We start from the raw sequence: 288,358 nt of genomic DNA on the forward strand, positions 1-288,358 counted from the left end.
GTGCCGCAGATCATCCATGAAGACCAGACGGGGTTTGTGAAGGGGAGGCAGTTGAACGCGAATGTGCGGAGGCTTTTGAACGTTATGATGATGCCGGCGAGGGAGTGGGAGACGGAGATAGTGGTAGCGATGGACGCTGAGAAAGCCTTCGATAGGGTAGAGTGGGGGTATCTGTGGGAGGTGCTGAAGAGGTTTGGGTTTGGGGAGGGGTTTGTCAGGTGGGTTAGGCTGTTGTATGAGGTCCCGATGGCGAGTGTGGCCACAAACAGGAAGAGGTCCGAGTACTTTCGGTTTCACCGAGGGACGAGACAGGGGTGTCCCCTATCCCCCCTGCTCTTCGCACTGGCGATTGAACCCCTGGCTTTGGCACTGAGGGAGTCAAGGAACTGGAGGGAGTTGGTGCGGGGTGGGGAGGAGCATAGGGTGTCACTTTATGCGGACGACCTGCTGCTGTATGTGGTGGACCCGGTGGGAGGAATGCCGGAGGTAATGAGGATTCTCAGGGAATTCAGGGACTTTTCGGGGTACAACCTCAACATGGGGAAGAGCGAGCTGTTCGTAGTTCATCCAGGGGACCAGGAGAGGGGGATTGGCGAGCTCCCACTAAAAAAAGCAGAGAGGAGCTTCAGGTATCTGGGAGTCCAGGTGGCCAGGAGCTGGGGGGCCCTGCATAGGCTTAATTTTACAAGGCTGGTGGAGCAAATGGAGGAGGAGTTCAAGAGGTGGGACGCGTTGCCGCTGTCCTTGGCGGGTAGGGTGCAGTCAATCAAAATGACGGTGCTCCCAAGGTTTTTGTTCCTGTTCCAGTGCCTCCCCGTGTTTATCCCGAAGGCTTTCTTCAGGCGGGTTAACAGGAGTATAATGGGGTTTGTGTGGGCGCGACGAACTCCGAGGGTGAGAAGGGTGTTCCTGGAGCGGAGTACAGATAGGGGGGCACTGGCGCTGCCCAACCTCTGTGGATACTTTTGGGCCGCCAATGCGACGATGGTGTGCAAGTGGGTGATGGAGGGGGAGGGGACCGCATGGAAGAGGCTGGAGACGGCATCTTGTGTGGGTACGAGTCTGGGGGCGATGGCAACAGCGCCGCTGCCGCTCCCTCCAAGGAGGTATACCACGAGCCTGGTGGTGCTGGCTGCCCTCAAAATTTGGGGGCAGTGGAAGTGGCACAGGGGGGAAGTGGCAGCCTCGGCGGGGACCCCATTACGGGGGAACCACCGGTTCGCCCCAGGAAGAACAGGTGGGAGGGTTTGCGGGGTGGCACAGGGAAGGGATACGAAAGTTGAGGGACCTGTTTGTGGACGGGAAGTTTGCGAGCCTGGGTGAGCTGGAGGAGAAGTACGGGCTCCCCCCGGGGAACACCTTCAGGTACTTACAGGTAAGGGTGTTTACAAGATGGCAGGTGACGGAATTCCCACGGCTACGGCCACACACAGTACAGGACAGGGTGCTCTCGGGGGGGCTGGGTGGGAGTGGGGAAGATCTCGGAAACTTACCAGGTGATGCAGGAGGAGGAGAAGACCTCGGTGGTGGAGGTAAAGGGTAAGTGGGAAGAGGATTTGGGAGAGGAAATTGAGGAAGGGACGTGGGCAGACGCCCTGGGGAGGGTGAACCGTTCCTCATCGTTCGCGAGGCTCAGCCTCATACAGTTTAAGGTGCTGCACAGGGCACACACACCGGGACAAGGATGAGTCGGTTTTTTTGGGGTGAGGACAGGTGTGTTAGGTGCTCAGGGAGCCCAGCAAACCACACCCATATGTTCTGGGCATGCCCAGTGCTGGAGGAATTTTGGAAGGGCGTTGCGAGGACGGTGTCGAGGGTGGTAGGATCCAGGGTCAAGCCGGGCTGGGGGCTCGCAATATTTGGGGCGGCAGAGGATCCGGGAATGCAGGAGGAGAAAGAGGCCGGAATTCTGGCCTTTCCGTCCCTGGTAGCCCGGCGAAGGATTCTTCTTCAGTGGAAGGATGTGAGGCCGCCAAGCGTGGAATCCTGGATCAACGATACGGCGGGGTTTATTAAGTTGGAGAGGGTGAAATTCGCCTTGAGAGGGTCGGTACAAGGGTTCTTTAGGCGGTGGTAACCGTTCTTAGACTTCCTGGCAGAGCGGGAGACATTGGTCAATGGCAGCAGCAACTCGGGGGGGAGGGGGGTCACTTTATTTTTTTGTTTTTGTTATTTACACTGGAGGGTCTCAGGGGTTGTATATACTTGTTGTATTAAGTCAGGGCGTTAATCTTAATTTATTATTCATGTACAGGGTGGGGGGGGGGAGGGGATATGGAGGGTTGTTTTTCTGGCCTGTGTTTTGTACTTAACCCTGGTGGGTTTCTTTTTCATTTTGTTATTGATAGTTTATGAAAACCTTTAATAAAAATGTTTTAAAATAAAAAAAATAATTGTGGGAGGGTTCATGATGATGTGATTAGGCAAGAATTAGGAAGCATAAGATGGGAACAGAAACTGTCAGGGAAAAGCACAAATGAAAAGTGGAGCTTGGTCAAGGAACAAATACTGCGTGTCCTTGATAGTTATGTCCCTGTCTGGCAGGGAGCAAATGCCCGTGAGAGGGGACCATGGTTCACAAAAGAGGTTGAATGTCTTGTCAAGAGGAAAAAGGAAGCGTATGTAAGGATGAGAAAACAAGGTTCAGTAGGGTCGCTTGAGGGTTAGAAGGTGGCAAGGAATGAGCTTAAAAAAGGGCTTAGGAGAGCTAGGAGGGGGCAGGAGAAGTCCTTGGCGGGTCGGATCAAGGAAAACCCCCAAGGCATTTTACTCTTATGTGAGAAATAAAAGAATGACCAGGGTGAGGTTAGGGCCGGTCCAGGACAGTAGTGGAAACTTCTGTGTGGCATCGGGATAGGAGAGGCGTTGAATGAATACTTTTCTTCAGTATTCACCGAAGAGAGGGGCTATGCTATTTGTGATTTTAATAAATGACTTGGAGGAGGGGACTGAAGGGTGGGTCAGTAAATTTGCTGCTGACACCAAGATTGGTGGAGTAGTGGATGAGGTGGAGTGCTGTTGTAGGCTGCAAAGAGACATTGATATGATGCAGAGCTGGGCCGAAAAATGGCAGATGGAGTTTAACCCCTGATAAGTGCGAGGTGATTCATTTTGGTCGGACAAATTTGAATGCGGATTACAGGGTCAACGGCAGGGTTCTGAGGAATGTGAAGGAACAGAGAGGTCTTGGGGTTCATGTCCACAGATCTCTGAAGGTTGCCACTCAAGTGGACAGAGCCGTGAAGAAGACCGATAGTGTGTTAGTGTTTATTAACAGGGCCTTGAGTTTAAGAGCCGTGCGGTTATGCTGCAACTGTACAGGACCCTGATGAGACCACATTTGGAGTATTGTATGCAGTTCTGGTCACCTCATTATAGGAAGGATGTGGAAGTATTGGAAAGGGTGAAGAGGAGATTTACCAGGATACTGCCTGGATTGGAGGGTAGGTCTTATGAGGAAACGTTGATGGATCGAGAGCTTTTCTCATAGGAGCGAAGGAGGATGAGAGGCGACTTAATCGAGGTTGAAAGGTGATGAGGGGGATAGATAGAGCGGACGTTCAGAGACTATTTCCTCGGGAGGATGTAGCTGTTACAAGGGGGCATAACTATAAGGCTCAGGGTGGGAGATATAGGAGGGATGTCCGAGGTAGTTTCTTTCCTCAGAGAGTGGTTAGAATGTGGAATGGACTGCCTGCTGTGATAGTGGAGTCGGACATTTAGGAACTTTCAAGCGGTTATTGGATAGGCACGTGGAGCACACCAGAATGACAGGGAGTGGGATAGTTTGATCTTGGTTTCGGACAAAGCCCGGCACAACATCGAGGGCCGAAGGGCCTGTTCTGTGCTGTACTGTTCTATGTTCTAACAACACCAGGTTCAAGTCCCACAGGTGGTGCTTCGAAACAAACCTTTTGGACTTTAACCTGGTGTTGTAAGACTTCTTACTGTGCTCACCCTAGTCCAACGGTGGCATCTCCACATCATTTCTGTGATATATAACACATTTTACTGCTCAGTAACAGGTGTTGGAGAGTGTGCGAGTGTTTGTTTTACCCTCACTGTCTGTCTATCATACACAACATATTTTGCTGCTCCCTGCTCAGTTGCTGGAGTGTGTGAGTATGTGAGAGTGGCGAGAGTGTGTTTTACCCTCACTGTCCCCCTGAGACATACAATGCATATTTAACTGCTTACTGCTCAGTGACTGGTGTGTGTGAGAGTGCTTGAGTGTGTGTGAGAGATAGTGTCTGTATGAGAGTGTGAAGTTGTGATTTGCCCTCATTGTTTCTCCGTGATATATGATGCTTACTGGTGTGTGTGAGAGTGTGTGTGAGTGAGAGAGTGTGTGAGATCTCTCAGTGATGTCTAACACATTGTAATATTCTGTTACCGGTGTGTGTGTGAGCGAGAGAGTGTGAGCAGCTGTGTGTGTGTGGGTATCAGTTTTCTCCTCACAGTCTCTGTGATATATAATGCATATATTAGTGTCTGCTGCTCAGTCACTGATATGTTTCAGACTGGGTGTGCGTGAGAGAGAGCTGGTGTGCATGAGAGAGAGAGCGGGTGTGCATGAGGAGAGCGGGTGTGCGTGAGAGAGAGCGGGTGTGCGTGAGAGAGAGCGGGTGTGCGTGAGAGAGAGCGGGTGTGCGTGAGAGAGAGCGGGTGTGCGTGAGAGAGAGCGGGTGTGCGTGAGAGAGAGCGGGTGTGCGTGAGAGAGAGCGGGTGTGCGTGAGAGAGAGCGGGTGTGCGTGAGAGAGAGCGGGTGTGCGTGAGAGAGAGCGGGTGTGCGTGAGAGAGTGCGGGTGTGCGTGAGAGAGTGCGGGTGTGCGTGAGAGTGGGTGTGCGAGCGAGTGAGTCTATGTGTATTTAACCCTCATTGTCTCTCTTTGATATATAACACATTTTGCTGTTGCTGCTCAGTTACTGGGGTGTGTGGTGAGTGTGAGAGAGAGAGAGTGAGAATGTGTTTGACCATCACTGACTCTGTGATATATGATGCATATTTTACTGCTCACTGCTCAGTTACTGTTGTGAGAGTGTGTGAATATGAGAGTATGTGAATATGAGAGTGTGTGTGAGAGAATGTGTCACTGTGTGTTTGGGAGTGTCTGAGTGGGAGAAATAGTCTGTGTGAGTGTGTGTGTGTTTTACCTTCATTGTCTCGGTGATATTAAACACATATTTTACTGCTCAGTTACTGGTGTGCGAGTGTGTGTTTTACCCCCACTGACCCTCTGCGATATAAAATGCATATTTAACTGCTTACTGCTCAGTGACTGGTGTGTATGTGTGTGTGTGAGAGAGAGTCTGCGAAAGAAGCAGCAAGAGTGAGAGAGAGAGACAGCGTGAGTGTGTGGGAGAGTTAGTGTTTGCAAGAGAAATAGAGTGCGAGTGTGTGTTTTACCCGCACTGTCTCTCCGCGATATATAATGCATATTTTTCCGCTCAGTTACTGGTGTGAGTGTGTGAATGAGATAGCGTATGAGTGTGTGAGAGACAGAATGTGTGAGAGAGAAGTAAATATGAGTTATATAGCATAAAGAGTCAGTGAGGGTAAAGACACACTCTCACTCTCAACACTCACTATCTCTCACACACACAGACCTGTAACTAAGCAGGAAGGCCAAGAATATTCATTATATGTCACAGAGAGACAGTGAGGTAAAAACACACACTCATGGATAGATAGTCCCAAAAGATGTGCTGTTAGGTAATTTGGACATTCTGAATTCTCCCTCCGTGTACCCAAACAGGTGCCAGAATGTGGCGCCTAGGGAATTTTCACAGGAACTTCATTGCAGTGTTAATGGAAGCCTACTTGTGACAATAAAGATTAGAAGATAGAGTCATATTAACCTCAATGTCTCTCTGCGATATATAATGAATATTTTACTGCTTACTGCTCAGTTAATGGTGTGTGTGGGAGAGCATGAGTGAGATAGTGTGTGTGAGATGGAGGGAGTGTGGGTGAGATTTTTATCCTCACTGTCTCTCTATGATATAGACACATATTTTACAGCGTACTGCTCAGATAATGGTGTGTGTGAGTGCCAGTGTGTGTGTGGGAGACATTGAGTGGAAGTTTTATCCTCACTGTCTCTGTGATGTATTACACATATTTTACTGCTTATGGCTCAATTCCTGGTGTGAGAGAGTGTGTGTGAGAGGGTGAGTCTGTGAGTATGTGTGAGGGATGGTGAATGTGTGTGAGAGCAACAGGGTGAAAAGTGGATGTGCTGCTGATGGGCAGCAGGGTGGCACAGTGGTTAGCACTGCTGCCTCACAGCACCAGAGGCTGGGTTTGATTCTGACCTCAGGCGCCTGTCTGTGCGGAGTTTGGGTTTCCTCCGGGTGCTCCAGTTTCCTCCCACAGTCCAAAGAAGTGTAGGTTAGGTAGATTCAATATGCTAAACTGTCCCTTGGTAGGGTTACAAGGAGATGGTGGGAGATTGGTCTTCGGGTAGCATGCTCATTCAAAAGGTCAATCCAGACACGATGGGTTGAATGGCCTCCTTCTGCACTGTAGGGTTTCTATGAGAGAGAGTGTTTTACCCCCTCCCCCCCCCCCCCCCCCCCCCCCACCCACCCCATCTCCTTTGATACACTTCGTCCTGAGTGCTAAATCTATCTGTTTCTTAAAAAGGGCAGCACGGTAGCATTGTGGATAGCACAATTGCTTCACGGGTCCCAGGTTCGATTCCGGCTTGGGTCACTGTCTGTGCGGAGCCTGCACATCCTCCCCGTATGTGCGTGGGTTTTCTCCGGGTGCTCCGGTTTCCTCCCAAAATCCAAAGATGTGCAGGTTAGGTGGATTGGCCATGATAAATTGCCCTTAGTGTCCAAAATTTCCCTTAGTGTTGGGGGGGGGGGTTACTGGGTTATGGGGATAGGGTGGAGGTGTGGGATTAAGTAGGATGCTCTTTCCAAGAACCGGTACAGACTCGATGGGCTGAATGGCCTCCTTCTGCACTGTAAATTCAATGATAAAAAAAAGACCCTCACTGATTCTCTCTGATTTATAACAAATATTTTACTGCTTACAGCACACACACACTCTCTCCCTCTCACACACACACTCCAGTCACTGAGCAGTAATCAATTAAATATGCAATATATACCACAGAGATACAGCGAGGGTAAAACATGCACTCACTCTCTCACTCACACTCACTCAGTCACACAGCAGGAGCTGAGCAGTAAGCTGTAAAATATGTGTTATACATCATAGAGAGACAGTGAGGGTAAAGAACACACACACATATTTTACAGCTTACTGCTCAGTTACTGCTGTGTGACTGAGTGAGTGTGAGTGAGAGAGTGAGTGCATGTTTTACCCTCACTGTATCTCTGTGATATATGTCACATATTTAATTGATTACTGCTCAGTGACTGGTGTGTGTGTGTGAGAGAGGGAGAATGTGTGTGTGAGAGAGAGAATGTGAGTGAGTGTGTATTGACCTCACAGTCTCTGTGATATACAATTAATATATTCTTGATTACTGCTCAGTTATTGATTTGTGAGTGTGTGGGAGAGACAGTGCGTGGGTGTGTGAGAGTGTATGAGAGACAGAGTGTGAGTGAGTGTGTATAAACCTCTCTGTTTCTGTGTGCGATATATGACATATTTTAGTGCTTAATGCTCAGTTATTGGTGTGTGTGTGTGTGTTTCACCCTCAGACTTTCTGTGATAACTGCATATATAGTGCTTCCTGCTGAGTTACTTGTGAGTGAGCATGTGCATGAGAAAACGTGAGTGTGTGTTTTACCCCCACTGTCTATTTATGATATATGGCATATTTTACTGCTTACTGCTCAGTTGTTGGTGTGCGAGTGTGAGTGTGTGTTTTCCACGGTAGCTGTCTGTCTCAGTTATGGGTCAAGTGTTAGGGGGAAACTTAATTTGACTCACTAACACTCTGTCTCTGTGCTTGCATTTGTAGCTGTCTGTCTCTGTTATGGGATTCTGGGTTTAATCTCCGTCTGTAATATTATTTACATTTACACGAGAAAACAGGTAATCTCAGTCTGTCCACCTCTCTGATGTGCAAGATTTTATTGTGTTTTCTGTACTTGTCAATACCGGTTTTGTGAGTTAAGGGTGAACATTCTGTTCAGTATTCATCCTCCATTATTACTTTTAGTGATAACATTGATATGTTAAATGATCTATTTCCATGTCTGTTTCATGAGAATGACACTGTACCATTATATCTGAGATTGTGTGAGATATTTGGATGGGAATTTTATATTTTGTTTTGGGAGGTGTCTCGGTAGAAGTTTATGATTAATTTGGCACTTTTCAATAAGCTGTACTATCCGACCTTTTACTTGTACCAAAGGTTCACAACTTGTGAGATGAAAGGGTGGCCTGACAATTTGATAAGTGTCCCTTTGGAGAACAATTTAAATGTATAATTTTTCTGTTAATGCCTTATTCAAGTGCTTTGCTTCTGAAATATTTTAAACTAAGAAAGTTACAAAAAAGTGCCAATGGATACTTGCACATCGATTGCTGAATCTATAGCCTAATTAATACTATACTGATTACTTTACAGATGAAACGCTGTTGTCAAAAGTTGATCCAACATTCCATGAGAGAGTAGGGGTGAATTGTGGAAAATTATCCCACCTGTCCTCTCGTGTATCTGTAAATAATATTTACATTTTCTCCAGAAGTCCAGATTTACTTGAATTTCTTCAATTGGATAAAGAGGACTGTTGGATTGGACATGTTCATCTGGGACTTGAGGTCTCTGCGAGTCTGTCTGCTTCTGCTCTGTGACGGTGGAGCTGATGTTGTGTTTGTGTCTCTGCAATGTTGCATTAATATTGTACTTACAGTCAGTTAGAAGGAGACGGCTGCACATTCACGTTGCTGAGGAATCATCATCATCATCTTGGAACTCATCTTTTCGTCTGTTGAACGAGGAAGAAGAAAACAAATTTCTTGTAAGTTAGGGTCAGATGAGGTCAATGATAGATCAATCCATTCTTTCAACTGATAATCAGTAAAATAAAGAAAATACTCTCCAAATCCTAACCCAGAATCAGACAAATAAGCCAGGCCCAGAAAGAGCTCTCCCTTCCCCCCGCTCACTCCAAGTCCCGGAACAAGATCGTGCTCCGCTGCGCCTCTTGCAAACAGCCCCCGATTCTCCCTGAACTCTCCCCGAGTCAGTAATGATCTCTGAGCCTCTTTGCTCACACTCCCAGATGGAGGTGCTGCTGCAATGAGAACGCTGTTTCCTCGCTGTCCTGGGCTCTGACATTGACATTTCACTCAGTTTCAACAAAGCGATTCCACTCACTGACCAAATGGAGTGTGCGGGAGAGGGGCTGCGCATGCGCTCTAAATCTCGGAATGACGACAGGCAAGCGGTTACGCCGGGCATGCGCAGATCCCCGCAGCAATTCCGCGTTGAGAATCAATGGGAGTATTCCCCATTTCACTGTCATCGCATAGAGAGCAAAACCTCCTACAGAGCCCGTGTTGGGGGGACTGTGTGTGTGGCTGCAAATGGCCCTGCGCCCTCGGGCTCAACCAATCACCTTTGTAGCTGTGTGTTTGTCCCAATGAGAGATTCAATTTGCAGTCATTGCCTGCAGCTTGTTTGTTATTACACTGTCACTCAGCCCCTCAAACTCACACTTTCTGCAAACTACCATTTCACTGACTGACTTCATTTTTCATAGAAGCACACAAGTTATTTTCAAAAATATACTTCATTTATAAAATCCCTTGAAATAAACATGGTCAAACATTTCAAATTGTCATCACAATAACATCGTTTCGTACAATAATATTTACATTTTCTCCAGAGGTCCAGATTTACTTGAATTTCTTCAGTGAGATAATGAGGACATTACACACATTTCAATATTTACATTACAATTCTTCTCAAAATATTTACATCAGTCATGTTCCACCCTGTAAAGCTTCAATAATTTTAAACATTTCGTGTTAATCACACATACGAGGTGGATTTTACACAGTTACCAGCCCCTCTTTAGTGTTACTCACCCAGACCGAGGGGTTTTACCCGGTTACCAGCCTCTTGGTGTACATTTGCTGCAAGAACTTACACAGTGGCCTTTCCCCATTGAGCCTTGGTGCCGGGTACCCCAAGCTTGAGTGCGTCCCTCAGCACATAGTCCTGGACTTTGGAATGTGCCAGTCTGCAACACTCAGTCGAGGACAATTCTTTACCCTGGAAGATCAACAGGTTACAGGCAGACCAAAGAGAGTCTTTCACCGAGTTTATGATCCTCCAGCAGCAGTTGATGTTTGTCTCAGTGTCCCCCCCTGGGAATAGCCCGTAGAGCACAGATTCCTGTGTCACAGAGCTGCTCGGGCTGAACCTGGACAAATCCCACTGCATCTCTTAAACAAAGAACAATACAGCACAGGAGCAGGACCTTCGGCCGTCCAAACCTGTACCGGTCATGATACCAAACTTTGCCAAAACCCTCAGCACTTCCTTGTGCCGTATCCCTCTCTACCCATCCGATCCATGTGTTTGTCAAGATGGTTTTTGACCGCCGTAATGTAGCTGCTTCCACAACCTCCCCTGGCAACGCGGTCCATGCTCTCCCCACTGTCTGTGTAAAAAAACCTGCCTCGCACATCCTCTGTAAACTTTACCCTGTACACCTTAAATCTATGCCCCCTGGTGACTGGCCCCTCCACCCTGGGAAAGATTGCCTGCCCATTCACTCTATCCATGCCGCTCATAATTTGGTCGGCCTTTATCAGATCACATCTCCGTCTTTCTAATGAAAACAGTCCGAGTCTATTCAGCCTCTCCATAAAGCTCACTTTCCAGACCAGGCAACAGCCTGATAAACCTCACTACATCCTCTCCAAAGCCTGCACAGCCTTCTGGTAAGGTGGCGACCAGAATTGTGCACAATATTCCATTTGCGTCCTTACCAAGGTTCTGTACAGCTGTAGCATAACTTGCCAGTTTTTATATTTAATGCCCCGTCCAATGAAAGCTGGCATTCCGTCTGCTTTGTTGACAACCTTGTCCACTTCCATTGCCACCTTCAAAGATCTGTGGACCTGCGTGTCCAGATCTCTCCGACTTTCTATATTCCTAAGAGTTTTGCCATTTACGGTATATTTCCCCTCTATGTTAAACCTACCAAAATGCATTACCTCCCATTTGTCCAGATTAAACTCCATTTGCCATTTCTCTGCCCAAGTCTCCATCATTTGTATGTCCTGCTGTATCCTCTGACAATCCTCAACACTCTCTGCCACTCCACCAACCTTGGTATCATCCATGAACTTTCACTCTCCAGACCTTATTTGGAAAGGCACATTCCACATGGAGGTGAGTGACCATTTCGCGCCTCCCCCCCCCCCCCAGCCACTTCGAGGGCAGCGTGAGACGGCGTTAAGACTTCGGGAGTGCATGAAGGATCTGCCGGGAGAGCCCTGCTCACCACCAGCCAAACTGGGGCTTGGTGCGTGTTTGAAAGTTCTGGTGATGAGATGATCTGCCAGATGCCTCTGAGAGTCTGCTCAGGGGAACCATCTGACATGATCCACCATCTCTTTTTCCATAAGGGCCTCGAGGACATTACGTGCAGACCACTGCTTGACCGCCTTGTGGTCAAAGGTGTTTTCCTGAACAAATGTTTCCATGAGGGACAGGTGTTACGACATGGTCCAACTACCAGAGCATCCTGCGGCAATGAGGCCAGACACATCGTTCGTAACACCGGGGACAGGTAGAACCTCAGTACGTAGTGACACTTGGTGTTTGTGTACTGGGGGTACACGCACAGCTTGATGTAGTCACACACAAAGGTGAACATCGGGGTGGCCGGCCTTGTGTATGTTTCTCCCTCCATTATCCAGAGATTTGTACATGCTGTCCCTTCTGTTTGTATACGGGTCCCTGTGATCTCCAGATGAACCTGATGATGACTCGGGTGACTGCTGTGCGCAGGACTGGGGAATGGGCCAGACCTGCGCCACGTCCAGCAACACCGAGATCCTTCCCATATAATTACTACAGTGCAGGAGGCCATTCAGTCCATCGAGTCCACAGCGACTCTCTGAAAGAGCAAACCTACCCAGGCCCACTCCCTCGCAACTCCACCTAACACACACCCCGAGACACAAAGGGTTAATTTAGCATGGCCAATCCACCGAACCTGCGTATCTTTGTGGGAGGAAACCCACACAGACACAGAATGTCAGGGTCAGAGTGAACCCGGGTCCCTGGCGCTGTGAGGCAGCAGTGCTGACCACTGTGCAGCCCATCATGTTGCAGTTTGTACGTGTTGTTCAGCGCGCTCTTTTCACTTCTGTTTGGAATATAAAATGTGGGTTGGAGCAGGCAGGAGGAGGAGCTGGCTGATCAAAGACATTTCACTGCTCTGTCTGTCAGTCAGTCTGCTTCCCGCCTCTCTTTCTCAGTCAGGTCGGGGCGGGCTGTATAATAAAGGAAAGAGCAGTAGCTCGTCTCTCATTCAGCAGCGATTTGACTGAACAAGCATCATGTCTGGCAAAGGGAAAGGAGGCAAAGGACTGGGCAAAGGTGGAGCAAAGCGGCACCGCAAAGTGCTTCGTGATAACATCCAGGGCATCACCAAACCAGCAATCCGCCGCCTGGCTCGCCGTGGCGGCGTCAAGCGCATCTCGGGTTTGATCTATGAGGAGACTCGCGGGGTGCTGAAGGTTTTCCTGGAGAATGTGATCAGGGACGCCGTCACCTACACTGAACACGCCAAGCGCAAGACCGTCACCGCCATGGATGTGGTTTACGCTCTCAAACGCCAGGGCCGCACTCTCTATGGATTCGGCGGCTGAGAAAATCCATTTGACAATTTAACAAAACACAAAGGCTCTTTTAAGAGCCGCCCAAATCCTCACATTGAGAGCACTGACCTGAGAATGGCAGCAGCATAATGTACCGAGCTGGTTTACGAGTAAGGAGGCAGTGTAGCGTTAAAATAGACCAATATTTCCCATCATTGATCTCTCTTTTCACATTCCAAGGCGACATGAATCTGCTGTAGAGTCTGAATCACAACAGCTTTCTCCCAAGTCAGACCTGAACCGCACATAGTGAACATTGTAATGAGAGCGGGAATGAAATCTGAAACCCCGCTCACCCATTGCACATAAATGGTCAGTTTAGGAAAGCCTGCCCGCTAAAAATTGCCGTCCCCCGGTAAATACCAACAATACAGGGGAAGCTCATTCCAGCCGGAAGCCTCTGGGAAATTCTCACAAACACGGCACGAAGCGGATCGAGAACAGGTCACCCTTTTTCAGATAAAGTGAGTGGCTCTGAAAAGAGCCTTTGTGTTATTAGATTAAAGAATGGTCGCTTCACTTCTTGCCGGCGCCAGCGCTGCTTTTCTTGGGCAGCAGCACGGCCTGGATATTAGGCAGCACCCCGCCCTGAGCGATGGTCACCCCTCCCAGCAGCTTGTTGAGCTCCTCGTCGTTGCGGACGGCCAGCTGCAGGTGCCTGGGGATGATGCGGGTCTTCTTGTTGTCCCGGGCCGCGTTGCCGGCCAGCTCGAGGATTTCAGCGGTCAGATACTCGAGCACAGCAGCCAGATAGACCGGGGCTCCGGCCCCCACACGCTGGGCATAGTTGCCCTTTCTCAGGTGCCTGTGAACACGGCCCACCGGGAACTGCAGTCCAGCCCGGGAGGAGCGAGACTTGGCCTTGGCCCGAGCTTTACCGCTGGTCTTTCCTCTTCCAGACATTGTCACAATCTCACAAACGCTTTCACACAGAATGAGGAAACCCGCCCACATTCACTTCTCTTATAGCTTCAGGAGGAGTGGCGGTGCACACATTGCTGATTGGTTATCTGAACAACATTGCGGAGCCTGGCACAAACTGACCAATCAGATGTATGTTTGAAGCACCAATCAGGAGACTCCACGGTGCTGAGGGCGGAAAGTTTGGGCGCCAAATGTTCAGATTCCAACCGAATATTTATTTTAAAGCTTAAAAGAGCGCGAAAAGATAAGAGATAAAATTGAACAGGGACCGTAAAACATGTGAATAAATCATTTAAGTTTTGAATATAAGATTGTTGGATTTTCTCTCTTTCCCGAGTCTAGTTTCCCTTTATCTGTCAGTTTCTGATTTCGGGTTTTCTCTCTAACAGAACAAACCCAAAATAAATTAAAGCAAAATAATGCGGATGCCGCAAATGTGAATTAATGAGAAAATGCTGGATAAACTCAGCATATCTGGGAGAATCTGTGGAGAGAAACGTTTAAGATCTGTAGAAGGGACGTTTAGATCCGAAACGTTTAGATCCGAAACGTTAACTGTCTCCACAGGTTTAATCCGGCTGCTGTTTAAAACGCTTTCAGCCGTCGGCAGTGTCTAATTTAGAGCCATCTGCAAACAATAACATTTGTTCCCATTGTAGACTGCTCCCGCTTCCTCAGTGTTAAAAGTGGAGTAAATGTGGATGCTGCAAATGTGAATTGAAGAGAAATGCTGGATAAACTCAGCATGTCTGGGAGAATCTGTGGAAAAGTTTCGGATTTATAAAAGGGGCATTTAATCCGAAACTGTCTCCACAGATTTTTACAATCTGGATTCCAATCGAGTTTAATCTGGCTGCTGTTTAAAACGGTCTAAGATGCAGACAGAATGTCTAATTCACAGCCAACTACAAACCTTATTTTTAAAATTCCATATTGTAGACTACTTCAGTGTTAAAAGTGGAGTGAGCAATTTGGAGCTCGTGTCAGTATTGAAATGGAGTTTTCCCACAACACTGGTGTGCTCTCAATAAACTGATCGATTATTGAGGAAGCCTGAAAGAGAAAGGGAGGTTTTTGGAAACCTGAACACAAATTGAAAGGGAGGTTTTGGAGTTCTATTGTCTCTCCAAATATAGCGACAGGGACCGAATATGACCAAGTCAGACACCAAAGACACACAGGGACACCGAGCAGTCACTAAATGATGAGACTTATTTTCATGGCACGAAGATCGACCGGGCGATAACTGGACATCACCCAGGATGTTATGTTCCAGGGAAACCCTATTTGAACCGATTTGGCTATTCATAGTCTAATAATAATTTAAAAACGATGGTTTGGCTGCTTTCCAGAAATTGTGGGTGGCTCTTAAAAGAGCCGTTGGGTTTTGATGAGTTTGAGAACAGTTTTACTTGGAGCTGGTGTACTTGGTCACCGCCTTTGTCCCTTCCGACACAGCGTGCTTGGCCAGTTCCCCGGGCAGCAGCAGGCGCACGGCGGTCTGGATCTCCCGGGAGCTGATGGTGCTGCGCTTGTTGTAATGGGCCAGGCGGGAAGCCTCACCCGCGATGCGCTCGAAAATATCGTTGACGAAGGAGTTCATGATGCTCATGGCCTTGGAGGAGATGCCAGTGTCGGGGTGAACCTGCTTCATCACTTTGTAGATGTAGATGGAGTAACTCTCCTTCCTCGATCTTCGCCGCTTCTTGCCGCCCTTTACTGCCGGTTTCTTAATGACTTTCTTGGCTCCCTTCTTGGAAGCTGGTTTCGATGTTGGTTTCTTCTCGTCAGCCATCGTCAATATCACCCAGAAATAAAACAAACCCCTTCCGAGCGCTGATTAAATAGACAGAGCCTCACATCTATGCTAATGAGGAATGGGGAAAGGAATGATTGTGATTGGACATTGTGAGAATGTGGACAGCCAGTTATGTTCTGTTTATTTGACTGGATAAAAAAACAGACCAATCAGAATTAGGATTTTGCACCAATCATAAACCTCAGATTACAATCATATTACAAACAGGAAATACATTTCAGAAAGAATGTCTCCAGTCCCAGTTTGTCAGTGTGGAAAAATCCACCGGGAAAAGTACCTGGCTGTCGGTGAGAGGGACCCTTCAGCACAGAGAGACTGTGGGATTCCTTCAGGAACTGTGAGTGCCTTGTAATATGTGAGTGTGTGGGATTTACTCACTGATAGTGTGAGAATGTGGGATTTACTCACTCTCTGATACAGTGTGTGTGTGGGATTTCTTCACTCTCTGATGTAGTGTGCGAGTGTGGAATACACTTATGCTCTGATACAGTGTGTGAGTGTGGGATTTACTCACTCTCTGATACAGTGTGTGAGAGTGCGATTTACTCACTCTCTAACACAGTGTCTGAGTGTGGGATTTACTCGCTCTGTGATACAGTGTGAGAGTGTGGGATTTACTCACTCTCTGATACAGTGTTTGAGTGTGGGATTTACTCATTCTCTTATACAGTGTGAGAGAGTGGAATTTACTCACTCTCTGACACAGTGTGAGAGTGTGGGATTTATTCACTCTGATACAGTGTGTGAGTGTGGAATTTACTCACTCTCGGATACAGTGTGTGAGTGTGGGATTTACTCACTCTCTGATACAGTGTGTGAGTGTGGGATTTACTCACTCTGATACAGTGTGAGAGTGTGGGATTTACTCACTCTCTGATACAGTGTGTGAGTGTGGGATTTACTCACTCTCTGACACAGTGTGAGAGTGTGTGATTTACTCACTCTCAGATACTGTGTGTGAGTGTGGGATTTACTCACTCTCTGATACAGTGTGTGAGTGTGGGATTTACTCACTCTCTGATACAGTGTGTGAGTGTGGGATTTACTCACTCTCTGATACAGTGTGTGTGTAAGTATTACTCTAGCTAAGGCCTAACCAATGTTTTATACAGTTCCAGCATAACCTGCCTTTTCTTAAACTCTGTGCCTCGGCGAATAGAGACAAGGATATCATAGTCCCGGGGTTTTCAAGCTCAGGGTCATGACCTGTGGGTGGATCTCAGGAAGGTTTCAGGAGGGTGGTAGTTATCCAGATCGCGGAAGGAATGGCCAATGGTCACGACTAGTGTTTACAAATGCCAACCATGATGGACGTTTGAGTTTGTCGGCCATTCCGCGCATGCGTCTCTTATCAAGCAGTGCGCAGGCCTGGAGCCCAGCAAGTTGGACTGGCTCCTCCTGATGTCAGTGCGTTGTCCCGGGCCTGTTTTGTTCAGCAAATTCTGGAGTCCTCCCACCGGAGGCGGCGCCAGCGAGCAGGTCACACGCCCCGTACGCTGACCTCACGTGTTCTGGGCCCGAGAGAGATTCCTCCATTTTGCAGCTGCCAGCAGTGCTGGAGTGAACTCCAGGGCCTCTGGTGAACAACCCATGAAGAAGCTGAAAACAGGAACAAAGCAGCACAATGATGAGTATTTGAGGGGTGGGTTTATAAATTGTGCCACTGCAATCAGGAGTCAAATTTCATGGGTGTTACATGTCGGGAATTACTGGCAAATGAAAGTTTAAAACCCTCAAAATGTCAAAGACATTTGAAGATTAAGCAGGGCGAGTTCCAGGACAAACCTCTGTATTTTTTTCAATGGATGCAGTGAGATCTTCAATCATCAGCTGGAGTCATTATCAGAAATGTAACATTGAATAACAAAGCAAGTGAGATCGTGGGGACCAAGCAGGCTCACCTGTCACATTAAAGGCAAGTGAAAATGGTGGGTGTGTGTGAGAGAGAGTGGGTGTGTGTGAGAGAGAGTGGGTGTGTGTGAGAGAGAGTGGGTGTGTGTGAGAGAGAGTGGGTGTGTGTGAGAGAGAGTGGGTGTGTGTGAGAGAGAGTGGGTGTGAGAGAGTGTGTGTGTGTGTGAGAGTGTGTGTGTGTGTGAGAGAGAGTGGGTGTGTGCGAGAGAGAGTGGGTGTGTGCGAGAGAGAGTGGGTGTGTGCGAGAGAGAGTGGGTGTGTGCGAGAGAGAGTGTGTGTGTGTGAGAGAGAGTGTGTGTGTGTGAGAGAGAGTGTGTGTGTGTGAGAGAGAGTGGGTGTGTGTGAGAGAGAGTGGGTGTGTGTGAGAGAGAGTGGGTGCGTGTGAGAGAGAGTGGGTCTGTGAGAGAGAGAGTGGGTGTGTGTGTGTGAGAGAGAGTGGGTGCGTGTGAAAGAGAGTGGGTGTGTGAGAGAGAGAGAGTGGGTGTGTGAGAGAGAGAGAGTGGGTGTGTGAGAGAGAGTTGGCATGTGAGAGAGAGTGGGTGCGTGTGAGAGAGAGTGGGTGTGTGTGAGAGAGAGTGGGTGCGTGTGTGAGAGAGTGGGTCTGTGTGAGAGAGAGTGGGTGTGTGTGTGAGAGAGAGTGGGTGCGTGTGAAAGAGAGTGGGTGTGTGAGAGAGAGAGAGTGGGTGTGTGAGAGAGAGAGAGTGGGTGTGTGAGAGAGAGTTGGCATGTGAGAGAGAGTGGGTGCGTGTGAGAGAGAGTGGGTGTGTGTGAGAGAGAGTGGATGTGTGTGTGAGTGTGTTTGTGAGAGAGTGTGTGTGTGTGAGAGTGCATGTGTGCAAGAGAGAGTGGGTGTGTGTGAGAGAGAGTGGGTGTGTGTGAGAGAGAGTGGGTGTGTGTGAGAGAGAGTGGGTGTGTGTGAGAGAGAGTGGGTGTGTGTGAGAGAGAGTGGGTGTGTGTGAGAGAGAGTGGGTGTGTGTGAGAGAGAGTGGGTGTGTGTGAGAGAGAGTGGGTGTGTGTGAGAGAGAGTGTGTGTGTGTGTGAGAGAGAGTGGGTGTGTGTGAGAGAGAGTGGGTGTGTGAGAGAGAGAGTGGGTGTGTGAGAGAGAGTGGGTGCGTGTGAGAGAGAGTGTGTGTGTGTGTGAGAGAGTGGGTGTGTGAGAGAGAGAGTGGGTGTGTGAGAGAGAGTGGGTGCGTGTGAGAGAGAGTGTGTGTGTGTGAGAGAGAGTGTGTGTGTGTGTGTGAGAGAGAGTCGGTGTGTATGAGAGAGTGGGTGTGTGAGAGAGAGTCGGTGTGTATGAGAGAGTGGATGTGTGTGTGAGAGAGTGGATGTGTGTGAGAGAGAGTGGATGTGTGTGAGAGAGAGTGGGTGTGTGTGAGAGAGTGTGTGTGTGTGAGAGAGAGTGGGTGGATGTGTGTGTGAGTGAGAGATTTGGTGTGTGAGAGAGAGAGAGTGGATGTGTGTGTGAGTGTGTTTGTGAGAGAGTGGGTATGTGTGAGAGAGTGCGTTTGTGAGAGAGAGAGTGGGTGTGTGAGAGAGTGCGTGTGTGAGCGAGTGAGCCTCTGTATTTTACATTGTCACTCTTTGATATGTAACACATATTTTACTCTTGCTGCTCTGTTACTGGGGTGTGTGTGTGTGAGAGAGTGTGTGTGTGTGTGAGAGAGAGTCGGTGTGTATGAGAGAGTGGGTGTGTGAGAGAGAGTGGGTGTGTGTGAGAGAGTGGGTGTGTGTGAGAGTGGGTGTGTGTGAGAGAGAGTGGGTGTGTGTGAGAGAGTGGGTGTGTGTGAGAGAGAGTGGGTGGATGTGTGTGTGAGTGAGAGAGTTGGTGTGTGAGAGAGAGAGAGTGGATGTGTGTGTGAGTGTGTTTGTGAGAGAGTGGGTGTGTGTGAGAGAGTGCGTTTGTGAGAGAGAGAGTGGGTGTGTGAGAGAGTGCGTGTGTGAGCGAGTGAGCCTCTGTATTTTACATTGTCACTCTTTGATATGTAACACATATTTTACTCTTGCTGCTCTGTTACTGGGGTGTGTGTGTGTGAGAGAGAGTGTGTTTTACCATCATGGTCTCTGTGATATATGATGCATATTTTACTGTGTACTGCTCAGTTACTGTTGTGTCAAAGAGTGTGTGAATATCAAAGTTTGTGAATATGTGAGTGTGTGTGAGGAAGTGTGTGCGAGGGAATGGGTCAATATGTCTGCAAGAGTGTATGAGTGTGAGAAATAGTCTGCATGCGTGTGTGTGTGTTTTACCTTCATTGTCTCTGTGATATTTCACACATATTTTGCTGCTCAGTTACTGGTGTGCGAGTGTGTTTATCCTCACTGTCTGGCTATCATATATAATATATTTTACTGCTTACTGCTCAGTTACTTAAGTGTGAGAGTGGCGAGAGTGTGTTTTACCCTCACTGTCCCTCTGCGATATATAACACATATTTAACTGCTTACTGCTCAGTGACTGGTGTGTCCATGTGTGAGGCAGTCTGAGGGAGAGGGACTAGGAGTGTGAGAGAATGAGTGTGTGTGAGAGTTAGTGTTTGCCAGAGAAATAGTGAGTGTGTGTCACACTGTCTCTCATTGTCCCTCTGTGATATATAAAGCATATTTTACCGCTCAGTTATTGGTGTGTGTGTGTGAATGAGAGAGTGTATGAGTGTGTGTGAGAGAGAATGTGTGAGAGAGAGTGAAATACGAGTTATATAGCACAGAGACAGTGAGGGTAAACACACTCACACTCTCTCTCACACACCAGTAACTGAGCAATAAGCAGTAGAATATTCAATATATATCACAGAGAGACAGTGGTTACTATCACAGAGGTTACTACACACACTCATTGGTCGATTGTCCCGAAAGACGAGCTGTTAGGTAATTAAGACTTTCTGAATTCTCCCTCCCTGTAACTAAACAGGCGCCAGAATGTGGTGACTGGGGGCTTTTCACAGAAACATTGCAGTGTTAATGTAAGCCTACTTGTGACAATAAAGATTATTATAAAGAGTCATATCTGTGTGGATGTGTTAACCTCACTGTCTCTCTGTGATATATAATGAATATTTTACTGCTTACTGCTGTGTGGGTGTGTGAGTGAGACAGTGTGTGTGTGAGTGAGACAGTGTGTTTGGGAGTGTGTGTGTGAGTGAGACAGTGTGTTTGGGAGTGTGTGTGTGAGTGAGACAGTGTGTTTGGGAATGTGTGTGGGAGTGAGCCAGTGTGTTTGGGAGTGTGTGTGTGAGTGAGACAGTGTGTTTGGGAGTGTGTGTGTGAGTGAGACAGTGTGTTTGGGAGTGTGTTTGTGAGTGAGACAGTGTGTTTGGGAGTGTGTTTGGGAGTGAGACAGTGTGTTTGGGGGTGAGACAGTGTGTTTGGGAGTGTGTGTGTGAGTGAGACAGTGTGTGTGTGAGTGAGACAGTGTGTTTGGGAATGTGTGTGGGAGTGAGCCAGTGTGTTTGGGAGTGTGTGTGTGAGTGAGACAGTGTGTTTGGGAGTGTGTGTGTGAGTGAGACAGTGTGTTTGGGAGTGTGTTTGGGAGTGAGACAGTGTGTTTGGGGGTGAGACAGTGTGTTTGGGAGTGTGTGTGTGAGTGAGACAGTGTGTGTGTGAGTGAGACAGTGTGTTTGGGAATGTGTGTGGGAGTGAGCCAGTGTGTTTGGGAGTGTGTGTGTGAGTGAGACAGTGTGTTTGGGAGTGTGTGTGTGAGTGAGACAGTGTGTTTGGGAGTGTGTTTGTGAGTGAGACAGTGTGTTTGGGAGTGTGTGTGTGAGTGAGACAGTGTGTTTGGGAGTGTGTTTGTGAGTGAGGCAGTGTGTTTGGGAGTGTGTGTGTGAGTGAGACAGTGTGTTTGGGAGTGTGTGTGTGAGTGAGACAGTGTGTTTGGGAGTGTGTGTGTGAGTGAGACAGTGTGTTTGGGAGTGTGTGTGTGAGTGAGACAGTGTGTTTGGGAGTGTGTGTGTGTGTTACAGTGTGTTTGGGAGTGTGTGTGTGAGTATATGAGTGAGTGTGTGTATATTTATTCTCGCTGTCTCTCTGTGATGTATAACATCTTTTACTGCTTACTGCTCAGGTACTGGTGAGAGAGTGTGTAAGTGAGAGAGTGTGAGTTTTATCCTCATTGTTTCTATGATGTATAACATATTTTACTGCTTACTGCTCAGTTATTGTTAGGAGAGTGAGTGGTGTGTGTGTGAGAGAGAGTGAGTTTGGCTGTATATAACTGTATATCTTTGATAGATAACACATATATTAGTGATTGCTGCTCTGTTACTGGTGTGTGAGTTTGTCTGAGAGATGGTGTGTATGTGAGAGTGTGTGTGTGTGTGTGTCAGTACGCCTGTGTGTATTTTCCCTCACTGTCTCTCTTTGATATATAACACATATTTTACTCTTACAGGTGTGTGTGAGTTTTACCCTCACTATGTATCCGTGATATATAACACATATTTTACTCTTACAGGTGTGTGTGTGTTTTACCCTAACTATGTATCTGTGATACATAACACATATTTTACTCTTACAGGTGTGTGTGTGAGTTTTACCCTCACTATGTATCTGTGATATATAACACATAATTTACTCTTACAGATGCGTGTGTGTGTTTTACCCTCACTATGTATCTGTTATATATAACACATATTTTACTATTACAGGTGTGTGTGAGTTTTACCCTCACTATGTATCTGTGATATATAAAACTTATTTAACTGCTTACTGCTCAGTGACTGGTATGTGTGTGAGTGAGAGTGACTGAGTGTGTGTGAGAGAGTCTGTGAGTGTGTGTGAGAGGGAACATCTGTGTGTGAGAGAGAGTGTAAGTGTGTGTGACAGTCGTGCGAGTGTGTTTATCTGGGACTTGAGGTCAATGTGAGTCTGACTGCTTCTTTTCTCTGTGACGGTGGAGATGATGTTGTGTCTGTGTCTCAGCAATGTTGGATTAATATTGTACTTACTGTCAGTTAGAAGGAGACAGCGGCACATACATTTTGCTGAGGAATCATCATCTTGTTCTTGGAACTCATCTCTTCATCTGTTGAACTAGGGGGAAGAAAGCATATCTCTTGTAAATCAGGGTCAAATGAGGCCAATGATAAATCAATCTATTCTTTCAACTGATAATCACAGAATTTACAGTGCAGAAGGAGGCCATTCGAGCCCATCTTTGTAAAGAGCATCTCACGCCTCCACCCTAACCCAGAAATCCATGCCTCCACCCTAACCCAGTAACCCATGCCTCCACCCTAACCCAGTAACCCATGCCTCCACCCTAACCCAGTAACCCCACCTAACCTTTTTGGACACTAAGTGCAATTTATTAGGGCCAATCCACCTAACCTGCACATTTTAGGACTGTGGGAGGAAACCGGAGCACCCGGAGGAAACCCACGCAGATACGGGGAGAACGTGCAGACTCCGCAGATAGCAACACAAGCCTGGAAATCGAACCTGGTACCATAGAGCAGTGATGCAGCCGTGCTAACCACTATGCTACCTTGCTGCCCCCAATCAGTAAAAGAAAGAAAATACTCTCCAAATCCTAACCCAGAATCAGACAAATAAGCCAGGCCCAGAAAAAGCTCTCCCTTCCCCCTGCTCACTCCAAGTCCCGGAACAAGATCGTGCTCCGCTGCGCCTCTTGCAAACAGCCCCCGATTCTCCCTGAACTCCCCCCGAGTCAGTAATGATCTCTGAGCCTCTTTGCTCACACTCCCAAATGGATGTGCTGCTGCAATGAGAATGGTGTTTCCTCGCTGTCCTGGGCGCTGACATTGACATTTCCTTCAGCTTCAACAAAGCAATTCCACTCACTGACCAAATGGAGAGTATGTGGGGGAGGGGCTGCGCATGCGCTCCCAATCTCAGAATGATGTGGAGATGCCGGCGTTGGACTGGGGTGAGCACAGTAAGAAGTCTGACAACACCAGGTTAAAGTCCAACAGGTTTGTTTCGATGTCACTAGCTTTCGGAGCTCTGCTCCTTCTTCAGGTGAATGAAGAGGTATGTTCCAGAAATATATGTAGAGACAGATTCAAAGATGCCAGACAATGCTTGGAATGTGACCATTAGCAGGTGATTAAATCTTTACAGATCCAGAGATGGGGTAACCCCAGGTTAAGGAGGTGTGAATTGTCTCAAACCAGGACAGTTGGTAGGACTTCGCAGGCCAGATGTTGGGAGATGAATGTAATGCGACATGAATCCCAGGTATTACATTTATCCCCGGCTCAACCAATCACCTTTGTAGCTGTGTGTTTGTGCCAATGAGAGATTCAATTTGCAGTCATTGCCTGCAGCTTGTTTGTTATTACACTGTCACTCAGCCCCTCAAACTCACACTTTCTTCAAACTACCTTTCCACTGATTTACTTCATTTTCCATAGAACCATAGAATTACCACATTGCAGAAGGAGGCAATCTGGCCCATCGAGTCTGCACTGACACTCAGAAAGAGCAGCCCACCTAGGACCACTCCCCACCCGACCACCATAAATCTGTATCCCTACGTAATCTACACACCCTTGGATACAAAGCGGTAATTCAGCATCGCCAATCCATCTAACCTGCACATCTTTGGCTTGTGGGAGAAAAACAGAGCACCCGGAGGAAATCTACACAGACACAGGCAGAATATGCAAACTCCAGACAGACAGTCACCCAACGCTGGAATTGAACCAGGATCCCTGGCACAGTGAGGCAGCAGTGAAACCAATGTTCCCCCTCCAAATGTATTCACTCCCCTGGTTCACTCGCTCTCCAGGTTTACTCACTCTCCAGGTTCACTCACTCCCCTGGTTCACTCGCACCCCTGGTTCACTCGCACCCCTGGTTCACTCGCTCCCCTGGTTCACTCGCTCCCCTGGTTCACTCGCTCCCCTGGTTCACTCGCTCCCCTGGTTCACTCGCTCTCCTGGTTCACTCGCTCCCCTGGTTCACTCGCTCCCCTGGTTCACTCGCTCCCCTGGTTCACTCGCTCTCCCGGTTCACTCGCTCTCACGGTTCACTCGCTCTCCCGGTTCACTCACTCCCCTGGTTCACTCACTCCCCTGGTTTACTCACTCTCCTGGTTCACTCACTCCCCTGTTTTACTCACTCCCCTGTTTTACTCACTCCCCTGTTTTACTCACTCTCCTGGTTCACTCACTCTCCTGGTTTACTCACTCCCCTGTTTTACTCACTCTCCTGGTTTGCTCACTCTCCTGGTTCACTCACTCTCCTGGTTTACTCACTCTCCTGGTTTACGCACTCCCCTGTTTTACTCACTCTCCTGTTTTACTCACTCCCCTGTTTTACTCACTCCCCTGTTTTACTCACTCCCCTGTTTTACTCACTCTCCTGGTTTGCTCACTCTCCTGGTTCACTCACTCTCCTGGTTTACTCACTCCTCTGTTTTACTCACTCTCCTGGTTTGCTCACTCTCCTGGTTCACTCACTCTCCTGGTTTACTCACTCTCCTGGTTTACGCACTCCCCTGTTTTACTCACTCTCCTGGTTTGCTCACTCTCCTGGTTCACTCACTCTCCTGGTTTGCTCACTCTCCTGGTTCACTCACTCCCCTGGTTTGCTCACCCTCCTGGTTCACGGCAGTTTTCCCAAGCACCATCTTTTACACACTCGCCCGATTTATACGCAGCCTCGAATTGCACATTATTTGGTTACAACCCCCCTCCCCCGGTTTGCACACTGCCCTGTTTACACACTCCCCTGTATTACACACTCCCCTGATTTACACACTGCCCTAATTACACATTCCCCTGGTTTCCACACTCTTGTTGTTTAACTCTCCTCTGGTTTCACACACTCATCTGATTTAAATAATCCACTGGCTTTACACCCCCCCTGATTTACACACACCCTGGTTTACACACTCTCCTGATTTACACACTCTATGAGTTTGGATATAGCAAAGATTTTACACCCCCCCTGATTTACACACTCTATCAGTTTGGATACAGCAAAGATCTTACACCCCCCCTGGTTTACACACTCCCCTGGTTTACACACTCTATGGCTTTGGATACAGCAAAGATTTTACACACACCCTGGTTTACACTCCCCTGGTTTACACACTCTATGGGTTTGGATACAGCAAAGCTTTTACACACACCCTGGTTTACACACTCCCCTGGTTTACACACTCTATGAGTTTGGAGACAGCAAAGATTTTACACACACCCTGGTTTACACACTCCCCTGATTTACACACTCTACGGGTTTGGATACAGCGAAGATTTTACACACACCCTGGTTTACACACTCCCCTGATTTACACACACCCTGGTTTACACACTCCTCTGATTTACACACTCTATGGGTTTGGATACAGCGAAGATTTTACACACCACCCTGGTTTACACACTCCCCTGGTTTGCCACTCCCCAGATTTCACACACTCAACTGGTTTAAACCATCCACTGGTTTTGCACACTTCTTGCTTTGCACACTCTCTTGTGTATACTCCATTGGATCCATACACTCCCCTGTGTGCGTACACTTCCCTGGCTGACACACTACCTGCTTTATCTACTCATTTGTTATGTGTGGCTTTCCACACTCACCTTGTTTTGCACATTCACCTACTTTTGTGCACACAGGTTTACACACTATTTGCTATGCCCACACTCCTGGTTTACACTCACACTAATTTTACACACTACTGGATTTAAACGCCACTGATTTATACATGCCCACATTGTGTTTTCCTTCTTTGTCACAATCCACTCAAACACACCCCTGATTTTACAGCCTCCAGGTTTACAGACATCGATATTGCACAATCACCTCATTTTACACACTCCCCTCATTAACACACTTACACCCCTGGCTTTACACTCTCCTCTGGTTGTACCAAATTCCCAGCTTTACACATTCCCAGTTTACATAATTCCATTATATTATGATAGTTTTGATTGAATTCCACTCTTTCCGTTAGAAAATGAAGCACATCTGACTCAATATTTCAATACCAAATGTATCAATCCAGGGGAGTGTAAACCAGGGTGTGTGTAAAATCTTTGCTGTATCCAAAGCCATAGAGTGTGTAAACCAGGGGAGTGTGTAAACCAGGGGGGGTGTAAGATCTTTGCTGTATCCAAACTGATAGAGTGTGTAAATCAGGGGGGGTGTAAAATCTTTGCTATATCCAAACTCATAGAGTGTGTAAATCAGGAGTGTGTGTAAACCAGGGTGTGTGTAAATCAGGGGGGGTGTAAAGCCAGTGGATTATTTAAATCAGATGAGTGTGTGAAACCAGAGGAGAGTTAAACCACAAGAGTGTGGAAACCAGGGGAATGTGTAATTAGGGCAGTGTGTAAATCAGGGGAGTGTGTAATACAGGGGAGTGTGTAAACAGGGCAGTGTGCAAACCGGGGGAGGGGGGTTGTAACATCCTTGTGTTGGTGTGGGACATATTGTACTGGGGGGAAATAGTAAAAGCTTCCTTATTGAGCTCCCATGCTCAACACAATCTCTGAACAAATCTAATACTCTTGTCAAAGAATTCAGCTCCAGTTGAAAACTTCTCCAGTCTCCACTTCAATAACTGACATCCTGTTCTGAGCAGCTTACTGCACTTTCTCTGCAACAGGCACCATGACATATTGTCAAAGCTGGATTTTAAAATTCTTATTCAGTTTGTCTAATATAGAAGTCTGCATGTTTACCAATCATACTTCTTATAATGTGTGTCATTGCTTAGGTCTCTTCTTGAAGCATGAGACCTGGTCCTGATGTCTGAAGCTGCCTTTTTCATTCTGCTTAAGTTATGAATGTTCTTATCTGTAACATCTGGGCTACATCAATGACATTAGTATGAACTTCATCAAGCACCGAGAGTGTCTATGGCACAGTGATGGAGCTGGATTGTGCTGGGGGGTTTTTGAATAATAGAAAACTGATTTGCTTTTGTGTCAGGTTGAGAATATATTTAATGTTTATGACTCCAGTTCACAAATTTTAAGAAGTTTTCATGATAAATAATTGAGCATGAATGTTAAGTTCCAAACGAGATGAAAACGGTTGTCCATTATCTTTCATCAGCCTCTATGTCCATGTTCCATGTGTTCCGGATCTTTGCTTTACTTTATTTCCCTTCAGATTAAACATACACGCATCGATTAGGAGCGGCAGACTTATGCTCTCTCTATCTCTGTGTCTCTCTCTCTTTGTCTCCCTGTGTGTCTCTCTCTCTGTCCCTCTCTTTGTCTCTCTCTCTGTCTCTCCCTCTGTCTCTCTCTCCTTCCCTTTCTGTCTCTGTCTAAGTGTCTCAATGTCTCTCTCCTTCAATATGATTATCTCACTCCCTCTCTTCCGCTCTACATCTCTGTGTTATGTGCCACTCGTTCTATTGTTCTCTCTCTCTCTGTTTCTCTCTCGTTTCCTTTATGTGTCTCTGTCCTCAATATCTGTCTACTTCAATATGAGTATCTCACTCCCTCTCTCCCGCTCCACATCTCTGTATTACTATGTCGCTCTCTCTATTTTTCTCTGTCTCTCATTTTCAATCTGTCATTCGGTGTGTTGTGGACACAGTGATAACACGTGTAACACTGGCTCTCACTGTGAACACAGTGATAACACGTGTAACACTGGCCCTCACTGTGAACACTGGACACAGTGATAACACGTGTAACACTGACCCTCACTGTGAACACTGGACATGGTGATAACACGTGTAACAGTGGCTCTCACTGTGAACACTGGACACAGTGATAACATGTGTAACACTGGCCCTCACTATGATCACTGGACACAATGATAACATGTGTAACACTGGCCCTCACAGTGAACACTGGACACAGTGATAACACATGTAACACTGGCTCTCACTGTGCACACTGGACACAGTGATAACACGTGTAACACTGGCCCTGCAGCCAGTTAAAATGGCTAACTCCCGATTTAGAATGGCGAACGGCAATGGCTGATGGGAAAGTCAGCCAACAGGACACAAACGAGCAGCTGCAGGTTGAATGTGAATTTACCTCTGGAAAGGCCAGACAAGATCGATACCGGCAGCCATCAGCAGAACAAAACACCAGCCATCTGCATATTAATGAGCAATCCCCGGGAACAATGAGCAACATTTAGACACATGAAGCCAAACCAGACTCTTTGGCGCCAGCAGAAGCCGACACAATGGGAGGTGAACGACTACCTCAGGACTGCCCATCGATCAGGGAACCGCTCCAGCATTGGAGAAAATCGAACCAAGTGATTGGGACAAAGTCCAATCACTTGGAACCAGGTACAGGGTCCGCCCCGAAAGGCAGGAAGCCCCTGGGGACTATAAGAATCAAGCCCAAGTTCAAATCGCCCCGCTGCTTCTCTGCTTGACCGGGTCACTCAGCAACGAGAACCAACCCTTGACAGTGACCGGTCTAGCCACCGCTGATATCTAGTAAGTCTTACTTCAACGCTCGCTATGAGATAGGTGCTCCTAGCTACCAATCTGTACCAACTTCGAATCCCACAGGTTCAGAACCCAAACAAAAGGCCATTCGTTTCCCTGACCTGGTGGGCCTGTTCCAAGTTAAGTATTGGCCTGTTAGTCGTAGAAGTAGCTCACACGTAGAATTTATACACGAGTAGTGATTACTGTGTATAATAAATGAGCTTTGATTTAAATCTTACTAAGCGGTGTATTGGATTATGGACCATTACTCGGACTTGAACCACGTGGCGGTATCAGAAAGATACCTGGCGACTCAAGAGCAAAGGTGATGAAACAGAGCAATTAAACTAAGGCAAATGTTAGCAACAGCCCTCACTGTGAACACTGGACAAAGTGATAACACGTGTAACACTGGCTCTCGCTGTGAACACTGGACACAGTGATAACACGTGTAACACTGGCTCTCGCTGTGAACACTGGACACAGTGATAACACGTGTAACACTGGCCCTCACTGTGAACACTGGACACAGTGATTATACGTGGAACACTGGCACTCGCTGTGAACACTGGACACAGTGATAACACCTGTAACACTGGCCCTCACTGTGAACACAGCTGCCGTGTTGTGGGTGAAACGGTCACTGTCCCTCCTCCACACAGAAAGTCCAGGTCTATCAGATCATCTTTATTTTTAAAATTTGCTGTTTGGGTCAGAATGGTCAGAATCTGTGTCACTGTGAAATGCTCCACTCTCAGAGGGGGTGGGATTATTCTTTAACTGGGGGTCCCTGCTTGTTGAGTTTGCGGTTCAGTGTTACCGGGCAGTGCAGGAGGATCACATCAAGCTGGAAAATCTCCACTGAGAGAGAGGAGATCAATTGTATTTTCACCTTCAAGGGAGGTGTGTCATCAATGAATTTAGATTTTAAAATATGACTGGCTGCTGCCGGGTATTTAGGTAAACAGAAAATAGGGAGCAGAAAACTCAGAGAGTTGAACAGTAATTAAGACACGGGTTGGGAAACAAGTGTTGAGAAGAGGGAGAATTCTGCCCTGGGAAATGTCATTTCCAGACCTTGTGTGTGGATGTGAATATTGTGGAAGAGAGAGTGTGTGAAAGGGGCGGGCCAAACAGGAGAAACCAACTGTGTTTGTGTGTCCGCTCTGACCAGGAGATCTCCCAATCCCTCTGGAACTGAATGGAAATATTTTTCATTCAAACAATCCCCCTGTTCCCATCTACTTTTCCAAATTGGATTTCAGGGCAGTTTCGATGCTGCTTTCCAGATTTCTGTGGAAAGGTTGGGAAAATGAGAGCGATCGGGTGAGAGAGCGCGAACAGTGCATCAGTAAAACGGGTTGAAATGCAAAATGGAGCCTTCAAATCGCGTGAAACCTTTTCTACAGCAAACATTCGAGTGTGAGAGACAGGAAGGATTGTTCCTGGACACTGTGGAGCTGGAATTTGAGTGGAATTGGAGAGTTTGGGACGAGAGAAAAACACAGAGGCAGCAGCAGCCTGGAGCTGAGAGCAGGTTGTCTCCGCCCCGTCCGCTCGCTGCCTTTAAGTTGCTCAGTGCCGCCACCAGAGGCTTCATTTCTCACCCACATTGACGGAGAGATTTTGTGCAGAGTTCCGGACATGAGCGACAGTGCAGCCGCCGAAACGGCTCCTCCAGCCGCCACCCCAGTCAAGGCTGTCAAGAAGCAGAAGGCGGTTCCCCGGAAGAAACAAGAAGGTCCCGGGCTGGGCGAGCTGATCCTCCAGATTGTGGCGGAAAGCGGCGATCGCAAGGGGATTTCCTTACAGGCCATAAAGAAGGCGCTGCGGAGCAAAGGGGTCGATGTGGATAAACGGGGGGCCCAGATCAAGCAAAGTGTCAGGAGGAGTTTGGACAACGGCAGCTTGGCTCAGGTCAAGGGCACGGGCGCCTCCGGCTCCTTCAAGATCGTTAAGAAGACAACCGGGGGGAAAGTGAGAAAGACCGGAGCAGGCGAGAAACCTTCAGTGAAGAAAACAGCAGCCAAGAAATCTCTCAAAAAACCAGCAGCCAAGAAATCTCCCAAGAAACCAGCAGCCAAGAAATCTCCCAAGAAACCAGCAGCCAAGAAATCTCCCAAGAAACCAGCAGCCAAGAAGGCGGCAACTCCCAAAAAGAGCGCGAAGAAAGCAGCCCCGAAGAAAAAGTCACTTGTGAAAAAGACCACGGGCAGAATAAATCCGACCCAATTGAAGGCCAAGCCCAAAGTGAAATCAGCAACGGCTAAGAAACCAGCAAAGAAGTGAAAGAAGGCGAGCAAATTGTAAACCTCTGAACCCAAAGGCTCTTCTCAGAGCCACCCACATCTCTCAGGAAACAGCTGATCCCCCGACCAATGAATCGCTGTCCCGGTGCTGGGAGCAGATTTCAGACAGAAATGTCAATCCAGTATTGCCGCTCACTCGCTGACATGCTCTGCACCGGGCCTCTCCCCCCACTCTGCACTAAAACACAGGGATGTTGCTGCCTCTTCCTAAACGGGGATGTGTCCGGGGGAACAGTCACAGTTTGTGTTAGTTTCATTATTCACAGATTCAGGGGAGAGTCTGTAAAAGAGTTAACAGGGCGGAGAAATCCCGCCTCACAACATAAACACTTTATATCAGCTGGAAGGGGTGTTAGTAAAATTCGCAACCCGTCTGGGAGAGGAGTTGTGGGGATGGAATCGGAGCTGGGGTTGAAATGGGAGCAGATAGTTCGGCTGGTTCTTGAAAGGAGTGAACTGAGGCGGGAATATTACTGACACGTCTGGATTTAATAGATCCGCGTTTCTAACTCGCTGCTGTCTGATGTTGCAGTTTGTACGTGTTCAGCGCCCTCTTTTCACTTCTGTTTGGAATATAAAATGTGGGTTGGAGCAGGCAGGAGGAGGAGCTGGATGATCAAAGACATTTCACTGCTCTGTCTGTCACTCAGTCCGCTCCCCGCCTCTCTCCCTGACTCAGTCAGGTCGGGGCGGACTGGATAATAAAGGAATGTAAGGACTTGGTTTCACGCGTCATAAATGAGATACCACGATTTTGTTAAAGTTTGTACTGTTATAACAGGAACTCCTTTCCTATCATTGATTTCTCTTTTCACATTATAAGGCGACATTGATGTGCTGTACAGTCTGAAACAAAACCTTTCTCCAAAGTCAAACCTGTAACCGCACATAGTGAACACTGACATTGTAACGAGAGCGGGAATGAATACCTGCACAGTTTTATGCATCGAATGTGACAAAAAAGGGACCAGGAATCATCGAGAAGTTTTTGATGTTTCCAATTTGGGATTGATTTTCTCAAATATCCGTTACTTGTCCCTGTGAAATTGTACCTGCTGGATTTTATTAATCTACTTTCGGAGATGAATGTTCAGCGTCAGAATTTGATCAGAAGCTTGGTTTACATAACTGATCTGTAAACACCGCCTCCTCTATCCATCTCCCCCAGAACAGTCGCTGAACGAATCAGCCAATTTTCTCTTTAATATCTATCGCTCTTTGCATTGAAAGAACCGATATCGCTGATCAGATAAAAATGAGACAGAATTCCGCCCCTCAATAGGAGCTTTATCCCAGTCTGTTGTAGAACAATCAGGGAGTGAATCTGAATTTAATCCGGGTGCTCAGGCAGTGGGTCGAATCTGAGACAAAAATGGGACCAGGAATCATTGAGAAGTTTTTGATATTTATAACTTGAGACTGAGTTTTGATTTTTTCGGTTTTGTCAAATATCCGTTCATGGTCCCTGTGAAATTGGCGGGCTTTTTGAAATTGATGGGGTGTCAGTTGCAGGTCCACCAATCAGGGCGCTGATATCCTTGCCGCTCATCGCTCTTTTCAAACTTGTCCACGGGTTCGGGCTGCATCCAATGAGGAGAAGTGGGCGGTCACTATAATGTCTTAAATAGGCAGCGAGAGAGCGGCGCCAGCATTCTCAGCGTGTGCGTTTCCCCCAGTTTCACATCATGGCCAGGACCAAGCAGACAGCGCGCAAATCGACCGGAGGCAAAGCTCCTCGCAAACAGCTGGCTACCAAAGCGGCCCGCAAGAGCGCTCCAGCCACGGGCGGAGTGAAGAAGCCCCATCGCTACAGACCCGGCACTGTGGCTCTGAGGGAGATCCGCCGCTACCAGAAATCCACCGAGCTGCTGATCCGCAAACTGCCCTTCCAGCGCCTGGTGCGAGAGATCGCTCAGGACTTCAAGACAGACCTGCGCTTCCAGAGCTCCGCCGTCATGGCCCTGCAGGAGGCCAGCGAGGCTTACCTGGTGGGGCTCTTTGAGGACACCAACCTGTGCGCCATCCACGCCAAGCGAGTCACCATCATGCCCAAAGACATCCAGCTGGCCCGCCGCATCCGCGGGGAACGCGCCTAAAACTCGGCTTCACCAATAACAACAACAAAGGCTCTTTTAAGAGCCACCAAGTCTGTCAGGAAGGGAGCTTCACCACCCAATTCCCCCAGTTGAGATGCGGTGATTTAGTGACATAATTCAGCGAATGGACAACAGGTCACCCTTGTCCGGAGGGAGTGGGTGGCTCTGAAAGAGCCTTTGGGTTATTGGATTCTTCCCGGTCCCAGCGCTGGTTCAGAGCCGCTCAATCGACAAATAAAAGCTGCGACCTCCTGTTACTGATTCCAATGCCTCCAAGTTACAATTAACGCCTCATTGCAATGGAGTTTCTCTCGTCTCTCATGGCTCCGAGTAAGAAACGAGTCACATACATTAACCCAGATAGTTATTGCAGAAACATCTCCACATTAAGTAGCAGGGCAGAATCTGAGTGACACAAAACAATTCGCTCTTTTTCTGATAAAGTGAGTGGCTCTGAAAAGAGCCTTTGTGTTATTAGGTTAAAGAATGGTCGCTTCACTTCTTGCCGGCGCCAGCGCTGCTTTTCTTGGGCAGCAGCACGGCCTGGATATTAGGCAGCACCCCCACATTCACTTCGCTTCAGGGGGAATGGCGGTGCACACATTGCTGATTGGTTATCTGAACAACATTGTGGAGCCTGCCACAAACTGACCAATCAGATGTCTGTTTGAGGCACCAATCAGGAGACTCCACGGTGCTGAGGGCGGAAAGTTTGGGCGCCAAATGTTCAGATTCCAACCGAATATTTATTTCAAAGCTTAAACGAGCGCGAAAAGATAAAAGAGATAAAATTGAATAGGGACCGTAAACACGTGACTAAATCACTGAGTATAAGATTGTTGGATTCTCTGTCCGTAATCTACAGTTTCCCTTTATCTGTCAGTTTCTCATTTCGGGTTTTCTCTCTAACAGAACAAACCCAAAATGAATTAAAGCAAAATAATGCGGATGCTGCAAATGTGAATTGAAGAGAAATGCTGGATAAACTCAGCATGTCTGGGAGAATCTGTGGAAATGTTTCGGATTTATAAAAAGGGCATTTAATCCGAAACTGTCTCCACAGATTTTTACAATCTGGAGTCCAATCGAGTTTAATCTGGCTGCTGTTTAAAACGGTCTCAGCCGCAGACAGAATGTCTAATTTACAGCCAACTACAAAACTTATTTTAAAAATTCCATATTGTAGACTACTTCAGTGTTAAAAGTGGAGTGAGCAATTTGGAGCTAGTGTCAGTATTGAAATGGAGTTTTCCCACAACACTGGTGTGCTCTCAATAAACTGATCGATTATTGAGGAAGCCTGAAAGAGAAAGGGAGGTTTTTGGAAACGTGAACACAAATTGAAAGGGAGGTTTTGGAGTTCTATTGTCTCTCCAAATCTAGCGACAGGGACCGAATATGACCAAGTCAGACACCAAAGACACACAGGGACACCGAGCAGTCACTAAATGATGAGACTTATTTTCAAGGCACGAAGATCGACCGGGCGATAACTGGACATCACCCAGGATGTTATGTTCCAGGGAAACCCTATTTGAACCGATTTGGCTATTCATAATCCAATAATAATTTAAAAACGATGGTTTGGCTGCTTTCCAGAAGTTGTGAGTGGCTCTTAAAAGAGCCGTTGGGTTTTGATGAGTTTGAGAACAGTTTTACTTGGAGCTGGTGTACTTGGTCACCGCCTTTGTCCCTTCCGACACGGCGTGCTTGGCCAGTTCCCCATGCAGCAGCAGGCGCACGGCGGTCTGGATCTCCCGGGAGCTGATGGTGCTGCGCTTGTTGTAATGGGCCAGGCGGGAAGCCTCACCCGCGATGCGCTCGAAAATATCGTTGACGAAGGAGTTCATGATGCTCATGGCCTTGGAGGAGATGCCGGTGTCGGGGTGAACCTGCTTCATCACTTTGTAGATGTAGATGGAGTAACTCTCCTTCCTGGCTCGTCTCCTCTTCTTGTTGCCTTTTACTGGTGCCTTCTTCTGGGTTTTCTTAGCGCCCTTCTTGGGAGCTGGAGCTTTCTTGTCCTCCGCCATGATCGGAGGAAACTGCAGACACACAATAACTGAGAACTGCCACACCTGCTCTTTTCCAGAATAATCCGCATTAGCTATGAGGAGCGGTTGAGGAAACTCAGTTTGTTCTCACTGGAACGACAGGTTGGGGGCGACCTGATAGAAGTCTACAAAATTATGAGGGGCATAGACAGAGTGGATACTCAGAGGCTATTCCCCAGGGTAGAGGGGTCAATTACGAGGGGGCATAGGTTCAAGGTGTGAAGGGCAAGGTTTAGAGGAGATGTACGAGGCAAGTTTTTTTACACAGAGGGTAGTGGGTGTCTGGAACGCGCTGCCAGAGGAGGTGGTGGAAGTAGGGTGGAAGCTGGCCAGTCAGATTCCCCCTAATTGACACATTGCTCTGACTCTGGGCCTCCCTCTGCAGCAGCACATTCTCTCTGCTGGTAATAACACGTCACTCTCCAGGGTCTGTCCTGGGTGCTGGCTATACCGCGCATGCGTGCCCACTCAGCCCGATCAGGCAGTGCACAGGCGCGGTACACACCGGGCCGGACCGCCTCCTCCTGACGTGGATGATTGCTTTTGGCGCTGTGAAGAATTTGATGCTTTCCAAAAGTAATTGAACGATAGGAAACTGCGCGTAGAAAGCCAAACCTACTACATGTTCCCCACACTGCAATGACATATCGAAGAAAACGGTTAGTAAGGGAACTGCCGATACACTGGCTGCGCTGAACAACAGTTTATATCGCTATTTTCCAGAGGAGAAGTTTCAGATTTTGAGAGAGAATTAGTTGGTGAAAACTCCCTTTGAGTTCAAGACCCCAGACTCAATTTGCTGATTTATAGCTGACTCCAAATGTACAAACTGAGCTTCTGCACTTTACCTGTGACAGCACATTACAAATACAGCACAACTCCATGAGGTTTTCAGAATTCTGGCATAGCGTCTCCAAGGAGTACCCAGTACGGAGTAAAACAAGCATTCTTTTGCTATTACACATCACAAGGATCTACATCTTCAAGGTTGGATTTTTCATCCTCAAAAGGATGAAGACAGCACAAAGGAACCAGCTGAACTCTGCACCTGATACATGCACTGCCCTCTCCTCTAAACCTGATTGGAGTGAGATCATAAGGACCAAGCAAGCTCACCTGCTGCATTAAAGATAAGAGAACATAGTGGGTCGCGGAGGTCAGCTGGTGTGGGTCCCAAAGGCTGGCCAGCATGGGTCCCAAAGGATGGCCGGTTGGTTAAAATGGGTCGCAGGTAAAATACAGTTTAAAAGTCCTGCTCTGTAAAATACTGCTGATTCAGTTCATTCATTTACCCTTCATTTACCAGGACTAACTGATGTTTATTAATCCCGCCCTTCATCCGGAAGTAGAATCCAGAATGTTTGATTTCAAACTGGGGCTCATGTGAACATTGCTGTGAATGTTTTGGATAAAATGTGAGAAGAGCAGTGACAACAACATTGAGAAAAACCTGACTGAAATAAAATCCTGCTGTGGGTTTATGGGCCACCTGTCTGTTTACAATCCATATGTACGGATTCATCTGTAATACACATTTTTTGTTTATTACACTATTCCATAATGCTCAGATTCTGGCAGAGAATGATTTATTTTAACTCCAGCATTTTGCCCGTGTATTCTGCGTGGCTTTAAAATGAATATGATAGTTGTACACATCTGGCAGCTCCTAATCGATGTGTGTAAGTTTACTATGAAAACTTCTTGGAACACATGAACTGGAGTCGCAGATATTAAAGATATTCTCAATGTATTACGGCTGGAATGTATTTTTCAATTATGCAAAAAATGTCAGCAAAATCCAGCTCCATCACTGTGCCATAGACAGTATCGGTCATTGATGTAGTACATACTAATGTCATTGATGTAGTACATACGTTACAGAAAAGAACATTCATACCTTAAGCAGAATGAAAAAGGCAGTTTCAGACATCAGGACGAGACCAGGTCTCATGCTACAAGAGACCTGAGCAATGACATATTATAAGAATTATTACTGGTAAACATGCAGTAACGGAAGAAGAAACTGAAGAAGAATTTTAAAATCCAGGTTTGGCAGTATGTCATGGTGCACCTTACAGAGAAAGTGCTGCAAGCTGCTCAGAACTGGATGTCAACTATTCAAGTGGGGACTGGAGAAGCTTTCAACTGGAGGAGCGGAGTTCATAGATTTCATAGCATTTACAGTGCAGAAGGTGGCCATTTGGCCCATCAAGTCTGCAATGGCCCTTGGAAAGAGCAAACTAATAATAATAATTGCTTATTGTCACAAGTCGGCTTCAATTAAGTTACTGAAAAGCCCCTCGTCGCCACATTTCGGCGCCTGTTCGGGGAGGCCGGTACGGGAATTGAACCCACGCTGCTGGCCTTGTTCTGCATTACAAGCCAGCTGTTTAGCTCACTGTGCTAAACCAGCCCCACAACTACCTAAGCCAATACCTCAACCCTCTCCCCGGAAACCTTCCCTAACCTTTTTTGGACACTAAGGACAATTTAGCATAGCCAATCCACATAACCTGCGCATCTTTGGACAGGGAGGAAACCGGAGCACCCAAAGGAAACATGGGGAGAACGTGTGACTCAGTTGACTGTGTAAACCAGGGGAGTGTTCAAATCATATTCAATTACAAATTGGAAACCAGGGGAGTGACTACATCAGTGGTGTGGGTAAACCAGGGAGTGTGGAAATCAGGGGAGTGTTTCAAACCAGCGGATGTCCAAGACCAGCCAATTGTCCAAAGCCACTGAAATGTATCAGCCAGCGGACTGTGTGAGCCAGGATAGTGTATAAACCAAATTCAATTTCAAATTGGAAAGGGGTGAAAATGAAGTCAATCAATGAAATGTTTTGCTGCTGGAGGAGAGAATGGGACAACCTGGGGCCGGTTGCTGCCCCCTCCCGGGGTGAAGACCCTGCCTCCAGCCTTTTGTCTTTCCACCGCCGTGCCTGAGGTGGGAGTGGGTCCACCTGGGGACTGTTGCTGTGCCCCCTCACTGGTAGAAGGCCCTGACTTCTGTCCTCCCACCCCTCTGCCTGAGGTAGGACCACCTGGGGCCTGGTGCTGTTCCCCCTCCCGGGGTGAAGACCCTGCCTTTTGTCCTCCCGCCCCTCTGCCTGAGGTGGGAGTGGGACCGCCTGGGTCTGCTGTGAAGACAAAGGACTTTGTCTTGGGCCCCCACAGGGCTGAAGAGCGCCGTCCGCCCACTTCTTTAACCCCCTGTGGCGGGTGTGTGGCAGTTGCCACTTTGCTTTAGGCCCCTCCGGGTCTGAAGAACGCTGCCCGTTTACAGTGACTATCTGCTGTTGCCCTGCAGCACCTTCCCCTGTGGCACCTGCTGTTGTCGTGCCACGTCCTTCCCCCAGTACTCGGATTTCAGTTACATGGCTGTGCCGTACCAAGTGTGGGCATGGTCAGTACCCAAGGGGCATCCTCCACTCTGCTGGGGGCAGGGCGCCAAAGAACCTATGCGGGGGCAACAGCCTCTCGACCCTCGGCGGCCCCCTCGCCCTTCCGCCTACTAACGCGGCAACTTGGGGTCAAATGTTATGCCCTCCCCACCATGGCCATCGAGGCGTGCACTCGTGCGATGGCCGAGGTCATCGGCCTCTTGGCCATCGTAGCCGCCTCTAGGATGTACGGCAAAGCCGTGTTTTTCCTGCGGGCCGAGCAGGCGGTCCACCGTGTCCTGGAAAGGGGCTCACAGTGGGTGGGACACACATGGCCGTGGACCCGCTGGAGGCCATCGCCGAACGTGTCTCCTCCTCCCCCATCTCAACCTCCTGGGGGAGGTCAGGTCCGGGGTGGCGCCGCTGACACTCGGCCTCGGGACCCTTCCCTCCGTCATGTATACTCGGAGCGTCAGGCTTTTGCCCGCCTGACCCGGGAGGAGGTCACGCTGGGAGGTTTTGTGGTTCCCCACCAAGGGAAGGATCATAAAGTGATCTGGTCTGCGGTGCCATGCCTGAAGAGGGCTGGGGCATATTCGCCGGAACTGCCCCACCCTAACGGCCGCTGCCACCACCATCTCCAGGTCGGCCGTGGCTGGCACTGCCCCCCTCTCCTCTACCACCTCTTCGTCTGCCCAGCAGCCGGCCCCTGACAACACCGCGGCTACTGGCGGGGGAGAGGGAGACTCCAATAGACCAGAGGCAGCCTAAAAAGGCCAAACGGAAGACGGCGTGACGGTCAGACCGAATCCATCCACACCTTGGCCCCATCACGAGTACTGACCCCGTGCCCGTCCAGGGGCCTGCGGCAGTCACCAGAGCCCCTATATCTTCGGGTCGTGGGCGGGCGACGGCGAGGAAGGCTCCCCGCTCACAAGGCCCAAGCAGACGATGCCAAGGAGCCCAGGATCCATCCCGGAGCTGTTCCCGGGGGTCTTTCCGAGTCTCTCCGAGGGGCCGGCTATGACAGTGGAGGCGGGGTTGCCACGGACTCTGAATTGAGGGGGAAGCCTGCGAGGAACCCGCCTGAGGGTGATCCTGGGGGTGGGATCGACTCAGACCAGGGGGAGCAGCGACAGGCTGTTCTGTTCCTCGGGGGGCTCCTGAGGGAGTGGAGGGGGCAACAACCCTCTACTCCCTCTGAGCAGTTATGGGTGATTCGTGAAGGACACACGCTACAACTGACTTGGAGGTAACCATAGCCAGACTCAACATCCACAGCAGCAGGGATGTGCATCACCGTTTCCAGTGCTTCTCTGTCCTCCGGGACGCAAAGTATGGGGTGTGCTTCCTGCAAGAAACCCACGCCATTCCGGGGGACAAAGCTAAGTGTACCCTGGAGTGGCAAGGGGGAGTCTTCATGAGTCACTTCGCCCCACGTTCGGGCGGGGTGGCTATCTTGCTGGCTCCACATTTTCAGCCAGAGAGCTGGAGGGTCAAGGAGCCAGTGCCAGGCCGTCTGTTGCATTTAACGGTCCTCGACGGGGACGTGGTGCGTCACTTTGTGAATGTATACGCTCCCTGGCCGGGCCGCAGCAAACGACTTTCTTTGACAAAGTGTCCACTCTTCTTGGCACCATTCCTGTGGGCGAGTGCATCATCCTTGGAGGGGATTTCAATTGCACCCTCCAGGACAAGGACCGTGGTAGAGTCCAGTGCAGCACGCAGGCGGTGGTGAAATTAAGGGACCTGGTCAGCTCCTTCGACTTGGTGGGCGCCTGGAGAACTCTCCATCCTGAATCGCAGGTGGACACATTTGTGGGCCCTCTGTTGGGAGTGTCCAGAATCGACCGTCTTTACAATTCTAGGACGTACTTGCCCAGCGTTCCGACGGCCTCTGTGGAGCAGGTGCCGTGCTCGGATGACCACCTGGTGTGGGCGGGGCTCGGCCAGCTCCGCGCTCAGGCACGGTCCGCGTACTGGCACTTTAACAACCTGCTGCTGGAGGACAAGCGGTTCCTGGAATCGCTTTGCCGTTTCTGGGCCGGCTGGAGAAAGAAGCAGGGTGGCTTCCCCTCCTTGAGGCTATGGTGGGACTTGGGCAAGACTCATATCCGCGCCTTCTGTCAGAGGTACACAAAGCGGTCGACGGCGGGGCGGAAATCCACGATCGCCAAGTTGGCTGAAGAGGACTTCGATCTGGAGTCACGTCTCGCTCAGCCTGATGAGGACCCACCCTGGGGCTGCTGTACAGGGAGAAGACGGGCGTGCTGCGGGACCTGCAACTTGTCGGGTCCCACGGCGCGTACGTGAGGTCGCGGATCAGTTTCCTGACAGACATGGACCGTGGCTCCCCCTTCTACTCCCTGGAAAGAGGATGCAGAGCCAGTCAGCCGACGACGGTCCCTCGTCTCGGATCCGGAGGGGGTCAGGACCCTAAATCAGGGACTTTTATTCTGACCTCTTTACTGCAGATCCGTGCAGCGAGGACGCTTGCAGAGTTCTGTGGGAGGACCTGCTGCAGGTCGGCCCGGAGGTAGTCGGGAGGCTCGACCAAACCGTCAATCATCAAGACCGGCACCCTCGACAGCAAGACCCCAGGGCTGGACGGGCTGACCGTGGAGTTCTTCAGTGCGTCCTGGGGAGCGACTACGCGGGGGTCCTGGGGAATGTATCGTGACCGGTGAGATGCCCCTTTCGTGGTCCCACACCGTCCCGGATCGCACCATTTACCATGATCCACCCGGACAGTCCCACACCGTCCCGTACCGCACCATTTACCATGATCCACCCTGACAGTCCCACACCGTCCCGGACCGCACCATTTACCATGATCCACCCTGACAGTCCCACACTGTCCCGGACCGCACCATTTACCATAATATCCATCTGGTCCGGGACATCCATCATTCCCAGACGACTGGGATGTTGAGCGCCTACCTGTCTCTTGACCAGGAGAGGGCGTTCGACAGGGTGGGGCACGAGTATTTGCTCGGGCCTCTGCGAGCCTTCTGGTTCAGGATGCACTTTGTCGCCCGGATCCGATTACTGTACGCTGCCTCGGAGTGTCTGATTAATGTTAACCTGTCCCTGACGGCGCCCCTTCGCTTTGGGAGAGGAGTGCGTCAGGGCTGCCCAACTTTATTCTCTCTGCGTGGAGCCTTTCCTGCACCTCCTGCGGAGGAGGTTGTCGGGGCTGGTTCTGTGCGAGCCGGGCATGGCGGTTGTAGCCATCTGGGATGGCCACTTCCAGAATACAAAATGGACGCTCGCAAAGAATATAGGGAACTGTGGACAATGCTAGAAAACAAGCAGGCACAGAGCCTGAATGGATATTTGGGAAACAGCTCCCAGACGGAATTGAAACTATGGGTCGATTAGCATATTGATGGCCCATCTCCGGGAAACAAAGGAATGACACTCAGGTCACCGATACTATTGCAGGCATCCCGGCGCCAGTTCCCCAACCGAAAAGCACAAACAAAGCAAGGCCAACGGCCACCTGAGACACGCCCCGCCATCAGGGCACCCACCCCTTTATTGGTCAAGATCGATAACAGTGATCGAGAAGCGGCCCAATTAATTGGGACCAAGTTTAAGGCCCACCTAAAAGCGCGCAAAGCCCCTCCAAGGATAAGAAGAAACCCCCAGGAGAGATTCACTCTCTTGGACTTGGCTCTCAAAGCACAGAGACCCATCCACCAGCATCACCAGAAGCAAGTAAGTTCAAGGTCAACGCTCGCTACCAGACGGACGACCTTCGCTGTTCTCCTGTGTATCTTCAAACCCAACAGCCTCAGATCCAAACAACGGCCATTGTTCCTCTGACAAAGTGGGCACCCGAAGTTAAGTACAGGCGTTAGCGTTAGAGATAGTTTAGTTTGTAGTACTGTTGTGCATGAGTAGATCTTACGGTGTGTGTAAATATATAGTATTGACTTTGAACTAACTAACTGGTGTATTGGCTCTTTGATCAGTATTCGGGTTTGAACCTTGTGGCGGTATCGAGAGATACCTGGCGACTCTAAAGTAAACATAATTAGGATTAAGGAAGGCGACCATATTGACCGCCATATTTATAACCAGATAAACAGAGCAACACGGTGGTCCTTTCGGCTTACGCTGATGATGTGCTGCTCATGTTAACTGACCCCGGTGACCTGCGGAGGATGCGAGAGTGCCAGGCTGTGTACTCCGCCGCATCTTCTGCTGGGATCAACCGGGCTAAATGTTCCAGACTCCTGGTCGGTCCGTGGCAGATGGACCCCCTCCCAGAGGAGCTCAGGCCCTTCAGCTGAAGCCGGACCAAGATCCTCTACTTGGACCAACATCCTCGACTTGGGAGTCTATCTTTGCCCAGCAAAGGAAGGCTGGCCGGCGAACTGGCAGGAGTTGGCGACCAAGGTCACCGCTCGCCTGGGACGCTGGACAGGACTGCTCCGAGTGATGTCCTACAGGGGTCGAGTTCTCATCATAAACCAGCTGATAGCCTCCATCTTGTGGTACCGGCTGTTCACTTTGACCCCTCCCCCTGTCTTTGTGACAGGCATCCAGAGAACTCTGATTCGGTTCTTCTGGGACAATGGATTGCACTGGGTCGCTGAGGAGGTCTGGAGTCTCCCGCTTGCGGAGGGCGGTCAGGCGCTGGTGTGCCTTCGCATCCAAATCACGACTTTACGCCTTCAGACTCTGCAGCGATACCTGGACGTTGAGCCTCCTCCACGATGGTGTGCCCGGGCGAAGTATTTCTTCCCCCAGGTGCACGGCCTGAACTACGATGTGCAGCTCCTGTTCGGTGACCATCAAGGTCTTCAGAATTCTTTGTTGACTCTGCCAGTCTTGTACCAGGACCGTCTCAAAGTCTGGAACAGAGTCCCCACGTGCCACAGCTCTCCGCTGTCAGGAGCAGTGGCTCTCGTAAGGGAGCCGCTGCTCAGGAATCCGCACCTCCGCCAATATCCATACCGGTGGCTGGCGGAGCGGAGGGCTGTGGATGGCGGGGCACCAGGATCGGGGACGTGCAGGGTGGCAGAGGAGTGGACTGGATGACGCCCTACGAGCTCGCCGAGCACGGTGCTGTATCCATCCAGCACGCGGCCAAGCCCATCCGAGGCCTCAAAACGGTCGTGCTCGGCCCCTTGGACTCGAGACGGCGCAGTTGTGCGGTGGCATCCCGTCTGAGCGGACCCCTGCTGTGACGGAATTCCATGTTGGTCTCAGGCCCTGGAACCCCCTCCGGCCGCCGGTACCCCACAACCCCAGCCGCCACACGGAAACACCCCCCGTGCCTTTTCGTACCGCGCAGATGGGTTTCCTGTACGGCCTGCTCCCAACTGGGACAACGTAAAATTCATGAAAAAGACCATGGCAGAAATATCCTACATAGCGACGCACCGACTGATCATGGTGTGGGGTGGGGGGACGTTAACTGTGTCCAGGACCCAAGGACAGACAGGTCAAACCCCAGAGCAGGGAAGACCTTGAACATGGAGAAGGAACCCGGTCGCTTCATGGGGCAGAAGAGGGTGGTGGACACATGGAGGATCACCCACCCAGGGGAGAAGGAGTTCTCCTTCTTCTCCTCAGTCCACAACGTATACTCGATGATTGACTTCTTTGTGGTTGGAAAATCGGTGCGCCAAGGGCTGGTCAAGGCAGAGTACTCCGCAATCGTAATCTCCGATCACGCTCCACATTATATGTAAGTGAGGTTGGGGACGGGCTCTACCCAATGCCCCACAAGGAGGTTGGACACTGCCCTATTGGCCGAGAAGGACTTCAGTGAGAGGTTATCACAGGCCATAGCGGAGTATACGACAAACAAGATTGGGAGAGGTCTCATCCTCCACGTTCTGGGAGACGCTGAAGGCCGTGATTAGAGTGGAAATTGGGCAGAACGGTGGCGCCGTGGGTTAGCACTGCGGCCTCACTGCGCCGAGGTCCCAGGTTTGATCTCGGCTCTCGGTCACTGTGTGTGGAGTTTGCACATTCTACCCGTGTTTGTGTGGGCTTCGCCCCCACAACCCAAAGATGTGCAAGTTAGGTGGATTGGCCACACTAAATTGCCCCTTAATTGGAAAAAAAAGTAAAAAATGAATTGGGTACTCTAAGTTTAAAAACAAAATTGGGGAAATTATTGCCTTTAAAGTGCAAAGGGAGAGAGAGGAGAGAGCGGCTAGGCCTCAACAGCAGAGCTCTTGGCGGAAAGGAAAAAGCTACAAATGGACTTTGACCTGCTCTCCACGAGGAAAGCAGTGCACCAACTCCGCCAGGCACGGGGACCGCTATAAAAAAACAGGGACAAAGCCAGCCACCTGTTGGCACACCAGCTGAGAAAGCAGGCAGCCACCAGAGTGATCGTGCAAATTAGGGACAACAGAGGCACACTAGAAACAGACCCAAACAAGGTTAACAAGACCTTCGAGGACTTTGACTGGCGACTGTACACCTCAGAGCCCCCAACAGGGGGCTCAGGGATGAAACAGTTCCTTGATAGACTAGACATGCCAGTCGTGGGGGAGGACAGAAAATGGGGCCTGGGAGCACCGCTAGAACTGGGAGAGATCATGGAGAGTATAAGCTACATGCAGGCAGGTTCCGGGCGGACTTCTACGAAACATTTGTGACAGCACTGGCCCCACACCTGAGGAAGATGTTCACAGACTCGCTGGCAAGGGGCACACTGCCACCTATGCTAGCACAAGCCTCAATCTCGCTAATACCTAAGAAAGACCCGACTGAATACGTTTCATACAGACCCATTTTGCTACGAAAAGTAGACACCAAAATATTGGCCAAGATCCTAGCCAAAAGACTGGAAGACTGCGTACCAGAGGTGGTCGCAGAGGATCAAACGGGCTTTGTCCGAGGTAGACAGCTAACATCGAACATCAGGCACCCGCTGAACGTGATCATGATCCCATCTGGGGTCAGAGCACCTGAGGTGATCGTTTCCCTGGATGCAGAAAAGGCCTTCGACAGAGTCGAGTGGAAGTACCTTATAGAGGTGCTGGAGCAGTTCGGGCTCGGATCAGGGTTCACCTCCTGGGTGGAGCTCCTGTACAACGCTCCAATGGCGAGCGTATGGCGAAGCAACACCAGCTCCCAGTACTTCCAGCTCCACAAGGGCACAAGGCAGGGATGCCCGCTTTTACAGCTGCTGTTCGTTCCAGCGATCGAATAATTAGCGATCGCTCACAGAACAGCAAAGAACTGGAGAGGGATCCAAAGAGGAGGCAGAGAGCATCGAGTCTCACTCTTTGCAGATGGCCTGCTCCTCTACATCTCGGACCCACAAAGCAGCATGAAAGGAATCATTGCGCTCCTGAAAGAGATTGGTGCCGTCTCGGCCGATTAAACACAATATGAGCAAAAGTGAGATTTTCCCGGTCAACCCGCAAGGGGGAGGGGCAGCACTGGTGGGACTGCCGTTTAAACAATCCCAACACAAATTCCACTACCTGGGGATCCTAATCGCTCATCACTGGATGGGGATCCACAAATGGAACCTGACCAGTCTGGCAGAGGAAGTCAAAAAGGACCTGCAGAGATGGAACACACTCCCACTCTCCCTGTTGGGGAGAATACAGACAATCAAAATGAACGTTCTGCCCAGATACCTCTTGCTATTCAGATTTATCCCAATCTATATCCCCAAGGCCTTTTTTAACTCACTGGACAAGTTAATCATGGCGTTTGTATAGGGGGAAAAGAATGCTAGGATCACAAAGAAGGTCCTACAGAAACCAAAATCGAGGGGAGTGCTAGCCCTCCCAAACCTTCAATTCTAACACTGGGCACTGGTGATGGAAGAAAGAAAAATCCACGTGGAGGCCCGAACGGGCCCACTTCAAGATCCTACCATAACAGACCACGCAGAAGGCCGGGGCCCATCCGGATCGCAAACGTGCCCCCTTGCAACCCCTCTACCTCAACCAGTGCCCGGGACCCTGCCAGATGCGACCCCAGTTACGTAAACAGCGCCCTTGTCCCCGCCAGCACCCTGGTCCCCTCCAGCGCCCTGGACCCCGCCAGACACAACCACCTACCTTCCACAAGAACTGACATCTGCCATCGGATCCCAGGATCATCCAGCAGCAGCCGCCGACCGAGGAAGCGAGGGAAACGCGGCGGTCTGCAGGTTAGACTGAAGCAACGCGGTTTCAAGACCCCGCTCCCCAGCATACTCCTGGCAAACGTCCAAGCGATCGAAAACAAGCTGGATGAACTTAACGCCAGACTTACCTCTCAGAGGGAAGTAAGAGACTGCTGTGTGCTGTGTTTCACAGAGACATGGCTCACCCCTGCCTCACCGGACTGTGCCATACAACCTGAAGGCTTCTCAATTCACCTGGTGGACCGCACTGCATCATCAGGCAAAGCGAAGGGTGGAGGGGTTTGCCTCCTCATCAATTCCTCCTGGTGCTTGGATGTGACGACTCTGGCGACCCACTGCTCCCAGACCTGGAATACCTGACCATGAAGTGCCGCCCATATTATCTTCCACGGGAGTTCACTTCAGCCATTATCACAGCGGTCTACATCCCACCCCAGGCAGTAGTGAGGAAGGCGCTGGACGAACTATACACAGTAATAAACAACTACGAAACAGAACACCCGGAGGCCTTGTTCATCGTGGCCGGAGACTTCAACAAGGCCAACCTCAAGAGTGTACTGCCAAAATTTTACCAGCACATCTCCTGTCCCACCAGGGGCGACAACACTCTTGACCACTGCTACTCAAAAATCAAGGGCGCCTACCGTTCCATCCCCCGACCGCACTTTGGGAAATCAGACCATAAGACGGTGCTCCTTCTCCCGGCATACAAGCAGAAACTCAAGCGGGAGAATCCAGCTAAGAAGGTTGTGCAGTGCTGGTCCGAGGAGACAGAAGAGCTCTTAGAGACAGTGGACTGGTCCATATTTAAGAACTCAGCGCCCAACTTAAATGAGTATGCCACCACCGTCACAGACTTCGTCAGCAAATGTGTGGACGACTGCGTGCCAAAGAAAGCAGTACGTGCGTTCCCCAACCGGAAACCATGGCTCAATCGCGAGACTGACTCCCTACTGAAGGACAGATCTGAGGCGTTCAAGGTAGACGACCCTGACCTATACAAGAAATCCAGGTACGACCTCCGCAAAGCCATCCGGAATGCCAGGAGAGAAGATCAAACCAAGCTAGAGTCAGACAGACTCTCGGCGGCTGTGGCAAGGACTAAACAATATAACGGGCTACAAAGCGAAGCCGAACAGTATCTCTGGCAGCAGCGCACCCCTCCCCGATGAACTTAATGCATTCTATGCTCGGTTCGAGCAGGTAACCAACAATCCGCTGGCGAGTGCCCCAGCAGCCCATAATTCACCCATACCCACCATCACAGCTTCCGAAGTCAGATTGGCCTTCCTGAAAGTGAACCCTCGGAAGGCGACGGGCCCAGATGGGATCCCTGGTCGTGCACTCAGAGCCTGCATGGAGCAGCTGGCAGAGGTATTCACGGACATCTTTAACCTGTCCCTACTCCACTCCGAGGTCCCCACCTGCTTCAAGAAGACCACCATCATACCGGTACCAAAGAAGAACCAGGCAACGTGCCTCAATGACTACCGACCAGTGGCCCTGACTTCAGTCGTAATGAAGTGCTTCAAGAGGTTGATCATGAAGCGCATCACCTCCAGACTCCCAGAACGCCTTGATCCACTGCAATTCGCATACCGCTGCAACCGGTCCACATCAGACACCATTTCCCTGGCCCTACACTCATCCCTAGAGCATCTCAAAAACAAGGACTCCTACATTAGACTCCTATTTATTGACTACAGCTCCGCCTTCAACACCATAATCCCAGCCAAGCTCATATCAAAGCTCCAAAACCTAGGACTTGGCTCCCCACTCTGCAACTGGATACTCGATTTTCTTACCAACAGACCACAATCAGTAAGAATGAACAACAACACCTCCTCCACAATAGTCCTCAACACCGGCACCCCACAAGGCTGCGTACTTAGCACCCTACTCTACTGCCTGTACACACACGACTGCGTGGTAAAACTTGGTTCCAACTCCATCTACAAGTTTGCTGATGATACGACCATCGTGGGCCGGATCTCGAATAACGACGAGTCCGAATACAGGCGGGAGATAGAGAATCTAGTGGAGTGGTATAGCGACAACAATCTCTCCCTCAATGCCAGCAAAACTAAAGAGCTGGTAATTGACTTCAGGAAGAAAAGTACTGTACAAACCCCTGTCAGCATCAAAGGGGCCGAGGTGGAGATGGTTAGCAGTTTCAAATTCCTAGGGGTGCACATCTGCAGAAATCTGTCCTGGTCCACCCACGTCGACACTACCACCAAGAAAGCACAACAGCCCCTATACTTCCTCAGGAAACTAAGGAAATTCGGCATGTCCACATTGACTCTTACCAACTTTTACAGATGCACCATAGAAAGCATCCTATCAGGCGGCATCACAGCCTGGTATGGCAACTGCTCGGCCCAGGACCGCAAGAAACTTCAGAGAGTCGTGAACACCGCCCAGTCCATCACATGATCCTGCCTCCCATCCATTGACTCCATCTACACCTCCTGCTGCCTGGGGAAAGCGGGCAGTATAATCAAAGATCCCTCCCACCCGGCTTACTCATTCTTCCAACTTCTTCCATCGGGCAGGAGGTACAGAAGTCTGACAACACGCACAAACAGACTCAAAAACAGCTTCTTCCCCACTGTCACCAGACTCCTAAATGACCCTCTTATGGACTGACTTCATTAACACTACACCCTGTATGCTTCATCCGATGCCAGTGCTTATGTCGTTACATTGTATATGTTGTGTTGCCCAATTATGTATTTTCTTTTATTCCCTTTTCTTCTCATGTACTTAATGATCTGTTGAGCTGCTCGCAGAAAAATACTTTTCACTGTACCTCGGTACAGTGAAAACAAATCCAATCCAATCCAAGAGAGATGGGATGGACAAAGGAGGCAGAAGCCGAGTGGATGCACGCAGAGGAGACCCCCTCAAGGGGACCGCCCCCCGGGCCGTCGCCAAGGCGGCTCTCCCAAGAAACACTCCAGCAGCCCAGTGGTGATAGCCACCTCCAGACGTGGAACTAACTACGGCAGCAATTCGGACTGACCAAAATATCCAACAAAGCCCCCATCTGCAATAACCACAGGTTCACACCAGCACTCACCGACGCCACCTTCAAAAGGTGGAGACAGGATGTGGGGGACATTGACAGTCAGGGACCTATACACTGACGGTAGGGTCACAACACTGGAAGAACTGACGCAGAGATTCCAACCAGCTAAAGGCAACAAACTCAGATACCTGCAGCGACAAAACTTCCTCAAGGAAGGAGACAAGGACATAACCACGACCACCATGACAGACACTATTGGAAGAGCTACTGGGCGCAGACATCCTCGGCAGAGGGAACTGTAGTGACATGTACGAACAACTGCTAGAGAGGACCGACACCGAACTGGACACAACAAGGAGGAAATGGGAAGACGACTTGGGGTTCGAAATAGGGTGGGGATTCTGGAGCGACGCACTGCACAGGGTCAACTCTCCCTCCGAGGCTCAACCTAACGCAGCTAAAAGTGGTACACAGAGCCCACTTGACCAGAACCCGAATGATCAGGTTCTTCCCAGAGGTGGGGGATAGATGTGAACCCTGCCAAGGAGGCCTGGCCAACCACGCCCACATGTTCTGCTCTTGCCCCAGACTTGGTGGGTACGGGACAGCCTTCTTCGAGGCAATGTCCAAAGTGTTAGGGATGAGAGTGAAGACATGCCCGAAAGTGGCAGTCTCTGGGGTATCAGACCAGCCAGATCTCTTCATGGGGAGGAGGGCGGATGCCTTTACCTCCCTGATCGGCCGCCGTAGAATTTTGCTCGGCTGGCGATCAGCAGCAGCACCTAAAACTGCAGACTGGCTTCCCGGCCGATCGGAATTTCTCCAAATGGAGGTGGGGAGGGGACAGGGAGAGGGGAGCTGGACAGGGGGGGGGGGTCAGGGAGAGGGGAGCTGGACAGGGGGGGGGGTCAGGGAGAGGGGAGCTGGACGGGGGGGGGTGTCAGGCAGAGGGGAGCTGGGCTGGGGGGGGTCAGGGAGAGGGGAGCTGGGTGGGGGGGGTCAAGGAGAGGGGAGCTGGGCGGGGGGGGGGGTCAGGGAGAGGGGAGCTGGGCGGGGGGGGTGTCAGGGAGAGGGGAGCTGGGCGGGGGGGGGGGTCAGGGAGAGGGGAGCTGGGCGGGGGGGTCAGGGAGAGGGGAGCTGGGTGGGGGGAGTCAGGGAGAGGGGAGCTGGGCGGGGGGGTGGTCAGGGAGAAGGGAGCTGGGCGGGGGGGGAGGGTCAGGGAGAGGGGAGCTGGGCGGGGGGGGTGTCAGGGAGAGGGGAGCTGTGTGGGGGGAGGGGAGCTGGGCTGGGCGGGGGGGTTAGGGAGAGGGGAGCTGGACGGGGGGGGGTGGTGTCAGGGAGAGGGGAGCTGGGGGGGGGGGAGGGGAGTTGGTGGGGGGGGGAGCTGGGCAGGGGGGTCGGGGGGGGAGCTGGGCAGGGGGGTCAGGGAGAGGGGAGCTGGGTGGGTGGGTGGGTGGGGGGGCGGATCAGGGAGAGAGCAGCTGGGCGGGGGGGTGGCTCAGGGAGAGGGGAGCTGGGCGGGGGGGGGGTCAGGGAGAGGGGAGCTGGGTGGGGGGGTCAGGGAGAGGGGAGCTGGGTGGGGGGGGGTCAGGGAGAGGGGAGCTGGGCGGGGGGGGGTCAGGGAGAGGGGAGCTGGGCGGGGGGGGGGTCAGGGAGAGGGAGCTGGGTGGGGGGGTCAGGGAGAGGGAAGCTGGGCGGGGGGGGGTCAGGGAGAGGGGAGCTGGGTGGGGGGGGGTCAGGGAGAGGGAAGCTGGGCGGGGTGGTCAGGGAGAGGGGAGCTGGGCGGGGGGGGGTCAGGGAGAGGGGAGCTGGGTGGGGGGGTCAGGGAGAGGGGAGCTGGGTGGGGGGGGGGTCAGGGAGAGGGGAGCTGGGCGGGGGGGTCAGGGAGAGGGGAGCTGGTTGGGGGGGGGTCAAGAGAGGGGAGCTGGTTGGGGGGGGTCAAGAGAGGGGAGCTGGGCGGGGGGGGGGGTCAGGGAGAGGGGAGCTGGGCGGGGGGGGGGTCAGGGAGAGGGGAGCTGGGTGGGTGGTGGGAGGTCAGGGAGAGGGGAGCTGGGTGGGTGGGGGGGTCAGGGAGAGGGGAGCTGGGGGGGTCAGGGAGAGGGGACCTGGGTGGGTGGGGGGGTCAGGGAGAGGGGAGCTGGGCAGGGGGGTGTCAGGGAGAGGGGAGCTTGGTGGGGAGGGTCAGGGAGAGGGGAGCTGCGCGGGGGGGTCAGGGAGAGGGGAGCTGGGTGGGGGGGGTTTCAGGGAGAGGGGAGCTGGGTGGGAGGGGGGTCAGGGAGAGGGGAGCTGGGTGGGGGGGGGTCAGGGAGAGGGGAGCTGGGTGGGGGGGTCAGGGAGAGGGGAGCTGGGTGGGGGGGGGGGGTCAGGGAGAGGGGAGCTGGGCGGGGGGGGGGGTCAGGGAGAGGGGAGCTGGGTGGGGGGGGTCAGGGAGAGGGGAGCTGTGCGGGGGGGGTCAGGGAGAGGGGAGCTGGGCGGGGGGGTCAGGGAGAGGGGAGCAGGGTGGGGGTGGTCAGGGAGAGGGGAGCTGGGTGGGGGGGGTCAGGGAGAGGGGAGCTGGGTGGGGGGGGTCAGGGAGAGGAAAGCTGGGTGGGGGGGGGGGTCAGGGAGAGGGGAGCTGGGCGGGGGGGTCAGGGAGAGGGGAGCTGGGTGGGGGGGTCAGGGAGAGGGGAGCTCGGCGGGGGGGGGTCAGGGAGAGGGGAGCTGGGTGGGTGGGGGGGCGTCGGGGAGAGGGGAGCTGGGCGGGGGGGGAGGGACAGGGGAGCTGGGTGGGGGGGGGTCAGGGAGAGGGGAGCTGGGTGGGGGGGGTCAGGGGGAGGGGGGCTGGGCGGGGGGGGGGTCAGTGGGAGGCGAGCTGGGTGGGGGGGGGAGGGCCGGGGAGCTGGGTGGGGGGGGGTCAGGGAGACGGGAGCTGGGCGGGGGGGGGGTCAGTGGGAGGCGAGCTGGGTGGGGGGGGGAATAGGGAGGATTGTTTGCTGAGCCAGATGGCGCCAGACTGTTATTAGAGAAAGCGAAGAAGAAGCCTTTGTTTCTGGACAATAAATGAAAACGAACGGCAATTTTTTTTGTTTTTTGAAAGTGTGAAAACAGAGGGATGTGCGCAACAAGAAAGTGTGGAAACCAGTGGAGCTTCTAAACGATTGCAAGTGGTTCAAGCAGGGGAGTGCATAAATGAAATGAAAATCGCTTATTGTCACAAGTAGGCTTCAAATGCAGTTACTGTGGAAAACCCCTAGTCGCCACATTCCGGCACAAGCAGGGGAGTGTGTAAAGCAGGGGGGTGTATCAAGCAGGGGGGTGTATCAAGCAGGGGGGTGTATCAAGCAGGGGGGTGTATCAAGCAGGGGGGTGTATCAAGCAGGGGGGTGTATCAAGCAGGGGGGTGTATAAAGCAGGGGGGTGTATCAAGCAGGGGGGTGTACAAAGCAGGGGAGTGTATAAGCAGGGGGGGTGTCTAAAGCAGGGGAGTGCGTAAAGCAGGGGAGTGCGTATAGCAGGGGAGTGCGTAAAGCAGGGGGAAGTGGTGGGAGGTGGGATGGTGGTGTGGGGGGTGGGGTGGGGTGGGTGGGGTGGGGGGGGTGTGGGGTGGGGGTGTGGGGTGGGGGTCTGTGGTGGGGGTGTGGGGTGGGGGTGTGGGGTGGGGGTGTGTGGTAGGGGTGTGGGGTGGGGGTGTGTGGAGGGGGGGGTGTGGAGGGGGGTGTGTGGAGTGGGGGGCGTGGAAAGCAGGGAAGCGTGTAAAGCAGGGGAGTGTACCAAGCAGGGGAGTGTACCGAGCAGGGGCGTGTACCGAGCAGGGGCGTGTACCGAGCAGGGGCGTGTACCGAGCAGGGGCGTGTACCGAGCAGGGGCGTGTACCGAGCAGGGGGGTGTACCGAGCAGGGGGGTGTACCGAGCAGGGGGGTGTATCGAGCAGGGGGGTGTATCGAACAGGGGGGTGTATCGAGCAGGGGGATGTATCGAGCAGGGGGGTGCATCAAGCAGGGGGGTGCATCAAGCAGGGGGTGCATCAAGCAGGGGGGTGCATCAAGCAGGGGGGTGCATCAAGCAGGGGGGTGCATCAAGCAGGGGGGTGCATCAAGCAGGGGGGTGCATCAAGCAGGGGGGTGCATCAAGCAGGGGGTGCATCAAGCAGGGGGGTGCATCAAGCAGGGGGGTGCATCAAGCAGGGGGGTGCATCAAGCAGGGGGGTGCATCAAGCAGGGGGGTGTACAAAGCAGGGGGGTGTAAAAAGCAGGGGATGTACAAAGCAGGGGGGTGTACAAAGCAGCGGGGGGTACAAAGCAGCGGGGGGTACAAAGCAGGGGGGTGTACGAAGCAGGGGGGTGCACAAAGCAGGGGGGTGCACAAAGCAGGGGGGTGCACAAAACAGGGGGGTGCACAAAGCAGGGCGATGTATGAAGCAGGGGAGTGTATAAAGCAGGGGGGTGTATAAAGCAGGGGGGTGTATAAAGCAGGGGGGTGTATAAAGCAGTGGGGTGTATAAAGCAGGGGGGTGTACAAAGCAGGGGGGGTGTATAAAGCAGGGGGGGTGTATGAAGCAGGGGGGTGTATAAAACAGGGGATTGCATGAAGCAGGGGGATGCATAAAGCAGGGGACTGTACAAAGCAGGGGAGTGTCTAAAGCAGGAAGACGTATAAAGCAGGGGGATTTGTAAACGAGGGGAGTGTGTAGAGCAGTGGAGTGTGTAGAGCAGTGGAGTGTGTAAAGCAGGGGGGTGTAAAAAGCAGGGGGGTGTAAAAAGCAGGGGGGTGTATCAAGCAGGGGGGGTGTATCATGCAGGGGGGGTGTATCAAGCAGGGGGGGTGTATCAAGCAGGGGGGGTGTATCAAGCAGGGGGGTGTATCAAGCAGGGGGGTGTATCAAGCAGGGGGGTGTATCAAGCAGGGGGGTGTATCAAGCAGGGGGGTGTATCAAGCAGGGGGCGTATCAAGCAGGGGGCGTATGAAGCAGGGTGGCGTATCAAGCAGGGGGGTGTATCAAGCAGGGGGGTGTATCAAGCAGGGGGGTGTATCAAGCAGGGGGGTGTATCAAGCAGGGGGGTGTATCAAGCAGGGGGGTGTATCAAGCAGGGGGGTGTATCAAGCAGGGGGGTGTATCAAGCAGGGGGGTGTATCAAGCAGGGGGGTGTATCAAGCAGGGGGGTGTATCAAGCAGGGGGGTGTATCAAGCAGGGGGGTGTATCAAGCAGGGGGGTGTATCAAGCAGGGGAGTGTATAAAGCAGTCGAGTGTATAAAGCAGGGGGGTGTGTAAAGCAGGGGGGTGTGTAAAGCAGGGGGGTGTGTAAAGCAGGGGAGCGTGTAAAGCAGGGGGAGCGTATGAAGCAGGGGGAGCGTATGAAGCAGGGGGAGCGTATGAAGCAGGGGGAGCGTATGAAGCAGGGGGAGCGTATGAAGCAGGGGGAGCGTATGAAGCAGGGGGAGCGTATGAAGCAGGGGGAGCGTATGAAGCAGGGGGAGCGTATGAAGCAGGGGGAGCGTATGAAGCAGGGGGAGCGTATGAAGCAGGGGGAGCGTATGAAGCAGGGGGAGCGTATGAAGCAGGGGGAGCGTATGAAGCAGGGGGAGCGTATGAAGCAGGGGGAGCGTATGAAGCAGGGGGGTGTATCAAGCAGGGGGGTGTATCAAGCAGGGGGTGTATCAAGCAGGGGGTGTATCAAGCAGGGGGGTGTATCAAGCAGGGGGTGTATCAAGCAGGGGGGTGTATCAAGCAGGGGGGTGTATCAAGCAGGGGGGTGTATCAAGCAGGGGGGTGTATCAAGCAGGGGGGTGTATCAAGCAGGGGGGTGTATCAAGCAGGGGGGTGTATCAAGCAGGGGGGTGTATCAAGCAGAGGGGTGTATCAAGAAGGGGGGTGTATCAGGCAGGGGCATGTATGAAGCAGGGGGGGTGTATGAAGCAGGGGGAGTGTAAGAAGCAGGGGGGGTGTTTGAAGCAGGGGGTGTATGAAGCAGGGGGGTGTATGAAGCAGGGGGGTGTATGAAGCAGGGGGGTGTATGAAGCAGGGGGGTGTATCAAACAGCGGGATGTATAAAGCAGGGGGGTGTATAAAGCAGGGGGGTGCATGAAGCAGGGGGGTGTATAAAGCAGGGGGGTGTATAAAGCAGGGGGGTGTATAAAGCGGGGGGGTGTATAAAGCGGGGGGGGTGTATAAAGCGGGGGGTGTATAAAGCAGGGGGGTGTATAAAGCAGGGGGGGTACAAAACAGGGGATTGCATAAAACAGGGGATTGCATGAAGCAGGGGGATGCATAAAGCAGGGGACTGTACAAAGCAGGGGAGTGTCTAAAGCAGGAAGACGTATAAAGCAGGGGGATTTGTAAACGAGGGGAGTGTGTAGAGCAGTGGAGTGTGTAAAGCAGGGGGGTGTAAAAAGCAGGGGGGTGTAAAAAGCAGGGGGGTGTAAAAAGCTGGGGGGTGTAAAACGCAGGGGGGTGTAAAACGCAGGGGGGTGTAAAACGCAGGGGGGTGTACAAAGCAGCGGGGTGCACAAAGCAGCGGGGTGCACAAAGCAGGGGAGTGCATAAAGCAGGGGGGTGCATAAAGCAGGCGAGTGCATAAAGCAGGGGAGTGCATAAAGCAGGGGGGTGTATAAAGCAGGGGGTTGTATAAAGCAGAGGGATGTTTAAAGCAGGGGGGGTGTATGAAAAAGGGGGGGTGTATGAAGCAGGGGGAGTGTATGAAGCAGGGGGATGTATAAAGCAGGGGAGTGAAAAAACCGCAGAGTGTATAAAGCAGGGGGATGAAAGCAGGTGGTTGTATAAAGCAGGGGAGTGTATAAAGCAGGGGAGTGCATAAAGCAGGGGAGTGCATAAAGCAGGAGAGTGCATAAAGCAGGAGAGTGCATAAAGCAGGAGAGTGCATAAAGCAGGAGAGTGCATAAAGCAGGGGGGTGTATAATGCAGGGGGATGTTTAAAGCAGGGGAGTGTATAAAGCAGGGCGGTGTACAAAGCAGGGGATGTACAAAGCAGGGGGGTGTATAAAGCAGGGGGGTGTATAAAGCAGGGGAGTGTATAAAGCAGGGGAGTGTATAAAGCAGGGGGGTGTATAAAGCAGGGGGGTGTATAAAGCAGGGGGGTGTATAAAGCAGGGGGGTGTATAAAGCAGGGGGGTGTATAAAGCAGGGGGGGTATAAAGCAGGGGGGTGTATAAAGCAGGGGGGTGTATGAAGCAGCGGGGTGTATAAAGCAGGGGAATGTGTAAAGCAGGGGAGTGTGTAAAGCAGGGGGGATGTATAAAGCAGGGGGGTGTATGAAGCAGGGGGAGTGTATGAAGCAGAGGGATGTCTAAAGCAGGGGAGTGAAAAAACCGCGGAGTGTATAAAGCAGGGGGATGAAAGCAGGGGGTTGTATAAAGCAGGGGAGTGCATAAAGCAGGGGGATGTATCAAACAGCGGGATGTATAAAGCAGGGGGGTGTATAAAGCAGGGGGGTGTATGAAGCAGGGGGGTGTATAAATCAGGGGGGTGTATAAAGCGGGGGGGTGTATAAAGCGGGGGGTGTATAAAGCAGGGGGGTGTATAAAGCAGGGGGGGGTACAAAACAGGGGATTGCATAAAACAGGGGATTGCATGAAGCAGGGGGATGCATAAAGCAGGGGACTGTACAAAGCAGGGGAGTGTCTAAAGCAGGAAGACGTATAAAGCAGGGGGATTTGTAAACGAGGGGAGTGTGTAGAGCAGTGGAGTGTGTAAAGCAGGGGGGTGTAAAAAGCAGGGGGGTGTAAAAAGCAGGGGGGTGTAAAAAGCTGGGGGTTGTAAAACGCAGGGGGGTGTAAAAAGCAGGGGGGTGTAAAAAGCAGGGGGGTGTAAAAAGCTGGGGGTTGTAAAACGCAGGGGGGTGTAAAACGCAGGGGGGTGTACAAAGCAGCGGGGTGCACAAAGCAGGGAGGTGCACAAAGCAGGGAGGTGCACAATGCAGGGAGGTGCACAAAGCAGGGGGGTGTATAAAGCAGGGGGGTGTAAAGCAGGGGAGTGTATAAAGCAGGGGAGTGTATAAAACAGGGGAGTGTATAAAGCAGGGGAGTGTATAAAGCAGGGGAGTGTATAAAGCAGGGGAGTGTATCAAGCAGGGGGGTGTATCAAGCAGGGGGGTGTATCAAGCAGGGGGGTGTATCAAGCAGGGGGGTGTATAAAGCAGGGGGGTGTATAAAGCAGGGGGGTGTATAAAGCAGGGGGGTGTATAAAGCAGGGATGTGTATAAAGCAGGGATGTGTATAAAGCAGGGATGTGTATAAAGCAGGGGGGTGTATAAAGCAGGGGGGTGTATAAAGCAGGGAGGTGCACAAAGCAGGGAGGTGCACAATGCAGGGAGGTGCACAAAGCAGGGAGGTGCACAAAGCAGGGGGGTGTATAAAGCAGGGGGGTGTAAAGCAGGGGAGTGTATAAAGCAGGGGAGTGTATAAAACAGGGGAGTGTATAAAGCAGGGGAGTGTATAAAGCAGGGGAGTGTATAAAGCAGGGGAGTGTATCAAGCAGGGGGGTGTATCAAGCAGGGGGGTGTATCAAGCAGGGGGGTGTATCAAGCAGGGGGGTGTATAAAGCAGGGGGGTGTATAAAGAAAGGGGGGTGTATAAAGCAGGGGGGTGTATAAAGCAGGGATGTGTATAAAGCAGGGATCTGTATAAAGCAGGGGGGTGTATAAAGCAGGGGGGTGTATAAAGCAGGGGGGTGTATCAAGCAGGGGGGTGTATCAAGCAGGGGGTGTATCAAGCAGGGGGTGTATCAAGCAAGGGGGTGTATCAAGCAGGGGGGTGTATCAAGGAGGGGGGTGTATCAAGGAGGGGGGTGTATCAAGCAGGGGGGTGTATCAAGCAGGGGGGTGTATCAAGCAGGGGGGTGTATCAAGCAGGGGGGTGTATCAAGCAGGGGGGTGTATCAAGCAGGGGGATGTATGAAGCAGGGGGGGTGTATGAAGCAGGGGGGGTGTATGAAGCAGGGGGAGTGTATGAAGCAGGGGGAGTGTATGAAGCAGGGGGAGTGTATGAAGCAGGGGGAGTGTATGAAGCAAGGGGAGTGTATGAAGCAGGGGGGTGTATAAAGCAGGGGGGTGTATAAAGCAGGGGGGTGTATAAAGCAGGGGGGTGTATAAAGCAGGGGGGTGTATAAAGCAGGGGGGTGTATAAAGCAGGGGGGTGTATAAAGCAGGGGGGTGTATAAAGCAGGGGGGTGTATAAAGCAGGGGGGTGTATAAAGCAGGGGGGTGTATCAAGCAGGGGGGTGTATCAAGCAGGGGGATGTATCAAGCAGGGGAGTGTATCAAGCAGGGGGTGCATAAAGCAGGGGGTGCATAAAGGAGGGGGGTGCATGAAGCAGGGGGGTGCATAAAGCAGGCGAGTGCATAAAGCAGGGGAGTGTATAAAGCAGGGGGGGTGTATGAAGAAGGGGGGGTGTATGAAGCAGGGGGAGTGTATGAAGCAGGGGGATGTATAAAGCAGGGGAGTGAAAAAACCGCAGAGTGTATAAAGCAGGGGGATGAAAGCAGGTGGTTGTATAAAGCAGGGGAGTCTATAAAGCAGGGGAGTGCATAAAGCAGGGGAGTGCATAAAGCAGGGGAGTGCATAAAGCAGGGGAGTGCATAAAGCAGGAGAGTGCATAATGCAGGGGGATGTTTAAAGCAGGGGGATGTTTAAAGCAGGGGGGTGTACAAAGCAGGGGATGTACAAAGCAGGGGGGTGTATAAAGCAGGGGAGTGTATAAAGCAGGGGGGTGTATAAAGCAGGGGGGTGTATAAAGCAGGGGGGTGTATAAAGCAGGGGGGTGTATAAAGCAGGGGGGTGTATAAAGCAGGGGGGTGTATAAAGCAGGGGGGTGTATGAAGCAGCGGGGTGTATAAAGCAGGGGAGTGTGTAAAGCAGGGGGGATGTATAAAGCAGGGGGGTGTATGAAGCAGGGGGAGTGTATGAAGCAGAGGGATGTATAAAGCAGGGGAGTGAAAAAACCGCGGAGTGTATAAAGCAGGTGGATGAAAGCAAGGGGGTGTATAAAGCAGGGGAGTGCATAAAGCAGGGGGATGTATCAAACAGCGGGATGTATAAAGCAGGGGGGTGTATAAAGCAGGGGAGTGTATAACGCAGGGGAGTGTATAACGCAGGGGAGTGTATAACGCAGGGGAGTGTATAACGCAGGGGAGTGTATAACGCAGGGGAGTGAATGAAGCAGGGGAGTGAATGAAGCAGGGGGGTGTATGAAGCAGGGGGGGTGTATGAAGCAGGGGGGTTGTATGAAACAGGGGAATGCATAAAGCAGGGGACTGTACAAAGCAGGGGAGTGTCTAAAGCAGGAAGACGTATAAAGCAGGGGGATTTGTAAACGATGGGAGTGTGTAGAGCAGTGGAGTGTGTAAAGCAGGGGGTATAAAAAGCAGGGGGATGTAAAACGCAGGGGGGTGTAAAACGCAGGGGGGTGTAAAACGCAGGGGGATGTACAATGCAGGGGGGTGTACAAAGCAGGGCGGGGGACAAAGCAGGGGGGGTACAAAGCAGGGGGGGTACAAAGCAGGGGGGGGTACAAAGCAGGTAGGGGTACAAAGCAGGTAGGGGTACAAAGCAGGGGGGTGTACAAAGCTGGGGGGTGTACAAAGCAGGGGGGTGTACAAAGCAGGGGGGTGTACAAAGCAGGGGGGTGTACAAAGCAGGGGGGTGTACAAAGCAGGGGGGTGTACAAAGCAGGGGGGTGTATAAAACGGGATTGCATGAAGCAGGAGGATGCATAAAGCAGGGGACTGTACAAAGCAGGGGAGTGTCTAAAGCAGGAAGACGAATAAAGCAGGGGGATTTGTAAACGAGGGGAGTGTGTAGAGCAGTGGAGTGTGTAAAGCAGGGGGGTCTAAAAAGCAGTGGGGTGTAAAAAGCAGGGGGGTGTAAAAAGCAGGGGGGTGTATCAAGCAGGGGGTGTATCAAGCAGGGGGGTGTATCAAGCAGGGGGGGTGTATCAAGCAGGGGGGGTGTATCAAGCAGGGGGGTGTATCAAGCAGGGGGGTGTATCAAGCAGGGGGGTGTATCAAGCAGGGGGGGTGTATCAAGCAGGGGGGTGTATCAAGCAGGGGGGGTGTATCAAGCAGGGGGGTGTATCAAGCAGGGGGGTGTATCAAGCAGGGGGGTGTATCAAGCAGGGGGGTGCATCAAGCAGGGGGGTGTATCAAGCAGGCATGTGTATCAAGCAGGGGGGTGTATCAAGCAGGGGGGGTGTATCAAGCAGGGGGGTGTATCAAGCAGGGGGGTGTATCAAGCAGGGGGTGTATCAAGCAGGGGGTGTATCAAGCAGGGGGGTGTATGAAGCAGGGGGATGTATGAAGCAGGGGGATGTATGAAGCAGGGGGAGTGTATGAAGCAGGGGGGTGTATAAAGCAGGGGGTGTATAAAGCAGGGGGGTGTATAAAGCAGGGGGGTGTATAAAGCAGGGGAGTGTATAAAGCCGGGGGGGAGTCTATAAAGCAGGGGAGTGTGTAAAGCAGGGGATGTACAAAGCAGGGGAGTGTACAAAGCAGGGTGGTGTATTAAGCAGGGGGGTGTATAAAGCAGGGGGGTGTATAAAGCAGGGGGGTGTATAAAGCAGGGGGGTGTATAAAGCAGGGGGGTGTATAAAGCAGGGGGGTGTATAAAGCAGGGGGGTGTATAAAGCAGGGGGGTGTATAAAGCAGGGGGGTGTATAAAGCAGGGGGGTGTATAAAGCAGGGGGGTGTATAAAGCAGGGGGGTGTATAAAGCAGGGGGGTGTATAAAGCAGGGGGGTGAATAAAGCAGGGGGGTGAATAAAGCAGGGGGGGTGTATAAAGCAGGGGGGTGTATAAAGCAGGGGAGTGTATAAAGCCGGGGGGGGAGTGTATGAAGCAGGGGGGTGTATGAAGCAGGGGGGTGTATCAAGCAGGGGGGTGTATCAAGCAGGGGGGTGTATCAAGCAGGGGGCTGTATCAAGCAGGGGGCTGTATCAAGCAGGGGGGTGTATCAAGCAGGGGGGTGTATCAAGCAGGGGGGTGTATCAAGCAGGGGGGTGTATCAAGCAGGGGGGTGTATCAAGCAGGGGGGTGTATCAAGCAGGGGGGTGTATCAAGCAGGGGGGTGTATCAAGCAGGGGGGTGTATCAAGCAGGGGGGTGTATCAAGCAGGGGGGTGTATCAAGCGGGGGGATGTATCAAGCAGGGGGGTGTATCAAGCAGGGGAGTGTATCAAGCAGGGGGGTGTATTAAGCAGGGGGGTGTATAAAGCAGGGGGGTGTATAAAGCAGGGGGGTGTATAAAGCAGGGGAGTGCATAAAGCAGGGGGATGTATCAAACAACAGGATGTATAAAGCAGGGGGGTGTATAAAGCAGGGGGGTGTATAAAGCAGGGGGGTGTATAAAGCAGGGGGTGTATAAAGCAGGGTGGTGTATAAAGCAGGGGTGTGTATAAAGCAGGGGGTGTATAAAGCAGGGGGTGTATAAAGCAGGGGGGTGTATAAAGCAGGGGGGTGTATAAAGCAGGGGGGGTGTATAAAGCAGGGGGGTGTATAAAACAGGGGATTGCATGAAGCAGGGAGATGCATAAAGCAGGGGACTGTACAAAGCAGGGGAGTGTCTAAAGCAGGAAGACGTATAAAGCAGTGGGATTTGTAAACGAGGGGAGTGTGTAGAGCAGTGGAGTGTGTAAAGCAGGGGGTGCATAAAGGAGGGGCGTGTATAAAGCAGGGGGTGCATAAAGGAGGGGGGTGCATAAAGGAGGGGGGTGCATAAAGCAGGGGGGTGCATAAAGCAGGGGGGTGCATAAAGCAGGGGGGTGCATAAAGCAGGGGAGTGCATAAAGCAGGGGGGTGTATAAAGCAGGGGGGTGTATAAAGCAGGGGGGTGTATAAAGCAGGGGGGTGTATAAAGCAGGGGGGTGTATAAAGCAGGGGGGTGTATAAAGCAGGGGGGTGTATAAAGCAGGGGGGTGTATAAAGCAGGGGGGTGTATAAAGCAGGGGGATGTATAAAGCGGGGGGTGTATAAACAGGGTGGTGTATAAAGCAGGGGGGGTGTATGAAGCAGGGGGAGTGTATGAAGCAGGGGGGTGTATAAAGCAGGGGGATGTATCAAACAGCGGGATGTATAAAGCGGGGGGTGTATAAACAGGGGGGTGTATAAAGCAGGGGGGGTGTATGAAGCAGGGGGAGTGTATGAAGCAGGGTGATTTATAAAGCAGGGGAGTGAAAAAACCGCAGAGTGTATAAAGCAGGGGGATGAAAGCAGGTTGTTGTATAAAGCAGGGGAGTGTATAAAGCAGGGGGGTGTATAAAGCAGGGGGGTGTATAAAGCAGGGGGGTGTATAAAGCAGGGGATGTACAAAGCAGGGGAGTGTATAAAGCAGGGGGGGTGTATTAAGCAGGGGGGGTGTATTAAGCAGGGGGGTGTATAAAGCAGGGTGGTGTATAAAGCAGGGGGTGTATAAAGCAGGGGAGTGCATAAAGCAGGTGGATGTATCAAACAGCGGGATGTATAAAGCAGGGGGGTGTATAAAGCAGGGGGGTGTATAAAGCAGGGGGGTGTATAAAGCAGGGGGGTGTATAAAGCAGGGGGGTGTATAAAGCAGGGGGCGTATAAAGCAGGGGGGCGTATAAAGCAGGGGGGTGTATAAAGCAGGGGGGTGTATAAAGCAGGGGACTGTACAAAGCAGGGGAGTGTCTAAAGCAGGAAGACGTATAAAGCAGGGGGATTTGTAAACAAGGGGAGTGTGTAGAGCAGTGGAGTGTATCAAGCAGGGGGGTGTATCAAGCAGGGGGGTGTATCAAGCAGGGCAGTGTATAAAGCAGGGGGATGTATAAAGCAGGGGAGCGTGTAAAGCAGGGGGGTGTATAAAGCCGGGGAGTGTATAAAGCAAGGGGAAGTATAAAGCAGGGGGGTGTATAAACCAGGGGTGTGTATAAACCAGGTGAGTGTATGGAACCAGGGGAGGATGCACAACAGGAGTGTGTGTAAAATGAGGAGTGTGTACAGCAGTTGAGTGTTCAAACCAGATGAGTGAGAAACCAGGAGAGCATGTAAACCAGGGGAGTGTGTGAAACTAGCGTGGTGTAAACCAGGGGATTGTGTAAATCAGGGGATTGCTTCACAGTGCCAGGTTCCAAGGTTTGATTCCCGCTTGGGTCGCTGCCTGTGCAGAGTCTGCACGTTTTCCCTGTGACTGTGTGGGTTTCCTCCGGATGCTCCGGTTTCCTCCCACAAGTCCCGAAAGACATGCTTGTTCTGTGAATTGGACATTCCCCCAATATTTTGTTTTCTGACTTGTCTCAGTCGAAACTTACGAATAATTCTGTATTTTTAAATCAGCTGTACTATCTGACTTTTTACTTGCACCAAAGGTTCACAACTTGTGAGGTTAAAGTGCTTCTGACACATTTTAATCCAACAAAGTTACAAAAAAGGGCAAATTGATACTTACACATTGCTGAATCTGTACCTAATTAATTCTATACTGATTACTTTACGAAAAGCTATTATCACAACAAGTTGATCCAACGTTCCATGATATGGCGGGGGGGGGGCGAATTCTGGAAAATGATCCCACCTGCCCTCTCGTGTATCACTGTTGGATTGGACATGTTTATCTGGGACTTGAGGTCAATGTGAGTGTGACTGCTTCTTTTCTCTGTGACGGTGGAGTTGATGTTGTGTCTGTGTCTCTGCAATGTTGGATTAATATTGTACTTACTGTCAGTTAGAAGGAGACGGCGACACATACATTTTGCTGAGGAATCATCACCTTGTTCTTGGAACTCATTTCTTCATCTGTTGAACTAGGGGGAAGAAAGCATATCTCTTGTAAATCAGGGTCAGATGAGGCCAATGATAGATCAGTCTATTCTTTCAACTGATAATCACAGAATTGATAGTGCAAAAGGAGGCCATTCGGTTCATCGAGCCCATCTTTGTAAAGAGCGTTCCACGCCTCCGCCCTTACCCAGTAACCCCACCTAACCATGTGAAATGAAATGAAAATCGCTTCTTGTCACAAGTCGGCTTCAAATGAAGTTACTGTGAAAAGCCCCAAGTCGCCACATTCACGTTGCTGAGGAATCATCATCTTGGAACTCATCTCTTCATCTGTTGGACTGGGCGGAAGATAACATATCTCTTGTAAATCAGGATCAGATTAGGCCAATGATAGATCAATCTATTCTTTCAATTGATAATCAGTAAAATAAAGAAAATACTCTCCAAATCCTAACCCAGAATCAGACAAATAAGCCAGGCCCAGAAAGAGCTCTCCCTTCCCCACGGCTCACTCCAAGTCCCGGAACAAGATCGTGCTCCGCTAAGCCTCTTGCAAACAGCCCCCGATTCTCCCTGAACTCCCCCCGAGTCTGTAATGATCTCTGAGCCTCTTTGCTCACACTCCCAAATGGATGTGCTGCTGCAATGAGAACGCTGTTCCTGGGCTGGAGGGGCTGCACATGCGCTCTCACCCTCAGTGACGACAGGCAGGGGGCGGGGTTACGCCGGGCGTGCGCAGATCCCCGCAGCAATTCCGCATTGAGAATCAAGGGGAATATTCCTCATTTCACTGTCATCACTTATAGAGCAAAACCTCCTATAGAGCCTGTGTTGGGGGCACTGTGTGTGGGGGGTTTTATCGGGTTTAACAACTGTCATAATATTTTTGTGTTGTTTTTTTTTCTTGTGTTTTTTTCCCTTGTGAGTGATAACCTGCTGCATTTATTTCCACGCAGCAGAATTAAAACCCTGCATCCACCGACTATTCTGGAGTGATGCACGGCGTGACAACTAAAGAAAAAATACAAAAATTAACTGAGGGACAAAAGCAAACCGGGGGGTGCTCCAAAAAGAAAGCAACTGGAGCAGAGCCCAAAAAGGAATCAGAAAGGAAACGGAAACGGAACAAAACCCGTTAAATTAAAGTGTGAAAATCAGGGTTGATGGGGCAGTCCAACCCCTACGGCGGCCACCGAGCACGGAAGGCCTCAAGTGTGCTCGTGGTCACCACAAGCTCCCACTCCAGGGACACCCGGCCGCGAACGAGGCTGCGGAGGAGGGGCAGACAGTCAGGCCGGACGACCCCCTCGGTCGCCCGCTGCCTGGACCTATTAATGGCAAGTGTGGCCAGGCCCAGGAGCAGGTTCACAAGGAGGTCCTCCGCCTTCCCCGCTTCCCCACCTTCCCACACCAGATGTCCATAGATCAGGAGCGTGGGGCTTAAGTGCAAAGAAAATCTCAACAACAATATTGTCAAAAAAACTAAAAAAGGAGTGCAGCCTAAGACAGACAACAAACACATGCTCCACGGTCTCCACCAGGCCGCAAACGTGGCAGGTCTCTGGGGAGGCCGTGTGGTGATTTAAGCGATGGTTGCATGACACTGCCTTGTGCAGCACCCTCCATCCCAGGTCCCCAAGTCTTATAGGGAAGACGCCTCCGTTGAGGGAACTCCAGTTGGGACCTCCGCTGCCGGACTGCAGCAAGGCACGCCAAGCCGTGTCCGGATGGCGGGCGAGGGCAAGGAGGTGGAAGGTGTGCAGCAGCAGGCCGTACAGGAAACCCATCTGCGCGGTACGAAAAGGCACGGGGGGTGTCTACATGAAGCGACTGGGGTTGTGGGGTACCGGCGCCCGGAAGGGGTTCCGGGGCCTGGGACCAGCGTGGCATTCCGTCCGAGCAGGGGTCCGCTCAGACGGGATGCCACCGCACAACTGCGCCGTCTCGAGTCCAAGGGGCCGAGCACGACCGTTTTGAGGCCTCGGATGGGCTTGGCCGCGTGCTGGATGGACACAGCACCGTGCTCGGCGAGCTCGTAGGGCGTCATCCAGTCCACTACTCTGCCACCCTGCACATCCCAGATCCTGGTCACCCCGACATCCACAGCCCTCCGCTCCGCCAGCCACCGGAATGGATATTGGCGGAGGTGCGGATTCCTGAGCAGCGGCTCCTTTACGAGAGCCACTACTCCTGACAGCGGAGAGCTGTGGCACATGGGGACTCTGTTCCAGACTTTGAGATGGTCCTGGTACAAGACGGGCAGCGCCAACAAAGAATTCTGAAGACCTTGCTGGTCAACGTCGTAGTTCAGGCCGTGCACCTGGCAGAAGAAATATGTCGCCAAGGCACACCATCATGGAGGAGGCTCAACGTCCAGGTATCGCTGCAGAGTCTGAAGGCGTAAAGTCGTGATCTGGATGCGAAGGCACACCAGCGCCTGACCGCCCTCCGCAAGCGGGAGACTTCAGACCTCCGCAGCGACCCAGTGCAATCCATTGTCCCAGAAGAACCGAATCAGAGTTCTCAGGATGCCTGTCACAAAGTCAGGGGGAGGGGTCAAAGTGACCAGCCGGTACCACAACATGGAAGCTATCAGCTGGTTTATGATGAGAACTCGACCCCTGTAGGACAGCTCTCGGAGCAGTCCTGGCCAGCGTCCCAGGCGAGCGGTGATCTTGGTCTCCAACTCCTGTCAGTTCACCGGCCAGGCTTCCTCTGCCGGGCAAAGGTGGGCTCCCAGGTCGAGGATGTTGGTCCAAGTCGATGTTGGACCGGCTCCAGCTGAAGGCCTGAGCTCCTCTGGGAGGGGGTCCATCTGCCACGGACCGACCAGGTGTCCGGAACATTTCAGCCCGGTTGATCCCAGCAGAAGATGAGGCGGAGTACACAGCCTGGCACTCTCGCATCCTCCGCAGGTCACCGGGGTCAATGAACATGAGCAGCACATCATCAGCCTAAGCCAAAACGACCACCGCCATGCCCAGCTCACGCAGAACCAGCCCCGACAACCTCCTCCGCAGGAGGCGCAGGAAAAGCTCCACGCAGAGAGAATAAAGTTGGCCGGGCAAGGGGCAGCCCTGACGCACTCCTCTCCCAAAGCGAAGGGGCGCGTCAGGGAGAGGTTAACCTTAATCAGACACTCCAAGGCAGTGTACAGTAATCGGATCCGGGTGACAAAGTGCGTCCTGAACCAGAAGGCTCGCAGAGGCCCGAGCAAATATTCGTGCCCCACCCTGTCGAACGCCCTCTCCTGGTCAAGAGACAGGAAGGCGCTCAACATCCCAGCCGTCTGGGAATAATGGATGTCCCGGACCAGATGGATATTATGGTAAATGGTGCGGTCCGGGACGGTGTGGGACTGTCAGGGTGGATCATGGTAAATGGTGCGGTCCGGGACGGTGTGGGACTGCAGGGTGGATCATGGTAAATGGTGCGGTCCGGGACGGTGTGGGACTGTCAGGGTGGATCATGGTAAATGGTGCGGTCCAGGACGGTGTGGGACTGTCAGGGTGGATCATGGTAAATGGTGCGGTCCGGGACGGTGTGGGACTGTCAGGGTGGATCATGGTAAATGGTGCGGTCCGGGACGTTGTGGGACTGTCAGGGTGGATCATGGTAAACGGTGCGGTTCGTGACGGTGTAGGACTGTCAGGGTGGATCATGGTAAATGGTGCGGTCCGGGACAGTGTGGGACTGTCAGGTTGGATCATGGTAAATGGTGCGGTCCGTGACGGTGTGGGACTGTCAGGGTGCATCATGGTAAATGGTGCGATCCGGGACGGTGTAGGACTGTCAGGGTGGATCATGTGGTCCAGCACAGGGCCAAGGTGCAAAGACATGACCTTGGCAATTATTTTGTAGTCCGTGCTGAGGAGGGAGACCGCTCGCCTGTTTTTGGGTCGGCGGAGATCCCCTTTCTTGGGCAGCAGGGCAATAACGGCCCTGCGCCACAAAAGGGGCATCTCCCCGGTCATGATACATTCCCCAGGACCCCCGCGTAGTCGCTCCCCAGGACGTCCCAGCACGCACTGAAAATCTCCACGGTCAGCCCGTCCAGCCCTGGGGTCTTGCTGTCGAGGGCGCCGGTCTTGATGATTGACGGTTTGGTCGAGACCCCGACGCCCTCCGGGCCGACCTGCGGCAGGTCCTCCCACAGAACTCTGCAAGCGTCCTCGCTGCACGGATCTGCAGTAAAGAGGTCAGAATAAAAGTCCCTGATTAGGGTCCTGACCCCCTCCGGATCCGAGACGAGGGACCGTCGTCGGCCGACTGGCCCTGCATCTTCTTTCCAGCGAGTAGAAGGGGGAGCCACGGTCCATGTCTGTCAGGAGACGGATCCGTGACCTCACATACGCGCCGTGGGACCCGACAAGTTGCAGGTCCCGCAGCACGCCCGTCTTCTCCCTGTACAGCAGCCCCAGGGTGGGTCCTCATCGGGCTGAGCGAGACGTGACTCCAGATGGAAGACTTCTTCAGCCAATTTGGCGATCGTGGATTTCCGCCCCGGCATCGACCCCTTTGTGTCCCTCTGACAGAAGGCGCGGACATGAGTCTTGCCCACGTCCCACCATAGCCTCAAGGAGGGGAAGCCATCCCGCTTCTTTCTCCAGCCGGCCCAGAAATGGCGAAGCAATTTCAGGAACCTCTTGTCCTCCAGCAGCAGGTTGTTAAAGTGCCAGTACGCGGACCGTGCCTGAGCGCGGAGCTGGTTGAGCCCCGCCCACACCAGGTGGTCATCCGAGCACGGCACCTGCTCCACAGGCCGTCTGAACGCTGGGCAAGTACGTCCTAGACATGTAAAGACGGTCGATTCTGGACGCTCCCAACAGAGGGCCCACAAATGTGTCCACCTGCGATTCAGGATGGAGAGTTCTCCAGGCGCCCACCAAGTCGAAGGACCTGACCAGGTCCCTTAACTTCATCACCGCCTGCGTGCTGCACTGGACTCTACCATGGTCCTTGTCCTGGAGGGTGCAATTGAAATCCCCTCCAAGGATGATGCACTCGCCCACAGGAATGGTGCCAAGAAGAGTGGACACTTTGTCAAAGAAAGTCGTTTGCTGCGGCCCGGCCAGGGAGCCTATACATTCACAAAGTGACGCACCACGTCCCCGTCGAGGACCGTTAAATGCAACAGACGGCCTGGCACTGGCTCCTTGACCCTCAAGATCTCCAGCTGAAAATGGGAAATCATCAAGATAGCCACCCCGCCCGACCGTGGGCCCAAGTGACTCATGAAGACTCCCCCTTGCCACTCCAGGGTCCACTTAGCTTTGTCCCCCGGAATGGCGTGGGTTTCTTGCAGGAAGCACACCCCGTACTTTGCGTCCCGGAGGACAGAGAAGCACTGGAAACGGTGATGCGCGTCCCTGCTGCCGTGGATGTTGAGTCTGGCTATGGTTACCTCCAAGTCAGTTGTAGCGTGTGTCCTTCACCAATCACCCATAACTCTGCTCAGAGGGAGTAGAGGGTTGTTGCCCCCTCCACTCCCTCAGGAGCCCCGCGAGGAACAGAACAGCTTGGCGCTGCTCCCCCTGGTCCGAGTCGATCCCACCCCCAGGATCTCTCAGGCGGGTTCCTCGCAGGCCCCCCCCCTCGATTCAGAGTCCGTGGCTACACCGACCCCGCCGTCGATGCCGGGCCCTCTGACAGACCCGGAAAGATCCCCGGGAACAGCTCCGGGATGGATTCTGGGCTCCTTCGCATCGTCTGCTTGGGCCTTGTGAGCGGGGAGCCTTCCTCCCTGTCGCCCGCCCACGACCCGAAGATATAGGGGCTCTGATGGCTGCCGCCGGCCCCCAGCGATGAACAAAAGGTAATTGGGGAGTAATGCAAGCATTGGGGGTGGGGGGTCTCGTCTCCGCCCGCCCCCAGGCCTCCCTGCTCGGGGGACGATGGCAGCTCGGTCGCCTCGGCGGCACTGGAGGCTGCTTTGGCCTTTTTAACGGGGCTGGGCATCAGGGTGATGGAAATAAACACAGGAGATACTCAACCCCGCTCGCCTGGGGAGGGGGGAGCGAGATCCACCACCACCTGCAACCCAGGCCGCTGACGCTTGCGGGGGACAAGCTGATGTTGCTGCGGGGCCACCACTGCTGGAGGGCCCTCGGCAGCATCCCCCCCCCCACCCTCTGCAATGCCCCCCCCTCCGCATCGCCGAGCCCCTGGTACTGTGGTGGGGCCGGAACAGCATCCAGCTCGGGACTGTACACAGGGTCCCCACCGCCCTCCGGAGCCCGTGTGTTGGTCTCTCCAGGCCCCTCATGTTGTTGTGAGGTGGCGGCGGCATCGCGAGGTGAGGCTGCGGCCTCTGTGTTGGTTGGGACGGGCACGGGGTCAGTACTCGTGATGGGGCCAAGGTGTGGGTGGGCCCCGTCCGACCATCGCGCCGTCTTCCGTTTGGCCTTTTTAGGCCACCAACAGCCGAGGTGTTGTCAGGGGCCGGCTGCTGGGCAGACAGGTGGTAGAGGAGAGGGGGGCAGTGCCAGCCATGGCCGGCCTGGAGATGGTGTTGGCAGTGGCCGTTAGGGTGGGGCAGTTCCGGCGAATATGCCCCAGCCCACTTCAGGCATGGCACCGCATGCCATCCGCAGACCAGATCACTTTGTGATCCTTCCCTTGGTGGGGAGCCACAAATCCTCCCTCCATGACCTCCTCCCGGGTCAGGCAGACAAAACCCTGACGCCGGAAGGAGTATTCATGACAGAGGGAAGTGTCCCGCAGGCCGAGTGTCAGCGGCGCCACCCCGGACCAGACCTCCCCCAGGAAGTTGAGATGGGGAGGAGGAGCTCGGTGGGGAGGTAGAGCGGGACGTTTGAAGGAACGACACATTCGGCAGTGGCCTCCAGTGGGTCCAGCACCACGTGTCCCACACCCACTGTGAGCCCCCTTTCGAGGACACGGTAGACCGCCTGCTCGGCCCGCAGGAAAAACACGGCCTTACCGTACATCCTAGAGGCGGCTACGATGGCCAAAGGGCTGATGACCCCGGCCATCGCACGAGTGCACGCCTCGATGGCCATGGTTGGGTGGGCATAACATTTGACCCCAAGTTGCTGCGTTAGGAGGCGGAAGGGCGAGGAGGCTGTCTTCCCCGCAGAGTGACTTGTCCGCCCTGCCCCCAGCAGAGTGGAGGATGCCCCTGGGTTACTGGCCCTGGTACGGCATGGCCTTGTAACTGAGATCAGGGTACATGGGGAACGACGTGGCCCCACAACAGCAGGTGCCACAAGGGAAGGAGCTGCAGGGCAACAGCAGATAGTCACTGTAAGCGGGGCAGCGTTCTTCAGCCCTGGAGGGGCCGAAATCAATGTCCCAAGCTGCCCCACACCCGCCACAGGGGGTGGGAATGGTGGGCAGACGGCGCTCTTCAGCCCTGTGGGGGCCCGAAACAAAGTCCTTTTCTTAACAGCAGCCGCAAGCGGTCCCACTCCCACCTCAGGCAGAGGGGCGGGAGGACCAAAGGCAGGGTCTTCACCCCGGGAGGGGAAACAGCACCAGGCCCCATGGGGTCCCACCTCAGGGAGAAGGGTGGGAGGACAGAGGTCAGGGCCTTCACCCCGGGAGGGAGCAGCAACAGGCCACAGGTAGTCTCACTCCCACCTCCAGCAGCAAAGCAGCTGCTCCACTCCCGCAAGTCTGAGACCCTGTGTGTGTGTGGCTGCAAGTGGCCCTGCGCCCTCGGGCTCAACCAATCACCTTTGTAGCTGTGTGTTTGTCCCAACGAGATATTCAATTTGCAGTCATTGCCTGCAGCTTGTTTGTTATTACGCTGTCACTCAGCCCCTGAAACTCTCACTTTCTGCAAACTAACATTTCACTGACTGGCTTCATTTTCACCCCTTTCCAATTTGAAATTGAATTTGATTTGAACACTCCCCTGGTTTACACAGTCAACTGAGTCACACGTTCTCCCCATGTTTCCTCTGGGTGCTCCGGTTTCCTCCCAGTCCAAAGATGTGCAGGTTATGTGGATTGGCTGTGCTAAATTGTCTTTAGTGCCCAAAAAAGGTGAGGGAAGATTTCCGGGGAGGGTGGAGGTGTGGGGATAGGGTTTAGGTGTGAGCTTAGGTAGTAGTTGGGGAGGGCTGGTTTAGCACAGTGGGCTAAGCAGCTGGCTTGTAATGCAGAACACGGCCAGCAGCGTGGGTTCAATTCCCGTGCCGGCCTCCCCGAACAGGCGCCAGAATGTGGCGACTGTGGCTTTTCACAGTAACTTCATTGAAGCCTACTTGTGACAATCTATTATTATTAATATGCTCTTTCCAAGGGCCGTTGGAGACTTGATGGGCCGAATGGCCACTGTAGGCTCGATGAAATCTATGAACTCAGCTCCAGTTGAAAGCTTCTCCAGTCTCCACTTGAATTGTTGACAAACAGTTCGGAGCAGTTTGCAGCACTTTCTCTGTAATGAGCACCATGACATACTGCCAAACCTGGATTTTAAAATTCTTCTTCAGTAACTGCATGTTTACCAATAATAATTCGAACAATGTATCAGTGCGCAGGTCTCTTCTTGTAGCATGAGACCTGGTCTTGTCCTGATGTCTGAAACTGCCTTTTCCATTCTGCTTCAGTTATAAATATTCTTATCTGTAACATATGTACTACATCAATGACATTCGATCAGTTAGTCCTGGTAAATGAAGGAAAAGTGGATGAACTGAATCAGCAGAATTTTACAGAGCAGTACTTTTAAACTGTTTTAACCTGCGACCCATTTTAACCAACCGGCTATCCTTTGGGACCCATGCTGGCCAGCCTTTGGGACCCACACCAGCTGACCTCCGTGACCCACTATGTTCTCTTACCTTTAATCCAGTAGGTGAACTTGCTTGGTCCTTATGATCTCACTCCAATCAGGTTTAGAGGAGAGGGCAGTGCGTGTATCAGGTGCAGAGTTCAGCTGGTTCCTGTGTGCTGTCTTCATCCTTTTGAGGATGAAAAATCCAACCTTGAACATGTAGATCCTTGTGATGTGTAATAGCAAAAGAATGCTTGTTTTACTCCGTACTGGATACTCCTCGGAGATGCTATGCCAGAATTCTGAAAACCTCATGGAGTTGTGCCGTATTTTTAATGTGCTGTCACAGGTAAGGTGCAGAAGCTCAGTTTGTACATTTGGAGTCAGCTATAAATCAGTAAATTGAGTCTGGGGTCTCGAACTCAAAGGGAGTTTTCACCAACTAATTCTCTCTCAAAATCTGAAACTTCTCCTCTGGAAAATAGCGATATAAACTGTTGTTCAGCGCAGCCAGTCTATCGACAGTTCCCTTCCTAACCGTTTTCTTCGAGATGTCATTGCAGTGTGGGGAACATGTAGTAGGTTTGGCTTTCTACGCGCAGTTGCCTAACGTTCAATGACTTTTGGAAAGCATCAAATTCTTCACAGCGCCAAAAGCAATCATCCTCCTTCCCTGACAATTTGCGGTTCAGTGTGTTTAGAATTGAAAAGATGTCTGCAAGGTAAGACATAGAGAGCTTCCACGTTTCATCAGCAAACAAATCAGCCAGAGGGGATCCTGATTTGCATTGGCACAATTTATAAAGACATACCTTCAAATATCACCTTTATTCTGCTGTGTTCCTGTTTCCAGCTTCTTCTTAATGGGTTGTTGAGCAGAGGCCGTGGAGCTCACCCCAGCTCTGCTTTGTGTTGCTGTGGACTCTCCTCAGCGACTCTCTCCCACAGATTTAGATGTGTGATCCGGGCCTGTTTGTGTCTCTGACCCTCTCTTCCTTATTACAAAACCGTCCATTTTCAATTCTTCACAGCTGCCAGCTACAAAATGGAGGATCTGCTCTCTGGCGCCGCTTCAACCTGCTGTTGCTTCAAAGAAGCTGCCCTTGGACAGCCCGGTGACGTCAGGAGGAGGCGGTCCGGCCCGCTGTGTACCGCGCATGCGCACCGCCTGATCGGGCTGAGTGGGCACGCATGCGCGGTATAGCCGGCACCCGGGACAGCCCCTGGAGAGTGACGTGTTATTACCAGCAGAGAGAATGTGCTGCTGCCGGCAGAGGGAGGCCCAGAGTCAGAGCAATGTGTCAATTAGGGGAATCTGACTGGCCACAGAAGTTTGTGGATGGGCGGGGCAGTTGCTCTAATTGGGTACCTGAAACAACCAATCAGATGCTCGTAGATGTCTCAGCATTCTAAATTCACCAATGGTGACTTGGTCTCTCACCCATCCTTCATTAACATAGTTCACTGAGTTAGTCGAGAAAAGAACAGTTGTGTGGCAATTCTCAGTTATTGTGTGTCTGCAGTTTGCTCTTACCATGGCTGAGGACAAGAAAGCTCCAGCTCCCAAGAAGGGCGCTAAGAAAACCCAGAAGAAGGTACCAGTGAAGGGCAACAAGAAGAGGAGACGAGCCAGGAAGGAGAGTTACTCCATCTACATCTACAAAGTGATGAAGCAGGTTCACCCCGACACCGGCATCTCCTCCAAGGCCATGAGCATCATGAACTCGTTCGTCAACGATATTTTCGAGCGCATCGCGGGTGAGGCTTCCCGCCTGGCCCATTACAACAAGCGCAGCACCATCAGCTCCCGGGAGATCCAGACCGCCGTGCGCCTGCTGCTGCCCGGGGAACTGGCCAAGCACGCCGTGTCGGAAGGGACAAAGGCGGTGACCAAGTACACCAGCTCCAAGTAAAACTGTTCTCAAACTCATCAAAACCCAACGGCTCTTTTAAGAGCCACCCACAATTTCTGCAAAGCAGCCAAACTATCATATTTTCAAGTATCAGTTTAAGAATAGCCAAATCCGTTCAAATAGCGTTTCACTGGAACATAACATCCTTCGTGCCTTGATAATAAAGTCCCATAATTTTGTGACTGCTCGGTGACGCTGTGTGTCTTTGGTTTCTGACTTGGTCATATTCGGTCCCTGTCGCTAGATTTGGAGAGACAATAGAACTCCAAAACCTCCCTTTCAATTTGTGTTCAGGTTCCGAAAAACCTCCCTTTCCATTTATGTTCAGGTTTACTCAATAATCGATCAGTTTATTGAAAGCACACCAGTGGTGTGGGAAAACTCCATGTCAATACTGACACGAGCTCCAAATTGCTCACTCCACTTTTACCACTGAGGAAGCAGTATACAATATGGAAACAAATTATAAAATTTTCACTTGGCCGTATATTTGACATTCTGTCGGCGACTGAGAGCGTTTTAAACAGCAGCCAGATTAAACCCGACTGGACTGCAAATTGTAAAAAATTTTGAAGACAGTTTCGGATCTAAATCCACGTTCTGCAGATTCAAAACGTTTACAAAGATGCCTCCGGACATGCTGAGTTTATCCAGCACGTTCTCCTTAATTCACATTTGCAACAACGCATTATTTTGCTTTAATTTATTTTGGGTTTGTTGTCAGTTACAGAGAAAGCACGAAATCAGAAACTGACAGATGAAGAGAAACTGTGGTCTAGGGATAGAGAGAGAATCCAACATTCTTACACTCAAAATTCATCGATGTATTCACATTTTTTACGGTCCCTATTCAATTTTCTCTTTTTTAAATCTTTTCGCGCTCTTTTAAGCTTTGAAATCAATCTTCGGTTGGAATCTGAACATTTGGCGCCCAAACTTTCCGACCTCAATACCCTGGATCCCCCTGATTGGTGCTTCAAACAGATATCTGATTGGTCACGTTGAAGCAGACTCCGCAATGTTGTTCAGATAACCAATCAGCAATGTGTGCACCGCCATTCCTCCTGAAGCTATAAGAGAAGTGAATGTGGGCGGGTTACCTCATTCTGTGTGAAAGCGTTTGTGAGATTGTGACAATGTCTGGAAGAGGAAAGACCAGCGGTAAAGCTCGGGCCAAGGCCAAGTCTCGCTCCTCCCGGGCTGGACTGCAGTTCCCGGTGGGCCGTGTTCACAGGCACCTGAGAAAGGGGAACTATGCCCAGCGTGTGGGGGCCGGAGCCCCGGTCTATCTGGCTGCTGTGCTCGAGTATCTGACCGCTGAAATCCTCGAGCTGGCCGGCAACGCGGCCCGGGACAACAAGAAGACCCGCATCATCCCCAGGCACCTGCAGCTGGCCGTCCGCAACGACGAGGAGCTCAACAAGCTGCTGGGAGGGGTGACCATCGCTCAGGGCGGGGTGCTGCCTAATATCCAGGCCGTGCTGCTGCCCAAGAAAACCAGCGCTGGCGCCGGCAAGAAGTGAAGCGACCATTCTTTAATCTAATAACACAAAGGCTCTTTTCAGAGCCACTCACTTTATCTGAAAAAGAGCGAATTATTTTTTGACACTATAGATTTTGTTCTGCTACTTCCCTTCCAGCGTCCCCGAACAGGCGGCGGAATGTGTGGTCTTTTCACAGTAATTTTATTTGAAACCCACTAGTGACAATAAGCGATGTTCATTTCATAAATGCATTCCATGCTATTAATTCTGGTATGTGATTTCAATAAAGCTTCCTAAAGCCCATGCTTATATTCGAAATCACGTCAAATGAGTATTGGGTGGTGAAGCTCCCTTCCTGACAGACCTGGTGGCTCTTAAAAGAGCCTTTGTTGCTGTTGGTGCTGAAGCCGAGTTTTAGGCGCGTTCCCCGCGGATGCGGCGGGCCAGCTGGATGTCTTTGGGCATGATGGTGACTCGCTTGGCGTGGATGGCGCACAGGTTGGTGTCCTCAAAGAGCCCCACCAGGTAAGCCTCGCTGGCCTCCTGCAGGGCCATGACGGCGGAGCTCTGGAAGCGCAGGTCTGTCTTGAAGTCCTGAGCGATCTCTCGCACCAGGCGCTGGAAGGGCAGTTTGCGGATCAGCAGCTCGGTGGATTTCTGGTAGCGGCGGATCTCCCTCAGAGCCACAGTGCCGGGTCTGTAGCGATGGGGCTTCTTCACTCCGCCCGTGGCTGGAGCGCTCTTGCGGGCCGCTTTGGTAGCCAGCTGTTTGCGAGGAGCTTTGCCTCCGGTCGATTTGCGCGCTGTCTGCTTGGTCCTGGCCATGATGTGAAACTGGGGGAAACGCACACGCTGAGAATGCTGGCGCCGCTCTCTCGCTGCCTATTTAAGACATTATAGTGACCGCCCACTTCTCCTCATTGGATGCAGCCCGATCCCGTGGACAAGTTTGAAAAGAGCGATGATTGGGAAGAATATCAGGGCCCTGATTGGTGGACCTGCATTTGACACCCCATCAATTTCAAAAAGCCCGCCAATTTCACAGGGACCAGGAACGGATATTTGACAAAACCGAAAAAATCAAAACTCAATCTCAAGTTGTAAATGTGAAAAACTTCTCAATGATTCCTGGTGCCATTTTTGTCTCGTATTGAGGGGCGGAATTCTGTCTCATTTTTATCTGATCAGCGATATCGGTTCTTTCAATGCAAAGAGCGATAGGTATGAAAGGGAAAAGTGGCTGATTCGTTCAGCGACTGTTCTGGGGGAGATGGATGGAGGAGGCGGTGTTTACAGATCAGTTATGTAAACAGTGTCTCTGATCAATGTCAGTGTTCATTGTGCGCGGTTACAGGTTTGACCTCGGAGAAAGGTTTCGTGTTTCAGACTGTACAACTATGTCGCCGAATTATAGAATTTATACTGCAGACCATTCGGCCCATCGAATCTGCACCGGCTCTTCAAAAGAGTGAAAACAGAAATCAATGCTCGGAAAGGATTTCCTGCTCTAACGCCACCCGTTTTAACAGGAAATCGAGGTTTCCAAGCTATGAGTCGCTAAAGCAGCTCGATGAGTTATTCTGCTACCATTCTAAGGTCAGTGGTCTCATTGTGAGGATTTGGGCGGCTCTTAAAAGAGCCTTTGGATTTTGTTAAATTGTCAAATTGATTTTCTCAGCCGCCGAATCCATAGAGAGTGCGGCCCTGGCGTTTGAGAGCGTAAACCACATCCATGGCGGTGACGGTCTTGCGCTTCGCGTGTTCAGTGTAGGTGACCGCGTCCCTGATCACATTCTCCAGGAAAACCTTCAGCACCCCGCGAGTCTCCTCATAGATCAAACCCGAGATGCGCTTAACCCCGCCACGACGAGCCAGGCGGCGGATTGCTGGTTTGGTGATGCCCTGGATGTTATCACGAAGCACTTTGCGGTGCCGCTTTGCTCCGCCTTTACCCAGTCCTTTGCCTCCTTTCCCTCTGCCAGACATGATGCTTGTTCAGTCAAATCGTTGCTGAATGAGACGAGCTGCTGCTCTTTCCCTTATTATACAGCCCGCCCCGACCTGACTGAGAGAGAGAGGCGGGAGCGGACTGAGTGACAGACAGAGCAGTGAAATGTCTTTGATCATCCAGCTCCGCCTCCTGCCTGCTCCAACCCACATTTTATATTCCAAACAGAAGTGAAAAGAGGGCTCTGAACAACACGTACAAACTGCAACATCAGACAGCAGCTAGTTAGAAACGCAGATCTATTAAATCCAGACTTGTCAGTAATATTCCCGCCTAAGTTCACTCCTTTCTAGAACCAGCCCAACTATCTGCTCCTATTTCAACCCCAGCTCCGATTCCATCCCCACAACTCCTCTCCCAGACGGGTTGGGAATTTTACTAACACCCCTTCCAGCTGATATAAAGTGTTTATGTTGTGAGGCGGGATTTCTCCGCCCTGTTACCTCTTTTACAGACTCTCCCCTGAATCTGTGAATGGTGAAACTAACACAAACTGTGACTGTTCCCCCGGACACATCCCCGGTTAGGAAGAGGCAGCAACATCCCTGTGTTTTAGTGCAGAGTGGGGGGAGAGGCCCGGTGCAGAGCATGTCAGCGAGTGAGCGGTAATACTGGATTGACATTTCTATCTGAAATCTGCTCCCAGCACCGGGACAGCGATTCATTGGTCGGGGGATCAGCTCTTTCCTGAGAGATGTGGGTGGCTCTGATAAGAGCCTTTGGGTTCAGAGGTTTACAATTTGCTCGCCTTCTTTCACTTCTTTGCTGGTTTCTTAGCCGTTGCTGATTTGACTTTGGGCTTGGCCTTCAATTGGGTCGGATTTATTCTGCCCGTGGTCTTTTTCACAGGTGACTTTTTCTTCGGGGCTGCTTTCTTCGCGCTCTTTTTGGGAGTTGCCGCCTTCTTGGCTGCTGGTTTCTTGGGAGATTTCTTGGCTGCTGGTTTCTTGGGAGATTTCTTGGCTGCTGGTTTCTTGGGAGATTTCTTGGCTGCTGGTTTCTTCACTGAAGTTTTCGTGGCTGATGTTTTCTTGGGAGATTTCTTGGCTGCTGGTTTCTTCACTGATGGTTTCTTGCCTGCTCCGGTCTTCATCACTTTCCCCCCGCTTGTCTTCTTAACGATCTTGAAAGAGCCGGAGGCGCCCGTGCCCTTGACCTGAGCCAAGGTGCCTTTAGCCAATTCCCTCCTGACACTTTGCTTGATCTGGGCCCCCCGTTTATCCACATCGACCCCTTTGCTCCGCAGCGCCTTCTTTATGGCCTGTAAGGAAACCCCCTTGCGATCGCCGCTTTCCGCCACAATCTGGAGGATCAGCTCGCCCAGCCCGGGACCTTCTTGTTTCTTCCGGGGAACCGCCTTCTGCTTCTTGACAGCCTTGACTGGGGCGGCGGCTGGAGGAGCCGTTTCGGCGGCTGCACTATCGCTCATGTCCGAGACTCTGCACAAAATCTCTCCGTCAATGTGGGTGAGAAATGAAGCCTCTGGTGGCGGCACTGAGCAACTTAAAGGCAGCGAGCGGACGGGGCGGAGACAACCTGCTCTCAGCTCCAGGCTGCTGCTGCCTCTCTGTGTTTTTCTCTCGTCCCAAACTCTCCAATTCCACTCAAATTCCAGCTCCACAGTGTCCCAGGATAATTCCTTCCTGTCTCTCACACTCTCATGTTTGCTGTAGAAAAGGTTTCACGCGATTTGAAGGCTCCATTTTGCATTTAAACCCGTTTTACTGATGCACTGTTCGCGCTCTCTCACCCGATCGCTCTCATTTTCCCAACCTTTCCACAGAAATCTGGAAAGCAGCATCGAAACTGCCCTGAAATCCAACTTGGAAAAGTAGGGGGGGAACAGGGGGATTGTTGGAATGAAAAATATTTCCATTTAGTCCCAGAGGGATTGGGAGATCTCCTGGTCAGAGCGGACACACAAACACAGTTGGTTTCTCCTGTTTGGCCCGCCCCTTTCACACACTCTCTCTTCCACAATATTCACATCCACACACAAGGTCTGGAAATGACATTTCCCAGGGCAGAATTCTCCCTCTTCTCAGCACTTGTTCCCAATCCGTGTCTTAATTACTGTTCAACTCTCTGAGTTTTCTGTTTACCTAAATACCCGGCAGCAGCCAGTCATATTTTAAAAACTAAATTCATTGATGGCCCACCTTTCGTGAAGGTGAAAATAAAATTGATCTCCTCTCTATCAGTGGAGATTTTCCTGCTTGATGTGATCCTCCTGCACTGCCGGGTAACACTGAACCCCAAACTCAACAAGCAGGGACACCCAGTTAAAGAATAATCCCACCCCCTCTGAGAGTGGAGATTTTCACAGTGACACACACATTCTGACCATTCTGATCCCAACAGCAAATTTTAAAAATAAAGATTGACTCACAGAGCCGAACTTTCTGTGTGGAGGTGGGACAGTGACCGACTCACCCACAACACGGCAGCTGTGTTCACAGTGAGGGCCAGTGTTACACGTGTTATCACTGTGTCCAGTGTTCACAGTGAGTGCCAGTGTTACACGTGTTATCGCTGTGTCCAGTGTTCACAGTGAGGGCCAGTGTTACACGTGTTATCACTGTGTCCAGTGTTCACAGTGAGGACCAGTGTTACACGTGTTATCACTGTGTCCAGTGTTCACAGTGAGGGCCAGTGTTACACGTGTTATCACTGTGTCCACAACACTCCTGATGACATATTGAAAATGAGAGAGAAAGACAAGAAAAATAGAGAGTGTGACAGAGAAACAAGGATAAGGATGAACTCATAGAGCTGGACTTTCTGTGTGGAGGGGAGGCACTTCCACAATCCGGGCACCAGGAAATCAGAGGAATGTTTACAACCAGGGGAGTTTCCATCCAGGAGAGTGTTTAAAATTAGTGAGTGTAAACCAGGAGAGTGTGCAAAACCATGAGAATGTGCACACTAAAAATTATGTAAACCTGAGAGTTTGTAAACCAGAGAGTGTGTAAACCAGGGCAGTGTGTACAACAGGGGAATGTATAAAGCAGGGAGTGTATTCATCAGAAGATTGTGTGAATCATGAGAATGGTGATACCAGAGAAGTGTGTCAATCGAAAGGAGAACAAAGAAAAGTACAGCACAGTAACAGGCCCTTCGGCCCTCCAAGCCCGTGCCAACCATGCTGCCCGACTAAACTACAACCTTCAACACTTCCTGGGTCCGTATACCTCTATTCCCATCCTATTCATGTATTTGTCAAGATGCCCCTTAAATGTCAATATCGTCCCTGCTTCCACCACGTCCTCCGACAGCGAGTTCCAGGCACCCACTGTGCTCTGTGTAAAAACACTTGCCACGTACATCTACTCTAAACTTTGACCCTCGCACCTTAAACCTATGCCCTCTAGTAATGGACCCCTCTACCCTGAGGAAAAGCCTCTGACTATGCCCCTCATAAATTTATAGACCTCTAACAGGTCGCCCCTCAACCTCCGCCGTTCCAGTGAGAACAAACCGAGTTTATTCAACCGCTCCTCATTGCAAATGTCCTCCATACCAGGCACCATCCTGGTAAATCTCTACTGCGCCCTCTCTAAAGCCTCCACATACTTCTGGTAGTGTGGCGACCAGAATTGAACACTGAACTCCAAGTGTGGCCTAAGGTTCTATACAGCTGCAACATGACTTACCAATTCTTGTACTCAATGCCCCGGCCAATGAACGCAGGCATGGACTATGCCTTCTTGACAACTCTCCACCTGTGTTGCCCCTTTCAATGACCTGTGGACCTGTACTGCTGGATCTCTTTGACTTTCAATACTCTTGAGGGTTCTACCATTCACTGAATATTCCCGACCTGCATTAGACCTTCCGAAATGCATTACCTCACATTTGTCTGGATTAAACTCCAACTGTCATCTCTCCGCCCAAGCCGCCAAACGATCTAACTCCTTCTGTATCCTCTGATAGTCCTCATAACTATCTGCAACTCCACCAACCACTGTGTCATCTGCAAACTTACGAATCAGACCAGTTACATTTTCCTCCAAATCATTTATATATACGATGAACAGCAAAGGTTCCAGCACAGATCCCTGTGGAACACCACTAGTCACAGTCCTCCAATTAGAAAAGCACCCTTCCATTGCTATTCTCTCCCTTCTATGACCTTGCCAGTTCTGTATCCACCTTGCCAGCTCACCCCTGATCCCGTGTGACTTCAACTTTTGTGTCAGTCTTCCATGAGGGACCTTGTCAAAGGCCTTACTGAAGTCCATATAGACAACATTCACTGCTCTACCTGCATCAATCATCTTTGTGAACTCTTCGAAAAACTCTATCAAGTTAGTGAGACATGACCTCCCCTTCACAAAACCATGCTGCCTCTCAACCAGGAGAGCGAGTAAACCAGGGGAGCGAGTAAACCAGGGGAGCGAGTAAACCGGGAGAGTGAGTGAACCAGGAGAGTGAGTGAACCAGGAGAGTGAGTGAACCAGCAGAGTGAGTGAACCAGGAGAGTGAGTGAACCAGGAGAGTGAGTAAACCCGTGGAGTGAGTAACCCAGGAGAGTGAGTGAATCAGGGGAGTGAGTAACCCAGGAGAGTGAGTGAATCAGGGGAGTGAGCGAACCAGCGGAGTGAGCAAACCAGGAGAGTGAGTAAACCAGGGGAGCGAGTAAACCAGGAGAGTGAGTAAACCAGGGGAGTGAGTTAAACAGGAGAGTGAGTGAACCAGGAGAGTGAGTGAACCAGGAGAGAGAGTGAACCAGGAGAGTGAGTGAACCAGGAGAGTGAGTAAATTAGGGGAGTGAGTAAATTAGGGGAGTGAGTAAATTAGGGGAGTGAGTAAATCAGGGGAGTGAGTAAATCAGGGGAGTGAGTAAATCAGGGGAGTGAGTGAACCTGGAGAGTGAGTGAACCAGGGGAGTAAGTGAACCAGGAGAGTGAGTGAACCAGGGGAGTGAGTGAACCGGGGAAGTGAGTGAACCAGGGGAGTGAGTGAACCGGGGAAGTGAGTGAACCGGGGGAGTGAGTAAACCAGGGGAGCGAGTAAACCAGGAGAGTGAGTAAACCAGGGGAGCGAGTAAACCAGGAGTGTGTAAACCAGGGGAGTGAGTGAAACAGGAGAGTGAGTGAACCAGGAGAGTGAGTAAACCAGGAGAGTGAGTAAACCAGGAGAGTGAGTGAACCAGGAGAGTGAGTGAACCAGGAGAGTGAGTAAACCAGGAGAGTGAGTAAACCAGGAGAGTGAGTGAACCAGGGGAGTGAGTGAACCAGGAGAGTGGGTGAACCAGGAGAGTGAGTGAACCAGGAGAGTGAGTGAACCAGGAGAGTGAGTGAACCAGGAGAGTGAATAAACCAGGGGAGTGAGAGAACCAGGATGAGTAAGTAAACCAGGGGAGTGAGTAAACCAGGAGAGTGAGTGCACCAGGAGAGTGAGTGAACAAGGGGAGGGAGTGAACCAGGGGAGTGAGTGAACCATGGGAGTGAGTGAACCAGGAGAATGAGTGAACCAGGGGAGTTAGTGAGCCAGGAAAGTGAGTGAGCCAGGGGAGTGAGTGAGCCAGGGGAGTGAGTGAACCAGGGGAGTGAGTGAACCAGTGGAGTGAGTGAACTAGAGGAGTGAATGAACCAGTAGAGTGAGTGAACCAATGGAGTTAGTGAACAAGGAGAGTGAGTGAACCAGGGGAGTGAGTGAACCAGGAGAGAGAGTAAATCAGGAGAGTGAGTGAACCAGGAGAGTGAGTAAATTAGGGGAGTGAGTAAATTAGGGGAGTGAGTGAACCGGGGGAGTGAGTGAACCGGGGGAGTGAGTGAACCGGGGGAGTGAGTGAAGCGGGGGAGTGAGTGAAGCGGGGGAGTGAGTGAAGCGGGGGAGTGAGTGAAGCGGGGGAGTGAGTGAACCGGGGGAGTGAGTGAACCGGGGGAGTGAGTGAACCGGGGGAGTGAGTGAAGCGGGGGAGTGAGTGAACCGGGGGAGTGAGTGAAGCGGGGGAGTGAGTGAAGCGGGGGAGTGAGTGAAGCGGGGGAGTGAGTGAACCGGGGGAGCGAGTGAACCGAGGGAGCAAGGGAACCGGAGTAAACCAGGGGAGTGAGTGAACCAGGAGTGTGAGTGAACCAGGGGAGTGAGTGAACTAGAGGAGTGAATGAACCAGGAGAGTGAGTGAACCAATGGAGTTAGTGAACAAGGAGAGTGAGTGAACCAGGGGAGTGAGTGAACCAGGAGAGAGAGTGAATCAGGAGAGTGAGTGAACCAGGAGAGTGAGTAAATTAGGGGAGTGAGTAAATTAGGGGAGTGAGTGAACCGGGGAAGTGAGTGAACCGGGGGAGTGAGTGAACCGGGGGAGTGAGTGAACCGGGGGAGTGAGTGAAGCGGGGGAGTGAGTGAAGCGGGGGAGTGAGTGAAGCGGGGGAGTGAGTGAAGCGGGGGAGTGAGTGAACCGGGGGAGTGAGTGAACCGGGGGAGTGAGTGAAGCGGGGGAGTGAGTGAAGCGGGGGAGTGAGTGAAGCGGGGGAGTGAGTGAACCGGGGGAGCGAGTGAACCGAGGGAGCAAGGGAACCGGAGTAAACCAGGGGTGTGAGTGAACCAGGAGTGTGAGTGAACCAGGGGAGTGAGTGAACCAGGCGAGTGAGTGAACCAGGGGAGTGAGTGAACCAGGGGAGTGAGTGAACCAGGGGAGTGAGTGAACCAGGAGAGTGAGTGAACCAGGAGAGTGAGTGAATCAGGGGAGTGAGTGAACCCGGGGAGTGAGTAAACCCGGGGAGTGAGTAAACCAGGAGAGTGAGTGAATCAGAGGAGTGAGTGAACCAGGGGAGTGTGTGAACCAGGAGAATGAGTGAACCAGGGGAGTTAGTGAACCAGGAGAGTGAGTGAAACAGGGGAGCGAGTTAACCAGGGTAGTGAGTAAACCAGGGGAGTGAGTGAACCAGGAGAGTGAATGAAGTAGGGGAGTGAGTGAGCCAGTGGAGTCAGTGAACCAGGAGAGTGAGTGATCCAGGAGAGTGAGTGAACCAGGAGAGTGAGTAAATCAGGGGAGTGAGTGAAACAGGGGAGTGCGTGAACGAGGGGAGTGAGTAAACCCGGGGAGTGAGTAAACCAGGGGAGTGAGTGAACCATTGGAATGAGTGAACCAGGGGAGTGAGTGAACCAGGGGAGTGAGTGAACCAGGGGAAGTGAGTGACCCGGGGGAGTGAGTGAACCGGGGGAGTGAGTGAACCGGGGGAGTGAGTGAACCGGGGGAGTGAGTGAACCGGGGGAGTGAGTAAACCAGGGGAGCGAGTAAACCAAGAGAGTGAGTAAACCAGGGGAGCGAGTAAACCAGGAGAGTGTATAAACCAGGGGAGTGAGTGAAACAGGAGAGTGAGTGAACCAGGAGAGTGAGTGAACCAGGAGAGTGAGTGAACCAGGAGGGTGAGTGAACCAGGAGAGAGAGAGAACCAGGGGAGTGAGTTAACCAGGAGAGTGAGTAAACCAGGAGAGTGAGTGAACCAGGGGAGTGAGTGAACCAGGGGAGTGAGTGAACCAGGAGAGTGGGTGAACCAGGAGCGTGAGTGAACCAGGAGAGTGAGTGAACCAGGAGAGTGAGTGAACCAGGAGAGTGAGTGAACCAGGAGAGTGAATAAACCAGGGGAGTGAGAGAACCAGGATGAGTGAGTAAACCAGGGGAGTGAGTGAACCAGGAGAATGATTGAACCAGGGGAGTTAGTGAACCAGGAAAGTGAGTGAGCCAGGGGAGTGAGTGAGCCAGGGGAGTGAGTGAACCAGCGGAGTGAGTGAACCAGTGGAGTGAGTGAACTAGAGGAGTGAATGAACCAGGAGAGTGAGTGAACCAATGGAGTTAGTGAACAAGGAGAGTGAGTAAACCAGGGGAGTGAGTGAACCAGGAGAGAGAGTGAATCAGGAGAGTGAGTGAACCAGGAGAGTGAGTAAATTAGGGGAGTGAGTAAATCAGGGGAGTGAGTAAATCAGGGGAGTGAGTGAACCTGGAGAGTGAGTGAACCAGGGGAGTAAGTGAACCAGGAGAGTGAGTGAACCAGGGGAGTGAGTGAACCGGGGAAGTGAGTGAACCGGGGGAGTGAGTGAACCGGGGGAGTGAGTGAAGCGGGGGAGTGAGTGAAGCGGGGGAGTGAGTGAACCGGGGGAGTGAGTGAACCGGGGGAGTGAGTGAAGCGGGGGAGTGAGTGAAGCGGGGGAGTGAGTGAACTGGGGGAGTGAGTGAACCGGGGGAGTGAGGGAACCGGGGGAGTGAGGGAACCGGGGGAGTGAGGGAACCGGGGGAGTGAGGGAACCGGGGGAGCGAGTGAACCGTGGGAGCGAGTGAGCCGGGGGAGCGAGTGAACCGGGGGAGCGAGTGAACCGGGGGAGCGAGTGAACCGGGGGAGCGAGTGAACCGAGGGAGCAAGGGAACCGGAGTAAACCAGGGGAGTGAGTGAATCAGGAGAGTGACTGAACCAGGAGAGTGAGTAAATTAGGGGAGTGAGTGAACCGCGAGAGTGAGTAAATCATGGGAGTGAGTGAACCAGGGGAGTGAGTGAACCGGGGAAGTGAGTGAACCGGGGGAGTGAGTGAACCGGGGGAGTGAGTGAAGCAGGGGAGTGAGTGAAGCGGGGGAGTGAGTGAACCGGGGGAGTGAGTGAAGCGGGGGAGTGAGTGACCCGGGGGAGTGAGTGACGCGGGGGAGTGAGTGGACCGGGGGAGTGAGTGGACCGGGGGAGTGAGTGGACCGGGAGAGTGAGTGACCCGGGGTGTGAGTGGACCGGGGGATTGAGTGGACCGGGGGAGTGAGTGGACCGGGAGAGTGAGTGGAGCGGGGAGGTGAGTGAACCGGGGGAGGTGAGTGAACCGGGGGAGTGAGTGACCCGGGGGAGTGAGTGGACCGGGAGAGTGAGTGGAGCGGGAGAGTGAGTGGAGCGGGGAGGTGAGTGAACCGGGGGAGGTGAGTGACCCGGGGGAGGTGAGTGACCCGGGGGAGTGAGTGGACCGGGGGAGTGAGTGGACCGGGGGAGTGAGTGGACCGGGGGAGTGAGTGGACCGGGGGAGTGAGTGGACCGGGGGAGTGAGTGGACCGGGGGAGTGAGTGGACCGGGGGAGTGAGTGGACCGGGGGAGCGAGTGAACCGGGGGAGCGAGTGAACCGGTAGAGCGAGTGAACCGGGGGAGCGAGTGAACCGGGGGAGCGAGTGAACCGGGGGAGCGAGTGAACCGAGGGAGCAAGGGAACCGGAGTAAACCAGGGGAGTGAGTGAACCAGGAGTGTGAGTCAACCAGGGGAGTGAGTGAACCAGGGGAGTGAGTGAACCAGGGGAGTGAGTGAACCAGGGGAGTGAGTGAACCAGGGGAGTGAGTGAACCAGTAGAGTGAGTGAATCAGGGGAGTGAGTGAACCCGGGGAGTGAGTAAACCCGGGGAGAGAGTAAACCCGGGGAGTGAGTGAATCAGAGGAGTGAGTGAACCAGAGGAGTGTGTGAACCAGGAGAATGAGTGAACCAGGGGAGTTAGTGAACCAGGGGAGTTAGTGAACCAGGGGAGTTAGTGAACCAGGAGAGTGAGTGAACCAGGGGAGCGAGTGAACCAGGGTAGTGAGTAAACCAGGGGAGTGAGTGAACCAGGAGAGTGAATGAAGCAGGGGAGTGAGTGAGCCAGTGGAGTCAGTGAACCAGAAGAGTGAGTGATCCAGGGGAGTGAGTGAACCAGGAGAGTGAGTAAACCAGGGGAGTGAGTGAAACAGGGGAGTGAGTAAACCCGGGGAGTGAGTAAACCAGGGGAGTGAGTAAACCAGGGGAGTGAGTAAACCAGGGGAGTGAGTGAACCATTGGAATGAGTGAACCAGGGGAGTGAGTGAACCAGGGGAGTGAACCAGGGGAGTGAGTAAACCCGGGGAGTGAGTAAACCAGGGGAGTGAGTGAACCATTGGAATGAGTGAACCAGGGGAGTGAGTGAACAAGGAGAGTGAGTGAACAAGGAGAGTGAGTGAACCAGGGGAGTGAGTAAATCAGGGGAGAGAGTGAACCAGGAGAGTGAATGAACCAGGGGAGTGAGTGAACCAGGAGAGTGAGTGATCCAGGGGAGTGAGTGAACCAGAGGAGTGAGTGAAGCAGGAGAATGAGTGAACCAGGGGAGTGAGTGAACCAGGGGAGTGAGTGAACCAGGAGAGTGAATGAACCAGGGGAGTGAGTGAACCGGGAGAGTGAGTAAATCAGGAGAGTGAGTAAATCAGGGGAGTGAGTGAACCGGGAGAGTGAGTGAACTAGGGGAGTGAGTAAGCCCGGAGGTGGAACAGTGATTTCCACTGCTGCCTCACTGTGGCAGGGACCCGCGTTGAGTGACTGCCTGTATGGCGTTTGCATGTTCTCCCCATGTGTGTAGGTGGGTTTCCTCCGGGTGCTCCGATTTCCTCCCACAGATGTGCAGGTTATGTTGGTCGGCAATGCTGAATTCCCGCTGTGTCCAAGGGTGTGTCGGTTCAGTGGGGTTACGGGTTTATGGGGATAAGGCGACGAGTGGGCGGAGCTGGGGCGCTCTTTCAGATGGTCGCTGCAGACTCGATGGGCCGAATTGCCTCCTTCACACTGTAGTAATTCTGTGGTTCAGTGGAAAGGTAGGTTGCAGAAAGTGTGAGTTTGAGGGGCTGAGTGACAGAGTAATAACAAACAAGCTGCAGGCAATGACTGCAAATTGAATCTCTCATTGGGACAAACACACAGCTACAAAGGTGATTGGTTGAGCCGGAGGGCGCAGGGCCACTTGCAGCCACACACACAGTCCCCCCAACACGGGCTCTATAGGAGGTTTTGCTCCACATGTGATGACAGTGAAATGGGGAATATTCCCATTGATTCTCAATGCGGAATTGCTGCGGGGATCTGCGCATGCCCGGTAAACCACGCCCCAGAGACGTCACTCTGAGATTAAGCGCGTGCGCAGCCGCTCCCCTAGACATTCTCCATTTGGTCAGTGAGTGGAATCGCTTTGTTGAAGCTGAGGGAAATGTCAATGTCAGGGCTCAGGTCAGCGAGGAAACAGCGTTCTCATTGCAGCAGCACCTCCATCTGGGAGTGTGAGCAAAGAGGCTCAGAGATCATTACTGACTCGGGGGGAGTTCAGGGAGAATCGGGGGCTGTTTGCAAGAGGCGCAGCGGAGCACGATCTTGTTCCGGGACTTGGAGTGAGCGGGGGGAAGGGAGAGCTCTTTCTGGGCCTGGCTTATTTGTCTGATTCTGGGTTAGGATTTGGAGAGTATTTTCTTTATTTTACTGATTATCAGTTGAAAGAATAGATTGATCTATCATTGGCCTCATCTGACCCTAACTTACATGAAATTTGTTTTCTTCTTCCTAGTTCAACAGATGAAAAGATGAGTTCCAAGATGATGATGATGATTCCTCAGCAACATGAATGTGCAGCCGTCTCCTTCTAACTGACTGTAAGTACAATATTAATCCAACATTGCAGAGACACAGACACAACATCAGCTCCACCGTCACAGAGCAGAAGCAGTCAGATTCGCAGAGACCTCAAGTCCCAGATGAACATGTCCAATCCAACAGTCCTCATTATCCAATTGAAGAAATTCAAGTAAATCTGGACTTCTGGAGAACATGTAAATATTATTTACAGATACACGAGAGGACAGGTGGCATAATTTTCCACAATTCACCCCTACTCTCTCATGGAATGTCAGATCAACTTTTGACAACAGCGTTTCATCTGTACAAAGAACAAAGAAATGTACAGCACAGGAACAGGCCCTTCGTCCCTCCAAGCCCGTGCCGACCATACTGCCCGACTAAACTACAATCTTCTACACTTCCTGGGTCCGTATCCTACTATTCCCATCCTATTCATATATTTGTCAAGATGCCCCTTAAATGTCCCTATCGTCCCTGCTTCCACTACCTCCTCCGGTAGTGAGTTCCAGGCACCCACTACCCTCTGCGTAAAAAACTTGCCTCGTACATCTACTCTAAACTTTGCCCCTCTCACCTTAAACCTATGCCCCCTAGTAATTGACCCCTCTACCCTGGGGAAAAGCCTCTGACTATCCACTCTGTCTATGCCCTTCATAATTTTGTATACCTCTATCAGGTCGCCCCTCAACCTCCTTCGTTCCAGTGAGAACAAACCGAGTTTATTCAATCGCTCCTCATAGCTTATGCCCTCCATACCAGGCAACATTCTGGTAAATCCCTTCTGCACCCTCTCTAAAGCCTCCACATCCTTCTGGTAGTGTGGCGACCAGAATTGAACACTATAAAGTAATCAGTATAGTATTAATTAGGCTATAGATTCAGCAATCAATATGCAAGTATCCATTGGCACTTTTTTGTAACTTTCTTAGTTTAAAATATATCAGAAGCAAAACACTTGAATAAGGCATTAACAGAAAAATGATGCATTTACATTGTTCTCCAAAGGGACACTTATCAAATTGTAAGGCCATCCTTCATTCTCACAATTTGTGAACCTTTGGTTCAAGTGAAAGGTCGGATAGTACAGCTGATTGAAAAGGGCCGAATTAATCATAAACTTCTACCCAGACACCTCCCAAAACAAAATATTAAATTCCAATCCAAATATCTCACACAGTCTCAGATATAATGGTACAGTGTCATTCTCATGAAACAGACATGGAAATAGATCATTTAACATATCAATGTTATCACTAAAAGTAATAATGGAGGATGAATACTGAACAGAATGTTCACCCTTAACTCACAAAACAGGAATTGACAAGTACAGAAAACACAGTAAAATCTTGCACATCAGAGAACTGGACAGACTGAGATTACCTGTCCTATCGTGTATCTGTAAATAATATTACAGACGGAGATTAAACCCAGAATCCCATAACAGAGACAGACAGCTACAAAGGCAAGCACAGAGACAGGAGTTAGAGAATCAAATTAATTTTTCCCCTCACACTTATAACAGAGACAGACAGCTACCGTGGAAAACACACTCTCACACATTCAGACACCAACAACTGAGCAAGAAGCAGTAAAATATGCCATATATCATAAATAGACAGTGAGGGTAAAAAACACACTCGCGTTTTCTCATGCACATGCTCACTCACAAGTAACTCAGCAGGAAGCACTATATATGCTGTGAATATCACAGGGAGTCTGAGGGTGAAACACACACACACCAATAACTGAGCATTAAGCAGTAAAATATGTCATATATCGCACACATAAACAGAGAGGTTTATACACACTCACTCACACTCTGTCTCTCATACACTCACACACCCACGCACTGTCTCTCCCACACACTCACAAATCAATAACTGAGCAGTAATCAAGAATATATTAATTGTATATCACAGAGAGACTGTGAGGTTAATACTCACTCACTCACACACTCTCTCTCTCTCACACACACACACACACACTCTCCCTCTCACACACACACCAGTCACTTAGCAGTAATCAATTAAATATGTGATATATACCAGAGAGATACAGTGAGGGTAAAACATGCACTCACTCTCTCACTCACACTCTCTCACTCAGTCACACAGCAGTAACTGAGCAGTAAGCTGTAAAATATGTGTTATACATCATGGACAGTGAGGGTAAAGCACACACACTCACATATTTTAACTCTCACACACACTCACGCTCTCTCTCTCACACTCTTGTTCCTTCTCTCACAGACTCTCTCACACACACACACACACCAGTCACTGAGCAGTAAGCAGTTAAATATGCGTTTTATATCGCAGAGGGACAGTGGGGGGTAAAACACACATTCGCAGACCAGTAACTGAGCAGTAAAATATGTGTTTTTTATCACCGAGACAATGAAGGTAAAACACACACACACTCACACAGACTATTTCTCACACTCAGACACTCCCAAACACACAGTGACACATTCTCTCACACACTCTCATATTCACATACTCTCATATTCACACACTCTCACAACAGTAACTGAGCAGTGAGCAGTAAAATATGCATCATATATCACAGAGACAGTGATGGTCAAATAGATTCTCACTCTCTCTCTCACACACTCACCACACACCCCAGTAACTGAGCAGCAACAGCAAAATATGTGTTATATATCAAAGAGAGACAATGAGGGTTAAATACACATAGGCTCACTCGCTCGCACACCCACTCTCTCTCACGCTCGCCCACTCTCTCTCACGCACACCCACTCTCTCACACACACACCCACACTCTCTCACGCGTGCCCACTCTCTCTCACGCACACCCACTCCCTCTCGCGCACACCCGCTCTCTCTCGCGCACACCCGCTCTCTCTCGCGCACACCCGCTCTCTCTCGCGCACACCCGCTCTCTCTCGCGCACACCCGCTCTCTCTCGCGCACACCCGCTCTCTCTCGCGCACACCCGCTCTCTCTCGCGCACACCCGCTCTCTCTCGCGCACACCCGCTCTCTCTCGCGCACACCCGCTCTCTCTCGCGCACACCCGCTCTCTCTCGCGCACACCCGCTCTCTCTCGCGCACACCCGCTCTCTCTCGCGCACACCCGCTCTCTCTCGCGCACACCCGCTCTCTCTCGCGCACGCACGCCCACTCTCTCTCATGCACACCCACTCAAACATATCAGTAACTGAGCAGCATAAATTAATATATGCCTTATGTATCACAGAGACAATGAGGAGAAAAATTCTTGGAAGTGCAGGGTCGGATTAGGACAAATCAGCATGGATTTAGTAAGGGGAGGTCGTGCCTCGCAAACCTGTTAGAGTTCTTTGAAGAGATAACAAATAGGTTAGACCAAGGAGAGCCAATGGATGTTATCTATCTTGACTTCCAAAAGGCCTTTGATAAGGTGCCTCACGGGAGACTGCTGAGTAAAATAAAGGCCCATGGTATTCGAGGCAAGGTACTAACATGGATTGACGATTGGCTGTCAGGCAGAAGGCAGAGAGTTGAGATAAAAGGTTCTTTTTCGGAATGGCAACCGGTGACGAGTGGTGTCCCGTAGGGTTCAGTGTTGGGGCCACAGCTGTTCTCTTTATATATTAACGATCTAGATGACGGGACTGGGGGCATTCTGGCTAAGTTTGCCGATGATACAAAGATAGGTGGAGGGGCAGGTAGTATGGAGGAGGTGGGGAGGCTGCAGAAAGATTTAGACAGTTTAGGAGAGTGGTCCAAGAAATGGCTGATGAAATTCAACGTGGGCAAGTGCGAGGTCTTGCACTTTGGAAAAAAGAATAGAGGCATGGACTATTTTCTAAACGGTGACAAAATTCATAATGCTGAAGTGCAAAGGGACTTGGGAGTCCTGGTCCAGGATTCGCTAAAGGTAAACTTGCAGGTTGAGTCCGTAATTAAGAAAGCAAATGCAATGTCGTCTTTTAAAATCTTTCCTACTTCAAGACTGTGAAAAAAACAACTTTACACCTTGGTTTCGATAAAACTAACTTCGTCTTTATTGACCAAAGTCTGCATGCAGATGGCTACAGGTTAGAGAGAGAGAGAGCTGTTAAGGTAAACCTGCTCATTCTTTCTCAAGCTCGCAAAGACATGGAGAAAACGTTCAATATTTATACAAAAGCTGTATCATTTTACAAAAACAGACCTTGTTCAAAAATGTCAATACAGTCATAACTTCTGATCAAACATGTTGTCATGGAAAGACCCTGACTCGGCTTATTTGCAGTATTTTGTCTTTAGAGGGTTTAAGACGTGGTCCTATTTTGTTTTTACCTCTGCCCTCATGATGCCTTGACGCAGATGGACCTAGGTCATGAGGAGGTTGTGTTATTAGGACATTCCTAGATCGTGGCTTTGTTATCAGGTTTTAATAAGGTCAGGCACTATTTTCCCTCTTCTGGCCTTGTATGATACAATTATGTGGATTCTTAGCTTTGTCTAGTTTGTCAGGGTCTGATCTTGGCACTTAGCTGACACAGCTGTCTCACACTTGGTTACATCAATTGGCTATTTTTCCCATCATGCGATTGCTGAGTTTGTACACTTTCACATTCCCTCCTGTTGTCCCATCAGGACAACCACTCAATTTGTTCAAATAGGGATATTCAGGAGGCGGGTGTAAATACATTGACACAAGCATCCAAGCAATCCTATTGCTAATAGTAATACTAGTAATAATATGAAGGCCTTAAAGATCCAATCGAACAATCCGTGTCCCAGCCAACCTAACCAACCTGGTGGGTTATAATTGTGAAATTCTTGGCCAATTTCTTGAAGTTGATCCGCCTGTCTTCTTATATGGTCAGCTAGGTTGGTAATATTTTCAGAGGCATCTGGGATATAAGTACAGCATTCCTGACCTATAATGGCACACGTTCCTCCCTGCGAGGCTAACGGATAATCCAGAGCCATTCGATTTTATAATGCCACAGTCCGGACAGCCACCAGCTCAGCCGAGACCTCGGCTAGTGCCCGTCCGGTTGCCCTGGATTCTGCTGCCGTTATGTTCGACAGTTGTTCCAATGCCGAGGCCATAAGGATCAGTTTGTTTGCTGCCTTGCCTGTTCCGTATTGTGGAAAGGCGATCATAAAGAACTCCTCGGTTTTACTAATGGTCCTCCTGATTCGTGAGGAGTGTTGTTTAAGGGAGAGTAGGTGGTGCACGCAGGGTACGACATATCCTAGATAACAGGACCCTGTCCAATTTCTGGGAAGCCAGGAGGAGTATGCTTTAGTGCCACATATGAAATAGGTCCCGTTATAGGCCGTAAAATTCTCAGCCATTGTCATTCAGGGTACCTGGGAATTCTGCGTCCATGAGCTATTTGATGTTTTATTCCACACCCTGGACCAATCAAGAACAAACATACCCTTGTTGGAGATGTTTGGTATCGGTCCCTGCCATTCAGTTGTAAGATTACACCTACTCTGCCCCATTGATGGTCCTTCTCCTGATTTACTAAAACATAGGGATCCCTGCGCAGTGCTCGATGGGATGGTAAGGGCAGGGGGCTTCGAAACATGGGGGTATCCAGGTTGATACCAGGCTAAAAATCTAGTCATCCCATAGCCAGCCGATCTCCAAATTTTCATATCTCCACCGAACCCCTGTGTTCGGTTTTGACGCAGTATCCACTCAACTGTTTCTGCTAAGTGGAATAGGAGTGATTGGAGAGGTAGCCCCTCCTTGGAATGGATGGAGATACGGGTACAAACCCAACAGTTACTTACATTCAATCTGTCAGCATAAATATATGACATATATAGAAAGCTATTAGCACGCAGCTCTTTGTCAGTTTGTTCGCCTACTGTCGAATGGCCATTAAGACCAATTAGTCCAAATAGTCCAAATGTGATAATGAAGATCCTCATTCTGCGTCCTCGTTGGGGCTGGAACCAATCTTCTTACAATCCGATAGGTGTACCCAACTCGAACGTCCTTCGAGTTTAACGGCAGTCGGTGTAGTCAGCAATACTTGAAAAGGGCCGCTCCAGCGTTGCCCTAACTTCTCTCTGTCCCAATTCTTTATCAGCACGTAGTCTCCTGGTTTGACTACTGGATATCGAGGGATCTTTGTTCCGGCTGTTGCTGGGAGATGGGCCTGTTTTACCTGCGAGTGGAGAAACATCAAAGAAAATGTTAATTGCTTCAAATAACTCAGCATTTTATCTCCCATAACTTGGAGGTCTACTCCCTCTAGGGGTTCTTCATGGGCATCCCAGGGAGTGCTCATTGGCCGACTGTAGACTATCTCTGCAGCTGACAGTCCGGACCGCGAATGTGGAGTAACCCTCATGTGAAACAGTGCCAAAGGCAATATCTTTAGCCAATTTAATCCAGTTTCTTCGGTCAATTGAGATCATTTTTCTTTTAAGGTCCCATTTGCTCTTTCTACAATTCCTGCTGCCTGTGGATGATACGCGCAGTGCAGTTGTTGTTTAATTTTGAGTGCTTTGCATAATTCAGAATTGATTCGAGCCACAAAATGTGTCCCATTGTCTGAGCTCATCGTTCTGGGAATCCCAAATCGGGGAATAATTTCTGTCAATAGTAATTTTACCACCGTATGTGCAGTACAGTTGGTGGTGGGGAAGGCTTCAATCCATTTACTAAATACATCAATGATCACTAAACAATATTTATAGCATTGTACGTTAGGTAATTCAATAAAATCAAGCTGTATGCAGGCAAAAGGACCATCTGGCAAGGGGGTTGTTCCGGGAGGGCATTTGATGCCTTTACCCTTATTATTTTTCATGCAAATAAGACATTGATCTGAATACAGATCTGAAAAATGCTGTATTCAGATCTGGGTGCCACCAAGTTTTCAAAAGTAGCTGTACCATTGCCTCCTTGCCAAGATGGGTACAAGAATGCAAATAATCAATAAGTATCGGCGATAACGAATCTGAACACAAACTTGACCTACTGGGGTAAGCCAGAGGTTTTGTGTCAACGAGTGCGAACACCCCATTGACTTCCATAGTGTGCGCTCAGAATCAGAGGCGTCCCTCTGTAACCTTTGAATTTCAGCTAACTCTGGCATGCCCTTTTTTGCTAGAATAGGTAGCTGATTTAAAGCCTGTGTACCCCCTGCGGGAACAACCATAGAGGCTGATGCAGACGCTGCCTTAGCGGCTGAATCCGCACGGGCGTTTCCTAATTGCACAGGAGTGTCCCCGGAAGTGCGCGCAGCACATTTAATGATAGCCAATTGACGAGGAAGTTGAATAGCAACGAGGAGATTTTTAACCCAAAGAGCATTTAGAATGGGAGAGCCTGCAGAGGTAAGGAATCCACGTTGCTGCCAGAGGCGGCCAAAATCGTGGATGACACCAAAAGCGTACCTAGAGTCTGTGTACACATTCGCACTTTGGTCTTTGGCCAGAACACAAGCTCTAGTAAGGGCGAATAGCTCAGCTTTCTGTGCCGAGACTGGAATCTGGAAAGCAGCTGCTTCCAGAATGTCAGTGTCTGTAACAATGGCATATCCCGATTGCGGGACCCCCACTTGGGAAATAGAAGAACTGCCATCAACATAAAAAGTGAGATCAGGATTATCAAGAGGGTGGTCAGTTAAATCGGGACGAGGTGCGGTAAGGAAGTGATTCCTAAGCAAACAATCATGTGGTGGATCAACAAGTACATTAGGGGGATGTTCGAGGAATGCTGCGAGATTTAAAGTGGAACAGTAATGGAAAGACAGATATGGGTTCTGTAATAGTGAGACCTCATATCGGCTCAAGCGGGCCTGTGTCAGATGCTGGGTCTGCTGAGATGGAAGGAGAGCCACAACAGAGTGTGAGGTATACACATGCACGGGCTGATGAAGGGTTAGATTAGAGGCTGCCTGAGCTAACACATGTACAGCAGTGAGAATTTGAGTGCAGGGGGGCAAACCACAAGCTACTGGATCCAATTTAGTAGAATAATAGGCAATCGGACGGCGTTGGTCACCATGTTCCTGTGTCAAGACACCCGTGGCACATAGGTCAAGGACACTAACATACAACTGGAAGGGCCTGTCATAAAGAGGTCATCCTAGAGCCGGAAGCCAGCGCGTTCTTGAGAGTAACAAAAGATTGCTGTGCTAAATCGGGTAGTTCAAACTTAAGGGGTGAATTCTGGGAGGAATAAGGAGTAAGCTCCTTGGTATGAGCAGTAACATTCGGAATCCATTGTCTGCAAAAGTTCACTAAACCTAAAAAGGCTCTCATCTGCTTTGGCGAGGTAGGAAGTGCGGTTTGCAAAATGGGAGTAATACGATCCTGCGTAAGGGAACGTTCAGTAGCGCTTATCAGAACGGCCAGAAATTTAACCTGCCTCTGTCCTTTGTGTACTTTATTAGGTGGTATTACATATCCCCAGGAATGGAGACGGGTGAGCAGATAAATGGAGTCGTGTTCGTTAGAAGCAAAGTCAGGGCTAGCAAGGAGTAAGTCATCGACATACTGTATAATAGTAGATACCCCCGGGGGGTGTCAAAGTAGCTAATTGGGAGTGCAGTGCCTGTGAGAAGAGTGTCGGTGAATGAATGAAACCTTGCGGTAGCCTAGTCCAAGTGTACTGGTGCCCTTTGAATGTGAAGGCAAACAAATACTGGGATTCAGCGGCAAGGGGTATCGCAAAAAAGGCGTGTTGTAAGTCCACAAGGGTAAAGACAGCTGCCTCAGGCGGGATATTACTGAGGATTGTAGCCGGGTTAGGGACCAGGGGATGCAAGGGTTCAACGATCTGATTGATACGGCGGAGGTCATGGACCAAACGCCATTCAGACGGCCGCCCAACCTTAGGAACGGGAAGAATAGGGGTGTTACAGGGCGATTGGCATGGAACCAAAATTCCCTGTTGAAGGAAGGACTGTATCATGCTGGAGATTCCTTCCTCAGCGTCAGGGCGAATAGGGTACTGAGAAATGGAGGGCAGGGGCACACCGGACTTAACCTTAATGAGAACTGGAGGCACATTAGTAAGACCAACTTCGTGTTTGGACGCAGCTCATAAGTCTGCAGGAATCTCTGGGGATGGGGAATGGTTGGTCCGATGGTGGTTCAATGTACCATCAACACAAAAGGGCTGTGAAAAATACTGTAACGTGCCTTCAGGGAAGGTCTGTCGTCCAGTATAAAAAGGATCACATTTTCCTTGGAGGGTAGCAATCAGAAAGCCCAGTGACCTGGCCCTGTAGCCTGCATTGACGGTGAGGGTAATGTGAGGTGCCACTAGTCCAGACTATTTCCAGAATACGAGGGGCACTTCAACAAGAAAGGCGGAGCCCTCTTTTCCCTCAGCATGAGCGATGAAAGTAACCGCCACCGTGGACCCGAGGGAGTCCTGGTAGATGGTCTCCAAATCAGGCGAGCACCCCGTGTGGTCATAGCAAAGGGTCACGTGTGGATGAGGAACATGCAAGGGAGGTGAAAAATTGGAGGGATCAAAATCAACGGACCACCATTGGGGAGTGAAAAAAAGGGGTAAATTTCGAGGCTGGACTTGTGGAGCCTTGGAGATCGTGACGCCGTCGTCAAGGCAAACAATCTCAACTTGTAAGGGACATAACAGATCACGGCCAGCAAGATTAACACCGAGGGTACGCGTGACAGTGAAGGGAATACAACATTGACGGTCATTAAATTGAACCAGAAGGGGTTTCGTGAGTTGGTATGTAGCCCTCTCACCCATAAAACCAGAAAGTTCCACATATTCGTCTGAGAGAGGAAAACAATACTGTTTAACTAACGTCAAATTCAACGTAGAAGCATTTGCCCCTGTATCAATGAGGAAGGGGACGGGAATACCCTCAATGTGAATTGTAGCTGTGTGTTCCTCAGAGTGGTCGCCAGAGAGAACCGGGAAATTGGAGCGGGCCAGTCAATAGGGGTGGGAGTCAGTGAAAGGAGCATACCGCCGTGGAGGGAGTGCCCTGTCTCTGCGTGGAGCAGGGCAATCCCTAGCGTAGTGACCCGTCCGTCTGCAATTAAAGCAAGTGACACTGTCTCGGGTTGGAGGACAAGGCCGGGGAGGGCCATGGCGACGTTCATAGGGTGGGGGGTTCCTGCGAGGGGGTCGCTGGACAAACTCCGACTTTATTTTGGGTGTAGGAGGGTCCCTTCCGAAAGCTGCTCTGTCACGGCCATTGCTCCAGTAATAAGAGATAGCACGTCGCATGTGGGATTTGGAGCTATCAGACCAATCCATATTATTAGTTTTAATACTGGTTGCTATGCGATCAGGCACGACCTGCATAAGCAGCGCATTGAACTGGGGAGATTTCAAGCCCGCATTAAAAGTCTCATCACCGGAATAAAGAGTGTAAATTCCACAAAAGCGGTCAAAAAATTCAGGACCCTCCTCCTCAGGAGTGGGTGTACAATCAAGAATTTTGGAGATATCTACAGGTTTACGGAGAGCACGCTTAAGTGCTGGGAACATTAAAGTGAGTTGAGCCTCATCTGATGGATTGTTGGTTTTAAACGCATCCCATGTGGTCCCATGATCCCCTAATTCCCGTTTCCATTTCTCACCTAAATCTGGGGGAAGGGATGAAAAAATAAGGGAATACTGATCCCTAGGGGTAGCACCATACACAGTCGCAGTTCTCCTCAGATATTCAGTAAAGCCCTCTGGGTCCGTTTTATGTGACGGACAGTGAGCCATGATCAAACAGAGCTCCTGAGGTTTAAAAGCCTGCCATGTCTCAATAAATTGGTCGTCGTCATCAGTCGCTCGAGGGTTAACGAGACGTCGGATTGGAAAATTTGCAGGGGGAGGCGGTGGTGGAAAAGGCTCCTCTACCGGTGCGGTACTGATAGTTAATTCTTGGAAAGCCTGATTAACAGAGGTAACGGGCTGATCGAGGAAGGTGGTTGGTGCTTTTGAGCGAGTGCGTGTTGCAATGGGAGAAATAGCAGAAGGGAGATTATCGGCAGCAAGGTTGTTACAAGGGGGAGGGTGAGAAAGGGGCTGCTGCACCGTGGAGCTGGGAAGAGGTGGCCATGGGGGCATCATGGGATTTAATTCCTCCTCCTCCTCTGTATCAATCAAATAGGGAAACAACGGCATGCCAGAGGTAGTGGGAGGATCCTCCTGATTTTTAATCTGATGGACTATTCCGACCTGCTTAACACCCGATGCAGTATTATCCCCCCCTTGATTCTTAGGATCTTTCCTGTCCCATAGTTCACATTCGAATTTCAACGTTTCCCAGTCTTTGGTTTCTCTGTCTTTATAATCAGCAATCCCTCTCCTACGTGCATTGTCCCTCCAACTCATTAACAAGGACAGTTTGTGTCGTCTGTCTGATTCTTTTTGCCATTTGGTAATTAATTTCTTCCATTTGGCTCTGGCATTCCGAGACCAAATGGCTGTCTCTGCCGCGGTGCAGTTTTCTAAATTCCAGGTACCTCCTAGTGGCCAAATTTCAGATCCGAATTTCTTATTTAAAGCTGAAGACAAGAGGCGTAAATTGCGTTCCTGATCAGTGAACACTTTGCACATAAAAAGCAAGGGAGAATTGTCCTCCGTTTTGTCCAGGCTCTGGCCCAAGATTTTTTAAGGAGTGGAAAAAAAATTAAAAGAGAGAGAGAAGAAAAAAAATGGGGAAAAACTGCCTTGTAAATTTAAAAGTCAAAAATCCAAATCTGGTCCCTGACCTAGCCAAGCCTGTGTATCCCTGTCCTGGGAAAAAAAACAAGAGCAGGTGGTCCCTGACCTTAGGCTTTGAACGACAACCGGGTCCCAGACCCTAAGAACATTACTCACAGTCAAATTTAGATTCGAACACCGTCACCTGTCAGCGTTATCCATCAGGGACGAGGGGTCACAGCACCGATCCGAGAGAGAGAGAGAGACCAAGGTTAAAGCTTACCTTGTTGCGCCGTCCGTCTCCGCACTCCGGGTTCGTGCTCGATCACTTGTTCGGTCCCCCACGGAAGCCACTCAGGATATTGGTGAGGGCTCGCAGCGCCACTGTCGTCTTTTAAAATCTTTCCTACTTCAAGACTGTGAAAAAAACAACTTTACACCTTGGTTTCGATAAAACTAACTTTGTCTTTATTGACCAAAGTCTGCATGCAGATGGCTACAGGTTAGAGAGAGAGAAAGCTGTTAAGGTAAACCTGCTCATTCTTTCTCAAGCTCGCAAAGACAGGGAGAAAACATTCAATATTTATACTAAAGCTGTATCATTTTACAAAAACAGACCTTGTTCAAAAATGTCAATACAGTCATAACTTCTGATCAAACATGTTGTCATGGAAAGACCCTGACTCGGCTTATTTGCAGTATTTTGTCTTTAGAGGGTTTAAGACGTGGTCCTATTTTGTTTTTACCTCTGCCCTCATGATGCCTTGACGCAGATGGACCTAGGTCATGAGGAGGTTGTGTTATTAGGACATTCCTAGATCGTGGCTTTGTTATCAGGTTTTAATAAGGTCAGGCACTATTTTCCCTCTTCTGGCCTTGTATGATACAATTATGTGGATTCTTAGCTTTGTCTAGTTTGTCAGGGTCTGATCTTGGCACTTAGCTGACACAGCTGTCCTACACTTGGTTACATCAATTGGCTATTTTTCCCATCATGCGATTGCTGAGTTTGTACACTTTCACATCAAGAGGCTTGGAATATAAAAGCAGGGATGTACTTCTGAAGCTTTATAAAGCATTAGTTAGGCCCCATTTAGAATACTGTGAGCAATTTTGGGCCCCACACCTCAGGAAGGACATACTGGCGCTGGAGCGGGTCCAGCGGAGAGTCACACGGATGATCCCAGGAGTGGTAGGCCTAACATACGATGAACGTCTGAGGATCCTGGGATTATATTCATTGGAGTTTAGGAGGTTGAGGGGAGATCTAATAGAAACTTACAAGATAATGAATGGCTTAGATAGGGTGGATGTAGGGAAGTTGTTTCCATTAGCAGGGGAGACTAGGACCCGGGGGCACAGCCTTAGAATAAAAGGGAGTCACTTTAGAACAGAGATGAGGAGAAATGTCTTCAGTCAGAGAGTGGTGGGTCTGTGGAATTCATTGCCACAGAGGGCGGTGGAGGCCGGGACGTTGAGTGTCTTTAAGACAGAAGTTGATCAATTCTTGATTTCTCGAGGAATTAAGGGCTAAGGAGAGAGAGCGGGTAAATGGAGTTGAAATCAGCCATGCTTGAATGGTGGAGTGGACTCGATGGGCCGAATGGCCTTACTTCCGCTCCTATGTCTTATGGTCTTATGGTCTTAAAACTGACACCCACACACACTCTTCTGCTCACTCACACTCTCTCACACACACACACCGTTAACTGAATATTACAAGGTTTTAGACATCACTGAGAATCTCACACACTCACTCACGCACACACTCATAAACGATTAACTGAGCAGTAAGCAGTAAAATATATGTTATGTATTATAGAGTGACAGTGAGGATAAAGAACCCACTCATACACACACACACACTCACACACTCTCTCGCACACACCAGTGAGCATCATATATCACGGAGAAACAATGAGGGCAAATCACACCTTCACACTCTCCATACAGACACTATCTCTCACACACACTCATGCTCTCTCACACACCAGTCACTGAGCAGTAAGCAGTTAAATATGCATTGTATGTCTCGGGGATAGTGAGGGTAAAACACACTCTCGCCACTCTCACATACTCACACACTCCAGCAACTGAGCAGTGAGCAGCAAAATATGTTGTATATGATAGACAGACAGTGAGGATAAAACACACACTCGCACACTCTCCAACACCTGTTACTGAGCAGTAAAATATGTTATATATCACAGAGATGATGTGGAGATGCCGCCGTTGGACTACGGTGAGCACAGTAAGAAGTCTTACAACACCAGGTTAAAGTCCAAAAGGTTTGTTTCGAAGCACCACCTGTGGGACTTGAACCTAGTGTTGTTAGAACATAGAACAGTACAGCACAGAACAGTGCCCGATGTTGTGCCGGGCTTTGTCCGAAACCAAGATCAAACTATCCCACTCCCTGTCATTCTGGTGTGCTCCATGTGCCTATCCAATAACCGCTTGAAAGTTCCTAAATGTCCGACTCCACTATCACAGCAGGCAGTCCATTCCACATTCTAACCACTCTCTGAGTAAAGAAACTACCTCGGACATCCTTCCTATATCTCCCACCCCGAACCTTATAGTTATGCCCCCTTGTAACAGCTACATCCTCCCGAGGAAATAGTCTCTGAACGTCCGCTCTATCTATCCCCCCTCATCATCTTATAAACCTCTATTAAGTCGCCTCTCACCCTCCTTCACTCCTATGAGAAAAGCTCTAGATCCATCAACCTTTCCTCATAAGACCTACCCTCCAATCCAGGCAGTATCCTGGTAAATCTCCTCTGCACCCTTTCCAATGCTTCCACATCCTTCCTATAATAAGGTGACCAGAACTGCATACAATACTCCAAATGTGGTCTCATCAGGGTCGTGTAAATTGCAGCATAACCCCACGGCTCTTAAACGCAAGCCCCTGTTAATAAACACTAACACGCTATAGATCTTCTTCACGGCTCTGTCCACTTGAGTGGCAACCTTCAGAGATCTGTGGACATGAACCCCAAGATCTCTCTGTTCCTCCACATTCCTCTGAACCCGGCCGTTGACCCTGTAATCCGCATTCAAATTTGTCCGACCAAAATGAATCACCTCGCACTTATCAGGGGTTAAACTCCATCTGCCATTTTTTGGCCCAGCTCTGCATCTTATCAATGTCTCTTTGCAGCCTACAACAGCCCTCCACCTCATCCACTACTCCATCAATCTTGGTGTCATCAGCAAATTTACTGACCCACCCTTCAGCCCCCTCCTCCAAGTCATTGATAAAAATCACAAATAGCAGAGGACCCAGCACTGCTCTCTGTGGTACACCGCTGATAACTGGTCTCCAGTCTGAAAATTTTCCATCCACCACCACCCTCTGTCTTCTATGTGATAGCCAGTTACTTATCGAATTGGCCAAATTTCCCTCGATCCCATACCTCCTTACTTTCTTCATGAGCTGACCATGGGGATCCTCATCAAAAACCTTACTGAAATCCATGTATAGTACATCAACTGCTCTACTTTCATCTGCACACTTAGCTCCTCAAAGAATTCAATCAAATTTGTGAGGCAAGACCCTTCACGAATCCTTGTTGACAATCCCGGATTATGCATCTTTCCACATGGTCATTAATCCTATCCCTCAGTACACTTTCCATGAACTTATCGATCACCGAGGGCAGCACGGTGGCACAGTGGTTAGCATTGCTGCCTACGGCGCTGAGGACCCGGGTTCGAATCCCGGCCCTGGGTCACTGTCCGTGTGGAGTTTGCGCATTCTCCCAGTGTCTGCGGGGGTTTCACCCCCACAACCCAAAGATGTGCAAGTTAGGTGGATTGGACACGCTAAATTGCCCCTTAATTGGGAAAAATAATTGGGTACTCTGTGCTGCATCTTTCCAAATGGTCATTAAACCTATCCCTCAGGACCCTTTCTACTAACCTACCGACCACCGAAGTAAGACTAACTGGCCTATAATTACTAGGGTCATTCCTATTGCCTTTTTAGAACAGAGGAACAACATTCGCCACTCTCCAGTCCTCTGGCACTATCCCCGTGGACAGTGAGGACCCAAAGATCAAAGCCAAGGGCTCTGCAATCTCATCCCTTGCCTCCCAAAGAAACCGAGGATATATCCCATCTGGCTCAGGGGACTTGTTGCCCCTCAGATTTTTCAAAATAGCTCATAAATCTTCCCTCAGATCATCTACCTCCTCCAGACTACCCGCCTGTCTCACACACTCATCCTCAAAAACATAGCCCCTCTCTTCGGTGAACACTGAAGAAAAGTATTCATTCAACACCTCTCCTGTCTCTTCTGATGCCACACAGAAGTTCCCACTACTGTCCTTGACCGGCCCTAACCTCACCCTGGTCATTCTTTTATTTCTCACATAAGAGGAAAAAGCCTTGGGGTTTTCATTGATCCGACCCGCCAAGGACTTCTCATGCCCCCTCCTAGCTCTCCTAAGCCCTTTTTTAAGCTCATTCCTTGCTACCTTCTAACCCTCAAGCGACCCTACTGAACCTTGTTTTCTCATCCTTACATACGCTTCCTTTTTCCTCTTGACATGACATTCAACCTCTTTTGTGAACCATGGTCCCCTCTCACGGGCATTTGCTCCCTGCCAGACAGGGACATAACTATCAAGGACACGCAGTATTTGTTCCTTGACCAAGCTCCACTTTTCATTTGTGCTTTTCCCTGACAGTTTCTGTTCCCATCTAATGCTTCCGAATTGTTGCCTAATCGCATCATCATTACCCCTCCCACAATTATTATTATTTTTTTTTAAATAATTTTTATTAAAGGTTTTCATAAAATATCAAGAACAAAATGAAAAAGAAACCCAACAGGGTTAAGTACAAAACACAGTCCAGAAAAACAACCCTCCATATCCCCCTCCCCCTGTACATAAATAATAAATTAACATTGACACCCTGACTTAATACAACAAGTATATACAACCCCTCAGACCCTCCAGTGTAAATAACAAAAACAAAAAAATAAAGTGACCCCCCCCCCCCCCACCAGAGTTGCTGCTGCCATTGACCAATGTCTCCTGCTCTGCCAGGAAGTCTAAGAACGGTTGCTACCGCCTAAAGAACCCTTGTACCGACCCTCTCAAGGCGAATTTCACCCTCTCCAACTTAATAAACCCCGCCATATCGTTGATCCAGGATTCCACGCTTGGCGGCCTCGCATCCTTCCACTGAAGAAGAATCCTTCGCCGGGCTACCAGGGACAAAAAGGCCAGAATTCCGGCAACTTTCTCCTCCTGCATTCCCGGCTCCTCTGCCACCCCAAATATTGTGAGCCCCAGCCCGGCTTGACCCTGGAACCTACCACCCTTGATACCATCCTCGCTACGCCCTTCCAAAATTCCTCCAGCACTGGGCATGCCCAGAACATATGGGTGTGGTTTGCTGGGCTCCCTGAGCACCTAACACACCTGTCCTCACCCCCAAAAAACCGACTCATCCTTGTCCCGGTGTGTGTGCCCTGTGCAGCACCTTAAACTGTATGAGGCTGAGCCTCGCGCACGATGAGGAACAGTTCACCCTCCCCAGGTCGTCTGCCCATGTCCCTTCCTCAATTTCCTCTCCCAACTCCTCCTCCCACTTATCTTTTACCTCCACCACCGAGGCCTCCTTCTCCTCCTGCATCACCTGTTAAGTTTCCGAGATCTTCCCCACTCCCACCCACCCCCCCGAGAGCACCCTGTCCTATACTGTGTGTGGCCGTAGCCGTGGGAATTGTGTTACCTGCCGTCTGGCAAACACCCTTACCTGTAAGTACCTGAACGTGTTCCCCGGGGAGAGCCCGTACTTCTCCTCCAGCGAACTTCCCGTCCACAAACAGGTCCCCCAACTTTCGTATCCCTGCCCTGTGCCACCCCGCAAACCCTCCACCTGTTCTTCCTGGGGCGAACCGGTGGTTCCCCCGTAATGGGGTCCCCGCCGAGACCCCCACTTCCCCCCCCCCCCCTGTGCCGCCTCCACTGCCCCCAAATTTTGAGGGCAGCCACCACCACCGGGCTCGTGGTATACCTCCTTGGAGGGAGCGGCAGCGGCGCCGTTGCCAGCGTCCCCAGACTCGTACCCACACAAGATGCCGTCTCCAGCCTCTTCCATGCGGCCCCCTCCCCCTCCATCACCGACTTGCGCACCATCGTCGCATTGGCGGCTCAGTAGTATCCACAGAGGTTGGGCATCACCAGTGCCCCCCTATCTCTCCTCCGCTCCAGGAACACCCTTCTCACCCTCGGAGTCCGTCGCGCCCACACAAACCCCATTATACTCCTGTTAACCCGCCTGAAAAAGCCTTCGGGATAAACACGGGGAGGCACTGGAACAGGAATAAAAACCTTGGGAGCACCGTCATTTTGATTGACTGCACCCTACCCGCCAAGGACAGCAGCAACGCGTCCCACCTCTTGAACTCCTCCTCCATTTGCTCCACCAGCCTTGTAAAGTTAAGCCTATGCAGGGCCCCCCAGCTCCTGGCCACCTGGACTCCCAGATACATGAAGCTCCTCTCCGCCTTTTTTAGTGGGAGCTCGCCAATCCCCCTCTCCTGGTCCCCTGGATGAACTACGAACAGCTCGCTCTTCCCCATGTTGAGGATGTACCCCGAAAAGTCCCTGAATTCCCTAAGAATCCTCATTACTTCTGGCATTCCTCCCACCGGGTCCACCACATACAGCAGAAGGTCGTCCGCATAAAGTGACACCCTATGCTCCTCCCCACCACGCACCAACCCCCTCCAGTTCCTTGACTCCCTCAGTGCCACAGCCAGGGCTTCAATCGCCAGTGCGAAGAGCAGGGGGGATAGGGGACACCCCTGTCTCATCCTTCGGTGCAACCGAAAGTACTCGGACCTCTTCCTGTTTGTGGCCACACTCGCCATCGGGACCTCATACAACAGCCTAACCCACCTGACAAGCCCCTCCCCAAACCCAAACCTCTTCAGCACCTCCCACAGATACCCCCACTCTACCCTATCGAAGGCTTTCTCAGCGTCCATCGCTACCACTATTTCCGCCTCCCCCTCCCTCGCCGGCATCATGATAACGTTCAAAAGCCTCCGCACATTCGCGTTCAACTGCCTCCCCTTCACAAACCCCATCTGGTCTTCATGGATGATCTGCGGCACACAATCCTCAAGGCTAAGACCTACGCCAGCACCTTGGCATCTACATTTAGCAAGGAAATCGGTCTGTAAGACCCACACTGCAGGGGATCCTTGCCCGCTTCAGGATCAAGGAGATCAGTGCCCGGGACATCGTCGGGGGCAAAGCCCCCTCCTCCCTTGCCTCATTGAAGGTCCTAACTAACAGCGGGCCCAACAGGTCCAGATATGTTTTCAAGAATTGGACCGGGAAACAGTCCGGCCCCGGTTCCTACCTTGCCTGCATGCTTCCTATCCCTTTGATCAGCTCCTCCAGCCCAATTGGGGCCCCAAATCCCGCCACCAGTCCCTCTTCCACCTTTGGAAACCTCAATTGGTCCATGAAGCGGCCCATCCCTCCCTCCTCCCGTGGGCTCGGATCGGTACAATTCCTCGTAGAAGTCCCTGAAGACCCCATTGATGCCCGCTCCACTCCGCGCCCCCCCCCCCACTGTCCTTAACTTAGCTGCGTCCTGCTTCTGAAGCTGATGTGCCAGCATCCGGCTTGCCTTTTCCCCATACTCGTAAATCGCCCCCTGGGCCTTCCTCCACTGCACCTCCGCCTTCCTGGTGGTCACCAGGTCGAATTTGGCCTGGAGGCTGCGCCTCTTCCTCAACAATCCTTCCTCGGGCTCCTCCGCATACCTCCTGTCTACCCTCACCATCTCCCCCACCAGCCTCTGTCCCCACTCCCTCCGCTCCTTGTGGGCCCTAATGGAGATCAGCTCTCCCCTCACCACCGCCTTCAGTGCCTCCCATAGCATCCCCACTCGGACCTCCCCGTTGGCGTTGGTCTCCAGGTACCTCTCTATACTTCCTCGGACCCACTCGCTCACCTCCTCGTCCGCCAACAGCCCCACCTCCGAGCGCCACAGCGGGCGCTGGTCCCTCTCCTCCCCCATCTCCAAGTCCACCAAATTCGGGGCGTGGTCCTAAATGGCTATTGCCGAATACTGAGTATCCTCTACTCTCGCTATCAACGCCCAACTCGAGATGAAAAAGTCGATTCGGGAATAACCCTTATGGACATGTGAGAAGAATGAAAATTCCCTCGCCCCCGGCATTGCAAATCCCCAAGGGTCCACCCCTCCCATCTGGTCCATAAACCACCCTCAGCACTCTAGCCACCGCCGGCTTCCTACCCGTCCTAGACCTGGAGCGATCCATTGTCGGGTCCAGCACCGTGTTAAAGTCTCCCCCCATTATCAGGCCCCCCACTTCCAAGTCTGGGATCCGACCCAACATACGCCGCATAAAACCCGCATCGTCCCAGTTTGGGGCATACACATTGACCAGTACCACCCTCTCTCCCTGCAACTTACCACTTACCATCATGTACCTGCCGCCATTATCTGCCACAATGCTCGACGCCTCAAACGACACCTTCCTTCCCACCAAGATCGCCACCCCTCGATTTTTGGCATGCAGCCCCGAGTGAAACACCTGACCTACCCACCCTTTCCTCAATCTTACTTGGTCTGCCACCTTCAGGTGTGTCTCCTGAAGCATAACCACATCCGCCTTGAGCCCCTTCAGGTGTGCGAACATGCGGGCCCGCTTAATCGGCCCATTCAGTCCCCTTACATTCCAGGTTATCAGCCGGATCAGGGGGCTATCCGCCCCCCTCTCCCGCCGACTAGCCATGGCCCCTCCTTGGCCAGCCACGTGCCCACACCCCACACCCGGCCCGTTCCTCACAGCGGCATACCCCCGTCTAGTCCCCCCCCACCCCCACTCTCTCCAGCTCCTCCTTGACCATAGCAGCAGCTCGATTTCCCCCCCCACTCAACCCCCCTCCCCCGGTTAGGACCCATCCTAGCTGATTTACTCCCCCCATTGCACTTCTGCAAGTCAGCTGTCTCCTGCTGACCCCGGCCACTCCCGCCTCTCCTTCGACTCCTCCCATTTTGTGGCACACCCTCCTCTCCCGTCCCCATCCATAGGCTCTCCCCCTCCCCCTTCTGTTCTAAGCGCGGGAAACAACCCTCGCTTCCCCGCCCCGGCCCCGCCCCCTCCAGTCTTCAGCGTGGGGAAAAAGCCCGCGCTTTCCACCTACCAGGCCCCGCCACCTCTGACGCAGCTCCTTTTACAGGCCCTGTCCCCTCACCCCTGACTCGGGCCTCCCCCTCCCCCGCGGAGCCCCATCTCACCTTCAAGAGCCCCCCCGACCAACCCAACCAAAACAGTGCCCAACCCGCCCCAGCCACCTTCTCCGACCCAAAAGAGAAAAAACACAACGAAAAAGAAACCCGGAGCAATACAAAAGCCCCCCCCTCGAAACAAAAAGAAACATAGCATATCAACCATAGTCCCCAATCGCCCGTCCCGACCCTCAATCTGTGTCCAACTTCTCGGCCTGAACAAAGGCCCACACCTCCTCCGGAGACTCAAAATAGTGGTGCCGGTCCTTGTAGGTAACCCACAGTCGCTCCGGCTGTAACATGCCAAACTTCACCCCCTTCCTGTGCAGCACCGCCTTCGCTCGATTGTACCCGGCCCTCCTCTTCGCCACCTCCACTCTCCAGTCCTGATATATCCGAAACTCCGCGTTCTCCCACCTGCTGCTCCTCTCCTTCTTGACCCACCTGAACACACACTCCCGATCGACGAACCGATGGAACCTCACCAGCACCGCCCGCGGAGGCTCGTTAGCCTTGGGCCTCCTCACCAGCACTCTATGGGCCCCTTCCAGCTCCAGGGGCTCCTGGAAGGACCCCGCTCCCATCAGCGAGTTCAACATGGTGACCACATAGGCCCCCACGTCCGGCCCCTCCGGGAGGCCCAGAATCCGCAGATTCTTCCACCTCGACCGATTCTCTATCTCCTCGAACCGCTCCTGCCATTTCTTGTGGAGCGCCTCGTGCGCCTCCACCTTTCCTGCCAGGCCTAAGATCTCGTCCTCATTGTCAGAGATCTTTTGTCGAGCCTCGCGGATCGCCACTCCCTGGGCCGTCTGTGTCTCCAGCAGCTTATCAATAGAAGCCTTCATCGTCTCTAGCAGGTCCATTTTATTCTCTCTGAAGCAGCGCTGGATACCCTCCTGCTGCTCTTCCGCCCACTGCATCCACGCTGCCTGGTCTCCGCCCGCCGCCATTTTGTCCTTCTTCCCTCGCACCTTCTTCGGGTCCACCACCACCTTTTTTTTCACCCCGCTCCTAGTTGAAGCCATATACTGACGGGGAGCTGTTGTAGACTCCTTCCCACACCGGGAAACGTCGAAAAAGTGCCGTTGGGGGCATTGAAAAGAGCCCAAAAGTCCGTTTTAGCGGGAGCCGCCGAATGTGCAACTTAGCTCCGCATAGCCGCAACCGGAAGTTCCCCCCTCCCCCAATTATAAACCTTGCCCTGCCGTATGGCCCTATCCCTCTCCAGCAAGACTTCTTGCTGTTTTCACAGAGGGACAGTGAGGGTACAACACATGCTCACACGCGCTCTCCCCACACACACACTCTCTCTCACACACACGCCAGTGACTGAGCAGTGAAATATGTTATTTTTGATAGACAGACAGTGAGGATAAAACACTCACACACCTGTGACTGAGCAGTAAAATATGTTATATATCACAGAGAGACAATGAAGGTAAAACAAACACTCTCTCCCCCCACACACTCACACTCCTGCAGACTATTTCTCACACTCACACACTCCCTCACACAGACTGACACACTCACTTGCACATGCTCCCTCACACACACACTCTTTCATATTCACACTTTCTGATACTCACACTCTCTGACACAACAGTTACTGAGTAAAAAGCAGTAAAATATGCATCATCTATCACAGAGAGACAATGATGGTAAAACACACGCTCACTCTCTCATACACACACCAGTAACTGGGCAGGAACAGGAAAATATGTGCAATATATCAAAGAGAGATAGAGGGTAAAATGCAAACATGCTCACACACACACATGCTCACACTCACACATGCTCACACTCACACATGCTCACACTCACACATGCTCACACTCACACATGCTCACACTCACACATGCTCACACACACACATGCTCACACACACACATACTCTCTCACGCTCTCACGCGCGCGCTCTCACACGCGCTCGCTCTCACACGCGCTCGCTCTCACGCACGCGCTCGCTCTCACGCACGCGCTCGCTCTCACACGCGCGTTCGCTCTCACACGCGCGCTCGCTCTCACACGCGCGTGCGCTCTCACACACGAGCTCGCTCTCACACACGCGCTCGATCTCACACACGCGCTTGCTCTCACACACGCGCTCGCTCTCACGCGCGCGCGCTCTCACACACATTAATGCGATCACTCACACTCTCTCACACACAGAAACACACACTCACTCATCAATAACTGATCAGTAAGCAGTAAAATACGTCTTATATATCATAGAGTGATATTGAAAATAAAACACACGCACACACACTCACATTCTCTCACTCTGACACACCAGTAACTGAGCAGGAAGGAGTAAAATATGCATTATATATCACAGAGACATTGAGGATAAAACTCACACACACTAACTTAGCAGTAAACAGTAAGTATGCGTTCTATATCACAGCGAGATTGCGAGTTAGACGAACAAGGCAGATGAAGTGAGAACATGGGGTTATGATGTATTTGCTGTCACTGTATCACGGTTGGGAGAGGGGAAGGATTGGAAGCTCAATATTCCAGGATAATTAAACTAATGCAGCAGGGGCATGGGAACCTGGATTGTAGTTTTAGGGTAAGGGAGAATGAGAGTATAGAGGTCAGGAGCACAGATTTGACATCGCAGGAGGGGGCCAGTGTTCAGGTAGGTGGTTTGAAGTGTGTCTACTTCAATGCCAGGAGTATACGAAACAAGGTAGGGGAACTGGCAGCGTGGGTTGGTACCTGGGACTTCGATGTTGTGGCCATTTTGGAGACATGGATAGAGCAGGGACAGGAATGGATGTTGCAGGTTCCGGGGTTTAGGTGTTTTAGTAAGCTCAGAGAAGGAGGCAAAAGAGGGGGAGGTGTGGCGCTGCTAGTCAAGAGCAGTATTACGGTGGCGGAGAGGATGCTAGATGGGGACTCTTCTGCCGAGGTAGTATGGGCTGAAGTTAGAAACAGGAAAGGAGAGGTCACCCTGTTGGGAGTTTTTTATAGGCCTCCTAATAGTTCTAGGGATGTAGAGGAAAGGATGGCGAAGATGATTCTGGATATGAGCGAAAGTAACAGGGTAGTTATTATGGGGGATTTTAACTTTCCAAATATTGACTGGAAAAGATATAGTTCGAGTACAATAGATGGGTCGTTTTTTGTACAGTGTGTGCAGGAGGGTTTCCTGAAACAATATGTTGACAGGCCAACAAGAGGCGAGGCCATGTTGGATTTGGTTTTGGGTAATGAACCAGGCCAGGTGTTGGATTTGGAGGTAGGAGAGCACTTTGGGGACAGTGACCACAATTCGGTGACGTTTACGTTAATGATGGAAAGGGATAAGTATACACCGCAGGGCAAGAGTTATAGCTGGGGGAAGGGCAATTATGATGCCATTAGACGTGACTTGGGGGGGATAAGGTGGAGAAGTAGGCTGCAAGTGTTGGGCACACTGGATAAGTGGGGCTTGTTCAAGGATCAGCTACTGCGTGTTCTTGATAAGTATGTACCGGTCAGACAGGGAGGAAGGCGTCGAGCGAGGGAACCGTGGTTTACCAAGGAAGTGGAATCTCTTGTTAAGAGGAAGAAGGAGGCCTATGTGAAGATGAAGTGTGAAGTTTCGGTTGGGGCGATGGATAGTTACAAGGTAGCGAGGAAGGATCTAAAGAGAGAGCTAAGACGAGCAAGGAGGGGACATGAGAAGTATTTGGCAGGAAGGATCAAGGAAAACCCAAAAGCTTTCTATAGGTATGTCAGGAATAAGCGAATGACTAGGGAAAGAGTAGGACCAGTCAAGGACAGGGATGGGAAATTGTGTGTGGAGTCTGAAGAGATAGGCGAGATACTAAATGAATATTTTTCGTCAGTATTCACTCAGGAAAAAGATAATGTTGTGGAGGAAAATGCTGAGCCCCAGGCTAATAGAATAGATGGCATTGAGGTACGTAGGGAAGAGGTGTTGGCAATTCTGGACAGGCTGAAAATAGATAAGTCCCCGGGACCTGATGGGATTTATCCTAGGATTCTATGGGAGGCCAGGGAAGAGATTGCTGGACCTTTGGTTTTGATTTTTATGTCATCATTGGCTACAGGAATAGTGCCAGAGGACTGGAGGACAGCAAATGTGGTCCCTTTGTTCAAAAAGGGGAGCAGAGACAACCCCGGCAACTATAGGCCGGTGAGCCTCACGTCTGTAGTGGGTAAAGTCTTGGAGGGGATTATAAGAGACAAGATTTATAATCATCTAGATAGGAATAATATGATCAGGGATAGTCAGCATGGCTTTGTGAAGGGTAGGTCATGCCTCACAAACCTTATTGAGTTCTTTGAGAAGGTGACTGAACAGGTAGACGAGGGTAGAGCAGTTGATGTGGTGTATATGGATTTCAGCAAAGCGTTTGATAAGGTTCCCCACGGTAGGCTATTGCAAAAAATACGGAGGCTGGGTATTGAGGGTGATTTAGAGATGTGGATCAGAAATTGGCGAGCTGAAAGAAGACAGAGGGTGGTGGTTGATGGGAAATGTTCACAATGGAGTACAGTCACAAGTGGAGTACCACAAGGATCTGTTCTGGGGCCGTTGCTGTTTGTCATTTTTATCAATGACCTAGAGGAAGGCGCAGAAGGGTGGGTGAGTAAATTTGCAGACGATACTAAAGTCGGTGGTGTTGTCGATAGTGTGGAAGGATGTAGCAGATTACAGAGGGATATAGATAAGCTGCAGAGCTGGGCCGAGAGGTGGCAAATGGAGTTTAATGTAGAGAAGTGTGAGGTGATTCACTTTGGAAGGAATAACAGGAATGCGGAATATTTGGCTAATGGTAAAGTTCTTGAAAGTGTGGATGAGCAGAGGGATCTAGGTGTCCATGTACATAGATCCCTGAAAGTTGCCACCCAGGTTGATAGGGTTGTGAAGAAGGCCTATGGAGTGTTGGCCTTTATTGGTAGAGGGATTGAGTTCCGGAGTCGGGAGGTCATGTTGCAGCTGTACATAACTCTGGTACGGCCGCATTTGGAGTATTGCGTACAGTTCTGGTCACCGCATTATAGGAAGGACGTGGAGGCTTTGGAGCGGGTGCAGAGGAGATTTACCAGGATGTTGCCTGGTATGGAGGGAAAATCTTATGAGGAAAGGCTGATGGACTTGAGGTTGTTTTCGTTGTAGAGAAGAAGGTTAAGAGGAGACTTAATAGAGGCATACAAAATGATCAGGGGGTTGGATAGGGTGGACAGTGAGAGCCTTCTCCCGCGGATGGATATGGCTGGCACGAGGGGACATAACTTTAAACTGAGGGGTAATAGATATAGGACAGAGGTCAGAGGTAGGTTCTTTACGCAAAGAGTAGTGAGGCCGTGGAATGCCCTACCTGCTACAGTGGTGAACTCGCCAACATTGAGGGCATTTAAAAGTTTATTGGATAAACATATGGATGATAATGGCATAGTGTAGGTTGGATGGCTTTTGTTTCGGTGCAACATCGTGGGCCGAAGGGCCTGTACTGCGCTGTATTGTTCTATGTTCTATGTTCTATGATACAGGATCTCCAGGAGAGATAGGGCAGGAGGTAAAAGAGGAGGGAGTGTCACAATTTTGATCAGAGAATGAATTACAGCAGTAAGGAGAGATGACATCTTAGAAAGCTCTTCAACTGGATTGGATTTTGTTCATTGTCACGTGGACCGAGGTACAGTGAAAAATATTTTTCTGCGAGCAGCTCAACAGATCATCAAGTACATGAAAAGAAAAGGAAATAAAAGAAAATACATAATAGGGCAACACAAGTTACACAATGTAACTACATAGACACCGGCATCGGGTGAAGCATACAGGGGTGTAGTGTTAATGAGGTCAGTCCATAAGAGGGTCGTTTAGGAGTCTGGTAACAGTGGGGAAGAAGCTGTTTTTGAGTTTGTTTGTGCGTGTTCCCAGACTTTTGTATCTCCTGCCCGATGGAAGAAGTTGGAAGAGTGAGTAAGCCGGGTGGGAGGGGTCTTTGATTGTGCTTGCCGCTTTCCCCAGGCAGTGGGAGGTGGAGATGGAGTCAATGGATGGGAGGCAGGTTCGTGTGATGGACTGGGCTGTGTTCACGACTCTCTGAAGTGTCTTGCGGTTTTGGGCCGAGCGGTTGCCATACCAGGCCGTGATGCAGCAGCTAGGATGCTTTCTATGGTGCATCTGTAAAAGTTGGTAAGAGTTAATGTGGACATGCCGAATTTCCTTAGTTTCCTGAGGAAGTAAAGGCCCTGTTGAGATTTCTTGGTGGTAACGTCGATGTGGGGGGACCAGGACAGATTTTTGGAGATGTGAACCATGAGGAATTTGAAACTGCGAACAATCTCCACCTCGGCCTCACAGATGCTGACAGTGGTGTGTCCAGTTCTTAGCTTTCTGAAGTCAATGACCGGCTCTTTAGATTTGCTGGCATTGAGGGAGAGGTTGTTGTCGCTACACCACTCCACTAGGTTCTCGATCTCCATCCTGTATTCTGACTCGTCATTATTTGCGATTCGGCCCACTATGATCATATCATCAGCAAACTTGTGGATGGGGTTGGAAACAAATTTTGCCACGCAATCATGTGTGTACAAGGAGGATAGTGAGGGGCTAAGTAGGCAGCCTTGCGGGGCCCAGATATTAGAACTATACTGAAGCCAAATGGGAAGAACTTAAAAACCAAAAAGGAGCAATCACATTGCTGGAGTGTTCCATTGGCCCCCTAACCATCCGAGAGAAATAGAAGAGTGAATATGGAGGCAAATTTCAGAGAAGTGGAAAAGTAATAGGGGTGTGATAGTGGGAACAGTGGGGGATCGCAACTTCCTCAATATGAACTGGGGTAGTCATAGTGTGAACGGTTTAGAGGGAGCGTAATTCTTAAAATGCATCCATGAGAACTTTTTAAGCCAGTACGTAGAAGGACAGACAAGAGAGGAGCGGTCTTGGACTTCATTTTCAGTAACAAAGCTGGACAAGTGGTTGAAGTATCGTTGGGGGAGCATTTTGCAGACAGTGATCATAACTTCATTAGATTCAAGATAGTTCTGGAAAAGGAGATGGATGGACCTGAGATCAAAGTTCACAAATGGAGGAAGGCTGATTTTAATAAGATCAGATATGATTTGGCCAGAGTTGATAGGGAACAGACACCATTAGGTAAATCTGTGACAGAACAGTGGGACACATTCAACAAGGAAATAGGGAGAGTACACGGCCAACATGTTCCAATCAAGAAAAGGGTGGGACCAACATATCTAGTCAACCATGTATATTGAGGGATATACAGCGTTGGATAAGTAGAAAAGGGGAGGCTTGTGGCAGATATCAAGGGCTCAAAACAGCCGAAGTGCTAGAGGTGTATCGAATGTGCAAGAGGGGACTTAAAACGGAAATGAGGAGAGCAAAAAGGAGACATGAAGATAGAACATTACAGCGCAGTACAGGCCCTTTGGCCCTCGATGTTGTGCCGACCTGTGAAACCACTCTAAAGCCCATCTACACTATTCCCTTATTGTCCATATGTCTATCCAATGACCATTTGAATGCCCTTAGTGTTGGCGAATCCACTACTGTTGCAGACAGGGCATTCCATGCCCTTACTACTCTCTTAGCAAAGAACCTACCTCTGTCCTATATCTATCTCCCCTCAATTTAAATCTAAGTCCCCTCGTGCTAGACATCACCATCCAAGGAAAAAGGCTCTCACTGTCCACCCTACCCAATCCTCTGATCATCTTGTAGGCCTCAATTTAAAAAAATAATAAAATAAAAAAAAATTTTGTGTACTCTATTCATTTTTTCCGATTAAGGGGTAATTTGGTGTGGCCAATCCACCTACCCTGCACATCTTTGGGTTGTGGGCGCGAAACCCACGCAAACATGGGGAGAATGTGCAAACTCCACACGGACAGTGACCCAGAGCCAGGATCGAACCTGGGACCTCAGCGCAGTGAGGCAGCAGGGCTAACCCACTGCGCCACTGTGCTGCCCTATTGTATGCCTCAATTAAGTCACCTCTTAACCTTCTTGTCTCTAACGAAAACAGCCTCAGTCCCTCAGCCTTTCCTCATAAGATCTTCCCTCCATACCAGGCAACATGCTGGTGAATCTCCTCTGCACCCTTTCCAATGCTTCCACATCCTTCCGATAATGCGGCGACTAAAATTGCACTCAATACTCCAAATGCGGTCGCACCAGATACTGAAAGGATACTGGCAGGTAAAATAAAGTTGTTAAGTTGTTCTAAAAGTACATTAAAGGTAAAATGATAACTTGGGGCAGAGTAAGGCCCATGATGGATCACAGTGGTAACATGTGTGTGGAGCCAGGGGATGTAGGTGGGGTTCGAAATGGGTACTTTGTGTCAGTGTTACCCCGTGAGAAGGACAGTGTGGGTATAGAAAGCAGGGAGAAGGAATGTAATAAAACTAAAGAGATTAATATAGACAGAGAGGAGGTTCTGAGTGGGAGGCTTCAAAGTAGACAAAGCTCCAGGGCCAGATGAAATGTATCCCAGGCTGATGAGTGAGGCAAGCGAGGAAATAGCAGGGACACTGGCAATAATTTTCAATTCCTCTCTGGCCACAGGAGAGGTGCTGGCGGACTGGAGGATCGCCAATGTGGTACCATTATTGAAGAAGGGAGGAAAGGATAAACCAGGAAACTACAGGCCAGTCAGTCTAACCTGTGTGGTGGGGAAACTATTGGAAGCAAATCTGAGACACAGAATTAATCTGCATTTGTAGAGGCAGATATTAAAAGGTCAGCGTGGTTTGGTTAAGGGGAGGAGATGTCTGACCAACTTGATTGAATTTTTCGAAGAGGTGAACAGGTGTGTTGATGAGTGAAATGCATTTGACGTAATCTACTTGGACTTCAGCAAGGCTTTTCATCAGGTCCCACATGGGTGACTGATGTGAAGACACATGCCCCAGGGACTGAAGGACATTTGGCAAATTGGATCCAAAATTGCTGAGTGGCAGGAAGCAGAGGCTGTTGGTGGAGGAGTGTTTTTCTAATAATAATAATAATTGCTTATTGTCACAAGTCGGCTTCAATGAAGTTACTGTGAAAAGCACCAAGTCGCCACATTCCGGCACCAGTTCGGGGAGGCCGGTACGGGAATTGAACCCGCGCTGCTGGCATTGTTCTGCTGTTTAGTCCACTGTGCTAAACCAGCCCCTAGCCTCTGATTGGAAGATCATGTCCAGTGGTTTCCCACAGGGATCAGTGTTGAGGCCCTTGCTGTTTGTGGTTGATACAAATGCTTTAGATATGAATATAGGAGGGTTGATCAGTAAGTTTGCTGCAAATATGAAATTTGGTGGGGTGGTAAATGTTGAGGAGGATAGCCTCCGAATACAGGAGGACACAGATGGACTGATCAGTGGCAAACGGAATTCAATCTGGAAGAGATGCAGTTGGGCAGGACAAACAAGACAAGAGAATACATGATAAATGGCAGGACGCTGGGAGGCACGAAGGACCCGAGGGATCTTGGTGTGCATGTACACCAGAACCTTAAGGTAGCAGAGCAGCTGGATACAATGGTTAAGGAAGCCTATGGCAGTGTGGATCAAACTTTTTAACCGGGGTCCCATTTTTACCAACCGGCCATCCTTCGGGACCCTCGCTGGGCGGCCTTTGCGACCATCTCCGGCTGATCTTCGCGACCCACCATTTTCACTTGACTTTAATGTGACAGGTGAGCCTGCTTGGTCCCCACGATCTCACTTGCTTTGTTATTCAATGTTACATTTCTGATAATGACTTCAGCTGGTGATTTAAGATCTCACTGCATCCATTGAAAAAATTACAGAGGTTTGTCCTCGAACTCGCCCTGCTTAGTCTTCAAACGTCTTTGACATTTTGAGGGTTTTAAACTTTCATTTGCCAGTAATTCCCGACATGTAACACCCATGAAATTTGACTCCTGATTGCAGTGGCACAATTTATAAACCCACCCCTCAAATACTCATCATTGTGCTGCTTTGTTCCTGTTTTCAGCTTCTTCATGGGTTGTTCACCAGAGGCCCTGGAGTTCACTCCAGCACTGCTGGCAGCTGCAAAATGGAGGAATCTCTCTGGGGCCCAGAACATGTGATGTCAGCGTACGGGGCGTGTGACCTGCTCGCTGGCGCCGCCTCCGGTGGGAGGACTCCAGAATTTGCTGAAAATAACTGGCCTGGGACTGTGCACTGACATCAGGAGGAGCCGGTCCACCTTGCGCACTACTTGATAAGGTGGGCATGCGCGGGATGGCCGTTAATCTTAAAACGGCCATCACAGCCAGCACTTTTAAAAGCTGGTCGTGACCATTGGCCATTCCTCCTGCAATCTGGATTATCGCCACCCTCCTGTAACCTTCCCGAGATCCACCCATAGGTCACGACCGTGAGCTTTAAAATGCAAGGCCTATGGTACCCTTGTCTCTAATAGCCGATGCACAGAATTTAAGAACAGGCAGGTTCTGCTGGAACTATAAAAACGTTAGTTAGGCCTCAGCTGGAGTAATACAACCACACTCACAATGTATCAGAGAGTGAGTAAATCCCACACTCACACACTGTATCAGAGAGTGAGTAAATCCCACACTCTCACACTGTATAAGGGAGTGAGTAAATCCCACACTCACACACTGTATCAGAGAGTGAGTAAATCCCTCACTCACACACTGTATCAGAGAGTGAGTAAATCCCCCACACACTCTATCAGAGAGTGAGTAAATCCCACACTCACACACTGTATCAGAGAGTGAGTAAATCCCACACTCTCACACTGTATAAGGCAGTGACTAAATCCCACACTCACACACTGTATCAGAGAGTGAGTAAATCCCTCACTCACACACTGTATCAGAGAGTGAGTAAATCCCCCACACACTGTATCAGAGAGTGAGGAAATCCCACACTCACACACTGTATCAGAGAGTGAGTAAATCCCACACTCACACACTGTATCAGAGAGTGAGTAAATCCCACAGTCTCACACTGTATCAGGGAGTGAGTAAATCCCACACTCTCACACAGTATCAGAGAGTGAGTAAATCCCCCACACACACACTGTATCAGGGAGTGAGTAAATCCAACACACACACTGTATCAGGGAGTGAGTAAATCCCACACTCTCACACTGTATCAGAGAGTGAGTAAATCTCACACTCGGGCACTGTATCAGAGAGTGAGTAAATCCCACACTCACACTACATCAGAGAGTGAAGACATCCCACACTCTCACACTGTATCAGAGAGTGAGTAAATCTCACACACACACTATCAGAGAGTGAGTAAATCCCACACTCGCACAGTATCAGTGAGTGAGTAAATCACACTCTCACACACTGTATCAGACAGTGAGTAAATCCCACACACACACACTGTCTCAGAGAGTGAGTAAACCCCACACTCACACACTGTATCAGAGTGAGTAAATCCCACACTCACACACTGTTTCAGAGAGTGAGTAAATCCCACACTGTATCAGAGAGAGTAAATCCCACACACACACACACTGTATCAGAGAGAGAGTAAATCCCACACTCACACACTGTATCAGAGAGTGAGTAAATCCCACACACACACACAGTATCAGAGAGAGAGTAAATCCCACATTCACACACTGTATCAGGGAGTGAGTAAATCCCACACTGTATCAGAGAGAGTAAATCCCACACACACACACTGTATCAGAGAGAGAGTAAATCCCACACTCTCACACAGTATCAGAGAGTGAGTAAATCCCACACTCTCACACAGTATCAGAGAGTGAGTAAATCCCACACTCTCACACTGTATCAAAGAGAGTAAATCCCACACTCACACACTGTATCAGAGAGTGAGTAAATCCCACACTCACACACTGTGTCAGAGAGTGAGTAAATCCCGCACTCTCACACAGTATCAGAGAGTGAGTAAATCCCACACTCTCACACAGTATCAGAGAGTGAGTAAATCCCACACTCACAAACTGTATCAGAGAGTGAGTAAATGCCACACTCTCTCACTGTATCGAAGAGTGAATAAATCCCACACTCACACGCTGTATCAGAGAGTGAGCAAATCCCACACACACACACTGTATCAGAGAGTGAGTAAATCCCACACTCACACACTATCAGAGAGTGAGTAAATCCCACACTCACACAATGTATCAGAGAGTGAGTAAATCCCACACTCACACACTGTATCAGAGTGAGTAAATCCCACACTCATACACTGTATCAGAGTGAGTAATTCCCACACTCACACACTGTATCAGAGAGTGAGTAAGTCCCACACACTCACACTGTTTCAGAGAGTGAGTAAATCCCACACTCACACACTGTATCAGAGAGTGAGTAAATCCCCCCCACACACTGTATCAGTGAGTGAGTAAATCCCACACTCACACACTATCAGAGAGTGAGTAAATCCCACACACACTGTATCAGAGAGTGAGTAAATCCCACACACACACACTATCAGAGAGTGAGTAAATCCCACACTCTCACACTGTATCAAAGAGTGAGTAAATCCCACACTCACACTGTATCACAGAGAGAGATAATCCCACACATACACTGTATCAGAGAGCGTAAATCCCACACACACACACTGTATCAGAGAGTGAGTAAATCCCACACTCTCACACGGTATCAGAGAGAGTAAATCCCACAGTCACACAATGTATCAGAGAGTGAGTAAATCCCACACACACACACTGTATCAGAGAGTGAGTAAATCCCACACTCACACACTGTATCAGAGAGTGAGTAAATCCCACACTCTCACACGGTATCAGAGAGAGTAAATCCCACAGTCACACAATGTATCAGAGAGTGAGTAAATCCCACACACACACACTGTATCAGAGAGTGAGTAAATCCCACACTCACACACTGTATCAGAGAGTGAGTAAATCCCACACTCACACACTGTATCAGAGAGTGAGTAAATCCCACACACACACTGTATCAGAGAGTGAGTAAATCCCACACTCTCACACTATCAGAGAGTGAGTAAATCCCACACTCACACACTGTATCAGAGAGTGAGTAAATCCCCCACACACACACTGTATCAGAGTGAGTAAATCCCACACTCACACACTGTATCAGAGGGTGAGTAAATCCCACACACACACTGTATCAGAGAGTGAGTAAATCCCACACTCTCACACTATCAGAGAGTGAGTAAATCCCACACTCACACACTATCAGAGAGTGAGTAAATCCCACACACACACTGTATCAGAGAGTGAGTAAATCCCACACTCTCACACTATCAGAGAGTGAGTAAATCCCACACTCACACACTGTATCAGAGAATGAGTAAATCCCACACTCACACACTGTATCGGAGAGAGTAAATCCCACAGTCACACAATGTATCAGAGAGTGAGTTAATCCCACACTCACACACTGTATCAGAGAGAGAAAATCTCACAGTCACACAATGTATCAGAGAGTGAGTAAATCCCACACTCACACACTGTATCAGAGAGTGAGTTAATCCCACACTCACACACTGTATCAGAGAGTGAGTAAATCCCACACTCACACACTGTATCAGAGTGAGTAAATCCCACACTCACACACTGTTTCAGTGAGTGAGTAAATCCCACACTCACACACTGTATCAGAGAGTGAGTAAATCCCACACACACACTGTATCAGAGAGTGAGTAAATCCCACACTCACAGACTGTATCAGAGAGTGAGTAAATCCCACACTCACACACTGTATCCGAGAGTGAGTAAATCCCACACACACTGTATCAGAGAGTGAGTAAATCCCACACACACTATCAGAGAGTGAGTAAATCCCATACACACACTATCAGAGAGTGAGTAAATCCCACACACACACTATCAGAGAGTGAGTAAATCTCTCACTCACACACTGTATCAGAGAGTGAGTAAATCCCACACTCACACACTGTATCAGAGAGTGAGTAAATCCCATACTCTCACACAGTATCAGAGAGTGAGAAAATCCCACACTCTCACACAGTATCAGAGAGTGAGTAAATCCCACACTCTCACACAGTATCAGAGAGTGAGTAAATCCCACACTCTCACACAGTATCAGAGAGTGAGTAAATCCCACACTCACACACTGTATCGGAGAGTATGTGTATTCCACACTCGCACTACATCAGAGAGTGAAGAAATCCCACACTCTCACACTGTATCAGAGAGTGAGTAAATCCCACACTCACAGACTGTATCAGAGAGTGAGTAAATCCCACACTCACACACTGTATCCGAGAGTGAGTAAATCCCACACACACTGTATCAGAGAGTGAGTAAATCTCACACACACTATCAGAGAGTGAGTAAATCCCATACACACACTATCAGAGAGTGAGTAAATCCCACACACACACTATCAGAGAGTGAGTAAATCTCTCACTCACACACTGTATCAGAGAGTGAGTAAATCCCACACTCACACACTGTATCAGAGAGTGAGTAAATCCCATACTCTCACACAGTATCAGAGAGTGAGAAAATCCCACACTCTCACACAGTATCAGAGAGTGAGTAAATCCCACACTCTCACACAGTATCAGAGAGTGAGTAAATCCCACACTCTCACACAGTATCAGAGAGTGAGTAAATCCCACACTCACACACTGTATCGGAGAGTATGTGTATTCCACACTCGCACTACATCAGAGAGTGAAGAAATCCCACACTCTCACACTGTATCAGAGAGTGAGTAAATCCCACAGTCACACTGTATCAGAGAGTGAGTATCAGAGAGTGAGTAAATCCCCCACACACACTGTATCAGTGAGTAAATCCCACACACACTATGTCAGTGAGTGAGTAAATCCCACACTCACACACTATCAGAAAGTGAGTAAATCCCACACTCACACTGTATCAGAGAGTGAGTAAATCCCACACTCACACGCTGTATCAGAGAGAGTAAATCCCACACTCACACACTGTATCAGAGTGAGTAAATCCCACACACACACTGTATCAGAGAGTGAGTAAATCCCACACTCACAGACTGTATCAGAGAGTGAGTAAATCCCACACTCACACACTGTATCCGAGAGTGAGTAAATCCCACACACACTGTATCAGAGAGTGAGTAAATCCCACACACAATATCAGAGAGTGAGTAAATCCCATACACACACTATCAGAGAGTGAGTAAATCCCACACACACACTATCAGAGAGTGAGTAAATCTCTCACTCACACACTGTATCAGAGAGTGAGTAAATCCCACACTCACACACTGTATCAGAGAGTGAGTAAATCCCACACTCTCACACAGTATCAGAGAGTGAGAAAATCCCACACTCTCACACAGTATCAGAGAGTCAGTAAATCCCACACTCTCACACTGTATCAGAGAGAGTAAATCCCACACACACACACTGTATCAGAGAGTGAGTAAATCCCACACTCACACACTGTATCAGAGAGTGAGTAAATCCCACACTCACACACTGTATCAGAGAGTGAGTAAATCACACACTCTCACACTGTATCAGAGTGAGTAAATCCCACACTCTCACACTGTATCAGACAGTGAGTAAATCCCACACACACAGTATCAGAGAGTGAGTAAATCCCACACTCACAAACTGTATCAGAGAGTGAGTAAATACCCCACACACACTGTATCAGAGAGTGAGTAAATCCCACACTCACACACTGTATCAGAGAGTGAGTAAATCCCACACTCACACACAGTATCAGAGAGTGAGTAATTCCCACACTCAAACACTGTATCAGAGTGAGTAAATCCCACAGTCACACACTGTATCAGAGAGTGAGTAAATCCCACACTCACACACTATCAGAGAGTGAGTAAATCCCACACACACTGTATCAGAGAGTGAGTAAATCCCACACTCACACACTGTATCAGAGAGTGAGTAAATCCCACACTCACACACTATCAGAGAGTGAGTAAATCCCACACACACTGTATCAGAGAGTGAGTAAATCCCACACACACACACTATCAGAGAGTGAGTAAATCCCACACTCACACACTATCAGAGAGTGAGTAAATCCCACACATACACTGTATCAGAGAGTGAGTAAATCCCACAGTCACACACTGTATCAGAGAGAGAGTAAATCCCACAGTCACACAATGTATCAGAGAGTGAGTAAATCCCACACACACACACTGTATCAGAGAGTGAGTAAATCCCACACTCTCACACTGTATCAGAGAGAGTAAATCCCACAGTCACACAATGTATCAGAGAGTGAGTAAATCCCACACACACACACTGTATCAGAGAGTGAGTAAATCACACACTCACACACTGTATCAGAGAGTGAGTAAATCCCACACACACACTGTATCAGAGAGTGAGTAAATCCCACACACACACTGTATCAGAGAGTGAGTAAATCCCACACTCTCACACTATCAGAGAGTGAGTAAATCCCACACTCACACACTGTATCAGAGAGTGAGTAAATACCCCACACACACACTGTATCAGAGTGAGTAAATCCCACAATCACACACTGTATCAGAGGGTGAGTAAATCCCACACACACACTGTATCAGAGAGTGAGTAAATCCCACACTCTCACACTATCAGAGAGTGTGTAAATCCCACACTCACACACTGTATCAGAGAGTGAGTAAATCCCACACACACACTGTATCAGAGAGTGAGTAAATCCCACACTCTCACACTATCAGAGAGTGAGTAAATCCCACACTCACACACTGTATCAGAGAATGAGTAAATCCCACACTCACACACTGTATCGGAGAGAGTAAATCCCACAGTCACAAAATGTATCAGAGAGTGAGTTAATCCCACACTCACACACTGTATCAGAGAGAGAAAATCTCACAGTCACACTGTATCAGAGAGTGAGTAAATCCCACACTCACACACTGTATCAGAGAGTGAGTAAATCCCACACACACACTGTATCAGAGAGTGAGTAAATCCCACACACACACACTATCAGAGAGTGAGTAAATCCCACACACACACACTGTATCAGAGAGTGAGTAAATCCCACACTCACACACTATCAGAGAGTGAGTAAATCCCACATTCACACACTATCAGAGAGTGAGTAAATCCCACACTCACACACTGTATCGGAGAGTATGTGTATTCCACACTCGCACTACATCAGAGAGTGAAGAAATCCCACACTCTCACACTGTATCAGAGAGTGAGTAAATCCCACAGTCACACTGTATCAGAGAGTGAGTGTCAGAGAGTGAGTATATCCCACACTGTATCAGAGAGTGAGTAAATCCCCCACACACACTGTATCAGTGAGTAAATCCCACACACACTATGTCAGTGAGTGAGTAAATCCCACACTCACACTGTATCAGAGAGTGAGAAAATCCCGCACTCTCACACTGTATCTGAGAGTGAGTAAATCCCACACTCTCACTGTATCAGAGAGAGTAAATCCCACAGTCACACACTGTATCAGAGAGTGAGTAAATCCCACACTCACACGCTGTATCAGAGAGAGTAAATCCCACACTCACACACTGTATCAGAGTGAGTAAATCCCACACTCACACACTGTATCAGTGAGTGAGTAAATCCCACACTCACACACTGTATCAGAGAGTGAGTAAATCCCACACACACACTGTATCAGAGAGTGAGTAAATCCCACACTCACAGACTGTATCCGAGAGTGAGTAAATCCCACACACACTGTATCAGAGAGTGAGTAAATCCCACACACACTATCAGAGAGTGAGTAAATCCCATACACACACTATCAGAGAGTGAGTAAATCCCATACACACACTATCAGAGAGTGAGTAAATCTCTCACTCACACACTGTATCAGAGAGTGAGTAAATCCCACACTCTCACACTGTATCAGAGAGTGAGTAAATCCCACACTCACACACAGTATCAGAGAGTGAGTAAATCCCACACTCACACACTGTATAAGAGAGTGAGTAAATCCCACACTCACACACTGTGTCAGAGAGTGAGTAAATCCCACATTCTCACACTATCCATGAGTAAATCCCACACTCGCACATTCCAAGACACTCACAGTTCCTGAAGGAATCCCACACTCCCGCACAGTCTCTCTGTGGTGAAGGGTCCCTCTCACCGACAGCCAGGTGACTTTTCCCGGTGAATCTTTACACACTGACAAACTGGGACTGGAGACATTCTTTCTGAAATGTATTTCCTGTTTGTAATATGATTGTAATCTGAGGTTTATGATTGGTGGAAAATCCTAATTCTGATTGGTCTGTTTTTATATCCAATCAATTTAGCAGAACATAACTGGCTGTCCTCATTCTCACAATGTCCAATCACAATCATTCCTTTCCCCATTCCTCATTAGCATAGATGTGAGGCTCTGTCTATTTAATCCGCGCACGGAAGGGGTTTGCTTTATTTCTGGGTGATATTGACGATGGCTGACGAGAAGAAACCAACATCGAAACCAGCTTCCAAGAAGGGAGCCAAGAAAGTCATTAAGAAACCGGCAGTAAAGGGCGGCAAAAAGCGGCGAAGGTCGAGGAAGGAGAGTTACTCCATCTACATCTACAAAGTGATGAAGCAGGTTCACCCCGACACCGGCATCTCCTCCAAGGCCATGAGCATCATGAACTCGTTCGTCAACGATATTTTCGAGCGCATCGCGGGTGAGGCTTCCCGCCTGGCCCATTACAACAAGCGCAGCACCATCAGCTCCCGGGAGATCCAGACCGCCGTGCGCCTGCTGCTGCCCGGGGAACTGGCCAAGCACGCCGTGTCGGAAGGGACAAAGGCGGTGACCAAGTACACCAGCTCCAAGTAAAACTCCACAATGGACTGAAAACCACCCCAAACACAACGGCTCTTTTAAGAGCCACCCACAATCTCTGTGAAAAAGCTGCACCATCTTTTCCCGCATTGACTTGATGAGAAATCTCTTTGTGGAGGATAGAGATTTGTCCCGTTCCAGAATGTTGTGAATGTGGCTTCATACCCGCCCGTCACAGACAGTTTCACACAGAAGAGAATCAAACTGAATTGAGAGCGGATTTTAAACGCAGTCTGGCATTTGTGACGGACAATGAGGAGAAACACAATTTCAGGAGGGAATTATTTAAATTTAATGATAACTATATTCCGAGTTTAACAACTGGTGAGTTAAATTCATAAGGAAATTATTATTTTTTTCTCTCGGGTGACGTGTTTCCCGCTCCCGGAACACAGTAAAGGCGGGAATGAAGAGGTTATTTTCGGGCTGATCTGTTTGTTCCGCAGTTTTCCCAGGGGACGGAACCAGCGAGATTTGAGCACACACAGGACCTGAGTCCATTGCAGCGCTTTAAGATCTGCCTCTCCCCGGCCCTCCCTATTCTCCGGACACAAAGCTGCCTGTTCCACCGGCTGGATAGAGTCGGGGATTCTCTCCACACTTCCCAGTGTAACATTCCCGGCCGCTTTCAGGAGAGAGGCTCAGAAATCAGCCCTTTCTCCCTGTCCCTGTGAAGCCTGTGTGAAGGAGTTGGTTGGTAATCTCGATGTTTCTGCTTTTGCAGTGAGCTGAGATTTGCTCCGTTTTAAATTGCTGAACGGGGTCTTATTACCGCCGGTTACAGAGAAGAGATTGACAAATTCAAACTGTTACTAAAATAGCGCCCGGATTCTGGGATGCAAAAATCAATAAACAGATAAGAAAGTGTGAGATTCAAATAGTTTCGTGAACATTGAGCCGGTCCGTTATTTGGGATTTTCCTGCACTGAAATTGGCGGGAGTTTGGAATTTGAAAATGTCAGCCAATCAAAACCTGGAGCTCCTTCTCTCCAGCTCTCCAGCTGGTTCAGGCAGAATTCACTCCGCCGCCTTGGCTTGGTGCTGAAAGCTGTTATTATTCTGTTATTTTCACAGCCCCCAAATCACCTCATTTGCAGCTGTTTTTAGCGGGAACGGAGCCTTCTCCCAATTCCTGAAATGTTCATTGATCCATCATTTTATTCCCAGTAATTCTCCGCAGGGTAACAGTCCGGAGTGGGATGATTCCAGAGCGGAATAAGGAGAGTCTGAGGACTCAATCCCACTCCCTGTTTTCAGTGAAGGACACTCGGTCCTGACTGAAGACTAAACGGAGCGTTTTCCTTCCGGGAATGCTGTGAACAGGGATTGATTCCCGCCCGGGACAGTTAGAAAGCGAGAGGAGAATGAATCACATTTAAACTAAATGTTAAACCCGCGCCTGTGATTGGTGACGGGAAGCGCTGAATTAAACCAAATAAATCGAAGGGATTTGAAATCTCTGACTAAGGACGACATTTATTTGAATTCGCTCCTTTGCCACAATGAAATTGGCGGCTTTTTGAAATGGACAAATTCTCAGCTTCTGCCGGTTGTTGTGGGTAAATCCCGCCCTCTTCTGTTTTCAGTGAGCTGATTGGTGTAGAATATAGGCAAATGAGGTGAACTGAGCAGCGACCAATCAGAGGAGCCGTCAGTTTATAAAAGAGTAAATGCTGCAGAAATTGTTCATTGTGTGAAAGTGTTTGTGAGATTGTGACAATGTCTGGAAGAGGAAAGACCGGCGGTAAAGCTCGGGCCAAGGCCAAGTCTCGCTCCTCCCGGGCTGGACTGCAGTTCCCGGTGGGCCGTGTTCACAGGCTCCTGAGAAAAGGCAACTATGCCCAGCGTGTGGGGGCCGGAGCCCCGGTCTATCTGGCTGCTGTGCTCGAGTATCTGACCGCTGAAATCCTCGAGCTGGCCGGCAACGCGGCCCGGGACAACAAGAAGACCCGCATCATCCCCAGACACCTGCAGCTGGCCGTCCGCAACGACGAGGAGCTCAACAAGTTGATGGGAGGGGTGACCATCGCTCAGGGCGGGGTGCTGCCTAATATCCAGGCCGTGCTGCTGCCCAAGAAAACCAGCGCTGGCGCCGGCAAGAAGTGAAGCGACCATTCTTTAATCTAATAACACAAAGGCTCTTTTCAGAGCCACTCACTTTATCTGAAAAAGGGCCAACTATTGTCTGTCCCTCAGATTCTGCTCTGCTACTTAATGTGCAAACGTTTCACGCTTTATGACATCAATCCGCAGCGCATTCTGTGCAGATTATTTACATGTTCAGTATTTATGATACATGTGAATTGACGGTGTTTATTGAGGATAAAAGTCTGTGAACTGAATTGATCTTAGTTTCAATAATATTCCTCAAAGAAGGAAGTCTGTAACTTGTAATCTATCCGCAATTGATTCCGCTCTATTTACTGTGTAGATGTTACTGCGATGACTATATCTGAAAGTGGGTTACTGTGTGACTCGCTTCATACTCGGAGCCTCAGATTAACCTCAACCCCTGGCTCAATTTGCAGGAAAGTTTTTATGGAAGCAGTTTATTGGGTAAGAAATCCTGGGTAACTGAAATTGTAGATCCAATAAAAATGTTTTGATATTGCATACTGTGCGGCAAAACTGACACCATCGTTTATAAACTATGAATTTTCTTTGAGATATGGAGACGAGAAACGTCATTATGATGCAGAGTAAATTGTGAGAATTCCCCTCAAAGCTCCTCCTGCTGTGATGGCAACTTTTCTGTGAGTGAGTTGGCCTTTACGGTCTTTCTACTTTTCTATCGAACCATCCATTTATCTATGCAAGTTTCTACCTCACTATCTACATATCTATCATTGGACTCGAAACCTTAGCTCTTATCTCCCTACATATGCTGCCAAACGTGCTGAGATTTTCCAGCATTATCTCTTTCGTATTTATCCCTCCATATCTGTCGGTCCGTCTTTCTACCCATTAATCTAAGTTACTCTTTCGAAGGGTCGGTGCAGTCTCGATGATTCCATGAGATATTGTTGATGTTTGTATTAGCAATCACCGCAAGTCTAGTGAATTGGGCTGAAATTAAATACAGGCTGGCCCACAACTGAGAACGGATCCAGGGGAATGAGGAAACAGATAGCAGGGAGAAAAAAATAAAGGCAATAAAATAAATTCCTGAATCGAAACACTGGATGTGGAAGCTCTTTTCCTGACAGACTTGGTGGCTCTTAAAAGAGCCTTTGTTGTTGTTGGTGCTGAATCCGGGCTTTAGGCGCGTTCCCCGCGGATGCGGCGGGCCAGCTGGATGTCTTTGGGCATGATGGTGACTCGCTTGGCGTGGATGGCGCACAGGTTGGTGTCCTCGAAGAGCCCCACCAGGTAAGCCTCGCTGGCCTCCTGCAGGGCCATGACGGCGGAGCTCTGGAAGCGCAGGTCTGTCTTGAAGTCCTGAGCGATCTCTCGCACCAGGCGCTGGAAGGGCAGTTTGCGGATCAGCAGCTCGGTGGATTTCTGGTAGCGGCGGATCTCCCTCAGAGCCACAGTGCCGGGTCTGTAGCGATGGGGCTTCTTCACTCCGCCCGTGGCTGGAGCGCTCTTGCGGGCCGCTTTGGTAGCCAGCTGTTTGCGAGGAGCTTTGCCTCCGGTCGATTTGCGCGCTGTCTGCTTGGTCCTGGCCATGATGTGAAACTGGGTGAAACGCACACGCTGAGAATGCTGGCGCCGCTCTCTCGCTGCCTATTTAAGACATTATAGTGACCGCCCACTTCTCCTCATTGGATGCAGCCCGAACCCGTGGACAAGTTTGAAAAGAGCGATGATTGGGAAGGATATCAGGGCCCTGATTGGTGGACCTGCAACTGACACCCCATCAATTTCAAAAAGCCCGCCAATTTCACAGGGACCAGGAACGGATATTTGAGAAAACTGAAAAAATCAATCTCAAGTTGTAAATATCAAAAACTTCTCAATGATTCCTTCTCCAATTTTTGTCTCGGATTGGACGCAACCGAGAGAAGATGAATAAAATCGAGCAGGTACATAATTCCCGCTCGCATTCCAATGTCAGTGTTCACTATGTGCGGTTACAGGTTTGACTTTGGGGAATGGTTGTTTCAGACTGTACAACGCATCTATGTCGCCTTGTAATGAGAAAACAAATCAATGATGGGAAAGGATTTCCTGCTCTAACGCTACCCGTCTTAACAGAAAACCGCGGTTTCCAAGCTGACTCGCTAAACCAGCTCGATGAGTTATTCTGCTGCCATTCTCAGGTCAGTGCTCTCAATGTGAGGATTTGGGCGGCTCTTAAAAGAGCCTTTGGGTTTTGTTAAATTGTCAAATGGATTTCCTCAGCCGCCGAATCCATAGAGAGTGCGGCCCTGGCGTTTGAGAGCGTAAACCACATCCATGGCGGTGACGGTCTTGCGCTTGGCGTGTTCAGTGTAGGTGACCGCGTCCCTGATCACATTCTCCAGGAAAACCTTCAGCACCCCGCGAGTCTCCTCATAGATCAAACCCGAGATGCGCTTGACGCCGCCACGGCGAGCCAGGCGGCGGATTGCTGGTTTGGTGATGCCCTGGATGTTATCACGAAGCACTTTGCGGTGCCGCTTTGCTCCGCCTTTACCCAGTCCTTTGCCTCCTTTCCCTCTGCCAGACATGATGCTTGTTCAGTCAAATCGCTGCCGAATGAGAGACGAGCTGCTGCACTTTCCATTTTTATACAACCCGCCCCGACCTGACTGAGAGAGAGAGGCGGGGAACAGACTGAGTGACAGACAGAGCAGTGAAATGTCTTTGATCATCCAGCTCCTCCTCCTGCCTGCTCCAACCCACATTTTATATTCCAAACAGAAGTGAAAAGAGCGCGCTGAACAACACGTACAAACTGCAACATCAGATAGCAGCTAGTTAGAAACGCAGATCTATTAAATCCAGACGTGTCAGTAATATTCCCGCCTCAGTTCACTCCTTTCAAGAACCAGCCCAACTATCTGCTCCCATTTCAACCCCAGCTCCGATTCCATCCCCACACAACTCCTCTCCCAGACGGGTTGAGAATTTTAGTAACATCCCTTCCAGCTGATATAAAGTGTTTAAGTTGTGAGGCGGGATTTCTCCGCCATGTTAACTCTTTTACAGACTCTCCCCTGAATCTGTGAATAATGAAACTAACACAAACTGTGACTGTTCCCCCGGACACATCCCCGGTTAGGAAGAGGTTCTAGTAAGGAGTGAACTGAGGCGGGAATATTACTGACAAGTCTGGATTTAATAGATCCGCGTTTCTAACTAGCTGCTGTCTGATGTTGCAGTTTGTACGTGTTGTTCAGCGCCCTCTTTTCACTTCTGTTTGGAATATAAAATGTGTGTTGGAGCAGGCAGTGTCTTAGTGCAGAGCGGGGGGCGAGGCCCGGTGCAGAGCATGTCAGCGAGTGAGCGGCAATACTGGATTGACATTTCTGTCTGAAATCTGCTCCCAGCACCGGGACAGCGATTCATTGGTCGGGGGATCAGCTCTTTCCTGAGAGATGTGGGTGGCTCTGAGAAGAGCCTTTGGGTTCAGAGGTTTACTATTTGCTCGCCTTCTTTCACTTCTTTGCTGGTTTCTTAGCCTTTACTGATTTCACTTTGGGCTTGGCCCTCGCTTGGGTCGGATTTTTTACACCCTTGGTCTTTTTCACGGGAGACCTTTTCTTCGGGGCTGCTTTCTTCGCGCTCTTTTGGGGAGTTGCCGCCTTCTTGGCTGCTGGTTTCTTGGGAGATTTCTTGGCTGCTGGTTTCTTGGGAGATTTCTTGGCCGCTGGTTTCTTGGGGGATTTCTTGGCTGCTGGTTTCTTGGGAGATTTCTTGGCTGCTGGTTTCTTGGGAGATTTCTTGGCTGCTGGATTTTTGGGAGATTTCTTGGCTGCTGGTTTCTTCACTGAAGGTTTCTTGCCTGCTCCGGTCTTTCTCACTTTCCCCCCGGTTGTCTTCTTAACGATCTTGAAGGAGCCGGAGGCGCCCGTGCCCTTGACCTGAGCCAAGCTGCCGTTGTCCACACTCCTCCTGACACTTTGCTTGATCTGGGCCCCCCGTTTATCCACATCGACCCCTTTGCTCCGCAGCGCCTTCTTTATGGCCTGTAAGGAAGCCCCCTTGCGATCGCCGCTTTCCGCCACAATCTGGAGGATCAGCTCGCCCAGCCCGGGACCTTCTTGTTTCTTCCGGGGAACCGCCTTCTGCTTCTTGACAGCCTTGACTGGGGCGGCGGCTGGAGGAGCCGTTTCGGCGGCTGCACTGTCGCTCATGTCCGGAACTCTGCACAAAATCTCTCCGTCAATGTGGGTGAGAAATGAAGCCTCTGGTGGCGGCACTGAGCAACTTAAAGGCAGCGAGCGGACGGGGCGGAGACAACCTGCTCTCAGCTCCAGGCTGCTGCTGCCTCTCTGTGTTTTTCTCTCGTCCCAAACTCTCCAATTCCACTCAAATTCCAGCTCCACAGTGTCCCAGGATAATTCCTTCCTGTCTCTCACACTCTCATGTTTGCTGTAGAAAAGGTTTCACGCGATTTAAAGGCTCCATTTTGCATTTAAACCCGTTTTACTGATGCACTGTTCGCGCTCTCTCACCCGATCGCTCTCATTTTCCCAACCTTTCCACAGAAATCTGGAAAGCAGCATCGAAACTGCCCTGAAATCCAACTTGGAAAAGTAGGAGGGGAACAGGGGGATTGTTTGAATGAAAAATATTTCCATTTAGTCCCAGAGGGATTGGGAGATCTCCTGGTCAGAGCGGACACACAAACACAGTTGGTTTCTCCTGTTTGGTCCGCCCCTTTCACACACTCTCTCTTCCACAATATTCACATCCACACACAAGGTCTGGAAATGACATTTCCCAGGGCAGAATTCTCCCTCTTCTCAACACTTGTTTCCCAATCCCTGTCTTAATTATAGATTTTCATCTCACTTACTGATCAATTCTCTGAGTTTTCTGTTTACCTAAATACCCGGCAGCAGCCAGTCATATTTTAAAATCTAAATTCATTGATGACACACCTTCTTTGAAGGTGAAAATACAATTGATCTCTCTCTCAGTGGAGATTTTCCAGCTTGATGTGATCCTCCTGCACTGCCCGGTAACACTGAGCCCCAAACTCAACAAGCAAGGACACCCAGTTAAAGAATAATCCCACCCCCTCTGAGAGTGGAGATTTTCACAGTGACACAGATTCTGACCATTCTGATCCCAGTAGCAAATTTAATAAATAGAGATGGACTCGCAGAGCCGGACGTTCTGTGTAGAGGAGGTACAGTGACCGTCTCACCCACAACACGGCAGCTGTGTTCACAGTGAGGGCCAGTGTTTCTCGTGTTATCACTGTGTCCAGTGTGCACAGTGAGAGCCAGTGTTACACGTGTTATCACTGTGTCCAGTGTTCACAGTGAGGGCCAGTTGTCACTGTGTCCACAACATTCCTGATGAAATATTGAACATTTGAGACAGAGAAATATAGAGAGTGACATAGAAACAAGGATAAGGATGAACTCATAGAGCTGGACTTTCAGTGTGGAGGGGAGACACTTCCACAATCCGGGCACCTGGAAATCAGAGGAATGTTCACAACCAGGGGAGTTTCCATCCAGGAGAGTGTTTAAAATAGTGAGTGTAAACCAGGAGAGTGTGCAAAACCATGAGAATGTGCACAATAAAAAGTGTGTAAACCAGAGAGCGTGTAAACCAGGGTAGTGTGTAAACCAGGGTAGTGTGTTTAACAGGGGAATTTATAAAGCAGGGAGTGTATTCACCAGAAGATTGTGTGAATCATGAGAATGGTGATACCAGAGAAGTGTGTAAATCTAAAGGAGAACAAAGAAAAGGACAGCACAGGAACAGGCCCTTCGGCCCTCCAAGCCTGTGCCGACCATGCTGCCTGACTAAACTACAACCTTCTACACTTCCTGGGTCCGTATCCCTCTATTCCCATCCTATTCATGTATTTGTCAAGATGGCCCTTAAATGTCACTATCGGCCCTGCTTCCACCACGTCCTCTGGCAGCTAGTTCCAGGCACCCATTACCCTCTGTGTAAAAAAACTTGCCTCGTACATCTACTCTAAACTTTGCCCCTCGCACCTTAAACCGATGTCCCCCAGTAATTGACCCCTCTACCCTGGGGATAAGCCTCTGACTATCGACTCTGTCTGTGCCCCTCATAATTTTGTCGATCTTGTCAGGTCGCCCCTCAACCTCCGTCGTTCCAGTGAGAACAACCCAAGTTTATTCAACCGCTCCTCATAGCTAATGCCCTCCATACCAGGCAACATCCTGGTTAATCTCTTCTGCACCCTCTCTAAAGCCTCCACATCCTTCTGGTAGTGTGGCGACCAGAATTGAACACTATACTCCAAGTGTGGCCTAACTAAGGTTCTGTACAGCTGCAACATGACTTGCCAATTCTAATACACAATGCCGCGGCCAATGAAGGCAAGGATGCCGTGTGCCTTCTTACCTACCTTCTCCACCTGTGTTGCCCCTTTCAGTGACCTGTGGACCTGTACACCAAGATCTCTCTGACTTTCAATACTCTTGAGGGTTCTAATATTCAATGTCTGTTCCCTACCTGCATTAGACCTTACAAAATGCATTATCTCACATTTGTCTGGATTAAACTCCATCTGCCATCTCTCCGCCCAAGTCTCCAAACAACCTAAATCCTGCTGTATCCTCTGACAGTCCTCATCACTATCCGCAATTCCACCAACCTTTGTGTCATCTGCAAACTTACTAATCAGATGTTACATTTTCCTCGAAATCATTTATATATACTACAAACAGCAAAGGTCCCAGCACTGATCCCTGTGGAACACCACTAGTCACAGCGCACCAATTAGAAAAGCATCCTTCCATTGCTACTCTCTGCCTTCTATGACCTAGCCAGTTCTGTATCCACCTTGCCAGCTCACCCCTGATCCCGTGTGACTTCACCTTTTGTACCAGTCTACCATGAGGGACCTTTGACAAAGGCCTTACTGCAGTCTATATAGACAACATCCACTGCTCTACCTGCAGCACTCATCTTTGTGACCTCTTCGGAAAACTCTATCAAGTTAATGAGACACAAACTCCCCTTCACAAAACCATGCTGCCTCTCACTAATATGTCCATTTGGATAGAGAGTAAACGAGGAGAGTGAGTAAAGCAGGAGAGTGAGTAAACCAGGAGATGGAGTGAACCAGGAGATTGAGTGAAGCAGGGGAATGAGTGAACCGGGGGAGTGAGTGAACCGGGGGAGTGAGTGAACCGGGGGAGTGAGTGAACCGGGAGAGTGAGTGAACCGGGAGAGTGAGTGAACCGGGAGAGTGAGTGAACCGGGAGAGTGAGTGAACCGGGGGAGTGAGTGAACCGGGGGAGTGAGTGAACCGGGGGAGTGAGTGAACCGGGGGAGTGAGTGAACCGGGGGAGTGAGTGAACCGGGGGGGGGGGGGTTGAGTGAACCGGGGGGGGGGGGGTTGAGTGAACCGGGGGGGGGGGGTTGAGTGAACCGGGGGGGGGGGGGGTTGAGTGTACCGGGGGAGTGAGTGAACCGGGGGAGTGAGTGAACCGGGGGAGTGAGTGAACCGGGGGAGTGAGTGAACCGGGGGAGTGAGTGACCCGGGGGTGTTGAGCGAACCAGGAGAGTGAGTAAACGTGGGGAGTGAGTGAACCAGGGGAGTGAGTGAACCAGGGGAATGAGTGAACCAGGGGAGTGAGTGAACCAGGAGAGTGAGTGAACCAGGGGAGTGAGTGAACCAGGGGAGTGAGTGATCCAGGGGAGTGAACCCAGAGGTGGAACAATGGTTCGCACTGCTGCCTCACTGTGCCAGGGACCTGGGTTCAATTCCAGCATTGGGTGACTGCCTGTATGGCGTTTGCATGTTCTCCCCGTGTGTGTGGGTGGGTTCCCTCCAGGTGCTCCTCTTTCTTCCCACAGGCCATAGATGTGCATGTTAGGTGGGTCGGCAATGCTGAATTCCCGCTGTGTCCAAGTGTGTGTCGGTTCAGTGGGGTTACGGGTTTATGGGGATAAGGCGGCGAGTGGGCGGAGCTGGGGCGCTCTTTCAGAGGGTCGCTGCAGACTCGATGGGCCGAATTGCCTCCTTCACACTGTAGTAATTCTGTGGTTCAGTGAAATGGTAGTTTGCAGAAAGTGTGAGTTTGAGGGGCTGAGTGACAGAGTAATAACAAACAAGCTGCAGGCAATGACTGCAAATTGAATCTCTCATTGGGACAAACACACAGCTACAAAGGTGATTGGTTGAGCCGAGTGCGCAGGGCCACTTGCAGCCACACACACAGTCCCCCCAACACGGGCTCTATAGGAGGTTTTGCTCTCTATGCGAAGACGTTGTGGGTGAGCTTGGTGTCCGCCCCCGGGCCGATTCGAAAGGCAGGCCGCGTCTGGGAGCTTCCTGGATGGGGTGGAACAGCAACACGGTGCCCATCGCTCCCGGTCCCGAGGGCATTGGAGATGACTGGTTTCGGAGTACTGCGACCAGTCGCGTTTCAAGACAGCGGCCGAGCTGCGGAGACGGTGCTTTGAGCTGCGGAGACGCTGCTTCGGACTGCAAAGTTTGCTGTCGGCGGTTTGAGTTTGCGGAATAGAGGACGAAGGAATGGAGGAAGGAGGGCAGCTGGATATGCTGCTGGAAGCGGCGTGTTGGAGCCAGGATTGGAGGCCCGGCGGGCGCCCGCGGTGGGTTGCTGCCGTTCCTGGTGTTTCTGCGGGTTCGGCTCCCTTGGACGCCCCTTGGACGGTTGGGACTGACTCTGGGACTTTCTTTCCCATTGCTGGCTGTTGCCTACATTGGAGCGACTCTGGCCGTTGCCATTGCAGGACTTTGAGGACATGTTGCTTCTTGTGAATTTCGGCTAAAGCTCCTGGGCCGGGGTCACAACATGGAACGTGTAAATTGATGGACTTTTTGGTGTACTAATGGAGTTGTTTTATTTTTGAGTCTAGGACAGACAACTCTTTTTGGTTTTCTTTGAAATGTTATTTAATTCTGTTGTTTAGAATGTTAAACTAATGTGAAACTGCTCTGCCTCCGAATGGTCCCGTGCCTCTGGGCGGGGTCCAGGAAGGGGGACTCTCTCTCCTCTGCCGTACCCGGGTCTGGCTCTCTCCGGTGGTCTGTGCTCCTAGCGAGGAGGGGCCTTTCCTCCGGTGTGTCGGCTGCCGGGCGGGGTGGAGGGGGGTGGGTGAGCGGGGAATGGACTAGTTGCTTGCTGGCTTTCTGCCAAGTGGCTTAGCACGGTTGTTACAAGTTTTGACTACGAACCCCTTGGGTAACGGGGTGATTACACACCTTTCCGTCCGGGTGGTTTCCTGTGTTTAGTGGGTGTTTTCGACATGATATTGGTTATTGTTGTATGACTGCACCGTTGTCGAATTGTTTTAGTGTTGTAAGATTCGGTTGGGTTATTCTCGTTCGCTCTGATTGTGTAGTTGGACCACCCAGCCTAACAACGGCCCCTTGCCGGTTGAGTGGGTTTCCACTGTCCCATGATTGAGAGTGCCTCTCTCCTCTACCATGCCTGGATGTGACTCTTTCCGGCGGTCTGTGCTCCTTGCGGAGGGAGCCTTTCATCCGATGTGTAGACTGCCGGGCTGGGGGGTGGGGGGTAGAATGAAGCAGCCACTTGCTGGACCTTTCTGGCGGGCGGCTTGGGGCCGTCGTTTGCGTTGAACTGGGGACCCCTTCCTCAGGGGGTGACGAACAGGGGGTGGTTGAGTGTGCCCATGGGCGGCCCTTCGCAATCAGTAAATGTTTCTTTTCTGTCGGTTTTGTTTGTTTTGTCTTTGTGAGTGGGTGGATTTCTGGCAGTGTTTTTCATATCTCGTAAAGGTTCCTTTCTTGTTATATCATGGTTGAAATGTGTCACATTGGGTTCGGTGATTGATTTTACCCTGTTAATCTTTTAAAGGTGAATTAAGGACTGGTGCCTGGTGATTGGTTTTGATATGTCACTGTTAAGATGTACTGAAGCTTTGTGGGTCATATTTGTTCGGAAGCGGCCGTATTGTATCGGGGCCTTGTGCCTCGCGACTGCTTGTCTTATGTGTTTCGAGGTTGTTACCTCAAAATGTACTTGTGTCTTGTGGTTTTTTTGTTCCTTTTCTTTTTGGAATGGTCGTATGGTATCGAGGCCTTGTGCCTCGCGACTGTTTGTGTTATGTGGCTGTTCGATTGTTACTTCGAACTATGCTTAGGGCCTGTGCCTTGCAGCTGTTTGTGTTCAGTGACTGTTTGATCGTCAATTTGAAGTGTAATGAGGCCTGGAGCCTTGTAAATTGTCTTTGTTGTAACTGTGACCACAATAAAATATGGAGAGTGACAGTGTAATAACAAACAAGCTGCAGGCAATGACTGCAAATTGAATCTCTCATTGGGACAAACACACAGCTACAAAGGTGATTGGTTGAGCCCTAGGGCACAGGGCCACTTGCAGCCACACACACAGTCCCCCCCAACACGGGCTCTATAGGAGGTTTTGCTCCACATGTGATGACTATGAAATGGGGAATGTTCCCCTTGATTCTCAATGCTGAATTGCGGCGGGGATGTGCGCATGCCCGGTGTAACCTCGCCCCTGCTGGTCGTCATTCTGAGATTGGGAGCGCATGCTCAGGCCCTCCTCCACACACTCTCCATTTGGTCACTGAGTGGAAACGGTTTGTTGAAACTGAGGGAAATGTCAATGTCAGCGCCCAGGTCAGCGAGGAAACAGCGTTCTCATTGCAGCAGCACCTCCATCTGGGAGTGTGAGCAAAGAGGCTCAGAGATCATTACTGACTCGGGGGAGTTCAGGGAGAATCGGGGGCAGTTTGCAAGACGCGCAGCGGAGCACGATCTTGTTCCGGGACTTGGAGTGGGTGGGGGAGCGTGGAGGGAGAGCTCTTTCTGGGCCTGGCTTATTGTCTGATTCTGGGTTAGGATTTGGAGAGTATTTTCTTTCTTTTACTGATTGGGGGCAGCACGGTTGCTTAACAGCTCTAGGGTCCCAGGTTCGAATCCCGGCTTGGTCACTGTCTGTGCGGAGTCTGCACGTTCTCCCCGTATCTGCGTGGGTTTCCTCCGGGTGCTCCAGTTTCCTCCCACAGTCAGATGTGCGGGTTAGGTGGAATGGCCATGATAAATTGCACTTAGTGTCCAACACTGTCCAACAGCGCACATGGGCTGGTTTAGCACACTGGGCTAAATCGCTGGCTTTTAAAGCAGACCAAGTGCAGGCCAGCAGCACAGTTCACTTCCCGTACCAGCCTCCCCGAACAGGTGCTGGAATGTGGCGACTAGGGGCTTTTCACAGTAACTTCATTTGAAGCCGACTTGTGACAATAAGCGATTTTCATTCCATTTGACATGGTTAGGTGGGGTTACTGGGTACGGGTGGAGGCGTGGAACGCTCTTTACAAAGATGGGCTCGATGGACCGAATGGCCTCCTTTTGCCCTATAAATTCTGTGATTATCAGTTGAAAGAATAGATTGATCTATCATTGGCCTCATCTGACCCTGATTTACAAGAGATATGCTTTCTTCCCCCTAGTTCAACAGATGAAGAAATTAGTTCCAAGAACAAGATGATGATTCCTCAGCAAAATGTATGTGCTGCCGTCTCCTTCTAACTGACAGTAAGTACAATATTAATCCAACATTGCAGAGACACAGACACAACATCAACTCCACCGTCACAGAGAACAGAAGCAGTCACACTCACATTGACCTCAAGTCCCAGATAAACATGTCCAATCCAACAGTGATACACGAGAGGGCAGGTGGGATAATTTTCCACAATTCGTCCTCCCTCCATATCATGGAACGTTGGATCAACTTGTGATAACAGCTTTTCATCTGTAAAGTAATAATTAGGTATAGATTCAGCAATCAATGTGGATGTAATCGATTTGCACTTTTTTTGCAACTTTCTTAGTGCAAAATACATAATAATAATCGCTTCTTGTCACAAGTAAGCTTCAATAAAGTTACTGTGAAAAGCCCCTAGTCGCCACATTCTGGCACCTGTTCAGGGTGGCAGTTACGGGATTGAACCCGCGCTGCTGGCCTTCTTATGCATTAAAAGCCAGTTGTTTAGCCCACTGTGCTAAACCAGTCCCTGGTTTATCTCGAACGATCTCCGATATAACGGTACAGTGTCATTTTCATGAGACGTGGATACAGATCATTTGTTATATCAATATTATCACTAAAAGTAATAATGGAAGATCAATATTGAACAGAAAGTTCACCATTAACTCACAGAACAGATATTGACAAGAACAGAAAACACAATAAAATCACGCACATCAGAGAGGTGGACAGATAGAGATTAAACCCAGAATCCTCTAACAGAGATAGACAGCTACAAATGCAAGCACACAGAACTGAGGCAGAGAGTTATAGAATCAAATTGATTTTTCGCTAACACTTGACCCAAAACAGAGACAGACAGCTACAGTGGAAAACACACACTCTCACACACATTCAGACACCAACAACTGAGCAGAAAGCAGTAAAATATGCCATAGATCATACACAGACAGTGAGGGTAAAACACACTCACACATCCTCTCACAGTAAGCAGTAAAATATGCATTATCATAGAATTTACAGTGCAGAAGGAGGCCATTCGGCCCATCGAGTCTGCACTGGCTCTTGGAAAGAGCACCCTCCCCAAGGTCAACACCTTCACCCTATCCCCATAACCCAGTAACCCCACCCAACACTAAGGGCAATTTTTGACTCTAAGGGCAATTTATAATGGCCAATCCACCTAACCTGCACATCTTTGGTGGCCAATGTGAGGAAACAAGGTACAGACAGGGCATTGGAGGGATACAAGATAGCCAGGAGGGAACTGAAGAAAGGGATTAGGAGAGCTAAGAGAGGGCATGAACAATCTTTGGCGGGTAGGATCAAGGAAAACCCCAAGGCCTTTTACACATATGTGAGAAATATGAGAATGACTAGAGCGAGGGTAGGTCCGATCAAGGACAGTAGCGGGAGATTGTGTATTGAGTCTGAAGAGATAGAAGAGGTCTTGAACGAGTACTTTTCTTCTGGATTTACAAATGAGAGGGGCCATATTGTTGGAGTGTGAAAGAGATTGGTAAGCTCGAGGAAATACTTGTCAGGAAGGAAGATGTGTTGGGCATTTTGAAAAACTTGAGGATAGACAAGTCCCCCGGGCCTGACGGGATATATCCAAGGATTCTATGGGAAGCAAGAGATGAAATTGGAGAGCCGTTGGCAATGATCTTTTCGTCCTCACTGTCAACAGGGGTGGTACCAGGGGATTGGAGAGTGGCGAATGTCGTGCCCCTGTTCAAAAAAGGAACTAGGGATAACCCTGGGAATTACAGGCCAGTTAGTCTTACTTCGGTGGTAGGCAAAGTAATGGAAAGGGTACTGAAGGATAGGATTTCTGAGCATCTGGAAAGACACTGCTTGATTAGGGATAGTCAGCACGGATTTGTGAGGGGTAGGTCTTGCCTTACAAATCTGATTGAATTCTTTGAGGAGGAGACCAAGCATGTGGATGAAGGTAAAGCAGTGGATGTAGTGTACATGGATTTTAGTAAGGCATTTGATAAAGTTCCCCATGGTAGGCTTATGCAGAAAGTAAGGAGGCATGGGATAGTGGGAAATTTGGCCAGTTGGATAACGGACTGGCTAACCGATAGAAGTCAGAGAGTGGTGGTGGATGGCACATATTCAGCCTGGATCCCAGTTACCAGTGGCGTACCGCAGGGATCAGTTCTGGGTCCTCTGCTGTTTGTGATTTTCATTAATGACTTGGATGAGGGAGTTGAAGGGTGGGTCAGTAAATTTGCAGACGATACGAAGATTGGTGGAGTTGTGGATAGTAAGGAGGGCTGTTGTCGGCTGCAAAGAGACATAGATAGGATGCAGAGCTGGGCTGAGAAGTGGCAGATGGAGTTTAACCCGGAAAAGTGTGAGGTTGTCCATTTTGGAAGGACAAATATGAATGCGGAATATAGGGTAGAGTTCTTGGCAATGTGGAGGAGCAGAGAGATCTTGGGGTCTATGTTCATACATCTTTGAAAGTTGCCACTCAAGTGGATAGAGCTGTGAAGAAGGCCTACGGTGTGCTCGCGTTCATTAACAGAGGGATTGAATTTAAGAGCCGTGAGGTGATGATGCAGCTGTACAAAACTTTGGTAAGGCCACATTTGGAGTACTGTGTACAGTTCTGGTCGGCTCATTTTAGGAAGGATGTGGAAGCTCTGGAAAAGGTGCAAAGAAGATTTACCAGGATGTTGCCTGGAATGGAGAGTAGGTCTTACGAGGAAAGGTTGAGGGTGCTAGGCCTTTTCTCATTAGAGCGGAGAAGGATGAGGGGCGACTTGATAGAGGTTTATAAGATGATCAGGGGAATAGATAGAGTAGACAGTCAGAGACTTTTTCCCCGGGTGGAACAAACCATTACAAGGGGACATAAATTTAAGGTGAAAGGTGGAAGATATAGGAGGGATATCAGAGGTAGGTTCTTTACCCAGAGAGTAGTGGGGGCATGGAATGCACTGCCTGTGGAAGTAGTTGAGTCGGAAACATTAGGGACCTTCAAGCAGCTATTGGATAGGTACATGGATGACGGTAAAATGATATAGTGTAGATTTATTTGTTCTTAAGGGCAGCACGGTAGCATTGTGGATAGCACAATTGCTTCACAGCTCCATGGTCCCAGGTTCTATTCCGGCTTGGGTCATTGTCTGTGCGGAGTCTGTACGTCCTCCCCGTGTCTGCGTGGGTTTCCTCCGGGTGCTCCGGTTTCCTCCCACAGTCCAAAGATGTGCGGGTTAGGTGAATTGGCCAATGATAAATTGCCCTTAATGTCCAAATTGCCCTTGGTGTTGGGTGGAGGTGTTGAGTTTGGGTAGGGTGCTCTTTCCAAGAGCCGGTGCAGACTCAAAGGGCCGAATGGCCTCCTTCTGCACTGTAAATTCAATGATAATCTATGATTAATCTAGGACAAAGGTTCGGCACAACATGGTGGGCCGAAGGGCCTGTTCTGTGCTGTATTTTCTATGTTCTATGTTCTTTGGACTGTGGGAGGAAACCGGAGCACCTGGAGGAAACCCACGCATACACGGGGAGGACGTGCAGACTCCACACAGACAGTGACCCAAGCCAGAATCGAACATGGGACCCTGGAGCTGTGAAGTAATTGTGCTATCCACAATGCTACCGTGCTGCCCTTAAGAACAAATAAATCTACACTATTTCATTTTACCGTAATCCATGTACCTATCCAATAGCTGCTTGAAGGTCCCTAATGTTTCCGACTCAACTACTTCCACAGGCAGTGCATTCTATCACAGAGAGACAGTGAGGGTAAAACACACACTCATATTTTCTTATGCACATGTTCACTCACAAGTAACTTAGCAGTAAGCACTACATAAGCATTATATAGCGCAGAGTCTGAGGGTGAAACACACACACACCAATCACTGAGCATTAAGCAGCAAAATATGTTATATAGAGCACAGAGTAACAGTGAGGTTTATACACACTCACTCACACTCTTTCTCTCATACACTCTCTCTCTCACACACACACCCATGCACTGTCTCTCCCACAGACACTCTCAAATCCAGAACATAGTAGTAATCAATAAAATATTAATTATATATCACAGAGATACAGTGAGGTTAATACTCACTCACTCACTCACACACTCTCTCTCTCTCTCACACACACACACACCACTCACTGAGCAGGAAGCAATAAAGTATTCAATATATACCACAGAGATACAGTGAGGGTAAAACATGCACTCACTCTCTCACTCACACTCTCTCACTCAGTCAGACAGCAGTAACTGAGCAGTAAGCTGTAAAATGTGTTATACACCATAGAGAGACAGTGAGGGTAAATCACACGCTCACGCTGTCTCTCACACACTGTCTCACATTTTACTGCATATTGAGCAGTAAAATATTTGTTACATATCAGAGAGAAACAGTGAGGGTAACAGGCACACACACACACTGTCTCTTGCACACTCTCTCAGACACAGTCACACACACTCACAAACACTCTCTCTCTCATAGAAACCCTACAGTGCAGAAGGAGACCATTCAACCCATCGTGTCTGCATTGACCCTCTGAATGAGCACGCCACGCTAAGACCAATCTCCCACCTTCTCCTTGTAACCCCACCGAGGGTCAGTTTAGCATATCCAAACCCCGTAACCTGCATATCTTTGGACTGTGGGAGGAAACCGGAGGAAACCCAAACAGACACGGAAGAATGTACAAACTCCACACAGTCGCCCGAAGTCGGAATCGAACCCAGGTGTCTGACGCTGTCAGGCAGCAGTGCTAACCACTGTGCCGCCCTGCTGCCCATCAGCAGCACATCCACTTTTCACCCTGTTGCTCTCTCACACACATACACAAACACTCACTATCCCTCACACATACAGACTCTCCCTCACACAGACTCTCACTCCCTCACACACACTCACTCCCTCACACACACTCACTCACACTCACTCCCTCACACAAACACTCCCCATCTCACTCACATACTTTCACTCACTCACATTCCCTCACTCACACACTCTCACTCACACTCCCTCGCTTTCACACACACACTCTCACTCACACTGTCACTAACACTCACTATCTCACTCACACACTCACAGTCACTGCCTCTCACACACACTCTCTCTCACACACACTCAGTCACTCTCACTCACACACATACCAGTCACTGAGCAGTAAGCAGTTAAAAATGTGTTATATATCACAGATACATAGTGAGGGTAAAACACACACACCTGTAAGAGTAAAATATGTGTTATATATCACAGATACATAGTGAGGGTAAAACACACACATCTGTAAGAGTAAAATATGTGTTATATATCACAGATACACAGTGAGGGTAAAACACACACACACCTGTAAGAGTAAAATATGTGTTAATACCACAGATACATAGTGAGGGTAAAACTCACACACACCTGTAAGAGTAAAATATGTGTTATATATCACAGATACATAATGAGGGTAAAACACACACACACCTGTAAGAGTAAAATCTGTGTTATATATCACAGATACATAGTGCGCATTAAACACACACACACACCTGTAAGAGTAAAATATGTGTTATATATCGCAGATACATAGTGAGGGTAAAACACACACACACCTGTAAGAGTAAGATATGTGTTATATATCACAGATACATAGCGAGCATTAAACACACTCACACACCTGTAAGAGTAAAATATGCGTTATATATCACAGATACATAGTGAGGGTAAAACACACACACACCTGTAAGAGTAAAATATGTGTTATATATCACAGATACATAGTGAGGGTAAAACACACACACACCTGTAAGAGTAAAATATGTGTTATATATCACAGATACATAGCGAGCATTAAACACACTCACACACCTGTAAGAGTAAAATATGCGTTATATATCACAGATACATAGTGAGGGTAAAACACACACACACCTGTAAGAGTAAAATATGTGTTATATATCACAGATACATAGTGAGGGTAAAACACACACACACACCTGTAAGAGTAAAATATGTGTTATATATCACAGATACATAGTGAGGGTAAAACTTACACACACCTGTAAGAGTAAAATATGTGTTATATAATCACAGATACATAGTGAGGGTAAAACACACACACACCTGTAAGAGTAAAATATGTGTTATATATCACAGATACATAGTGAGGGTAAAACACACACACACCTGTAAGAGTAAAATATGTGTTATATATCACAGATACATAGTGAGGGTAAAACACACACATACACCTGTAAGAGTAAAATATGTGTTATATATCACAGATACATAGTGAGGGTAAAACTCACACACACCTGTAAGAGTAAAATATGTGTTATATAATCACAGATACATAGTGAGGGTAAAACTCACACACACACCTGTAAGAGTAAAATATGTGTTATATATCACAGATACATAGTGAGGGTAAAACACACACACACCTGTAAGAGTAAAATATGTGTTATATATCACAGATACATAGTGAGGGTAAAACACACACACACCTGTAAGAGTAAAATATGTGTTATATATTACAGATACATAGTGAGGGTAAAACACACACACACACCTGAGTAAAATATGTGTTATATATCAAAGACAGTGAGGGTAAAACTGACAGCCAAACTCACTCTCTCTCACACACACACACCACTCACTCTCCCAACAATGATGTGGAGATGCCGGCGTTGGACTGGGATGAGCACAGTACGAAGTCTGACAACACCAGGTTAAAGTCCAACAGGTTTGTTTCGATGTCACTAGCTTTTGGAGCGCTGCTCCTTCCTCAGGTGAATGAAGAGGTATGTTCCAGAAACACATATATAGACAAATTCAAAGATGCCAAACAATGCTAGGAATGCGACCATTAGCAGGTGATTAAATCTTTACAGATCCAGAGATGGGGTAACCCCAGGTTAAAGAGGTGTGAATTGTGTCAAGCCAGGACAGTTGGTAGGATTTCGCAGGCCAGATGTTGGGGGATGAACCTCAAACAAACCATTGTCTGCAGCAAACTACCCAGTCTTCAGAACAGTGACCACGACACCACAGAACCCTGTCATGGCAATCTCTGCAAGACGTGCCAGATCATCGACATGGATACCACCATTACACGTGAGAACACCACCCACCAGGTACGCGGTACATACTCGTGCGACTCGGCCAACGTTGTCTACCTCATACGCTGCAGGAAAGGATGTCCCGAAGCGTGGTACAATGGCGAGACCATGCAGACGCTGCGACAACGAATGAACGGACATCGCGCAACAATCACCAGGCAGGAATGTTCCCTTCCAGTCGGGGAACACTTCAGCAGTCAAGGGGATTCAGCCTCTGATCTCCGGGTAAGCGTTCTCCAAGGCGGCCTTCAGGACCCGCGACAATGCAGAATCGCCGAGCAGAAACTTATAGCCAAGTTCCGCACACATGAGTACGGCCTCAACCGGGACCTGGGATTCATGTCGCATTACATTCATCCCCCACCATCTGGCCTGCGAAATCCTACCAACTGTCCTGGCTTGACACAATTCACACCTCTTTAACCTGGGGTTACCCCATCTCTGGATCTGTAAAGATTTAATCACCTGCTAATGGTCGCATTCCTAGCATTGCTTGGCATCTTTGAATTTGTCTATATATGTGTTTCTGGAACATACCTCTTCATTCACCTGAGGAAGGAGCAAGCTAGTGACATCGAAACAAACCTGTTGGACTTTAACCTGGTGTTGTAAGACTTCGTACTGTGCTCTCCCAACAATAACTGAGCAGGAAGCAGTAAAATATGTTATACATCATAGAAACAATGAGGGTAAAACTCACACTCTCTCACTTACACACTCTCACTCACCAGTACCTGAGCAGTAAGCAGTAAAATATGTGTTCTATATCACAGAGAGATATTGACGGTCAAACGCACACTCACACACTCTCAGTCACGCACTCTCTCTCACAAACCAGTACCTGAGCAGTGAGCAGTAAAATATTCATTTTCTATCACAGAGAGACAGTGAGGTTAACACATACACACACATAGATAGAGTCGGAGATAGACTATGACTCTATCTTATAATCATCGTTATTGTCACAAGTAGGCTTACATTAACACTGCAATGAAGTTCCTGGAAAAGTCCCCAGTCGCCACATTCTGGCGCCTGTTTAGTTACACGGAGGGAGAATTCAGAATGTCCAAATTACCTAGCAGCTCGTCTTTCGGGACAATCGACCTATGAGTGTGTGTAGTAACCTCTGTGATAGTAACCACTGTCTCTCTGTGATATATATTGAATATTCTACTGCTTATTGCTCAGTTACTGGTGTGAGAGAGAGAGTGTGAGTGTGTGTTAACCCTCACTGTCTCTGTGCTATATAACTCGTATTTCACTCTCTCTCACACATTCTCTCTCACACACACTCATGCACTCTCTCTTCACACACACACACCAGTAACTGAGTGGTAAAATATGCTTTATATATCACAGAGGGATAATGAGAGACAGTGTGACACACACTCACTATTTCTCTGGCAAACACTAACTCTCACCCACACTTGCACACTCACTCTCTCACACTCCTAGTCCCTCTCTCTCAGACTGCCTCACACATGGACACACCAGTCACTGAGCAGTAAGCAGTTAAATATGTGTTATATATCGCAGAGGGACAGTGAGGGTAAAACACACTCTCGCCACTCTCACACTGAAGTAACTGAGCAGTAAGCAGTAAAATATATTATATATGATAGCCAGATAGTGAGGATAAACACACTCGCACACCAGTAACTGAGCAGTAAAATATGTGTGAAATATCACAGAGACAATGAAGGTAAAACACACACACACTCACGCAGACTATTTCTCACACTCATACACTCTTGCAGACATAGTGACACATTCCCTCGCACACACTTCCTCACACACACTCACACTCTCATATTCTCATACTCTGATATTCACACACTCTTTGACACAACAGTAACTGAGCAGTAAGCAGTAAAATATGCATCATATATTACAGAGACCGTGATGGTAAAACACACTCTCTCTCTCACAGACACACACACCCCAGTAACAGAGCAGCAAGAGTAAAATATGTGTTACATATCAAAGAGTGACAATGTAAAATACAGAGGCTCACTCGCTCACACACGCACTCTCTCACACACCCACTCTCACACACATCCACCCACTCACACACCCACACACTCTCTCACACACACATCCAGCCACTCTCACACACATCCACCCACTCTCACACACATCCACCCACTCTCACACACATCCACCCACTCTCACACACATCCACTCTCTCACACACATCCACTCTCTCACACACATCCACTCTCTCACACACATCCACTCTCTCACACACATCCACTCTCTCACACACATCCACTCTCTCACACTCATCCACTCTCTCACACACACCCACTCTCACACACATCCACTCACTCTCACACACATCCACCCACTCTCTCACACACATCCACTCTCTCTCTCACACACCCACTCACACACACATCCACCCACTCTCCCACACATCCACCCACTCTCCCACACATCCACCCACTCTCCCACACATCCACCCACTCTCCCACACATCCACCCACTCTCACACACATCCACCCACTCTCACACACATCCACCCACTCTCACACACATCCACCCACTCTCACACATATCCACCCACTCTCACACACATCCACCCACTCTCACACATACACACACACTCTCTCTCATGTAGACACCCATCTTTCACTCGCACCCACTCTCTCTCTCACACACACACACTCTCTCACTCGCACACTCTCTCACTCGCACACTCTCTCACTCACACCCACTCTCTCACTCGCACCCACTCTCTCACTCGCACCCACTCTCTCACTCGCACCCACTCTCTCACTCGCACCCACTCTCTCACTCGCACCCACTCTCTCACTCGCACCCACTCTCTCACTCGCACCCACTCTCTCACTCGCACCCACTCTCTCACTCGCACCCACTCTCTCACTCGCACCCACTCTCTCACTCGCACACACTCTCTCACTCGCACACACTCTCTCACTCGCACACACTCTCTCACTCGCACACACTCTCTCACTCGCACACACTCTCTCACTCGCACACACTCTCTCACTCGCACACACTCTCTCACTCGCACACACTCTCTCACTCGCACACACTCTCTCACTCGCACACACTCTCTCACTCGCACACACTCTCTCACTCGCACACACTCTCTCACTCGCACACACTCTCTCACTCGCACACACTCTCTCACTCGCACACACTCTCTCACTCGCACACACTCTCTCACACACACATCCACCCACTGACACACACATCCACCCACTCACACACCCACTCTCTCTCACACACCCACTCTCTCTCACACACCCTCTCTCACACACACACACTCTCTCACACACCCACTCTCTCACACACACATCCACCCACTCACACACACATCCACCCACTCTCACACACATCCACCCACTCTCACACACATCCACCCACTCTCACACACATCCACCCACTCTCACACACATCCACCCACTCACACACACATATATTCACTCTCTCTCACACACATCCACCCACTCTCTCACACACCCACTCTATCTCACACACCCACTCTCTTGTACACACCCACTCTCTTACACACACACACTCTCTCTCTCACACACCCTCTCTCACACCCTCTCTCTCTCACACACCTTCTCTCACACCCTCTCTCTCTCACACACCCTCTCTCTCTCACATACCCACTCTCTCACACCCACTCTCTCACACCCACTCTCTCACACCCACTCTCTCACACCCACTCTCTCACACCCACTCTCTCACACCCACTCTCTCACACCCACTCTCTCACACCCACTCTCTCACACCCACTCTCTCACACCCACTCTCTCACACCCACTCTCTCACACCCACTCTCTCACACCCACTCTCTCACACCCACTCTCTCACACCCACTCTCTCACACCCACTCTCTCACACCCACTCTCTCACACCCACTCTCTCACACCCACTCTCACACACCCACTCTCTCACACCCACTCTCACACACACACACTCTCTCACACCCACTCTCTCACCCACACACACACTCTCTCACACACACACACACACACACTCTCACTAGCATCCACTCTCTCACACACATCCACCCACTCACACACACACACATCCACCCACTCACTCACACACATATCCACTCTCTCTCACACCCACTCTCTCTCACACACCCACTCTCACTCACACCCACTCTCTCTCACTCACACCCACTCTCTCTCACTCACACCCACTCTCTCTCACTCACACCCACTCTCTCTCACTCACACCCACTCTCTCTCACTCACACCCACTCTCTCTCACTCACACCCACTCTCTCTCACTCACACCCACTCTCTCTCACTCACACCCACTCTCTCTCACTCACACCCACTCTCTCTCACTCACACCCACTCTCTCTCACTCACACCCACTCTCTCTCACTCACACCCACTCTCTCTCACTCACACCCACTCTCTTACACACACACACTCACTCTCTCACACACCCACTCTCTCTCTCACACACCCACTCTCTCTCTCACACACCCACTCTCTCTCTCACACCCACTCTCTCTCTCACACCCACTCTCTCTCTCACACCCACTCTCTCTCACACACACCCACTCTCTCTCACACACACACACTCTCTCTCACTCACACCCACTCTCTCTCACTCACACCCACTCTCTCTCACTCACACCCACTCTCTCTCACACACACCCACTCTCTCTCTCACACACCCACTCTCTCTCTCACACACCCACTCTCTCTCTCACACACCCACTCTCTCTCTCACACACCCACTCTCTCTCTCACACACCCACTCTCTCTCTCACACACCCACTCTCTCACACACACACCCACTCTCTCTCACACACACACTCTCTCTCTCTCACACACACACTCTCTCTCTCACACACACACACTCTCTCTCACACACACACACACACTCTCACACACATGCACTCTCACACACACCCACTCTCTCACAAACACACTCACACACACATCCACTCTCTCTCTCACACACCAACTCTCTCTCACACACCAACTCTCTCGCACACACCCACTCTCTCTCTCACACACACACTCTCTCTCACACACACACACACACTCTCACACCCACCCACTCTCTCTCACACCCACCCACTCTCTCACACACACACGCACCATTTTCACTTGCCTTTAATGTGACAGGTGAGCCTGCTTGGTCCCCACGATCTCACTTGCTTTGTTATTCAATGTTACATTTCTGATAATGACTCCAGCTGATGATTGAAGATCTCACTGCATCCGTTGAAAAAAATACAGAGGTTTGTCCTGGAACTCGCCCTGCTTACTCTTCAAATGTCTTTGACATTTTGAGGGTTTTAAACTTACATTTGCCAGTAATTCCCTGCATTTAACACAAATGAAATTTGACTCCTGATTGCAGTGGCACAATTTATAAACCCACCCCTCAAATACTCATCGTTGTGCTGCTTTGTTCCTGTTTTCAGCTTCTTCATGGGTTGTTCACCAGAGGCCCTGGAGTTCACTCCAGCACTGCTGGCAGCTGCAAAATGGAGGAATCTCTCTCGGGCCCAGAACACGTGATGTCAGCGTACGTGTGACCTGCTCGCTGGCGCTGCTTCCGGTGGGAGGAGTCCAGAATTTGCTGAACAAAACAGGCCCGGGACAGCGCACTGACATCAGGAGGAGCCGGTCCACCTTGCTGAGCTCCGGACCTGCGCACTACTTGATAAGAGACGCATGCGCGGAATGGCCGACAATCTCAAACGTCCATCATGGTTGGCATTTGTAAACACTAGTCGTGACCGTTGGGCATTCCTTCCGCGATCTGGATAACTACCACCCTCCTGAAACCTTCCTGAGATCCACCCAAAGGTCACGACCCTGAGCTTGAAACCTCCGGGCCTCTGGTATCCTTGTCTCTATTCGCCGAGGCACAGAGTTTAAGAAAAGGCAGGTTATGCAGGAACTGTATAAAACATTGGTTAGGCCTCAGCTAGAGTAATACTCACACTCTATCAGAGAGTGAGTAAATCTCACACTCACACACTGTATCAGAAAGTGAGTAAATCCCACACACACTGTATCAGAGAGTGAGTAAATCCCACACTCACACACTGTATCACTGAGTGAGTAAATCCTGCACTCCCGCACATTCTCTCTGTGGTGAAGGGTCCCTCTCACCGACAACTAGGTGACATTTCCCGGTGAATCTTTACACACTGACAAAATGGGGCTGGAGACATTCTTTCTGACATGTATTTCCTGTTTGTAGTAAGAAGGTTTCTGATTGGTGGAAATTCCTAAATGTGATTGGTCTGTTTACATCTCCAGTCGAATAAGCCGAACATAACTGGCTGTCCTCATTCTCACAATGTCCAATCACAATCATTCCTTTCCCCATTCCTCATTAGCATAGATGTGAGGCTCTGTCTATTTAATCAGCGCTCGGAAGGGGTTTGCTTTATTTCGGGGTGAAATTGAAGATGGCTGACGAGAAGAAACCAACATCGAAACCAGCTTCCAAGAAGGGAGCCAAGAAAGTCATTAAGAAACCGGCAGTAAAGGGCGGCAAGAAGCGGCGAAGGTCGAGGAAGGAGAGTTACTCCATCTACATCTACAAAGTGATGAAGCAGGTTCACCCCGACACCGGCATCTCCTCCAAGGCCATGAGCATCATGAACTCCTTCGTCAACGATATTTTCGAGCGCATCGCGGGTGAGGCTTCCCGCCTGGCCCATTACAACAAGCGCAGCACCATCAGCTCCCGGGAGATCCAGACCGCCGTGCGCCTGCTGCTGCCCGGGGAACTGGCCAAGCACGCCGTGTCGGAAGGGACAAAGGCGGTGACCAAGTACACCAGCTCCAAGTAAAACTGTTCTCAAACTCATCAAAACCCAACGGCTCTTTTAAGAGCCACCCACAACTTCTGGAAAGCAGCCAAACTATCATATTTTAATTTACTGGTTTATTTCTATTATGAAAAGCCAGATCTGTTTTAATAGCGTTTCACTACATCAACAACTGTGTAATGCCGAGTTATCGTCCTGTCGATCTTTATACGTTGTTTACAAAGTCCCATCATTTAGTGACTGCTCGTTGACGCTTTGGCCTCTGACTCGTTCATACTCGGCGCTGTAGCTGGATTTGGAGAGAAGAGAAATCCAAAACCTCCCTTTGCATTTATGTTCAGGGTTACTCTCAATAATCGATCAGTTTATTTGGAGCACCCCGGTGGTGGGAAAACTCCATTTCAATACTGACACTAGCTCCAAACTGCTCACTCCACTTTTAACACTGAGGAAGCGGGAGCAGTCTGCAATGGGAACAAATGTTATTGTTTGCAGATGGCTCTAAAATAGACACAGCCGACGGCTGAAAGCGTTTTAAACAGCAGCCGGATTAAACCTGTGGAGACAGTTAACGTTTCGGATCTAAACGTCCCTTCTACAGATCCTAAACGTTTCTCTCCACAGATGCTCCCAGACATGCTGAATTTATCCAGCATTTTCTCATTAATTCACATTTACAGCATCCGCATTATTTTGCTTTAATTTATTTTGGGTTTGTTCTGTTAGAGAGAAAACCCGAAATCAGAAACTGACAGATAAAGGGAAACTGGAGACTCGGGAAAGAGAGAGAATCCAACAATCTTATACTCAAAACTCAATGATTTATTCACATGTTTTACGGTCCCTGTTCAATTTTATCTCTTATGTTTTCGCCCTCTTTTAAGCTTTGAAATAAATATTCGGTTGGAATCTGAACATTTGGCGCCCAAACTTTCCGCCCTCAGCACCGTGGAGTCTCCTGATTGGTGCTTCAAACAGACATCTGATTGGTCAGTTTGTGCCAGGCTGCACAATGTTGTTCAGATAACCAATCAGCAATGTGTGCACCGCCACTCCTCCTGAAGCTACAAGAGAAGTGAATGTGGGCGGGTTTCCTCATTCTGTGGGAAAGTGTTTGTGACATTGGGACAATGTCTGGAAGAGGAAAGACCAGCGGTAAAGCTCGGGCCAAGGCCAAGTCTCGCTCCTCCCGGGCTGGACTGCAGTTCCCGGTGGGCCGTGTTCACAGGCACCTGAGAAAGGGCAACTATGCGCAGCGTGTGGGGGCCGGAGCCCCGGTCTATCTGGCTGCTGTGCTCGAGTATCTGACCGCTGAAATCCTCGAGCTGGCCGGCAACGCGGCCCGGGACAACAAGAAGACCCGCATCATCCCCAGGCACCTGCAGCTGGCCGTCCGCAACGACGAGGAGCTCAACAAGCTGCTGGGAGGGGTGACCATCGCTCAGGGCGGGGTGCTGCCTAATATCCAGGCCGTGCTGCTGCCCAAGAAAACCAGCGCTGGCGCCGGCAAGAAGTGAAGCGACCATTCTTTAATCTAATAACCCAAAGGCTCTTTTCAGAGCCACTCACTTTATCTGAAAAAGGATGACCTGTTCTCGATCCGCTTAGTGCCGTGTTTGTGAGAATTTCCCAGAGGCTTCCAGCTGGAATGAGCTTCCCCTGTATTGTTGGTATTTGCCGGGGGACGGCAGTTTTAGCGGGCAGGCCCTGCAATGGGTTTGCGGAATTTCAGAATTAATTCCCGCTCTCATTGCAATGTCCTTACTCGTAAACCAGCTCAATGTGTTATTCTGCTGCCATTCTAAGGTCAGTGCTCTCAATGTGAGGATTTGGGCGGCTCTGAAAAGAGCCTTTGGGTTTTGTTAAATTGTCAAATTGATTTCCTCAGCCGCCGAATCCATAGAGAGTGCGGCCCTGGCGTTTGAGAGCGTAAACCACATCCATGGCGGTGACGGTCTTGCGCTTGGCGTGTTCAGTGTAGGTGACCGCGTCCCTGATCACATTCTCCAGGAAAACCTTCAGCACCCCGCGAGTCTCCTCATAGATCAAACCCGAGATGCGCTTGACGCCGCCACGGCGAGCCAGGCGGCGGATTGCTGGTTTGGTGATGCCCTGGATGTTATCACGAAGCACTTTGCGGTGCCGCTTTGCTCCGCCTTTGCCCAGTCCTTTGCCTCCTTTCCCTCTGCCAGACATGATGCTTGTTCAGTCAAATCGCTGCTGAATGAGAGACGAGCTACTGCTCTTTCCTTTATTATACAGCCCGCCCCGACCTGGCTGAGAGAGAGAGGCGGGGAGCAGACTGAGTGACAGAGGGAGCAGTGAAATGTCTTTGATCAGCCAGCTCCTCCTCCTGCCTGCTCCAACTCACATTTTATATTCCAAACAGAAGTGAAAAGAGGGCGCTGAACAACACGTACAACTGCAACATGATGGGCTGGACAGTGGTCAGCACTGCTGCCTCACAGCGCCAGGGACCCTGGTTCACTCTGACCCTGACATTCTGTGTCTGTGTGGGTTTCCTCCCACAGTCAAAGATACGCAGGTTCGGTGGATTGGCCATGCTAAATTAGCCCTTTGTGTCTCGGTGTGTGTGTTAAGTGGAGTTGCGAGGGAGTGTGCCTGGGTAGGTTTGCTCTTTCAGGGAGTCGCTGTGGACTGAATGGCCTCCTGCACTGTAGTAATTATATGGGAAGGATCTCGGTGTTGCTGGACGTGGCGCAGTTCTGGCCCATTCCCCTGTCCTGCGCGCAGCAGTCACCCGAGTCATCAGGTTAATCTGGAGATCACAGGGACCCATATACAAACAGAAGGGACAGCATGTACAAATCTCTGGATAATGGAGGGGGAAACATACACAAGGCCGGTCTCCCCCTGATGTCCACCTTTGTGTGTGACTACATCAAGCTGTGCATGTACCCCCGGTACACAAACACCAAGTGTCACTACGTACTGAGGTTCTACCTGTCCCCGGTGTTACGAACGATGGGTCTGGCCTCATTGCCTCAGGATGCTCTGGTAGTTGGACCGTGTGGTAACACCTGTCCCTCATGGAAACATTTGTTCAGGAAAACACCTTTGACCACAAGGCGATCAAGCAGTGGTCTGCACGTAATGTCCTCGAGGCCCTTAGGGAAAAAGAGACGGTGGATCATGTCAGATGGTTCCCCTGAGCGGACTCTCAGAGGCATCTGGCAGATCATCTCATCACCAGAACTTTCAAACAAGCACCAAGCCCCAGCTTGGCTTGTGGTGAGCAGGACTCTCCCGGCAGATCCTTCCTGCACTCCCGAAGTCTCAACGCCGTCACACGCTGCCCTCGAAGTGGCTGGGGGGGGGGGGGGGGGGGGCGCGCGCGAAACGGTCACTCACCTCCATGTGGAATGTGCCTTTCCAAATAAGGTCTGGAGAGTGAAAGTTCATGGATGACACCAAGGTTGGTGGGAGTGGCAGAGAGTGTTGAGGATTGACAGAGGATACAGCAGGACATACATAGGATGGAGACTTGGGCAGAGAAATGGCAAATGGAGTTTAATCTGGACAAACGGGAGGTAATGCATTTTGGTAGGTTTAACATAAGAGGGGAAATATACCGTTAATGGCAAAACTCTTAGGAATATAGAAAGTCGGAGAGATCTGGACACGCAGGTCCACAGATCTTTGAAGGTGGCAATGGAAGTGGACAAGGTCGTCAACAAAGCAGACGGAATGCCAGCTTTCATTGGACGGGGCATTAAGTATAAAAACTGGCAAGTTATGCTACAGCTGTATAGAACCTTGGTAAGGACGCACTTGGAATATTGTGCACAATTCTGGCCGCCATCTTACCAGAAGGCTGTGCAGGCTTTGGAGAGGATGCAGAGGAGGTTTAACAGGCTGTTGCCTGGTCTGGAAAGTGAGCTTTATGGAGAGGCCGAATAGACTAGGACTGTTTTCATTAGAAAGACGGAGGTGTGATCTGATAAAGGCCGACCAAATTATGAGCGGCATGGATAGAGTGAATGGGCAGGCAATCTTTCCCAGGGTGGAGGGGCCAGTCTCCAGGGGGCATAGATTTAAGGTGTACAGGGTAAAGTTTACAGAGGATGTGCGAGGCAGGTTTTTTTACACAGACAGTGGGGAGAGCATGGACCGCGTTGCCAGGGGAGGTTGTGGAAGCAGCTACATTACGGCGGTCAAAAATCAACTTGACAAACACATGGATCGGGTGTGTAGAGAGGGATACGGCACAAGGAAGTGCTGAGGGTTTTGGCAAAGTTTGGTATCATGACCGGTACAGGTTTGGACGGCCGAAGGTCCTGCTCCTGTGCTGTATTGTTCTTTGTTTGAGAGATGCAGTGGGATTTGTCCAGGTTCAGCCCGAGCAGCTCTGTGACACAGGACTCTGTGCTCTATGGGCTATTCCCAGGTACACAGAGACAAACATCAACTGCTGCTGGAGGATCATAAACTCGGTGAAAGACTCTCTTTGGTCTGCCCGTAACCTGTTGATCTTCCAGGGTAAAGAATTGGCCTCGACTGAGTGTTGCCGACTGGCACATTCCAAAGTCCAGGACTACGTGCTGAGGGACGCACTCAAGCTTGGGGTACCCGGCACCAAGGCACAATGGGGAAAGGCCACTGTGATGTGGAAAGGCCACTGTGTAAGTTCTTGCAGCAAATGTACACCAAGAGGCTGGTAACCGGGTAAAACCCCGGGTCTGTGTGAGTAACACTAAAGAGGGGCTGGTAACTGTGTAAAATCCACCTCGTATGTGTGATTAACACTAAATGTTTAAAATTATTGAAGCTTTACAGGGTGGAACATGACTGATGTAAATATTTTGAGAAGAATTGTAATGTAAATATTGAAATGTGTGTAATGTCCTCATTATCCAACTGAAGAAATTCAAGTAAATCTGGAGCTCTGGAGAAAATGTAAATATTATTGTACGAAACGATGTTATTGTGATGACAATTTGAAATGTTTGACCATGTTTATTTCAAGGGATTTTATAAATGAAGTATATTTTTGAAAATAAATTGTGTGCTTCTATGAAAAATGAAGTCAGTCAGTGAAATGGTAGTTTGCAGAAAGTGTGAGTTTGAGGGGCTGAGTGACAGTGTAATAACAAACAAGCTGCAGGCAATGACTGCAAATTGAATCTCTCATTGGGACAAACAGACAGCTACAAAGGTGATTGGTTGAGCCCGAGGGCGCAGGGCCATTTGCAGCCACACACACAGTCCCCCCAACACGGGCTCTATAGGAGGTTTTGATCCATTTGCGATGACGGTGAAATGGGGAATTGATTCTCAACGCGGAATTGCTTGGGGTCTGCGCATGCCCGGCGTAACGGCTTGCCTGTCGCCATTCAGATATTTAGAGCGCATGCGCAACCCCTATCCCGCTCACTCCATTTTGTCAGTGAGTGGAATCGCTTTGTTGAAACTGAATGAAATGTCAATGTCAGGGCCCAGGACAGCGAGGAAACAGCGTTCTCATTGCAGCAGCACCTCCATCTGGGAGTGTGAGCAAAGAGGCTCAGAGATCATTACTGACTTGGGGGGAGTTCAGTGAGAATCGGGGGCTGTTTGCAAGAGGCGCAGCGGAGCACGATCTTGTTCCGGGACTTGGAGTGAGCGGGGGGAATGGGAGAGCTTTTTCTGGGCCTGGCCTATTGTCTGATTCTGGGTTAGGATTTGGAGAGTATTTTCTTTCTTTTACTGATTATCAGTTGAAACAATCGATTGATCTATCATTGGCCTCATCTGACCCTAACTTACAAGAAATTTGTTTTCTTCTTCCTCGTTCAACAGATGAAAAGATGAGTTCCAAGATGATGATGATGATTCCTCAGCAACATAAATGTACAGCCGTCTCCTTCTAACTGACTGTAAGTACAATATTAATCCAACATTGCAGAGACACAGACACAACATCAGCTCCACCGTCACAGTGCAGAAGCAGTCAGATTCGCAGAGACCTCAAGTCCCAGATAAACATGTCCAATCCAACAGTCCTCATTATCCAATTGAAGAAATTCAAGTAGATCTGGACTTCGGGAGAAAATGTAAATATTATTTACAGATACACGAGAGGGCAGGTGGGATAATTTTCCACGATTCACCCCTACTCTCTCATGGAATGTTGGATCAACTTTTGACAACAGCGTTTCATCTGTAAAGTAATCTGTATAGTATTAATTAGGCTATAGATTCAGCAATCAATGTGCAAGCATCCATTGGCACTTTTTTGTAACTTTCTTAGTTTAAAATATATCAGAAGCAAAGCACTTGAATAAGGCATTAACAGAAAAATGATACATTTAAATTGTTCTCCAAAGGGACACTTATCAAATTGTCAGGCCATCCTTTCATCTCACAAGTTGTGAACCTTTGGTACAAGTAAAAGGTCGGATAGTACAGATTATTGAAAAGTGCAGAAATAATCATAAACTTCTACCGAGACACCTCCCAAAACAAAATATTAAATTCCAATCCAAATATCTCACACAATCTCAGATATAATGGTACAGTGTCATTCTCATGAAACAGACATGGAAATAGATCATTTAACATATCAATGTTATCACTAAAAGTAATAATGGAGGATGAATACTGAACAGAATGTTCACCCTTAACTCACAAAACAGATATTGACAAGTACAGAAAACACAGTAAAATCTTGCACATCAGAGAGGTGGACAGACTGAGATTACCTGTCCTCTCGTGTATCTGTAAATAATATTACAGATAGAGATTAAACCCAGAATCCCATAACAGAGACATACAGCTACAAATGCAAGCACAGAGACAGAGTGTTAGTGAGTCAAATTAATTTCCCCCCTAACACTTGACCCATAACAGAGACAGACAGCTACCATGGAGAACACACTCACACATTCAGACACCAACAACTGAGCAAGAAGCAGTAAAATATGCCATATATCATAAATAGACAGTGAGGGTAAAACACACACTCACGTTTTCTCATGCACATGCTCACTCACAAGTAACTTAGCAGGAAGCACTATATATGCTGTGAATATCACAGGGAGTCTGAGGGTGAAACTCACACACACCAATAACTGAGCATTAAGCAGTAAAATAAGTCATATATCGCACACAGAAACAGAGAGGTTTATACACACTCACTCACACTCTGTCTCTCACACACTCTCTCTCACACACATCCATGCACTATCTCTCCCACACACTCACAAATCAATAACTGAGCAGTAATCAAGAATATATTAATTGTATATCACAGAGACTGTGAGGTTAATACACACTCACTCACACTCTCTCTCTCACACACACACACATTCTCCCTCTCTCACACACACACACACCAGTCACTGAGCAGTAATCAATTAAATATGCAATATATACCACAGAGATACAGTGAGGGTAAAACATGCACTCACTCTCTCACTCATACTCTCTCACTCATACTCTCTCACTCAGTCACACAGCAGTAACTGAGCAGTAAGCTGTAAAATATGTGAGTGTGTGTGCTTTACCCTCACTGTCTCTCTATGATGTATAACACATATTTTACAGCTTACTGCTCAGTTACTGCTGTGTGACTGAGTGAGTGTGAGTGAGAGAGTGAGTGCATGTTTTACCCTCGCTGTATCTCTGTGGTATATATTGCATATTTAATTGATTACTGCTCAGTGACTGGAGTGTGTGTGTGTGAGAGGGAGAGAGTGTGTGTGTGCTGTCAGCAGTATAATATTTGTTATAAATCAGAGAGAATCAGTGAGAGTCTTTTTTTTAAATCATTGAATTTACAGTGCAGAAGGAGGCCATTCAGCCCATCGAGCCTGTACCAGCTCTTGGAAAGAGCATCCTACTTAATCCCACACCTCCACCCTATCCCCATAACCCAGTAACCCCACCCAACACTAAGGGAAATTTTGGACACTAAGGGCAATTTATCATGGCCAATCCACCTAAGCTGCACATCTTTGGATTTTGGGAGGAAACCTGAGCACCCGGAGAAAACCCACGCACATACGGGGAGGATGTGCAGACTCCGCACAGACAGTGACCCAAGCCGGAATCGAACCTGGGACTCTGGAGCTGTGAAGCAATTGTGCTATCCACAATGCTACCGTGCTGCCCTTTTTAAGAAACAGATAGATTTAGCACTCGGGACGAAGTGTATCAAAGGGGATGGGGTGGGGGGGGGGGGGGTAAAACACACTCTCTCATAGAAACCCTACAGTGCAGAAGGAGGCCATTCAACCCATCGAGTCTGCATTGACCTTTTGAATGAGCATGCTACCCGAAGACCAATCTCCCACCATCTCCTTGTAACCCTACCAAGGGACAGTTTAGCATATTGAATCCACCTAACCTGCACATCTTTGGACTGTGGGAGGAAACTGGAGCACCCGGAGGAAACCCAAACTCCGCACAGACAGGCGCCTGAGATCAGAATCAAACCCAGCCTCTGGTGCTGTGAGGCAGCAGTGCTAACCACTGTGCCACCCTGCTGCCCATCAGCAGCACATCCACTTTTCACCCTGTTGCTCTCACACACATTCACCATCCCTCACACATGCTCACAGACTCACCCTCTCACACACACTCTCTCACACCAGGAATTGAGCCATAAGCAGTAAAGTATGTGTAATACATCACAGAGAGGCAGTGAGGATAAAACTTACACTCAATCTCTCTCACACACACAGTGGCACTCACACACACCATTAACTGAGCAGTACGCTGTAAAATATGTGTCTATTTCATAGAGAGACAGTGAGGATAAAAATCTCACCCACACTCCCTCCCTCTCACACACACTATCTCACTCATGCTCTCCCACACACACATTAATTGAGCAGTAAGCTGTAAAATATTTGTTATATATCACAGAAAAACACACACTCGCACACTGTCTCACACACACGCTATCTCTCACACACAGATGCTCCCTCTCTCATACACACGCACAGACTCTCTTTCACACACACTCAGTCACTCTCACTCACACACATACCAGTCAGTAAGCAGTTAAATATGTCTAACACATTAACACAACAATGACTGAGCAGTAAGATATGTTTTATTTCATAGAAACACTGAGCATAAAACTCACACTTTCACTCACACACTCTCACTCACCAGCAACAGTGGTACAATAATCATTAAATATCAACTCTGTCTCTCTCTCCTCTCTCTCTCTCTCACACACCCATTCACTCTCACACACCAGTAACTGAGCAGTAAGTATTAAAATATGTGAAATATATCATGGAGAGACATTAAGGATAAAACTCGCACACACTCTCACTCACCAGTAACAGTGGTACAATAATCATTAAATATCAACTCTGTCTCTCTCTCCTCTCTCTCACTCTCTCTCACACACACCCATTCACTCTCACACACCAGTAACTGAGCAGTAAGTATTAAAATATGTGATATGTATCATGGAGAGACATTAAGGATAAAACTCGCACACACTCTCTCTCACACGCCGGTAACTGAACAGTAAGAATAAACACACACACAGTCACTAATATACTCACACACTCTCGCTCACACACCCACACACCAGTAACTGAACAGTAAGCAGTAAAATATTCATTATATATCGCAGAGAGACATTGAGGTTAATATGACTCTATCTTCTAATAATCTTTATTGTCACAAGTAGGCTTCCATTAACACGGCAATGAAGTTCCTGTGAAAATTCCCTAGTCACCAGATTCTGGCACCTGTTTGGGTACAGGGGATTGGAGAGTGGCGAATGTCGTGCCCCTGTTCAAAAAAGGAACTAGGGATAACCCTGGGAATTACAGGCCAGTTAGTCTTACTTCGGTGGTAGGCAAAGTAATGGAAAGGGTACTGAAGGATAGGATTTCTGAGCATCTGGAAAGACACTGCTTGATTAGGGATAGTCAGCACGGATTTGTGGGGGGTAGGTCTTGCCTTACAAATCTTATTGAATTCTTTGAGGAGGTGACCAAGCATGTGGATGAAGGTAAAGCAGTGGATGTAGTGTACATGAATTTTAGTAAGGCATTTGATAAAGTTCCCCATGGTAGGCTTATGCAGAAAGTAAGGAGGCATGGGATAGTGGGAAATTTGGCCAGTTGGATAACGAACTGGCTAACCGATAGAAGTCAGAGAGTGGTGGTGGATGGCAAATATTCATCCTGGATCCCAGTTACCAGTGGCGTACCGCAGGGATCAGTTCTGGGTCCTCTGCTGTTTGTGATTTTCATTAATGACTTGGATGAGGGAGTTGAAGGGTGGGTCAGTAAATTTGCAGACGATACGAAGATTGGTGGAGTTGTGGATAGTAAGGAGGGCTGTTGTCGGCTGCAAAGAGACATAGGATGCAGAGCTGGGCTGAGAAGTGGCAGATGGAGTTTAACCCGGAAAAGTGTGAGGTTGTCCATTTTGGAAGGACAAATATGAATGCGGAATACAGGGTTAACGGTAGAGTTCTTGGCAATGTGGAGGAGCAGAGAGACCTTGGGGTCTTTGTTCATACATCTTTGAAAGTTGCCACTCAAGTGGATAGAGCTGTGAAGAAGGCCTATGGTGTGCTCGCGTTCATTAACAGAGGGATTGAATTTAAGAGCCGTGAGGTGATGATGCAGCTGTACAAAACTTTGGTAAGGCCACATTTGGAGTACTGTGTACAGTTCTGGTCGGCTCATTTTAGGAAGGATGTGGAAGCTCTGGAAAAGGTGCAAAGAAGATTTACCAGGATGTTGCCTGGAATGGAGAATAGGTCTTACGAGGAAAGGTTGAGGGTGCTAGGCCTTTTCTCATTAGAGCGGCGAAGGATGAGGGGTGACTTGATAGAGGTTTATAAGATGATCCGGGGAATAGATAGAGTAGACAGTCAGAGACTTTTTCCCCGGGTGGATCAAACCATTACAAGGGGACATAAATTTAAGGTGAAAGGTGGAAGATATAGGAGGGATATCAGAGGTAGGTTCTTTACCCAGAGAGTAGTGGGGGCATGGAATGCACTGCCTGTGGAAGTAGTTGAGTCGGAAACATTAGGGACCTTCAAGCAGCTATTGGATAGGTACATGGATGACGGTAAAATGATATAGTGTAGATTTATTTGTTCTTAAGGGCAGCACGGTAGCATTGTGGATAGCGCAATTGCTTCACAGCTCCATGGTCCCAGGTTCGATTCCGGATTGGGTCATTGTCTGTGCGGAGTCTGCACGTCCTCTCCGTGTCTGCGTGGGTTTCCTCCGGGTGCTCCGGTTTCCTCCCACAGTCCAAAGATGTGCGGGTTAGGTGAATTGGCCAATGATAAATTGCCCTTAATGTCCAAATTGCCCTTGGTGTTGGGTGGAGGTGTTGAGTTTGGGTATGGTGCTCTTTCCAAGAGCCGGTGCAGACTCAAAGGGCCGAATGGCCTCCTTCTGTACTGTTAATTCAATGATAATCTATGATTAATCTAGGACAAAGGTTCGGCACAACATCGTGGGCTGAAGGGCCTGTTCTGTGCTGTATTTTCTATGTGCTATGTTCTATGTACACGGAGGGAGAATTCAGAATGTCCAAATTACCTAACAGCACGTCTTTTGGGACTATCTATCCATGAGTGTGTGTAGTAACCTCACTGTCTGTGATATATAATGAATATTCTTATGCTTCCTGCTCAGTTACAGGTCTGTGTGTGTGAGAGAGAGTGTGTGCGAGAGATAGTGAGTGTTGAGAGTGAGAGTGTGTCTTTACCCTCACTGTCTCTTTATGCTATATAACTCATATTTACTTCTCTCACACACATTCTGTCTCTCACACACTCATACGCTATCTCATTCACACACTCACACCAGTAACTGAGTGGAAAAATATGCATTATATATCACAGAGAGACAGTGAGGGTAAAACACACACTCTCACTCTATTTGTCTGGCAAACACTAACTCTCCCACACACTCACGCTCTCTCTCTCACTCTTGCTCCTTCTCTCACAGACTCTCTCTCACATACACACTAGTCACTGAGCAGTAAGCAGTTAAATATGCGTTTTATATCGCAGAGGGTCAGTGGGGGTAAAACACACATTCGCACACCAGTAACTGAGCAGTAAAATATGTGTTTTTTATCACCGAGACAATGAAGGTAAAACACACACACTCGCACAGACTATTTCTCCCACTCAGACACTCCCAAACACACACTGACACATTCTCTCACACACACTCTCATATTCACATACTCTCATATTCACACACTCTCACAACAGTAACTGAGCAGTGAGCAGTAAAATATGCATCACATATCACAGAGACAGTGATGGTCAAACACATTCTCGCTCTCTCTCTCACACACTCACCACACACCCCAGTAACTGAGCAGCAAAATATGTGTTATATATCAAAGAGAGACAATGAGGGTTAAATACACATAGACTCACAGGCTCGCACACCCACTCTCTCAAGCACACCCACTCTCTCAAGCACACCCGCTCTCTCTCAAGCACACCCGCTCTCTCTCACGCACAACCGCTCTCTCTCACGCACAACCGCTCTCTCTCACGCACACCCGCTCTCTCTCAAGCACACCCGCTCTCACACACACCCACTCTCCTCATGCACACCCGCTCTCTCTCTCGCACACCCGCTCTCTCTCACGCACACCCACTCTGAAACATATCAGTGACTGAGCAGCAGACACTAATATATGCATTATATATCACAGAGACAGTGAGGAGAAAACTGACACCCACACACACACTTCTGCTCACACTCTCTCTCTCTCACACACACACACACCGGTAACTGAATATTACAATGTGTTAGACATCACTGAGAGATCTCACACACTCTCTCACTCACACACACTCTCACACACGCCAGTAAGCATCATATATCACGGAGAAGCAATGAGGGCAAATCACACCTTCACACTCTCATACAGGCACTATCTCTCACACACACTCATGCTCTCTCACACACACCAGACACTGAGCAGTAAGCAGTTAAATATGCATTGTATGTCTCAGGGGGACAGTGAGGGTAAAACACACTCTCGCCACTCTCACATACTCACACACTCCAGCAACTGAGCAGGGAGCAGCAAAATATGTTGTATATGATAGACAGACAGTGAGGGTAAAACACACACTCGCACACTCTCCAACACCTGTTACTGAGCAGTAAAATATGTTATATATCACAGAGATGATGTGGAGATGCCACCGTTGGACTAGGGTGAGCACAGTAAGAAGTCTTACAACACCAGGTTAAAGTCCAAAAGGTTTGTTTCGAAGCACCACCTGTGGGACTTGAACCTGGTGTTGTTAGAACATAGAACAGTACAGCACAGAACAGGCCCTTCGGCCCTCGATGTTGTGCCGGGCTTTGTCCGAAACCAAGATCAAGCTATCCCACTGCCTGTCATTCTGGTGTGCTCCATGTGCCTATCCAATAACCGCTTGAAAGTTCCTGAAGTGTCCGACTCCACTATCACAGCAGGCAGTCCATTCCACACCCTAACCACTCTCTGAGTAAAGAAACTACCTCGGACATCCCTCCTATATCTCCCACCCCAAACCTTATAGTTATGCCCCCTTGTAACAGCTACATCCTCCCGAGGAAATAGTCTCTGAACGTCCGCTCTATCTATCCCCCTCATCATCTTACAACCCTCTATTAAGTCGCCTCTCATCCTCCTTCGCTCCTATGAGAAAAGCTTTAGCTCCATCAACCTTTCCTCATAAGACCTACCCTCCAATCCAGGCAGTATCCTGGTAAATCTCCTCTGCACCCTTTCCAATGCTTCCACATCCTTCCAAAAATGAGGTGACCAGAACTGCACACAATACTTCAAATGTGGTCTCATCAGGGTCGTGTAAATTGCAGCATAACCCCACGGCTCTTAAACACAAGCCCCTGTTAATAAACGCTAACACGCTATAGATCTTCTTCACGGCTCTGTCCACTTGAGTGGCAACCTTCAGAGATCTGTGGACATGAACCCCAAGATCTCTCTGTTCCTCCACATTCCTCTGAACCCTGCCGTTGACCCTGTAATCCGCATTCAAATTTGTCCGACCAAAATGAATCACCTCGCACTTAGCAGGGGTTAAACTCCATCTGCCATTTTTCGGCCCAGCTCTGCATCATATCAATGTCTCTTTGCAGCCTACAACAGCCCTCCACCTCATCCACTCCTCCACCAATCTTGGTGTCATCAGCAAATTTACTGACCCACCCTTCAGCCCCCTCCTCCAAGTCATTGATAAAAATCACAAATAGCATAGCCCCTCTCTTCGGTGAATACTGAAGAAAAGTATTCATTCAACGCCTCTCCTATCTCTTCTGATGCCACACAGAAGTTCCCACTACTGTCCTTGACCGGCCCTAACCTGACCCTGGTCATTCTTTTATTTCTCACAGAAGAGTAAAAAGACTTTTGCTTTTCCTTGATCCGACCCGCCAAGGACTGCTCATGCCCCCTCCTAGCTCTCCTAAGTCCTTTTTTAAGCTCATTCCTTGCTACCTTCTAACCCTCAAGCTACCCTACTGAACCTTGTTTTCTCATCCTTACATACGCTTCCTTTTTCCTCTTGACAAGACATTCAACCTCTTTTGTGAACCATGGTCCCCTCTCATGGCCATTTGCTCCCTGCCAGACAGGGACATACCTATCAAGGACACGCAGTATTTGTTCCTTGACCAAGCTCCACTTTTCATTTGTGCTTTTCCCTGACAGTTTCTGTTCCCATCTTATGCTTCCTAATTCTTGCCTAATCACATCATCATTAACCCTCCCACAATTATTTTATTTTACTTTTAAAAATTTTTATTAAAGGTTTTCATAAAATATCAACAACAAAATGAAAAAGAAACCCACCAGGGTTAAGTACAAAACACAGTCCAGAAAAACAACCCTCCATATCCCCCTCCCCCTGTACATAAATAATAAATTAACATTAACACCCCGACTTAATACAACAAGTATATACAACCCCTCAGACCCTCCAGTGTAAATAACAAAAACAAAAAAATAAAGTGCCCCCCGCGAGTTGCTGCTGCCATTGACCAATGTCTCCCGCTCTGCCAGCAAGTCTAAGAACGGTTGCCGCCACCTAAAGAACCCTTGTACTGACACTCTCAAGGCGAATTTCACCCTCTCCAACTTAATAAACCCCGCCATATCGTCGATCCAGGATTCCACGCTTGGCAGCCTCGCATCCTTCCACTGAAGAAGAATCCTCCGCCGGGCTACCAGGGACGCAAAGGCCAGAATTCCGGCCTCTTTCTCCTCCTGCTCTCCCAGCTCCTCTGCCACCCCAAATATTGTGAGCCCCAGCCCTGCTTGACCCTGGATCCTACCACCCTCGACACCGTCCTTGCTACACCCTTCCAAAATTCCTCCAGCACTGGGCATGCCCAGAACATATGGGTGTGGTTTGCTGGGCTCCCTGAGCACCTAACACACCTGTCCTCACCCCAAAAAAACCAACTCATCCTTGTCCCGGTGTGTGTGCCCTGTGCAGCACCTTAAACTGTATGAGGCTGAGCCTCGCGCAAGATGAGGAACAGTTCACCCTCCACAGGGCGTCTGCCCATGTCCCTTCCTCAATTTCCTCTCCAAACTCCTCCCACTTACCTTTTACCTCCACCACCGAGGCCTCCTCCTGCATCACTGGTAAGTTTCCGAGATCTTCCCCACTCCCATCCACCCCCCCGAGAGCACCCTGTCCTGTACTGTGTGTGGCCGTAGCCGTGGGAATTCCGTCACCTGCCGTCTGGCAAACACCCTTACCTGTAAGTACCTGAAGATGTTCCCCGGGGTGAGCCCGTACCTCTCCTCCTGCTCACCCAGGCTCGCGAACTTCCCGCCCACAAACAGGTACCCCAACGTTCGTATCCCTGCCCTGTGCCACCCCGCAAACCCTCCACCTGTTCTTCTTGGGGCGAACCGGTGGTTCCCCCGTAATGGGGTCCCCGCCGAGGCCCCCACTTCCCCCCTATGCCGCCTCCACTGCCCCCACATTTTGAGTGCAGCCACCACCACCGGGCTCTTGGTAGACCTCCTTGGAGGGAGCGGCAGCGGCGCCGTTGCCATCGCCCCCAGACTCGTACCCACACAAGATGCCGTCTCCAGCCTCTTCCATGCGGCCCCCTCCCCCTCCATCACCCACTTGCGCACCATCGTCGCATTGGCGGCCCAGTAGTATCCACAGAGGTTGGACAGCGCCAGTCCTCCCCTATCTCTCCTCCGCTCCAGGAACACCCTTCTCACCCTCTGAGTACGTCGCGCCCACACAAACCCCATTATACTCCTGTTAACCCGCCTGAAAAAAGCCTTCGGGATAAACACGGGGAGGCACTGGAACAGGAACAAAAAACCTTGGGAGCACCGTCATTTTGATTGACTGCACCCTACCCGCCAAGGACAGCGGCAACGCGTCCCACCTCTTGAACTCCTCCATTTGCTCCACGAGCCTTGTAAAATTAAGCCTATGCAGGGCCCCCCAGCTCCTGGCCACCTGGACTCCCGGATACCTGAAGCTCCTCTCCGCCTTTTTTAGTGGGAGCTCGCCAATCCCCCTCTCCTGGTCCCCTGGATGAATTACGAACAGCTCGCTCTTCCCCATGTTGAGGTTGTACCCTGAAAAGTCCCTGAATTCCCTGAGAATCCTCATTATCTCCGGCATTCCTCCCATGGGGTGCGCCACATACAGCAGCAGGTCGTCCGCATAAAGTGACACCCTATGCTCCTCCCCACCACGCACCAACCCCCTCCAGTTCCTTGACTCCCTCAGCGCCATAGCCAGGGCTTCAATCGCCAGTGCGAAGAGCAGGGGGGATAGGGGACACCCCTGTCTCATCCCTCGGTGCAACCTAACGTACTCGGACCTCCTCCTGTTTGTGGCCACACTCTCCATCGGGACCTCATACAACAGCCTAACCCACCTGACAAACCCCTCCCCAAACCCGAACCTCTTCAGCACCTCCCACAGATACCCCCACTCTACCCTATCGAAGGCTTTCTCAAAGTCCATTGCTACCACTATCTCTGCCTCCCCCTCCCTCGCCAGCATCATGATAACGTTCAAAAGCCTCCGCACATTTGCGTTCAACTGCCTCCCCTTCACAAACCCCGTCTGGTCTTCATGGATGATCTGCGGCACACAATCCTCAAGGCTAAGACCTACGCCAGCACCTTGGCATCTACATTTAGCAAGGAAATCGGTCTGTAAGACACACACTGCAGGGGATCCTTGTACCGCTTCCGGATCAAGGAGATCAGTGCCCGGGAGAAAGCACCCCCCTCCCTTGCCTCATTGAAGGTCCTAACTAACAGCGGGCCAAACAGGTCCATATATTTTTTGCAGAATTCGACCGGCCCCGGTTCCTTCCCCGTCTGCATGCTTCCTATCCCTTTGATCAGCTCCTCCAGCCCAATCGGGGCCCCCAATCCCGCCACCAGTCCCTCTTCCACCTTTGGAAACCTCAATTGGTCCAGGAAGCGGCCCATCCCTCCCTCCTCCAGTGGGGGCTCGGATCTGTAGAATTCCTCGTAGAAGTCCCTGAAGACCCCATTGATGCCAGCTGCACTCCCCCCCCCCCCCCCCCCCCCCCACTGTCCTTAACTTAGCTGCGTCCCCCTTCTGAAGCTGATGTGCCAGCATCCGGCTTGCCTTTTCCCCATACTCGTAAATCGCCCCCTGGGCCTTCCTCCACTGCACCTCCGCCTTCCTGGTGGTCACCAGGTCGAATTTGGCCTGGAGGCTACGCCTCTTCCTCAACAATCCTTCCTCGGGCTCCTCCGCATACCTCCTGTCTACCTTCACCATCTCCCCCACCAGCCTCTCCCCCCACTCCCTCCGCCCTTGTGGGCACTAATGGAGATCAGCTCTCCCCTCACCACCACCTTCAGTGCCTCCCATACCATCCCCACTCAGACCTCCCCGTTGGCGTTGGTCTCCAGGTACCTCTCTATACTTCCTCGGATCCACTCGCTCACCTCCTCGTCCGCCAACAGCCCCACCTCCAAGCACCACAGCGGGCGCTGGTCCCTCTCCTCCCCCATCTCCAAGTCCACCCAATGCGGGGCGTGGTCCGAAATGGCTATTGCCGAATACTCAGTATCCTCTACTCTCGCTATCAACGCCCTTCTCAAGATGAAAAAGTCGATTCGGGAATAAGCCTTATGGACATGTGAGAAGAATGAAAATTCCCTAGCCCCCGGCCTTGCAGATCCCAAGGCTCCACCCCTCCCATCTGGTCCATAAACCCCCCTCAGCACTCTAGCCACCTCCGGCTTCCTACCCGTCCTAGACCTGGAGCGATCCAGTGCCGGGTCCAGCACCGTGTTAAAGTCTCCCCCCATTATCAGGCCCCCCACTTCCAAGTCTGGGATCCGACCCAACATACGCCGCATAAAACCCGCATTGTCCCAATTTGGGGCATACACATTGACCAGTACCACCCTCTCTCCCTGCAACTTACCACTTACCATTATGTACCTGCCGCCATTATCTGCCACAATGCTCGACGCCTCAAACAACACCTTCTTTCCCACCAAGATCGCACCCCTCGATTTTTGGCATCCAGCCCCGAGTGAAACACCTGACCTACCCACCCTTTCCTCAATCTTACTTGGTCTGCCACCTTCAGGTGTGTCTCCTGAAGCATAACCACATCTGCCTTGAGCCTCTTCAGGTGTGCGAACATGCGGGCCCGCTTAACCGGCCCATTCAGTCCCCTTACATTCCAGGTGATCAGCCGGATCAGGGGGCTACCCGCCCTCCTCCCCGCTGACTAGCCATGACCCCTCCTCGGCCAGCCACTCGCCCGCACCCCACACCCGGCCCGTTCGCCACAGCGGCATACCCCCGTCTCGACCCCCCCCCCCCCCCGCTCGCTCCAGCTCCTCCTTGACCATAGCAGCAGCAATTCGATTTCCCCCCCCACCCAACACCCCACGCCCCCCCTCCCCCAGCTAGGACCCAGCCTAGCTGATTTACTCCCCCCATTGCACTTCCGCAAGTCAGCTGTCTCCTGCTGACCCCGGCCACTCCCGCCTCTTCTTCGACTCCTCCCATTGTGTGGCACACCCTCCTCTCCCGTCCCCATCCATAGGCTCTCCCCCTCCCACTTCTGTTCTAAGCGCGGAAAACAACCCTCGCTTCCCCGCCCCGGCCCCGCCCCCTCCAGTCTTCACCGCGGGAAAAAGCCCGCGCTTTACACCTACCAGGCCCCGCCACCTCTGACGCAGCTCCTTTTACAGGCCCTGTCCCCTCACCCCTGACTCGGGCCTCCCCCTCCCCCGCAAGGCCCCATCTCACCTTCAAGAGCCCCCCCCCGACCAACCCAACCAAAACAGTGCCCAACCCGCCCCAGCCACCTGCACCGACCCAAAAGAGAAAAAACACAAAGAAAAAGAAACCCGGAGCAATACAAAAGCCCCCCCCCTCAAAACAAAAATAAACATAGCATATCAACCATAGTCCCCAATCGCCCATCCCGACCCTCAATCTGTGTCCAACTTCTCGGCCTGAACAAAGGCCCACACCTCCTCCGGAGACTCAAAATAATGGTGCCGGTCCTTGCAGGTAACCCACAGTCGCGCCGGCTGCAACATGCCAAACTTCACCCCCTTCCTGTGCAGCACCGCCTTCGCTCGATTGTACCCGGCCCTCCTCTTCGCCACCTCCGTGCTCCAGTCCTGATATATCCGAACCTCCGCGTTCTCCCACCTGCTCCTCTCCTTCTTGGCCCACCTGAACACACATTCCCGATCGATGAACCAATGGAACCTCACCAGCACCGCCCGCGGAGGCTCGTTAGCCTTGGGCCTCCTCGCCAGCCCTCTATGGGCCCCTTCCAGCGCCAGGGGCTCCTGGAAGGACCCCGCTCCCATCAGCGAGTTCAACATGGTGACCACATAGGCCCCCACGTCCGGCCCCTCCAGCCCCTCCGGGAGGCCCAGAATCCGCAGATTCTTCCGCCTCGACCGATTCTCCATCTCCTCGAACCGCTCCTGCCATTTCTTGTGGAGCGCCTCGTGCGCCTCCACCTTTCCTGCCAGGCCTGAGATCTCGGCCTCATTGGTCAGAGATCTTTTGTCGAGCCTCGCGGATCGCCAATCCCTGGGCCGTCTGTGCCTCCAGCAGCTTATCAATAGACGCCTTCATCGGCTCTAGCAGGTCCGTTTTAATCTCTCTGAAGCAGCGCTGGATACCCTCCTGCTGCTCTTCCGCCCACTGCATCCACGCTGCCAGGTCTCCGTCCGCCGCCATTTTGTCCTTCTTCCCTCACACCTTCGTCGGGTCCACCGCCACCTTTTTTCTTCGCCCCGCTCCTAGTTGAAGCCATATACTGACGGGGAGCTGTTGTAGACTCCTTCCCACACCGGGAAACGTCGAAAAAGTGCTGTTGGGGGCCCTGAAAAGAGCCCAAAAGTCAGTTTTAGCGGGAGCCGCCAAATGTGCGACTTAGCTCCGCATAGCCGCAACCGGAAGTTCCCCCTCCCCCAATTATAAACCTTGCCCTGCCATATGGCCCTATCCCTCTCCAGCAAGACTTCTTGCTGATTTCACAGAGGGACAGTGAGGGTACAAAACACGCTCACACGCGCTCTCCCCACACACACACTCTCTCTCACACACACACCAGTTACTGAGCAGTAAGCAGTGAAATATGTTATTTCTGATAGACAGTGAGGATAAAACACTCACACACCTGTGACTGAGCAGTAAAATATGTTATATATCACAGAGAGACAATGAAGGTAAAACACACACTCTCTCCTCCCACACACTCACACTCCTGCAGACTATTTCCCTCACTCTCCCTGACACAGACTGACACACTCACTTGCACACGCTCCCTCACACACACGCACTCTTTCATATTCACACACTTTCTGATACTCACACTCTCTGACACAACAGTTACTGAGTAAAAAGCAGTAAAATATGCATCATCTATCATAGAGAGACAATGATGGTAAAACACACGCTCACACTCTCTCACACACACCAGTAACTGGGCAGGAACAGGAAAATATGAGTAATATATCAAAGAGAGATAAAGAGGGTAAAATGCAAACATGCTCACACACACACACGCTCTCTCACACACACGCTCTCTCACACACACGCCTCACACACACACGCCTCACACACGCGCTCCCTCTCACACGCGCGCTCCCTCTCACACGCGCGCTCCCTCTCACACGCGCGCTCCCTCTCACACGCGCGCTCCCTCTCACACGCGCGCTCCCTCTCACACGCGCGCTCCCTCTCACACGCGCGCTCCCTCTCACACGCGCGCTCCCTCTCACACGCGCGCTCCCTCTCACACGCGCGCTCCCTCTCACACGCGCGCTCCCTCTCACACGCGCGCTCCCTCTCACACGCGCGCTCCCTCTCACACGCGCGCTCCCTCTCACACGCGCGCTCCCTCTCACACGCGCGCTCCCTCTCACACGCGCGCTCCCTCTCACACGCGCGCTCCCTCTCACACGCGCGCTCCCTCTCACACGCGCGCTCCCTCTCACACGCGCGCTCCCTCTCACACGCGCGCTCCCTCTCGCGGAGGAAACCGGAGCACCCCGAGGAAACCCACGCACACACGGGGAGGATGTGCAGTCTCTACACAGACAGTGACCCAAGCCGGATTCGAACCTGGGACCCTGGAGCTGTGAAGCAATTGTGCTATCCACACTGCTACCGTGCTGCCCCTAATCATCATTGTGGTGCTTTGTTCCTGTTTTCAGCTTCTTCATGGGTTGTTCACCAGAGGCCCTGGAGTTCACTCCAGCACTGCTGGCAGCTGCAAAATGGAGGAATCTGGCTCGGGCCCAGAACACGTGATGTCAGCGTATGGGGCATGTGACCTGCTCTCTGGCGCCGCCTCCGGTGGGAGGACTCCAGAATTTGCTGAAAATAACTGGCCTGGGACAGCGCACTGTACACTGCTTCACGGCTGTGCCGGAGACCTGCCACTTTTGCGGCCTGGTGGAGACCGTGGAGCATGTCTATGTTGTATGTCCTAGGCTGCACTCCCTTTTTGCTTTCTTGACAACGTTGTTGTTGAGGTTTAGTTTGCACTTCAGCCCCACGCTCCTCATCTACGGGCATCCGGTGCGGAGGGGGGCGACGAGGGTGGAGGATATCCATGTAAACCTGCTCCTGGGCCTGGCCACACTTGCCGTTTATAGGTCGAGGCAGCGGGCGACCGAGGGGGTCATCCGGCCTAACTGTCTGCCCCTCTTCCGCGGCCTTGTTTGCGGCCGGGTGTCCCTGGAGAGGGAGCATGCAGTGACCACGGGCACACGTGAGTTGTTCTGTGCGCGGTGGGCACCGCAGGGGTTGGACTGCCTTATTGGTCCCGATCTTCGCACTTTGATTTGACGGGGATTTTGATAAGGTTTTGTTGCCTTTTCTGTTCTGTTTTGGGGCACCCCCCACATTTGTTTTTATCCATTCGTTATTTCTGTTCTTTTTGCTAAGTTTCACGACATGGTACCAGCGCCACGCCGATTAGTGGCAGGCGCTACTTTAACCCTGCACGCACCAAAAAAGTACGTGCAGGCCACACAAAAAAAACCAACACAAAACACATTGAATAAAAAAGGAAAAAAAGTAACATCAAACAGTTCAACCTTATAAAAGGTGGGACTGTGCACTGACATCAGGAGGAGCCGGTCCACCTTGCGCACTACTTGATAAGGTGGGCATGCGCGGGATGGCCGTTAATCCTAAAACAGCCTCACAGCCAGCACTTTTAAAAGCTGGTCGTGACCATTGGCCATTCCTCCCGCAATCTTGATTATCACCAACATCCTGGAACCTTCCCGAGATCCACCCATAGGACACGGCCCTGAGCTTAAAAATGCCAGGCCCATGATACCACAGACTATATTAGCCGAGGCACGGAGTTTAAGAACAGGCAGGTTCTGCTGGAACTGTAAAACATTGGTAAATCCCCCACACACACACTGTATCAGGGAGAGAGTAAATCCCTCACTCACACACTGTGTCAGAGAGTGAGTAAATCCCACACTCTCACACTGTGTCAGAGAGTGAGTAAATCCCACATTGACACACTGTATCAGAGAGTGAGTAAATCCCACACTCTCACACTGTGTCAGAGAGTGAGTAAATCCCACACTGACACACTGTATCAGAGAGTGAGTAAATCCCACACTCACACACTGTATCAGAGAGTGAGTAAATCCCACACTCACACACTGTATCAGAGAGTGAGTAAATCCCACACTCACACACTGTATCAGAGAGTGAGTAAATCCCACACTCACACACTGTATCAGAGAGTGAGTAAATCCCACACACACACACTATCAGAGAGTGAGTAAATCCCACACTCTCACACTGTGTCAGAGAGTGAGTAAATCCCACACTGACACACTGTATCAGAGAGTGAGTAAATCCCACACTCACACACTGTATCAGAGAGTGAGTAAATCCCACACTCACACACTGTATCAGAGAGTGAGTAAATCCCACACTCACACACTGTATCAGAGAGTGAGTAAATCCCACACTCACACACTGTATCAGAGAGTGAGTAAATCCCACACTCACACACTGTATCAGAGAGTGAGTAAATCCCACACTCACACAATGTATCAGAGAGTGAGTAAATCCCACACTCACACACTGTATCAGAGAGTGAGTAAATCCCACACTCACACACTATCAGTGAGAGAGTAAATCCCACACTCACACACTATCAGAGAGTGAGTAAATCCCACACTCACACACTGTATCAGAGAGTGAGTAAATCCCACACTCACACACTGTATCAGAGAGTGAGTAAATCCCACACACACACACTGTATCAGAGAGTGAGAAAATCCCACACTCACACACTGTATCAGAGAGTGAGTAAATCCCACACTCACACACTGTATCAGAGAGTGAGTAAATCCCACACTCACACACTGTATCAGAGAGTGAGTAAATCCCACACACACACACACTGTGTCAGAGAGTGAGTAAATCCCACACTCTCACACTGTGTCAGAGAGTGAGTAAATCCCACATTGACACACTGTATCAGAGAGTGAGTAAATCCCACACTCTCACACTGTGTCAGAGAGTGAGTAAATCCCACATTGACACACTGTATCAGAGAGTGAGTAAATCCCACACTCTCACACTGTGTCAGAGAGTGAGTAAATCCCACACTGACACACTGTATCAGAGAGTGAGTAAATCCCACACTCACACACTGTATCAGAGAGTGAGTAAATCCCACACTCACACACTGTATCAGAGAGTGAGTAAATCCCACACTCACACACTGTATCAGAGAGTGAGTAAATCCCACACTCACACACTGTATCAGAGAGTGAGTAAATCCCACACACACACACTATCAGAGAGTGAGTAAATCCCACACTCTCACACTGTGTCAGAGAGTGAGTAAATCCCACACTGACACACTGTATCAGAGAGTGAGTAAATCCCACACTCACACACTGTATCAGAGAGTGAGTAAATCCCACACTCACACACTGTATCAGAGAGTGAGTAAATCCCACACTCACACACTGTATCAGAGAGTGAGTAAATCCCACACTCACACACTGTATCAGAGAGTGAGTAAATCCCACACTCACACACTGTATCAGAGAGTGAGTAAATCCCACACTCACACAATGTATCAGAGAGTGAGTAAATCCCACACTCACACACTGTATCAGAGAGTGAGTAAATCCCACACTCACACACTATCAGTGAGAGAGTAAATCCCACACTCACACACTATCAGAGAGTGAGTAAATCCCACACTCACACACTGTATCAGAGAGTGAGTAAATCCCACACTCACACACTGTATCAGAGAGTGAGTAAATCCCACACACACACACTGTATCAGAGAGTGAGAAAATCCCACACTCACACACTGTATCAGAGAGTGAGTAAATCCCACACTCACACACTGTATCAGAGAGTGAGTAAATCCCACACTCACACACTGTATCAGAGAGTGAGTAAATCCCACACACACACACACTGTATCAGAGAGTGAGTAAATCCCACCCTCAAGCACTGTATCAGAGAGTGAGTAAATCCCACACTCACACACTGTATCAGAGAGTGAGTAAATCCCACACTCACACACTGTATCAGAGTGAGTAAATCCCACACTCACACACTGTATCAGAGAGTGAGTAAATCCCACACACACACACACTGTATCAGAGAGTGAGTAAATCCCACACTCACACACTGTATCAGAGAGTGAGTAAATCCCACACACACACACTGTATCAGAGAGTGAGTAAATCCCACACTCACACACTGTATCAGAGAGTGAGTAAATCCCACACACACACGCTGTATCAGAGAGTGAGTAAATCCCACACTCTCACACTATCAGAGAGTGAGTAAATCCCACACTCACACACTGTATCAGAGAGTGAGTAAATCCCACACACACACACTGTATCAGAGAGTGAGTAAATCCCACACTCTCACACTGTATCAGAGAGTGAGTAAATCCCACACTCACACACTGTATCAGAGAGTGAGTAAATCCCACACTCACACACTGTATCAGAGAGTGAGTAAATCCTCCACACACACTGTATCTGAGAGTGAGTAAATCCCACACTCTCACACTGTATCAGAGAGTGAGTAAATCCCCCACACACACTGTATCTGAGAGTGAGTAAATCCCACACTCACACACTGTATCAGAGAGTGAGTAAATCCCACACTCACACACTGTATCAGAGTGTGAGTAAATCCCACTCACACACTGTATCAGAGAATGAGTAAATCCCACACACACTGTATCAGAGAATGAGTAAATCTAACACGCACACACTATCAGAGAGTGAGGAAATCCCACACACACACACTGTATCAGAGAGTGAGTAAATCCCACACTCACACACTGTATCAGAGAGTGAGTAAATCCCACACACACACACTGTATCAGAGAGTGAGTAAATCCCACACTCACACACTGTATCAGAGAGTGAGTAAATCCCACACACACACGCTGTATCAGAGAGTGAGTAAATCCCACACTCTCACACTATCAGAGAGTGAGTAAATCCCACACTCACACACTGTATCAGAGAGTGAGTAAATCCCACACACACACACTGTATCAGAGAGTGAGTAAATCCCACACTCTCACACTGTATCAGAGAGTGAGTAAATCCCACACTCACACACTGTATCAGAGAGTGAGTAAATCCCACACTCACACACTGTATCAGAGAGTGAGTAAATCCTCCACACACACTGTATCTGAGAGTGAGTAAATCCCACACTCACACACTGTAGCAGAGAGTGAGTAAATCCCCCACACACACTGTATCTGAGAGTGAGTAAATCCCACACACACACACTGTATCAGAGAGTGAGTAAATCCCACACTCACACACTGTATCAGAGTGTGAGTAAATCCCACTCACACACTGTATCAGAGAATGAGTAAATCCCACACACACTGTATCGGAGAATGAGTAAATCTAACACGCACACACTATCAGAGAGTGAGGAAATCCCACACACACACACTGTATCAGAGAGTGAGTAAATCCCACACTCACACACTGTATCAGAGAGTGAGTAAATCCCACACTCACACACTGTATCAGAGAGTGAGTAAATCCCACTCACACACTGTATCAGAGAGTGAGTAAATCTAACATGCACACACTGTATCAGAGAGTGAGTAAATCCCACACTCACACACCGTATCAGAGAGTGAGTAAATCCCACACTCACACACTGTATCAGAGTGAGTAAATCCCACACACACACTGTATCAGAGAGTGAGTAAATCCCACACTCACACACTGTATCTGAGAGTGAGTAAATCCCACACTCACACACTGTATCAGAGAGTGAGTAAATCCCACACACACACTGTATCAGAGAGTGAGTAAATCCCACACTCACACACTGTATCAGAGAGTGAGTAAATCCCACACTCACACACTGTATCAGAGAGTGAGTAAATCCCACACACACACACTGTATCAGAGAGTGAGTAAATCCCACACTCACACACTGTATCAGAGTGAGTAAATCCCACACTCTCACACTGTATCAGAGAGTGAGTAAATCACACACTCACACACTATCAGAGAGTGAGTAAATCCCACACTCACACACTGTATCAGAGAGTGAGTAAATCCCACACTCACACACTGTATCAGAGAGTGAGTAAATCCCACACACACACTATCAGAGAGTGAGTAAATCCCACACTCACACTGTATCAGAGAGTGAGTAAATCCCACACTCACACACTGTATCAGAGTGAGTAAATCCCACACTCACACACTGTATCAGTGAGTGAGTAAATCCCACACTCACACACTGTATCAGAGAGTGAGTAAATCCCACACACACACTATCAGAGAGTGAGTAAATCCCACACTCACACTGTATCAGAGAGTGAGTAAATCCCACACTCACACACTGTATCAGAGAGTGAATATATCCCACACTCACACACTGTATCAGAGAGTGAGTAAATCCCACACTCACACACTGTATCAGAGAGTGAGTAAATCCCATACTCACACACTGTATCAGAGAGAAAATCCCACACTCACACACTGTATCAGACAGTGAGTAAATCCCAGACACAGACACTGCATCAGAGAGTGAGTAAATCCCACACTCACACACTGTATCAGAGAGTGAGTAAATCCCACACTTACACACTATCAGAGAGTGAGTAAATCCCACACTCACACACTGTATCAGAGAGTGAGTAAATCCCACACTCACACATTGTATCACAGAGTGAGTAAATCCCAGTCACACACTGTATCAGAGAGTGAGTAAATCCCACACTCTCACACTGTATCAGAGCGTGAGTAAATCCCACACTCACACACTGTGTCAGAGAGTGAGTAAATCCCACACTCACACTGTATCAGAGAGTGAGTAAATCCCACACTCACACACTGTATCAGAGAGTGAGTAAATCCCACACTCACACACTGTGTCAGAGAGTGAGTAAATCCCACACTCACACACTGTATCAGAGAGTGAGTAAATCCCACACTCACACACTGTATCAGAGAGTGAGTAAATCCCACACTCACACACTGTGTCAGGCAGTGAGTAAATCGCACACTCACAAACTGTATCAGAGAGTGAGTAAATCCCACACTCACACACTGTGTCAGAGAGTGAGTAAATCCCACACTCACACTGTATCAGAGAGTGAGTAAATCCCACACTGACACACTGTATCAGAGAGTGAGTAAATCCCACACTCACACACTGTGTCAGAGAGTGAGTAAATCCCACACTCACACACTGTGTCAGAGAGTGAGTAAATCCCACACTCACACACTGTATCAGGCAGTGAGTAAATCGCACACTCACAAACTGTATCAGAGAGTGAGTAAATCCCACACTCACACACTGTATCAGAGTGAGTAAATCCCACACTCACACACTGTATCAGAGAGTGAGTATATCCCACACTCACACACTGTATCAGAGAGTGAGTAAATCCCACATTGACACACTGTATCAGAGAGTGAGTAAATCCCACACTCACACACTGTATCAGAGATTGAGTAAATCGCACACTCACACACAGTATCAGAGAGTGAGTAAATCCCACACTCACACACTGTACCAGTGAGTGAGTAAATCCCACACTCACACACTGTCTCAGAGAATGAGTAAATCCCACAGTCACACACTGTATCAGAGAGTGAGTAAATCCCACACTCACACACTGTATCAGAGTGAGTAAATCCCACACACACACTGTATCAGAGAGAGTAAATCCCACACTCACACACTGTATCAGAGAGTGAGTAAATCCCACACTCACACACTCTATCAGAGAGTGAGTAAATCCCACACTCACACACTGTATCAGAGAGTGAGTAAATCCCACACTCACACACTGTATCTGAGAGTGAGTAAATCCCACACTCTCACACTGTATCAGAGAGTGAGTAAATCCCACACTCACACACTGTATCAGAGAGTGAGTAAATCCCACACTCAAACTCTATCAGGGAGTGAGTAAATCCCACAGTCACACACTGTACCATAAGAAGATAAGAACTAGGAACAGGAGTAGGCCATCTGGCCCCTCGAGCCTGCTCCGCCATTTATTGAGATCATGGCTGATCTTTGTGGACTCAGTTCCACTCTCCGGCCCGTACACCATATCCCCGAATCCCTTTATTCTTTAGAAAGGCATCTATCTTTTTCTTAAAAACGTTTAAAGAAGGAGCCTCAACTGCTTCTCTGGGCAAGGAATTCCAGAGATTCACAACCCTTTGGGTGAAGAAGTTCCTCCTAAACTCAGTCCTAAATCTACTTCCCCTTATTTTGAGGCTATGCCCCGTAGTTCTGCTTTCCCCGACCAGTGGAAACAACCTGCCCGCATCTATCCTATCTATTCCCTTCATAATTTTATATGTTTCTATAAGATCCCAGTCCCAGTCTACTCAACCTCTCGTCATAATCTAATCCCCTCAACTCTGGGATCAACCTAGTGAATCTCCTCTGCAGTCCCTCCAGTGCCAAAATGTCCTTTCTCAGGTAAGGAGACCAAAACTGAACACAATACTCCAGATGCGGCCTCACCAACACCCTATACAATTGCAGCATAACCTCACTAGTCTTGAACTCCATCCCTCTAGCAATGAAAGACAAAACTCGATTAGCCTTCTTAATTACCTGTTGCAGCTGCACACCAACTCGTGCACCAGCACACCCAGGTCCCTCTGCACAGCAGCATGTTTTAACATCTTACCGTTTAAATAATAATCCATTCTGCTGTTATTCCCCCCAAAATGGATAGCCTCACACTTGGCAACATTGAATTCCATCTGCCAGACCTTAGCCCATTCACCTAACCTATCCAAATCCTTCTGCAGACTTCTGGTATCCTCTGCCCTTTTTGCTTTACCACTCATCTTAGTGTCGTCTGCAAACTTTGACACATTGCACTTGGTCCCCAACTCTAAATCGTCTATGTAAATTGTGAACAACTGCGGGCCCAACATTGATCCTTGAGGGACCCCACTAGTTACAGGTGGCCAACCAGAGAAACACACACTTATCCCCACTCTCTGCTTTCTGTTAGTTAACCAATCCTCTACCCGTGCTACCACTTTACCCTCAATGCCATGCATCTTTAGTTTATGCAGCAACCTTTTGTGTGGCACCTTGTCAAAAGCTTTCTGGAAATCCAGATATACCACATCCATTGGCTCCACGTTATCTACTGCACTGGTAACGTCCTCAAAAAATTCTACCAAATTAGTCAGACATGACCTACCCTTTGTGAACCCATGCTGCATCTGCCCAACGGGACAATTTCCCTCCACGTGCCCTGCTATTTCCTCCTTAATGATAGATTCCAGCATTTTCCCTACAACCGAAGTTAAGCTTACCGGCCTATAATTACCCGCTTTCTGCCGACCTCCTTTTTTAAACAGTGGTGTCACGTTTGCTACTTTCCAATCCTCTGGGACCACCCCAGAGTCTAGTGAATTTTGATAAATTATCACTAGTGCGTTTACAATTTCCCTAGCCATCTCTTTTAACACTCTGGGATGCATCCCATCAGGGCCAGGAGACCTGTCTGCCTTTAGCCCCATTAGCTTGCCCAATACTGCCTCCTTAGTGATTACAATCATCTCAAGGTCCTCACCTATCATATCCTTATTTCCATCAGTCACTGGCATGTTATTTGTGTCCTCCACTGTGAAGACTGACCCAAAAAACCTGTTCAGCTCCTCAGCCATTTCCCCGTCTCCTATTATTAAATCTCCCTTCTCATCTTCCAAAGGACCAATATTTACCTTAGCCACTCTTTTTTTGTCTTATATATTTGTAGAAGCTTTTATTATCTGCTTTTATGTTCTGAGCCAGTTTACTTTCATAGTCTACCTTACTCTTCTTTATGGCTTTTTTAGTAGCTTTCTGTTGTCCCCTAAAGACTTCCCAGTCCTCTAGTCTCCCACTAATTTTTGCCACTTTGTATGTTTTTTCCTTCAATTTGACACTCTCCCTCATCTCCTTAGATATCCACGGTTGATTTTTCCTCTTTCTACCGTCTTTCTTTTTTGTCGGTATGAACCTTTTCTGAACACTGTGAAAGATCGCTCGGAAGGTTCTCCACTGTTCCTCAACTGCTTCACCATGAAGTCTTTGCTCCCAGTCTACCTTAGCTAGTTCTTCTCTCATCCCATTGTAATCGCCTTTGTTTCAGCACAAAACACTAGTGTTTGATTTTACCTTGTCATCCTCCTACTGTATTTTAAATTCCACCATATTGTGGTCGCTCCTTCCAAGAGGATCCCGAACTATGAGATCATTAATCAATCCTGCCTCATTACACAGGAGCAGACCTAGGACCGCTTGTTCCCTTGTAGGTTCCATTACATACTGTTCCAGGAAATTATCCCGGGCACATTCTATAAACTCCTCCTCAAGGCTGCCTTTACCAACCTGGTTAAACCAATCGATATGCAGATTAAAATCTCCCATGATAACCGCTGTACCATTTCTACACGCATCCGTTATTTCTTTGCTTATTGCCTGCCCGACCATCCTGTTACTATTTGGTGGCATATAGACTCCTCCTATCAGTGACCTTTTCGCCTTAGTATTCCTGATTTCCACCCAAATTGATTCAACCTTGTCCTCCATAGCACCAATATCATCCCTTACTATTGCCCGGATGCCATCCTTAAACAACAAAGCTACACCACCGCCGTTACCGTCCATTCAATCCTTTCGTATAGTCTGATACCCTTGGATATTTAACTCCTAGTCGTGACCATCTTTTAACCATGTTTCAGGAATGGCCACTAAATCATAGTCATTCACGATGATTTGCGCCATCAACTAATTTACCTTATTTCGTATACTACGAGCATTCAGGTAAAGTACACTTATGCTGTTTTTTATGTCTTTGTTATGAATCCTAACACCTTGATCTGTAACTTTTCACAATTTATTTTTCCTCTTACCCTTTCTCCTAATGATCCTTGTCTTTGAACCCATATCTCTACATAATAACCTGTCACGTAACCTGCTGCCTTGATCTCCATTAACCATTATACCGTCCATAGCTTTACACTTCCCTTCCCCCCAACTTGCTAGTTTAAAGTCAGAGAGTGAGTAAGTCCCACACTCACACACTGTATCAGAGAGTGAGTAAATCCCACACTCACACACTGTATCAGAGAGTGAGTAAATCCCACACTCACACACTGTATCAGGGAGTGAGTAAATCCCACACTCACACACTGTATCAGAGAGAGTAAATCCCACACTCTCACACTGTATCAGAGAGTGAGTAAATCCCACACACACATACTGTATCAGAGAATGAGTAAATCCCACAGTCACACACTGTATCAGAGAGTGAGTAAATCCCACACTCACACACTGTATCAGAGAGTGAGTAAATCCCACACTCACACACTGTTTCAGAGAATGAGTAAATCCCACATTCACACACTGTATCAGAGAGTGAGTGAATCCCACACTGTATCAGAGAGTGAGTAAATCCCCCACTCACACACTGTATCAGAGAGTGAGTAAATCCCACACACTCACACTGTATCAGAGAGTGAGTAAATCTCACACACTCTCACTGTATCAGAGAGTGAGTGAATCCCACACTCACACACTGTATCAGAGAGTGAGTAAATCCCACACTCACACACTGTATCAAAGAGTGAGTAAATCCCACACACTCACACTGTATCAGCGAGTGAGTAAATCCCACACTCTCACACTGTATCAGAGAGTGAGTAAGTCCGACACACTGTATCACAGAGTGAGTCAATCCCACACACTCACACTGTATCAGAGAGTGAGTAAATCCCATACACTCACACTGTATCAGAGAGTGAGTAAATCCCACACACTCACACTGTGTCAGCGAGTGAGGAAATCCCACACACTCACACTGTATCAGAGAGTGAGTAAATCCCACACTCACACACTGTATCAGAGAGTGAGTAAATCCCACACTCACACACTGTATCAGAGAATGAGTAAATCCCACATTCACACACTGTATCAGAGAGTGAGTAAATCCCACACTCACACACAGTTTCAGAGAATGAGTAAATCCCACATTCACACACTGTATCAGAGAGTGAGTGAATCCCACACTGTATCAGAGAGTGAGTAAATCCCCCACTCACACACAGTATGAGAGAGTGAGTAAATCCCACACACTCACACTGTATCAGAGAGTGAGTAAATCTCACACACTCTCACTGTATCAGAGAGTGAGTGAATCCCACACTCACACACTGTATCAGAGAGTGAGTAAATCCCACACTCACACACTGTATCAAAGAGTGAGTAAATCCCACACACTCACACTGTATCAGCGAGTGAGTAAATCCCACACTCTCACACTGTATCAGAGAGTGAGTAAGTCCCACACACTGTATCACAGAGTGAGTCAATCCCACACACTCACACTGTATCAGAGAGTGAGTAAATCCCACACTCACACTGTATCAGAGAGTGAGTAAATCCCACACTCACACTGTATCAGCGAGTGAGTAAATCCCACACACACACACTGTATCAGAGAGTGAGTAAATCCCACACTCACACACTGTATCACAGAGTGAGTAAATCCCAGACACTCACACTGTATCAGCGAGTGAGTAAATCCCACACTCACACTGTATCAGAGAGTGAGTAAATCCCACACTCACACTGTATCAGAGAGAGAATAAATCCCACACTCACACACTCTATCAGAGAGTGAGTAAATCCCACACTCACACACTGTATCAGAGAGTGAGTAAATCCCACAGTCACACACTGTATCAGAGAGTGAGTAAATCCCACACTCACACACTGTGAGAGAGGGAGCAAATCCCACACTCACAGACTTTAGAACATAGAACAGTACAGCACAGAACAGGCCCTTCGGCCCTCGATGTTGTGCCGAGCTTTGTCCGAAACCAAGATCAAGCTATCCCACTGCCTGTCATTCTGGTGTGCTCCATGTGCCTATCCAATAACCGCTTGAAAGTTCCTAAATGTCCGACTCCACTATCACAGCAGGCAGTCCATTCCACACTCTAACCACTCTCTGAGTAAAGAAACTACCTCGGACATCCCTCCTATATCTCCCACCCCAAACATTATAGGTATGCCCCCTTGTAACAGCTACATACACCCGAGGAAATAGTCTCTGAACGCCCGCTCTATCTATCCCCCTCATCATCTTTCAACCTCGATTAAGTCGCCTGTCATCCTCCTCCACTCCAAAGCGAAAAGCCCTCGCTCGCTCAACCTTTCCTCATAAGACCTATCCTCCAAGCCAGGCATCATCCTGGTCAATCTCCTTTGCACCCTTTCCAATGCTTCCACACCCTTCCTGTAGTGAGGAGACCAGAACTGCACACAATACTCCAAATGTCGTCCCACCAGTGTCATGTACAGTTGCAGCATAACCCCACGGCTCTTAAACTCAAGACCCCTGTTAATAACGACTAACACACTTTCGGCCTTTTTAACGGCTCTGTCTACTTGAGTGGCAACCTTCAGAGATCTATGGACATGAACCCCAAGATTTCTCTGTTCCTCCACATCCCTCAGAACCCTGCCGTTGACCCTGTAATCCGCATTCAAAATGAATCACCTCGCACTTATCAGGGTTAAACTCCATCTGACATTTTTCGGCACAGCTCTGCATCCTATCAATTTCTCTTTGCAGCCTACAACAGCCCTCCACCTTATCCACTACTCCACCAATCTTGGTGTCATCAGCAAATTGACTGACCCACCCTTCAGCTCCCTCCTCCAAGTCATTGATAAAAATCACAAACAGCAGAGGACCCAGCACTGATCTCTGTGGTACACCGCTGGTAACTGTTCTCCATACTGAAAATTTTCCATCCACCACCCCTCGTCTTCTATGTGATAGCCAGTTACTTATCCAATTGGCCAAATTTCCCTCTTTCCCACACCTCCTTACTTTCTTCATGTGCCGACCATGTGGGAACCTTATCAAACGCCTGACTAAAATCCATGTATACGACATCAACTGCTCTACCTTCATCTACACACCTAGTAACCTCCTCAAAGAATTCAATCAAATTTGTGAGGCAAGACTTACCCTTCACGAATCCGTGTTGACTATCCCGGATTAAGCTGCATCTTTCCAAATGGTCATAAATCCTATCCTTCAGGACCTTTTCCATTACCTTACCGACCACCGAAGTATGACTAACCGGCCTATAATTACCAGGGTTATTCCTATTCCCTTTCTTGAACAGAGGAACAACTTTCGCTACTCTCCAGTCCTCTAGCATGGGCAGGGGCAGCACGGTAGCATAGTGGTTAGCACAATTGCTTCACAGCTCCAGGGTCCCAGGTTCGATTCCCGGCTTGGGTCACTGTCTGTGCGGAGTTTGCACGTTCTCCCCGTGTGTGCGTGGATTTCCTCCGGGTGCTCCGGTTTCCTCCCGAGTCCAAAGATGTGCAGCGGCTGGTTTAGCACACAGGGCTAAATCGCAGGCTTTTAAAGCAGACCCAGGCAGGCCAGCAGCACGGTTCAATTCCCGTACCAGCCGCCCTGAACAGGCATCGAAATGTGGCGACTAGGGGCTTTTCACAGTAACATCATTTGAAGCCTACTTGTGACAATAAGTGATTTTCATTTCATTTCATTTTCAGGTTAGGTGGATTGGACATGGTAAATTGCCCTCAGTGTCCAAAATTGGGGTTACTGGGTTATGGCGAGACGGTGGAGGTGTGGGCTTGCGTCGGGTGCTCTTTCCAAGGGCCAGTGCAGACACGATGGGCCGAATGGCCTCCTTCTGCACTGTAAATTCTATGTCAGTGGACACTATCAACGTGGACAATAGGGACCCAAAGATCAAAGGCTCTGCAATCTCATACCTCGCCTCCCAAAGAATCCTAGGATATACCCCATCTGGCCCGAGGGACTTGTCGACCCTAAGGTTTTCCAAAATTGCTAATACATCCTTCCTTAGAACATCTACCTCCTCCAGCCTACCCGCCTGTATCACACTCTCATCCTCAAAAACATGGCCCCTCTCCTTGGTGAACACTGAAGAAAAGTATTCATTCAACGCCTCTCCTATCTCTTCTTACTCCATGCACAGATTCCCACTACTGTCCTTGACCGGCCCTAACCTCACCCGGTCATTCTTTTATTTCTCACATAAGAGTAAAAAGCCTTGGGGTTTTCCTTGATCCGACCCGCCAAGGACATCTCATGCACCCTCCTAGCTCTCCTTGGCCCTTTCTTTAGGTCTTTCCTTGCTACCTTGTAACCCTCAAGTGACCCAAATGAACCTTATTTCCTCATCCTTACATACGCTTCCTTTTTCCTCTTGACAAGCCGTTCAACCTCTTTTGTGAACCATGGTTCCCTCACACAGCCATTTCCTCGCTGCCTGACAGGGACATATCTATCAAGGACACGCAGTATTTGTTCCTTGAACACGCTCCACTTTTCATTTGTGCCTTTCCCTGACGGTTTCTGTTCCCATCTTATGCTCCCTAATTCTTGCCTAATCGCATCACAATTACCCCTCCCCCAATTATAAACCTTGCCCTGCCGTATGGCCCTATCCCTCTCCATTGCAATAGCGAAAGACACCGAATTGTGGTCACTATCTCCAAAGTGCTCTCCCACAAACAAATCTAACACTTGGCCCGGTTCATTACCCAGTACCAAATCCAATGTGGCCCCACCTTTTGTTGGCCTATCCACATATTGTGTCAGGAAACTCTCCTGCACACACTGTACAAAAACTGCCCCAACCTATAGAGGTTCCAATCAATATTTGGAAAGTTAAAGTCAGCCATGACAACTACCCTGTGACCTCCACACCTATCCATAATCTGTTTTGCAATTTCTTCCTCCACATCTCTATTACTATTTGGGGGCCTATAGAAAACTCCTAACAACGTGACCGCTCCTTTCCTATTTCTACCTTCAGCCCATATTACCTCAGTAGGTAGATCCCCCTCGAACTGCCTTTCTGCAGCCGTTTAACTATCCTTGATTAACAATGCTACTCCTCCACCTCTTTTACCATCTTCCCTGCTCTTACTGAAACAACTAAACCCCGGAACTTCCAACAACCATTCCTGTCCCTGTTCGAACCATGTCTCCGTAATGCCCACAACATCGTAGTCCCAGGTACCAATCCACGCTCCAGGTTCACCTATCTTATTCCGGATGCTCCTTGCATTGAAGTAGACACACTTCAACCCACCTTCTTGTCTGCCGGTACACGCCTGCGACCTTGATACCCTCCTCAGTACCTCACTACTCTCAATGCTGGCTTCTGGACTACAGCTTGTTTCCCGACCCCCCAGACAAATTAGTTTAAACCCCCCTGAAGAGCTGTAGCAAATTTCCCTCCCAGGATATTGGTGCCCCTCTGGTTCAGGTGCAAACTGTCCTGTCTGTCCAGGTCCCACCTTCCCCAGAATGTGCTCCAATTATCCACGTAACTGATACCCTCCCTCCTACACTATCCCTGCAGCCACATGTTTATCTGCACTCTCTCCCTGTTCCTCAACTCGCTAGCACGTGGCAGCGGCATAAACCAGAGATGACAACATGGTTTGTCGTGGCTCTCAGCTTCCACCCTAGCTCCCGAAATTCCTGTTTTAAATCCCCGACTCTTCTCTTACCTTTGTCGTTGGTACCGATGTGAACCGCCCAATTTCAATACAGGTAAAAATAAAAAACTTAGCCAGCAACCACTGCGCCCTGCACTATAACAGCAATCAGCTGTTATGGGCCCGCGCAAACAATTTAAATCTTTACTCCTTACCCAGCAGTCACTCTGTCCTCACTCCGACCGGATTCAGCTGCAAACCCCCAACAGTAAATTTTTAAAAATTTACTCCCCTTAACAAGCACTCACTCAGCACCACTGCATCCCACACGATAACAGCAATCAGCTGTTATGGGCCCGCACAAACAATTTAAATCTTTACTCCTTACCCAGCAGTCACTCTGTCCTCACTCCGACTGGATTCAGCTGGAAACCGCCAACAATAAGTTTTTTAAAAATTTACTCCCCTTAGCAAGCACTCACTCAGCAACCACTGCGCCCCACACGATAACAGATTTACATGAGACTGAGTAAATTCCACACTCACACACAGTATCAGAAAGTGAGCAAATCCCACACTCTCACACTGTATCAGAGAGTGAGTAAATCCCACACTCACACACTGTATCTAAGAGTGAGTAAATCCCACACTGTATCAGAGAATGAGTAAATCCCACACTCACACACTGTATCGGAGAGTGAGTAAATCCCACACTCACACACTGTATCGGAGAGTGAGTAAATCTCACACTCACACACTGTATCAGAGAGTGAGTAAATCCCACACTCTCACACTGTACCATATAGTGAGTAAATCCCACTCACACACAGTATCAGATAGTGAGTAAATCTCACACTCTCACACTGTGTCAGAGAGTGAGTAAATCCCACACTCACACACTATATCAAAAGTTGAGCAAATCCCACACTATATCAGAAGTGGAGTAAATCCCACACTGTCACACTGTATCAGAGTGAGTAAATACCTCACACACACTGTATCAGAGTGTGTAAATCACACACTCTCACACTGTATGAGAGAGTGAGTAAATCCCTCACTCACACATTGTATCAGAGTGGCCTTTCCCCATTGCGTCTTGTGAGCAAATCCCACACTCTCACATATTACAAGACACTCACAGTTGCTGAAGGAATCCCAGACTGCCGCACAATCCCTCTCACCGACAGCTAGCTGATTTTACCCGTTGGATCTTTACACATTGACGAACTGGGACTGGAGACATTCTTTCTGAAATGGATTACCTGTTTGTAGTAAGAAGGTAAGTAAGTAAGATTGTTGCAAAATCCTAAATCTGATTGGTCTGTTGTTATATCCAATCAAATCAACAGAACATAACTGGCTGTCCTCATTCTCACAATGTCCAATCACAATCATTCCTTTCCCCATTCCTCATTAGCATAGATGTGAGGCTCTGTCTATTTAATCAGCGCTCGGAAGGGGTTTGCTTTATTTCTGGGTGAAATTGGCGATGGCTGATGAGAAGAAACCAACATCGAAACCAGCTTCCAAGAAGGGAGCCAAGAAAGTCATTAAGAAACCGTCAGTAAAGGGCGGCAAGAAGCGGCGAAGGTCGAGGAAGGAGAGTTACTCCATCTACATCTACAAAGTGATGAAGCAGGTTCATCCCGACACCGGCATCTCCTCCAAGGCCATGAGCATCATGAACTCGTTCGTCAACGATATTTTCGAGCGCATCGCGGGTGAGGCTTCCCGCCTGGCCCATTACAACAAGCGCAGCACCATCAGCTCCCGGGAGATCCAGACCGCCGTGCGCCTGCTGCTGCCCGGGGAACTGGCCAAGCACGCCGTGTCGGAAGGGACAAAGGCGGTGACCAAGTACACCAGCTCCAAGTAAAACTCCACAATGGACTGAAAACCACCCCAAACACAACGGCTCTTTTAAGAGCCACCCACAATCTCTATGAAAAAGCTGCACCATGTTTTCCCGCATTGACTTGATGAGAAATCTCTGTGGAGGATAGAGATTTGTCCCGTTCCAGAATGTTGTGAATGTGGCTTCATACCCGCCCGTCACAGACAGTTTCACACCGAAGAGAATCCAACCGAATTGAGAGTCGATTTTAATCCCAGTCTGGTATTTGTGACGGACAATGAGGAGAAACACAATTTCAGGAGGGAATTATTTAAGTTTAATAACCATATTCAGATTTCACAACTGGTGAGTTAAATTAATCAAATTGTTTTTTTATGTTTCCTCTGGGGTGATCTGGGCGCCGCTACATGAATCCTGTTTTCCCTGTGAGCTGAGATTTGCTCCGTTTTAAATTACCGCCGGTTACAGATAAGAGGTTGACAAATTCAAACTGTTCCTAATATAGCGCCTGGAAACTGGGACGGCAAAATATAATAAACCGATCACAAAGTGAGATTCAAATCGTTTCCTGAACATTTCACTGCAGTGAAATTGGCGGGATTTTGGAATTTGAAAACATAAGCCAATGAAATCCTACAATGTCGTCTCCCTGGCCCTGTGATTGGTTAGTTATTGAATTGACAAGTGTTAACCAATCAGAGCTGGAGACTTGCTGTTGATACTGAAAGCGGTTTCAATGATTATTAATTGGGATTAAACTGATGAAATCTGTAACTTCTCCCGGACTGTACTTGAGATTTAAAATATAATTTGTTTCCACAGACAAATACCAGAATATTCTGAAGATGAATAAATGTGGTGTTTCCTCCACACAAGTTACAGGGAAAAGTGTCGCCAGCTCCTTCCCACACACAGTCCATACATTGTCACTGACAGAGCAAAGAGACACAGACAGGTCATCAGTTCCACAGTCTCCGGCAGCAGAAATAGTTCCAGAGACATATTTTCAACCCATCAATCAAACAGAGCAGGAGAGGCAGACGCTGTGTCCATGTCACCCTAACGGGGGCCTCATAAATCCCAGTCCAAATTCTCACCCACTCTCATCATCACTGTCTCAGATCCACAATAGTGCAGCCTTAGTGAAATAATAAATATCAGAGAAAACTGACACGTGATTGCCGGTTAAAAGTTACACAATGAACCTTAATAATGTACTCTGAGATTCGAGTTAAATACCAGTCACATCGCGCAATAGGCGGTTTAGAAGTGGCTGCACAAATCCCCAGAGTGTGTCCTCACAAATACATTAGCTGCAAACCCAAATATCTGCTACATTCTCAGATTGAGATATGTTGAAAGCGACAAAGATACAAACTCTGATTCTCGTTTAAAGCTCACCCAATTTATGAAAATAAAAGATACAATCTCATTTCGATGTCTATGAACTGAGCTGTAACTTGCAAACTATTACAAAATCCTCACTCACTCTGTTCCAGATGGAAGACACTGTAGCGATTCCAGACTGTGGTCCATTTTACATTCATGTCAAAATTCTGACTCCGAATCAGACGGAGTGTCAGAGATCAAATCAATGTGTACAACCTGAGTTAAACTTCCAGAGCAATCCAGTATCAGATTAAAGGTTCCATTATCTTTCACTATTGTGTTCTGATATTAAATGCTCACGTTGTTTGCTTAAAACCTCCCACATCAGTTGTCTCTTTCTGTGCTGGAAATTTACGTGGAATGAATGCAAATTTATAAACAGTCCCAGAGATTGAAGGTCACATCCTCAATCCCATCCTCACAGTGAGTCACGAAGCCTGACAGATACAGGATTATTCTCAAACACATGTTCAGAGTAAGTTACAGCAGCCATACCTCCAAGACCTGATCTGTAACAGTTTCAGACTCACAGAATAACACAGTGTCCCCTCGTGACATACCCTTCTACTGAGTTGAACAGGTGCTCCCTATCCGCCCTGTCTATACCCATTATAATCTTGTACTCTTCGATCAGGTCACCCCTCAGTCTTCTCTGTTCCAGCGGGAAAAAAACAAGCCTGTCCAACCTCTCTTCAACCCTTAAATGTTCCATCCCAAGCAACATCCTGCCGAATCACCTCTGCACCCCATCCAATGCAGTCACATATTTCCAAAATGTGGTGACCAGAATTGCACACTGTACTCCAGCTGTGACCTCCCCAACATTCTATCCAACTCCAACGTGACCTCTCTGCTTCTGTAATCTGTGCCCGGATTGATAAAGTATTTCATATGCCTTTCCAGCACCCTATTAACCTGCCCACCTGCCTTCAGATATCTCTGGACAAACACTCCAAGGTCCCTTTGTTCCTCAGGACTTCCCAGTGTCAGGCCATTCACATTAATCCTATAATAATAATATTATATTCTTTATTGTCACAAGTAGGCTTATATTAACACTGCAATGAAGTTACTGTGAAACCCCCCTACCAAGTGGATCACATCTAATTTTACAGCTTTAAATTCCATCAGCCACTTTTCTGCCCATTTGACCATCCCGTCTGTATCTTCCTGTAACTCAAGACACTCAACCGCACTGTGAGCTTGAAACTCAGTGAAAGGATTTCACCCTCCTCTCGGAATCTGATCACGACCTCAATCCCAACATTCAGCTTGGGTGGGCAGACAAGACAACGTCCTTCCCGCAGCCCCCCAGCACAAACTGGATAATATCCCAAACTCGTATCCTGCTATTGTCACATTGTTCCACCACCTTGTTCTCTTCACAAAACGCCAGGAATCTCAGACCAATTCTTCAGACCTTTGATTCTCTCTTCAAACAACATCTTGTCCCTGATTAAGATCACCCCGGGAAGAGGGGATCGTCATTCTGAGTTTCTCTGCAGGCATCCGGTTGCTGTTGATGGACCACAAGAGGCCTCACGCCTGAAAGAAAGCCTCTCTCACAGCCCTGCGCGCATGTCTCCATTAGACGGTGCAGAATACCTGCAGAGTAGATAACAATGGAGAGAAATGTGAGCAATTTCAGCGTCACAATTCTGTGGAAATGGAGGATTCGGAATGAAACATTATTGGAAATACTGAACAGATCCTCTGGGATCAGGACTCAACAGGGGAACAGGCGCTTGAACAGATTAAGCTACAGAGTGTGAGGATGTTCAGCTAATCACAAGGGAATACTGGAAATACTGTACGGATCTGTAGTATCTGTGAAAAGCGAAATAGTTAACATTTCACAACCTGACCTTTCATTGGAACGACCTGTTTCTCTCTCCACAGAAGCTGCCGGATCAGCTGAATATTTCCTGTCTTTGTTGCAGATTTTCAGCATCCGCAGTATTTTGCTTTTGGGCCAAAGGACAATGAGTTGCCTTTCCTGCTCTGAGGGTTATTGCAGGTCCCTCTGGCTGTGATTATCGCTGATTCGGCCAAACATTTACAATCTATCATTAATTGACCGCGAGAATGGGCGGTGAGGGGATTCTTGAACCGCTCCAAGTCCATATGGTGTATGTACACACACAGTGCTGTTAGGGAGGGGTTCCAGGTTTGGATGGTGCCTCGCGGAGGAAAGGTCAATTTCAGGAGTGGGATTCGAGCCCTGACCTCCAGAGGAGACTGCTACCTGAACTCGGCCATCCTGACGTATTCGAAAGGTTAGGTGCGATTGGGGCGAAGTCGGGTGGTCTTTCCGAGGGTCGGTGCCGACTCGATGGGCCGAATGGTCTCCTTCCGCACTGGAGCCATTCTACGATTACTGAAATAGGGTGAAAACGGCAGCATCAGGACACAAGAACAAGTTACGGTCTCAGGCCAGAGTAAGTGTCCAAAGTAATGACACACACAACATTAGAAATCAATGAGATAAATACATTTATTGTGGACTGGTGCCATCTCCTGGCAGAACGGGAGCCGTGTGACACGGACACTCTCATTCAGGAGCATTTTAAATTGGAGTGAAATAACTTACGCTAAGTATGAATGTGTTCCAAAACAGTTTATCAAGCTAATCTAAAGGACCAATTGGAATCTGATTCTTTCAGTGAGCGATGGTGGTATAGTGGTGAGCATAGCTGCCTTCCAAGCAGTTGACCCGGGTTCGATTCCCGGCCATCGCAATAAAAAGCTGGTTGTATATTTTTGCGCCACTTCGTGAGTTTCAAACCGAGAAAGAGAAACAGTTCCGAACTCAGAATTTGGGCGCAATTAGGGTGGGGAGTGAAATAAGTAACTTTCTCATCATTTTTAATATGGTTTCAATATGGACAGTGTTTGACTATTCACCACCCAAGCCCTCAAACTAAAGCTAAAAATCACAGCATTTTCACTTCACCCTTATGAAGTGGACCAAACAGAGACACAACAGACACGTTACAGACCAGGATGGGATATGAAGCCACGTGTACAGAGCACAATGGATTATTGTGCATCCCCTTAACCACGTGGTACAGCTGCTTTACTTCAGGGCCCTTTAGTATCCATCAATCTAACTTCTTTGAGTTTGTTTCGCACAGTTGCTGATGTACAGAACACAGTCAAAGTATAAATAAATAAAAATAATCTCTGAGTATATTTGCGCTTGTGGCGCAACGGGAGCGCGCCTGACTCCAGATCAGAAGGTTGCGTTGAAATCATGTCAGGCGCACGGAGCCTTTCTGCAGCTGGTTCCAGAAATTTCTCTCTGTAGAAATGTTCTCGAAATGACTCCATTCCACGATGCAAATAATATATTTCATATTTACCCGGTTGAGCAAATTTGTCAAATAGCAGGAGATTCATCTCGTCCTGTTAATGCAGAATGACAGTGAGTTCAGTAAGAAATGTTTACAAACAACAGCAATTTCTTTCTGCTCACTGTACACAGTTATAGTGATCAGTATTAAACAGCAGGAGCGGGAACCGCAGTCCGCAGTCTTCACCTTAACGGTGAGTCTGAATTTCAGTTTGGGGGTTTCAGAGAGAGTGGATGTTATTGCGGAAACTGTAGTCACTTTTCCTGTGAATGGAGCCGGATAAAGAGCCCTGGCCTGAGAGTCCCCGAGCCTCCATGAATCTTCACAGCTCACAGAGTGAAGGGCTTTTCCACTTTGAAAATGACCATGTCCGGCAGCTGGAGCTTTCCCTTGTATTTTCTGGGATCTGGGAAACAGCGGATCATCAAAAAACAGAAATGAAACACATATAATCACAGATTTATTTATATGGGCTAGACATCAGTGCGCATGGCCTAATGGGTAAGACGTCTGACTTTGGGGAAAAATCTAGTGATGATATCAGAAGATTGCAGGTTCGAGGCCTGCCGTGGTCATTTTATACAGAAATCCGGTATAACTTGCTGACAATCCAGTTTTCCTTCCTCAGCTCAGTTCATTCAATTCTCTCTCATTTTAGGATTTCGTTTACCCCCTAATTAATCCACAATATCTGTTTGATTTGGATAAAGAAATGATTATGTATCAAGCGGTTCAATACAATTCTGTGGAGGGCATTCTAATGTTCTCAGGAAGATGGTTAGAGTCATAGAGTCATAGGTGTTGACAGCACGGAAACAGGCCCTTCGGCCCAGCTTGATCATGCCGCCCAGTTTCTTTCAGTCAGCTAGTCCCACTTGCCCGCATTTCGCCCATATCCCTTTCTACCCACCCTGCCCATGTAACTGTCCAACTACTTTTCAAAAGATAAAATCGTGCCCGCTTCCTCACCACTGCCACTGCCTCACGAAGCCCGTTCCAGATGCCCACCACCCTCTGTGTGAGGAAATTTCCCTTCTGGTCTCTTTTGTATCTCTCCATTCTCACCTTAAACCTATGCCCTCTCCTTCTAGACTTCTCTACCTTTGGGAAAAGATGCCGACTACCTTAGCTATGCTCTTCATTATTGTATAGACTTCTGTAAGTTCACCCCCAAGACTCATACGGTCCAGGGGGGAAAGTCCCAGGCTAACTAGCCTCTCCTTATAAATCACCATCAAGTCCTGGGAACACCCTCGTAAATCTCTTCTGCACTCTTTCTAGTTTAACAATATGCTTCCTATAATAGGGTGAGCATAACTGAACACAGCATACCGTGTGTGGTCTTACCAATGTATTGTGCAACTTGGTAGCACGGTAGCATTGTGGATAGCACAATTGCTTCACAACTCCAGGGTCCCAGGTTCGATTCCAGCTTGGGTCACTGTCTGTGCGGAGTCTGCACATCCTCCCCGTGTGTGTGTGTGGGTCTCCTCCGGGTGCTCCGGTTTCCTCTCACAGTCCAAAGATGTGCAGGTTAGGTGGATTGGCCCTGGTAAATTGCCCTTAGTGTCCAAAATTGCACTTAGTGTTGGGTGGGGTTACAGGGTTATGGGGATAGGGAGGAGGGGTTGACCTTGGGTCGGGTGCTCTTTCCAAGAGCCGGTGCAGACTCGGTGGGCCGAATGGCCTCCTTCTGCACTGTAAATTATATGATCTATGAACTCCAGCAAGACGTCCCAACTCCTGTATTCAATATTCTGTCCAATAAAACCGAGCATACTGAATGGCTTCTTCACCATCCTGTCCACTTGCGACTCCAGCTTCAAGGAGCTGTGAACCTGTACTCCTAAATCTCTTTGTTCTGTAACTCTCCCCAACTCCCTACCATTAACTGAGTAGGTCCTGCCCTGATTTGATCGATCCAAATGCATCACATCACACTTATCCAAATTAAACTCTATTTGCCATTCATCGGCCCACTGGCCCAAGATGTTTAATAATGAGCTGAATCAACTGATTTTTTGTTCAGAGGGATGTAAGATTGTGTTACTGGATTGGGAATCCAGAGGCCCGAACTAATGTTTGGAACACGGAATAAATCCCACCATTCAAATTCACTGATATAATAGATTTTCAGGGGCGGGGGGCGGGGCTTGACAGAATAGATGCTGAGAAGCTGGTTCACCATATGGGAGAGTCTTGGACCAGAAGGAATAATCTCAGAGTAAGTGGCCGCCCATTTAAACCCGAAATAATGAGTAATTTCTTCTCTCGGAGTATAGTGTATCTGTAGAAATGTTTGTATGAACCGAATAGGGCTGTAAAGGGTGGGTCAGTTAATATGTTGATATTATGATTTTGAACCTCTCGATCATATCTCCTCTCTGCCTTATCCTCTCCAAGGAGAACGTTCCCAACATCTCTAATCTAGCCTCCTAAATGGAATCAATCCTGTAAACCTCGTCTGCACGCTGCCCAATACGTCCACAGCCTTCCAATATTGTGGCTCCCAGAGCTGTGCAAAATATTCCATCTGATGTCTAACTGGCGCCTTGTACAGATTCAGCATAACCTCCTTCCTCTTGTTCTCTTTTCCATTCGGAATAAACCCAGAATAAGATTTGCTTTATTACCTGCTCTCTCCACCCGTCCACCTTCAATGATCTATCCACATATACACCCAGCTCTGTCTGCTCCTTCACCCCATAAATAGTTGAGGGGCAGCACGGTAGCATAGTGGTTAGCACTATGGCTTCACAGCGCCGGGCCTCAGGTTCGATTCCCGCTTGGATCACTGTATTTGTTCTCCGTGGCTTTCGTCCGGGTGCTCCGGTTTCCTCCCACACTCCAAAGATGTGCAGGTTAGGTGGATTGGCCATGTTAAATTGCCCTTAGGTTAGATGGGGTTGCTGGGATACGGGTACATGGTGGAGGTGTGGGCTTCATGGGGGTGCTCTTTGAAGAGCCGGTGCAGATTCCATGGTCCGAATGGCCACCTTCTGCACTGTAAATTCTGTGATTCTATACTTCCCTACCAAAATGCATCATCTCACACGTCTCCAGACTGAAAATCATCTTTTGTCGTTTGAAGTTCTAGACTGTCCGCGTCTCAGTTTTCAAAATTTCCAAGATTGTACCATCCCCAAACTTTGAAACTGTTCCCTGTACACCATGATCTAGCACATTGTTATATATCAGGGAAAGCAAATGTTCCAGTAGGAACCCAGGTGGAACACTACAAAATTTCTTCCAGTCCGAAAGGTCTCTATTGACCATTATATTCTGTTTCTGATTATTCAACCACATTTATATCCATATTGCTACTGTCCCTTTTATTCCAGGAGCTACACATTTCGCTAATTCTGTGCAGTTTTGGTTTCCTTATTTAGGGAAAGATGTAAATATGTTGGAGACGGTTCAGAGAAGGTTTCCTCGATTGGTGCCAGGAATGAGCCTTTCGTCAGTGGTAGGGAAATTACTGGAGAGAATCCTTCGAGACAGAATCTACTCCCATTTGGAAGCAAATGGACGTATTAGTGAGAGGCAGCATGGTTTTGTGTCTCACTAACTTGATAGAGTTTTTCGAAGAGGTCACAGAGATGATTGATGCAGGTAGGGCAGTGGATGTTGTCTACATGGACTTCAGTAAGGCCTTTGACAAGGTCCCTTATGGTAGACTGGTACAAAAGGTGAAGTCACACGGGAGCTGGCAAGGTGGATACAGAACTGGCTAGATCATAGAAGGCAGAGAGTAGCAGTGGAAGGGTGCTTGTCTAATTGGAGAGCTGGGACTATTGGTGTTCCGCAGTGATCAGTGCTGAGACCTTTGCAGTTCGTAGTATATACAAATGATTTGGAGGAAAATGTAACTGGTCTGATTAGTAAGTTTGCAGATGACACAAAGGTTGGTGGAATTGTGGATAGCGATGATGGTTGTCAGAGGATACAGCAGGATTTAGATCTTTTTGAGATTTGGGGGGCGAGATGGCAGACGGAGTTTAATCCGGACAAATGTGAGTTAATGCATTTTGGAACGTCTAATGCACGTAGGGAATATACAGTGAATGGTAGAACCCTCAAGAGTATTGAAAGTCAGAGAGATCTATGTCTACAGGTCCACAGGTCACTGAAATGGGCAACACAGGTGGAGAAGGTAGTCAAGACAGCATACGGCATGCTTGCCTTCATTGGCCAGGGCATTGAGTACAAGATTGGCAAGTCATGTTGCAGCTGTCTAGAACCTTAGTGAGGCCACACTTGGAGTATCGTGTTCAATTCTGGTCACCACACTACCAGAAGGATGTGGGGGCTTTAGAGAGGGTGCAGAAGAGATTTACCAGGATGTTGCCTGTTATGGAGGGCAGTAGCTATGAGGATCGGTTGAATAAACTCTGTTTGTTCTCACTGGAATGACGGACGTTGAGGGGCGACCTGATAGAGGTCTACAAAATTATGAGGGGCATAGACAGAGTGGATAGACAGAGGCTTTTCCCCAGGGTAGAGGGGTCAATTACTAATCAATTACATAGGTTTAAGGTGCGAGGGCAAGGTTTAGAGGAGATGTAAAAGGCAATTTTTTTACAGAGAGGGTAGTGGGTGCCTGGAACTAGCTGCTGGAGAAGGTGGTGGAAGCAGCGACGATAGTGACATTTAAGCGGTATCTTGACAGATACATGAATACGATGGGAATCGAGGGATACGGACCCAGGAAGTGGAAAACATTTTAGATTCGTCATTGGTCAGGCAGCATGGTCGGCACGGGCTTGACGAGCCGAAGGGCCTGTTCCTGTGCTGTACTTTTCTTTGTTGTTTGTTGTTCTTTGAGCGGGTTTGCTATTGAGGAAAGGTTACACAGGCTGCACTTGTTTCCAATGGAGATGTGAAGAGTGACAGTTGATTTGATTGAAGTACATCAGATTTTGAATGGTCTTGACGAGTTGGACGTGGAAAGGATGTCACTGCTTGTGGGTGAGACCAGAACTACTGGGCAGTTAAAAACAAGGATGTCGCCCTTTTCGGATGGAGATGTGGAAATTTCTCCCTTTCAGAGAGTGGTGCAACTTTGGAACTCTGCCTCAGAAAGCGGCGGAAGCGGGACATTGATTATTTTTAAGGCGGACATTCAGCAAATAAATCAAAGATTTATCGGGGTTACATACAAACATTGCATTCAGCCAACTACCTGGATGCGCAAGCGTTCGTTTGTTTTACTTATTTGAGGATACATTCAGAGTCCTACACCATGGTGAAACGGTCTTTAAATGATGTGTTCGTTTCTTCACGTGTTCAGCACTGATATATTCTCTGGGGCTCAAACCTGCTCCCGACTTCATTCAATGATCGTCGTGATAAAAAAAACCCAACAGGGCTCGTCCGGGATTTGAACCCGGGGCCTCTCGCATGTTATCGCAAATGGAAGCCCCTAAGCTAGAATCATGCCCCTCGACCAACGAGCCAAATCACAGTTAAGATTCACTCAAACCAGCTTATCATTGCCTCTCGAAGCTTATTGTATCAGCTCAATGCGCTTTTTAATTCCTGTTCAATTTCGTTTCGTCGTTAAATTAAAATCAAAAGAAAAAATTTTTGTCCCTTGCTTTTCATACTGGGATCATTGGGTAAATTGGGTTATTTTTGGTTTGTTGGCCTCCACTGCGAACAGAATAAAAGACATACGGGACCAGTCTTTGCCGTTGCTGAGTAAGCACTGTGCAATGGTCACTCCGAACGATTCTGTCATGAAGCTGCTCCTCAAGTATTCTCTTTCTCAATCTGCTGAAGGCTGAGCTGACACATTGGAGGTGAGGGCGAATCCTATCTGCTGGATCTGCCTTTTTTCAGTGAAGGCTTCCGGTCATGGAAAACGGTCCACATTTTCCACGATCTCGCCATTTTATTCTGTGTGCCATTCTATGTGAGTGTTGACAACATAATTCAGCTCTTGGTATTCACCATGATTCACCACGAAGCGCAACACCTCCATACTCCCAGAACGCCTCGATCCACTGCAATTCGCATACCTCTGCAACCGGTCCACATCAGACGCCATTTCATAGAATTTACAGTGCAGAAGGAGGCCATTCGGCCCATCGAGTTTGCACCGTCTCTTTGAAAGAGCACCCTACCCAAGCCCACACATGCACCCTATCCCCATAACCCAGTAACCCCACCAAACACTAATGGCAATTTTGGACACTGAGGGCAATTGAGCATGGCCAATCCACCTAATCTGCACATCTTTGGACTGGGGGAGGAAACCAGAGCACCCGGAGGAAACCCACGGACACACGGGGAGAATGTGCAGACTCCACACAGACGTTGACCCAAGCCGGGAATCGAACCTGGGACCCTGGAGCTGTGAAGCAATTGTGCTAACCACTATGCTGCCCCTAACTGTTTCCCTGGGCCGACACTCATCCCTGGAGCATCTCGAAAACAAGGACTCCTACATCAGACTCCTATTTATTGACTACAGCTCCGCCTTCAACACCATAATCCCAGCCAAGCTCATATCAAAGCTCCAAAACCTAGGACTTGGCTCCCCACTCTGCAACTGGATTCACGATTATCTGATCAACAGACCACAATCAGTAAGAAAGAATAACAACACCTCCTCCACAATAGTCCTCAACACCGGGCCTCTGCAAGGCTGCGTACTTAGCCCCCTACTCTACACCCTGTACACACACGACTGTGTGGCAAAACCTGGTTCCAACACCATCTACAAGTTTGCTGACGATACGACCATAGTGGGCCGGATCTCGAATAACGACGAGTCAGAATGCAGGCGGGAGATAGAGAACTGAATGGAGTGGTGTGGCAACAACAATTTCTCCCTCAATGCCAGCAAAACTAAAGAGCTGGTCATTGACTTCAGGAAGGAAAGTACTGTACACACCACTGTCAGCATCAACGGGGCCGAGGTGGAGATGGTTAGCAGTTTCAAATTCCTCGGGGTGCACATCTCCCAAAATCTGTCCTGGTCCACCCACTCCGATGCTACTACCAAGAAAGCACAACAGCACCTATACTTCCTCAGGAAACTAAGGAAATTTGGCATGTCCACATTAACCCTTACCAACTTTTACAGATGCACCAAAGAAAGCATCCTATCGGGCTGCATCACAGCCTGGTATGGCAACTGCTCGGCCCAGGACCGCAAGAAACTTCAGAGAGTCGTGAACACCGCCCAGTCCATCACACGAACCTGCCTCCCATCCATTGACTCCATCTACACCTCCCGCTGCCTGGGGAAAGCAGGCAGCATAATCAAAGATCCCTCCCACCAGCTTACTCACTCTTCCAACTTCTTCCATCGAGCAGGAGATACAGAAGTCTGAGAACGCGCACGAACAGACACAAAAACCGCTTCTTCCCCACTGTCACCAGACTCCTAAATGACCCTCTTATGGACTGACCTCATTAACACTACACCCTGTATGCTTCATCCGATGCCAGTGCTTATGTAGTTACATTGCATATGTTGTGTTGCCCTATTATGTATTTTTTTAAATTCCCTTTTCTTCTCATGCACTTAATGATCTGTTGAGCTGCTCGCAGAAAAAATACTTTTCACTGTACCTCGGTACACGTGACAATAAACAAATCCAATCCAATCCAATCCAGTCAGTGGTGTTGTGTGGAAAGTAGGATTCAGTCTGTGGAACTCTGTGTCCCATACACTATATGTTCATAGTGACCATTGCACAGTCCTTGTGGAGACAAGGCCCCATCTTCACATTGAGGATTCGCTCCATTGGGTTATTTGACACTACCACCCTGCTAAATGCGATCAATTTTGAAATATAATTCATGTATATTTCAGTCTCTGACACTGTTTGACAGAGTCAGATTCATTCCATATTTATAATATTCCGGTAATTACTAGGATTGTTGCACATCCACTGTAACACTCTGTCTTTGGGATTCAGTTAAATCGCTTTGCGAGGGTCTCTGGGACTGTATGAGAGTCTGTCATTCATTCAGTATCTTTCATTCTCTGAAATTCTGTGTGAAGGTTGAACTAAATCTGTAATGATCAATCTCTGATATTGTTATTGAGTGGAGAAAATCATTATGTTGTTTGTCAGTTTCCGTTAAAACGTCTGCATATCAGAATCATGACAACACTTTCAGTGGCATTGCGCTTGTGTGTCCGTTGGGGGAGGGGCATATAGGCATTTGGGTGTGAATGAATCTTTATCTGTCAGTCTCTGATGTGCGCAGTAAGAAGTCTGACAACACCAGGTTAAAGTCCAAACTGTGTTTCAAACACTAACTTTCGGAGCGCTGCTCCTTCCTCAGGTGGATGAAGAGATATGTTCCAGAAACATATATATAGACAAAGTCAAAGATGTAAGAGAATGCTTTGAATGCGAGCATTTGCAGGTAATTAAATCTTTACAGATCCATAGATAGGGATAACCCCAGGTTAAAGAGGTGCGAATTGTCTCAAGCCGGGACAGTTGGCAGGATTCCGCAATCCCAGGCCAGATGGTGCGGGGCGAATGTAATGCGACATGAATCCAAGGTCCCGGTTGAGGCCGTACTCATGTGTGCGGAACTTGGCTACAAGTTTCTGCTCGGCGATTCTGTTGTCGCGCTTACCCGGAGATCAGAGGCTGAATGCCCTTGACTGCTGAAGTGTTCTCCGATGTGTTCTCTGGTGTGACATGTGAATATTCGATTCATCCTCTACCTGCAGTCTCTGCTGTTGTGTGTGGCACAGGTCTCCCCAGGCCAACTAGCCAGCCGCTGATTTCATCTCACTTAAAACAACTTTTAATTGCGTCCCAAAGCCCATCAGTTTCCGCACACAATTATAAATCAGAAATGTGAATGAACACTGTGACATTTATCTCTCTGTTCTGGTGATGATCAGAAGCAGTGAAGTCAGGTTTCACCACTCGCCAAGTCGGCCTGTGGTTGTGCCTCGCCAATCACGTGGGTAATGTAATTCTGCCAGTCAGTGGGTTCAGTTGGCATTTTAGGAGAAATTCGAAGTCATCATGACTTCATCAGTGGCCTCATGGTTAAGGTGTGTGTGATGTTAATCACGATGTGATCAAATGAGTGTCTGTTTCAGTCTTTCCGCAGGGAGTTTTCATACTGAGGAGAAACATGTTGGACATGGTCTGGGAATGTTTCACTCCGGTCCATTCCCAACATATCCTGCCCTGATGGGATGGGCTTTTCCTTCCAATCGTTGCAGCAAACTTTATTAATATTGATTAATATTGGTTAATTATCATTTATAAAGTATTGTTTTATACGTTTAGTGTAGTTCATTTAAAAATGCTGATTACCAGACGCGATAAATTTTTGCTTTCATTCCTTAAACAGCCAAATTGGGTGAAAACCATCAATGAGAGGCAATGGGAGCCCCGGTCTTTTGTGTGGTCAGTGGTTTGTTTATGGAGCTGAGTAAATATTCCGGAGCAGAGCCGCTGCGAGCGGGGTTCGAACCTCCGCGGGGATACAATAACTTGGGTTTGCCGTTTCTGTCCACACATCTGGATAGGAATGGAGCTGCTGCTGCCCGGGGAGCTGGACAAGCAAGAGGCACAGATATTGACCAACTGCACCCGCTCCAAATAGATTCCCTATGTTACTGAACAAAACAAAAACAAGCGCAACTGATCTTATAAGAAATTATGACATTCTCTCTGAAAACAATATACCAAAACCTCTTGAAGGTTCGATTTGCTGTAACAATTCACTCAGAACTGTCTCAATGTCAGCCGTAATTCCTTCCGAGCTCACAGACAGGCGCTGACTGGTTAGAAGTCTGCTTCACTTTTCAAGGTCCGGCTCAATAAAATCAATCACAGGCCCATGATCTGCTTTCCTCCTGTTCTCAGACACATCCACTTTCTACAAGGGCGCACTAACTGGTTTTCAGAGTGAGAGTCAGACTGCAGTCACCTCGTTCTCTCTCGATCCCTTTATCTCAGAACCACCTCACAACCAGGAATGGAACTTCTCACAGAGCCAAGAATGGAATAGTTTGTCGATTCTTCCACTGATTCAGGACCGTCCATCACCAGGACGTATTCGCCCAAAAGAGTTGGGATGAGATGGGGCTGAGTTTCGCTGTGTATCCAATCAGTCCCCGGAGAAGCACAAAAACAGTGAGTGAGGGAGAGGGAAAGAAACAAAGGAACAGATAGAGAGATAAAATATGTTCCACGATCTTTTTACCCAGAAATACATTCAGCTGAATGAAACCAAACCACGTTTCCATCTTCATATTTCGTTCAGTTTCCCAAACAAAATGTTCCATATCGGACTGAACTCGATGAACCGTTTATTTACAGCCAATCGGAACTCCGATTCATTCCGGAGTCAGCGGGGTGTTGAACAAACACTTCGAATCACAGTCGCTGCGAGCAAGACTCGAACCTGCGCGGGAACCCCCCTTTGGATTACAATCCCAACGCGTTAACCACTCGGCCATCGCAGCTGTGTCCAGTGTGTCATTCATTAGTAATTTGGTCGATAGAATACATTCTAAAACCAGCCTGGAATCACTCCAGGAAGTTATCGCATTCAAACGATCAACGGGACCCCGGGGTTTATGTGAGGAGGGGTTGAATCTTCGTGGAAAATGACCATTGGATTTGGAGAGAGGCCTTGAGAGACTCGAAAACCTCAGCTCCCTAAACGCACAATTCCACCGATTAAATAGTTTGTGGAACAACATCAGTTACATTGGAAATCTATTAGAAATTCAAATGGAACAGGACCACACTTCCCAGTCTGGAAGAAAATTAAAATGGTGAAATCTAGAAATTACAGAACAGAAGGAGACCTGTGCAGGCCGAACGGTCACATGACGACCTGATGACGCATCTAACATGATCACGTGTCGGGATTCCGGCAGTTCTCTCCGGATCGCGGTCAGAGCACAAGCCAGGAGCCGCTGCTCAATTATTAAATCAGTTATTTTCATTCCAACTCCTTGGTCGCCAGTCATTGAGAGACCAGAATTTCTACATGGTGTCAGGAGTGGGCAGTATGGCAGAAGGACTCCACCGCATCAACATCCTTGGAATATAGAATCGTACAATCACCAGCTCAGAAGGAGGCCATTCGGCCCAACGAGTCAACACTAACACTCCGAATGAGCACCGCCGCTACTTTCAACAGGAAGTAGTTTAATAGTTAGTGCAGCACCAGCTCGGCTAGCTCAGTCGGTAGAGCATGGGACTCTTAATCCCAGGGTCGTGGGTTCGAGCCCCACGTTGAGCGTGTCTATATTATTATCTCAACATATTGATGCTGAACAAACAGTTTTGACAACAGGAACTCAAGGTTATGTCGCTGGACTGGGAATACAGATGTCTGAACTACCCCTTGGTGGCAAGACTGAATAAATCTGGAATTGAAATTTCGTCTCAGTAATGGCGCAGAATGTCGGTAGAGCATGGGACTCTTAATCCCAGGGTCGTGGGTTCCTTCCTTTTTGTTGGTATATACCTTTGCTGAGCACTGTGAAAAATCGCTTGGAAGGTTCTCCACTGTTCCTCAACTGTTTCATCATAAAGTCTTTGCTCCAAGTCTACCTTAGCTAGTTCTTCTCTCATCCCACTGTAAACTCGTTTCTATCAGCACAAAACACTCGTGTTTGATTTTACTTTCTCAGTCTCCATCTGTATTTTAAATTCCACCATATTGTGATCGCTCCTTCCGAGAGGATCCCTAACTATGAGATCCTGAATCAATCCTGTCTCATTACATAGGACCAGATCTACGACCGCTTGTTCCCTCGTAGGTTCCATTACATACTGTTCTAGGAAACTGTCGTGGATACATTCTATAAACGCCTCCTCAAGGCTGCCTTGACCGAACTGGTTAAACCAATCGACATGTAGATTAAAATCCCCCATGTTAACTGCTGTACAATTTCTACATGCATCAGTTATTTCTTTGTTTATTGCCTGCCCCACCATAATGTTACTATTTGTTGGCCTATAGATGACTCCTATCAGTGACTTTTTTGCCTTACTATTCCTGATTTCCACCCAAATGGATTCAACCTTATCCTCCATAGCACCGATGTCATCCCTTACTATTGCCCAGATGTCATCCTCAAATAACAGAGCTACACCACCTCACTTACCATACACTCTGCCGTTCCGAATAGTTTGATTTACTCGGATATTTAACTCCCAGTCGTGACCATCCTTTAACCATGTTTCAGTAATGGCCACTAAATCATAGTCATTCACGATGATTTGCACCATCAACTCATTTACCTTATTCCGAATATTACGAACATTCAGGTAAAGTACACTTATGTTGGCTTTTTCACCTCTGTTCTGAATCTTAACACCTCGATCAGTAACCTCTCTTAAGTTATATTTCCTCTTAACTTTTCTCCTAATTTTCCTTGTGGTTGAACTCATAAAGTCATGTAACAACCTGCCGCGTCGCTTACCATTCATGTTTTTACTTCCCGTTTTATTCCTTTTACTATTCCTGGTCCTATTCACGGAGGTCCCCTCAGTCACTGTACCTTGTACTGTCGCTCTTTTTGATCTTTGACTATGGCTTCTCTGCCTTACACTTTCCCCCTTCCTGCCTTTTGTTTCTGTCCCTGTTTTACTACCTTCCAAATTCCTGCGTCAGTTCCCATCCCCCTGCCACATTAGTTTAAACTCTCCCCAACAGCTCTAGCGAACACTCTCCCTAGGACATCAATTCCAGCCCTGCCCAGGTGCAGACCGTCCGGTTTGTACTGGTCCCACCACCCCAGAACCGTTTCCAATGCCCCAGGAATTTGAATCCCTCCCTCTTGCACCATCTCTCGAGCCACGCATTCATCCTATCTATCCTCACATTCCTACTCTGACGAGTTCGTGGCACTGGTAGCAATCCTGAGATTACTACCTTTGTGGTCCTACTTTTTAGTTTAACTCCTAACTCCCTCAATTCAGCTTGTAGGACCTCATCCCGTTTTTTTAACCTATATCATTGGTGCCTATGTGCACCACGACAGCTGGAAGTTCACCCTCCCCCCCCCCCCCCCCTCCCTGCATCCCCCCCCCCACCCCCCAGAATGTCCTGCAGACACTCCGAGACATCCGTTGCCCTTGCACCAGGGACGCAACATACCATCTTGGAGTCTCGATTGTGTCCGCAGAACCGCCTGTCTATTCCCCTTACGATTGAGTCTCCTATCACTATAGCCCTGCCATTCTTCTTCCTGCCCGGCTGCGCAGCTGAGCCAGCCACGGTGCCATGAACCTGGCTGCTGCTGCCTTCCCCTGGTGAGCCATTTTCCTCAAAGGTATCCAAAGCGGTATATCTGTTTTGCAGGGAGATGACCACAGGGGACACCTGCACTGCTTTCCTACTCTAGCTCTGTCTTTTGGTCTCCCATTTTCTATCTCCTTCAGTACCTTTCACCTGCGGTGCGACCAACTCGCTAAACGTTGTTTTAACAAGGGTTTTAGAGACAAATAGCAGAATATTGCACAATGTCAGGTTATAAGACGTAGGAGCATAAGTCAGCCATTCAGCCCATCAAATATGCACCGTATTGCAAGGAGATCATGCTTGATCTGATATATGACGTGTTATGACCTCATACGGTGGCACGTTGTCACAGTGGTTACCTCACAGCGCCAGCGATCCGGGTTTAATTCCAGCCTTTGGTCACTGACTGTGTGGAGTTTGCACTTTCTCTCCGTGTCTGTGTGGGTTTCCTCCAGGTGCTGCGATTTCCTCGCACAGTCCAAATGTGTGTGGGTTAGGTGGAGTGTCCATGTTAAGTTGCTCCTTGGTGTTCAGAAAATTGGGTGATGTTACAGGGATGTGGTGGGGACCTAGGGGCTCTTTCAGAGAATCGGTGCCGAGTCGATGGGCAGAATGGCCTCCTTTTACATTTTAATGATTTCATGATAACCCTCATGTCCACTTTCCCGGGTTTTTATCTCTACATTTCATGATGAAACTTTAAAACCAACATTCCAACCAAGCCTCTGGTACCAGTAACTTCTGGATGGTCGTTAATTTTCCGGCTGTCAATCATTTGGTCAGTCTGAGGAAGTCACATCCTGGAAATGTCACACATTGATCCAGTTCTAAAGTACATTAAGTCGCTCTAGTCCCTGATGACCATAGGCTGCTTTCCCCTTTGAGGGTGAGATCTGACTGGTGGTGATTTAACCTGAGGATCACCATACCTCAGGCGACGAGCAATAATAATAATAATAATAATCGCTTATTGTCACAAGTTGGCTTCAATTAAGTTACTGTGAAAAGCCCCGAGTCGCCACATTCCGGCGCCTGTTCCAGGAGGCTGGAATGGGAATTGTGAGAAGGCGGGGTTTTCATCATTCAGTTCTATTATAACCGTGTGATCTGAATCAAATTTATCTGGTGTTCTCTTAGCTAATCTTGTCTCACAGTGAGGCAAACCTCACTGATTGGATAGACGAGTGATCGTTCTTCAGTCTTGTCATGGCCGGACCCGCTGAATATGGAGGCACATCCTGTGTGGCAGGATTTAGCTCCAACTCAATCTATAAGTTTGTGGATGATACGACTTCGGTAAGTCGTATCGCAAACAATGACGAATCAGACACAGAAGGTAGATAAATCACTTGGTTGCATAGTGTACATAAAACAGCCTGTCTCTAAATGTCGGAAAGATCAATGAACTGATCATCGACGCCAGGAAGCGTTGCACAACACACACACCCCTCTACATCAATGGCTGCGAAGTGGAGATGGTGGATAGCATTACATTTCCGGGTGTCACCCTCACCAACAGTCTGTCCTGGTCCACTCATGTTGATGCAACAGTCTAGAAACCCAACATCGTCTCTACCTCCTACGGAAGGAGAGGAAATTCGTCATGTCTGTATCGACTCTCACAAACGTCTACAGATGTACCACAGAGAGCATCCTATCGGGCTGCATCACAGCTTGGGATCGCAACTGCACGGCCCAAGGTCGCAAGAAACTGCAGTGTGGTGACATCAGCCCAACGTATCACACAAGCTTGCCACCCGCACAGTGGTTCTGTCTCCAACTCCCGCTGCCGCAGGACAGCAGACAACATTATCAGTGACCCTCCCACCCAGGTTTTACCTTTTTACTGATTATTCCATCAGGCAGAAGGTACAGAAGTCTGAAGACCCGCACATCCAGACATAGGAACAGCTTCTTTCCCACAGCTACTAGACTCCTCAACAACTCTCCCTCGGACTGATCTGTTCCCTGTAAGAACACTATTCACGACGCCCTATGCTGCTCTTGCTCATGGGTTTGCTTTGTTTGTCCACTTGTTCCGCACTGTAACCAATCACTGTTTGTCCATGTACCATTTGGCAATGCACTGTGTCGATTATTCTTTTTCTGTCTACTATCTATGTAATGTGTATGTTCCCTTGGGAGCAGAAAAATACTTTTCATGGGACAATAAATCAAATCAAAGTGGTTCCTCTCTCACTACCCGATCAATTCATCTCAATCAGAACAAGACTGAATTTTGAATTCTCGCTTTTCCAACACAACTCGCTGCAATCTGGCCTGACAACTTGGACTGGATTGTCACATCAGTTACTGCAAACCCATCTTGGAAAAATGAGTCCCACTTCCGAGCAAATGGCGGATGAAAAATCGACGAGGATGGGATTCGGTCGCACAGAGAGCACAATGGATTAGCAGTCCAACGCCTTAACCACTCGGCCACCTCAACCCACAAATGCATGCGCCAAAAAGTCTTAATTCGTGTTGCATCCATGAATTGATGGAAAATATGCGCCACTTTGTCTTCAGAGGCTGGTTTAGCACAGGGCTAAATCACTGGCTTGAAAAGCAGACCAAGGCAGGCCAGCAGCATTGTTCAATTCCCGTACCAGCCTCCCCAAACAGGCGCCGGACTGTGGCGACTAGGAGCTTTCCACAGTAACTTCATTTGAAGCCTCCTTGTGACAATAAGCGATTTTCATTTCATTTCATTTAATTTCAGCCCGGTGTTCAATGATGGAAATGCAGATTTTGTTGGTAAAATGAATTCCCATCACATTCAGGGACTTTTATGAATGGACTGATGTGAAACACTTCAATATTATTTCCAAGATATTTCCACACAGTGTGAAAGGCCCCCGCTGAAAGACTGGAATCAACCAGCATTTGACAGCAAAAACAAACGCTCCCGGCTTCACAGAGGAATCCGTCGATCATCGGAACTCACACTTCACGATGGACAGAGTCTGATCATTGAGTTACAGGTATCTCCAGGAAATAGAGTATATTCTTTCAGCGAGTCATGAAAGTATACTTGGAGCAGATTAATGATAAATTCTTGTGTTGGGATGAGACTATTCCTGGTAGAAAGGCAAACTTTTCAGAAAGTGCCTCAATATTCAGCGGGTCCGTCCATGACAAGACTGAAGAACGATCACTCGTCTATCCAATCGGTGATGTTTGCCTTACCATGAGACAATATTAACAGAGACAACACCAGGTTAATTAGATTCTGATCACACGGTAAATATAGAACGGAATCATGAAAACCCAGCCTTCACAACCTTGCCCCTCGCCTGAGGTATGGTGATAATGAATGGCTTAGATAGGGTGGACGTAGGGGAGTTGTTTCCATTCGCAGGGGAGACTAGGACCCGGGGGCACAGCCTTAGAATAAAAGGGAGTCACTTTAGAACAGAGATGAGGAGAAATTTCTTCAGCCAGAGAGTGGTGGGTCTGTGGAATTCATTGCCACAGAGGGCGGTGGAGGCCGGGACGTTGAGTGTCTTTAAGACAGAAGTTGATAAATTCTTGATTTCTCGAGGAATTAAGGGCTATGGAGAGAGAGCGGGTAAATGGAGTTGAAATCAGCCATGATTGATTGGTGGAGTGGACTCGATGGGCCGAATGGCCTTACTTCCGCTCCTATGTCTTATGGTCTTATGATCCTCAGGTTAAATCACCACCAGTCAGATCTCACCGTTAACGGGGAAAGCAGCCTATGGTCATCAGGGACTAGAGCGACTTAATTTACTTTAGAACTGGATCAATGTATGACATTTCCAGGACGTGACTTCCTCAGACTGACCAAATGATAGACAGCCGGGAAATTAACGACCATTGAGGAGTTACTGGTACCTGAGGCTTGGTTGGAATGTTGGTTTTAAAGGTTCATCATGAAATCTAGTGATAAAAACCCGGGAAAGTGGACATGAGGATTATCATGAAATCATTAAAATGTAAAAGGAGGCCATCCTGCCCATCGACTCTGCACCGACCCTTTGACCGCGTCCCTATCTCTGCACCACATCCCTGTAACACCACCCAACTTTCTGAACACTAAGGGGCAATTTAGCATGGACAGTCCACCTAACCCGCACACATTTGGACTGTGCGAGGTAATCACAGCACCCGGAAGGAACCCACACAGACACGGAGAGAAAGTGCAAACTCCACACAGTCAGTGACCAAAGCCTGGAATTGAACCGGATCGCTGGCGCTGTGAGGTAACCACTGTGACAACGTGCCACCGTATGAGGTCATAACACGTCATATATCAGATCAATCATAATCTCATTAAAATACGGAGCATATTCGATGGGCTGAATGGCCTACTTCTGCTCCTACGTCTTATACCCTGTTATTGTGTAAATGTGTTCCGGTTCTTGTGTAAAACTCTTGTTAAAACAACACAGGCACCGCGTGTCGACTGCATCTGATTATCTGGCGCAGAGAAGGTGATTGTGGAATCCATGTCGTACCCATCAAACTCTGCTACTCACCTGACTGAGATTTGTTCTGTATCTGTAAATCACAGGTAGTGTTCGCGAGTGGAGGGAACACACTACACCTCAGTCTCTGGGACAGGTTGTGAGAGCAGAATTCCTTCATTATGAGTCAATGTCTGGTACTGTATGTGAGGGTGGGTTTCAGTCTCTATTAGACATTGGTACTGAATGTCAGTGTGGAAATCTGTCTGTATCTATCAATCACAATTACTGTTTGGGAAAAGTGAGATTAATACGGAAAATCAGCACGGCCGTGACAGACAGAGAAAGACACACAGAAAAGCAGGAATTTAGAGACTATCAGGACACACACAATGACACAGAAAAGGTGCCGAGGTGGAGAAGGCCCTGTTTGTAAATGTCTCTCCTGCTGTGTAACTGTGCTCTCTGATATGCAGCTGTTCTCTCTCCATCGTGGAACCGTGAGTCTGCCGGTGACACATCTTCATTGTGGTTCAGTCAAATCAATCCCTGTTGTGGAAATATGATCCGTCTGGAGCAGAACATGAGGCGAAATTTCAATTCCAGATTTATTAAATCTTGTCACCAGACCCCTGGATTCCCAGTCCAGCGACAGAACCTTGTGTTCCTGTTATGAAGACAGTTCATTCAGCATCAATATTTTCCGATAATAACATATACGCGCCGAACGTGGGGCTCGAACCCACGACCCTGGCATTAAGAGTCCCATGCTCTATCGACTGAGCTAGCCGGGCTGCTGGTGCAGTATCTATTAAACCTCTTCTTGAAGAGAGTTGCTGCGGTGCTCATTCGGAGGGTCAGTGCTGATTCGTTGGGCCGAATGGCCTCCTTCTGCGCTGGAGATTCTACGATTCTATGATCCAAGGAGGTTGATGCGGTGGAGTCCTTCTGCCATACTGCCCACTCCTGACACCATGTAGAAATGCTGCTCTCTCAATGACTGGCGACCAAGGAGTTGTAATAAAAAATAACTGATTTAATAATTGAGCAGCTGCTCCTGGCTTGTGCTCTGACCGCGATCCGGGGAACTGCCGGACTCCAGACACGTGATCATTTTAATTGCGTCATCAGATCATCATGTGACCATTCGGTCTGCACAGGTCTCCTCTGTAATTTCTAGATTTCATCATTTTAATTTTCTTCCAGACTGGGAAGTGTAGTGCTGCTGCATTTGAAAAGAAACATGAATTTCTAATATATTTCCAATGTAACTGATGTCGTTACACAAAATATTTATTCAGTGGAATTGTGCGTTTAGGGAGCTGAGATTTCCGAGTCTCTCCAAATCGAATGGTCATTTTCAACGAAAATTCAATCCCTCCACACATAAACCCCGGGGTCGTTTGAATGCAATAACTTCCTGGAGTGATTCCAGGCTGGTTTTAGAATGTATTCTATCGACCAAATTGATGTTGAATGACGCAGCTGTGATGGGCGAGTGGTTAGACCTCAAATTAAATAATGTTTTCCCGCGCAGGTTCGAATCCTGCTCGCAGCGGCTGTGATTCGAAATGTTTGTTTAACTCCCCCGGGAAGCCCGGGCTCGACAATTAATCGGAATTTCGGTTGGTTGTCTGTTAACGGTGTGAACATTTATCGAATTCAGTTTTTTCGAAAAACGTTCTTTTTTAAAACTAAACGGGCCTGGTTTAGCACAGGGCTAAATCGCTGGCATTGAAAGCAGACCAAGGCAGGCCAGCAGCACGGTTCAATTCCCGTACCAGCCTCCTCGAACAGGCGCCGGAATGTGGCGACTAGGGTCTTTTCACAGTAACTTCATTTGAAGCCTACTTGTGACAATAAGCGATTTTCATTTCATTCTTCAATATAAAGATAAATAAGGAACTCACACTCAAAGTAACAATAAATAAATAATAACGTTTCCTGCAGCGTTTGGAAGGAGAAGCAGGAATGGCAGCGAATGGAAACGTGGTTTGGTTTCATTCAGCTGAATGTATTTCTGGGTAACATGATCGAGGCAGAAATGGAACATACTTGAAATTTTTTTTCTTGTTTTCTTTCCTTTGTCTCGCTATCTATTTCTTTGTTTCTTTTTCTCTCCTCACTCCTTGTTTTTGTGCTTCTCCGGGGGCTGATTGGATACACAGTGAAACTCAGCCCCATCTCATCCCAACTCTTTTGGACGAATACGTCCTGGTGATGGACGGTCCTGAATCAGTGGAAGAATCGACAAACTATTCCATTCTTGGCTCTGTGAGAAGTTCCATTCCTGGTTGTGAGGTGTCTCTGAGATAAAGGGATCGAGAGAGAACGAGGTGACTGCAGTCTGACTCTTACTCTGAAAACCAGTTAGTGCGCCCTTGTACAAAGTGGATGTGTCTGAGAACAGGAGGAAAGCAGATCATGGGCCTGTGATTGATTTTATTGAGCCGGACCTTGAAAAGTGAAGCAAACTTCGAACCAGTCAGCGCCTTTCTGAGAGCTGGGAAGGAATTACGGCTGATATTGAGACAGTTCAGAGTGAATTGTTACAGCAAATCGAATCTTCAAGAGGTGTTGGTATATTGATTTCAGAGACACTGTCATAGTTTCTTACAAGATCAGTAGGCGCTTGTTTTTGTTTTGTTCGGTAATTTGGGGAATCTGTTTGGAGCGGGTGCAGTTGGTCAATATCTGTGCCTCTTGCTTGTCCAGCTCCCCGGGCAGCAGCAGCTCCATTCCTATCCAGATGTGTGGACAGAAACGGCAAACCCACATTATTGTATCCCCGCGGAGATTCGAACCCCGCTCGCAGCGGCTCTGCTCCGGAATATTTACTCAGCTCCATAAACAAACCACTGACCACACAAATGACCGGGGCTCCCTTTGCCTTTCATTCATGGTTTTCACCCAATTTAGCTGTTTGGGGAATTAAAGTAAAAATTGATCGCGTCTGATAATTAATATTTCTAAATAAACTACACGAAACATATGAAACAATACTTAATAAATGATCATTAATCAATATTAATAAAGTGTCCTGCAACGTTTGGAAGGAAACGCCCATCCCACCCGGGCAGAAAATGTTGGGAATGGACCGGAGTGAAACATTCCCAGACCATGTCCAACATGTTTCTCCTCAGCATGAAAACTCCCCGCAGAAAGACTGAAACAGACGCTCATTTGACCACATCATGATAAACATCATGGTTTGCACTGAGTGCTGAATTTGGTGCATTTCAGTGCTATAGTGAGAGTTTGGTGACTGAGGGAGTTAGGTGAGGAGGGAGTAAGGTGCTCCTTTCATTTCGTTTCCTACATTTCCGCAAAGAGCGAGAAGGGATCCAGGAGTTTACAGAGAGTGCAGCTGACTGGGAGCAGAGTCGGAGGGCGAGGTCCAGTTGGTCCACAGGGAGGCTATATTCTGTAAGGTAAGAGGGGCTGGAGGCTAGGCCAGTTGCATGCTCCTCCTGTAGGATGTGGGTGGTGAGGGATACCACAGGTGTCCCCAAAGACTATACCTGCGGGAAGTGCACCCAACTCCAGCTCCTCGGAGACCGTGTTAGGGAACTGGAGCTGGAGCTGGATGAACTTCAGATCATCTGGGAGGCAGAAGGGGTTATAGAGAACAGTTAACGGGAGGTAACCACACCCAAGGTACAGGACAAGAGTAGCTGGGTTACAGTCAGGGGAAAGAAAACAAACAGGCAGACAGTGCAGGGATCCCTCGTGGCCGTTCCCCTTCAAAACAAGTATACCATTTTGGATGCTGTTGGGGGGGATGAACTACCGGGGGAAGGTTCTAGCGACCAGGTCTCTGGCACTGAGTCTGGCTCTGGGGCTCAGAAGGGAAGGGGGAGGATAGAAAAGCAATAGTAATAGGAGATTCAATGGTTAGGGGAATAGATAGGAGATTCTGTGGTCGCGAGCGAGACTCCCGGAAGGTATGTTGCCTCCCGGGTGCCTGGGACAGGGTTGTCTCAGATCGTGTCTTCAGGAGCCTTAAGGGGGAGAGTGAGCAGCCAGAAGTCGTGGTGCACATTGGTACCAACGACATTGGTCGTAAAAGGGGTGTGGAGGTAATAAACGAGTTTAGGGAGTTAGGCTGGAAGTTAAGAGCCAGGACAGACAGAGTTGTCATCTCTGGTTTGTTGCCGGTGCCACATGATAGCGAGGCTAGGAATAGAGAGAGAGTGCAGTTGAACACGTGGCTGCAGGAATGGCGCAGGAGAGAGGGCTTCAGGTATTTGGATAATTGGAGTGCATTCTGGGGAAGGTGGGACCTGTACAAGCTGGATGGGTTGCATTTGAACCAGAGGGGAACCCATATCCTGGGAGGGAGATTTTATAGTACTCTTCGGGAGGGTTTAAACTAATTTGGCAGGGGAATGGGAACCGGATTTGTAGTCCAGCAACTAAAGTAGCCGATATTCAGGACTCCAAAGCGTGCAGTGAGGCAGTGGGGAAGGGAACACTGAGAAAGGAGAGTACTTGCAGACACGGAGATGGGTTGAGGTTTATATACTCCAACGCAAGAAGCATTAGGAATAAGGTGGGTGAACTTAAGGCATGGATCGGTACTTGGGACTACGATGTGGTGGCCATCACGGAAACTTGGATAGAAGAAGGGCAGAAATGGTTGTTGGAGGTCCCTGGTTGTAGATGTTTCAATAAGATTAGGGAGGGTGGTAAAAGAGGGGGGGGGGCGTTTTTAATTAGAGATAGTATAACAGATGCAGAAAGGAAGTTCGAGGAGTATCTGCTTACTGAGGTAGTATCGGTTGTAGTCAGAAGTAGGAAAGGAGCAGTCATCTTGTTGGGAGTTTTCTATAGGCCACCCAATAGTAGCAGAGATGTGGAGGAACAGATTAGGGAACAGATTTTGGAAAGGTGCAGAAGTCACAGGATAGTAAACATGGGTGACTTCAACGTCCCAAACATTGAGTGGAAACTCTTTCGATCAAATAGTTTGGATGGGGTGGTGTTTGTGCAGTGTGTCCAGGAAGATTTTCTAACACAGTATGCAGATTGTCCGACCAGAGGGGAGGCCATATTGGATTTGGGAGTTGGCAATGAACCAGGGCAAGTGATAGATTTGTTAGTGGGGGAGAATTTTGGAGATAGTGACCACAATTCTGTGACTTTCACTTTAGTAAAGGAGAGGGATAGGTGCGTGCAATAGGGCAAGGTTTACAATTGGGGGAAGGGTAAATACGATGTTATCAGACAAGAATTCAAGTGCATAAGTTGGGAACATTGGCTGTCAGGGAAGGACACAAGTGAAATGTGGAACTTGTTCAAGGAACAGGTACTACGTGTCCTTGATATGTATGTCCCTGTCAGGCAGGGAAGAGATGGTCGAGTGAGGGAACTATGGCTGACAAGAGAGGTTGAATGTCTTGTTAAGAGGAAGAAGGAGACTTATGTAAGGCTGAGGAAACAAGGTTCAGACAGGGCGCTGGAGGGATACAAGATAGCCAGGAGGGAACTGAAGGAAGGGATTAGGAGAGCTAAGAGAGGGCATGAAAAATCTTTGGCGGGTAGGATCAAGGAAAACCCCAAGGTCCTTTGCACACATGTGAGACATATGAGAAAGACTAGAGTGAGAGTAGGACCGATCAAGGACAGTAGCGTGAGATTATGTATTGAGTCTGAAGAGACAAGAGAGGTCTTGAACGAGTACTTTTCTTCAGTATTTACAAATGAGAGGGGCCATATTGTTGGAGAGGACAGTGTGAAACAGACTGGTAAGCTCGAGGAAATACTTGTTCGGAAGGAAGATGTGTTGGTCATTTTGAAAAACTTTAGGATAGACAAATCCCCCGGGCCTGACGGGATATATCGAAGGATTCTCTACGAAGCATGAGATGAAATTGCAGAGCCGTTGGCAATGATCTTTTCATCCTCACTGTCAACAGGGGTGGTACCAGGGGATTGGAGAGTGGCGAATGTCGTACCCGTGTTCAAAAAAGGGAATAGGGATAACCATGGGAATTACAGGCAAGTTAGTCTTACTTCGGTGGTAGGCAAAGTAATGGAAAGGGTACTCAGGGATAGGATTTCTGAACACCTGGAAAGGCACTGCTTGATTAGGGATAGTCAGCACGGATTTGTGAGGGGTAGGTGTTGCCTTACAAGTCTTAATGAATTCTTTGAGGAGGTGACCAAGCATGTGGATGAAGGTAAAGCAGTGGATGTACTGTACATGGATTTTAGTCAGGCATTTGATAAGGTTCCTCATGGTAGGCTTATGCAGAAAGTAAGGAGGCATGGGATACTGGGAAATTTGGCCAGTTGGATAACGAACTGGCTAACCGATAGAAGTCAGAGAGTGGTGGTGGATGTCAAATATTCAGCCTGGATCCCAGTTATCAGTGGCGTACCGCAGGGATCAGTTCTGGGTCCTCTGCTGTTTTGATTTTCATTAATGACTTGGATGAGGGAGTTGAAGGGTGGGTCAGTAAATTTGCAGACGATACGAAGATTGGTGGAGTTGTGGATAGTAAGGAGGGCTGTTGTCAGCTGCAAAGAGACATAAATAGGATGCAGAGCTGGGCTGAGAAGTAGCAGATGGAGTTTAAACCTGAAAAGTGTGAGGTTGTCCATTTTGGAAGGACAAATATGAATGCGGAATACAGAGTTAACGGTAGGGTTCTTGGCAATGTGGAGGAGCAGAGAGATCTTGGGGTCTATGTTCATACATCTTTGAAAGTTGCCACTCAAGTGGTTAGAGCTGTGAAGAAGGCCTATGGCGTGCTAGCATTCATTAGCAGAGGGATTGAATTTAAGAGCCGTGAGGTGATGATGCAACTGTACAAAACCCTGGTAAGGCCACATTTGGAGTATTGTGTACAGTTCTGGTTGCCTCATTTTAGGAAGGATGTGGAAGCTTTGGAAAAGGTGCAAAGGAGATTTGCCAGGATGTTGCATGGAATGGAGAGTAGGTCTTACGAGGAAAGATTGAGGGTGCTCGGCCTTTTCTCATTAGAACAGAGAAGGGTGAGGGGCGACTTGATAGATGATCAGGGGAATAGATAGAGTAGACAGTCAGAGACGTTTCCCCTGGGTGGAACAAACCATTACAAGGGGACATAAATTTAAGGTGAATGGTGGAAGATATAGGGGTGATGTCAGAGGTAGGTTCTTTACCCAGAGTGTAGTGGGGTCATGGAATGCACTGCCTGTGGAAGTAGTTGAGTTGGAAACATTAGGGCCTTTCAAGCAGCTATTGGATAGGTACATGGATTACGGTAGAATGATATAGTGTAGATTAATTTCTTCTTAAGGGCAGCACGGTTGCATTGTGGATAGCACAATTGCTTCACAGCTCCAGAGTCCCAGGTTCGATTCCGGCTTGGATCACTGTCTGTGCGGAGTCTGCACATCGTCCCCGTGTGTGCATGGGTTTCCTCCGGATGCTCCGTTTTCCTCCCACAGTCCAAGGGTGGGGTGCTCTTTCCGGGGGCTGGTGCAGATCGATTGGCCGAATGGCCTCCTTCTGCACTGTAAATTCTATGATTAATCTAGGACAAAGGGTCGGCACATCATCGTGGGCCAAAGGGCCTGTTCTGTGCTGTAATGTTCTATCACTCACACTGAGGCCACTGATGACTTCGAATTTCTCCTAAAATGCCAACTGAACACACTGACTGGCAGAATTACATTACCCACGTGATTGGCGAGACGCATCCACAGGCTGACTTGGCGAGTGGTGAAAACTGACATCACTGCTTCTAATCATCACCAGAACAGAGAGATAAATGTCACATTGTTCATTCACATTTCTGATTTATAATTGTGGGGAAACTGATGGGCTTTTGGACGCAATTAAAAGTTATTTTAACTGAGATCAAATCAGCGGCTGGCTAGTTGGCCTGGGGAGACCTGTGCCACACACAGGAACAGAGACTGCAGATAAAGAATGAATCGAATATTCACATGTCACACCGGAGAACACATCGGAAAACACTTCAGCAGTCAAGGACATTCAGCCTCTGATCTCCGGGTAAGCGTTCTCCAAGGCGGCCTTCAGGACGCGCGACATCGCAGAGCCGCCGAACAGAAACATGTAGCCAAGTTCCGCACACATGAGTACGGCCTCAACCGGGACCTTGGATTCATGTCGCATTACATTCACCCCCCACCATCTGGCCTGGGCCTGCGAAATACTCAGCAAGAGCAACGACTGGGCCCGTATGTCTTTTATTCTGTTCAGTATGAAGTCTGACAACACCAGGTTAAAGTCCAACAGGTTTGTTTCAAACACTAGCTTTCGGAGCACTGCTCCTTCCTCAGGTCCTGTTTTATTCTGTTCGCAGTGGAGGCCAACAAACCCAACATGAACAGAGAAGGGTGAGGGGCGACATGAAAGAATCACATTCTATGCTCCGGTTTCCTCCCACAATCCAAAGATGTGCGGGTTAGGTGGATTGGCCATGATAAATTGCCCTTAGTGTCCAAAATTGCCCTTAGTGTTGGGTGGGGTTTACTGGGTTATGGGGATAGGGTGGTGGTGTTGACCTTGGGTAGGGTGCTCTTTCCAAGAGCCGGTGCAGACTCGATGGGCCGAATGGCCTCCTTCTGCACTGTAAATTCTATGAAAATACCCCAATTTACCCAATGATCCCAGTACGAAAAGCAAGAGACAAAAATTGTTTCTTTTGATTTTATTTTAACAACGAAACCAAATTGAACAGGAATAAAGAAGCGCTTTGAGCTGATACAACAAGCTTCGGGAGGCAATGAGAAGCTGGTTTGAGTGAGCCTCGATCATCGGTTAGCTCGTTTGTCTAGGGGTATGATTATCTCTGAAAAAGCTTCCATTTGCGATAAAATGCGAGAGGTCACGTGTTCAAATCCTGGACGAGTCTTGTATTTTTTTAATAAGGACAATCGATATGGTGTCATTGACTGAAATCGGGAGCAGGTTTGAGCTCCAGAGAATATATCAGTGCTGAACATGTGAAGACACGAACACGACATTTAAAGACCGTTTCACCATGGTGTCGGACTCTGAATTTATCCTCAAATATCAAGTAAAACAAACGAACGCTTGTGCATCCAGGTAGTTGGCTGAATGCAATGTTTGTATGTAACCCCGATAAACCATTGGTTTATATGCTGAACAAGAATCTTTCAATCTCCACCTTAGAAATAATCAATGTCCCGCTTCCGTCGCCTTCTGAGGCAGAGTTCCAAAGTCTCTGAGAGGGAGAAATTTCTACATCTCCATCCGAAAAGGGCGAAATCCTTGTTTGAAACTGCCCAGTAGTTCTGCTCTCACCCACACGCAGTGACATCCTTTCCACGTCCACCTTGTCAAGACCATTCAAAATCTGATGTACTTCAATCAAATTAACTGTCAGTCTTCACATCTCCACTGGAAACAAGTGCAGTCTGTCTAACCTTTCCTCAATAGAAACCCCGCTCATTCCTGGCACCAATCGAGGAAACCTCCTCTGAACCGTCTCCAGCGTATTTACATCTTTCCCCAAATAAGGAAACCCAAACTGCACAGAATTAGCGAAATGTTACAGCTCCTGGAATAAAAGGGACAGTAGCAATATGGATATAAATGTGGTTGAATAATCAGAAACAGAATACAATGGTCAATCGAAACTTTTCGGACTGGAAGAAGGTTTGTAGTGTTCCACCTGGGTTCCTGCTGGCATATTTGCTTTCCCTGATATATAACAATGTGCTAGATCATGGTGCACAGGGAACAGTTTCAAAGTTTGATGATGGTACAAACTTGGAAATTTTGTAAACTGAGACGTGGACAATCTAGATAGAACTTGAAAAAACAAAAGAAGATTTTCAATCTGGAGACGTGTGAGATGATGCATTTTGGTAGGGAATATAGAATCATAGAATTTACTGTGCAGAAGGTGGCCATTCGGACGATGGAATCTGCACCGGCTCTTCAAAGAGCACCCCACTGAAAACCACACCTCCACCCTATCCCCGTATCCCAGCAACCCCATCTAACCTAAGGGCAATTTAGCATGGCCAATCCACCTAATCTGCACACCTTTGGAGGGTGGGAGGAAACCGGAGGACCCGGAGGAAATCCACGCAGACACAGGGAGAACACAGACACTGATCCAAGCATGATCCGAACCTGAGACCCAGCGCTGTGAAGCCATAGTGCTAACCACTATGCTACGGTGCTGCCATTCAAATATTTATGGGATGAAGGAGCAGAGAGAAGTGGGTGTATGTGTGGATAGATAATCGATGGTAGCAGGACAGGTGTAGAGAACAGACAATAAAGCAGATCTTATTCTGGGTTTATTCCGAATGGAAAAGAGAACAAGAGGAAGGAGGTTATGCTGAATCTGTACAAGGCGCCAGTTAGACACCATATGGAATATTTTGCACAGCTCTGGGAGCCACAATATAGGACGGCTGTGGACGATTTGGGGAGCGTGCAGAAGAGGTTTACAGGATTGGTTCCATTTATAAGGATAGATTAGAGATGTTGGGAATGTTCTCCTTCGACAGGATAAGGCTGAGGGTAGATATGATGGAGATGTTCAAAATCATGAGCGGACGAGGCGGAGTAAATAGAGAGAAACAGTTCCCCCGAGTTAAAAGAGCAAAAACGTGAGGGCACAGATTTCAGTTGATTTGCAAAGGAAGCAGATGTTTGAAAAAGAAGCACTTTTGCACAACGCGTGCTTCGGGTCTGGAATGCACTGACTGGGAGTGTGGTGCAGGCAGGTTCAACTGAAGCGTTCAAGAGGGCATCAGGTGATTACTTGAATAGAAAACAATTGTAGAAGTTCGGGGACAGGGCCGGGGAATGGCACGAAGTCGTAATGCTTGGTTGGAGAGACGGTGCAAACACGATTATCCAAATGACCTCTTTCTGCGCTGTAACCATTTTCTGATTCTGTGATGTGGTTGCACCAATTCACTGTGTCACTCAAGAATAACTCCCTTACTTTTATGTTCAACTCCTCTCGTAATAAGGATAGAATTCTACTCACCTTCTTAATTACTTGTTGCACTGACTCACTCAGTTTTCGTGATTCATGCATCAGCAAACCGAGATCCCTCGTAATTCTGCAGCCGTTGGACATCGAAGTAAAGCTCTGTTTATTTTTACTCTACCTGCCAAAGCGAAACCCTGCGCTTTTTAAACATTGTTTTGGAGCTGCCAGGTTTCTGTCACTCACTCAATCTCTCTGTATCCGTCTGTAATCTGCTTCTGTCCTCTTCACAACATACTTCACTCCCTATCTTTGTGTGATTTTCAAAACTTCCCCACTCAATGGGCTTTGTCCAGATATAAAATCCTGGAACAAGCAGAAAAGCTCTGTGAGCCTGACGTGATTTAACACGCAGCATTCGGATCGGCATTCAGAAGCGCTATCGGGCGCCACAAGACCTCCTGTCGAAGATTAAATTTCAATGCTGACAGATTTCCTCATTTACACCTTGATAATATTCTGTAAAGTGACGATCAGAAGAGAATCATGTAAGGAAACAGAATATTCGCTCCTTCGCTCCTTTCCCTCTTTACTTCCTGTTGATTTACATCGAATGGAAGAGTAACAGGAAAAACAAATAACCAGAGAGCAGAAACACAACATTACCCTGTGGGATCAATTTATTCTCAAATGTGTCAATATATTGAGTGAGTGAGAAATACTTTAGCCTTTAGAGTTCAAAATGAATCTGAATCTGATTGAATCCACGAATGATAGAGTTTTATGTCCTTTTGTTTCTAATCGGTGAGATGCTGCAAATTGTGGGCCAGCAGTTCCCCAAGTACAAGGGAGCAGTTCCATCCTTTCTTTTCTTCCTTCCTACATTGTTCTCTCCGTTTCTCCTTTCTCTCCGAGGTGCTAAAATGTTGGGAATTCCAATTTAATTCCCTTTTCAGGCGGTGTTTTGTCAATTCCAAACGGTATTGAACATTCCAATCGAATGGATTTGTTATTTCCCATTGTTGCTTCCTGTGTTTATTGTGTTGTATTCTCTCACTGTCTGTTTATGATCAATGTTCCGTCTCACTGTCTGTTCCTGTGAAGATCAGCGGCACCTCCCGCCTAGCAGCCTTGACGTTGCTCTGCGCCAATCATAGAAACAGAAACAATTGGAGCAGAAGGAGGCCCTTCGGCCCTTCGTGCCTTCTCTGCCATTCATTGTGATCATGGCTGATCATCCAACCCAATTGGCTGATCCCTCCTTCCCCGCCTCCCCTCCCGTATTGTTGATTGCCTTCTCCCCATGTGCTTCATCAAACTGTTTCTTGAAATTATAGTGGTTTTGCCTCAGCAAATTGCTATGGGAGCAAATTCCAATCTGACCAAACTCTGCGTAAAGACATTTATACTCTTCTCCGTCCAACACGGTCTACCCCATATCCTCAGACTGTGACTCCTGGTCCTGAACATCCCGCCATCAGGAGCATTCTTCCTGCATCAACTCTGTCCAGTCCTTTTGGAATTCGACAGCTTTCTATGAAATCCCCTCATTCTTCTGAACGCCAGCGAATACAATCGCAACCGCCCAGTCTCTCCTCATACGTCAGACCTTTAATCCCCGGAATCAGTCTGCTGTACCTCCGCTGCGCTCCCTCTACAGCAAGAACACCCTTTCTCAGAGAAGGAGACCAAATGTGCACACGATATTACAGACGTGGCCTCACCAGGGCCCTGGATAATTGCACCAAGAATATTCCTGCTCCTGCACTGAAATCCTCTCGCGATGAAGGCCAACATACTATTGACCTCCTTTACCGCCTGCTGCACCTGCAACCTCACCCTCAGCAACAGGTGTACGAGGTCCGCCAGGTCTCGTTCCACATTCCCCTCTCCTATTAATGGACATTCAGATGACAATCTGCCTTCCTGGTTTTGCTCCCAAAGTGTATAACCTCACATTTATACATATTATACATTCATCTGCCATTCATTTTCCAACTCACTCAACTCATGTGGAGTTAGAGCAATTCATCCTGTCAGTTCGCATTTCATAATAGTTGGATTCCAGCTTGCGTGACTATCTGTGTGGAGTTTACACTTTATCCCCGTGTCTGCATGGGTTTTTTCAGTGTGTTCCTGTTTCGTCCCACAGTGTAGGTTGGGTGGATTCGTCATGAGCAAGTGCGGGGTTATGAGGAGAAGCGGAAGAGGGGGTCCAGGTCGAGTGCGCTTTCCGAAGTTCGGTGCAGACTCAAGAGGCCGAATGTCCTGCAGGGTTTCTCTGGATAACAAATTAGAATCGTCAGAACTCCGACATTGACGGGATGTTTGAGGCGTCCGAGTGATGTCCATCATGATGCGATCAATTGTTTGTATCTTTCAGTCTTTCCGCGATGTTTTATTTACAATGTGTAGAAACATGTTGGACATGGTGTTGAAGTGTTTCCCATCAGTCCAATCAGAACAATCCCTGAGTTGACATGATGGAAATGTAATTTGCTGACAGGAACAACATTTCCAACACTTCACATCTGGCTGCACATCTGGACCAATGCACAAAGACAACCTTCTTCCGTTAGTTATTGGGGATATTAAAAGTCCATGAGGTGGTTTGGTGAAGTCAGGTTACATGGCGAGTTGGCCGAGAGGTGAAGGTGATGCGCTGCTAATCCATTGTGCTTTGCATCTGCGGGTTTGAATCCATTCTCGTCGACGCGGAACTAGGATGAAGGTTAGATTCGGAGTTCAACAGGCCTGAGGAATGAATCTTCTTGCACCAATCTCTATACCGATATTCCTAATCCTCTGTCTGATAATCGATTTAAATCACGACACCAGTTTTGGGCAGGAGTTTGGCACCATGAAAACTTGCGGCTTCAGAAGCTCCAAAACAGACGCCAGCTTCATCTGGGGCACTGCTGGCAGATTTTGTCTTTCCGGAACCGGCAGCCCAGCTGTGAAAACAAGTTAGTCAGATGATCTCATTACACTGTAAGACGTGGGAGCAGAAGTAGGTCATTCGGCCAATCGTGTCTGCTCCACCATTCAGATAGGTTTTAACTGATCTGATGTAATCCTCAAACCCACTTTCCCACATCATCCCCATAATCCTTGATTTCCTTACTGATTAAAAATCTGTCTGTATCAGCCTTGAACATATTAACTGACCCAGCCTGACAGCCCTATTCGGTTACAAAAATGGTTCCACAGATACACTATAGTCTGAGAGAAGAAATTACTCATCATCCCTGGTTTGAATGGGCGGCCCCTTACTCTGAGATCATTCCCTTTGGTCCGAGACTCTCCCACATGAAGAAACAACCTCTCAGCATCCACCCTGTTAATCCCCTTGTAAATCGATTAAATCGGTGAATTTGAATGGTGGGATTTCATACGTGTCCCAAAGTTTAGTTCAGGCCTCTGGATTCCCAATCCAGTGACATAATCTTTCATCCCTCTGGACATAAAACAGTTGATTCAGCTCATTGTTAACATCTTGGGCCAGTGGGCCTATGAATGGCAAATGGTGTTTAATTTGGATAAATGTGGGGAGATACATTTTGGTTGATCCAAACAGAGCTGGACTCGCTCAATTAATAGTAAGGAGTTGGGTACAGTTATAGAACAAAAAGATCAAGGAGTGTACAGGTCCATAGCTCCTTGAAGATAGAGTCGTAGTCGGACAAAATGGTGAAGAAGGCATTCAGAATGCTAGGTTTTATTGGTCAGAATATTGAATACAGGAGTTGAGACGTCTTGTTGAAGTTGTACAAGACATTGGTAAGACCACACACGGTATGCTGTGTTCAGTTATGGTCACCCTATTATAGGAAGGATATTGTTAAGCTAGAAAGAGTGCAGAAGCAATTTACGAGGATGCTACCAGGACTTGATAGTCTGCGTTATAAGGAGAGGCTGGATAGGATGGGACTTTTCCCCCTGTAGCTTGAGAGGCTTACGGGTGATCTTACAGCGATCTATAAAATAATGAGGAGCATAGATAAGGTAGGTAGTCGACACATTTCCCCAAAGGTAGATGTGTCTCGAACTAGAGGGCATTTGTATAAGGTGAGAGGGGAGAAATACTAAATAGACCAGGCAGGACATTTCTTCACGCTGAGGGTGGTGAGTATCTGGGACGGGCTGCCAGAGGCAGGGGCGTGTACAATTTAATCTTTAAAAAATCAGTTGGACAGTTACATGGGCAGGGTGGATAAGAGAGGGCCAAACACGGGCAAGTGGGACTAGCTTAGTGATAGAGACTGGGCGGCATGATCAAGCTGGGCCGAACGGCCTGTTGTCATGCTGTAAACATCTATGACTCTATCCATCTTCCTGAGGACATTCGAATTTCCTCCACAGAATTGTATTGAGCCGATTGATGCATAATAATTTATTCAACACTTTATCTAAATTAGACAGATATTGTGGATTCATTAGGGGCTAAACAAAATATGAGAGACAATTGAATGAACAAAGTTACAAGAAATTACATTCCAAAAAATCCCAACAGTGTTTGGATGGACAGGTGGAAGTTTGAGCTGAGGAGGGAAAACTCGGCTGTCAGCAAGTTGCACCGGATTTCTGTAAAAAACGACCGCGGCAGGACTCGAACCTGCAATCTTCTAATATCATCACTGAAATTCACCGAAGTCAGGCGCCTTATCCATTAGGCGACGCGGCCACTGGTTATGACACGTGAGCTGATGTTTATCTCTTGTGAATAAACACTGCGATTCTATGTGTTTCATTTCTATTGTTTGGTGATCCGCTGTTTCCCAGATCCCAGAAAATACAAGGGAAAGCTCCAGCTGCCGGACATGGTCATTTTCAAAGTGGAAAAGCCCTTCACTCTGTGAGCTGTGAAGATTCATGGAGGCTCGGGGACTCTCAGGCCGGCCAGGGCTCTTTATCCGGCTCCATTCACAGGAAAAGTGACTTCAGTTTCCGCAATAACATCCGCTCTCTCTGAAACCCCCAAACTGAAATTCAGTCTCACCGTTAAGGTGAAGACTGCGGACTGCGGTTCCCGCTCCTGCCGTTTAATACAGATCACTGTAACTGTGTACATTGAGCAGAAATAAATTGCAGTTGTTTGTAAACATTTCTTACTGAACTCACTGTCATTCTGCATTAACAGGACGAGTTTGAGTCTCGTGATATTTGATCCGATATTAAACCTTGCAAAAATATAAACTGAGCAGGTAAATCAGAAATATCCGGAAAAGATTATTTGAATTGCGCTTTTGAACGGAGTCATTTCAAAAACATTCCAACACAGAGAGAAATTCCTGGAACCAGCTGCAGAAAATCTCCGGGAGCCTGACGTGATTTGGACGCAACCTTCTGATGTGGAGTCAGACGCGCTACCTTAGCGCCAGAAGCCCAAGTTCTAATAACTGAACCTTTCTCCTCAGAGATTTATTTTTTATTTACACTTTGACGGTACACTGTAAATCAGCACCTGTGCGAAAGAAACTCAAAGAAGTCTGATTGAGGGATACTAAAGGGCCCTGAAGTAAAGCAGCTGTACCACGTTGTTAAGGTGATGCACAATAATCCATTGTGCTCTGTACACGTGGCTTCAAATCCCATCCTTGTCTGGAACGTGTCTGTTGTGTCTCTGGGTAACTTGATGTGGGTGAAGTGAAAATGCTGTGATTTTTAGCTTTTGTTTGAGGGCTTGGGTGGTGAATAGTCAAACACTGTCCATACTGAAAGCACATTCATCGTGGCCGGAAACTTCCACAAGGCCAACCTCAAGAGTGTACTGCCAAAATTCCACCAGCTCATCTCCTGTCCCACCAGGGGAGACAACACGATTGACCTCAAAAATCAAGGGCACCTACCGTTCCATCCCGTGGCCGCACTTTGGAAAATCAGACCATAGGACGGTGCTCCTTCTCCCGGCATACAAGCAGAAACTTAAGTGGGAGAATCCAGCTAAGAAGGTCGTGCAGTGCTGGTCCGAGGAAGCAGAAGAGCTCTGACGTGACTGCTTGGAGACAGTGGACTGGTCCATATTTAAGAACTCAGCGACTAACTGAAATGAGTATGTCACCACTGTCACAGACTTCATCAGCAAATGTGTGGACGACTGCGTGCCAAAGAAAGCAGTACGTACGTTTCCCAACCAGAAACTGTCGTGTTGGGTGTTGCGATACACAAATGAACCAACACGGGTGTAGATGGTACAACTCTGTTTTATTATTCTGTAGAATAATAACTATTAACTTCTGGCTGTGGTTCGTACTTCAACAGCAAACCTGTGGACCCAGCCCTAGCACTATCTTAGTGAGGCACTCAGCACATGGTGTATGTCTGAGTGGCTCGCTGTCAGCTCTGTGCTCTGAGCTATCTCCTGGTAGAAAAGAGAGGGAACTGTGGTGTGCCCTGTTTTATAGTGCGTGTGCCCTCACTGCTGATTCGCTGCGATGTTGTGTGTGTGTTGATTAGTCCAACTACCTGTCCATCAGTGTGTGTGTGTGATTGCACCATAACACCATAAGACATAGGAGTGGAAGTAAGGCCATTGGGCCCATCGAGTCCTCCACCATTCAATCATGTCTGATTTCAACTCAATTTACCCACTCTCGCTCCATAGCCCTTAATTCCTCGAGAAATCAAGAATTTATCAACTTCTGTCTTAAAGACACTCAACGTCCCGGCCTTCACCGCCCTCTGTGGCAATGAATGCCACAGACCCACCACTCTCTGGCTGAAGACATTTCTCCTCATCTCTGTTCTAAAGTGACTCCCTTTTATTCTAAGTCTGTGCCCCCGGGTCCTAGTCTCCCCTGCTAATGGAAACAACTTCCCTACGTCCACCCTATCTAAGCCATTCATTATCTTGTAAGTTTCTATTAGATCTCCCCTCAACCTCCTAAACTCCAATGAATATAATCCCAGGATCCTCAGATGTTCATCGTATGTTAGGCCTCCCATTCCTGGGATCATCCGTGTGAATCTCCACTGGACCCGCTCCGCTGCCAGAATGTCCTTCCTGAGGTGTGGGGCCCAGAATTGCTCACAGAAGAATAAATGGGGAATAACTAGTGCTTTATAAATCTTCAGAAGTACATCCCTGCTTTTATATTCCAAGCCTCTTGAGATAAATGACAACATTGCATTTGCTTTCTTAATTACGAACTCAACCTGCAAATTTACCTTCAGAGAATATGTTATGATATGTTAATGTGGATATCATGACATCCCGCCTTTTCACAAGGAAATGTGCCGACATGGTAATAAATATTGGTGTGTACTGAGTGCATATGAATATGTGTGCAATATTTACAACATGTACATGAGGCTAAACTATATACATCGGAAGGTGTCAGGTGCAACAGAGCAACGAGGTTGTAGCACAAACAAAACAAGTGCAATCAGCAAATATCGAAACAGAACTTCTGGAACAACAAGAAAGAAACACGTTAACAGTATTGCAAAACAATTCAGTGAGTCCAATGTGCAAACAGGCTCATAAGTCCAGTCTATTAGGTGGGCGACGGATTTGGGTTGGCCGTTAGGATGGCACACCATTCATCGCCCGGATTAATGCCGTGCGCTGGCATCGGCTGGTGGGTCCGACTTGGGGACATCCAGTTCTTGTTTATTACCGCAACACAAAAGGTTTCCCGGTCGTCGGTATCACCAGTCTGCACGACGTCAGGGTATGATTCGGTGTATGGGGGCTAAATGGCCCGCACGTCCCTGCGAGGCTGACAGAATTGCAGAGAGTTGGCACGTTGAGCTGCTCGACAGCAGGCAGCGTAGTGGCCCATCCTGCTGCAGCAGAGGCATTGTCGCGCTTTGGCTGGACATTGCCGCTTTAAGTGTGCGAATCCACAGTTGCCGCACGTCGTGACATCATGGCGTTCGTCGCGCGACCATGCATGCATGGTGCGGTCCTGCATAGAGCATGCCTGCGCATCCCGTCTCTCTGTGTCGATGTCCCCTCTTTTGGCGTGTACAAGCGCGGGAGCCCTCGGAAAGCGCGCAAAATGGCCGCCGCCGTCCGGGCCGCGGGCCGGGAGGAACTCAATCGACTGGACCTGCTCGGCTCATAGGAACCCTGCCGTGCCGATTCGGCTGCATGGAATTTGGAGTACCGGCTGGTTGCGTCTTCGTGGAGGACACAGGTCTCGATGGCGGTGGCTAGGGTGAGGCGCTTTATGTTGAAGAGCTGCTGGCGTAGGGTGTCCGAGGTGACCCCAAAAACTATCTGATCCCGAATCATGGAGTCGGAGGTGGCCTCATAGCCACAGGACTGCGCGAGGATATGGAGATATGTCAAATAAGACTGAAAAGGCTCATCCATACCCTGCAGGCGCTGCTGGAAGAGCTACTTCTTGAACCTCTCATTTACTTCCACGCTGAAGTGTTGCTCAAATTTTAGAAGGACCGTCTTGTACTTCGTCTTGTCCTCGCCTTCCGTGAATGCCAGGGAGTTGTAGATGTGGATGGCGTGTTGCTCTGCCGTGGAGAGGAGGAGGGCGATCTTCCTGGTGTCCGATGCATTCTCCCTGCCTGTGGCTTCTAGGAAGAGTTGGAAGCTCTGTTTAAACAGCTTCCAGTTGACGCCAAGATTTCCAGCGATCCGGAATATGAAGGTTTCCAGCGATCCGATGTGGCGGGATGATGGTTTCAATGGCGCAGGATGGCGTGTTTCTGAAGAGGTGCCGGTAGGTCTCACAGTTGCTGGCGAGTATCCAGACCTGGTATCATGTCGTGTTGGGTGTTCCGATAAACAAACAAACCAACACGGTTGTAGATGGTACAACTCTGTTTTATTATTCTGTACAATAATAACTATTAACTTCTGGCTGTGGTTCGTACTTCACCAGCAAACCTGTGGACCCAGCCCAACACTATCTTAGTGAGACACTCAGCACATGGTGTATGTCTGAGTGGCACGCTGTGAGATCTGTGCTCTGAGCTCTCTCCTGGTAGAATGAGCGGGAACTGTGGTGTTCCCTGTTTTATAGTGCGTGTGCTCTCACTGCTGATTGGCTGCGATGTTGTGTGTGTGTTGGTTGGTCCATCTACCTGCTTATCAGTGTTTGTGTGTTATTGCACCAAGATATGTTAATGAGGATATCATGACAGAAACCATGGCTTAATCGGGAGATTGACTCCCTACAGAAGGGCAGGTCTGAGGTGTTCAAGTCAGGCGGCCCTGACCTATACAATAAATCCAGGTACAACCTCGGTAAAGCCATCCGGTATGCCAAGAGAGAATATCAGACCAAGCTAGAGTCACAGCCTAGCGTTACAGACTCTCGTCGGTTGTGGCAAGGTTTAAACAACATAACGGGCTACAAAGCGACGCCGAGCAGCGTCTCCAGCAGCAGCGCACCCCTCTCCGATGAACTCAATGCATTCTATGCTTGGTTCAAGCAGGAAACCATTGATCCGCTGTTGAGTTCCCCAACAGCCCAAAAAACACTCATACCCACCGATACTGAATTAATCCCACTTTTCCCAAACAGTAATTGTGATTGGTAGATACAGAAAGATTTCCACACTGATATTCGGCACCAATATCTGACAGAGACTGGATTCCACCCTCACGTGCAGTACCAGTCATTGACTGATAATGAATAAATCTATGAGGAGAAAGGTTCAGTGACCAGTACTTGAGCGTGTCGCGCAACGGTAGCGCGTCTGACTCCAGATCAGAAGGTTGCTTGATGCGAAAGAGAAAATGATGGAAAATCACAGCAGGTCTGGCAGCATCTGTAGGGAGAGTAAAATCTAATGTTTTGAGTCTAATGACTCTTTGTCACATCAGGAGGTTGCTTGTTCAAATCACGTCAGGCTGACTGAGTTTATCTACAGCTGATTCCACAATTTTACATTTGGACAAAGTTCATTGTGTGGAAATGAAATGACTCCGTTTAGAAGCATAATATAAATAATCTTTTCAGGATGTTTCAGATTTACTCGTTCAGTTTATATCTTTGCACAGTTTTATATCGATTCAAATATCAGAAGACACAACCTCGTCCTGTTAAAGCAGAATGACAGTGATGTCAGTAAGGAATGTTTACAAACAACAGCAATTTCTTTCTGCTCACTGTACCCAGTTATAGTGATCTGTATTAAACAGCAGGAGCGGGAACCGCAGTCCGCAGTCTTCACCTTAACGGTGAGTCTGAATTTCAGTTTGGGGGTTTCAGAGACAGCGGATGTTATTGTGGAAACTTTTCCTGTGAATGGAGCCGGTTAAAGAGCCGTGGCCGGGATGAGAGTCCCCGAGCCCGGGGTCAGTGGGAGCCCGGAGACAAGGGAGAGCCCAGAGAAAGAGAAAGACATTAGAGAGAGGGAGTGGGGTAGGAAGAGACAGGGATGGGGAAAGGGAGGGAAATCGAAGGATGGCACAATGTGTGAGAGTGAAGAAGGAACAGAGGGAGAGAGCTGGAGGAAGAAAGGCAGCTGCAGGCAGGACTCCGGGTAAATCTCCTCTTCTCTGGTTGTAAATAGTCTGGTTGGATTGTTCACACCCGTCCGAGAGGGGAAACTGGTGTCTCGAGTTTTAATGTGGTTTTTAACTTGATATTGTTAAATACCCTTATTGTCCCTCTGTGGGGTATTACTGAATGTTGTTAAATATCCTTATTGTCCCTCTGTGGGGCATTACCGGATATTGTGAAATATCCTTATTGCCTCTATGTGGGGTATTACTAGATATTGTTAATCATCCTTATTGCCTCTCTGTGGGGTATTACTAGATATTGTTAAACATCCTTATTGCCCCTCTGTGGGGTATTACTGGATATTGTTAAATATCTTTATTGTCCCTCTGTGGTGTATTACTGGAGATTGTTAAATATCCGTATTGCCCCTCTGTGGGGTATTACATGATATTGTTAAATATCCTTATTGCCCCTCTGCGGGGTACTACTGGATATTGTTAAATATCCTTATTGACCGTCTGTGGGGTATTACTAGATATTATTAAATATCCTCATTGTCCCTCTGTGGGGGTATTACTGGATATTGTTAAATATCCTTATTGCCCCTCTGTAGGGTATTACTGGATATTGTTAAATATCCTTATTGCCCCTCTGTGGGGTATTGCTAAATGAATATTTTTCGTCAGTATTCACACAGAAAAAAGACAATGTTGTCGAGGAGAATATTAGACTAGAAGGGTTTGAGATTCATAAGGAGGAGGTGTTAGCAATTCTGGAAAGTGTGAAAATAGATAAGTCACGTGGGCCGGATGGGATTTATCCTAGGATTCTCTGGGAAGCTAGGGAGGAGATTGCTGAGCCTTTGGCCTTGATCTTTAAGTCATCTTTGTCTACAGGAATAGTGCCAGAAGACTGGAGGATAGCATATGTTGTCCCCTTGTTCAAGAAGAGGAGGAGAGATAGCCCCGGTAACTATAGACCAATGAGCCTTACTTCTGTTGTAGGAAAAATATTGGAAAGTTTTATAAGAGATAGGGTGTATAATCATCTGGAAAGGAATAATTTGATTAGAGATAGTCAACACGGTTTTGTGAAGGGTAGGTCGTGCCTCACAAACCTTATTGAGTTCTTTGAGAAGGTGACCAAACAGGTGGATGAGGGTAAAGCAGTTGATGTGGTGTCTCTGGATTTCATAAAGCGTTTGATAAGGTTCCGCACGGTAGACTACTGCAGAAAATACGGAGGCATGGGGTTCAGGGAGATTTAGCAGTTTGGCTCAGAAATTGGCTAGCTGGAAGAAGACAAAGGGTGTTGGTTGATGGGAAATGTTCAGGCTAGAGTCCAGTTACTAGTGCTGTACCACAAGGATCTGTTTTGGGCCCACTGCTGTTTGTCATTTTTATAAATGACCTGGAGGAGGGCGTCTAAGGATGGGTGAGTAAATTTGAAGATGACACTAACGTCGGTGGAGTTGTGGACAGTGCAGAAGGATGTTACAAATTACAGAGGGACATAGATAAGCTGCAGCGCTGGGCTGAGAGGTGGCAAATGGAGTTTAATGCAGAAAAGTGTGAGGTGATTCATTTTGGAAGGAATGACAGGAAGACTGAGTACTGGGCTAATGGCAAGATTCTTGGCAGTGTGGATGAGCAGAGAGATCTCGGTGTCCATGTACATAGATCCCTGACAGTTGCCACCCAGGTTGCGAGGGTTGTTAAGAAGGCGTACGGTGTGTTAGCTTTTATTGGTAGATGGATTGAGTTGAGGAGCCATGAGGTCATGTTGCAGCTATACAAAACTGAAGTGCGGCCGCATTTGGAGTATTGCGTGCAATTCTGGTCGCCGCATTATAGGAAGGATGTGGAAGCATTGGAAAGGGTGCAGAGGAGATTTACCAGAATGTTGCCTGGTATGGAGGGAAGATCGTATGAGGAAAGGCTGAGGGACTTGAGGCTGTTTTCGTTAGAGAGAAGAAGGTTAAGAGGTGAGTTAATTGAGACACAAAAGATGATCAGAGGATTGGATAGGGTGGACAGCGAGAGCCTTTTTCCTCGGATGGTGATGTCTAGCACGAGGGGACATAGCTTTCAATTGAGGGCAGATAGATATAAGACCGATGTCAGTGGTAGGTTCTTTACTCAGAGAGTAGTAAGGGCGTGGAATGCCCTGCCTGCAACAGCAGTGGACTCGCCAACACTAAGGACATTCAAATGGTCATTGGATAGACATATGGACGGTAAGGGAATAGTGTAGATGGGCTATAGAGTGGTTTCACAGGTCGGCGCAACATCGAGGGCCGAAGGGCCTGAACTGCGCTGTAATGTTCTATGTTCTATTGTTAAATATCCTTATTGCCCCTCCGTGGGGCATTACTGGATATTGTTAAATATCTTTATTTCCCCTCTGTGGGGTATTACTGGATATCGTAAATTTTCTTCTTGCCCCTCTGTGGGGTATTACTGGATATTGTTAAATATCCGTATTGTCCCTCTGTGGGGTATTACTGGATATTGTTACATTTCCTTATTGTCCCTCTGTGGGGTATTACTGGATATTGTTAAATATCCTCATTGTCCCTCTGTGGGGTATTACTGGATATTGTTAAATATCCTTATTGTTCCTCTGTGGGGTATTACTGGATATTGTTAAATATTCTCATTGCCCCTCTGTGGGGTATTACTGGATATTGTTAAATATCCTTGTTCCCCCTCTGTGGGGTATTACTGGATATTGTAAATTTTCTTATTGCCCCTCTGTGGGGTATTACTGGATATTGTTAAATATCCTTATTGTCCCTCTGTGGAGTATTACTGGATATTGTAAATTTTCTTATTGTCCCTCTGTGGGGTATTAATGGATATTGTTAAATATCCTTATTGCCCCTCTGTGGGGTATTACTGGATATTGTGATTCTAACGTTACCAAATGACGTCACCGTGATAATAAACAGAACCCATTCCAGTCAGTGGAGATGAGATATTGGCAGGAATAATACTCACACACCACTGCAAATGTTGTCTGTTTAATCATGACGTCATCAGTGGCTCATGGTTAAGGTGTGAGTGATGTTAATCATGATCTGATCAAATGTGTGTCTGTTTCACTCTTTCCGCGGGGAGTTTTCATGCTGAGGAGAAACATGTTGGACATGGTCTGGGATTGTTTCACTCCGGTCCATTCCCAACATTGCTGTCCTGGTGGGATGGGCATTTCCTTCCAATCGTTTCAGGACACTTGCTTAATTTTGATTAATTATCATTTATTAAGAATTGTTTCAGATGTTTAGTGCAATTCTTTTAAATATGCAAATTATCACACGCGATAAAATGTTACTTTCATTCCCAAACAGCGAAATTGGGTAAAAACCATCAATGAGAGGCAAAGGGAGCGCCGGTCATTTGTGTGGTCAGTGGTTTGTTTCTATAGCTGAGTAAATATTCCGGAGCAGAGCCGCTGCGAGCGGGGTTCGAACCTCGGCGGGGATACAATAATGTGGGTTTGCCGTTTCTGTCCACACATCTGGATAGGAATGGAGCTGCTGCTGCCCGGGGAGCTGGACAAGCAAGAGGCACAGATATTGACCAACTGCACCCGCCCCAAATAGATTCCCCAAATTACTGAACAAAACAAAAACAAGCACAAATCATAATTAAAGAAAGTATGACAGTCTCTCTGAAAACAATATGCCAACATCTCTAAAGAATGGATTTGCTGCAGCGAATTCCCTCTGAACTGTCTCAATGTCAGCCGTCAATCCTTGCCAGTTACTCAGACAGGCGCCGACTGGTTAGAAGTTTGCTTCACTTTTCTAGATCCGGCTCAATAAAATCAATCACAGGCCCATGATCTGCTTTCCTCCTGTTCTCAGACACATCCACTTTCTACAAGGGCGCACTAACTGGTTTTCAGAGTAAGAGTCAGACTGCAGTCACCTCGTTCTCTCTCGATCCCTTTATCTCAGAGCCACCTCACAACCAGGAATGGAACTTATTATTTATTATTATTAACGTTATTATTTAGTGATTGTTGCTTTGAGTGTGAGCTTTTTATTCATCTTCATATTTCGTTTAGTTTCCCAACAAAATGTTAAATGTCAGACTGAACTCGATAAATTCAAACTATTTACTGACAACCAACCGGGATTGCGATTGATTTTCGCAGTGGGGAATTGAACAGAGTCCAATGGAATACATTATAAAACCAGCCTGGAATCACTCCAGGAAGTTCATCTTCCGGTTAGGGACGCTGCAGCCTTCCGGCCTCAACATCGAATTCAACAACTTCAGATGATTGGCTCTACCCCATCTCGACCCATTTGGTTTCATCCCATTTCATTCCAACTGTCTCTGACCATTTCCAAATTTCTTGTGTTATGGGCGAGGGGTTTTCAGAACCCCAAAATGTCTCATGGAGTTCAACCAACCTCACCCTTTAATGGGTTTCTTTTCCGAGAACACGGCTTATTCCATAGGTGTGATATTACAATTACGGACACGTGGGTTTTTAAACACAAAACACTGTTTATTCCATGAACTCAACTTAACATCTTAAATAAACATTGGATCTCTTAACACCCCTTACTTGAAAGATAACTCAGGAAAATATTGCAACAGTAAATAATTCATTCAAATGTTCCTTCAAACTTCCAAGAGACTTAACACTTTTAAACAGTATCACATCAGGTTAAAGGATATATATATATTTTGTAGAATGGCAGAGACTGTCGCAAACTTGCTTTCTATTTTTAAACTGCCCTCAGCAAAACCAGCCAGGCATTTTTTTAGCTGCTCTCAGCAAAACCAAACTGCAAAACCTGCAGCTCTCTGGAAACACACAGACACAGCTTTTAAACTGAAACTAAAAACCTGCCAAAACACAGACTGCAAAATGGCTGAACTGAGCTGAGCTCCAACCACTCTATGACATCACTGTTTTCTTAAAGGTACATTGCTTAAACATCCAGTTATTAAAGGCACTCTCGCATGACACCTCCTCCCAAGAAAAAAAAACCCATCAACTTCAAGATGGTTTAATTTTTCACTTTTGCACCATCCACTCAGAAATGTACACAGTAAATATACATCTTCATTTAAAGAAAACAACACACTCAAACAGGTATCATAACATAGTCCATTTTTCTTTGTTCTTCTTCCTCCAACCGAAATCCTTCTCGATTGACAGTCTCTTTGAAAAATGTCTCTGCACGATCCATCCATTCCTCTACTACTCGGCATTTCTCTTTAGAATCAGATACTTTAGTTCAATCTGACCACAGAGTCCCTTACAATTCTCCAATACAGGAATATTGGTGATCACAGCTTTCAGGCAGCCAAATGCCTGTTGAAAGTTCGCTGTCCATTGAATTTTTTTTACGGTTCTTCAGTAATTCCATCAGTGGAGTAATCATGCTACAAAAATTTTGCACAGCTGTTCAATCAAATCCACCCATGCTAAGAAATCACATTATTTCCCATTGTCTTGAGGGTATCGGAAACTCCGCAAGGAAATTGATTTGGGCTTCTCCAAATTCACTTTCGCGTAGGTTTATCGCCAAACCTTCCTCCTGAAGTCGATCGAAGAACTCCATACGATGCTTTAAATGTTATTTCCATGTCTGGAAATTGGAAGTAAAATCAGATTGTCCCACTTCCTCAATGCAATCCCTCAATGGTGGGATAGGATAAGAGTCCGTTCCTGTAACTGCATTCATCTTTCTGTAGTCCACACCCAACCGTTGGGTACCATCTGGTTTAGGTACCATCACTATGGGTGAGCTCCATTGGCTGCACCCCACTTCAATTATGCCATTCTTCAGCATACCCTCAATCTCTCTGTTAACCTGTGCCAATTTTAAAGGATTAAGTCTACATGGATGTTGTTTGATAGGAACAGCATTTCCCACATCTACATCATGTATAGCCATTTTAGTACTTCCCAATTTATCTCTACAAACTTGCCCATGTGATATCAATAACTCTTTCTGGTCAGTTCGTTTTTCCTCTGGCAGGTAACTTCACAATTCATCCCAATTTTTAAGAACATCCTCATTTTCCAATTGAATTTGAGGTATGTCAAATTCACAGTCATCTGGATTTGGTTCGTCACTTTGAGTTAGAATCATTAAAACCTTTTTCTCTCCTTCCCTTTCAAAGTACCTTTTAAGCATAGTCACATGACACACTCGGTGAGTCTTCCTTCTATCTGGTGTTTTTACCACACAATTCACCTCACTTAATTTCCTTTCAATCTGATACTGTCCACAAAACGTAGCTTTTAAAGGCTCCCCTACCACTGGTAACAACACTAAAACTTTATCCCCACTGGCAAAACTACAAACTTTGGTTTCTTGTCCGCTACCCGTTTCATCACATTTTGTGCAACTTTCAAATGTTGTCCAGCCAATTCACCTGCTCTATTTAATCGTTCCCTAAAATTTGACACGTAATCCAATAGTGTAATTTCCAAATAGTGTAATGACCAAAAATTTGTTCTAAAGGACTAAATTTGGTAGACTCATTAGGTGCATCCCTAATTGCAAACAATACGAATAGGATTCCTTTACCCCAATCCTCTGGATAATCTTGATAATACGCCCTCAACGTTGTCTTTAATGTCTGATGCCACCTTTCTAACGCTCCCTTCGATTCTGGATGGTACGCAGTTGATTTAAATTGTTTTACTCCGAAGGTATCCACAACTTCTTTGAATAACTTTGAAGTAAAATTCGTTCCTTGATCCGATTGAATTTCTGTGGGTAGTCCATATCTAGTAAAGAATTGAAGTAACTCCTCCACAATCAGCCAGGAGCTGGTTTAGCACAGCGCTAAAGAGCTGGCCTTTAAAACAGACCAAGGCAGGCCAGCAGCACTGTTCAATTCCCGTACCAGGCTACCCGAACAGGCGCCGGAATGTTGCGACAAGGGGCTTTTCACAGTAGCTTCATTGAAGCCTACTTGTGGCAATAAGCGATTTTCATTTACTTTCATCCATTTAGCTGTAATATTACGTACTGGAATGGCCTCTGCAAACATAGTAGACACATCCATTACAGTCAAAAAATATTGATTCCCATTTTTTGTTTTAGGAAGCGGTCCTACACAATCGATTAGGACCCTTGTAAAAGGTTCCTCAAATGCTGGGCTGGGTATTAAGGGCGCTGGTTACATCACTGCTTGAGGTTTCCCTGTCACTTGACATGTGCGACATAATTGAGAAAATGTAACTACATCTTTATATAGTCCAGGCCAAAATTTTCTTTCTGGATTTTAACTTGAGTTGTCCTTATTCCCAAATGATCTCCCACTGGTACCTCATGTGCAACTCGCAGCACCTCCTCTGTATACCCTACCAGCAATACTACTTGATGAACTTCTGCCCACTTTTCATCCGCCTGCATATGTAAAGGTCTCTATTTTCTCATCAGGACATCATTTTTCCGGTAATAACACTCTGGTATACTCTCAGATTCTTCTTCCGTATATGCTTTCTGATATATCCGTTTTATTTCTACAGATTTCTGTTGTAACTCCGCCAATTTTCCTGAACTAAAAATATACGCCTCATCCTCCACCTGTTCTTGTTCTTTTTCAACCATCTGATCAAAAATCGTTTCTGATTATTGCATTTCAACTTCATCTTCACTCTTTGATTTCTCCTCTTGTCTTAACCTGTGACTTTGCGACCTTGTTACTACACAACCCGGAATACTCCCAGGATATTCGTCCGTCAACACTTCAGTTGACTGATTTTCCACTGGCTTATCAACCACAGTAGGCATCACTCCCACCTGCGATCCAGCTATATCATTACCAAGATAAACTGTATTCCTGGACAAGATAGTTTATCTATTACTCCTACTACCACTTCACCACCCTTCATTGGACTTTCCAACATTACCTATATAATGGAACGCTACTCCTCTCACCCTGAATTCCACATATCACCACCTTTTCTGGCAACATTCTTCCCAAACTACATAATTCCTCATCTCTTACCATTAAAGATTGACTAGTCCCTGTATCTCTTAAAATTGTGACTTCATTACCTGCTCCTCCTGATACACATGAGTAAACTTTACCCACGCAAGTAAATTGTTTTAATACATCTGGCACCTTCTTGACAATTACTTCGTGAACAGGCTGTACAATTGTTTGCACCTCCTTCGCTTCCCTTGGGCTTTTCTTTACCACTCTAACAAACCACACCGTCTTATCCTGCTTTACCACATCAGCCTTCTCAGTGCTTTTCTTCAACCACCAACACTGTGACTTTACATGGCCAAATTTATTACAGTGAAAACATTTGAAACTTTTCATTTCTTTTCCAACTTCCTGGATTTATTTTTAAATTTGAGGTACACTTTCTTTATTGTCTCCCATCAGATCACCTTTACCTTTACCACTTGAGTATTTCTCATGTCCCCAGTTTCTATCCCTCACCGTCTGAAACTGATGTCGGAAACCAATCTTTGATTTTTGAACTAATTCTTAATCATCTGCCGTTTCCGCTGCTAATCTCGCAGTTTTAACCCCCTGTTCTTCCACATGAGTTCTCACTAGATCACGAATTGAATTTTTAAACTCCTCCAAAAGTATTATTTCTCTGAGAGCTTCATATCTTTGTTCTATTTTCAAAGCCCTTATCCACCAATCAAAATTACTCTGTTTAAGCCTTTCAAACTCCATGTATGTTTGACCAAATTCTTTCCTTAAATTTCAAAACCTTTGTCTGTAAGCTTCAGGCATTAGCTCATATACACTCAAGATGGGTTTCTTCACCTCCTCATACGTTCCAGATACCTCATCCGGTAGTGATGCAAACACTTCACTCGCTCTGCCTACCAGCTTTGTTTGAATCAGTAACACCAAGATGTCCTGCAGCCATTTCATTTGTTTAGCTACCTTCTCAAATGAAATGAAAAAGGCTTCCACTTCCTTCTCGCCAAGCCTTGGCAATGCTTGGACAGAATTAAATAGATTCTTACCAAGCCTTCGACTATGACGCTCGTACTCACTATCTTCATCGCTATCATCCAACTGTCCGTTTCACTTTACGTCTGCCAATTTTAACTGATTGTCATGTTTCATGGCCATTTTCTGATGTTCAAACTCCCTCTCTTTATCTTTTTCCCTGATCTGTATCTCCCTTTCTTTTTCTTTTTGTTCTGCTAGGGCTACTCTTGCTTTTCACCTTTCTTCTCTCTCCTTTTCTTTTTCCTCTCTCTCTTTCTCTTTCTTTTTCCTCTCTCTCTCTTTCTCTTTCTTGCTCCTCTCTCTCACTCTCGTATGCAAGCCGCTTTAATTCTTTCTCATGTTGCATTTGTTTAATTTGCAACTGAATTTTTGCCATTTCCAATGAGTCAAACCCTATCTCAGGCAACTGTAAATGCTTGACCACCGCATCGTTTCCGCATTTTGTCAGGCAATGTTAACTGCAATATTCTTGCCAAATCTAACAGTTTGCTTTTCGTTTCTGTCCGTAAAGTACTACGTGTGACATTCTCCACCCCCAAAAACTTCTAGCCTCTGAAAGGGCCATTGTTCACAACACTCTCCCCACTTAAACTAAAGTACCACACCGGAAAAGCAACAACCCTTCACTGTCTTTAAGTTCACAAAAGCCAATCCAATCGACAGACTTTTATTCCGGACGAGCCCCCAATTGTTATGGGCGAGGCGTTTTCAGAACCCCAAAATGTAACATGGAGTTCAACCAACCTCTCCCTTTAATTGATTTGTTGCTTTTCCTAACACACGGCTTTTTCCCTAGGTATGGCATTACAATTATGGACACGTGGGTTTTTAAACACCAAACACTGTTTATTCCATCAACTCAACTTAACATCTTCAATAAACATTGGATCTCTTAACACCCCTTACTTCAAAGATAACTCAGAAAATATTGCAACAGTAAATAATTCCTTAAAATGTTCCTTCAAACTTCCAAGCGACTTCAAACAGAATCACATCAAGTTAAGGGCTTTACAATTATGAATTTAAATCACCCAAATGATCCCGAGATGGTCTTTTATGTCAGAGATCCAGCTCCCTGCAAACACAGACAGCCCTAGCTCTTTTCAAACTTGCAGCTCTCTGGAAACACACAGACACACAAAACCTGCTTTTTAAACTGAAACTAAAAACCTGCAAAATGGCTGACCTAAAGCCCAGCTCCACCCACTCTCTGACATCACTGTTTTCTTAAATTTACATTGCTTCAACATCCATGTCTTGAAGGTACACTCACATGACAGGGGCTGGTTTAGCACACTAGGCTAAATCGCTGCCTTTTAAAGCAGACCAAGGCAGGCCAGCAGCCTGCCCGTACAAGCCTCTCCGAACAGGCGACGGAATGTGGCGACTAGGGGTTTTTCACAGTAACTGCATTGAAGCCTACTCGTGACAATTAGCGATTTTCATTTCATTTCTTTTCATTTCATTTCATTCATGACAGTACACTATGCACCCATGTCATTTAACTACCTTCTGTATGTGATTCGTCATTGTTTGCGATATGACTTACCACAGTGCTATCATCCACAAAATTATACATTGAGTTGGAGCTAAATCCTGCCACACAGGTTATGCCTCCATGATTTAATAATTGAGCATCTCCTCCTGGCTTGTGCTCTGACCGCGATCCGGGGAACTGCCGGAATCCAGACACGTGATCATGTTAGTTGCGTCATCAGGTCATCATGTGACCATTCGGCCTGCACAGGTCTCCTGTGCTGTAATTTCTAGATTTCATCATTTTAATTTTCTTCCAGACTGGGAAGTGTGTTCCTGTTCCATTGGAATTTCTAATAGATTTCCAATGTAACTGATGGTGTTCCACAAACTATTTAATCGGTGGAATTGTGCGTTTCGGGAGCTGAGATTTTTGAGTCTCTCAAGGCTTCTCTCCAAATCCAATGGTCATTTCCCACGAAGATTCAACCCCTCCTCACATAAACCCCGGGGCCCCGTTGATCGTTTGAATGTAGTAACTTCCTGGAGTGATTCCAGGCTGGTTTTAGAATGTATTCCATCGACAAAATTACCAATGAAATGATACAGCTGCGATGGCCGAGTGGTTAAGGCGTTAGACTTGATATCCAATGGGGGTTTCCCGCGCAAGTTCGAGCCCTGTGATTCGAAATGTTTGTTGAACTCCCCGCCCAAGCCGCTGACTCGAGAATGAATCGGAATTTTTGTAAATGAACGGTTTGAACCTATATCGAGTTCAGTCAGATATTTCACATTAGTTTTTGCAACTGAACGAAATATGAAGAAGCTCGCACTAAAAACAACAATCAATGAATAATAACGTTTCCTGCAACGTTCGGAAGGAGAAGCAGCAACGGCAGCGAATGGAAACGTGGTTCGGTTTCATTCAGCTGAATGTATTTCTGGGTAAAAAGATCGTGGCAGAAATGGAACATATTTTATCTCTCTATCTGTTTCTTTGTTTCTTTCTCTCTCCCTCACTCACTGTTTTTGTGCTTCTCTGGGGACTGATTGGATACAGTGAAATTCAGCCCCATCTCATCCAACTCTTTTGGACCAACACGTCCTGGTGATGGACGGTCCTGAATCAGTGGAAGAATCGACAAACTATTCCATTCTTGGCTCTGTGAGAAGTTCCATTCCTGGTTGTGAGGTGGTTCTGAGATAAAGGGATCGAGAGAGAACGAGGTGACTGCAGTCTGACTCTTACTCTGAAAACCAGTTAGTGCGCCCTTGTACAAAGTGGATGTGTCTGAGAACAGGAGGAAAGCAGATCATGGGCCTGTGATTGATTTTATTGAGCCGGACCTTGAACAGTGAAGCAAACTTCTAACCAGTCGGCGCCTGTCTGAGAACTGGTAAGGAATTACGGCTGATATTGAAACGGTTCATCTTTAATTAGTTACAGCAAATCGATTCTTTCAGGGGTGTTGGGGTATTGTTTTCAGAGACACTGTCATAGTTTCTTAAAATATGATTTGTGCTTGTTTTTGTTTTGTTCAGTAATTTGGGGAATCCATTTGGAGGAGGTGCAGTTGGTCAATATCTGTGCCTCTTGCTTGGCAGCCCCCCGGGAAGCAGCAGCTCCATTCCTATCCAGATCTGTGGGCCAAACAGGAGACCCAAACTATTGCGCACTGCTGCCATCTCCTGGCTGAAAGCAAGTTGTGCAGCAAGGTAACGATGTATTCGTGACACGCTTCAATTGGAGCAAAATAACATTAACATGGTTAAATATTATCATTGTAGTAATCACATTTAAATCCCCAGATAGCTGATTTCTGCCTGAGCGACCCAGCTCATCCCGATCTATCGGAAAATGAAAGATTCCCATTACAGCCATATTGGTTACAAGAATATCCAATCTCTGATTTAATACATTCCCCCGCTTCATTGTTTGTGTATTCGTTCTATAAATACAGAGGGGGTGACATTGCCCGGGGATAGGTGGTGGTATAGTGGTGACTGTCCCAGCATTTGACCCAGCTTCAGTTCCTGGCCATCACAGTGGTGAATTATTTAATTAAATAAGTGGTTGTGGTGTAATGGTGATGTTCCTGGGCTAGTAATCCAGAGGCCCAGGCTAATTCTCGAAGGTCACAGGTTCAAAATCCCTCCATGGCAACTGGTGGAATTTATTTGGAGGCGGCACCGTGGCACAGTGGTCTGCACTGCTGCCTCACAGCGCCAGTTCCCAGGATCGATTCCGGCCTCGGGTGACTGTCTGTGTGGACTTTGCACGTTCTCCTCGTGTCTGCGTGGGTTTCCTCCGGGTGCTCCGGTTTCCTCCCAAGGATGTGGTTAGGTGAATTGGGTGACTTTGTGGGGGAAATTGCCCCAAAAAGATTAGGTGGGGTTACGGGGCTAGGAGTGAGAATTGGATCTATCTTACAGATAGGTTCTGGATTAATAAGGGGATCAGGGGTTATGGGGAGAAGGCAGGAGAATGGGGATGAGAAACATATCAGCCATGATTGAATGGCGGAGCAGACTCGATGGGTCGAGTGGCCTAATTCTAGGGCAGCATGGTAGCACAAGTGATTAGCACTGTGGCTTCACAGTGTCAGGGTCCCAGGTTTGATTCCCCACTGGGTCACTGTCTGTCTGGAGTCTGCACGTTCACCCCGTGTCAGCGTGGGTTTCCTCTGGGTGCTCCGGTTTCCTCCCACAGTCCAAAGACGTGCAGGTTAGGTGGATTGGCCATGATAAATTGCCCTTAGTGACCATAAAGGTTAGGAGGGGTTATTGGGTTCCGGGGATAGGGTGGAAGCGAGGGCTTAAGAGGGTCGGTGCAGACTCGATGGGCCGAATGGCCTCCTTCTGCCTTGAGGAGGTGGTGGAAGCAGGGACGATAGTGACATTTAAGGGGCATCTTGACAAATACATGAATAGGATGGGAATAGAGGGATACGGACCCAGGAAGTGTAGAAGATTGTAATTTAGTCGGGCGGCATGGTCGGCAGGGGCTTGGAGAGCCGAAGGGCCTGTTCCTGTGCTGTACATTTCTTTGTTCTTTGTAAATATCGCAGGTCAGGGCAGGAAAGGAGGGGACACTCCTCAAATAAAATTCACCAATTGTTCTCATCACCCATGGGTTTATTATCTAATAACCAGCATCAATTTGTTTTGAGTGGAAACATAGTTTAAATAAACAACAATGTTCAACATTAATAACTAAGTTCTCAGTCTGAAACAATAGTAAATAGGTGGGTTAAACGGGCCAGAAATGCGAGCCACGCAAAGTTCCGTTTACAGAATGAGCTTAAAACACTCCTAGTGGCTGAATAAATTAATCACTAAGTAAGTTACATAATTAATACCAATAAAATGTTATTAGGGGACTCTATAGTCAGGGGCACAGATCGGCGCTTCTGTGGACGTGAAAGAGACTCCAGGATGGTATGTTGCCTCCCTGGTGCCAGGGTCCAGGATGTCTCCGAACGGGTAGAGGGAATCCTGAAGGGGGAGGGCAAACAGGCAGAGGTCGTTGTACATATTGGTACTAACGACATAGGCAGGAAGGGGCATGAGGTCCTGCAGCAGGAGTTCAGGGAGCTAGGCAGAAAGTTAAAAGACAGGACCTCGAGGGTTGTAATCTCGGGATTACTCCCTGTGCCACGTGCCAGTGAGGCTAGAAATAGGAAGATAGAGCAGATAAACACGTGGCTAAACAGCTGGTGTAGGAGGGAGGGTTTCCATTATCTGGACCACTGGGAGCTCTTCCGGGGCAGGTGTGACCTGTATAAGAAGGACGGGTTGCATCTAAACCGGAAAGGCATAAATATCGTGGCTGCGAGGTTTGCTAGTGTCACATGGGAGGGTTTAAACTAGTATGGCAGGGGGGTGGGCACGGGAGCAATAGGTCAGAAGGTGAGAGCATTGAGGGAGAACTAGGGAATAGGGACAGTGTGGCTCTGAGGCAGAGCAGACGGGGAGAAGTTGCTGAACACAGCGGGTCTGGTGGCCTGAAGTGCATATGTTTTAATGCAAGGAGCATTACGGGTAAGGCAGATGAACTTAGAGCTTGGATTAGTACTTGGAACTGTGATGTTGTTGCCATTACAGAGACCTGGTTGAGGGAAGGGCAGGATTGGCAGCTAAACGTTCCAGGATTTAGATGTTTCAGGCGGGATAGAGGGGGATGTAAAAGGGGAGGCGGAGTTGCGCTACTTGTTCGGGAGAATATCACAGCTGTCCTGCGAGAGGACACCTCAGAGGGCAGTGAGGCTATATGGGTAGAGATCAGGAATAAGAAGGGTGCAGTCACAATGTTGGGGGTATACTACAGGCCTCCCAACAGCCAGCGGGAGATAGAGGAGCAGATAGGTAGACAGATTTTGGAAAAGAGTAAAAACAACAGGGTTGTGGTGATGGGAGACTTCAACTTCCCCAATATTGACTGGGACTCACTTAGTGCCAGGGGCTTAGACGGGGCGGAGTTTGTAAGGAGCATCCAGGAGGGCTTCTTAAAACAATATGTAGACAGTCCAACTAGGGAAGGGGCGGTACTGGACCTGGTATTGGGGAATGAGCCCGGCCAGGTGGTAGATGTTTCAGTAGGGGAGCATTTCGGTAACAGTGACCACAATTCAGTAAGATTTAAAGCACTGGTGGACAAGGATAAGAGTGGTCCGAGGATGAATGTGCTAAATTGGGGGAAGGCTAATTATAACAATATTAGGCGGGAACTGAACAACATAGATTGGGGGCGGATGATTGAGGGCAAATCAACATCTGACATGTGGGAGGCTTTCAAGTGTCAGTTGAAAGGAATACAGGACCGGCATGTTCCTGTGAGGAAGAAAGATAAATACGGCAATTTTCGGGAACCTTGGATGACGAGTGATATTGTAAGCCTCGTCAAAAAGAAAAAGGAGGCATTTGTCAGGGCTAAAAGGCTGGGAACAGACGAAGCCTGCGTGGAATATAAGGAAAGTAGGAAGGAACTTAAGCAAGGAGTCAGGAGGGCTAGAAGGGGTCACGAAAAGTCATTGGCAAATAGGGTTAAGGAAAATCCCAAGGCTTTTTACACGTGCATAAAAAGCAAGAGGGTAGCCAGGGAAAGGGTTGGCCCACTGAAGGATAGGCAAGGGAATCTATGTGTGGAGCCAGAGGAAATGGGCGAGGTACTAAATGAATACTTTGCATCAGTATTCACCAAAGAGAAGGAATTGGTAGATGTTGAGTCTGGAGAAGGGGGTGTAGATAGCCTGGGTCACATTGTGATCCAAAAAGATGAGGTGTTGGGTGTCTTAAAAATTATTAAGGTAGATAAGTCCCCAGGGCCTGATGGGATCTACCCCAGAATACTGAAGGAGGCTGGAGAGGAAATTGCTGAGGCCTTGACAGAAATCTTTGGATCCTCGCTGTCTTCAGGGAATGTCCCGGAGGACTGGAGAATAGCCAATGTTGTTCCTCTGTTTAAGAAGGGTAGCAAGGATAATCCCAGGAACTACAGGCCCGTGAGCCTTACTTCAGTGGTAGGGAAATTACTGGAGAGAATTCTTCGAGACAGGATTTACTCCCATTTGGAAGCAAATGGACATATTAGTGAGAGGCAGCACGGTTTTGTGAAGGGGAGGTCGTGTCTCACTAACTTGATAGAGTTTTTCGAGGAGGTCACTAAGATGATTGATGCAGGTAGGGCAGTAGATGTTGTCTATATGGACTTCAGTAAGGCCTTTGACAAGGTCCCTCATGGTAGACTAGTACAAAAGGTGAAGTCACACGGGATCAGGGGTGAGCTGGCAAGGTGGATACAGAACTGGCTAGGCCATAGAAGGCAGAGAGTAGCAATGGAGGGATGCTTTTCTAATTGGAGGGCTGTGACCAGTGGTGTTCCACAGGGATCAGTGCTGGGACCTTTACTCTTTGTAGTATATATAAATGATTTGGAGGAAAATGTAACTGGTCTGATTAGTAAGTTTGCAGACGACACAAAGGTTGGTGGAATTGCGGATAGCGATGAGGACTGACGGAGGATACAGCAGGATTTAGATTGTCTGGAGACTTGGGCGGAGAGATGGCAGATGGAGTTTAATCCGGACAAATGTGAGGTAATGCATTTTGGAAGGTCTAATGCAGGTAGGGAATATACAGTGAATGGTAGAACCCTCAAGAGTATTGAAAGTCAAAGAGATCTAGGAGTACAGGTCCACAGGTCATTGAAAGGGGCAACACAGGTGGAGAATGTAGTCAAGAAGGCATACGGCATGCTTGCCTTCATTGGCCGGGGCATTGAGTATAAGAATTGGCAAGTCATGTTGCAGCTGTATAGAACCTTAGTTAGGCCACACTTGGAGTATACTGTTCAATTCTGGTCGCCACACTACCAGAAGGATGTGGAGGCTTTAGAGAGGGTGCAGAAGAGATTTACCAGAATGTTGCGTGGTATGGAGGGCATTAGCTATGAGGAGCGATTGATTAAACTCGGTTTGTTCTCACTGGAATGAGGGAGGTTGAGGGGAGACCTGATAGAGGTATACAAAATTATGAGGGGCATAGACAGAGTGGATAGTCAGAGGCTTTTCCCCAGGGTAGAGGGGTCAATTACTAGGGGGCATAGGTTTAAGGTGAGAGGGGCAAGGTTTAGAGTAGATGTACGAGGCAAGTTTTTTACGCAGAGGGTAGTGGGTACCTGGAACTCGGTACCGGAGGAGGTAGTGGAAGCAGGGACGATAGGGACATTTAAGGGGTATCTTGACAAATATATGAATAGGATGGGAATAGAAGGATACGGACCCAGGAAGTGTAGAAGATTGTAGTTTAGTCGGGCAGCATGGTCGGCACGGGCTTGGTGGGCCGAAGGGCCTGTTCCTGTGCTGTACATTTCTTTGTTCTTTGTTTGAGGTAATCACACATTATAGACAACGACATGCTTCCTTCAATGTTAATCTCCTTAATGACATCAAATACAATTGGCCTGAAATCTCTATTGAATAAATAAACAGCAAATTCTACAGTCAGTCCAGGAACAACCCGCGCCTTCATTCCACTTATTGTTACTTTCATTTCCCTAATCCCACTTCTTTATCACAAAGGTTTCTTTAAACTCCCTTCAAGAAAAGTGCTCACTTTCCTCATCGACCATTCGTAATTGTTTTCTTTTGTATAAAACTTATGTCAAAGAGGAAGGAGAAAGACTGGCTGTAGGTAATGGTGACATGTCATGTGGACCAGATGTGATGCAGCTGAGGATGCTGAGTGATGTAATAGTGGACACTGTGAAGTTACTGGCCAGAAACTTCCGAATTCTATTTGCGTTTTTAATGGACAGCTACAATCCACTTGTTTATTCCAGGACACAACAATGAATAAAGTGAATCAGTGCTGAACAGTTTCTATCATCCCAATCCTCCAGCTTGTTCTTATTGACAAACCGGTCCTGGATTGAAGTTTTTTGCTTTAAGAATGAGACCACCACCTCCTGGGAATACAGTAGCGATTCCTCGAGGACCTGAGCTGTAAACGTGAAATTCAGTGAAAGGATTTCACCCTCCGCACGGAATCTGATCACCACCTCAACCCCAACATTCAACTTGGGTGGGCAGGCAAGACAATTTCTTCCCCCCGCCCCCCACACAGACTGGGTAATATCCCAAACTCGTATCCTGCTATTGTCACAATGCTCCACAACATCACTCTCTTCCCAAATCTCCTGGAATCTCACCCCAAATCCTCAAACAATTCTGTATTCAAACAACATTTTGTCCCCTGACTAAGTTCATCCTGGGAAGAGAGGTTTGGTATTCCGAGTTCCTCTGCAGATATCCGGTTTTTGTTTAATGACCAAAAGAGGCCTAAAACCTGAAGGAAAGCCTCTCTCACAGCCCTGTGAGCATGTCTCAAAGAGACGGTGCAGCTAATACCCGCAGAGTAGATAACAATGGAGAGAACTGTGAGGAATTTCAGCGTCAACATTCGGTGGAAATAAAGGATTCAAAAGAAAACATTATTTTAACTACTGAACAGATTCTCTGGGAGCAGGACTGAAGTCAAAGGGAAAAATCCAGTTGATTTCTAGTCGAAAGCATTAATCATTGGACTGAATTCAGTCCTTCTGTTAAAATGTCTGTAAATTATCCACTGGAAAGTGAAGGACAAGTTAAACCTGCAATTCTGGAACAAAGACAGATTTTGCGCTGTTGTATTCTTTGGGGAGAATTACAGAACAAAGAGATCTAGGGGTACAAGTTCGGAGCTCCTTGTAAGTAGAGTCGCAGGTGGACAGGGTGGTGAAGAAGCCATTCAGCATGCTCGGTTTTATTGGTCAGGATATTGAATACAGGAGTCGGGACGTCTTATTGAAGTTGTACAATACATTGGTAAGAGCACACATGAAATACTATGTTCAGTTCTAGTCACCCTATTATGGGAAGTATATTGGTAAACTAGAAAGAGTGCCGAAGAGATTTACGAGGATGCTGCCAGGACTTGGTCCTCTGGGTTATAAGGAGAGACGGGACAGGCTTGGATTTTTTCCCTGGAGCGTCGGAGGCTTCGAGGTGAACTGATAGAGGTCTATAAAATAATGAGGAGCATAGATCAGGCAGATAGTCAACATATGTTCCCAAAGGTAGAGGAGCCTAAAGGGCATAGGTTTAAGGTGAGAGGGGAGAGATGCCAAAGAGACCAGAGAGGATTTGCTTTCACGCGGAGGGTGGTGAGCATCCGAAATGGGCTGCCAGAGGCAGTGGAGAATCGGTACAATGTTTTCCTTTAAAATACAGTGAGATATTTACATAGAACATAGAACATAGAACAGACAGCACAGAACAGGCCCTTCGGCCCACGATGTTGTGCCGAACCTTTGTCCTAGATTAATCATAGATTATCATTGAATTTACAGTGCAGAAGGAGGCCATTCGGCCCTTTGAGTCTGCACCGGCTCCTGGAAAGAGCACCATACCCAAACTCAACACCTCCACCCAACACCAAGGCAAATTTTGGACATTAAGGGCAATTTATCATTGGCCAATTCACCTAACCTGCACATCTTTGGACTGTGGGAGGAAACCGGTGCACCCGGAGGAAACCCACGCAGACACGGGTAGGACGTGCAGACTCCGCACAGACAGTGACCGAAGCCGGAATCGAACCTGGGACCTTGGAGCTGTGAAGCAATTGTGCTATCCACAATGCTGCCGTGCTGCCCTTAAGAACAAATAAATCTACACTATATCATTTTATCGTAATCCATGTACCTATCCAATAGCTGCTTGAAGGTCCCTAATGGTTCCGACTCAACTACTTCCACAGGCAGTGATTCCATGCCCCCACCACTCTCTGGGTAAAGAACCTACCTCTGATATCCCTCCTATATCTTCCACCTTTCACCTTACATTTATGTCCCCTTGTAATGGTTTGTTCCACCCGGGGAAAATGTCTCTGACTGTCTACTCTATGTGTTCCCATGATCATCTTATAAACCTCTATCAAGTCGCCCCTCATCCTTCTCCGTTCTAATGAGAAAAGGCCTAGCACCCTCAACCTTTCCTCGTAAGACCTACTCTCCATTCCAGGCAACATCCTGGTAAATCTTCTTTGCACCTTTTCCAAAGCTTCCACATCCTTCCTAAAATGAGGCGACCAGAACTGTACACAGTACTCCAAATGTGGCCTTACCAAAGTTTTGTACAGCTGCATCATCACCTCACGACTCTTAAATTCAATCCCTCTGTTAATGAACGCGAGCACACCATAGGCCTTCTTCACAGCTCTATCCACTTGAGTGGCAACTTTCAAAGATGTATAAACATAGACCCCAAGATCTCTCTGCTCCTCCACATTGCCAAGAACTCTACCGTTAACCCTGTATTCCACATTCATATTTGTCCTTCCAAAATGGACAACCTCACACTTTTCAGGGTTAAACTCCATCTGCCACTTCTCAGCCCAGCTCTGCATCCTATCTATGTCTCTTTGCAGCCGACAACAGCCCTCCTCACTATCCACAACTCCACCAATCTTCGTATCGTCTGCAAATTTACTGACCCACCCTTCAACTCCCTCATCCATGTCATTAATGAAAATCACAAACAGCAGAGGACCCAGCGGTACGCCACTGGTAACTGGGATCCAGGCTGAATATTTGCCATCCACCAGCACTCTCTGACTTCTATCAGTTAGCCAGTTCGTTATTCAACTGGCCAAATTTGCCACTATCCCATGCCTCCTTACTTTCTGCATAAGCCTACCATGGGGAACCTTATCAAATGCTAATTTGATCAAATCAAATTTATCTGGGCAGGGTGAATATAGAGGGACATGGATCAAATGTGGGCAAGTGGGAATAACATGGTGATAGAAACTGGGCACCATGGACAAGCTGGGCCGAAGGACCTGTTTCCATGCTGTAAACATCTATGACTCTGTGACTTTCTGGAGGAAGTGTTCAATCACACAGATCAGGTCAAACGCAGTGACACTCTGCTGGAATTGATCTGAGCTACAGAGTGTGAGGATGTTTAGCTGAACAAACCGGAATGCTTGAAATATTTTACGAATCTGTGGTATCACTGACAAGAGAAATAGTTAACATTTGAGATCCTGACCCTTCATTGGAACGACCTGTTCCTCTCTCCACAGAAGCTGCCGTGTCAGCTGAATATTTGCAGCATTTTCTGTCTTTGTTTCAGATTTGCGGCATCCGCAGTATTTTGCTGTTGGGCCAAAGAACAATGAGTTGTCTTTCCTGCTCTGAGGGTTATTGCAGGTCTCTCTGGCTGTGATTATCGCTGATTATCCATCTCTGGGATCTGTATTATTCAATAAGACTGCCGTTTGTGGAGGGTTTCTGAAATCCAGTCAGGGAGCTGGAGTTAAAATACACGGAGCCCTTACTCAATCTAAATGTAGGGCAGAACAGTCTCGAGGTGCTCAACGACCAGCCCAGTTTGTTTGTTCCTGTGAATACAACAGGATATAAACAGAGACAGCTGCAAACACATGTTGCATTTCATTCATAAAGTCATCGAATCAGACAGCAGAGAAATGGCCCTTCAGCCCATCGCATCTGTGCCAGTCAGAAACAACCACCGAACCATTCTCATCCCATTCCCCAGCACTTGGATCATCGCCTCGTGTGCCCTGGGATCGCAAATGCCCATCTAAACACTTCTTAGATATTATGAGGGGCTCTGCTCCACCAACCTTTCAGGCAGCGAGTTCCAAACTCCCGCCTCCCTCCAGGGAAAGAGGTTTTCCAATAAACGGTTTCACAAGAAAAGCCTCTGCAGTCAGGAGCTGAAAAGGGAGAGATGACCCCTCTGTCATCTTGTACTCTGTGCCGCTATTAATAAAGTCATGACACTGTTTGATTTATAAACGACTCTTACAGCCTGCTCTGTCACCTTCAATGATTTGGACACATGTCCCGCTGTTCCTGCACTCTTTTTTGTAAATAGACACTTGATTTTATATTGTCTACTTCTGTTCTTCCGACAAAAATAAATCGCCTCATTCCTTGTCTGCTACATGTCCTCCCTTTGCACCAACCTGGCTGTGTCCTTTCGGAGTTTTACTAGAATTTCTGTCTCGCTTTTCACAACCACAGGGCGGCCCAAAACATTCCCAGACAATGAAGTAGTTTTGAAATGTCGTCACTGTGCGAATTACTGAACTTTTGAACTGCCTGTTGGACAACTACAGAAATCCTCATATGGGGATGGGAAAGCGTTGCAGGTGTGGCTCTGTGGCGCAACGGATAGCGCGTTGGGCTTCGAGTCGCTGACGTGATGAGATATTCAAAGGTTGTGGGTTCGAGTCCCACCAGAGTCGGTTTTTAGGCAAGGTTTAAATAAATCAGCAACAATGTCTCCAGGTCAGTGAAACTGCCGCCCCGAACTTCCTTCTGAAAGGCGACTCCAGTCACTCTCCCCTTTCCCATCAGAAAACCCATTCTGGACTAAAATAAAATCTTTGAAAGCTGCTGATCAGAGTCAGTCTGTTCCCTCCTCAGACAGATTGCAAACCGGGCAGATATATCAGCGGGCAGTTTGTTCCTCACAGGCAGCTCCAAACAAGGATGATGTGAATCGACACCACTGAATGCTCACACCAACACGTTTATCACAGCTGTGATGAACAGCTCATGTTGCAGCTTTAGATCAGACAGTGGAGGATTATCACAGGCGCTCTGTCAGACTGCATGTTCCTTCAGACAGGTTTCCGACTGGACACGTGGAATGAGCGGCCGTGTGAACATTGGTGGTTCGGGGGAGATTTCTCACTGGAGTTCCGGTTCCATTCCCAGACCTTTCTCTTTCCTTGTCCTCTTGTCATTTGCACTTTTCATTGTCCCATCAATGGCGGCCGCGTCTTCAGCTGTCTGAGCCTTGAGCTCTACAATTCATTCTAGAAAAATCTCCAGCTGTCTCTCCGCCGTCCAAGTGCAAAATGAATGAATGCAATTAGAAGCAACAAAAAAAAGGGACGGGCAAGAAACACACCAAACAAAGCATAATCTAAAATTACTGAGCTCGATGTTGAGGACGGAGTTCTGTGGGTGGCTACTTAAATGTTGAGGTGGTTTTACTCGAGTTCCCGTTAATCTCCATTGGAACACGGATGACCAACGACAGAAAGGTCAGAGTGGGAGAGGTGGAGAATTGAAATGACAAGTGGCAGGAAACTCAAATTCATGATTGTGGATTGAACAGAGATTTATCAAAGCGGTCACAGTCTGTTATCTGACCTGTTGAAGTAGATGAGACCAAATTGTGGCAGCAAATACCGATGGGGGCGAATGGCCTCCTTCTGCACTGTAAATTCTATGATAATCTATGATACAGGAGATTAAACTGAAAAGCACAAGTGTCTCACTGGTTCACTTGGGATGTGTGTTTTGGGCCCTTGGATAATGAGGAGGGAGGGGGTAAAAAGGCAGGAGTTGCATCTCCTGCACTTGCAAAGAAAGGTGCAGATAGAAAGTGAGCGGATATTGGCGGTGGAGCAGCGGTCGCGGAGGGGATTGTCCCTTCAGTCTGGTGAATGGGGAGAGCAGGGGAGGGCGTTTTTGATGATGTCATAAATGGTCCCTGGAATACGGAGACTGACGGCCTGCAAGGTGAGAACAAGCGGCACCAAATCAGTTCAGCTCGGCTTACACAGGACACAACAATGTCAGTAACGGAAAGATCTTTTGGGATAAGAGCAAATGCTTTGCAACATCGTTCACTTTTATTTCCATTTCCCACCTTAGCCGCTTTTCCTACAAATGTTGGCAGCGGTTGGATTTCCACCCGCATCCTCGGAGAGACTGAAACCTAAACCCATCTCCTCAGACCGCTCGGCCTCGCTATCCTAAAGGTTCATTGTTTCTGATACTGATGACTGGTGATTCGCATCTTGCTGTTTATCAGCTGAGTCCAGGATTTCACACTGAGGGAGAAGGAAATGATCCAATCACAGAGCTGGAACGCTGCTTCCAGTTTTCTCCCCACAGATGCTGTTTAATTCTGAGCATTTCCAGCATTTCCTGTGTTTATTATTTATGATTTTCAGCATTTGAAGTAATTTGCTTTGTGATTTGTGAACTTTCTGAGCTGAGTTCAGGGGACTCGGTTTCCAAAATATTTTTTAAAATATTTGACGGGATGTGAGTGTCGCTGAATCCGTCAACAATTATTGTCCAAAATTAATTACCCTTAAGAATTTGGCGGTGACGTGATTCTTGAGCCGCTGCAAGTCCATGTGGTGTATGTACACACACAGTGCTGTTAGGGAGGGAATTCCGGGATTGTGAACCAGCCACAGAAAGGGTGATATATTTCCCAGGATGGTGTGTGTCTCGGAGTGGAACTTGCAGGTGGTCGCTGTTTCTCTGTATCTGCTCCCCTTGTGTTTCCAGGTGAGAGATCCCGCCGGGTTGGATGGACCCTCGCGGAGGAACAGTCAATGTCAGGGGTGGGATTTCAATCCTCGCCTCCAGAGGAGACTGTGACCTGAACTGCGAACTTAGAACCGCTCGGCCATCCTGACACACGATGCACTATCAGAAACTCCCAGCGCAAATGATATCAAATCCATAACTGCAGTGACCTGGGCTAAGTTTCTGAGTCAGCACCCACACAAACATTACCTACAGCCGAGAGCTCAATGACTGAAGATCGAGTTTGTCTTTCCAATGAAGATGGTTGGAGTGTGAACAATTTCCTGTCCTTCCTTTGATTTTCTCCAGGCCTGTGGGGAAGTTGCTGGGTGACAGGTACAATATTGAAGTGAGGAAAATGGAAAAGTGAATTGGTGCAATGACGCACCCTTTGTTTCTCTGCAGTTTTTATTGAGGGGAGTTTGTGTTGGTTCACTTGGTGAGGATCACTGACTGTATGTGATTGTGGAGCAGGCAGAGGATGTGACACATGTCCGGAAGCAGCCGAGTTTGTGGATGCTGCTCCATGAATCTTCACGGCTCACAGGGTGAAAGGAGTTTTCGACGTCGAAAATGACCATGTCCGGCAGCTGGAGCTTTCCCTTGTATTTTATGGAATCTGGGAATCAGCGGATCATCAAAACACAGAAATGAAACACGTCTAGTCACAGTATTTTCTCACATGATGTTAACATCAGTTATCTCAGCGCAGCAGGTGGCTGCGTGGCCTAACGGATAAGGTGAATCTACCGATAATATCAGAAAACTGCAGGTTCGAGTCCTGCCGCGGCCGTTTCAAACCGAAATCACATTGCTGGTTTTCCTTCCTCAGCTCAAAGTTCCGCGTTTCCGTCTAAACATTTCCCGACTTGTCTCAGAATCTATTTTCTTGCTATTTTGTTCATTCAATTGTCTCTCATCTTGGTACTCTGCTTAGATCCTAAGGAATCCACAATTTCTGTTTGATCTGGATAAACAATCGAAGCTCCATCCAGAACAAAATTTTTGTGTCAATCTGTTCAATAAGATTCTGTGGCGGGAATTCTAATCTCCTCAGGAAGATGTTTAGTAATGAGCTGAATGGACGGTTTTTGTTAACTGGGGTGAAAGGTTATGACACTGGATTGGGAAACCAGCGGCCCGAACTAATCTTTGGGACAGAGAATAAATCCCAACACGGCCTCTGGTGACAGTTAAATTCACTGATTTAATAAATCTGCAATTGAAAGGCATCGGAGCTGGTTAACTTTAGTCAGGTGTAAGCTGGTACCTTTTCTGATTGGTTAGATAATGCACCGCAGTCAATACTGCACTTCTTCACCAACTGCGCCCAACTGACCGCAATGTTTTTTAAAAAAAACATGAATTTCTGGAATATCTGTAACTGATATTGTTACACCAACAATTTAATCAGTCGAACAGTGCGTTTAGGGAGCTGAGGTTTTCGAATAGTTCAAGGGTTGGACTCCAAATCCAATGGTCTTTTTCCACGGAGATTCTATCCCTTCTCACATACAGTAAGAAGTCTTACAACACCAAATTAAAGTCCAACAGGTTTGTTTCAAATCACTAGCTCTCGGAGCGCTGCTCCTTCCCCAGCTGAATGGAGAGGTAGGTTCCAGAAACATTTATATAGACAAAGTCAAAGATGCAAGACTTTAAATGCAAGAATTTGCAGGTAATTAAGTCTTTACAGAGCCAGAGAGAGGGGTAACCCCAGGTTAAAGAGGTGCGAATTGTTTCAAGCCAGGACAGTTGGTCGGATTTCGCAAGCAAAGGCCAGATGCTGTTTGGAAAGTTATCAAGGGTTGTCTATAGAGTCCTGTATCTTTTGGGGAGTGGTCAAGATTTGTAGTTGATATACTGTTTACTGTGTGTTTATAAAATGTTAACTGGATTCATGTAATAAAAATACTTTTGTTTTAAACATACTTTAGATCTCTGTTGCATCACACCTGTAAAATGGGCCCTTGTGCTCCCCATAACCAAAATGTGTTTAAAGTTGTGGGTCAGGTGAACTCCGTGATATACTTTGGGGTTCTCTCAACCCTGGCCCATAATACGTGGACCGAGGTACAGTGAGAAGTATTGTTCTACATACAGTCCAGACAGATCGGTTCATACATGTAAAACATAAGACATGCATAAATACACAATGTAAATAATAATAACAGTAATAATAAATGTAAGTAATATTAGTAAACAATAACAAATCGTAAATAGAGACAAGAGTGAAAAGTTGGGTTAGAACATAGAAAATACAGCACAGAACAGGCCCTTCGGCCCACGATGTTGTGCCGAACCTTTGTCCTAGATTAATCATAGATTATCATTGAATTTACAGTGCAGAAGGAGGCCATTCGGCCAATTGAGTCTGCACCGGCTCTTGGAAAGAGCACCCTACTCAAACTCAACACCTTCACCCAACACCAAGGTCAATTTGGACATTAAGGGCAATTTATCATTGGCCAATTCACCTAACCTGCACATCTTTGGATTGTGGGAGGAAACCGGAGCACCCGGAGGAAATCCACGCAGACACGGGGAGGACGTGCAGACTGCGCACAGTCAGTGACCCAAGCCGGAATCGAACCTGGGACCCTGGAGCTGTGAAGCAATTGTGCTATCCACAATGCTACCGTGCTGCCCTTGAGAACAAATAAATCTACACTATATCATTTAACCGTAATCCATGTACCTATCCAATAGCTGCTTGAAGGTCCCTAATGTTTCCGACTCAACTACTTCCACAGGCAGTGCATTCCATGCCCCCACTACTCTCTGGGTAAAGAACCTACCTCTGATATCCCTCCTATATCTTCCACCTTTCACCTTGAATTTATGTCCCCTTGTAATGGTTTGTTCCACCCGGGGAAAAAGTCTCTGACTGTCTACTCTATCTATTCCCCTGATCATCTTATAAACCTCTATCAAGTCGCCCCTCATCCTTCTCCGTTCTAATGAGAAAAGGCCTAGCACCCTCAACCTTTCCTCGTAAGACCTACTCTCCATTCCAGGCAACATCCTGGTAAATCTTCTTTGCACCTTTTCCAAAGCTTCCACATCCTTCCTAAAATGAGGCGACCAGAACTGTACACAGTACTCCAAATGTGGCCTTACCATAGTTTTGTACAGCTGTCAGTGAAATGACACAAGCAACATTCAGTTTACGGACACTCCTGGAGCCTGATGAGATCAGCAACTGATGTATTTGCATTGTGATAAGAAGTCTTACAACACTAGGTTAAAGTCCAACAGGTTTCTTTCGAATCACTAGCTTTTGGAGCGCAGCTCCTTCCTCAGGTGAATCGAAAGAAACCTGTTGGACTTAATCCTGGTGCTGTAAGACTTCTTACTGAGCCCACCCAAGTCCAACACCGGCATCACCACATCATGGCTTACATTATGACGACTAATACAAAAACATGCAATTCGTGGCCATGAGGCGGTAGATTGAAATCCCACCAGAGTCGGCTTTTGGGTGTCACCGTGGTTAACACTCAGGGACCCGGGGTCAATTCCAGCCTTGGGTTACAGTCTTGCACGTTCTTCCCGTGTCTGCGTGAGTTTCCTCCACTGTCCAAAGATGTCCAGTTTAGGTGGATTGGCAATGTTAAATTAGCCCTTAGAGTCCAAACGTTTACGTGGGTATGGGCCGTAGGTTGGGTGCTCCTTCGGATGGTCAGTGCAGACTCGATGGGCCGAATGTCCTCCTTCTGCACAAGAAGTATTCTATGATTGCTTAAACAGGGTGAAGATGGCAGCCTCAGGACACAGAGACAAGGTAAGCTCTCAGGCCAGAGCAAGAGCCCGATGTCATGATTCCTAACATTGGAAATAAACTGCATAAATACATGTATTGTGCACTGGTGCCATCTCCTGGCTGAACGGGAGGCGTTCGGCAAAGACACTTTCATTCATGAGCATTTTAAATTTGGACACTCCTCAAATTCAATAAACAAAATAACCTTCATTTGTGCGCTTCTTTCTTAAAATCCACCTTCATTCTTTTTCAGTACAAATGTTTTTTGAACACATGAGTTCTCAGTTAGAAACAATAGTAAACAGCTGGGTTATCCGGGCCAGAAAAATGAGACAAGTACATTTCAGTTTACAAACTGTGTTATGGACACACCTGGTACCTGGTGAAATTAGCACCTAAGTTACTTACAAAATGATGACTAATTCATAAAAGTGATGGTTACAAAGCAGGTTACAAACGGCAGCATCTGGACACAAGGACAAGTTGAGGTCTCAGGCCGGAGTAAGAGTCCTATGTAATGGTACCGTACGGCCTCCCTGAACAGGCGCCGGAATGTGGCTTTTCACAGTAAGTTCATTGAAGCCTACTTGTGACAATAAGCGATTGTTGTTACACAAAGAACATCAGAAATAAATAGCATCAATAAATGTATTGTGGACTGGTGCCATCTCCTGGATGGTTCCTGACACTTTCAGGAACATTTTTAAATTGGAGTGAAATAGCATAAACATTGTAAGAATGATTAAAAACAGTTTCTCAAGCAAATGCAAAGTGAAGATAAACAATAGTTGGGCCATGGTGAGTCAGCAGTGACGGTATATGGGGAGCATTGCTCCCTTCCCGGCTGTTGACCAGCCTTCAATTTGTTGCGCTGCTTTATTTAGAACTTTCAGTTCGGCTGGTCAGTTTCACAATGAGAGACATTAAAAATTCTGACATATGATGAATTCTGGCAAAAGATGTGACAAAAATAAATTTCACATTGCTTTGTGATCAGACATTTTCACAATTCTGGTTCCTGATGAAGTTAATATGAACGTTATTGAGGTGATGATCTTGTCCTGACAAATAAGAAAATTCAGAGCGAAAGCAGAATAAGAAAAACAGCTTCAGGGCACAAGAAGATTGTAATGTAATGACATTTCATCAGAATACATTAAATGATGACACAAAACTGCATTTTTCCAACAAATGGCTTCAATATGGCCGTTATTTCGCTGCGAGTATGGTTCGAACCTACGCGGGGAAATCTATTGGATTTCGAGTCCAACGCCTTAACCACTCAGCCATCGCAGCTGACAGCTATGCAGCCAATTTGTTCTATAGAAAGCATTGTAAAATCAGACACGTGGGATTGCAGTAATGCGATGAACGGTGTCCCAGTCTTTCTTTGAGTAGGGATTGAAACTGCGTGGGGAAAAAAACATTAGATGAACCTTCACAGTATTGAGAATGTTAAGAAGAACGAACTGTTTTGATAACAGGAACACAAGATTATGTCGCTGGACTGGGAATCCAGATGCCTGAACTCACCTTTCGTGACAAGATTTGATAAATCTGGAATTGAAATTTCGTCTCAGTAATGGCGCAGAAAGGTTCTGCTTCAGACGGACCATATTTCCACAACTGGGAACACATTTACACAACAGGGAATGATTAGCACAACCACACTGAAGATCTGTCACCGGCAGAGTCACGGTTCCAACAGAGAGAACAGTTACACAGCAGAGAGCTCAGTTACACAGCAGAGAGCACAGTTACACAGCAGAGAGCACAGTTACACAGCAGAGAGCACAATTACACAGCAGAGAGATCAGTTACACAGCAGAGAGCTCAGTTACACAGCAGTGTACAGTTACACAGCAGAGAGCTCAGTTACACAGCAGACAGCAGAGAGCACAGTTACACAGCAGAGAGCACAGTTACACAGCAGAGAGCTCAGTTACACAGCAGAGAGGTCAGTTACACAGCAGAGAGCTCAGTTACACAGCAGTGTACAGTTACACAGCAGAGAGCTCAGTTACACAGCAGAGAGCTCAGTTACACAGCAGAGAGCTCAGTTACACAGCAGAGAGCTCAGTTACACAGCAGAGAGGTCAGTTACAGAGCAGAGAGCTCAGTTACACAGCAGAGAGCACAGTTACACAGCAGAGAGCTCAGTTACACAGCAGAGAGGTCAGTTACACAGCAAAGAGCCCAGTTACACAGCAGAGAGCTCAGTTACACAGCAGAGAGCTCAGTTACACAGCAGAGAGGTCAGTTACACAGCAGAGAGCCCAGTTACACAGCAGAGAGCTCAGTTACACAGCAGAGAGCACAGTTACACAGCAGAGAGCACGGTTACACAGCAGAGAGCTGTTACACAGCAGAGAGGTCAGTTACACAGCAGTGAGCACAGTTACACAGCAGAGAGCCCAGTTACACAGCAGAGAGCCCAGTTACACAGCAGAGAGCTCAGTTACACAGCAGAGAGCTCAGTTACACAGCAGAGAGGTCAGTTACACAGCAGAGAGCACAGTTACACAGCAGAGAGCACAGTTACACAGCAGAGAGCTCAGTTAAACAGCAGAGAGCACAGTTACACAGCAGAGAGCACAGTTACACAGCAGAGAGGTCAGTTACACAGCAGAGTGCACGGTTACACAGCAGAGAGCACGGTTACACAGCAGAGAGCTCAGTTACACAGCAGAGAGCTCAGTTACACAGCAGGATATACATTTACAAACAGGGCCTCTCTGTGTGCAGCAGAAAACACATTTTCCGAAAAAAACAGTTTCACCATCTCGGCACCTCTTCTGTGTGGCATTGTGTGTGTGTCCTGATGGTCTCTACCTGCATTTCTGTGTGTCTTTCTCTGTCTGTCACAGCCGTGATGATGTTACGGATTAATCTCACTTTTCCCAAACGGTAATTGTGATTGACAGATACAGAAAGATTTTCACACTGACATTCAGTACCAATGTCTGATAGAGACTGAAACCCACCCTCACATACAGTACCAGACATTGACACATAATGAAGGAATCCTGCTCTCACAACCTGTTCCAGAGACTGAGGTGCAGTGTTCCCTCCACTCGCGAATACTACCTGTGATTTACAGATCCAGAACAAATCTCAGTCTGGTGAGTAGCAGAGTTTGATGGGTACGACATGTATTCCACAATCGCCTTCTCTGCGCCAGATAATCAGATGCAATCGACATGCGGTGTCTGTGTTGTTTTAACAAGAGTTTTACACAAGAACCGGAACACATTTGCACAATATCAGGGTATAAGGCGGAGGAGCAGAAGTAGACCATTCAGCCTATCGAATGTGCTCTCTATTTCAATGAGATCATGATTTATCTGATATGATACGACGTGCTATCATCTGGTATGGTGGCACGTTGTCACAGTGCTTACCTCACAGCGCCCGCGATCCGGGTTCAATTCCAGCCTTTGGTCACTGACTGACTGGAGTTTGCACTTTTTTTCTGTGTCTATGGGTTTCCTCCGGGTGCTGCGATTTCCTCGCACGTCCAAATGTGTGTGGGTGAGGTGGAATGCCCATGCTAAATTGCCCCTTTGTGTTTATAAAGTTGGGTAGTGCGTTACAGGGATGTGGTTGGGGCATGGGGACTCTTTCAGAGGGTCGGTGCAGAGTCGATGGGCCGAATGGACACCTTTTACATTTTAATGATTTCATGATAATCCTCGTGCCCACTTTCCCGGCTTTTCATCTCTAGATTTCATGATTAACCTTTAAAACCAATACTCCAACTAAGCCTCAGGTACCAGTAACTCCTCAATGGGCGTTAATTTTCCGGCTGCCAATCATTTGATTAGTCTGAGGGAAGTCACATCCTGGAAACATCATACATTGATCCAGTTCCAAAATAAATTAAGGTGCTTTAGTCCCTGATAACCATAGGCTGCTTTCCCCGTTGACGGTGAGATCTGACTGATGGTGATTTAACCTGAGGATCACGATACCTCAGGCGAATGGCAAGGCTGTGAAGGCGGGGTTTTCCTGATTCAGGTCTATTGTAACCGTGTGATCTGAATCTAATTAACCTGGTTCTCACTCTGGTAATATTGTCTCACGCTGAGGCAAACCTCACCGATTGGATAGACGAGTGATCGTTCTTCAGTCTTGTCATGGACGAATCCGAGCTCACTGGGCTAAATCGCTGGCTTTTAAGGCAGGCCAGCAGCACGGTTCAATTCCCGTACCAGCCTCCCCGAACAGGCGCCGGAATGTGGCGACTAAGGGCTTTTCACAGTAACTTCTTTGAAGCCTACTCGTGACAATAAGCGATTTTCATTTTTCATTTCATATGAAGGCACTTTCTGGACAGTTTACCGTTCAAACAGGAATAGTCTCATCGTACCACAATAATTTATCATTAATCTGTTCCAAGTATACTTTCACGACTCGCTGAAAGAATATAATCCCTATTTCCTGGGGAATGAAGCCAGGCAGGTGTAGAAACCTGCAACTGAATGATCAGAAAATGTCCATCGTGAAATGTGTGTTCCGATGATCGACGGATTCCTCGGTGAAGCCGGGAGCGTTTGTTTTTGCTGTCAAATGATGGTTCATTCTAGTCTTTCAGCGGGGGCCTTTCACACTGTGTGGAAATATCTTGGACATGATATTGAAGTGTTTCACATCAGTCCATTCATAAAAGTCCCTGAATGTGATGGGAATTTATTTTACTGAAAAAAACTGCATTCCCAACATTGAACACGGGGCTGAAGACAAAGAGGCGGATATTGTCCATCAGTTCATGAATGCAAAACGAATTAAGACTTTTTGACGCATGCATTTGTGGGTTGAGGTGGCCGAGTGGTGAAGGCGATGTACTGCTAGTCCATTGCGCTCTGTAACGGTGTTCGAATCCCATCCTCGTCGATTTTTCATATGCTGTTTTCTCGGAAGTGGGACTCATGTTTCGATGATGGATCTGCAATCACTGACGTGCAAATCTATTCCAAGTTGTAAGGCCGGATTGCATCGAGCTGTGTTGGAAAAGCGAGAATTCAAAATTCAGTCATGTTCTGATTGAATGAATTGATCGGGTCGTGAGAGAGGAACCACTTTGATTTGGCTTACTGTCACATGTACTGAAGTACAGTGAAAAGTATTTTTCTGCTACCAAGGAACATACACATTACATACAGAGTGGGCAAAAAAAGAATAATCGACACAGTGCATTGCCAAATGGTACATCGACAAACAGTGATTGGTCACAGTGCGGAACAAGTGGACAAACAAAGTAAATCCATGAGCAAGAGCAGCATAGGGCGTCGTGAGTAGTGTTCTTACAGGGAACAGATCAGTCCGAGGGAGAGTTGTTGAGGAGTCTAGTAGCTGTGGGGAAGAAGCTGTTCCTATGTCTGGATGTGCGGGTCTTCAGACTTCAGTGCCTTCTGCCTGATGGAATAATCTGTAAAAAGTCAGAACCTGAGTGGGAGGGTTTCTGATAATGTTGTCTGCTGTCCTGCGGCAGCGGGAGTTGTAGGCAGAAACACTGTGCGGGTGGCAAGCTTGTGTGATGGGTTGGGCTGAGTTCACCACATTGCAGTTTTTTGCGAAGTTGGACCGGGCAGTTGCCATACCAAGCAATGATGCAGCCCGATAGGATGCTCTCTATGGCGCATCTGTAGAAGTTTGTGAGAGTCGAAGCAGACATGACGAATTTCTTGTCCTTCCTTAGGAGGTAGATACGATGTTGGGCTTTCTAGCTTGTTGCATCAACGTGAGTGGACCAGGACAGACTGTTGATGATGGTGACCCCCAGAGTTGTAAAGCTATCGACCATCTCCACTTCGCACCCATTGATGCAGACGGGTGTGTGTGTTGTGCAACGCTTCATGGCGTCGATGATCAGTTCCTTGGTCTTTCCGATATTTAGAGACAGGCTGTTTTAGGTACTGTTATGGGCGAGGCGTTTTCCGAACCCCAAAATGTATCAGAGAGTTCAACCAATCTCTCCCTTTAATGGATTTGTTGCTTTTCCTAGCACATGGCTTTTTTCCTAGATGTGGGATTACAATTATGGGCACGTGGGTTTTTAAACACAAAACACTGTTTATTCCATGAACTCAACTGAAGATCTTAAATAAACATTGGATCTCTGACTTCAAAGATAACTCAGAAAATATTGCAACAGTAAATAATTCCTTAAACTGTTCCTTCAAACTTCCAAGAGACTTAACATCTTGAAACAGAATCACATCCGGTTAAAGGCTTTACAATTATCAGTTTAAATCACCCAAATGATCCAGAGATTGTCTTTTATATCAGAGATCCAGCTCCCTGCTAACACAGGCACTCCCAAGCTCTTTTCAAACTTGCAGCTCTCTGGAAACACACAGACACAAACAAGCTGCTTTTTAAACTGAAACAAAAATTTGAAAAATGGCTGACCTAAAGCCCAGCTCCACCCACTCTCTGGCATCACTGTTTTCTTAAAGGGACATCGCTCAAACATCCATGTCTTAAAGGAACTCTTCCATGATACCTCCACCCAAGCAAAAAAAAACCTTCAACTTCAAGATGGTTTCATTTTTCACTTTTGCACCATTCACTAAGAAATATACACAGTAAATATACACTTTCGTTTAAAAAAAATAACAACACATGCAAACAGGTATAATAATATAGTCCATTTTTCTTTGTTCTTCTTCCTCCGACCGAAATCATTCTCGATTGACAGTCTCTTTGAACAAAATCTCTGCACGATCCATCCATTCCTCTACTCCTCGGCATTTCTCTTTAGAATCAGACACTTTAGTTCAATCTGACCACAGCGTCCCTTGCAATTCTCCAATACAGGAACATTGGTGATCACAGCTTTCAGGCAGTCAAATGCCTGTTGAAAGTCCGCAGTCCATTGAATATTTTTACGTTTCTTCTGCAATTCCATCAGTGGAGTAATCACGCCACAAAACGTTTGCACTAAAGTTCGATTAAATCCACTCATTCTAAGAAATCGCATTATTTCCCTTCCTCTTGAGGGTATCAGAAACTCCTCAAGGAAAGTGATTCGGGCTCCTGCAAATTCACTTTCGGCTAGTTTCATTACCAACCCCGCCACCTGAAGTCGATCGAAGAACTCCATACGATGTTTTAAATGTTCTTTCCATATCTGGAAGTTGGAAATAAAAGCAGATTGTTCCACTTTCTCAATGCAATCATTCAAACGTGGGAGAGGATAAGAGTCAGTTCTTGTAACTGCATTCACCTTTCTATAGTCCACATACAACCGTTGGGTACCGTCTGGTTTAGGTACCATCAATATGGGTGAGCTCCATTGGCTGCGACCCACTTCAATTATGCCATTTTTAAGCATACTCTCAATCTCTTCGTTAACCTGTGCCAATTTTAACGGATGAAGTCTATATGGATGTTGTTTGATAGGAACAGCATTTCCTACATCTACATCATGTATAGCCATTTTAATACTACCCAATTTATCTCTACAAACTTGCCCATGTGATTTCAACAACTCTTTCTGGTCAGTTCGTTTTTCCTCTGGAAGGTAACTTAACAATTCATACCAATTTTTAAGAACATCCTCATTTTCCAATTTAATTTGAGGTATGTGAAGTTCACAGTCATCTGGATTTGGTTCGTCACTTTGAGTTAGAATCATTAAAATCTCATTTTTCTCTCCTTCCCTTTCAAAGTACCTTTTAAGCATATTCACATGACACACTCGGTGATTCTTCCTTCTATCTGGTGCTTTTACCACTTAATTCACCTCATTTAATTTCCTTTCAATCTGATACGGCCCACAAAACATAGCTTTTAAAGGCTCCCCTGCCACTGGTAACAACTTTATCCCCACTGGCAAAACTACGAACTTTGGACTTCTTGTCCGCTACCCGTTTCATTCCATTTAGTGCAACTTTCAAATGTTGTCTTGCCAATTCACCTGCTCTATTTAATCGTTTCCTAAAATTTGACACGTAATCCAATAGTGTAACTTCCGATTTCGCACCCACCAATTTTTCCTTAATCAATTTAAGCGGTCCTCTTACCTCATGACCAAAAACTAGTTCAAAAGGACTAAATTTGGTAGACTCATTAGGTGCATCCCTAATTGCAAACAATACGAATGGGATTCATTTATCCCAATCCTCTGGATAATCTTGACAGTACGGCCTCAACATTGGCGTTAATGTCTGTTGCAACCTTTCTGACGCTCTTTGCGATTCTGGATGGGACGCAGTTGATTTAAATTGCTTTATTCCTAAGCTATCCATAACTTCTTTGAATAACTTTGAAGTAAAATTAGTTCCTTGATCGGATTGAATTTCTGATGGTCGTCTATATCGAGTAAAGAATTGAAGTAACTCCTCCACAATCCTTTTAGCTGTAATATTACGTACTGGAATGGATCTGGAAACCTAGTAGACACATCCATTACAGTCAAAAGATATTGATTCCCACTTTTTGTTTTAGGAAGAGGTCCTAGACAATGGATTAGGATCCTTGTAAAAGGTTCCTTAAATGCTGGAATGGGTATTAAGGGCGCTGGTTTTGTCACTGCTTGAGAGTTCCCTATCACTTGACATGTGCGACATGATTTACAAAATTTAACTACATCTTAATGTAGTCCAGGCCAATAAAAAAATTCTGTATTTTAGCTGGTGTTTTCCCTATTCCCAAATGACCTCCCACTGGTACCTCATGTGCAACTCGCAACACCTCCTTTCTATACCCTACCGGCAATACTACTTGATGATCTTCTGCCCACTTTTCATCTGCCTGCATATGTTCTGGTCTCCATTTTCTCATCAGGACATCATTTTTACGGTAATAACACACTGGTATACTCTCAGATTCCTCTTCTGTATCTGCTTTCTGATATATCCGTTTTATTTCTACATCTTTCTGTTATAACTCCGCCAATTTTCCTGAACTAAAAATATCCGCCTCATCCTCCACCTGTTCCTGTTCTTTTTCAACCATCTGATCAAACATTGTTGCTGATAATTGCACTTCAACTTCATCTTTACTCTTTGATTTCTCCTCTTGCCTTAACCTGTAACTTTGCGACCTTGTTACTACAAAATCCGGACAAATCACAGGATATTCGTCCTTCAACACTTCAGTTGACTGATTTTCCACTGTCTTATCAACCACAGTAGGCATCACTCCCACCTGCGATGCAGCTATATCATTACCCAAGATAAACTGTATTCCTGGACAAGATAGTTTATCTATTACTCCTACTACCTCTTCACCATTCTTCACTGGACTTTCCAACCTCACCTTATACAAGGGAACGCGACTCCTTTCATCCTGAATTCCACATATCACCACCTTTTCTGGCAACATTCTTCCCAAACTACATAATTCCTCATCTCTTACCATTAAAGATTGACTAGCCACTATATCTCTTAACATTGTGACTTCTTCACCTGCTCCTCTTGATACACATAAGTAAATTTTACCCACACAAGTAAATTCTTTAAATACATCTGGCACCTTCTTAACAATTGCTTCTTGAACAGGCTGTACAATTGTTTGCACCTCCTTCGCGTCCCTTGGGATTTCCTTTACCACTCTTACAAACCCCACCGTCTTATCCTGTTTTACCACATCACCCTTCTCAGTGCTTGTCTTCAACCACCAACACTGTGACTTTACATGGCCTAGTTTATTACAGTGAAAACATTTGAAACTTTTCATTTCTTTTCCACCCTCCTGGATATCTTTTTCAATCAGAGGTACACTCCCTTTTTTGTCTCCCATCATATCACCTTTACCTTTACCACTTGAGTATTTCTCATGTCCCCAGTTTCTATCCCTCATCGGCTGAAACTGATGTCGGAAAACAATCTTTGAATTATGAACTAATTCATAATCATCTGCCATTTCTGCTACTAATCTCGCAGTTTTAACCCCCTGTTCTTCCACATGAGATACAGTTTTAGTGTGAGTCATCCTAAAGTCTGTATAAAAGTCAGATAGAAAGCGCACATTAGTAAGCATTGCGCAGGTCAAGGAGACACAGCCTGAGTGAGAGAGAGACCGAGTGAGAATTTGGTAATTTGGTGCAGTGAGGTAACCAGGAAAGGTAAGTGGTTCATCTAATTTTGCTGTTTCTCAGTTAAAAGTGCAGTGTAGATTAGTGTCTGATTGGCTGAAGCTGCCCCCACCCTAATTGCTGAGAGGCAGTTATCTGGCAGTCACCTGAGGCCTGTTGAGGGGCACAAAGGTACACATTCCTCTCTTTGAAGTTTTAGTGTGAGTCATCCTAAAGTCTGTATAAAAGACAGACAGAAAGCGCACATTAGTAAGCATTGCGCTGGTCAAGGAGACACAGCCTGAGTGAGAGAGATACAGACCGAGTGAGAATTTGGTAAGTACTGCTTAACAACTTCCTTACCTTGCAGGTCAGCTGTTAGTTTCGGGAAATCAGTTTCGGGAGCAGGCCTATTGGCTGACTAAATCAGGAAGGATACAAAGGGTGTGGCTGAAGTGCCTATAGAAACAGAGTGCTGGAGGCAAACAGAGTGTATCTGAGTTTGGGTAAGGCTGAGTTCGGGTAAGAGGTGAGTGAGGGCTGTGTTTTTTTGGAGTTTGGTGTTTGGGGTTGAGTTTCAAAAAAAAAAAATCCAATTAATTAAGTAAATTAATTAACGAGTTAAGGGAATTTGGTGCTCATCTTCAGGAGGTGCAGAGAAGCAGACCTGTGAGGGAGTCTCGGGAGCAATTACATCACAGCCAGCAGGTAAGTGATTGGCTTGTGACTGGTAAGTGATTTCTCTCTCTTTGACTTTCTCTTAGCTGTGTAGTGTAGTTCAAATTTAACTTCAGGTTTAAGTCATGGCAGGAGAGCTCAGACCCGTGTCATGCTCCTCTTGTGAGATGTGGCAAGTCAGTGACCCTTCTGGTGTCCCTGACTCCTTCATCTGCAAGAAGTGTGTCCAACTGCAGCTCCTGTTAGACCGCTTGACGGCTCTGGAGCTGCGGATGGACTCACTTTGGAGCATCCGCGATGCTGAGGAAGTTGTGGATAGCACATTCAGTGAGTTGGTCACACCGCAGATTAAAATTACTGAGGCAGATAGGGAATGGGTGACCAACAGACAGAGGAAGAGTAGGAAGGCAGTGCAGGGATCCCCTACGGTCATCTCCCTCCAAAACAGATTTACCGTTTTGGAAACTGTTGGGGGAGATGGCTCACCAGGGGAAGGTGGCAGCAGCCAGGTTCATGGCACCGTGGCTGGCTCTGCTGCACAGAAGGGCGGGAAAAAGAGTGGCAGAGCTATAGTGATAGGGGATTCAATTGTAAGTGGAATAGACAGGCGTTTCTGCGGACGCAAACGAGAATCCAGGTTGGTATGTTGCCTCCCTGGTGCAAGGGTCAAGAATGTCTCGGAGCGGCTGCAGGGCATTCTGGAGGGGGAGGGTGAACAGCCAGCTGTCGTGGTGCATATAGGCGCCAACGATATAGGTAAAAAACGGGATGAGGTCCTACAAGCTGAATTTAGGGAGTTAGGAGTTAAACTAAAAAGTAGGACCTCAAAGGTAGTAATCTCAGGATTGCTACCAGTGCCACGTGATAGTCAGAGTAGGAATGACTGGATAGCTAGGATGAATACGTGGCTTGAGAGATGGTGCAAGAGGGAGGGTTTCAAATTCCTGGGACATTGGGACCGGTTCTGGGGGAGGTGGGACCTGTACAAATCGGACGGTCTGCATCTGGGTGGGACCGGAACCAATGTTCTCGGGGGTGTGTTTGCTAGTGCAGTTGGGGAGGGTTTAAACTAATGTGGCAGGGGGATGGGAACCGATGTAGGAAGTCAGTGGGGACAGAAACAAAAGGCAGGAAGGGAGAGTGTGTAAAGCATGACCAGAGAAAGCAGGGCAGAGAGCAAGGAAAGTTTACATTAAACTGCATTTATTTCAATGCAAGGGGCCTGACGGGCAAAGCGAATGAACTCAGGGCATGGATGGGCACATGGGACTGGGATATTATAGCTATGACTGAAACATGGCTAAGGGAGGGGCAGGACTGGCAGCTCAATGTTCCGGGGTACAGATGCGATAGAAAGGATAGAACAGGAGGTAAGAGAGGAGGGGGAGTTGCGTTTTTGATTAGGGAGAACATCACGGCAGTACTTAGAGGGGATATGTCCGAGGGTTCGCCCACTGAGTCTATATGGGTGGAACTGAAAAATAAGAATGGAGAGATCACCTTGGTAGGACTGTACTACAGGCCCCCAAATAGTCAGCGGGAAATTGAGGAGTAAGTATGTAAGGCGATTACAGATAGCTGCAAGAATAATAGGGTGGTAGTAGTAGGGGACTTTAACTTTCCCAACATTGACTGGGACAGCCATAGCATTAGGGGCTTGGATGGAGGGAAATTCGTTGAGTGTATTCAGGAGGAATTTCTCATTCAGTATGTGGATGGACCGACTAGAGAGGGGGCAAAACTTGACCTCGTCTTTGGAAATAAGGAAGGGCAAGTGACAGAAGTGCTAGTGAGGGATCACTTTGGGACAAGTGACCATAACTCCATTAGTTTTAAGATAGCTATGGAGAATGATAGGTCTGGCCCAAGAGTTAAAATTCTTAATTGGGGCAAGGCCAATTTTGATGGTATCAGACAGGAACTTGCAGAGGTAGATTGGGGGAGACTGTTGGCAGGCAAAGGGACGGCTGGTAAATGGGAGGCTTTTAAAAATGTGTTAACCAGGGTGCAGGGTACGCACATTCCCTTTAGAGTGAAGGGCAAGGCTGGTAGAAGTAGGGAACCCTGGATGACTCGAGATATTGAGACTCTGGTCAAAAAGAAGAAGGAGGCATATGACGTACATAAGCAACTGGGATCAAGTGGATCCCTTGAAGAGTATAGAGATTGTCGAAATAGAGTTAAGAGGGAAATCAGGAGGGCAAAAAGGGGACATGAAATTGCTTTGGCAAATAATGCAAGGGAGAATCCAAAGAGATTCTACAGATACATAAAGGGGAAAAGAGTAACTAGGGACAGGGTAGGGCCTCTTCCGGATCAACAAGGACATCTATGTGCAGAGCCACAAGAGTTGGGTGAGATCCTGAATGAATATTTCTCATCGGTATTCACGGTGGAGAAAGGCATGGATGTTAGGAAACTAAGGGAAATAAATAGTGATGTCTTGAGAAGTGTACATATTACAGAGGAGGAGGTGCTGGAAGTCTTAAAGCGCATCAAGGTAGATAAATCCCCGGGACCTGATGAAATGTATCCCAGGATGTTGTGGGAGGCTAGGGAGGAAATTGCGGGTCCCCTAACAGAGATATTTGAATCATTGGCAGCCACACGTGAGGTGCCTGAAGATTGAAGAGTGGCGAATGTTGTGCCCTTGTTTAAGAAGGGCAGCAGGGAAAAGCCTGGGAACTACAGACCGGTGAGCCTAACGTCTGTAGTAGGTAAGTTGCTAGAAGGTATTCTGAGAGACAGGATCTACAAGCATTTAGAGAGGCAAGGACTGATTCGGGGCAGTCAGCATGGCTTTGTGCGTGGAAAATCATGTCTCACAAATTTGATTGAGTTTTTTGAGGGGGTGACCAAGAAGGTAGATGAGGGCAGTGCAGTAGACGTTGTCTACATGGACTTTAGCAAAGCCTTTGACAAGGTACCGCATGGTAGGTTGTTGCAGAAGGTTAAAGCTCATGGGATCCAGGGTGAGGTTCCCAATTGGATTCAAAATTGGCTGGACGACAGAAGGCAGAGAGTGGTTGTAGAAGGTTGTTTTTCAAACTTGAGGCCTGTGACCAGTGGTGTGCCTCAGGGATCGGTGCTGGGTCCACTGTTATTTGTGATTTATATTAATGATTTGGATGAGAATTTAGGAGGCATGGTTAGTAAGTTTGCAGATGACACCAAGATTGGTGGCACAGTGGATAGTGAAGAAGGTTATCTAGGATTGCAACGGGATCTTGATCAATTAGGCCAGTGGGCCGACGAATGGCCTTTTGGCAGATCGAATCAGGCCAGGACCTACTCAGTTAATGGTATGGCGTTGGGGAGAGTTATAGAACAAAGAGATCTAGGAGTACAGGTTCATAGCTCCTTGAAGGTGGAGTCGCAGGTGGACAGGGTGGTGAAGAAGGCATTCGGCATGCTTGGTTTCATTGGTCAGAACATTGAATACAGGAGTTGGGACGCCTTGTTGAAGTTGTACAAGACATTGGTACGGCCACACTTGGAATACTGTGTGCAGTTCTGGTCACCCTATTATAGAAAGGATATTATTAAACTAGAAAGAGTGCAGAAAAGATTTACTAGGATGTTGCCGGCACTTGATGGTTTGAGTTATAAGGAGAGGCTGGATAGACTGGGACTTTTTTCCCTGGAGCGTAGGAGGCTTAGGGGTGATTTTATAGAGGTGTATAAAATAATGAGGGGCATAGATAAGGGAGATAGTCAACATCTTTTCCCAAAGGTAGGGGAGGCTAAAACTAGAGGGCATAGGTTTAAGGAGAGAGGGGAGAGATTCAGAAGGGCCCAGAGGGGCAATTTCTTCACTCAGAGGGTAGTGAATGTCTGGAATGGGCTGCCAGAGGTAGTAGTAGAGGCGGGTACAATTGTGTCTTTTAAAAAGCATTTTGATAGTTACATGGGTAAGATGGGTATAGAGGGTTATGGGCCAAGTGCGGGCAACTGGGACTAGCTTAATGGTAAAAACTGGGCGGCATGGGCTGGTTGGGCCGAAGGGCCTGTTTCCATGCTGTACACTTCTATGATTCTATGAGTTCACACTACATCAGGAAATGAATTTTTAAACTCCTCCAAAAGTATAATTTTCTGAGAACTTCATACGTTTGGTCTATTTTCAAAGCCCTTATCCACCTATCAAAATTACTCTGTTTGAGCCTTTCAAACTCCATGTATGTTTGACCAAATTCTTTCCTTAAATGTCTAAACCTTAGTCTGTAAGCTTCAGGCACTCGCTCAGATGCACTTAAGATGGGGTTCTTCACCTGCTCATACGTTCCAGATACCACCTCCGGTCGTGATGCAAACACTTCACTAGCTCTACCTACCAGCTTTGTTTGAATCTGTAACACCCACAAGTCCTGTGCCATTTCATTTGTTTAGCTACCTTCTGAAATGAAATGAAAAAGGCTTCCACTTCCTTCTCGTCAAACCGTGGCAATGCTTGGACATATTTAAATAGATTCCCACCAAGCCTTCGACTAGGACGCGCTTCCTCACTATCCTCATCACTATCATCCAACTGTACGTTTCCCTTTACGTCTGCCAATTTTAACTGATTGTCATGTTTCATGGCCATTTTCTGAAGTTCAAACTCGCTCTCATTATCTTTTTCCCTGATCTGTATTTCCATTTCTTTTTCTTTTTTTCTGCTAGGACTATTCTTTCTTTTCTCCTTTCTGCTCTCTCCTTTTCTTTTTCCTCTCTCTCTCTTTCTCTTTCTTTTTCCTCTCTCTCCCTCTCATATTCAAGCCGCTTTAATTCTTTCTCATGTTCCATTTGTTTAATTTGCAACTGAATTTTTGCCATTTCCAATGAGTCAAACTCTATCGCATGCAACTTTAAATGCTTAACCACCGCCATAATTACTTCATCTTTTCGCATTTTGTCAGGTAAGGTTAACTGCAATGTTCTTGCCAAATCTAACAGTCTGCTTTTCGTTTCTGCCCGTAAAGTACTACGTGTGACATTCTCCACCCCCAAAAACTTCTGAGCCTCTGAAAGAGACATTGTTCACAACACTCTCCCCACGTAAACTAAAATACCACACCGGAAAAGCAACAATCCTTCACTGTCTTTAAGTTCACAAAAGCCAATCCAATAGATAGACTTTTATCCCGGATGAGCCCCCAATTTTTATGGGTGAGGCGTTTTCAGAACCCCAAAATGTAGCATGGAGTTCAACCAACCTCTCCCTTTAATGGATTTGTTGCTTTTCCTAGCACACGGCTTTTTCCCTAGGTGTATTGTTATTATACAATTATGGACACGTGGGCTTTTAAACACAAAACACTGTTTATTCCATGAACTCAACTTCACATCTTAAATAAACATAGGATCTCTTAACACCCCTTACTTCAAAGATAACTCAGAAAATATTGCAACAGTAAATAATTCCTTAAAATGTTCCTTCAAACTTCCAAGAGACTTAACACCTTTAAACAGAATCACATCAGGTTAAAGGTTTTATAATTATCAGTTTAAATCACCCAAATGATCCAGAGATGGTCTTTTATGCCAGAGATCCAGCTCCCTGCAAACGAAGACACTCCCAATCTCTTTTCAAACTTGCAGCTCTCTGGAAACACACAGACACACACAAGGTGCTTTTTAAACTGAAAGTAAAAATCTGCAAAATGGCTGACCTAAAGCCGAGCTCCACCCACTCTCTGACCTCACTGTTTTCTTAAATGTACATTGCTTAAACAGCTAGGTCTTAAAGGTACAATCACATGACAGTGCACTATGCAACCATGTGATTTATCTACGTCCTGTATCTGATTCGTCATTGTTTGAGATACGACTTACCGCAGTGGTATCATCCACAAACTTATAGATTGAGTTGGAGCTAAATCCTGCCACACAGGATATGCCTCCATATTCAGCGGGTCCGTCCATGACAAGACTGAAGAACGATCACTCGTCTATCCAATCAGTGAGGTTTGCCTCACTGTGAGACAAGATTAGCAGAAGGAAAACCAAATTAATTAGATTGAGATCACACGGTTATACTAGACCTGAAACATGAAAACCCCGCCATCTCACAATTCCCGTTCCAGCCTCCCCGAACCGGAGCCGGGATGTGGCGACTCGGGGCTTTTCACAGAACCTCGATTGAAGCCTACTTGTGACAATAAGAGATTATTAGTATTATTATTATTGCTCCTCGCCTGAGGTATGGTGATCCTCAGGTTAAATCACCACCAGTCAGATCTTACCCTCAAAGGGCCTATGGTCATCAGGGACTAGAGTGACTTAATTTACTTTAGAACTGGATCAATGTATGACATTTCCAGGATGTGACTTCACTCAAGACTGGCCAAATGACTGACAGCCGGGACATTAACGACCATTGAGGAGTTACCGCTACCTGAGGCTTGGTGGGATTGCTGGTTTTAAAGGTTCATCATGAAATCTAGAGAGAAAAAGACGGGAAAGTGGACATGAGTATTATCATGAGATCATTAAAATGTAAAAGGAGGCCATTCTGCCAATGGACTCTGCAACGATATTCTGAAAGAGCCTCTGTGTCCCCAGCACATCCCTGTAACATCACCCAACTTTCTGAACACTAAGGGGCAATTTAGCATGGACACTCCACCTAACCCGTACACATTTGGACTGTGCGAGGAAATCGGAGCATCCGGAGGAAACCCACACAGACACGGAGAGAAAGTGCAAACTCCACACTGTCAGTGACCAAAGGCTGGAATTGAACCCGAATCGCTGGCTCTGTGAGGTAACCACTGTGATAACATGCCACCGTATGAGGTCATAACACGCCATATATCAGATCAAGCATGATCTCATTGAAATGCGGAGCATATTCGATGGGCTGAATGGCCTGCTTCTGCTCCTACGTCTTATACCCTGATATTGTGTAAATGTGTTCCTGTTCTTGGGTAAAACCCTTGTTAAACCAACACAGACGCCGCATGTTGTCTGCATCTGATTATCTGGCGCAGCGAAGGTGATTGTGGAATACATGTTGTACCCATCAAACTCTGCTACTCACCTGACTGAGATTTGTTCTGTATCTGTAAATCACAGGTAGTATTCGCGAGTGGAGGGAACACTCTGCACCTCAGTCTCTGGAACAGTTTGTGAGAGCAGGATTTCTTCATTATGAGTCAATGTCTGGTACTGTATGTGAGGGTGGGATTCAGTTTCTATCAGACATTGGTACTGAATGTCAGTGTGGAATCTTCCTGTATCTATCAATCACAATTACTGTTTGGGAAAAGTGAGATTAATACACAACAGCAGCACTGCTGTAACAGACAGAGAAAGAGACACAAAAAATCAGAAAGAGACTATCAGGACACACACAATGACACACAGAAAAGGTGCCGAGATGGAGAAACTTTTTTTCGGCAAATGTTGTTTTCTGCTGCACCCAGAGGGGCCCTGTTTGTAAAATTATATCTTGCTGTGTAACTGAGCTCTCTGGAACCGTGACACTGCCGGTGACAGATCTTTACTGTGTTTGTGCCAAATCATTACTTTTTGTGTAATGTCCCAGTTGTGGAAATAAGAACCATCGGAAGCAGAACCGTTACTGAGACGACATTTTAATTCCATATTTATTAAATTTTGTCACGAAATGTTCGTTTAGATCTCTGGATTCCCAGTCATAACCTTGCGTTCCTGTTACGAAGAAAGTTCATTCAGCATCAATGTTTTCAGATAATAACACGGAAGCGCCCAACGTGGGGCTCGAACCCACGACCCTGGGATTAAGAGTCCCATGCTCTACCGACTGAGCTAGCCGGGCTGCTGGTGCACTATTTATTAAGCGTCTTCTTGAAGAGAGCTGATGCGGTTAAGTCCTTCTGCCATACTTCCCACTCCTGACACCATGGAGAAATGCTCGTTTCTCAATGACTGGCGACCAATGACATGTAATAAAAAATAACTGACTTAATAATTGAGCAGCTCCTCCTGGCTTGTGCTCTGACCGCGATCCGGGGAACTGCCCGAATCCCGACACGTGACCATTTTAGTTGCGTCAACAGGTCATCAGGTGACCGTTCGGCCTGCACAGGTCTCCTTCTGTGCTGTAATTTCTAGATTTCATCATTTAAATTTTCCTCCAGACTGTAAAGTGTGGTCCTGTTCCATTTGAATTTCTAATATATTTCCAATGTAACTGATGTTGTTCCACAATCTATTTAATCGGTGGAATTGTGCGTTTAGGGAGCTGAGGTTTTCGAGTCTCTCAAGGCCTCTCTCCAAATCCAATGGTCATTTTCAACGAAGGTTCAACCCCTCCTCACATAAACACCGGGGCCCCGTTGATCGTTTGAATGCAATAACTTCCTGGAGTGATTCCAGGCTGGTTTTAGAATGTATTCTATCGAACAAATTACTAATGAATGACACCCTGGGCACAGCTGCGATGGCCGAGTGGTTAAGGCGTCGGGCTTGAAATCCAATGGGGTTTCCCCGCGCAGGTTCTAGTCCTCGTCGCACCGACTGTGATTCGAAGTGTTTGCTGAACTACCCGCGCAAGCCACTGACTCGAGAATGAATCGGAATGTTTGTAAATGAACCTATATCGAGCTCAGTCAGATATTTAATGTTTTTTGGGGAAACTGAACGAAATATAAAGAAGCTCGCACTCAAAATAACAATCAATAAATAATAACGTTTCCTGCAACGTTTGGAAGGAGAAGCAGCAACGGCAGCGAATGGATACGTGGTTCGGTTTCATTCAGGTGAACGGATTTCTGGGCAAAAAGATCGTGTTAGAAATGGAACATATTTTATCTCTCTATCTGTTTCTTTGTTTCTTTCTCTCTCCCTCACTCATTGTTTTCGTGCTTCTCCGGGGACTGATTGGATACACAGTGAAACTCAGCCCTATTTCATCCCAACTCTTTTGGACGAATACATCCTGGTGATGGACGGTCCAGAATCAGTGGAAGAATCGACAAACTATTCCATTCTTGGCTCTGTGAGAAGTTCCATTCCTGGTTGTGAGGTGGCTCTGAGATAAAGGGATCGAGAGAGAACGAGGTGACTGCAGTCTGACTCTTACTCTGAAAACCAGTTAGTGCGCCCTTGTAGAAAGT

At 48.2% G+C, this 288,358-nt stretch overlaps 3 protein-coding genes, 3 long non-coding RNA genes and 7 other non-coding genes across 16 annotated transcripts; 5 read left to right on the plus strand and 8 right to left on the minus strand.

The window, feature by feature from the left end:
- Positions 1–15,100: 15,100 nt before the first annotated feature.
- On the minus strand, positions 15,101–15,670 carry LOC140399993 (histone H2B-like). Its single transcript, XM_072489494.1, has one exon. It carries the CDS (start codon positions 15,552–15,554, stop codon positions 15,168–15,170), a length of 387 nt encoding a protein of 128 aa, XP_072345595.1. The 5' UTR covers positions 15,555–15,670; the 3' UTR covers positions 15,101–15,167.
- A 12-nt stretch (positions 15,671–15,682) lies between these two features.
- LOC140399994 (uncharacterized) lies at positions 15,683–74,450 on the minus strand. The gene is made up of 4 exons (XR_011937945.1): positions 73,387–74,450; positions 64,515–64,599; positions 22,433–22,517; positions 15,683–17,177 (listed from the first exon to the last, which is right to left on the minus strand). It is a non-coding gene; the product is annotated as an uncharacterized lncRNA (long non-coding RNA).
- Positions 34,863–35,307, minus strand: LOC140400106 (histone H2B 7-like). Its single transcript, XM_072489585.1, has one exon. It carries the CDS (start codon positions 35,305–35,307, stop codon positions 34,930–34,932), a length of 378 nt encoding a protein of 125 aa, XP_072345686.1. The 3' UTR covers positions 34,863–34,929.
- A 15,151-nt stretch (positions 74,451–89,601) lies between the features above and the next one.
- On the plus strand, positions 89,602–210,847 carry LOC140399995 (uncharacterized). 2 transcript variants are annotated; one of them, XR_011937947.1, is made up of 3 exons: positions 89,602–89,691; positions 90,023–90,107; positions 210,760–210,847. It is a non-coding gene; the product is annotated as an uncharacterized lncRNA (long non-coding RNA). The 2 variants fall into 2 exon arrangements; XR_011937946.1 differs by lacking the exon at positions 210,760–210,847 and adding an exon at positions 120,965–121,069.
- LOC140399996 (uncharacterized) lies at positions 94,078–102,199 on the minus strand. Its single transcript, XR_011937948.1, has 2 exons — positions 101,974–102,199; positions 94,078–96,216 (listed from the first exon to the last, which is right to left on the minus strand). It is a non-coding gene; the product is annotated as an uncharacterized lncRNA (long non-coding RNA).
- On the plus strand, positions 162,691–232,429 carry LOC140399991 (histone H2B-like). Of its 3 annotated transcripts, none has more exons than XR_011937943.1 (3): positions 162,691–162,924; positions 163,050–163,126; positions 232,194–232,429. XR_011937943.1 is itself a non-coding variant. In XM_072489493.1 (2 exons), the coding sequence occupies exon 1, from the start codon at positions 196,310–196,312 to the stop codon at positions 196,694–196,696; it is 387 nt and encodes a 128-aa protein (XP_072345594.1). In that variant the 5' UTR covers positions 196,176–196,309; the 3' UTR covers positions 196,697–197,020; positions 197,498–198,383. The 3 variants fall into 3 exon arrangements, 1 of the variants encoding a protein (XP_072345594.1); XR_011937944.1 differs by lacking the exon at positions 232,194–232,429 and adding an exon at positions 197,498–198,383; XM_072489493.1 differs by lacking the exons at positions 162,691–162,924; positions 163,050–163,126; positions 232,194–232,429 and adding exons at positions 196,176–197,020; positions 197,498–198,383.
- Positions 200,731–200,802, plus strand: trnag-ucc (transfer RNA glycine (anticodon UCC)). Its single transcript has one exon. It is a non-coding gene; the product is annotated as a tRNA-Gly (tRNA).
- Positions 211,798–211,879, minus strand: trnat-ugu (transfer RNA threonine (anticodon UGU)). Its single transcript has one exon. It is a non-coding gene; the product is annotated as a tRNA-Thr (tRNA).
- Positions 212,595–212,667, plus strand: trnak-cuu (transfer RNA lysine (anticodon CUU)). The gene has a single exon. It is a non-coding gene; the product is annotated as a tRNA-Lys (tRNA).
- trnak-cuu (transfer RNA lysine (anticodon CUU)) lies at positions 219,829–219,901 on the minus strand. Its single transcript has one exon. It is a non-coding gene; the product is annotated as a tRNA-Lys (tRNA).
- A 30,203-nt stretch (positions 232,430–262,632) lies between the features above and the next one.
- trnar-ucg (transfer RNA arginine (anticodon UCG)) lies at positions 262,633–262,724 on the plus strand. The gene is given in 2 exon segments: positions 262,633–262,669; positions 262,689–262,724. It is a non-coding gene; the product is annotated as a tRNA-Arg (tRNA).
- A 7,070-nt stretch (positions 262,725–269,794) lies between these two features.
- trnas-cga (transfer RNA serine (anticodon CGA)) lies at positions 269,795–269,875 on the minus strand. The gene has a single exon. It is a non-coding gene; the product is annotated as a tRNA-Ser (tRNA).
- A 17,110-nt stretch (positions 269,876–286,985) lies between these two features.
- On the minus strand, positions 286,986–287,058 carry trnak-cuu (transfer RNA lysine (anticodon CUU)). Its single transcript has one exon. It is a non-coding gene; the product is annotated as a tRNA-Lys (tRNA).
- Between the last annotated feature and the right edge of the window lie 1,300 nt (positions 287,059–288,358).

The sequence above is a fragment of the Scyliorhinus torazame genome, chromosome 24, assembly GCF_047496885.1.
Source record: "Scyliorhinus torazame isolate Kashiwa2021f chromosome 24, sScyTor2.1, whole genome shotgun sequence".
NCBI classification, from domain to species: Eukaryota; Metazoa; Chordata; class Chondrichthyes; order Carcharhiniformes; family Scyliorhinidae; genus Scyliorhinus; species Scyliorhinus torazame.

Bases quoted from the DNA above. Each gene is read 5' to 3' on its own strand.
- LOC140399993 (XM_072489494.1), bottom strand. From the start codon at position 15,554: ATGGCTGACGAGAAGAAACCAACATCGAAACCAGCTTCCAAGAAGGGA.
- LOC140400106 (XM_072489585.1), bottom strand. From the start codon at position 35,307: ATGGCGGAGGACAAGAAAGCTCCAGCTCCCAAGAAGGGCGCTAAGAAA.
- LOC140399991 (XM_072489493.1), top strand. From the start codon at position 196,310: ATGGCTGATGAGAAGAAACCAACATCGAAACCAGCTTCCAAGAAGGGA.